The sequence below is a fragment of the Melanerpes formicivorus genome, unplaced genomic scaffold (genome assembly GCF_026170545.1).
Source record: "Melanerpes formicivorus ecotype bairdi unplaced genomic scaffold, bMelFor1.0.p_v2 SCAF_136, whole genome shotgun sequence".
NCBI classification, from domain to species: Eukaryota; Metazoa; Chordata; class Aves; order Piciformes; family Picidae; genus Melanerpes; species Melanerpes formicivorus.
The window spans coordinates 806687-1088289 of NW_027142488.1; the positions used below are offsets into that span (position 1 = coordinate 806687).

The window sequence follows — 281603 nt, forward strand, 5'->3', positions numbered from 1 at the left end:
CATGAAGATCCATCAAGACAAAATGGGAACTCATCATCCCCAGAATCAATGGGTGTGGGAGCCCTCAGAACCTTAGTTTGGGCATCAGCAGTACCCAAGCCCTCCCCACAACCCTCTGTAGCCCCCACCAGCACCTTCCTGAGAAGACCTTAGCATCATCTGAAGAAGGCAGGCAGTCTGAGCCTGGCCAGAAATGGCCACTTGGTACCAAGTCAGAGAAGTTCTAGTGGCAAGAAAGGTGGACAAAGCTAGGCTGGGAGAACAGCAACCATGAACTAACCACCCTGCTCCTTCCCTCTAAGTGTATGTAGACATGGTCAAGATGTCCAGCACTCTGAACACAGGAAGTCTGACACCACCCCACCACCCCCAGAAAAGACACCCTATTGCTGGTCTAAACCCAACCAAACCCAAAGCAGAAGAGCAGCCTGAAATGAGGAAAGGAAGCCATGAAAGCAAATCCAAAGTCTCAAATTGTGGTGCCCTTACACAAGGAAGAACACCACGGAGGATGTGGAGGTCAGTCCCAGCTGCAGTGTCAAAACCACTCACCAGCTCTGCTTCACTCTCCCAAGCCCTGAGTGAGGGGTCTGCACTCCTCAGCATCCAGTGCAGAGAGACCTGGTGGCCTTTCAGTGCTTAAAATGGGCTGTAAGCAAGCTGGGGACTGGCGTTTGAGCAGGGCCTGTTGTGTCAGGGCAGGGGGTGGTGGTTTGAACTAAAAGAGTGAGATTCAGACTCGTGAGAAGGAAGAAATGTTTGACCCTGAGGGTGGTGAGAGCCTGGCCCAGGTCTCCCAGAGATGTGGGAGGTGTCCCAGCCCTGGAACCATCCCAGGTCAGGCTGTTTGGGGCTCTGAGCAACCTGCTCTAGTTGTAGATGTCCCTGCTGTCTGGAGAGTGGTTGGACCTTGCAAGGTCCCTTCCCTCCCAAACCAGTCTGGGATTCTGGGATTTCCTCTGCTTCCTTCAGAGTTATAAAGTTGGGGACACATGGGCACAGACATGATGGCCATGGGGTCTTCAGGACAGAAGAGCAGATGGGACTGGCCAGGGCTGACAAAGATCATTGGAGAATAATAGGCAAAGCTCTAATTTCCAGTGAAAATAGAAACCTCAGAAGCCTCAAGAAATCAGAAGAATAAAATATTACCTATTTTGGAAAGCTGCTGGCCACCTACCTGAGGAAATAAGGAGAATAAAGATAAATGGACTGCATCAGGAGAACATCAAGCCTTTAGCTGTCATTTTCCCAGTAGGAAGCTGGAGGAAAAGCTCAAGAGAAGGAGCAAGTAACTGTCTAGTTAGAAGTGTCTCCATTTTAAAGCCATGGGTTAAAATTACATAGTTTAAAGCCACGTTTCTTAACACTTCTTGTTATTGCTTCTCAAGATTTTCATATTTTAGCTAATTTCTGCTATCCCATTGCTGAAGATTATCCAACTCTTCCTCTGGTAGAAGGATGTTTCCCAGTTCATCATTGCCACCACATTTCCTCTATATGTCTCTGATTAAATAAAACTGGTCCCCTCTCTTGTCTTTCAGAAAACCTACCAGTAATTCCCTCCAGTCCAGGACTTCCACTAACCATCCTGGTGTTCTTCACTCCTTTAGGACGTTGTTCATCTCCTTGGTCATGGAATCATAGAAAGATTTGGGCTGGAAGTGACCCCAAAGATCATCTAGTTCAATTGTCCCAACATGGGCAGGGACACATTCCACTGGACCAGATTGTCTCATCCAAGGTGGTCTTGACCACTTCCAGGGAGTGGGCATCCACAACCTCCCTGGCCAACCTGTTCCAGCATCTCACCACCCTCACTGTAAAGAATTTCTTCCTCATGTCCAGCCTAAATCTTCCCTCTTCCAGCTCATAGCCATTGCCTCTCACCCACAGCTGAGCCTGCCTTGAGGCTCATCACTCAGGATCACAGCATGTTAGGGCTTGGAAGGGACCTCCAATGATCTTCAAGTCCCACCCCACTGCCAGAGCAGGACCATAGAATCTAGCACAGGTCACACAGGAATGCATCCAGATGGGGCCTGAAAGTCACCAGAGAAGAAGGCTCCAAAACCTCTCTGGGCAGCCTGCTCCAGGGCTCCAGCACCCTCATACCAAACAAGTTTCTCCTCATGAGCTTCAGATGGACCCTCCTGCATCCCAGTTTGTGCCCCATGCCCATTTTCCTGTCACTAGGCACCACTGAGAAGAGTCTGTCCCCATCCTTTTGGCCCTGACAGGTCTTCTAGCTCTTGTTGAACATTGAGAAGATGCCCTCTGGGGCTGCTCTTCTCCAGGCCAAACAGGTCCAGGTCCCTCAGTCTTTCCTCCTCGCAGAGGTGCTTCAGACCCCTCAGCATCTTTGGAGCCCTTTGCTGTACTCTCTCCAGTAGCTGCCTGTCTCTCTGGAACTGGGGATCCCAGCACTGGAGCCCTGGACTCCTGATGTGGCCTGACTAGGGCAGAGTTCTCCTCCTGCTTAGCTAAATACTCTACCATTATCTGCTATTGATCAGCCAACTGCCAGGTAAATAAATCACCAGCCTGCTCTGTTCTGAGCTGTTATCGACTTGCCATTATTGCTACAACATTTTTTTGTGCTCTTATTTATCCTTGGGATGATAAAAATCTCTTCTACTGATTTCATTCTTATTTACCCATGTGAGGGTGATAAATGTGGACACTTCCATGGGTCTCCACGCTCCTCATAGCCTCCAGACCCTGCAGACCCATCGTGAGGTACCTTTGTGAGTTCACAGAGTTATTTCATCCATTTTTACTTCATTTTTTTTTTTTGACCTTGCCATCCAACCACTCACTTTGGTGTTTTTCCTCTTGAGCCATTTCTGTTTGCTATCATTATTTGATTATCCTGTCTGTGGACCATGAAATCAGAGAAGTATCACAATGAGAAATACTCCAAGAGGGAAGGAATGTCAAAAAGTGAAATGCTTAATGCTCCTTAAACTAACTTAAAATAATCATCTAAATGGAGGGAGCAGAGGCTGCTGGCAACGTTATTTTGAATTAATGCTGCTTAAATATACCAAATATTGCTTTGCTCTTATGAATACCAAGCACAAACCAAGCACAGCTTTCACTCTGGAGAGTTGGGTTGCTCTTTTTTTACCCTCTGAAAAGGATAAAAATCCATCTTGTGTCCAGCAATTAAACAGTTTGGTGGAGCATGGAAAGAAGCATGACCAGGAGGATGAAGGAGGAGATTCTCCTCCTCTGCTCAGCCTAGGTAAGATCCCACCTGGAATCTTGCATCCAGTCCTGGTGCTCTTCCAACCTGGTCTGGTCTATTCTATTAGATTCTGTAAGATTCTGTAAGATTCATGATATACAAGAAGGACATGGAGCTGTTGTAGCATTTCTAGAGGAGGGCACAAAGATGATCAGAGGGCTGGAGCACCTCCCCTGTGGGGACAGGCTGAGAGAGTTGGAGCTCTTCAGCCTGGAGAAGAGAAGGCTCCAGGGATACCTAAAGCATCCTTCAAGTACCTGAAGGGCCTACAGTAAAGCAGGAGAAGAACCTTTTACAAGAGCTTGTAGTGCTAGGATTAGGGGCAATGGCTTCAAGCTGGAAGAGGGGAGATTGAAACTGGATATAAGGAAGAAACCCTTTAGAGTGAGGGTAGTGAGATGCTGAAACAGGTTGGCCAGGCAGGTTGTGGATGCCCCTTCCCTGGGGATGTTCAGTGCCAGGATAGATGGGGCCTTGAGCAACCTGGTCTAGTGGAAGGTGTCACTGCCTGGAGGGATTTGTGGAACTAGATGACTGTAAATGTCCCTTCCAACCCAAAGCATTCTATGATGCTATGAAATGTGTTGATAGGGATTGTGTTAACTACGATTCCTGCCAAGCTTAAGCAGGGCTCCATCATCCTCACACTAAACAGGTTTCTCCTCCTCTTCAGATGGAACCTCCTGGCTTCCAGTTTGTGCCCTTTGCCCCTTGTCCTGTCCCTGGGCAACACTGACAAGAGTCTGGCCCCATCCTATAGTTAGCAAGTAAAACATGATGTTAGTCTGGAGATCCTTTACCTGCTCTTGGAGATAGGGAAGCTGCTCTGTGCTTCACACTGCTTGGCCTCAAAACAACTTTCCTCAGGTGGAAATGACACAGTAGCAGCATCTGTGAGGAGCCAAGATCCCTGTGTTCCTGGATCCAGTTCCAGAATCCACCTCATGAACAAGTTCCCATCCACTGCTGAGTCCAGTCTGGGACTTGCCCAGTGCCTGCTCCCACCATAATCGTTGCCATCAGGGCTTGGGTTGGCTTTTGGTTTGTGTCTCAGTGTCTCTTTTCCATGGAATTGTTGTTCTTTCCATTCCAGCTGGCTGAGTTTCTTTCCTGCCCCATCAGTCTCTCTCCTCCCTTTGGGAAGGCAGAAGGGTTCATGGAGGGCCTCTGGCACTTCACTCTGCCAGCTCTGACCACCAGAGGTGAAGGTGAGCAATACTGCAACAGGACCCCCAGAGCACGAAGCTGGAACACACCTGTGGTGTGGTGAGTGAAGTCTCTGTTGTTGGCTGGGCAGAACCATAAAATGGTTTTGGTTGGAAGGGACCTTAAAGATCATCTAAGGTACCAGAAACAAAGGAATGTTGCCTTGGGGAGTGCACAACCTGTCGCCACTGATGGGAGGTGAAAGGGGTGCTGATACCTCCACTCACCTGTCAGAAACTGCTTGGCTCAAAGAAGTCAAGCTGGCAACTTCTATCTCTCCTGGGAGACTGAAAAGGTCAACGCACATCAGTTGCTCTGTCCGCTTCCGTGTGGCTGCAGCAGATCTGGTGATGTAAATGCCATCCATGGACATGGCTAGCGAAACCTGGTGGGATTTCTGCACAGCTGCAGTGGAGGTAGAGTAGAGAAGGACTCAGGAGGACAACCAAGCACCTCTCCTGCCAGCACTTGGCTGGTTCAGTAGAATCACAGAATGTTTTGAACTGGAAGGGAACTTAAAGATCCTCCAGTTCTAACCCCCACTACCTTCCACTAGACCAAGTAGCTCAAGGCCACATCCGACCTGGTCTTGAACACCTCTAGGAAATGATCAAGGGCGGGGGCATTCACAGCTTCCCTGGGCAACCTGTTCTTGTATCTCACCACTCTCACTATACAGAACTTCTTTCTCATGCCACATGCAGTTTCTCTGACCAGCACATCCAAAATGACACAGCTTTAACCCAGAATTAAAGCAGGAGCTAACAAGAAGGGCTGCCTCTTGACTCCAAGGCCTGACCTTCCAGCCCAAGCCGTGCCACCTGAGCACAACCATCTTCATCTCTTATTCTTCGTGGTAGGATGCATAGCATGGTACCGACGTGTCTTCAGCAGGCTGCGACAGCAAAAAGCAGATGGAAGGCAGAGATCTGCTAATTAAGCTCGATAATAGAAATGTTAATTAAAAAACCCTGAAGAGGAAAGGACATTCTGTAATCTCCTGGTGCTCTCAAGTGAGGCAAAAATGGCCAGCTGGAAGAAGCAAAGACTTGTAGAAACAGTTGAAAAGGACTAAGGGTGATGAGGTACTGTCCCAGGCTGCCCAGAGAGGTGGGAGACGCTCCATCCCTAGAACTACTGCAGGTCAGGTTGTCTGGGGCTCTGAGAAACCTGCTTTATTTGCAAACATCTCTGCTGACTGCAGGGGAGGATTGAAATAGATGACCTCCAAAAGTCCCTTGCAACCCAAACCATTCTATGCAGGCTGGCAGGGACAGGTGTTGCTCTGAGCTCTGACCCCAAAGCCTTCACCCAGGAGGAAGTGGAGCAGGAGGACCCATCCCAGGAATTCAAAACAGCTTCACATTAGGGACACTCTGTGAAGCAAAAGCCATCATCATGCTTAAATCTCACCTCTACATCTCACTCCTCCCCCTGTGCCACTAGTGCCACGCTGTGATCATGCCACCGTCTAGAATCAGAATCACAGAGTGGGCTGGGCTGGAAGGAACCTTAAAGATCATTTAGTTCCAACTCCCCAGCAATGAGCAGGGACACCTTCCATTAGACCAGGTTGCTCAAGGCCCCATCCAGTCTGACCTTGAACATCTTCAAGGATGAGGTGTCCAAAACTTCTGTGGGCAACCTGTTTCAGTTTCTCACTACTCCCATCATAAAGAGCACCCAAGGACTGAGTTTGGGGTGGTGGAGGGCTTGGAGGTGTACAATAAACATCAGCATGCTCAAAAACACCCTTAACACTGCTGAATGACTCCTGCCACTGAGACAATCCAGGTCCAGACTCTCACTTCCAGGAAAAAAGAATTAGAAGATAGGTTACAGCTGAATAAACCAGCAGCAAAGTGTAAAGAAACTGCAAAGATGTTCTCTATGAGCTTCTGGTGATGACAGGAATCTGGGCCACTCAGTTTAGGAAAGATGTTGAGTTGCTGGAATGTGTCCAGAGAAGGGCAACAAAGCTGGGGAGGGGTTTGGAGCACAAGCCCTGTGGGGAGAGGCTGAGGGAGCTGGGGTTGCTTAGCCTGGAGAAGAGGAGGCTCAGGGGAGACCTCATTGCTCTCTACAACTACCTGAAGGGAGGTTGTAGCCAGGTTGGGGTTGGTCTCTTCTCCCAGGCAACCTGTGACAGAACAAGAGGACGCAGTCTCAAGCTGCTCCAGGGGAGGTTTAGGAGGGATGTTAGGAAGAAATTCTTCATAGAGAGAGTTATTTGCTATTGGAATGTGCTGCCCAGGGAGGTGGTGGAGTCACCATCACTGGAAGTGTTTAAGAAGAGACTGGATGAGGCACTTGGTGCCATGGTTCAGTTGATTAGATGGTGTTGGGTGATAGGTTGAACTTGATCTCAAAGGTCTTTTCCAACCTGGTTAATTCTGTGTTCTGTATTCTGTCACTTCCTAGGTGACTGAGCACTGCTCTTGCTGAGTATGAGACTTGAAGACATTTGACCTAAAGAGAACTCACAGCCCTGTGATTTGGTAACTTCCTTACAGCTTTTCTGCTCAGACAGAGCAGCTAGGGTCCCATGAGTTCTTCACATCCCAGCCATGTCCCCTCTTCATGGATGGCAGCTGCTGCAGCTACTCCCCATCTAAGCAGTGGACCCACCACAGGTCATGCTGCTCATTCTTCTTGATGATGCTTAGGTGGGTTCCAACTGCTAAAAAGAGCAGCAACACTTTCTGTGCAGCCTTCAGCCACCTTCCTGGCTCCAAATTCAGGCAAGGTGCTATGCAGCAGAAGAATTCAGGCAGGATCTGGTGAGTGCAGCTGGGAGACACAGCAGTGCTGGGGTGACAAGAGTGGGCAATACTGCAACAGGGCCCACAGAGGCTGGGATCATAGAATTAAAGAGACATTTTGCTTGGAAGAGACCTTTAAGATCATCCAGTCCAAGCATTAATCCAGCACTGCCAGGTCACCACTAAGCCATGTGCCTCAGCACCACATCTACACAGTTTTGAAACCCCTCCAGGGATGGGGACTCTACCACTGCTCTGGGCAGCCTGGGCCAGATCTTGACAACCCTTTTGAGGGAAAAATTTTTCTTCATGTCCAACCTAAACCTCCCCTGGAGCAACTTGAGGCCATTTCCTCTCATCCTACCACTTGTTTCTTGGGAGAAGAGACCAAACCCCCACCTGGGTCCAACCTCCTTTCAGGGAGTTGTAGAGAGCCAGAAAGTCTCCCCTCAGCCTCCTCTCCTCCAGACTAAACAGCCCCATTTCCCTGAGCTGCTTCTTACCAGACCCTTCCCCAGCTTCATTGCCCTTATGTAGACCTGCTTCAGCACCTGATTGCAAGCCCTGTCTGGATGAATCAAACTTCCACCCCAGCCAGGCTCTGGTGTTGCAGATGCATAAATGGGACAGTGTTTGTTCTGGTCTCAGTCTACCAAGATCAAAGCTGCAGCCAAGCACCTCCAAACAAGTTTGGAAGCCAGAGAAGATTGATGGTGTTCATTGGACAAATTACTCAGCTCTATGGAAGGCAAGTTGGTTCTGGTGCTTATTAAGTGGAGCCAGGAGCTATCTGAGTGGCATATCAATTAGAAAGGACAGGAGATATCTCAAAGATCTTCCATCATTTATCTGAGAGCTGGATTAAACCAGCAAGGAGCAGAAATTAACTGAGTCAGCAAGTCCCTGCTTCTCCAAGATGAGCATTAAAACCTTTCCTGGTCTGCTTGGAGCTGAAACACAATGTAATGAACACAAACTATCAATAGTAATGTGCTTATCAGGAGAACCCCTTGGTTCTGTAGAAAGCTGCTGTGATAATTGCAGGTAATTAAATCTCAGTGGCTTGGCTGGTGGAGAGATCAAGGATGGGGGTCAGTCATTTCTCCCAAGGAACAAGTGACAGGATGAGAGGAAACAGCCTCAAATTGCACCAGGGGAGGTTTCAGTTGGACATGAGGATCCCGGCCCAGGCTTCCCAGGGCAGTGGTGGAGTCCCCATCCCTGGAGGGGTTTCAAAGCTGTGGAGATGTGATGCTGAAGGATATGGCTTAGTGGTGACCTGGCAAGGCTGGGTTAATGATTGGAGTGGATGATCTAAATGGTCTCTTCCAAGAAGAGCATTATGTGATCCTCATTTTCTGCCAGCTGACCATGCTCTGCTACTCAGAGACACTTCCTTGGCCAGGTGGTCTCATCTGTGGCACTACTTGACCTCCATTAATATAACAGCTGCAGTTACATCTGGCTCCATGAATGGAAAGCATCCAAAGCAGAGCTTTAGAAGACACCACTACACCAAGGTTCACCAAATGAAGAAAATCTGGACTGATTAGGGGCAAATACCCCCAGGTGAGGCGATCTATGGAAGGGCCACCAAGTCAAAGCAGGGCAGATGTGCTGCTCTCAGACTTGTTGCATGAGGTGCACTGTCTCGGCCAGACAGCATCACAGAATGCCAGGTTGGAAGGAAAACCAAGGATCATCTAGTCCAGCTTTTCTAGATGACAGTAAAGTTGCAATGAGATGACCCAGCACCCTGTCAAGCTGAGTCTTGAAAGTGAAGCAGCTGAGATGGTGCTGAAGATGCTCCGACTCAAAAAATTCCCACCTGGATACCAGGCAGGAGACTCATGAGGTGCTCTCTGGGATCACAGAATTCATTTGGGTTGGAAGTGACCTTCAAAGGTCATCTTGTTCAGAGAGACATCTGAGCAAGGTGATGTAGTTGAAGAAGGTGAGAATGACCCAACCTTTATAGCCCCAAGGCACATGCAAATCCACAATGAGCAGACCTGGGGATGGTAGCAGAAGATGGGGAAGTCCTGCACCCCTCATGCACACTCTTCTCCCCATCAGTGTCTGGGTGAGCATGGATGCTCTGCCTTCTTAGCCAGATCTCCATGGCAACCATCCAGCCTCAAATTAGCTCATGGCAGAGAGAAGCTGGAGAATACCTCCCGAAATTCTCATTAAACGAAGATTCATCTCCCCTTTGCTTCATTCTTAGGGCAAAAACAGGAATCAGAGGAGAAGGCATCATGCAGTGCTTGCTTTGGTGCTGGGCTGGCTCTTCCACAACAAAGTTAAATGAAAGATGCCACAAGAAGTTGAAGTTTTACTTTGGTTGCTAGAAAAAGCTTCTATTAACTCACCTGGAGAAGAGGGAGCATTAGAACAAAAAAGACATCTCTGTCTTAACCACTTTTATCTGCTCCCTCAACAGGAGATGCTTCATGTCACAAATTCTTACCTGGCTAGTAAATGGTTTTAAATGCCCATAGAGTCACAGAATGGTTTGAGTTGGAAGGGATCTTTAAGATCATCTAGCTCCAGCCCCCTTGCCATGGGCAGGGGCACCTTACGCTAAACCAGGTTGCTCAAGGCCTTCTCCAACCTGTCCTTGAACATTCTCTATGGAGGGGTCTCTCATGGTTTGTTTGTCCTGGAGCTCCTAGAATAGCAGACCCCAGCATGTCAAAGCAGGAAGCATGGCTTTGGGTTTGTGTCACAGTTCAGGGCTGGTCTAACCACCAGAGGAGTGCCAGAGGCTCTCCATGAAGCCCTCTACCTACCCAAAGGAAAGAGAAAGGGAAGAAAGGAGAGAGGCTGATGGGGTGGGAAAGAAACTCAGCCAGCTGGAATGGAAAGAACAATCACATGGAACAGAGAGACAGGTACTGGACAAGTCTCAGACTGGACTCAGTAGCAGAGTGCAGTTGTGGAGAGCAAGAATGTCTCCCCTCAGCCTCCTTTTCTTTTAAGATGGCACCTGTGAGCAAGCTGCCCTTGCCCTGGAGCAAGGACACACAGGAATGCTCCTCAGGGTCCAGATGCAGCATCCAGACCTTATCTCACCAAAACAATGGTGAGTAGAAAATAGGAACGAATGGCTCTGCATCATCCCTTCCAACCCAAACCATTCTGTGATGATCAGCTAGTTTCAATCCCCCTGCCATAGACAGGGACACCTTCCACTGGACCAGGTTGCTCAAAACCTCATCCAGCCTGGCTTGGAACATTGTCAGGGATGGAGTTCATATTTCACATATGTGGAACCTCAAAAAACTCAATCCCAAAGAACCAGGAGAGGCTTATATTAGGACCAATCTCATTCTTGCAAGAGTGGTCAGGCATCGGAACAGGCTGCCCAGGGAGGTGGTGGGGTCACCATCCTGAAGGTGTTCAAGAAACCTGTGGACGTAGCCCTAGGGGACATGGTTTAGTGGCCATGGTTGTGTTGGGCTGATGGCTGGACTTGATCTTGGAGGGGTTTTCCAACCAAAGCAACTCTATGATTTTATCATTCTAGCACTCCCCAAAAGACCCAACATCAATAAGTGTCCTGCTCTAGTCCAGTTCCTACACTGTAGTTGAAGAAGCAACATGAATCAGATGTGGTGACTGGGAATATCCTGGCCTCAGAGAGGCAGCTGAGGGTTGCTGCAGGGTGTTCCCAGCTGGGATGGGTTTTATCCACCAGGGATGCATTACACCTGACAGCTGGCTGCTGCAGAGCAGCTCCAGGGCTGGAATTTTAACTCCAAGGGAGACAAAGTACTATTGAGATCATTTCTGCTGTCACAGCCAAAAAGAAGTGGGAGGTGTTTGGTGCTGTGACACAGTGAATAGGAAGCAGGATTTTCAGCCTGGAAGTGCTCTCTCCTGGGCTGTTGGGTTTTTCAGCTTCAAATTAGGAAACTATTTACTTCTGTGACACAGCCTAGAAATGAGAGGGACCTGGGGTGGCACACAGGCTCCTATCACAGCAAGAAGGACAAGGAATTGCTTTGAGATGATGTCTTAGGAATTTGAGAAGGGTTAAAAGGGAAATTTTCTCTCTTTTTAGGCTTTCTTTCATGTCTGGACTCACCTTTTTTCACTCAGAAGCTTCCCCACATCCGATGGGATAAGCCAAGGAGCAGAAAACGTGCAAGGCTCAGCTGCCAGTGGAATGAAAAAACACTAAACTCTTCTTTCTCCTCCCCTTGTAGCCCACTGATCCCAAACTGGAGATGACTGCTGGCTTATCAGGCCTCCTAAATCCTTGTAAAGCAAATTGTCTCCTTGATCCAAGAGGCATGAGCCTGAGGAGATAAAAGGAGCTGGTGAGTGGTGGGTCAGAGAAGGCAATTCACTGGTGTTTACTGGGCTCCTGCAGCTACAGCTTGTCTCGGGCTTGAAAAGCCTTCAGCCTTAGCTGCACAGGAGCTGGGTTCCCTTCCTCTGAGCTGCAGAAGGAGCTGCAAATATTTCACCACCCAAAAATTGGACACAGAAGATAAAATCATAGAATCACAAAATGGTTTGGGTGGTAAAGGACCTTCCAAGGTCATGCACTCTGACAACCCCCCCCTGCAGTCAGCAGGAATATCTGCAACTACAGAAGATTGCTCAGAGCCCTAAGCCACCTGACCTGGAATGGTTCCAGGGGTGGGACATCTACCACCTCTCTGGGCATCCTGGGTTGGGGTCTCACCACCCCCACAGTCAAACTTGTCTCTCTTCTCTCCAGTCTCAGACTCCCTCTTTTAGTTCACACCATCACCCCTTGTCCTGTCACAACAGGCTCTGCTAAAAGCCTGTCCCCAGCTTTCTGATCAACCCCTTGTAGCACTGAAAGCCCACCAGAAGGTCTCCCTGGAATTCTCCAAGCACAGCAACCCCAGCTGCTTCAGCCTGGCCTCACAGCAGGAGGCTTCCAGCCCTCCCACCATTGTTGTGACCTCCTCTGCCCACACTCCAACAGCTCCACGTCTCTCCTGCGCTGAGGACTCCAGAGATGGCCCCAGCACTGCAGGTGAGATCTCAGCAGAGCGCAGCAGAGGGGCAGAATCCCCTCCCTCCATCTGCTGCCCACACTTCTGGGGATCAAGCCCAGGACATGGCTGGGGCTGGGAACACACAGTGCCAGCTCATCTCCAGCTTTTCACCCACCAGCACTCCCAAGTCCTTCTCTGCAGGGCTGCTTACCAGCCCTTCATCCCTGGCCTAGATTGATACCAAGGACTCTGGAGCCCCTATTACAAGAGGGCTATGGAGGTGCTGGAAGGTGTCCAGAGAAGGGCCACGAGGATGATCAGAGGGCTGGAGCACCTCTCCTATGAGGACAGACTGAAGGAGTTGGGGCTGTTCAGTCTGGAGAAGAGAAGGCTCTGAGGTGACCTAATTGTGACCTTCCAGTATCTGAAGGGGGCTCCAAGAAAGCTGGGGAGGGACTTCTCAGGATCTCAGGTAGTGATAGGACTAGGGGGAATGAATGAAGCTGGAGGTGGGGAGATTCAGACTGGACATGAGGAGGAAGTTCTTCCCTGTGAGAGTGGTGAAGCACTGGAATGGGTTGTCCAGGGAGGTGGTTGAGGCCCCGTCCCTGGGGGTGTTTAAGAGCAGATTGGATGAGGCTCTGGCCAGGCTGATCTAGTGTGGGGTGTCCCTGCCCATGGCAGGGGGTTGGAACTACCTGATCCTTGTGGTCCCTTCCAACCCTGACTGATACTATGATTCTGTGATTACCCCAGCCCAGGTGCAGGACCTTGCACTTGGCCTTGCTGAATCTCGTGAGGCTCTCACAGGCACACAACGTGAACCCAAGTTGACCCCGTTCCAACAGCCCAGACACTGCTCTGCCTGTGGGTGCTGCAGTGCTGAGCGATTCTCAGCACAGAGCTCTGGGGGTTTGCTCCTCACTGTGTCATTTTCTTTGCTGGAGAAGAAGGAATTCATTACCTGTAATTGAAAAAGAAATGGCAAGCAGGAGAGATCGACATCGTTTATCCATCTCTTCAAAACTCATTTTTATCTCATTCACTGTAAATATGCAGAATTATGTTGAAAATAAATTCCCATCACAACACAAATGGCTTCTTAGGGAGTGGGTAGAGACACTTCCTAAATGAGAAAAACAGAGCCCTGAGAATCACAAAATCCCTGAAACCCAGGTGGGATTGGAAGGGGCCTCTGGATATCATCCAGCCCAGAGCCCCTGCTTAAGAAGCGGCACCAATAGCAGCTTGCCCAGGATCACAGTGTTCAGTTTCTCCTCACCTCCAGGTGGAACCTCCTGACTTCCAGCTTGTGCCCTTTGCCCCTTGTCCTGTCACTGGGCTCCACTCACAAAGTCTGACCCCATCCTCTTCCCACCCTCCCCCACCCCCCAGTCCTTCAGCTCTTTCTGAGCTTTGAGATCCCCTCTGGGCATGCTCCAAGTCCCTCAGCATCTTTGGAGCCTCCTCTGGACTCTCTGCAGTAGTACCCCGTCTCTCTTGAACTGGGGAGACCAGAACTGGACCCAGGATTTCAGTTGTGGCCTTACCAGAGCAGAGTAGATGTGGAGGAGAGTCTCTCTTGTCCTGCTGGCCACGCTTTTCTTAATGCAATCCTGCCCACAGGACTTGGCTGCAGAGGAGCAACATGGGCTAATGCTTACCAGGTAATTTCTCCAAATATCAAAGGTCACTGTCCTGGCAAGAACATTGAGGGGATCTCAAAGGGGAAAAAAATTAAATAAAAATCAGAGGAGTAAGCAGCTGACTCCTTTCTTCCACCAGCCTTCATCTGAAGAGCTTAAAAAAGAGCATGGAGATGTTAATTACCTTCCCTAACCCTGGGAGGCTGACAGGGATCAGCTCTTCAGTTCACATTCAGACAGAGCCTCACAGGACAGCCAGAAGTGAAGGCAGGACACCCAGTGCCAAGTTCATCCTCTAATCACCAGACAACTTGTTCAGACATCTAATTACTGCTATAAGCCAAAACTACAGCCTAAGGCTGAGGGGCCAGCTCATGTTTCGTGTGGTAACTACCCTGGCTGTCACTCTAGATAGCCTGTCCTCAGACACCAGCCCATCTTAGAGTGATAGAATGGTTTGGGTTGGATGGGACCCCCAAAGATCCTCCTAGTAGAACTCCCTGGATTTCAGACAAACTGGGGACTTTGCTGACCCCAGACAGCTATCTATGATACACCGCTATGGTATGGTCAGTCATATGGGAGACGGTCTCTTATCAAACAACACTGGTGTGCTACTTCAAGAAATCTCTTAAGGTGAGACACTGGAACAGGTTGCCCAAGGAGGTTGTGGATGCTCCCTCCCTGGAACTGTTCAAAGCCAGGTTGGATGAGACCTTGAGCAACCTGCTCTAGTGGCAAGTGTTCTTGCTCACAGCAGAGGGGGTGGCACGAGATGATCTTTAGGGTCCCATCCAACCCAAACCACTCTGTGAATCTCTGAGAGTGCTGAGGGAAGCTTCAGGAAGTGCTGCACAAGGAGGACAAGAACAAAATAGGTATTTTTTTATACCTCAGGGATTCAAAGCAGTTGGAAGGAGGCCAAAGAAAAATAGATTGGTATCTTCTGTACAGAGAAAGGAGGACATATCTCAGCCCCCTCCTAGCAAAGATGGATTAATGGCTTTTTTTGCTCCCAGGAATCAACCTTATCACAAAATACATCTGTAACATGCCTTGCACTACCTGCCAGGCATCAAAACACAGCGTGCTAGGACTTCCAAATAGAGCAATATCAAATAATGGGGGGAAAAAAATTCCTTATTCATCAACACCTGCATAGCCAAAGTGCCACCAAACACAAGAGCTGCTGCAGCCTCATCATTGATAAGATTTCTTCCTGTCATAACTTTGCCCAGCAAACCTGTTTTTCTCACACACCTGCCCTGGAGCTTCTCTGACCCATCCCCAGTGTGTTCACAGCAAGCCACTTCCATCACCCCCTCAGGAAGATGATATGAAGACCCTGGGATGCGACCCAGTTGTATCTGCTCAGGACCTCAGTGCCACTGCTCACCATGAGCTCATGGCCACAAGGTCTCCAGTAGGCTTTCACCACCTGGAAAAGTCCCAAGGATGGACAGTACTGGATTACTGTTGGAAGCCCAGCTGCTGATGTCCTTACCAAGAGAATGAAACATCAATTCACACACACATCTCATCTCCAGACTGGGAAATACCATCTGGAGATATACAGAGACCGGTCTGTCTCTTTTCAGCTCATTGATGTTTGTGGAGAGAGCAGAGAGGGTGGGCAACCCCTACTGACATTGCTACAAAACAACCAGAAACTCACTCAAAAGCTGGGCTTTCCACTCTCCCACACCCTTACCTGCTCACCTAAAGACCAGAATCAGTTTCTTAAAGGTTTACAGGCACCAGCAGCTTGGCCAGTAGCCATGTGTCCTTTTGACCCTGAAACCACATCAGCAACTATTTCAGGCACTGAAAGCACATGGATCATTCTGCCACCAGCTGAGACATCCCTGGAAGGCTGAGGAGCAGCCAGCTGGGCTGGCACAGGTCCTCCTCAGCCTTGATGAAGCACTTCAATTTGCCCACAATAAAAGTTATACCCTCATGAGGATGCCTAGAGAAAGAAAAGTGTTCTTGTAGGTTAATGGCTTTGGAGATGGAAACTGCCACATAGCAAAGTTGGCACTAAGGACAGGACACCAGGACTGGGATTTAAAACCAGGTCTAGCTTTCACAGTAGAGTTTAATGAGCTGGAGATGTCTTCTGAATTCTTTTGCTTAGCCCCTGAAGAGTCAGAATCCCAGTGTGCTAGGGTTGGAAGGGAGCTCTGGAGGTCATCCTATCCAACCCCCTGCTAAAGCAGAGCAACCCACAGCAACTTGCCCAGCATCACAATGTCCAGGTGGCTTTGAAATCTGTCCAGAGAAGGAGACTCCACAACCTCTCTGGGCAGCCTCCTCCAGGGCTCCAACACCCTCACACCAAACAAGTTTCTCCTCTTCTTCAGATGGAACCTTCTGGCTTCCAGTTCCTGCCCACTGCCCCTTGTCCCTGGGCACCACTGACAAGAGTCTGGCCCCATCATCTTGTCCTGCAGAGGTCCTTTAGCTCTTGGTGAGCCTTGAGAACATCCCTGCTCTTCTCTGGGCTCAGCAGATCCCGGTCTCTAAGCTTTTCATCCTCACAGAGTGGCTGCAGGCCCCTCAGCATCTTTGTAGCCTCCACTGGAATCTCTCCATCAGTTCCCTGTCTCTCTTGAACTGGGGAGCACTGAACTGGACCTAGGACTCCAGATAACACCCATTAGAAGAAAGATTATGTGCTCACAGCAGGTTTCACTACCCTTAACAGAGCCAGAAATGGTGCAGCTAAAGAAAGAGAAGATATTGATTGCTGTGCATGGAGATGAAGTCCCCACAGCAGCTGATCTCCATTTGAGGTCAAAACCCTACATAAAGCAGAGCACATCAGCATTTTTATTGCACAAGAGAGGCAGACTACAGAATGAAGTCACCTCCTTCACTGATGCCATTCACTATTTTTTCCAGCTGCACCAACTGCTCTCATAAAATACAATAAAATAAACCCAAATGCAATAAAAAAAGGAGATTTGATTAGAGAGCAATGCTCAGAATTGAATTCTGCAGCCTGAAGAACGGGCAGCAGATCCATTCTTGCCTCTCCAAAAGCTGATGTTTGAGTAGTGCCACAAACCCACACCATCAGCATGCCAAGCTGAAATCACTGCCAGAGGAAGACCACCTCTAGCGGGTTCAGCCTTTGAGGGGTGCACTTACAATTTTTAAGTCATTGTCTTTCAGCTCTAAGCTGGATTAGAACTTCTATTCACAGAAGAAAGAGAGCATGGAAGTGAGCAGACTTCAAAAGGTTCACATAGGGGGGTGTTGGTGCAGATCCAGAGAAGGGTATTGAAGCTGGAGAAGGGCCAGGAGGACAGACCTGGTGAAGAGCAGCTGAGGGAACTGAGATTGTTCAACCTTAAGAAAAAGGAGGCTAAGGAGAAACCTTCCAGTTCTCTACAACTCCCTGAAAGGAGGTTGGAGCCAGGTAGGGGTTGGTCTCTTCTTCAAAGGAACAAATGGAACAGGAGGAAACAGCATTGAACCAGGGAAGGTTTAGGTTGGGCATGAGAAACAATTTCTTCCCCAGAAGGATTGTCAAGGACTGTCCCAGGCTGACCAGGGCCATGGTAAAGTGTATATTTAAGAAGGGACTGGATGAGGTGCTTGGTGCCATGGTTTAGTTGATTAGATAGTGTTGGATGATAGGTTGGACTCAGTGATCTCAAAGGTCTTTTTCAACCTGGTTATTGTATTCTATATCCCTGGATGGTTTACAGAGCCACGCAGATGTGGTGCTGAGGGACATGGTTTAGTGGTGTCCTAGCAGTGCTGGGTGAATTGCTGGACTTGATGATCTTAAATCTTTTCCAACTAAACTGCTTCTATGATTCTCAGTTTCACCCAAACACAACCAAACTGCAGCTTTCTCCTCATCATTTTACTCTGCTCACATCCAAAAGTTCAAGAAATGTCTGGCCATTACACTGTGGGACATGGTTCAATGGCCATGGTGGTCTTAGATTGATGGGCATCCCTGCTTTAGAAAACTGATGGGCTTGGGCTGAAGGATTTCTTTGTGTGTGAGCCAACACTGCTTGAGGTCAATGTCCACACCAAGAAGAAATGGCAAGTAGTGTTTCTAGCCCAGCTGGTGGGAAAGCCTCAGTAGTGCCCACAGGGTGACTATTAAAGCTAAAGTGAGGCTTCATTAGAGCTTTGGATTTACACAGCAAACGCCTCAGAAGAAAAAGTCAGCTCTTTCCTAGCAAGCAAGAAAAAAACTTCTCCAGAAGCCATTAACTAAGGGGAAAAGTCATCAATATTGTTTTCTCTACAAAACACCCAAAGATCTAATGCAAGGTTTATGACAAAGATGACAAAAGTAGAGCGTGGCTTTTAGTGTCATTCATGAAACACAGGCTGGAGGAAGCCAGAAGCGATGCAGTCAAATCCTGTTAATTAAACATTTCCTCTAACGGAGCCGGGGCGCTGGCTTGGGACGTCTCTGCAGTTCTATTTTTAGCTCTGGCTGAGCTGAGCAGCAGATCATCTGCCCACACATGGAAATTATGGACTTGGAGTTAATTACAAGCATGGAAGTGCTACCTGAGTGAGAAGGGTTTATGGAGAGCAACTGATGAGGTAGAGAAGGGAGAAGTGCTCCTGCAAACAAGCAGCTTCTCCAGAACTCCAAGAGCCCTCTGCTTCCCTTGTGGCCAGCCCAGCCCTGGCCCTTGACCAGAGGAGTTCCAGAGGTTCTTTCCATCCCACCTGGCTGAGTTTATTTCCCACCCCACCAGTCTCTCTCCCTCGTGCCCTTTCTCTTCCCTTTGGGCAGGCGGAAGGCTTCATGGAGAGCCTCTGGCACTCCTCTGGCGGCTGACTCAGCCCTGACCCTTGACATACTTGAACTTTGTCTCTTCAGAGCTGTGCCCTCTCCATCTAGCCAGGCACCTTGATGATGCCCTCAAGCTTCTGAACCAGCTCCTCCAGCAGAAGTAGAGGGATATCCCACCTTGGGCAGGGTGCAGTGTGCATGGAGATGAAAAGCAGCTCAACTTCAAGGGCAGAAGACAACACATAACTCTCCACAAACTTCTGTTACAGTAGCTCCACCATGACAGCACAGGGACATGCCAATCCTTACTTGGCCAAACCCTTTGATAGGCTGCTAATACACCATGTTACATAACAGCTCATTATCTTTGAGAAGCTCAGAGCCACTCACAGCAGAAACCACAACCAGTCCTTTCTTCAGGAATAAAATTACCTCCCAAAGCACTCCTGCTGTGCATCCAGCAGCCTGCTTGTGCCTGATACTCCAGCAGAACTGCTGAAGAACATTTTATCCCTGTGGAAAGATCTCCTTTGTCATGCTGACAGCGGCAGTGAGACTTTGGGTTATCTGCTGCCTGCTTGACAGCTGGGACAGAAGAGTTTGGAAGAAACAGTTTTAATTCTCCAAGCCTTCCTGAATCAAGAGGCAGACCTGATCATGCCCCAAGCCCCTTTCTAGCAGAGAAGGGGGATCAGGAAAAGGAGGGGAGAGCCATGGGTCAAACAGCAGAATTAATGGTAAAGTCAATCTCAAGTATAGAAGTTGATACTCACCCCCATAAACAGATGGTGGTCACAACAAATAGGATACCAGTTCTCCTCAGGAGCAGTACAATGAGGAACACCCTCCAAAGATGAGAAGCAGGAACCCCATCCTCAGCAAACTTCCTCCTTTATACTAAGCATGGTGACAATCAGATGGATTACACCTGGAGCCAACTTAGAGCATCTCTCCTGGATTTTGCTCATCTCAATTCAATCTCCTGGCTCACTGGAAACTTATAATAGCCTTCAGAATGTGGCTAGTCTAGTATTCCATCCCAGCCAAACCAGGACACTCCACCAGTGCAGGAAACAGCTGAAAGAGGTGTGCAAGGTTGTTTACTGAGCATTGCCTTCCCAGTAGGACCACTGGTGGGACTGGGAACTCCTGAACAGGTTAGAAAAGCCAGCTTCAAACAGAGGATTGCTAGTGAGACATTAGTAAGTAGCTGAATTGTTTCATGGAAGGACAGTCACAAATGTCTGGTCTTTAAAATCTTAAAGTTTAGGGGCAGCTCTTCTTCCTAGGTCCTGCAGCAAGTCCTTGTGCTTTGTCCCTGACTAGGCTGTTGCTCCAGGGTGCCAGGCATTGGTCCTCACTGACAGCAAGTCATCTCTTGGAGTCCACCAAGGAAGTAGGAAGAGTGGCACCAGAGGAGCTGCACAACCCTGGAGAAAGACAATAGCATGTGCAGGAACACGCTTGTGGGTCAGACGTATTATCCCTTGGGTCTGGGACACAAGGCTCATAAATGTCCTGAAATTGTGCCAGGGGAGGTAGGTTGGATAAGAGGAACAGTTTCTAACCTGCAAGGGAGGTCAAGCATTGGAATAGGCTGCCCAGGGAGCTGGTGGAGTCACCATCCCTGAAGGTGCTCATGAATTGTGTGGACACGGCACCTGGGGAAGTGGTTTAATGGCCATGGTGATGTTGGGTTGACGGTTGGACTCAGTGATCTTAGAGGGCTTTTCCAATCCAAACAGTTCAATGATCCTATGACTCATACTGTGTCAAAACATCCACTCCATCAGGAGAAGCCCTGGGCCGAGCTTCCCCAAATACCAAGGTGGACAAGCAATGCCATGGACATACTGGATTCAGTTCTGGGTTCCTCCCATTCACAAGACACAGAGAAGTACTAGAGAGAGGCCAGTGGAGGCTCCAAAGATGAAGAGGGGCCTGGAGCATCTCTGTGAGAAGGAAAGGCTGAGAGACCTGGGGCTGTTGAGCCTGGAGAAGAGCATCCCCAGAGGGCATCTTCTTAAGATTCAGCAAGAGCTAAAGGACCTGTGAGAGCCAAAAAGATGGGGCGAGATTCTTGTCAGTGGTGCCCAGAGACAGGACAAGAGGCAACAGGCAGAAGCTGGAACCCAGGAGGTTCCATCTGAAGATCATGAGGAGAAACTTGTTTGGTGTGAGGGTGCTGGAGCCCTGGAGCAGGCTGCCCAGAGAGGTTGTGGAGTCTCCTTCTCTGGAGAGATTCCAGACCTACCTGGCCATTGTGATCCTGGGCAAGCTGCTGTGGGTTTCCCTGCTTTAGCAGGAGGTTTGGACTGGATGATCTCCAGAGGTCCCTTACAACCACCATCCCGGGATTCTGGATTCTCTGTTTCACATTATCACTTCTGGGCTACTGAGATATTCTGCAAAGCAAACAACCCCCTCCCTTCCCCTGCTCCCAGCACACACGCACACTGATTACTTTCTTGCTTCCACCCAGGAACGTTCAAAGGTAGCTAATGAAGGTACCATGGCACCCTGCTTCCAATCAGCTCACAGCAGAACATTTCAGGAGCCAGCTAAATTGGGTGCCTTTCTGTAACATCTCCATGTGCCAATTACTACAAACAGCTCAAAAAAAACTTGCTCTGCAAACCAAATTGTTTGTTATTTTCCTACAAACCTGAGGAGGTTTCACTTGAAGTTGTTCCAAAGAAACATTGGATTGAGCAGTCCCATCCCTTTCAACATTCTGGGAAGGTAAGAGACAAAGGCAAATATTTGTCCCACCTGAAGAGTGTTGAATTCCTATCTTTAAATTGAAATAAAAGCAGCAGACCAGGTGTTTACCTTCCTTACCTTTTTGGCACCCTAGGAATTAAAGTCACAAAATGTGGAGTCTCTTTCTCTGGAGACATCCCAAAGCCACCTGGCCATCGTGATGCTGGACAACTTGCAGTGGGTACCCCTGCTTTAGCAGGGGGGTTGGACTGGATGATCTCCAGAGGTCACTGCTAACCCTCACCATGCTGGGATTCTGGAATTCACACATACAAACACAGGACTCATGGACTCAACAACTTTCCTTTTGGTTGTCCCTCTTCAGGGGCACCCAAATGTGACACTACCCCTAAGCCACAGCATTGTGCTTGCTTCCAACCATTCCCACCATCTCCATGTCCCAGTCCTGCTCTATCCCCTCTCCAACATACACACCAGCTCCACACTGCAGACCTGAAAGACGGAGATTTCACTCCTCAGTTCTTTCTTGTCCCATTTTTTCCTGATGTTTCCTGTATGCTTCTGCCCCTTCCTGAAGAGTTACACTCATGACCTAAAGCAGAAGTGTCCTCCAATTTAATTCACTTAGGGACCACAGTAGAGCAGGACAGAGTGGACCCTCAGCCTGCTTGCTGATGATATCAAACTGACAGGAGTGGCTGAGACCCCTTCAGGCTGTGCTGCCATTCAGTGAGACCTGGACAGGCTGAAGAGTTGGGGGAGAGAAACCTCATGAAGTTCAACCAGAGCTGAACAACCCTCTGGACTAGTACAGCTGAGGAGTGACCTGCTAGGAAGCAGCTCTGAGGAGAAGGATCTGGGAATGCTGGGGGATGACAAGTTTCCCATAAGCCAGCAATGTGCTCTTGTGGCCAAGAAGGCCAATGGTGTCCTGGGGTACATGAAGAAGAGTGTGGCCAGCAGGTCAAGGGAGGATCTCCTCCTCCTTTGCCCTGCCCTAGGGAGGCCACAGCTGGAGGATTGTGTCCAGATTTTGGGCTCACCAGTTCAAGAAAGGCAAGGAACAACTGGAAAGAGCCCAGTGAAAGATCCAAAGCTGCTGAGGGGCCTGGAGCATCTCTGTGAGGAGGAAAGGCTGAGAGACCTGGGACTGTTGAGCCTGCAGAAGAGCAGCCCCAGAGGACATCTTCTCAATACAGAGCAAAAAAGCTCAAGGTCCTGTAGTGGGCAAGAGGATGGAGCCAGACTCTTGTCAGTGGTGCCCAGCGACAGGACAAGGGGCAAAAGGCACAAACTGGAGCCCAGGAATTTCTATCTGAAGATAAGGAAAAGATGTGGTGTGAGGGTGCTGGAGCCCTGGAGCAGGCTGCCCAGAGTCTTCTCTGTGGAGTCTTCTCTGGCCAGATTCTTCTCAATAGTGCCCAGTAGATATTTCCAGGTTCCAGCTGGGTCCATATTGTAACTGGATGATCTTTAAGACACCTTCCCACCCAAACCATTCTATGAAACTATGAATATTGGAAGGATATTCATAGGTATTTTGCTTTTCCATCTTCAGCTTTGATTTCCTTCCCTGGGCTTTATTCTCTCCAGTAATTTCATGGGTTTACATTGTTAATTTACTAAAAAAAAGTCCTTTTTCTCCCCCTTTTTTATTTTTAGCAGTGGTTGCATCACAGCTCTCCACAGACATCTTGATTTGGAATGAATAAAATGTTTGATTATGCACCATGCACCAGCCATGTGGTTGTGGTTGTGCTCAGATCTGGGTGGAAATCTGCCTCTGGACTTTTTTCATCCCAATTATTCCATTTTTCTTCTGTTACATTCTGCACAAGCAGTAATATTTTCCTGTGGCAGAGCAAATCAGGAGGGGATTTTCAGCTGTTGCATGCAGCAGAGATGAAGCCCAGGGTTCACCTGTGGGGGCTCTTCAGATTATTTTTTTCCTACTTAATTGTGCACAACCGAGATGGGGTTGAAAAGGAGCAGCACTGGTTGAGGAATCCCAGTTCCCCTGCAGGTTGTGAGAAGCAATCTCTGCTGAAATGTCCTAAAGCAGACTTGGATCCCTGAGAAAAAAACAGCAAGGCAAGAGAAAAGCTAAAGGTTCTGAAACCTGAAAATGTAATTACACAAGAAGGGGGGAGCGACAGATATAGCCAGGTTGCTAGGGGAGGGCTTGGGAATAAAGCATGGATGGGAGCAGGGAGCAGCTTGCAGGGAGGACCATGGGGCGAAGGCTGGAGACAGCAGGGGTGGTGATTAGTTGCACAGGAGGGTACAGGACAAAGGGTGCATGGGAAGATGTGTACACAACAAGGAGATGAATGGTCAGGGGAGTACAGGACAAGAGGATGCATGGGCAGGGGGTACGGGACAAGGGGAAAGGGGGTGCAAGGGCAAAGGGGTAGAGGACAAGGGTGAAGCGGATGCGAGGGGGTATAGGATTTGGAGGGCAGTGTGAGCATCCAGCTAAGGTCAGGTTGTGGGGTGGAGATGACAGGCTGGGGAGCAGACTAGGGGCAGTGTGGGATGGCAGATGGGGATAGACCAGGGGCAGCTATGGAGTGGTGGAGGGGAACAGACTAGGGGTAGTTGTGGAGCAGAATGAGGGAAAAAGATTGGATGGTTATTGGGGCACAGTCTGAGGTTAGCAGTGAAGCTTGAGATGGGAAGCAACCAGGCAACAGTGGGGCCAGTTGGTGACATCACAGTGGTGGGAGCTCCTGCAGAGCAGAGGTGGACAGAAGAAACCTCCTATACCAGACCACCACCACCACCACCCTGCCCCAGACCACCACCATCCTGTCCCACACCAGCACCTGAAACAGCTGCAGCCATGGGGCAGGTGTCACAGAGCTGCACCAAGGCATGGGGACAGGAGCACCAGAGCAGCCACCGGAGTCTGACAGAACCAGAACCAGCAAGTGACATCCAAGAATCAGAGACCCAAGAGGCCCAGGAGGGTGAATGTGGAACGATGAATGATGTGGCTGAGCAGGCTGGCAGCAATGTGAGTCTTTCTCCAAGGCAGAAACACTGGGAAGGGCTTTTGGGGTTGGACCAATGCTGCAGGTGCTTGCGGGAGCAGGCTTCTCCACGTAAAGCACTCTTGCCATCCCCCAGTGTGATCAAGCTCCATCAGGTCCCCAGTGGGTACAGCTGGCAGTCCTTGGGGCCAGGCAGCTGCCTGGGGGATGAGGAATGGCAGAGTGGCTGGCAGCCACCACGGCCCGAGTCACCGCTCAGCATAGACTCTGTGGCAAGAACAGAGATAGCACAGAGAGTGGCCTACAGCTCTGAGGAAGGGACAATCTGGATCAGCAGGAGGACAAAAAGAGAGGTCACCAACAGGAGCCAGCAGACGAGCATGATTTGGACCAAGAAGGCTCTGGCAGAAATCCTGCAGTGCCCAACTCAAAACTTTGGGAGCAGCATTGATATAGCAAACAGATTGTGCAGCGAGGTGGAGAGAGACAGCTCAGAGATGGGTCCTGAGGCAACCAAGTGGCCATCACAGCAAGAATCACGGTGCGGCAGCCAGCTGGTAGCAGCGCAGGAGTCATGGCAGGGCAGTGACAAGGAACAAAGACACCAGTCACGATGTGGCAGCAAGAAGGTACCAGGGCAGCAGTCACGACGTGGCAGTGAGACATCACCAGGGCAGCAGTCACGACGTGGCAGTGAGACGGTACCAGGGCAGCAGTCACGACGTGGCAGTGAGACATCACCAGGGCAGCAGTCACGACGTGGCAGTGAGACGGTACCAGGGCAGCAGTCGCGACGTGGCAGTGAGACGGTACCAGGGTGGGAGTCACAACGTGGCAGTGAGACGGTACCAGGGCGGCAGTCACGACGTGGCAGTGAGACGGTACCAGGGCAGCAGTCACGACGTGGCAGTGAGACGGTACCAGGGCGGCAGTCACGACGTGGCAGTGAGACGGTACCAGGGCGGGTGTCACGACGTGGCAGTGAGACAGTACCAGGGCAGCAGTCACGACGTGGCAGTGAGACATCACCAGGGCAGCAGTCACGACGTGGCAGTGAGACATCACCAGGGCAGCAGTCACGACGTGGCAGTGAGACGGTACCAGGGCAAGAGTCACGACGTGGCAGTGAGACAACACCAGGGCAGGAATCATGGCACAGCATCCAGCAGATGCCAGGGCAAGGGTCACGGCGTGACAGTGAGAGGATATCAGAGCAAGAGTCATGGCACAGCATCCAGGAGATGCCAGGGTGGGAGTCACGGCGTGGCAGTGAGAAGGTACCAGGGCAGGAATCATGGCACAGCATCCAGCAGATGCCAGGGCAAGGGTCACAGCGTGACAGTGAGATGATACCAGGGCAAGAGTCATGGCACAGCATCCAGGAGATGCCAGGGTGGGAGTCATGGCGTGGCAGTGAGAAGGTACCAGCACAGGAGCTGCAGCTTCTCCAGCCTGGAGAAAAAAGATCAGGGCAATCTAGCAAGCAAAGCAAGGGCTGCGCATTGCCCCCTGACAGCAAACTGATGCTGGTGCTGGAGCTGGAGTGTGACAACCTCCAGAGAGTAGAGGTTGTGGTGGAGGAGCAAACAGCTCAGCCTCAAAAGAAGAAAGATAAGGCAAGAGCAGAAGAACTCACCCTGCAGATGCTCCAGGGCTCCTTGTCTGGGATGAGTGGACCAAAAGGGACCTGCAACCTCCTGTCTCTGCAGGGTGGGATGAGCAGAAGAGGAAAAGTCCTGATCACATGTGGTGAAGGCCCAAGTGACACTGTGGTTCAGAGGAGCTATGAAACATCTCAACACCCTGCCAGCCAGCCATCCCAATGGGAAAGGGCTGCTGCCGCCCCTAAGGAGCAAGGTGGGACAGATGCAAAAATGCTGCAAGTGGCCAGACAGGAGTCTCAGCATACCAGTGGAGGAGAGAGAAGTGGAGAAGCCACTTCAGGGCTCCCAGCTGCCTCCCCCAACTCCAGAGGTCTGCTGAGTGTGGCTGTGGCTGTAGATGTGGTCCACGAGGCACAGCAAACACACAGTGTTGTCTCTGTAGAGGAAGAGCTCTGGATCAGGAAAAGAACAGGCAAGCTGCTGAGGAACAAAAGCCAACAGACCAGTGCCTCTGCTCTGCACAAACTGGGTGGCCCAGTTCAGGAGTCAAGAGAAGCAGGATGCTGCAGCAGCAAAGAGGCACCTGATGAGCCTCAGACTCATCTATCAGAGGTAGATATGCCAGAACTTCAAAGGTCAGCTTCCTTGCCATGACTTATGGAGAGGTGATGCACAGGTGATGGAGAAGAGGAGCTGGTAGAGATGGTGCAAGGCCAAAGGGTACTGAAGCCATCCTGGGAAGAAGAATGAAGACCAAAAGTAACAGCAGAGATGGAGCTGCAGGGTGCCCAAGGGAAGAAACCTAAGTAGACCAGCAAGAGCAATAAATGACACCCAGCAGCCCTGTGTAGACACCTCTCTTTGCAAGGCAAAGTCCTCTGTTCCACCCTCCTTCTCTGGGATTCCTCTGTGGTGAAGGTTGGGTTTGCACCTCAGCATGCCCACTGCACCACCATGGGTTGCTGCTGGAGAAGAAGCTTCACCAATATCCAGTTGGTGCTGGCTTCTCCTCTCCTGAAATGGCCCCACTTGTCCTTCAATCTCTCTTTATTTTTCCACTCATGTCCCTGTGAGTGGGGACAAGGACACGGCCCATACTCTTGTGCTTTGCTCAGAGGATGGAAAGTTCAGGAGAGCAACTATCCCTCTGTGTATGTCCAACACTGAAAGAAAAGGTCTTCTAAATCTGGCAGAGACCTCCAGTTAAACCAAAACGTGCCTTGAACTCTCATTCTGCTGGGCTATGTCTGCCTTCTAGATCAGGCTCCAGCACCTTCTCCTCTGGGATAGGTTTGCAGAGTGCGGCACAGAGGGAAGGGGACAGGGGGAAGCTCAGCAAAGGTAGGATATGCTGATGCAGTTGAAAGCAAAGCCTGGCTCCCACATCTCCCACTAAAACCAGAAGAGAAACCAAATACAGAACTAGACTTACAGAAGGTCCCCTTCCCTCCTTGTCCATCACTCATCTGCTGTCTGACCCAGTTTCTTTCCTAAAGCACCAGCTCCTCAGTTCTTAGGATCATGGAGTCACAGGTCACAGACTGGTTTGGGAATCCTAGAATCAGACCAGTTTGAATGAAAAAGAACCTTTTTAGGTCATCTAGTCTAACTCTCCTGCATTCAGCAGGGACATCTGCAACTAGAGCAGGTTGCTCAGAGCCCTGAACAACCTGATCTGCAGTGGTTCCAGGGATGGGACATCTACCACCTCTCTGGACAACTTGGGCCAATGTTCCATTACTCATTCCAATCCCTTCCACCTCCAAGCTCATGAAATTGAGATCCTGCTGTAATTTGGGAGGCCCTTGCAGTAGCATTTCTTGGGTTTCTTTGGTTTCTTTTTTTCCCCCTCTTGTCCACGTTCCTTGTAAAACTTACCTTGGAAAGTGAGTAACCCTCTAAAGGTCTTTTCCTCCTGCTAGTAACTCCAGCAAATGCCCTGGCTGTCCAGACAACAGCCACTACAGCATCATTTTCTGTGTGTTGCCACACATCTCCTTGGATAAGTATGTGTGTCTTCACCTACTGTAATCTCATTGCTAAATCCCAGAATCCCAGCCTGGTGGGGTTGGAGGGGGCCTCTGGAGATCATCCCATGCTGCTAAAGCAGGGGCACCCACAGCAGCTTGCCCGGGATTACAATGTTCAGGGGGGTTTGGAATCTCTCCAAAGGAGGAGCCTCCACAGCCATCCTGGACAGCCTGCTCCAGGGCTCCAGCATCCTCACACCAAACAAGTTTCTCCTCATCTTCCAGTTGTGCCCATTGCCCTTTGTCCTGTCACTGGGCAACAATGACAAGAGTCTGTCCCCAGCCTCTTGTCTCCAAACCAGGAAGAAGAAAGGGGACAAGAGGAAATGGCCTCAGATTGCAGCGGGGGAGGTTTAGTTTGGACATGAGGAACCCTTTCCAGCAGTTTCCATCTAATCATTACCTCATGCAACAGATCACTGGTTTTGCAGAATTGCAGAATCCCAGCATGGTGGGGGTTGGAAGGCACCTCTGGAGATGGTGCAGTCCACCTGCCCTGCTAGAGCAGGGACACCCACAACAGCTTGCAAGATGCTCTGAGCTTCTGACCATGCAGCGCTGCTCTTCAAATGTTGCTCTCCATCTAAAGCAAGCACTCTGCTTGCAGCACCAAGCTTTAAGCACCAACCCCAAAAGCCTTGATTCCAGGAAGAAGAGAAGAAATCCCAGGAGTTACAATTGGGTTTGGTTTGTTGGGGTTTTTTTGATCCCACAACTTCAAGCCAATTTCATGATCATTTTGCAGCCTTTTGACTTAATTTCACACCCTCTGATATGGTTTTCTTTCTGAAGGGCTACACAGTGCTGTTGGTTCCCTTGCCTGAACTGGGATTTTTTATGTTTTTCTATGGCTTTTAAAGCAGCACTAAGCTGTTGCTCTTTTTTTTTTTTTTTTTTTTGTTGAAGTGAAGGATTCAGCATAAAAGTGCAGTTGGTGCTGGAAATCTGCATCCTGCTTTCATGTGCAAGTCCACTTGATGTTCTCAAGGTCTCCAAAAGACAAAATGTTAGAAACTTGTAGCGCGAGATGAAAGTAACCGGCAATAAAAACAACCTTAAAATAGAAATTGTGAGTGTACAAGACAGAAGAATTCCTTCATGAGGGCTCCCAGGCTCCCTGGGTACTGCCAGTTGGCCAAATATAGATGGAATCATGGAATGTTTGGGTTGGAGAAGACCTTTAAGATCATCCAGTCCAACCTTTAACCCAGCACTGCCAGGTCACCACTAAACCATGTCCCTCAGTACTGCATATCCACAGTTCTGAAACACCCCTAGAGAAGGGGATTCAGCCACCTCCCTGGACAGCCTGTTCCAGTCTTTGAGAACCCTTTCAGTGAAGAAATTTCTTCTCATGCCCAACCTAAACCTCCCCTTGTGCAACCTGACCTGTTGTCCTGTTGCTTATTCCTTGGGAGAAGAGACCAACCCCCATCTGGCTCCATCCTCCTTTCAGGAAGTTGTATAAAGTCAGAAGGTCTCCCCTCAGCCTCCTTTTCCCCTGGCTGAACACACCCAGTTCCCTCAGATGCTCCCTCCTCACCAGACCTTTTTCCAGACCCTTCACCAGCTTTGCTGCCCTCCTCTGGACCTGCTCCAGCCCCTCAATGTCCTTCTTGAAGTTAAGAGCCCCAAACTGAACACGGGATGCAAGATGCAGCCTTACCACAGCCGAGCATAGGGGAACAATCCCTGTCCTAGTCCATCTCCTCGATGTCCTTCTTGGAATGAGGGGCCCAGAATTGAATCCAGTCCTCTCAGTGTGGCCTCACCAATGCCCAGTCCAGGGAACAATCACTGCCTTGCTCCTGCTGGCCACACTGTTGCTGATCCAAGCCAGACTCTTAGGGCAGTGTTTCCCTGCAGAAGCCGTCTTCAGAATTCCCCAGCTGAGGAACAGAGATTTAGTGCTCAGCAAACACAAACTCGTTTCCAACAAATGTCAAACAAGGAGATGATCCCTGTCCCCAGAGGACTGCCTCTGAAATGCAAAACACAAGGCAGAGGATAAAGATGTGTGCAGGCAGCAGAAGCAGCACACAGCTCAGCACAGCAAGCTGTGTCCTGAGCCCATCAACAGGTTGCTGGGTAGCCCTAATTTTGCTTTAGTTTCTCCACCTGCATCATGGTCAATTTTTTATCACATCATTACAGCCAGGATGATCTTGAAGGTCTATTCCAATCAAGACAATTCTATGACTCTAGAACTAGGCAAAGTTCTGGTGAAGTCCCATAGCCTGGATGACCGTGAAGGTCACTTCCAATCAAGCCAATTCTGTGATTCTAGGGCTAAGTGAAGCTCTGGTGACATCCAATGTCCATTAGTCTCATAATGCTCAAGATCTATGTGGGTTTTTGCCTTGATGTTGCCTCATTGTATGAGGCACTAAGTTGGCCAGTGTGAGAGCCTGACCCAAATCTCATCCTCCTTCCACATCAGCAAATTCAGAGCATCAATGTTTTGGTCAATCCCAAACCTGCAGACTCCTCATAGACATTTAACTTAATGTGCCTTCAAGTAGCTTGTGGGGTTTGGGAGTTTGCAGAAGGTTAATTTGGAAGATGGGCATGTAAAGAGCTCTCTTGCTGAGGGCAGCTTTCTCCACATCTCCAACAATTGATCTTAAAGGTCTTTTCCAACCCCAATGATTCTGTGGAACCACTGCCTTCCTCCACGAGCTAACATCTCAACTCGCCAAGCTGTCACCTGTTTGCTCATTCTGCTTGTGTCCCTCAACCAGAACTCTCAGGCTCTGGGATGTGAAAGATGGAAATTGGGGAGAAAAATGGTGAAAATAGAAATCTGTGTCTTCTCTATAAACTGCTGCAGCTGAATTTGAGAATCCAATTACAAGCATAGAGCAGGAGGAAAACCAGTGAGCTCTGGGTTGTGTTTGTGAAGTTCTGTGTGGGGAAAAAAAAAGGTGGTCAGAAAGGAGCTAACTGCTTTTTAGCCTGAAGCAGCTTGAGAAAACACCTCCTGACCTAGTTCTAACCTCACTGAAGTCAAGAAAATCAGAGCCTGAGGCACTTCAATTAGAAATCCCCAACGTGGGGCCAGCTGGGATTTAAATAGGAGCAAGTTCTCCATCCTCTGATGGAGATCGTGGCAAAGAAACCAGCCCAAAGCTCAAAAGACATATCTCATTAGGAGTAATTAATCTGAGTTACAAAATGTCATCACTGCAATAGGGAATGCGAGCCAAAAATTACTGGGGGAGGGCGGGAAAATTGGTGGGAAATGAGGAAGGTAGGGAAACCGTGGAACAAATTGTTAAATAAAAAGAATTAAATGAAAAGGTTCATATTGCTAGGGTGCAGGAAAGTCATCAGAGAATCATCTAGTTCCAACCCCCCTGTCATGGGCAGAGACACCTTCCACTAGACCAGGTCACTCACCTGGCTTTGAATACTGACAGCCTTGGAGCCTCCACAACTTCTCTGGACAACGTGTTCCAGTGCCTCACCACATTCACAGGGAAAAATTCTTCCTAATGTCACATATAAAGCCAAAAGTCCCTCTCCAGCTCTCCTGAAGGCCAAAATGTTGTATCTCAAAGGGCTGCTTGCAACCCTTTGATGAAGCCATGAAAGTGGTTGAGTCAGCGCAGCATGCTGGGCATTAAAGACAGTTTTCATCAGGAGCTTTAGAGAAAAGAACCTACAATGGATTAACAACTCATCATCCTGGAGCAGGTGGCAATGGGAGCTCCATTGGAAGCTGGGATATCATAGGAAAGCCTCACCATGCTGGTTGTGTTCCATGAAAAAGGCTTTTCCTGTCATGATATCCTTGTTCAGGCTCCAAAGATGCTGAGGGGCATGGAGCATCTCTGTGATGAGGAAAGGCTGAGAGACCTGGGGCTGTTGAGCCTGGAAAAAAGCAGCCCCAGACAGCATCTTCTCAATGCTCAGCAAGAGCTAAAGGACCTGTGGGGGGCAAGAGGATGGGGACAGAGTCTTCTCAGTTGTGCCCAGCAACAGGACAAGGGGCAATGGGAGAAAACTGGAAGCCAGGTGGTTCCATCTGAACAGAAGGAGAAACTTATTTGGTGTGAGGGGTCTGGAGCCCTGGAGCAGGCTGCCCAGAGAGATTGTGGAATCTCCTCTGGAGAGACCCCAAAGACACCTGGTCATTGTGATGCTGGGCAAGCTGCTGTGGGTGCCCCTGCCTGAGCAGCAGGGTTGGACTGAATGATCTCCAGAGGTCCCTTCCAGGGACTGGCAGAGGTCCCTGCCAGGCTGGGATTCTGTGAAGTTCATGAACAAAGCAATGCACAGCAATGTGATCAAACAAAGTAATGTCCATGGGAAAAGCACAAGCCCCGAGTCCATGGGCATGGGTCTGGTTCAGCAGAGAGGAAGGAGGAGGCTACAATGTACTTTGGAGGTCATAGAATTGTTTGGGTTGGAAAAGACCTCTAAGATTATCAAGTGCAACCATCAGTCTAACACCACCAGTGCCATTAAACCATGTCCCAAAGTGGAATGCCCACACATTTTTTGGACACCTAAGATGCTCAACCATAGCGCATGGTTTCTTACTGGGTGCTCAAACAGACCAGCTTTGATCAACCTGGAAAATAGATGCTCTGAGGATGGGAGGTGAGGGAAGAGGGAGACAAGCTCCGGAGTTCAGGAGCTTCAACAAGCCAGAACAATTGTTCATCACGAGGGTTAGAGGTTACCATGTGAAATTATCAGGCATGAAGCCAAAAATAAAGCTTGAGGGGGTGTTAATCACCTCATGCATAATTACAGTGTGGAATTCACTCCCCCACAGACTGCTGCAGAAAGTGAATTAAAAGCAGCTTCAAAAACCCAAACTCAGGAAAAACAAATCCAGGGATGGATGTGAAGCATGATTCATCTGCCTTGAAATTCCAACCAGGTGTGGAATGCTGGAGTCCTCATAGTCTTCTCATGCAAAAAATAAATGCAGGGGTCAATTAATTGTTTAGCTTGGGCATATTAGAAGATTTCCTTACTGCAAGAGGAGTCAGATATTGGAGCAGGCCGCCCAGGGAGGTGGTGAAGTCACCATCCCTGGAGGTGTTCAAGAAACATGTGGCTATGGCACTTTGGGACATGGTTTAATGGCCATGGTGGTGTTAGGTCAGCAGTTGGATTGGATGATCTTAGAAGTCTTTTCCAACCCAAAGAACTCTGTGATTCTATGAAAAAAACTGCTTCTGATGAAGCCCTGCCTGAGCTTCCAGTGTTTTTCCCAAAACCAGGTGTTGCCACATCTGGAAGTGCAACTCAAGGAAAACTCCTCTGCAATAGTCTGAGAACCAAGAGCTAAACAAGAGGGGCTACAGCAGAATGAAGTTCCCATGTTGTCTTCCAAGTCTGGATGAATTGCACTGTGTCACTAGCTTGAGGAAGGCTACTGGAGAAATGCACCAGGAGAAATTCTTTACAGTGGGTGTGGTGAGACCCTGGAACAGGTTGCCCAGGGAAGTTTTGGATGCCGCCTCCATGGCACTTTTCATAGGATGATTTAGGTTGGAAGGGACCTTTTAAGGTCATCCAGACCAACCCCCCTGCAGTCATCAGGGATATCTGCAACTACAGCAGGTTACTCAGAGCCCCACACAACCTGACGTGCAATGATTCTAGGGATGGGGCATCGCCTACCTCTTTGGCCAAACTAGGACAGGCTCTTACCAGCCTCAATGCTAAACATTTCTTTCTTCTCTCCAGTCTGATCTCCCTCTTTAAGTCCCAACTATTACTCCTTGTCCTGATACAGCAGGCCTTGCTCCAAAGTCTGTCTCCAGCTTTCTGATCAGCCCCTTCAAGCACTGGAACAACATCAGAAGGTCTCTCTAGAGAGAGCAGGTGACTCACAGCCCCAAACAGACTGAGCTGCAATGGTGCCAGGGACGTGGCATCTACTTCCTCTCTGCCCAACCTGGGACAGGCTCTCACCATCCTCAGTGTCAAACGTTTCTCCCTTCTCTCCAGTCTCAATCTCCCTCCTTCAGTTCAAGCCATCACTCCTTGTCCTGTCACAAGAGGCCCTGCTGCAAAGTCTGTCTCCAGCTTTCTGATCAGCCCCATACACACACAGAGAATCACAGAATTACCTCAAAGATCATCAAGTCCAACCTGTCACCACAGACCCCATGACTAAACTATGGCACCAAGTGCCACCATTCCCCTCTTGAACACCTCCAGGGATGCTGATGAAACAGGATCAAATGGTCTCTTGGAACCTGCACAATCCTTGCATATCCAACCCAGGGGACACCAGCTTTACCTCCACCTGACCATCTCTATTTGGAGTTTAAGTCCTCCTGTGCCAGCAGAGTGCCTGAATTTTCAGGAGCAGATGGTCCACAAACAACATCACAAATGGGGAATGTTCCTAGCCCAAAACGCCTGTTCAGCAGAGAAGGAAATTCTCTAACAAAGAGGCTCACACAGCTCAAAGGAGCGGAAACCAGGTAGAGATGCACAGCTTTGATTTCCACCTGGATATTTGGATCTGCTAATTGTGCCCTCTGGGAGCTGATCCTTTTGAAAAGAGTCTTTCCTTCTCCAGGCAGGAAAACACTCTTGAAGATTTCAAACGTGGTCTTTCTGTAGAAAGTAAACATATGTTGATCAGTTATTTCTAGAGTAATAAGCCATCTGCTATTTGACAACACGTTCCACCAAGCGTGGTGATTAGTGATGGGGGAAAGGGGAAAACCATTTTCCAGGGGATTTTGCTCACTTGCAGACATCTTGTGCAAGCTAGGATCCAGAAATATAAATCCTAGAAGCAGAGAATCAAAGAATCAGTAAGGGGGGCGAAATCCCTTGAAAATTGTCATGTCCAGCCCTTGACCTAATTAATCATAGTATCAGTCAGGGTTGGAAGGGACCACAAGGATCATCTAGTTCCAACCCCCCTGCCATGGGCAGGGACACCTCACATTAGATCAGGCTGGCCAGAGCCTCATCCAGTCTGCTCTTAAACACCTCCAGGGACGGCACCCCAACCACCTCCCTGGACAACCCATTCCAGGGCTTCACCACTCTCATGGTGAAGAACTTCCTCCTCACATCCAGCCTGAATCTCCCCACCTCCAGCTTCATTCCATTCCCCCTAGTCCTATCACTACCTGAGATCCCAAGTCCATAAGTTCAGCCTGGAGAAGAGAAGCCTTTGGGAAGGCCTAATAATGACATTCCAGTAACTGGAGGGGACCTACAAGAAGGATGCAGGGAGACTGTTTACAAAGGCTTGTAGTGATAGGAGGAGGAGCAATGGCTTCAAACTAGAGAAGACTAAATTTAAATTGGACGTTAGGAACAGATTGTTTACCATGAAGGAAGTGGAACAATGGAACAGGTTGCCCAGGGACATAGTTGAGGCCACACTGCTGGAAATATTCAAGGCGAGACTTCACAAGGCTCTGAGCAAACTCATCTGCCTGAGGATGCCCCTGCTTACTGCAGAGGGGGTTGGACTAGATGACCCTTGGAGGTCCCCTCCAACCCAGATCATTCTATGGTTCAATGATTCTATGGTAAGCTTTGGAAGGCAGGTTTGGGTAGTAATCATAAAATCATAGCATTGCTTGGGTTGGAAAAGAACTCCAAGATCATTGAGTCCAACAATCAACCCAACACCACCATGGCCATTAAACCATGTCCCAGACTGCCATATCCACACATTTTTTGAATACTTCCAGGGATGATGACTCCACTACCTCCCTGGGCAGCCTGTTCCAATGCCTGAACACTGATTAGGTGGAGCAAAAAGTGCTGCTAGGCTTAGGAAAAAAAAGGCTGCATTTCATTAATCACAGAATCTCAGCATGTTAGCAGTAGGAAGGGACCTCTGGAGATCATCCAGTCCAACCACACTGCTCAAGCAGGGGAAACCACAGCAGTTTGCCCAGGATCACAGTGGCCAGGTGGCTTAGGAATCTGTCCAGAGAAGGAGACTCAGCAACCTCTCTGGGCAGCCTGTTCCAGGGCTCCAGCACCCTCACACCAAACTAGTTTCTCCTCCTTTTGAGATGGAACCTCCTGGCTTCCAGGTTGCGCCCCTTCCCTCTTGTCCTGTTGCAGGGCACCACTGAGAAGATTCTGTCCCCATCCTCTTGCCCCCACACAGGAACAAGCAATAGGACAAGAATGGCCCCAAGGTGCCCCAGCAGGAAGTTTAGGTTGGAAATGAGGAACAGTTTCTTCCCCTTGAGGGTTGTCAAGGCCTGGAACAGGCTGACCAAGACAGTAGTGGAGTCCTCATCCCTGGAGGAGTTTCAAAGTTGTAGAGATGTGGTGCTGAAGGACATGGTGTCCTGGCAGTGCTGAGCTAATGGCTTGACTGGATGGTCTTGGAGTTCTTTTCCAAGCAAAATGATTCTGTCTCTCTCCTGTGCAGTAAGATATTTGCATCTTAGCTCCAGCTTGACCCTGTGGGTCAAACTGCTCTGTCTTTGGTAACGAAAATGTAGTTTGCACTGGAGAGCAAGACCTGCATCTCATTTAAGAATTTCCTGCCAAACCATGTAAAATCTAACTCCTGTTCCTTTGTTCTTTCCCAGCCTGCACCAAGTTGAGTAGCAAATGACCAAAGCAAACCCCACAAGTTGTTTAGGCTCACTCATTTTCATGCTTTGCAGCCTCTAACCTTGCCTCCAAAAGCCAAGGTTGATGTGTCCCATGCCAAATTAACCTGAAGATGTCTGCAGTAATGAGAAGGGAAGTATGCCATGAAAATGCCCACTTTCCAGTGGAAGAGGACAGGATTTATTAGCTATGCAAAAAAATTCACCATGTCAGAGGAACTTTGTAAGGCAAGATCTTAACCCAAATGCTCAAGTGTCTCCCTAGAAGGAAGAAGCAACCTGAAAATTATCAGAACTTGCTACTTAGATGCTCTACTTCAAAGACAAATCACTTCAGGGGAAATAAACCATTTTTTTTTTTCTGAGGGAAAACATGAGGGAAGCACCACCTGATGAGGGAGGATGGAGATTCACAGGTTACAGATTCACAGGTGAGGCTGGGTTGAATTGGACCCTCTAAGGTCCAACACCCTGCAGTCAGCAGGAACGTCTCCATCTAGTTCAGGCTGCCCAGAGCCACATCCAGTGTGATCTTGAATGTCTCCAGCGATGGGACCTCAACCACAGCTCTGGGCAGCCTCTCAGCATTTCACCAGCCTCATCATGAAGAGCTTCCTCCTAACGTCCAACCTAAATCTACCCTGCTCCAGTTTCAAACCATTGCCCTTCATTCCATCACTACAAGCCCTTCTAAATAATCTCTCCCCAGCCTTCCTGTAGGTCATCTTCAGATATTGAAATGTACCTATGAGGTCTCCCCAGAGCCTTCTCCAGGCTGAACAACCATAAATCTCTTAACCTGTCCCCATAGGGAAGGTTCTCCAGCCCTCTGATCACCTTTGTGGCCCTCCTCTGGACACTCTTCAGCACGTCCATATCCTTCTCGTGTTGGGGACCCCATAGCAGGATACAATACTCCAGGTAAGTTCTCACCAGAGCTGAGCTAAGTGGCAGAATCTCCTCTCTCCATTTGCTGGCAATGCTTCTTTTGATGCAGCCCAGGAAGCCATTTGCCCTCTGGGCTGCAAGTGCCCATTGCTGGCTCATGTCCAGTTTCTCATCCACCAGCACCCCCAAATCCTTTTCTGCAGGTATGCTCACAATCTCATCATCTCCCAGCCTGCACTGATATGGAGCATTGCCCCAACACAGGTGCAGGTCCTTGCATTTTACCTTATTGAACCTCATGAGGTTCTCCTCAGCTCACTTCTCCAGCCTGTCCAGGTCCATTTGGATGGATCCCATCCTTCAGTCTTATCAGCCACACCACTCAGGTTGGTATCATTTGCACACTTGCTGAGGGTTCCCTCAATCCTATTGTCTATAGCACTGAGAAAGATATTGAACAGCACTGGTCCCAGTACAGACCCTTGACAGACACCACTTCTATCCCCCCAACATGCAGGACACCAAGCAGGGCAGGATTCCCACATCAGTAACTGCAAGGCAAAGCAGGTCAGGATGACACAGTGAGGAAGCAGCAAAAATTGCTGTGACCTTAACGATTTTGCTTCTCAGCAGAGCTCTGCCTCTGATATCTGACCTACTTCCATCAATTCCCCTGCTGCTGCCAAGCTACAAATAAGAACAAGAGCTTGTTACAGCATCCCAAAATCTCAGCATGGTGGGGGTGGGAAGGGACGTCTGGAGATCGTCTTTGTGCCTGTTCCCCCTTGCCCTGTCACTGGAGGACCACTAACAATAGTTTGGCTCCACCCTCATTCCCCCCACAGGTCCTTAGGTCCTTTAGCTCTTGCTGAACCTTGAGAAGATCCCCTCTGGGGCTGCTCTTCTGCAGACTCAACAGCCCCAGGTCTCTCAGCCTTTCCTCCTCACAGAGATGCTCCAGGCCACTCAGCATCTTTGGAGTCATCACTGAACTCTCTCCTGTAGTTTCTTGACTCTCTTCAACTGAATAGCCCAGATCTGGACACAGTCTTGCAGCTGTGGCCTCACCAGGGCAGAGCAGAGGGGCAGGAGAACCTTCTGGCCACAGTCTTCTCCATTCATCCCAGGAGACCATTTGCTTTCTTGGCCATGAAGGCACACTGCTGGCTAACAGACAATTTGTTGACCACCAGCACTCCCAGGTCCTTCTCCACAGAACTGCTTTCCAGAAGCTCATCTCCCCACCTGTACTGGTGCAGGGAATTGTTCCTTCCTGGGTGCAGGACCCCACACTTGTCCTGGATGAAGTCCATGAGGTTCTCCACCCAGCTCTCTCCAAATGGTAGCACAGCCTGATGGGTGTCAACATTCCTTCCAGGTATATTAGAATCTCCACAGGCTGAGCAGTACTCAAGAGAAAGCAAAGAAAAGCAGATCCCTGAGCCAGGGTGGAGCAGGAATTAAATCAACCCTTGAGGTATTATAAGCAGTGAAGCCACCAGGCTTGGCATGGTCCCAGGCATAGAACCCTCTGGGTTGGGAAAGACCTTTAACATCAACCTGAGACCACCATGGCCACTAAATCATGTCCCAGCACTGGCCAGAATTAGGTCTGGTGCAGTCCAAACTGGGACACAGCCTAGGCCAGGGTATCACAGATGAGATTCCTGGTTTCTCCATGCATTGTGGGACACTCATGGCAACACCACAGCCATGGGGACCCACCATCACTCAACATCTGTCCCACCAGCAGCAGCAGCCTCCCCTCTCTGCAGACACCCTTTTGATGGAGCTTTCCACTTCTCTTTAATTGAAATCTTCCTCCTGCCTGCTCAAACACCTCTCCACACATGCTGATATTTATCAAACATATTGAAAAATTATTTTCATTTCCAGGAATCTTTTTTTTTCCCCTCTCCCTCTTCCCACCCCACCACCCCACCCTCCCCATCTTCCCCCTCCCTGGCAACCCAGCCCTGATAACAAAGCACCAGCAATTTTCATTCATTTCATACATTTCTGAGCATCCTGGCCACTGCTGCCAGAAAATTTAAACATCTTGCTTTCAGAAGGGATATTTCAGAAGGCCTTTCCACAGAGCCTGGCTGTGGCAAGGAGAGCCTGCCCAACGTCATGTCCAAAAGGCAGTCCAGGGCTTCAGCAACAGTTAGTATTGACAGGACCTGAAGGAATAAACGTTCAGGATATAAAAATGTTCCTTAGAGCCTTCTTGTCCTCCCTGCTGCACTTCACTTACAGTTTAGTTGTGGTAAAGGGGTTGGAATGTGTTTGTCCTGGTGGCACAAAAAAGGAATCTCAACAGCTGGACTGCATGTGGAACACCTGGAGTCGTGGAATCTCAGACTGGTTTGGGTGGGAAGCTCATCCAGTCCAACCCTCCTGCAATCAGCAGGGACATCTCCAACTACAGCAGTTTCCTGCAGTGGTTCCAGGGATGGGGCATATCCCACCTCTCTGGGCAACCTGGGACAGGCTCTCACCACCCTCAGCATTAAACATTTCTCTCTTCTCTCCAGTCTCAGTCTCCCTCATATAGAATAGAATAGACTACACCAGACCAGGTTGGAAGAGACCTTCAAGATCATTGAGTCCAACCTATCATCCAATACCACCTAATCAACTAAACCATGCAACCAAGCACCCTATCAAGTCTCCTCCTGAACACCTCCAATGCTGACTCCACCACCTCCCCAAGCAGCCAATTCCAACAGGCAATCACTCTCTCTGTGTAGAATTTCTTCCTAACATCCAGTCTGAACCTCCTCTGGCACAGATTGAGACTGTGTCCTCTTGTTCTGGTGCTGGTTGTCTGGGAGAAGAGACCAACCTCCTCCTGGCTACAACCTCCCTGCAGGTAGTTGTAGACAGCAATAAGGTCTCCTCTGAGCCTCCTCCTCTCCAGGCTAAGCAACCCCAGCTCCCTCAGCCTCTCCTCATAGGGCTTGTGCTCCAAACCCCTCCCCAGCTTTGTTGCCTTTCTCTGGACATGTTCCAGCAACTCAACATCTTTCCTAAACTGAAGGGCCCAGAGGTGGACACAGGACTCAAGATGTGGCCTAACCATCACCCCTTGTCCTCTCACAAGAGGCCCTGCTCAAAAGTCTGTCCCCACCTCTCTCACTGTCCCCTTTAAGAACTGAACGACCACCAGAAAGTATCCCTGGAGCCTACTCTTCTCCAGGCTGCACAACCTCAACTCTTTCCAGTTTTCTTCATACTGATTTAGCTTCAAACTGACTTCATACCATATGTGAAACTGCCTTTCATAGATTTATAGAATGGTTTGTGTTGGAAGGGACCTTCATGATCATCTAGTTCCAACCTTCCACTACCCGGGTTGCTCAAGTCCTCATTCTAACCTGGCTTTGAACACCTCCAGGGAAGAGGCATATATCTTGGCTTCAATCACCTGGATGTAGAAGATGACAGTAGAGGAGCTGTGATGTTCTTCAGCACCATCTGTGCACTCACACTGCTCAGCACCACTGATTAATCCTGCCTTGAAACGACCTTCTGGACCAGCCATGGGGAGATGCAGCTGCTGGTCATAAGTCCCAGACCACCCTTCCTCTGAGGCAATTCATTTGTGTTTGACATTTCAGAGTTCTCCACCTTCATAAAATTTATTTCTGACTTGCTTCATGCAAATCAAATTACAGGAGGCTTCTGCCTTCAGACTATAAATGATCCCATTAAACCAGGAGATGCTCTTGGCCATGGCAAGGTTGAAAACCTGATTTTGTACAGTTGCTGCTCTTGTTCTTATTCCTGGTGGGGTTTTGGGTTGGGTTTTTTTTAGAGGAAACTTTGTATATTCTCAAATCAAATCTCAAACCATGACTGGGACACTTGTCTAAGCACAGGCTGTGGCTGGGCACATGCTGTATACTAGTGAGACACCACCTCAGTGAGTCCTCAGTACAGGAGAGAAACGAACCTGCTGGAACAGGGCCAGAGGAGGACACAGCAATGATGGCAGGGCTGGAAGCCCTCTGCTGTGAAGCCAGGCTAAGAGAATTGGGGTTGTTCAGCCTGTTGAAGAGAAGGCTACAGAGAGATCTGCTCATGACGTTCCAGTGCTTCAAAGGGCTGATCAGAAAGCTGGGGACAGACATTTGAGCAGGGCCTGTTGTGACAGGACAAGGACTGATGGTTTGAACTAAAGGAAGGAGATTGAGACTGGAGAGAAGGGAGAAACGTTTGACACTGAGGATGGTGAAAGCCTGTCCCAGGTTGGGCAGAGAGGAGGTAGATGCCACATCCCTGGCACCATTGCAGCTCAGGTTGTTTGGGGCTGTGAGTCACCTGCTCTAGTTACAGATGTCCCTGCTGCCTGCAGGGTGGGTGGACTAAATGACCTTGAAAGGTCCTTCCCAATTCACACCAGCCTGGGATTCCATGACTCTAACATATAATCACAGATAACATTTTGACCTTCTCTTAGTAATATTGTGCAGGAAAAACAAACAAACCAACCTAACAAACCAGTAAACACTGTGTCTGGATCATGGTCTGGTCGTCACAGAGCCACTGGGTAGAAGGTTGGACTTGATGATCTTGGAGGTCATTTCCAACCACAGCAATTCTATGACTTCATGAAAATATCAACTGAGGTTCCACAGGAGGGAGAGGTCCCCACCAGCAGGCTTGGGGACACACTTAAGTCAAAACCCAAATCACCCAGGTCCTTCAGACCCTTCTGTTCACCCAAATACTTTGCCTGTTCTGCAGCATTGATTTCACATGAGGTTTCCTGCAGAAGGTTCTTTCCCAAAGTGTGGTTTATGGATTTAATTAAAGGACTGCAGATGAGACCTCGCTAATCCCACTTGTGCTGCAGCTGTATTAAAGTGGTGGGGGAAAAAAAATAATCAATATCTTGGAGTTTAAATATTTTATGATGCCAAGGCATCAAATATTAATGATGCAACAAGTAATCAGAGTCACCACTCCTCTCTGGTCTGCAGGAAACCATCAGGAAAAGAGGAAAACACCTCAAAAATGTCCCTTCAGTTTGATGGCCAGGCTGAGATTTCATTGAATTATTTCACTTCAGAAAGCCCTCTAAGATCATCAAGTCCAACCATCAACCCAAAACCACCATGGCCATTAAACCATGCCCCAGAAGGGCCATGTCCACATGATTCTTGAACACCTCCAAGGATGGTAACTCCACCATTCCTCAGTTCGGGAAACAAATGTGGTTGGTGCTGTGTAAGTCACAACAGCATCTTCCCAAGGCTGTTCTCCACCTGATGGCAGAGGGATGGGAAGTTGGGGGGTTGTGGAGTGGTGCTAGAGGGTCTGCAGAATGCTTACATGCTACAGCTTCCACGGTGCACGTGCACCAATGTTCCATTGTACAAGCCATGATGAGACCTTGCGTCATGTAAGCTGCTGGGACCTCTGGGTGCTGCGTCCTCCTCCACCATCTGTAACACTTCTAGCCTAAAAGAAAGGAGATTTAGCTTAGGTATGAGGAAAAAAAAACCAAAAAAACATTTACACTGAGGGTAGTGAGAGCCTCGCCCAGGTTGCCCAGAGAGGTGGGAGGTGCCCCATCTCCGGCACTATTGCAGGTTGTCTGGGGCTCTGAAGAACCTGCTCTAGTTGAAGATGATCACTGTAGAGGGTGTTGGACTAGATGGCTTTTAAAGGTCCTTCCTAACACAAACCAGTCTGTGATTCCATGATTCTACTGAACCTCTGATGAGCATGATCTCCAAAGTCCCAGGGACATCCCCAACTCTCATCCCACCAATTTCTCTGACAGGAGGTTGTCCATTTACTTCCCTTCTCAGGGTTCTTCTGGCTTGCTCCCAGCAGTGGAAGCTGGAGGAATGTCCCAGTCACTCAGATACAAAGGTGGAGGTAGGTGGTTCCAGCCCCACTGGTTTGTTGACACTTCTATCCAATAATGACTTTTGGGGGGCAGCTGAAAGACTGGTTTTGACCTGGGACATTTGGCCTGATGGACTTCTGAAGGACTTTGGAGGTTCTCCACCCAAACCTTGTCTCTGAAACAGACAACTCTTGACATCGTGTCTGCTAAGGGGTTGTCAAATTACACCAGGAGAAATGAATCACAACCATGGGTTTGTAATCACATCGCAGAGACATCCAAGGTTATTAATATTCATGATCTTGTCAACCTGGCTCCCGCTCAACAGCAACGGAGAAGCCAATTTGTTTGTGATCAAACTCTCATTCCACAGCAAGTCAATCTCCTTGTCTCTCCTGACACCTCACATGCAGCACATGGCGGGGTGAGATCTGCTTGGGATGAGCTCTCAGTCTGTCCTTCCTTCCAAGGCAGACACAAGGGGCAGATGTTGGAGCTGTTCACCCTGGAGAAGAGAAGGCTCCAGGGAGACCTTATAGCAGCCTTCCAGTACCTGAAGGGGGCTACAGGAGAGCTGGGGAAGGACTTTGTACCAGGGCTTGTAGTGATAGGACAAGGAGGAATAGATTGAAGCTGGGAGAATCATAGAATCAACAAGGTTGGAAAAGACCTCAAAGATCATCAAGTCCAACCTGTCACCACAGACCCCATGACTACTAGACCATGGCACCAAGTGCTACGTCCAATCCCCTCTTGAATACCTCCAGGGATGGTGACTCCATCACCTCCCTGGGCAGCCCATTCCAATGGGCAATCACTCTCTCTGTGTAGAATTTCTTCCTAACATCCACCCTGAACCTTCCCCTGGCACAGCTTAAGACTGTGTCCCCTTGTTCTGGTGCTGGTTGCTTGAAAGAAGAGACCAACCCCCCCTGGCTACCATCACCCTTCAGGTAGTTGTGAACAGCAGTAAGTCTCCCCTGAGCCTCCTCTTCTCTAGGCTAAACAACCCCAGCTCCCTCAGCCTCTCCTCACAGGGCTTGTGCTCAAGGCCTCTCCCCAGCCTCATTGCCCTTCTCTGGACACATTCAAGAGTCTCAATGTCCTTCTTAAACTGAGGGGCCCAGAACTGGACACAGAGAGGAGATTTAGCCTGGACATGAGGAATTCTTTACAGTGAGGGTAGTGAGAAACTGGAATAGGTTGTCCAGGGAAGCTGTGGATGCCCCCTCCATGGAGATGTTCAAGGCCAGGTTCATAAGCCCTTGAGCAACCTAGTCTAGTGGAAGGTGTCCCTTCCCATGGCAGGGTGTTTGGATCTAAGTGACCTTTAAGGTCCCTTCCAACCAAAACCATTCCATGAATCTATGAAACTCTGCTCCTGTGGTAGAATGTGAAGTGCTGGGAGAAGGAACATCCCACCTCACAGGCTGGCAGACCAGCCCCTTTGGGACACTTAAGAAGCCCACCCTGAGAATAAGAGGAACTATCTGCTCATCTGAGGACATAGAATAGAATAAACCAGGTTGGAAGAGACTTTCAAGATCACCAAGTCCAACCTATCATCCAACACCACCTAATCAACTAAACCATGGCACCAAGTGCCCCATCCAGTCTCCTCCTAAACACCTCCAATGATGGTGACTCCACCACCTCCCTGGGCAGCACATTCCAATGGCTATGCAGATCTTCACAGAGGCTCTACAGAGGGATCTGGGGAAAGGCTGGATCAATAATCTGAGGCAAATAGGATGAGGTTTAACAAGGCTGAGTCCTGGAGCATCTCTATGAGGAAGAAAAGCTGGGGCTGTTGAGCCTAGAGAAGAGCAGCCCCAGAGGGGATCTCAGCAATGCTCAGCAAGAACTAAAGGACCTGTGGTGGGCAAGAGGATGGCACCAGACCCTTCTCAGTAGTGTCCAGTGGCAGGACAAGGGGCAATGGGCACAAACTGGAAGACAGGAGGTTCCATCTGAAGATGAGGTGGTGTGAGGGTGCTGGAGCCCTGAAGCAGGCTGCCCAGAGAGGCTGTGGAGTCTCCTTCTCTGGAGAGATTCCAAAGCCACCTGGACATTTGATCCTGGGCAAGCTGCTGTGGGTGACCCCGATTTAGCTAGAGGGTTGGACTGGATGATCTTCAGAGATCCCTTCCAACCCCACCATGGTGGGATTCTGCAGTCTGCATGAGCAAAGCCCTCCATAGGATCCTTACCATTAGGAACATGAGAAGCTGAGTTTGCTGCTCATTTTTGGCTGAACACACTGTTGCAAATTCTAATCCCCACTGCTGTTGTCCCTGCCCTGTGTCACTGCCTGCAAACTCCATGAGATCAAATCACAAACACTCTCTCACCAAGCACTATCTACAAAAGCAGGAGGGTCAGGTGCTGCTGAAAAAGCCTTTTCATCTCAGAGAGCTGCTGCTGCTGCAGAAAATACCTGCCAGGGCTGGGCTGTTCCAATGCAAATGTGCTGTGGTTGGGTGTGAGGGACGCCAGGAATTCAGAGAACGTGAGAATCAGACTGCTATGAATGAAAAGGGACCTTTCAAGGTCGTCTAGTCCAACCCCCTGCAGTCAGCAGGGACATCTGCAACTAGAGCAGGCTGCTCAGAGCCCCAGACAACCTGACCTGGAACAGTGCCAGGGATGGGACATCTACCACCTCTCTGAGCAGTCTGGGACAGGCTCTCACCATCCTCCATGTCAAACATCTCTCCCTTCTCTCCACTTTAAATTTCTCTCTTTCAGTTCAAACCATGCCCCCAGGCCCTGCTTGAAAGTCTGTCTCCATCTTTCTTAGAGGCCCCTTGAAGCACTGAAAGGCCACCAGAGGGTCTCTCTGGAGCCTTTTCTTCTCCAGGCTGAACAATTCCAGCTCTCAGCCTGCCCTCACAGCAGAGGGCTTCCAGCCCTCCCAGCATTGCTGTGGACTCCTCTGGCCCCGCTCTAACAGGTCCATGTCTCTGCTGTGCTGAAGATTCCAGAGTTGGCTAGAGCTGGCTCCAGCTGGTGTCTCAGCAGAGCACAGCAGAGGGGTAGAATCCACTCCCTCCAGCTGCAGCCCAGGACAAGGTTGGGTCTGGGTGCAACCAACCAGAGGCACCTTTTCCCTTTCTGGACAGATGTGCAGGAAGAGCATTTGGGAGGAATCTTTCCAAGGCATGAAGCAGCTCTGCAGCTGGGGATGCATTGTCTTGATGGGCTGCAAAAGAACTTTGCTGCCATCTGCTGGGCATCCAGCAGCCTGCTCCGTATCTTTAGCACCTAGACGCCCCAAGTGAGATAGACGATGGGAGACTTTACCTATCGCGTGGCTTAATTTCCAAAGGGAAACTTGAGTGTCACCTCAGTCAGCATCTCAGCAGAAGGCCACACAGATAGCTCACCAACGTCACAGGCAACTTCCTGCATCCCTATGACCTGTTTTTAACGACACAAGCACCAGGAATCAAAGAAAGCGTTTCATTGATGTCCCACAATGCAAGCACCAATGCCAACACTTGAGAGTAAACACTTCCTCAGCTCTGCTCCTTACAGCTCCAGAACCTCCCCAGCTCCATGATGCCCAGGCTCTCAGGTCCTTCTCCTTGGAGCTGCTTTCCAGAAGGTCATCCCTCACCTGTAATGCTGCAGGTGCAGGACCCTACACTTGCCTGGCTGAACTTCCTGAGGTTCCTCTCCACCCAACTCTTCAGCCTGGCCAACTTAAATCCTCCCTGTGTTGGTGTAGCATGCATGGGGGTCTCACCCCATGCTCCACCTTCCCTGAGCTTCTCCAAACTTTCTAAAGGAGCTATAGCTCATAGACTTATGGAATGGTTTGGGTGGGAAAGGACCATAAAGATCATCTAGTTCCAACCCCATTGCCATGGGCAGGGACACCTTCCACTAGACTGGGTTGCTCAAGGCCCCGTGCAACCTGGCTTTGAACACTTCCAGGGAGGGGGCACCCACAATCTCCCTGGACAACCTGTTCCAATGTCTCACCATCCTCACAGTAAAGAATTTGTTCCTAATCTCCAGTCTAAATCTACCCTCTAAAGGTCCCTGCTAACTCCTGCCCTGTCCTGCTCTGGTGTAACTGGTCCCTGGCTGCTGTGTGGCTCTGAGGCACCCTGTTGCTGTCATTACCATTCCACCCAAGCTCTCCATCTTTTATCCTCTAGCAGTGACCTCCTGACAGCAAGCTAAGCCTACAGAGCTGGCATTTGTAATTAATCCATTTCCAGGAGATTAGCATGGCAAATGTCGTCGGGATACAGCTCCGATCCCTCTGGAGCTCACAATCCCTTTGTCCTTAAACCCGTGACAGTCTCATCAGGAAGGAAACAGCCCAGTGAGGGGGTGGGAAGGGTCCTCCATGGGCACCTCCTGGCTCAACTCCAGCCTGCCACAGACATCAGCAGCTTTGCCCCCTGCTGCCAAACCCCCACTGTCTGCCCACCTCCACCCAGCCTGGCTGGTACCAAGGAACTGCTGAGTGAACCCCAAGCAAGGGGATGGGGTTGGCTTCATCACTCCCTCCTCCTACTATCCCAGTACCTCAGTATCCCAATAGTCCTGCATGCTAGTAACTCAGCATTCCACCATCCCAGAGTCCCAACATCCCAGGTTCTCAACATCCCAGCATCTTCATTATCCCACCATTCCAGCATCTCAACACCCCAGTTTCCCAGCATGATTCTTTGATTCTACGTCCCAGGGCAGTGCCCCCAGTCCCAAAGCTGTTCCAGCATCACACAGAGCCCTGGTTGGGTGCTCCCAGGTGGGCAATCCCTCACCAAAGCATGGGGGTCACCAGCCTTGTCCCTCCATCTCCTCTCAGTGTTCTTTTTTTCCCCTCTGACTCCATGGACTTCCTAACTCTACTGTTCCTAATGCTGCCCCAAGACCAGCACAGCCACAGGAAATCTCACTCTCCCCCATGTGAGGCCTGTGAGGCCCCTCCTGGGCTTTCACACTGTGAAAAGGGATGCTTAGGTTGTACACAAGGAACAAGTTCTTCCTCTTGAAGGTTATCAAGCCCTGGCCCAGGCTGCCCAGGGAAGTGTTGGAGTCTCCATCTGTGGAGGGGTTTCAAAGCTACAGAGATGTGGTGCTGAGGGACATGGCTTACTGATGACCTGGCAATGCTGGGTTAATTGCTGGACTGGATGATCTTAAAGATCCCTTCCAATCACAACAGTTCCATGATTTCATTAATTCCTCCACAGCAGTGCCACCTCATCCCCGAAGTGGGCTTCCCAGAGATTTGTTGGCACTGGCTCCACATCTCCCACACTGCCCACATCTCCCAGCTCACCCTAGAGCATCTCCAGGGGGCACAAAAGTGATTTTCCTCCCATTTTCTCTCTGTTTCACTTCTTCCTCTGGGAAACACAGGATGATACTGGGTGAGAGAGGCTGTCATTCACAGTTAACCCAGCTGAGCCAGGCCTTCTTCTGCAATAACCTGGATGCAGATAAAATGGGATGTCTCTGGGAAGAAACAAACCATCAGAAGGGAGAAAGAGACCATAAGCTAGACACCTGGACACCTCCTGGGATTCCCATGGGCTCTTCCACGCTAAACTCCCCCAACATCTTTGCCTTCAAAGGCTTACAGATCATAGAACTGGGAAAGACCTCTAATATCATCAAATCCAATTGTCAGCCCAACACCACCATGGCCATGGTTCCATGTCCTTGAGTGCCATGTCCACACATTTCTTGAACACCTCCAGGGCACTAGTGAGGCCACATCTTGAATCTTGGGTTCAGTTTTGGGGCCCTCAATCCAAGAAGGACATTGAAGGACTGGAGCATGTCCAGAGAAGGGCAATGAAGGTGATGAAAGGTCTGGAGGACAGATCTGTCGAGGAGGTGCTGAGGGACCTGGGTTTGTTCATCCTGGAGAAAAAGAGGCTGAGGGCAGACCTTCTGGCTCTCTACAACTCCCTGAAAGGAGGTTGCAGCCAGCTGGGGGTTGGTCTCTTCTCCCAAGAAATAAACAGCAGGACAAGAGAACAAGTTTCTCCAGGGGAGGTTTAGGCTGGACTTGAGGAACAATTTCTTCCCATTGAGGACTGTCAAGGCCTGGCCCAACGCAGTGGTGGAGTCCCCATCCATGGAGGGGTTTCAAAGCCATGTAGATGTGGTGCTGAGGGACATGGTTTAGTGGTGACCTGGCAGTGCTGGGTTAGTGGCTGAAGTGGGTTATCTGAAGAGGTCTCTTCCAACCCAAACAATTCCATGAGTCCAAAAGTCTCCTCCACACCACACTCAAGCTTCTCTCTCATCTCCTGTGGTGCTGAACTCAGCTCATCTCTGGAGGTGTGCTGGTGCACACAAAACATCCCTCTCCAGTTTCTTCCTGCCTTGCTGCTTGCTTTACATGTGGAATTGCCCTAAATGACAAAGTCTTCCACTCACTGGTGCAGATGAGTGTGGAGAGCTAAAGATGATGACTTTGGATAAATTTAGCCAGAATTTCCCAAAGGTTTTGCAGTTAACCAGATTAAACTGATCCAGCTCAGGCTGGGACCAAACAGAAGTTGTGTGTGTGTGTGTGTTTTGAAGTTCTCACCAAGCTCAGGGAGAAAACATGAAAGAAATGAGAGGAGAGAGGAGGTTCAGCAGGTTGAATGCTTCCTGACCCACAGGACCAGGTCTGGGTCCTCCTCGTTGGCAAAGTGGGAAGGGGAAGAAGAGGGTTGGCAGGGAAGCAGGGTGGTCCCTGTGCTGGCTTGGGCCCTGCTGTGGCTTAGAGTTTTGTAGTGGCTTGGAGCCTGTGGTGAGTTAGTGCAGCAGCATGCCCAGCTCTCCACAGAGCTGCTTCCCAGGCGGTCACCCCTTGCCTATATTGGTGCAGGGAGTTGCTCCTCCCCAGGTGTGGGACCCTATAGCTGCTTTGGTTGAATTTCATGAGGTTCCTCTCCCCCAGCTCTCCAGCCTGGCCAGCTCTCACTGAATGGCATCACCATGAGGGCAGGATGGGGAAGGTAGCAGCAGGTGACTCTCTGGAGGAGTTTCTCTCATTGCCATGGATCACTGCAGTGTCCAAAGCACTTTTCCTGCTGTTGATGGTCTGGATCACATGCTGTGGTGGGACATTAGCATTCCAGTGGGGTAGTGGGACAGGAAGGCTTTAGCAGTGGGAATAGAGCAGCAGACAGGCTGTGGTGACAGCTGTGAGGAGCACTGTGAATGCTAATGGTGGCAGTTGGAGAGGAGGCCAGGAGAATGGCAATGCCCAGGTGGCTCTTCCCCAGTCATCCCCTCCTTTGAATTCCCTGCAAAGCTTCACCACCTCAGGCTTTCCACAGGCACCAGGAACTGCTGGCTCCAGGAGACCTTCTTGGAGGTCTTTTAGTGCTGGGGCTGAGAAGTAAGGTAGGGACAGGTATGTGAGCAGGACCTGTTGTGACAGAAGAAGGAGTGATGCTTCGAACTGAAAAAGGGAGATTCAGAATGCATAGAAGGGAAAAGATGTTTGACACTGAGGGTGGTGAGACCCTGGCTCAGGCTGGCCAGAGAGGTGGAAGATGTCCCATCCCTGGAGCCATTGCAGGTCAGGTTGTTCAGGGCTCTGGGCAACCTGCTCTAGTTGCAGATGTCCCTGCTGACTGCAGGGGGGTTGGACTGGATGATCTGGAAAGGTCCCAAACCTCACCTTCAAGCCTGCTGAGTTCTCCTGCTTAAGACACTGATGCAACTGGAGTTGGTGGCCACAGGTCCTGCCAGTGGCTAAGGATCCAGTTGTAACTTCAGCACATTTGTGGAAGAAGGTGCCATGCACCATCCCATAATGCTTTCCAGGCTGGCCAGCTATGATCTGAGGACAGGAGAGACACACCTTGGTGTCCTCACAGGGGACTCTCCCTGCTCCCCACACTGCCACCCAGGTCAGTTCAGCATCTCAGATTTGTTTGGGTGGAAAGGGACCTTTCAAGGTCACCCAGTCCAACCCCCTTGCAGTCAGCAGAGACATCTGCAGCTAGAGCAGGTTGCTCAGAACCCCAAACAACCTGACCTAGAATGGTTGCAAGAATGACACCTCCCACTTCTCCGGCAAACCTGAGCCAGGGTCTCACCACCCCCAGTATCAAACACTTCTTCCTTAGAGCTGGTTGAATGGAGGTGGTTGGGTGTCCTGCAGCAGGGTGGCTGCAATGGGGGATGAAATGGGCGCAGGTCTCAACCCTGCAGCCCAGGAGAAGCCCAGAGCCTGAGATTGTGATGACAGGGACACCCTTTGGGTCTCTGCTTGCTGTAGCGCGGGATGCCTGGGACGCCTATGGGAGCTGTGATCCCCTGCCTGAATCAACAGCGACACCCAGCGCCCACCCAGCTCCACTGCAGCTCTCTCCTCACCCCCGCTCAGCTCACAACGAGAGAAAGGGGGAGAAATAAAATCAAAGAGGGTTTGAATGTTGTTGAAAAGAGCCTGAGCAAGTTTCTTCCTGGAAGAACCACTCACATCTCTGCTCTTTCTAAACACAGAATCACAGAATGCCAGGTTGGAAGGGACCCTAAGGACCATCTGGTCTGACCTTGGATGAATTAAAACTAACAAGGAAGAAATGTGCATCACCTCTGACACCTCACCTCAGCACCAAGCTGCTCCATGCCTTTGGTGTCATGGAAACGCCCCCAAACCAACATCATCTCCCATTCCAGGGTTCAGGAGCCAGCCTAAGGATAAAGGAGCTCTCCTGGACCTCAAACCAAGGTGATCCTGAACCAGCACAAAAAGGTTATCAAAGCAGGGGAACAGCATGAGGCTCCGCCCAGTTTCCTTCACCTAGGTATGGAGGAGCTGGACTCCTCCTCCTTGGCCCCAAAACACATCTCTGAGCCTGCTGGGCTCCACAGATCCTCAGCCTGGTGTCACCAACCCTTGGCAGTGCCTCTAATGCAGCAACAGCCCTGGGATGAGATCTTGCAGCACCTTTCCTGCAGCATCCCAGCTGGAAGAGACCTCTGTTGATCATCCAGGCCAACTGCCCTGCAGCTAGCCAGGATATTTGCAACAAGAGGAGGTTGGCCAGGGCCCCAAACACCCTGACCTCACCAGTGCTAAGCACAGACCAACCCTTAACCTAGCACTACCAAGTCCATCACTAAACCATGTCCCCTCAGCACCACATCCCCATGGCTTTGAAACCCCCCCAGTGATGGCAACTCCCCCACTACCCTGGGCAGCCCGGGCAAGACCTTGACAACCCTTTGGGGGAAGAAATTGTTCCTCAGATCAGGGGCTGATCAGTAAGCTGGGGACAGACTTTGGAGCAGGGCCTGTTGTGACAGAAGGGGTGATGGTTTGAACTTAAAGAGGGAGATTGAGACTGGAGAGAAGAAAAAAATGTTTGACACTGAGGGTGGTGAGACCCTGGCTCAGGCTGGCCAGAGCAGTGGGAAATGCCCCATCCCTGGCACCATTGCAGGTCAGGTGTCTGGGGCTCTGAGCAGCCTGCTCTAGTTGCAGATGTCTCTGCTGACTGCAGTGGGGTAGGACAAGATATCCTTGAGAGGTCCCTTTCCAGCTAAGGCATTCTGTGATTCCTTCCCCAACCCCTGTGTCTCTTTGGTCACTGGCCATAACACATCTTCATCCCAAGGGGATCAAGGCAGCAGGAGAGCCTACCATAGCTGGAAGGAGAACAACTCATTGACCTTTTACAGAATCATAGAATTACATGGACTGGAAAAGCCCTCTAAGATCACTGAGTCCATCCATCAAGCCCACACCACCACAGACATCAAACCACATCCCTTAGTGCCATGTCCACGTTCCTTGAACACCTCCATGGATGGTGACTCCTCCACCTCCCTGGGCAGCCTGTTGATTATATTTAAGACTACAACAAATTGTCCAAGGAGCATTTGTATTTTGAAGTACATCACGTCTTGAAACTATTTCAGTTTTGCCAATACCTTAGGGGTTTATTTCAGGGCTGATAGGTAGGTCAGAAACACTTTCACCCATCCATGAAATCACAGAATGGTTTGGTTGGAAGGGACAGAATCATAGAATCAGAGTTGGAAGGGACCACAAGGATCAGCTAGTCCCAACCCCCTGCCATGGGCAGGGACACCCCACACTAGATCAGGCTGGACAGAGCCTCATCCAGCCTGGGCTTAAACACCTCCAGGGACAGAGCCTCAACCACCTCCCTGGACAACCCATTCCAGGGCTTCACCACTCTCATGGGGAAGAACTTCCTCCTCATCTCCAGCCTGAATCTCCCCACCTCCAGCTTCATTCCATTCCCCGTAGTCCTATCACTACCTGATATCCTAAGAGGTCCCTCCCCAGCCTTCTTGTAGGCCCCCTTCAGATACTGGAAGGCCACAATAAGATCACCTTGGAGCCTTCTCTTTTCCAGACTGAACAGCCCCAACTCTTTCAGTCTGTCCTCACAGGAGAGGTGCTCAGACCTCCAGGATCATCTAGTTCCAACCCCACAGCCATGGGCAGGGACACCTCCCACTAGACCAAGACAACTGCTTCCAGCTCACACAGGAGGTGAAGACTCCAATAGAGATTCCAAATCTTTCCCTTAGGGTCCAAAGGCATTTCAGAAGCGGTGGGAACCATCCAGGCATGAGGTCTTCAGCCTGTGCAGCTGCAAAGTTCTCCAGCTATTAAGAATTACTTTGCAGGCTCATTAAGCCTTGGTGGTGGCAGTTTTTAATTCTGAGAATGTTCAGGATGATAAAAAGCCTCTAAATGACCAGATATGTCTCATTTTACAGGGCAATAATTGCTTTTATGCCCAGCTTTAAAATCAAAGTGCTCTGATCCCTGCATCTGCTGCAGCTTCTGGAAGTGCGTTAATACTAAATTAGAGCAATAGCTGGGTGAAGAAAAAGAAGATATTTGATCATAAACTGCTTCATACACTGGGAGGGGAGAGAGCCCAGCAGCCACAGCAGCATGGCAAGAGAGCCCCAGGAAGCAAATAAAGCAGATTTTGCTGGTTTTGCCATTTCTGGTTAATATCAGACACCTATCAACCCCCCCCCAAATTATCTTCTTTTGGTGGTTGTTTCTGGCCAGGCCTACAATTAAGGTCTAGATGATAAGCTCAAAAGAAGACCTTGAGCAACCTGGCCTAGTGGAAGCTGTCCTTGCCCATGGCAGATGATTTGAACTAGAGGATCTTTAAGGTCCCTTCCAACCAAAACCATTCTGTGATTCAGTGAAGAGGAGGACCATGGGAGCTGCCTGCTGCTGGGCCACATCAAATGCTGTGTGAGGTGCTGGTGTGCTTCTGACAGCTTATTGTAGGAAAACTGGGAAACTACTGAAATCAATTGAATTTCTGCTGAAATCAATCAGAAAAATTCCTCTCCTGCCCTGTCTGTCAACTGGGTTGTGAAGTACAGAGTGATTAACATTGGAAAAGATCCTTAAAGTCACCAAGTCCAACCATTAACCTAGCACTGAAGGTCACCACTAAACCATGCTCCTCAGCAACACATCTCCATGGATTTGAAACCCCTCCAGGGATGGGGACTCCACTACTGCCCCAGGCAGCCTGAGCTAAGCTTTGACAACCCTTTGGGGGAAGAAATTGTTCCACATGTCCAACCTAAACCTGCCCTGGGGTAACTTGAGGCTGTTTCCTCTTGTCCTGATACTTGTTCCTTCAGAGAGGAGAGCAACCCCACCTCGCTCCAGCCTCCTTTCAGGGAGTTGTAAAGAACCAGAAGGTCTCCCCTCAGCCTTCTTTTCTCCACACTAAACACCCCCAGTTCCCTCAGCTGCTCCTCACCAGACCTATTCTCCAGACCCTTCACCAGCTTCATTGCCCTTCTCTGGACCTGCTCCAACACCTCAATGCCCTTCTTGGAGTGAGTGGCTCAAAACTAAACCCAGTATGGCCTTCATGGTACTGAGCAAAGGAGGGCAATCCCTGCCCTGGTCCTGCTGGCCACAATACTGCTGATCCTGGCCAGGATGCTGGTGGCTACCTGGGCACACTGCTGGCTCATCTTCAGTCACTGTCACCAACACCTTCAGGTCCTTTTCTGCCAGGAAACTTTCAGCCACTCTGCCCCAAGCCTGGAACCACCCACGGTGAAGCCACCACCCAAAGTACAGCTGTGAGGTGTTGTCTAATAGCAAACTGAAATGACTTACCTGCAAGCCCCTCTGGCCTTGAAAAGCCCATGTTTCTGAAGGCACTCAGAGATGCTGGCCCTCACCAGGACAGAGAAACGTCTGTAGAAGCTCTCCAGAGCATGCTCTTCTGCCAAGAGAAGCAGGAACAGGTGGCTTTGTGTTCCAGCAACTGCCACTGACTCATCAGGGAGACTGGTGGGCTGAGAACTGGCTAAAGGACAGAGCTGAGAGGGTTGTGATCAGCAATGCAGAGTCTAGGTGGAGGCCTGGAACTTGTGGTGTTCCACAGGGGTTATGACTAGGTCCAGTCTCGTTCAACATCATCAGGGACCTGAATAAAGCTCAGCCAGTTTGCTGATGATATCAAACTGGGAGTAGTGGCTGAGACCGCATCAGGCTGTTCAGCCATTCAAAAAGACCTGACCAGGCTGGAGAGCTGGGGGAGACGAACCTCATGAAATTCAACCAAGGCCACTGTAGGGTCCTGCACCTGGGGAGGAACAACCCCCTGCACCAATACAGGGGAGGGGTGACCTGCTGGGAAGCAGCTTCACAGAAAACTGGGAGTACTTGTCAGGAACAAGTTCCCCAGGATCCAACAAAGTGTTCTTATGGCTAAGGAGGGTGCATGAAGAGTGTGGCCAGCAGGTCAAGGGAGGTTTTCCTGACCCTTCTATTTTGCCCCAGTGAGGCTGCATCTGGACTCCTGGGTCCAGAACTGGGGAGCCCAGTTCAAGAGAGACAGTGAACTATTGGGGAGCTTCCAGTGTAGGCTCTAATGATGCTGAGGGACCTGGAGCATCTCTGGGAGGAGGAAAGGCTGAGAGACCTGGGGCTGTTGAGCCTGGAGAAGAGCAGCCCCAGAGGGCATCTTCTCAATGCTCAGCAAGAGCTAAAGGACCTGTGGTGGGCAAGAAGATGGGGCTAGACTCTTCTCAGTGGTGCCCAGTGACAGGGACAAGGGGTAACAGGCACAAACTGAAATCCAAGAGGCTCCATCTGAACACAAGGAGAAACTTGTTTGGTGTGAGGCTGATGGAGCCCTGGAGCAGTCTACCCAGAAAGGTTGTGGAGTCTCCCTCTCTGGAGAGATTCCAAACCCACCTGGTCATTGTGCTGCTGGGCAAGCTGCTGTGGGTGCCTCTGCTTTAGCAGCAGAGTTGGTCCCTTCCAACCCAAACCATTTGGGGATTCTGGGATAGTTATAGCTACAGACAGGAAAGAGCAAGCCATATTAAAATCCTCTTCACAGGAGCTTCTAATACTACTGGGATAAACCAGTAACAGTTATTGGTGTGAGGGTCTTCCAAACAGCTCACCCCTCCTCAAGAAGAGGAAGCTGACTCCTGCTCCAGATCTGCTGCTTTGCAGGGTTGAGGTATAACTGCTTTGGAGCAACGATTCCCAGAAGTATTCCCGTGTTAGGAGACTCAAGCTGCAGCCTATTTATAGTCACTGCCCAACACAAATGTCCAAAAAAAAATCAGTTGTTGGTTGTTTTTTTTTTTCCCAGGGTTTATTTACTAAACAGGTTCACATTCAATGAAATAGGTACAACAATACCTACAGAGCATCATCACGAGAGCAAACACCTTGAGAACACAAGACCCAGAATGCAGGAGAGGGTTCTTTTCCTTGGGGAACAACAACAAAAAAATGCCACTTCTGTAAACAATGACAGACCCAGAAGGTTGCTGCTAGAAAAGACAGACACATAAAAACCACTCCAGGGACACAAAGGAAATCATGGTACACACCCAACCAAAGCACCCTGGTCGAGCCCGAGTACGATTCGGTGTCGTCTGTACAAAATCCTGCTCGAAACGACAGGTTCTCCTGGGGTTGGAGAGACAGCACAGCTCATAAGGCAAAAACAAATTGGAATTATCATCCAGTTCTTTGCTTTGTTAGGTAAAGATCAAGAATTTAAGGCAAGTTTGGCCGTTTTGCATTGTTTCAGAGGGTGGATGGGGACTTACAGATGGCAAATGGACAGAAGCACACATTGGCTCCCAGGAAGTTAACTAACACCTACTGGACACTTCACCCTTCTAGAAACTCCAGCTGGGTTGCCTGAAGGAAAAGCATTTCTAAGAAGAGAGACCTGGAAAAGCTTTTCCTAGGAGAAGAGCCCAGAGAGCATCAATACCTAGATGGATTTCCTGAAGGAAAAGCATTTCTAGAAGACACCATCAAATGGTATGCAGAAGCACTGTGTAGCAAGCCCCTTGAAACCAAGGGGCATTGGTTGCTTCATCCAGCTGACTATTAACAGCTGTATCACAGCATCACCAAGGTTGGAAGAGACCTCAAAGATCATCAAGTCCAACCTGTCACCACAGACCTCATGACTACTAGACCATGGCACCGAGTGCCACATCCAATCCCCTCTTGAACACCTCCAGGGATGGTGACTCCACCACCTCCCCGGGCAGCACATTCCAATGGCGAACGACTCTCTCAGTGAAGAACTTTCTCCTCACCTCAAGCCTAAACTTCCCCTGGTGCAGCTTGAGACTGTGTCCTCTTGTTCTGGTGCTGTAATTAAAGGCTGCAGTCCAGCACTGAGGGGGAACTAGGTAGCTCCTCAGCATTTGTGTGCCTATAATCTGCTTGGGTATTAGGTTGAGACACTAAAAAATTTTAAGCAGACTTAGGCCTCTGGTGAGATTAAGAGACATACAGTGTGGACTGCAAGGTCAGAAAGTTGATGTGGGTGGACTAGATGACCTTTAAAGGTCCCTTCCAATCCAAAGCATTCTATAAATCCCAGCTGGATTTCCTGAAGGGAAAACATTCCTGGGAGGAGAGACCATTGAGAAGCTCAGAGATGAGTGTTCAAACTAAAAACAAAAGCAGAAATTGAGGAGCTGTCTGCATAGAAACTGATACTCATTTCTAAAGTGCTTTGCAGATCATTTTGAGTGAGTACCAAGCAGAACTGGATGATAATTTGGAGTGGGGTGACATCTTAGTTGAAGGTCCTTAATTTGCTTTTCCAACCACCAGACAGACATTGCAATGAGAGCATCCACCTCCAAATGCAGATCCAAAGGGATTGTTGTGTCTGATCTTGCCAGAACCAAGCACTTGGTGAGGAGAACAAGCACCCAGAACAGAACATGAAGATTTCAGGTGATTTTCAGTGCCACAATCCCAAGGTTGATCCACCTCCAGCTGAACAGCTCACCTAACAACAGCAGTATGTTTCAAGGAGGCATTTACCCATTCTTCAGACACAGAGGTGTTTCATGAGGCTATCTTAGATTTATCACACAATATGGGGTCAATCTCTGAGCTAATCTGCCACAGCCCAGGTTGAAAAAGAAAAAAAGAAAGTGTAAAACACTTGGCAATTTGTAGTGCTTTTGTCTTCCATAAGTGAAAGAACATTTTGGGTTGGGAGGGACCTTTAAAGCTCATCAAACCCAACTCCAGTCAACACTGACTAACAACCAAAAACCTCCAGGTTGTTTGTTTTGGTTAAGTCAAAATGATTTCTGTACCTTGCACCACTCTGCACCAACTGAAAAGGGTGTTTCCTAATGTATTCAATCGGGGGGGTACAGGAACATCATCACCTGTAGAATCCTGATGTTGATAAACTCTCAGAGAGATGGTGCACACCAAACTGTTTCTCCAATTCTGCTGAGACCCCACCCACAGTGTTGGGTCCAGCTCTGGAGCCCCCAACACAGGAAGGACATAGAACTGTTGGAGTGGGTACAGAGGAGGCCACAAAGATGATCAGAGGGCTGGAGTCCTTCCCCTATGGGGACAAGATGAGAGAGCTGGGGTTGTTCAGCCTGGAGAAGGCTCCAGGGAGACCTTAGAGCAGTGTCCCAGTAGATGAAGGGGGCTACAGGAGAGCTGGGGAGGGACTTTTGACAAAGGCATGGAGTGACAGGATAAGGTGCAACGGCTTCAAACTAGAAGAAACTGGATTAAGATTGGACATTTAGAGGAAATTCTTCACTAAAAGGGTGGTGATACACTGGAACAGGTTGCCCAGGGAAATGGTGGAGGCTCCAAGCCTGGAAGCATCCTTGGACAGGACGGATGAGGCTTTGAGTGACCTGGTCTAGTAAGAGACATCCCTGCATGGGGCAGGGGGTTTGGGACTGGATGGTCTTTAGGGTCCCTTCCAACCCAAACTATTCTATGAATATAACAACTAGATGATCTTTAAGGTCCCTTTCAACCCAAACCATTCTTAGGAAGCATGTGGTTCCAGCCAACAGAAAGCATCAACTCCTCTTCAGTAAGGAATTGCTGGGCATTTTTTCCTCGCTCTTTCTTTGTCAAGTGCCTTTATCTCTGGTGTCTGTTGGCAAACATGATGAGCAACCTGTGAAAAACTGAAAAGCCAAGCAGCACATGTGAGCCAGTGTGTTTGAAGGCAACAAGCTGAAACACCTCCCTCAATCCTGCAACACTAACCTGCTCCCCATCCTTCTCCTCCCCACACACAAACAGGCCACACACACCCATGGAGCTGCTCATGTCCTAGCAAAGAGTTACTGAAATCATTAAATTAGGCTTATTGCTATCAAACTGGGTTCCAGAGTGGGCCAAACTCCAGGGAAAAAGGCTGACATTCATTTGCTTTGCTTTGAAAGTCCTGCTTCATTCCACCAGATGTGAAGAGTAAGGGCAGGGTTTTACCAGCTGTGCAAATATTTCTCCAGGAATCATGTTTTCTGGTAAAACAGCCTCATTTCCTGGCCTGTTTAGAATTAGCATATGGAAGAAGACAGAAGCCCACTGCTTGCCTGGTTGGAATAAATCAGGTACAGCCCAACCCCTCTGCTCAGCATCCTTGTGAAGAAATGGCTTTTAAAGCAACTATTTCATCTGTTATTGCACCTTCAGAAAGGGTATTCTATGGGGGTGAAAACCAAGGAATTGAACATGTAAAAACAGGGGAAACCCCCAGGGATTTAACATGTCAAAATGAGGGGAAACACAAAGGGATTTAACAAGGGGAAAGAAACAGGGCTTGAACATGGTCAAACATGGAGAGCCAATCAGCAATTTAACATCTTAAGGGAAAACCAACTCTAGAGGCAGAAAGGTTCTTCAGTACCTGAAAACAGATGTAGACATCAAAAAAGAAATCCAAGCTGATGGTGAGTCCTAGTTGAAAGCCAAATCAAACCATCCTAAATCAGCTACAACCTGTATCTATTCACTCATCTCTTTTAAAGAAGATAAATAAATTTATCTGCCCAGACTGTCACTAATTTTAGGATTATCCCAGAGCTCTCTGTTGAGATTCTGGTTACTGGCAGGAAGCAGAATCCTCTACTCTGTTACACACTGGGGATGAGTGACTCTGCTCCACACTTGGCAGTCACTGCAGCTTCAAGGCTGAAGAAGCCAGGAAGGGATCTCACCATTCTCTCCCTATTTATGTCTTTGTGAAATGATGAACAAAAGAACATAGATATTCTGGAACAGAAAATGATGTCACAGCTCTGGAGCTCAGCACACCCTGTTGTTCTTAACAGCTTCCACAGGCACAGGTGTATCAAGCAGAGAATTGGGACAACCAAATCATGCTCCACACAAACTGCACCAAAACCTGTACCAGCCTTCCCATCAAGTCCTACATTTAGCACCATTTGGAGACCTGAACATGCTAATGAAACAATCATTCTCTGAAGAAAGGAGTATGGACACAAGCAGGTTTGGGAGAGGGTTGGGATGGATTTTTTCCCTGGAGTGTCAATTTTATGCTGCTGTGGCGCCTCCTGATGTTATTTTGTCCTGTGTTACAACTGACAACCCACAGCACAGGAGGAAGATGAAGTCATTTAGCACTCATCCACCAAAAGAATCACAGGGGTTGGAAAAGATCTCTAAGATCATTGAGTCCAACCATCAACCTAAGACGACCATGGCCACAAAACCATGTCCCAAAGTGCCAAGCCCACATTTCTTGAACACCTCCTGGAATGGTGACTCCACCACACAGGAAACACCAAGGGTGTTCAAAATGTGACTTCTCCTCACCAAAAAAGGAAAATTCATGAAGAGGCAACAAATTTGCCTTGTAAATCAATTTAAATAGTTACTAATTATCATCCCAGCCCTCCGACCAGCGAGCAGGTACCAAAGGAGAGCGTGCAGGCAACAAACCATGGTGTTTATTATTTACAAGCCTTGAGAGACAGAAACAAGGCAGCCCTTTAGTTACTGTTCATTAAAAAAATAACACAAAGTGATGAAGCACTGGTGTCTTCTACACGTCAAGACACAACCAGCCAAGTCTCAGCAAGCTCTCCAGTCACACCACGCATCCATGCGCCCCAAGCATGGGAAACTTCACGGTTCAGAGGAGGCAGGAGGAAGAGAGAGGACCTCTAGAAGGTGAAGGGGTTAGATATTATCCCAGTACTCTCTCAAGTTCACCTCCCCCTTTAACAGGATGCTACCTAAACCCAGCTGGGAATAAGCTTTCCATTCCCTCCATCCCTGAAGAAACCAAATTCTTCTTCATGTCAGCCCCAACTTCACCACGTTCCTCCAGCTTCAGAAAACGCAGCTCGTGGGCTCCACCAGCAGGATTTATTTCCAAGCAGACTTAAGCTCCACCTTTGTGTCTGGTCCACCAAAGCCCTGCTTGCCATCAAAGTGCAGTCAAGCCAAAGTTGCATCGACAGTACATCATCCCAGCAGAGTCCAGCCAGGTGTCTGAGATGGGGTCATACTTCTGGACAGTGTTCAGGTAGGATGAGCCTGAATGGCCTCCAACCACATAAAGGTAGTTGTCAATGACAGCTGCACCAACACCTGCAGGGGAGGGGGAAAAAAAAAATATAAAACTGATTCCATCATCACTAACTGTGGAAATCAGTAATATCTTTGCTCCTAATTGGAACCACCACTTCTTTTCCTAAAGGCTCAACAGACAAGCCCTCTCAGCCTCTCCTCTTCCCATAGAACCACAGAATTCCTTGGGTTGGAAAAGGCCACTAAGACCATGGAGTCCAACCATCAACCCAACACCACTGTGGCCATGGTTACATGACCCAAACCGCCATGTCCACATGTTTCTTGAACACCTCCAGGGATGGTGACTCCACCACCTCCCTGAGCAGCCTGTTCCAACGCCTGACCACTCTTGCAGGAAAGAAATTGTTCCTAACATCCAACCTAAACTTTCCCTGGCAGTTTCAGGCCATTTCCTCTTGTTCTATCACCTGATAATACAGAGAAGAGACCAATCCCTACCTTGCTCCACTCTCCTTTTAAGGAGTTGTACAGAGCCAGCTCTCCCTGAGCCTCATCCTCTCCAGACTAAATGAGGCCAGTTCTCTCACTGCTCCTTATAAGACTTTTGGGCTATCTTTAAAGAAAATAGGTTCTTATCCTCCATTCAGGTCCTACACCCCTTTTCCAACTGTTTCAACACCCTTTGCTATGACAACACTCTATCTTTCTGTCTCTATACTCCTTGAGAGGGAGACAGAAGAGAGAATGAACTCTCAAGCCTCCAACTGAGATGTCAAATCAATACCAAAGTCCAATTGTTTACAGTGAGGGTGGTGAGACATTGAAATCCCTCCCCAGAAATGTTCAAGGCCAGGCTGGATGAGGCCTTGAGCAACCTGGTCTAGTGGGAGGTGTCCCTACCCATGGCAGGGGGATTGGAACTAGATGGTCTTTAAGGTGCCTTCCAACCCAAACCATTCTATGGAAATAAAATCAAAGGCAACACAATAGAACAGTGAGCACAGAAAGGCTGCAACTCACTGAGATCAGCGGAAGGAGAAGACAAACGTTCATTTTTGCTGCAGCACAAGCTTAAACTGGACTGCAGTTAAAAATGAAGCAACAATCATTCTGTGCCAGAAGTGACTGATGGTCACACGCCTAGATGAAACTCAGTGCTCTGCAGAGAGCAGAGCTGCAGCTCTGCCGTGGCTTTTAGCGCACTGAAGAGCAGTTTGTATCTGAGAAGGTGCCAGCGCGACCTGCGGAGGTCTTCCCACGTCCCTACCTGTTCTGGGCTCCTTCATGGGTCGACACACAGTCCATTGGTTCTGATGAGGGTCATATCTCTCAATGCTGGACAAGTGAGACACACCATTGTGTCCACCTACCACAAAGATGAAGCCCAGCATGACACCAACACCAAAGTTTATTCGCTTGTCGGCCATCGAAGCCACCGGCTCCCAGGAGTTCTTGCTGGGGTCATAGCGCTCCATGCTGTGAAGGCAAACAAACTACTGGTGAGGCCTCCAGTGACATTGGAACCTCACCCAATATCAGCACTGTGGGGGTTGGAAGGGACCTCTGGAGATCACCCACTCCAACCCCCCTGCTCAAACAGGGTCACCCACAGGACTTGCCCAGGATCACAATGTCCAGCTGGGTTTGGAATCCCTCCAGAGAAGGAGAGTCCATCACCTCTCTGGGCAGCCTGCTCCAGGGCTCCAGCACCCTGACACGAAACAAGAAGTTGAATTTCCTGCAAAGAGGTCACCAAGTCTACCTGTCAAAGGCCTGGGTGAACACTGAGCATTCAAGTTTTGGGCGTAACCATAGTGGTTTTGAGTTGATGGTTGGACTCAATGTTCTTGGAGGTATTTTCCAACCAAACTCTGATTCTACAACTTCAGGCAAGAGGACTTGATTATCATCCACTTTCTATGGTCTGTGCCACATGGTTGCAGTGAAGAGAGCAGCCCAGAGGTACCCTGCTCTACTTTAAGCTGTCACTGAAGTTAGTACAAACTTGGCACAGAGGTAAGAGTGACCACCCAGGACAACAGCACAGCTCAGTTATCCTGAGTCAAAAATAAAAAGGTCACTTTTCCTTGCAGCCTCCACTGGAGTCTCTCCAGTAGTACCCTGTCTCTCTTGAACTGGGGAACTTAGAAATGGATCCCAGATTCCAGAAGTGATCTCTGTAAGGCAGAGGGTGAGAAGCTCTCTTGACTTGCTGTGATTGACGTCCCATCCCTGGAGACATTCAGGGTAAGACGTGATGTGGCCCTGAGCAGCCTGATCTAGTTGGAGGTGCTCCTGCTGACTGCAGGGGGGTTGGACAAAATGACCTTTTAGAGTCCCTTCCAACCCAGTGTCATCTGTGAATCACAGTATAGTTGGGTTGGAAGGGACTACTGTAGAGATGGTTTGTTTATTATTTCAGCTCATTAATTAAAACATAATCAGCTAGAAAAACACCAGATGAAGTTTCATATAGCCATGGCAAGCAAACTGTTTAAGTCATTGCTAGGTTTGCTTCAGTAATTAAAAAATCATTTGCATTTTCCCAGTGCAAGCTCCTTGGCTGTACTGTGCTAATTGGGAACTAATCCTCTGCTTCATCAAATGTATCAAGTAGAAAATTAAGTGCAATTAATGACTAGAGGAATGCTGCTCATGCTGCACTGTTAAACAGTCAATGCAGCCCTGCCTCTGAGCAAGGTCTTCATTCCTTACCCAGCTCTTTGGGTTTGCAGCTCATTCATCTGCTTCCTGAAGGGAATGACAGCTGGCTTGTTCCCTAATTTTAACAAAGAAAAGGGAATATTGATGATTCCTTTGCATCACTGAGTGTCCCCACCCATCCATAGGGATGTGGGACAATGGAAGGACCTGGCGGTCTGGTGAGGAGCAGCTGAAGGAACTGGTGTTGTTCATCCTGGAGAAAAGGAGGTTGGAGTCAGGTGGGGGTTGGTCTCTTCTCTGTAGTATCAGGTTATAGAACAAGAGGAAACAGCCTGAAATTGCACCAGGGGAGGTTTAGGTTGGATATCAGGAACAATTTCTTTCCTGCAAGGGTGGTCAGGCATTGGAAGAGGCAGCCTAGGAGGTGGTGGAGTCACTGTGCCTGGAGGTATTCAAGGCATGTGTGGACATGGCACCTAGGGACATGGTTTAATGGCCATGGTGGGGTTGGCTGAAGGTTGGACTTGATTAGAGGTCATGTTCAACCAAAAGAATGCTATGATTCTATCATTTAAATAGCATGCTGGTAGCAGACCAACTCCTTGTGATATGGTGTGAAGCAAGATTACTTCTACCCAGCACCAGACCAGCAACCACCATCCTCAGCTTTCAATAAAATGTAGCACCAAGACTAGACCAGGATTCCATCTGAGGTACCTACCACAGTTGTGTGTGGATTCAGCACATGAAACAGCCTGGCAGTTCAAAACTAGAGTTTGAAACATTAAAGCTAATGACCCGCAAACATAGCTTTGTTATGGTTGGAAGAGACCTCCAAGATCAGCAGGACCGGAGGAAACTGTTTCAAGCTGCACCAGGGCAGGTTCAGGCTGGATGCTACAAAATATTTCTTCACAGAGAGGGTTATCAAGAATTGGCATGGGCTGCCCAGGGCAGTGGTGGAGACACCATCCCTGGAGGTGTTTAAGCAGTGTGTGGACCTGGTGTTTAGGCACATGGTTTAGGATTGACCCTAAACTGGGTTGAGGGTTGGACTGGAACATCTTTGAGGCCTCTTCCAACCAATGTTTTCTGTGATCAAGTCATAGAATCAATAAGGTTGGAAAAGACCTCAAAGATCATCAAGTCCAACCTATCACCCAACACCGTGTGACTACTAAACCATGGCACCAAGTGCCACATCCAATCCCTTTTTGAACACCTCCAGGGACAGTGACTCCACCACCTCCCTGGGCAGCACATTCCAATGGCTAACAACTCTCTCTGTGAAGAACATCCTCCTCACCTCAAGCCTAAACTTCCCCTGGCATAGTTTGAGACTGTGTCCAACCATTTAATCCTTCTTAAGGATTAAAACCAACCCAAACACACTAGCTGTAAATTGGAACACGTAAAGACACTTGAGAAGTGACAGGATGAGGAATAATAGCTTCAAACTGGTAAGAGGCTAAGTTTAGATTAGATATTGGGAAGAAATTCTTTCCCCTGAGGGTGGTGAAACACTGGAAAAGGTTGCCCAGAGAAGTTGTGGAGGCAGTTATAGTAATTGAATTGCTTTGGCTGGAGAAGACCTTTAAGATCATCAAATCCAGTGACTCTTAACTCTACCAGGTCTGATCCTAAACCACATCCCTCAGCACCACATCTCTGTGGCTCTGAAAGACCTCCATGGATGGGGATTTAACCACCTCCCTAGGGAGCCTGTTCCAGTCTTTCAGGACACTTTCAAGGCAAGAAGTTTCTTCTAATGTCCAACCTAAACCTCCCCTGGAGCAACTTGAGGCTGTTTCCTCTTGTCCTATCACTTGGTCTTCGGGAGAGCTTTCTACCAACTTCCCTTCAGGGAGCTGCAGAGCAGCGAGGTCTCCCTTCAGCCTCCTTTTCTCCAGCCTAAACAACGCCATGTCCCTCAGTTGCTCCTCACCAGACCTGTTCTCCAGACCCTTGATCAGTTTCTTTGCCCTCATCCAGACACACTCCAGCATGTCAATGTCGTTCTTGGAGTGAGTGGCCCAAAACTGAATCCAGTGTTCAAGGTGTGGCCTCAGCAGTGGGGGGGCAGCGGGACAATCCCTGCTCTTGTCCTGCTGACCATGCTATCACTGATCCAGGCCAGGATGCTGGTGGCCTTCTTGGCCACTTGGGCACAGGCTGGCTCAGCTGAGTTGTCAGTGACACTGCAGAACAAGGAGTCACGAGCCCCACTGTAGATTACCGATCTAAGATTAATTTTTAATTGGCTTCCCAACAGGAGCCTCAGATGGAGTTTTGCTGATCTCTTGCTCACGACTCCAGGCTCCCCGCACCAATACCTGTTCATGTGGGCAGGACCATAGCCACCAATGGCATAGATCATCCCATCCAAGACAGCTGCAGCAAAGCAACTTCTGGTTTTGTTCATGGGAGCCACCACCTGCCACTCCTTCACTTTGGGGATGTATTTCTCCACAGTTCTCAGGTAGGACTGCCCGTCATAGCCGCCCAAGGCATAGAGCTCTCCTGCCAGAACCACCACTCCCAGCGTGCTCCGGCTCTCCACCATCCTCTCCAGGGAGGTCCAAGTGTTGGTGTCAGGGTCCCAGCACTCCACTGAGTTCTCATGCTTTCGGTAGCTGATGCCTTGGCACACATGGGTTGCAATCCCTCCCACCACATAGAGCTTCTGGTCAAGGACACAGATCCCAAACTCATAGCGAGGGATGCTGAGGGGAGCCAGGCCTATCCAGGAGTCGTTCTGGGGAAAGTACATTTCCACACTGAAAGAGAGAAAACAAACATTATGAGAGCAGAGCTGACCTTCTGGAGCAATCTGCCTCTGAGCATCAAAGAACCCACTTTAAAAAGCCAACCTTGTCCTGGGCTGCATCAAAAGATATGTAACCAGCAGGTCAAGGGAGGTGATTCTGTCCTTCTGTTCTCATGAGGCTCTTCCTGGGCTATGGTGCCCTCAACACAAGGAGGACATGGAGCTGTTGGAGAAGGTCCAGGAGGCCACAAAGATGGTAAGAGGGCTGGAGCACCCCTGCTGCGGGGACAGACTGCAAGAGTTGGGGCTGTTCAGCCTGAAGCAAGCTCCAAGGAAAGCTCAGAGCAGCGTTCCAGTACCTGCAGGGGCTACAGGAGAACTGGGGAGGGACTTTTTGCAAGGGCTTGTAGTGACAGCATGAGTGGGAATGGCTCAAAACTACAGCAGGTGAGATCTAGGTCAGATATTAGAAAAGTTCTTCACTGTGAGGGTGGTGAGACACTGGAACAGGCTGCCCAGGAAGATTGTGGAAGTCCCCTCCCTGGAAGTGTTCAAGACCAGGCTGGACAAGCCCTTGATCAACCTGGCCTAGTGGGAGGTATTCCTGCCTATGGCAGGGGCACTGGAACTAGAGGATCATTGAGGTCCCTTCCACCTCAAGCCATTCTGTAACTATTTCATACATCCAATCTGGTTCTTCCAACAGCCCAAACAGAAGCTAAAGTGAAAATGCTGCTGACTGTTCTAAAGAGCTACAACCCCACAGTTTCACAGACTATAGCATGATGCAAAACCACAGCATCAAGGCCAAGAGCTGAAATCACAAAGAATCATTTTGGCCAGAAGAGACCTTTAGGATTGAGTCCAAACTTTAACCATGCACTGCCAGGTCACTACCAAACCATGTCCCTCAGCATGGTATCTCCACAGCTTTGAAAACCCTCCTCAGATTGGGACTCCATCCCTGCACTGGGCAGCCAGGGCCAGACCTTCACAACCTTCAAGGGGAAGAAGTTGTTCCTGAAGGTCAACTTACTACCAACAGAACAAGAGGGCACAGTCTCAAGCTATGCCAGGGGAGGTTTAGGCTGGATGTTAGGAAGAAGTTCTTCACAGAAAGAGTGATTGGCCATTGGAATGGGCTGCCCAGGGAGGTGGTGGAGTCGCCATCACTGGAGGTGTTTAGGAAGAGACTGGATGAGGTGCTTGGTGCCATGGTTTAGTTGATTAGATGGTGTTGGATGATAGGCTGGACTTGATGATCTCAAAGGTCTTTTCCAACCTGGTTAATTCTATTCTAAAGCTCCCCCTGGTGCAACTTGAAGCCATTTCCTCTTGTCCTATTCTTGTTCCTTTCATTTGAACGCAGAAACCAGGCAGGAGAGCACTGAGGGAAGGGAAGACAAGACAGTGGTGATGCCCCAGCAGCGTCTGGAAGTGGGGTGTGACTGAGGTAAGAAATCAAAGGGCCATGAAGGGTAAAGTGAAGTCAAACCCAGTCAGACCAGCCATAAGTTGGTGAGAGACAAGGGGAACTGGAGAGCCTGTGTCTCTATATATGTAAAACATACATTTAGAAAGTATAATTTGTAGGTTTTTAAGTCTGTATTTTACACAGTGTATAATTTAAATGGAATGTTGAAGTGGAACAACCTAATTTGAATCTGTTTTCCAAACCTTGCTTATTTGTGTTTGCTTTTACTTCTGCTCAATGTTACAGTATGGTGGGTTTAGCTCATCACATTTAGACTCTGGTCAACCCACCTGACAAGGTTTAGTTAATTACTGACATGATTTCAAGGTGTCCAGCACACAGGGAACAGAAATAGGTCAAAGAAAGAAGAAAATGAAACTCATGGACAGTTAGTAGCCACTAGCTAAGAACCAAGAAGCAGGCATGGGGCAGAGTAGCTGGAAACTGCCCAGCAGAAAAGCACTTGGGGGTGTGGGCTAACAGCAGTGTGTGTTCAGGTGGCCAGAAAGTCCACCAGCATCCTGGCTTGGATCAGACCAGGGCAGTGATTGTTCCCCTGCACTGCTGAGGCTACACTTTGAGTCCTGGGTTTAGTTTTGGGACCCTCAGTCCAAGAAGGACATTGAGCAGCTGGAGCAGGTCTACAGAAGGGCAATTACGCTGGTGAAGGGTCAGAACAGGTCTGGTGAGGAGCAGCTGAGGGACCTGGGGTCATTTAGTCTGAAGACAAGGAGGCTGAGGGGAGACCTTCTGGCTCTCTACAGCTCCCTGAAAGGAGATTGGAGTCAGGAGGGGTTTGGTCTCTTCTCCCTAGTATCAGGTGATAAACTGAGAGCAAATGGCCTGAAATTGTGCCAAGGGAGGGTCAGGTTGCACATTAGAAACAATTTCTTTCTTGGAAGAGTGATCAGGCATCGTAACAGGCTGCCCATGGAGGTGGAGTAGTCACTGTTCCTGGAGGTATTCAAAAAATATGTGGATATGTCACATGGGGACATGGTTCAATGCCATGGTGGTGGTGGGTTGGTGGTTGGACTTGATTATCTTAGAGGGATTTTCCAACCCAAACAATTCTGTGGGTCTATGCCACAGCAGGCTGGCTCTTGGGCAGCAGCCCAGTCACAAAATAGTAGCACCAAAAAAATATCTGAGCAATTCTGTTACTGTGAAGCAGGGAAAAAGTGAAAAAGAGCCTTCTAGCAAGCATAAGTGAGAAAAAGAGTGGAGTTAAGCTTTCCTGCTTCCTCCTTTTAATCCTACTGGGGAGTTATTTGTATGAACAACTTGTGACTTGTTAGATTTCTAAATCTATAAACCAAGCAATTCCCAGTCCCAACATCTATCAATCCCTGTTATCAGGAAAGTTACCTTGAAATGAGACAAGACAGGTTTTTACCTGCAGCCAAGAACTGTCACAGAAACAAAAAAATCTCTTCAGTAAAATATTATCCCAGGATTCAGCTGCAGAACCAGTTTCTGTAGCATGAGAATACCAACCCAGCTGGTAAGGGTGCACTGATATCAAAAGCACTGCATGCAAGTACTCATGGACATGCAGATCCTCCTGTGGTTTAACTCCCACTTCTGGAAATGTTAATGCAATGTTGGCACCACAGGATGCCAGCATAGTGTGGGTTGGAAGGAACCTCTGGAGATCACCCAGTCCAATCCCCTGCTAAAGCAGGGGCACCCTCAGCAGCTTGCCCAGGATCACAATGCCCAGCTGAGTTTGGTATGTCTCCAAACAAAGACTCTGTGACCTCTCTGCGTAACTGTCTCCAGGGCTCTGTCACTCTCCCAGAGAAGATGATCCCACCTCTCCAGGGCTGCCACCACCTCCCCAGTCCTCACCTTTCCAAGCATGCAAAGAGCCCTGCTTTTCCTCCCACGGCACAGAGAACTTTCGGCGCGCAGCGAGGCCGCGTCATCAGCATGGTCTGGTGGGAGAGTCTGTGCTCAGGCATGAAGTGGTACTTGAGGGCCTCATTCAGGAGGTGTTTGCAAGTGTGGTCATCACGAATGAGATGGTTTGCTTCATACAACCTGGTGAGGAACTTGACACTGAGCAGGGGCAGGCGGACACAGTGCAGCAGCTGGGCCAGGTACTTCTGCCTCTCCTGCACGTCGTATTTGATCCAGGACTCCAGCGCGTAGAACACGGTCTCCTCCGTCACCACATTCAAGCAGTCGTTGGAGACAATTTCATCCAACTCCGAATGGGTGAGCTCAAAAAACTCTTCCGTCTGACAGACCTCCTCAAAGTTCTGACAGATGTACTTGTTGGCAGCCAGGTAGAGGTCGTGGCAGCCGTAGGTCTCGGCGAAACGTGAAATCCCGATGCAGTTGCCGGGATCGAGCTGGCTTTCCAGAAAGTCACAGCATTCCTTCACCACCAGCTTGATCTGCAGGAGGTTTGCAGCCGGTAGAAGGGACTCTACAGTGTCCTGGGAGATAAAGACAGTCCCCGTGTAGGCATACTCCACGATGGCCTGCAAGGCCGCCTCGTCGATGCACTGGAACTCCACCTCGGAGTTCTCCTTCTCGGAGAGGTTCCCGGTGAACATGGCTTTGAAGTAGGGGCTGATGCTGGCCAGCACCACCTTGTGAGCGTGGATCTTGACATCGCCGACCCGCAGGATGATGTCACAGAGCTCGCGGTGCTGGCGCAGCAGGTTCAAGCCTTGCAGGAGCTGCTCGGAATGCAAGTGGGTTAGGTTGGCAAGCATGTAGGTTGGAGATGACTGGTCCATCTGCAGCAGAGGGAACATTCAACGCGTTACTCAAGGCTCTACGTCAGCAGCTTCATTACTCATGGTGCTCAGACACACCATCCAGAGCAGGCAAAACTCACTTTTGCTTTTCTCTTCATTAGACTTACTGCTCCCCAACCCAAGTTTGTAACCCTCACCTGCTGGTTTTCCATGCAAATTAAACCCAGGACAATGAAATATCAATTAACAGCCTGTGCTGCATTAATTACACAATCATGAAACTGTTTTAGTTGGAAAAGCCCTCTAAGATCAAGGCCAGCCATCAACCCAGCACCATCATGGCCATTAAAAAAAAAAAGTCCCCCAGTGCCATGTCCACAGGTTTCTTGAACATCTCCAGGGATGGTGACTCCACCACCTACCTGGGCAGCCTGTTTCAATGCCTGACCACTCTTGCAGGGAAGAAATTGTTCCTCCTGTCCAACCTAAACCTCCCTTGGTGCAATCTCAGGCCATTTCCCCTCCTTATATCACCTGATACTAGGCAGAAGACACCACCCCACCTGTCTCCAACCTCCTTTCAGGGAGTTGTAGAGAGCCAGAAGGTCTCCCCTCAGCCTCCTTTTCTCCAGGCTGAACAGCCCCATTTACCTTAGCTGCTCCTCACCAGACCCCTCAGGAGTATCATTGTCCCTCTCTGTACTTTTCAACATTCTCCTTTGAGTGAGTGGCCCAAAACTGTATTCAGTACTCAAGGTGTGGCCTCACCACTGCCCAGTACAGGAGGACAATCCCTGTCCTGCTTCTGACAGCCACACTATTGCTGATGCAGGCCCAAATGCTGCCCAGATGGCCCTTCTTGGCCACCTGGGCACATATTAGCTCATCTTCTACCAGCTGTTGATCAACACCCCCATGTCCTTGTTCACCAGGCAGCTTCCAGACACTCTGCCCTAATTCTGGAGCATTCACAAGGCTAGGCTATTGTGACGCAAGTGCTGGACTCAGAACTTGGCTTTAGAATAGAATTAACCAGGTTGGAAAAGACTTTCAAGATCGTCGAGTCCAACCTATCATCCAACACCATCTAATCAACTAAACCATGGCACCAAGCACCCCACCCAGTCTCTTCCTAAACACCTCCAGTCATGGTGACTCCACCACCTCCCTGGGCAGCCCATTCCAATGGCCAATCTCTCTTTCTTGGAAGAACTTCTTCCTAACCTCCAGCCTAAACCTCCCCTGGTGCAGCTTGAGACTGTGTCCTCTTGTTCTGGTGCTGGTTGCCTAGGAGAAGAGACCAACCCCCACCTGGCTGCAACCTCCTTTAAAGTAGTTGTAGACAGTAATAAGGTCTCCCCTGAGCCTCCTCTTCTCCAGGCTCTTCACATCACTTGTGACCAGCCACCAACTGTATTTAACTCCATTCCTCACCACTCTTTGGGCCCAGCTAGTTTTAACCCCCATCCCTGGAACCCTTGCCAGTCATGTGGTTTGGGGCTCTGAGAAATCTGCTCTAATTGCAGATGTCCCTGCTGACTGCAGGGGGGGGTTGGACTGGATGGCCTTGAAAGGTCCCTTCCCACTCAAACCTTTCTGGGATTGTTCCAGAAAGTTTTAGCTTGCTTCATGACACCAGAAGGCACTTGAAGGCACCTGCTCTAATTTCAGCATCATTAAAATTCCAAGGCTGCTGCCCACCACTACCTGCTGGAGCAGCTCCTTCAGTTCTTTGTTCACGGCAGTGAGCGGGTGGAGGGTACAGATGTGTCAGGATCCTGGACCACGAGGAAAGGCAACCATTGTTCTACAGAGAACACTGCATCCACCCAGCTCCTCAGATGAAAAGCTGATTTAATTTTAAATTTGCTAAGTGATTACACAAACTTCCAAGATCTCACTTCTTTTATCTCATTACTAAGGGGGGTGTAAATAGGCAGAACTTCTTAACTGACATCTCCTTTTCAGTGAGCCTACTGAGAGTGCTGCTTCTGAAAGAAGAACACGAGTTGCCCACATTTAGACACAGAAGATAATAGCAGCGACAGGAGTGGAGGTTGAGACCCAGAGGTGGAAAAAATCTCTTACCCATTACAAAATCAATCAGTTCATCCCTCTCCTATTAAAGCCCTGCACAGAAAACAAAAGCCTATCTAAAAGAAGGTGATTGAAATCTATCTGCAAAAGACAAGATTTTATCCAGCAATATTTAGAATGCAACAACAATTTTCTATTTCCCATTTAATCTATGCTACAAAAATAACAAAAAAGAAGAGCTGTTCAGCATCTAAAACATTTCCTTTCCTTCTGCATTTGTGGTCAACTCAGAACTTGATTGCACATAGACACAGAAATCACCAGGTGCAACACCTGTGAGAATGGTTACAAGAAACTACAGTTAAGTCAATTCACAGAGAAAAACCTAAACCTTTGTGTTGCAGCTCGGCAGCAGTGCCCACTGCTGTATCTCACACATAATGCTCACCCACACATGCAAAGGTTTGCCTTTTTATTGCTTTTTCTTTCTTTCTTTTCATGTTGCAGAGCAAGAAATGAGAAGCTGGAACCTTAACTGGCCCTGAAGAACATCTGCTAGTCCAACCATCTGCGCTCACAGCACAAACACAAATGGTTGCCCTGAAGCTCTGGGCTATCAGATCCTTTTCTGCCTGTATTAAAACTTATCTTAAACAGCAAGGGAAAGAATAATTGCAAATTAGAAGGTTAACCACAAAAGTAAACACCCAAGCTTGCCTAGTGAACATTTCCACTCTTCCATAGCCCATGCTACACATAGATACCCAGGAAGTAATGCAGTGCACAGCATTTAAGTGAAAACAGCAGGAAGAGCTGCAGGCACTTTTCTATTCCAAGGTAGTATTTAAGTGCTCGCCAGTTCCTCATTTAGACTGCAAAGTGGCTGGAGCCAGGGAGCGACTTTTCTCGTTTTACAGCTCACTAAAGAATATCAAACCTCAGCGGCATCCAAGGCTAGTACCAAGCTTTTTTGCTTCTTAACATCATCACAACAGCCACCTTCTGCACACACACCAAAAAAACCCCAGGGCATAAAATACCCTGCACTTGCAAGAGTTTTGCAGATAATCTGCAGACTGCTCTGTTTATAACATTTTAAGATCTGCACGTCCTTTGCGTGTAACCTGAGTAGTTAAGCTTCGGTCCCAGCCCATTTCAAGAGACAGAGGAGTAAGGGGAAAGAAGCACAGAGCCCTGCTCATGGGTGTACGCTTCAAAAACCCTTGTAACGCGTCCCTCCCCCAGCCAGGCAGCGAGCGCGAAGCCAGCTGGACGGGGATCCCCACCGACTGCCACCTCACCAGCAGCTCCGCGACTACCAGAAGGAAGCGGACACTTTTCCACCACTGGTCAATTTATCGCAGTGTTTCCCGGGACTGACAACCACCTTCCAGGGCACTTGAGCCCGCTCGTACCCCACAGCCCCGCACCGCTCCCTCCTCCCTTCCTCCCTCCTGCACTCCATACTCAGCGCTGGACTACTCGAAAGGCTCGGACAAGCTACCGACACCGAAGCAGCCCAGGACAGAGCCTCAAGGCTGTGGAGGACTGTCTGCGGATAACTTACCGCGGCAGGGCCAGGCTCACCTGATGGAGGGGGTGGGCGCAGGCCGCGGCGAGGCCCGGCCCGCGGTACCACCACCTCTCTCGACTCCGCTTCTCCAGCAGCACCGGGCACCGCCTCACGTCACTTCCGAACACCACCGCCCCGCGCCCTCTACCCAATCAGCGCCGCGCACCCACAATGCCCTGGGGCGCGCCGTACCATTACTTCACACCATGGCGTGGGGCAACCTCCTTTTGCCTGTAGCAGCCCCGCCACCATCAGCTCTCCTCTCTCATTTTTGTGTCGTAGAACCCGAGATATACCGTGCTGGGCATTATTTTATGTGATAAGAGAGGAGTAGTGAGGCGTGCTCCGGTCGTTCTTTCCCCTGTCCTCGTTGCAGTGGTAGGTCCCGCGCAGGCACGGTGCGCGGCGGCGCTTGGCGACGGCGGTGTTGTGGTGCTCGGCGTTGCCGGGGCCCCATGGCCGCCGCCCTCGCTCTGCGGCCGCCTGCCATGGAGGAGCCGGCAGGCACTGAGCGTGGGCTGAGCCGGCTCCCTCCGTGCCTCAGCCCTGGGAGGATGGTGGGCGAGGCTGATATTACTGTAGAGCTGCCTTGGGGGCCTCTACGTGGGAAGCGCCGCGGGCCCGGCCGCCCCTATCGTTCTCCCGTCGCCGTTTCCCTGCGTGTCCCCACGCCTCCGCCCGCCTCCCGCTGTGGTCTGGGTGAGCTCTCCCGTAGCCTAGTCTGTCCCATAGGGCAGCGGGAGGAGGAGGAGGAGCTCGGTACGGAGCCGTTGCCACCCACCAGCCCGCAGAGGCAGCTGGAGGGCCGGGTGGTCGGTGAGGACGCGGTATCACCGCCCCTCGCCCAGCCCGGCTGCAGCGGCTTGAAGTTCGGGCTGTTGCCGCCGGAGCTGCACGCTCGCCTGCTGGACCAGGAGGACTACAAGAACCGGACACAAGCCGTGGAGGAGCTGAAGAGGGTCGTTGGAGGTGCCAGCCGGTCTGCAGTGATCTCCACTCCTGCCCCCAGCCTCCTGGGGCTTATCAGCTTTCTGTACACCCTTCTCGATGATTCCAACTTCAAGGTGGTGCTGGGGGCGTTGGAGGTGATCCATCTGCTGGCCCTGCATCTGGGTGACCAGGTCCAGGCCTTCCTAACACCGCTGGTGTCAGCTGCTGCTAAAGTTCTGGGGGACAACAAGGTGGCCATCAGGCAGGAGTACAACCACCTGCTCCTGCAGCTGATGAAGGCAGCAGGTCCTCAGCAGGTTCTGGGCTTGCTGCTGAAGCAGGAGTACCTGCAGCACAAGAACTCCAAAGTCCGTGAGGAGGTAGTCAACATCTGCATTGTTGCCCTCCTCACCTACCCAAGTGAGGAGCTGGACTTGGGCAAGCTGGCGTTTGGGTTGGCTCCAGCACTGGTGGACAGCAAGCGCAGGGTCCGTCACGCTGCCTTGGAAGCGTTTGCTGTGCTGGCCTCATCCATGGGCCCAGGCAAAACCAGCCTTCTCTTCAAGGCTGTGGATGCTGTGGAGCTTGAGGACAATGGGGATGGGGTAATGCACGCAGTGCAGGCCAGGCTGGCCAGGAAGACCTTGCCGAAGCTGGTGGACCAAGGCTTTGTAGAGTATGCTGTGTCCTTGCCATCATCTGGCCAGAACAGGGGGTCCTGTTTGCCCCCTGGGGCAGATACAGATTGGCTGTTAATGGGCAGCAGGACTCAGAGTGCCCACAGTTACTGTGGGTATCACCCCAGGGATGATGGACTGCAGAGCTCCAGCCCACACGGAGCTTATAGTGACCAAGGAGTAAGTCCAAGGAGAGTCTTGAGTGCAGGTAAAGGGAAATCCAAACTGCCTTGGGAAAACGAGCACAGTGAAGACAGGGAAGGTGGCCTGGGAGTCAAGGTTTCTTGTACAAAGGGTGTGGAGCAGGTAGGTACTCCCATCTCATGGGGCTCCTTTCTTCTGAGGCACGTCATCCCTGGAGGTGTTTAAAAGCCATGTAGATGTGGAGCTTGGGGGAATGGCTAAATGGTGGACTCGATGATCTTGAATGTCTTTTCCACCCTCAAGGAGTCTGTGTTCCAAGGGGAGAAGTGAAAGCTGTCAAAGGCTTGTTGAGTGATGGGTATTTATGAGGTGTGGCTAATGCTGCTGATGTTTTGTGTGCAGCGATCTCTGTACCTGCGTGGATCTTGGAAGGCAAATCTGAGAACTCCTTCTGTCAGATTTAACAGCAGCAGGAGCCAGGCAACTTAGCACTTCTATGTCTTGTTGTTTTGATAATTATTTTGTTTTGTGGGTTGGTTTTTTTTGGTGGTGGTGGTTAGGTTTGGGGGTTTTGTCATCTGGGCTCTGTGAGCCTTTTATGAGGTCAAATAAGTGCTGGGTCCTGCACTTGTGTCACAACAACCTCATGCACACACCAGACTTGGGGCAAAGTGGCTGAAAGCCTCCTGGCAGAAAAGGACTGGGGAATGTTGATCATGAGTGGCTGAAGATAAGCCAGCAGAGTGCTCAGGTGGCTGATCCTGGTCTGGATCAGTAATAGTGTGGCCAGCAGGAGTAGAGCATCAATTGCCCTCCTTTACTGTTCATTGTGAGGCCACCCCTCAAATGCTGGGTTCAGTTTTGGGCCACTCACTCCAGGAAGGACAGTGAGGGGCTGGAGCAGGCCCAGAGAAGGGCAGCAAAGCTGGTGAAGAGTCTGGAGAACATGTGTGATAAGCAGCAGCTGAGAGAACTGAGGTTGTTCAGCTTGGAGAAAAGGAGGCTGAGGGGAGATCTCACTGCTCTCTATGGCTCTCTGAAGGGAGATTGAAGCCAGGTTGGGGTTTGTCTCCCAAAAAACAAGGGACAGGACAAGAGGAAATGTTCTCATGTTGCACCAGGGAGGTTTAGATTGAACATTAGAAGAAATGTCTTCACTGAAGTTGTTCTCAGACACTGGGACAGGGCTGCCCAGGGAGGTGGTTGAATCCTCATCCCTGCAGTTGTTTGAAAGCCATGTGGATGTGGTGCTGAGGGATGTATTTTGGCACCAGACTGGGTGGAGTTAGAGAGTGGTTGGACCTGATGATCTGGAAGGTCTTTTTCAACCTAAACGATTCTGCGGTTCTTTTCACTGGGACAATTAGTAGTTGAAGTTGAGGTGGGGAGGGGAGATGGTGTAGAAAGCAAGCTATCTCTGTATCTTGTCTTAACTATTCCATGCATAAAATTTGGGTAGTTGGCTGGTCCATGCCAGTGTAAGAAATTAATGATTAATTCAGACATTCCTCTGGAATGAATTTGCTTAAAAATTAACTTCTGGAGTCATTCTGTAGCTGAAAGTATGCATGACATGAGCTTAATGATTAAAGCTGGGATTCAGTTGTTGGTTTGTTGTTTGGGGGGGGGGTTCCCCCCCCTTTTTTTTTTAACCAGTGTTTTTATGGTTGTGTCACACAGGGATTGTCCAAGGGCATGTCTAGACTTTGCTGATCAGATAAGGTGGGAAGTAAACCAGATGTAAGTTAATGTGTGCTTAAAATACAGTGTAGATAAAGCAGGTTGCCCGCAAGGGTTTGGTTAAACACAGTGATGTGAAGTTGGGTTGTTGATAAAACATTTCTGTGACTTCTGAAGTCTTTTGAAATTGATTTGGTTTCTTACCTATCTGTAGATGATCTCACTCAGAAAGGTGGTCTCACTACACTGGCAACATGGAGCAACCTCCTGTAGTTGAAGATGTCCTATGGCAGGAGGGTTGGAACTAGATGATCTTTCAGTTTCCTTCCAACCCAAACCATCCTGTGATAACCAAAAGTGCTCCAGTGCTCTGCTGCCCTCAAAAGTAAGGAAGTTCTACTGCTCTAGTTGAAGATTTCCCATGGCAGGGGGTTGGAACTGAAATCTTTAAGGTCCCTTCCAACCCGTTCTGTGATAACCAAAAGTGCTCTACCACCCTCCAAGTGAAGAAGATCCTCCCGATGTTTAGATGGAACTTCCCATGCTCAGGTTTGTGGCTGTTGGTCCCTTTTGTATCAAGGCTCCTCAAGTCTTTCTTCTCTGCTTTAACTGCAGAAATATCTTAAATGAGAGTCTGATACCTGAAGACCAATGAAAAAGTCCAATCCTGGCTTTCAGGAAGGAAGGATTTATGTCAACTTTTGAGCTTTTGAGCATTTTGGTGGATTTGCTTCAAATGCTGCAGCTGAGACTTTAACTCATTATGTGGATGGTTTCAGCCATGCCTGCTGAACCTGGAGTTTGTGAAACCTGTAAAAGCAAACTGGAACATGTTTTTTTGTAGGCAAAGGCCACATTTTTGTGGTTTATCTTGACCACAAAACCCTTCCCAGGAGCAGGGATGCTGTTTTCTCCAGCAGCCTCAGCCTACGTGGCTGTGTAACTTGGCTCTCCGTGCCGGGGTGTCCCTTTGGGAACTGGTGGGGACTTTAAAGCACTGGCTGGAAATAAGAGAGAATTGGCTGCTTCACTGTAGCCATTCACTACAGCAGAGGAACTATCTGTGGGTTATTTTATTCATTTTGAAGGAGGGACAATCTTAGAGAGAGAGAATTAGAGACCTGTAGTTTAAGAGTTTGAGTTGTGAAGGTGATTTTTGGGAGGATTCTCACTGGTAAGAACTGGAGATTGAATTTCTCTTGGCTTCTGTGTGTGTCTTGCTGGCATCTTCCAAATCATCTTTTCTTGGAAGGGACCTGAAGTTGGGTTTGAAAATTAAATGTTTTTAGCTCTAGTCCATAACCATAAACAAGATATTGACTTTAACAATCTATTAACCATCCCATTTTTAAGATAGGATGTGATGAAGTAAATATTATAAAGATTTAAAAAACATTCTTGAACTCTCCCAGGGCTGATGCTAAGTCCCTCAGTACCACATCTCTGCCTCACTGAAACACCTCCAGGGATGGGGATTCAACCACCTCTCTAGGCATCCCGTTCCAGCCTTTGAGAACCCTTTCAGTAAGGAAGGTTCTTCTAGTGTCCAACATAAACCTCCCCTGGGGTACCTTAACACCTTCCTCCTGTCCTGTCCTTTGTTCCTTTGGAGAGTATAACAACCTCCACCTGGCTCCAGCCTTGGGGTGTTGTAGAGAGCAATGAGGTCTCCCCTTAGCCTCCTTTTCTGCAAGCTGAACAACCCCAAGTCTCTCAGCTGCTCCTTTCCAGACCCATCACCAACCCTTCTCTGGATGTGCTCCTACACCTCAATGTCCTTCTTTGGTTGAGGGTCCCAAAACTGAACCCAAGATTTGAGGTGTGGCCTCACCAGTGCCCAGTAGAGGAGGACAATCACTTTCCTGGTCCTGCTGGTCACACCATAGCTGATCCCAAAGAAAATATCATCTCAGCAGTGGTTTCTGCAGCTTTATTGTGAAGAGGGACCGATATGGGCAGTGGTGGGGTCTAGATGGCAAAGCTACGTGGGTGATTCTGCCCTTTGTACAGAAAAGGGTTGTTTGCTCTTTTCACACACATCAGTGTTTCTTTATTTTCCTTTTCCCTACAGTTCTCTGCATCCAATGATTTTCTCCATTCTCCCAAGCTAAGGCACTCTCAAGGAGCTTCAGTCACTGATGAACTATTTTTTAGTAGAAAAAGAACTTCAAGGAATTTATTGCAAAGCAGTCTAGATTTAAACTCTGAGCAGTCCTCTCTTTGTGCTGGTGAGTATTCACACACTGAAGGTTTTGACCTGCTGTTTGAAAAAGAGATTTAGAAGAACCTGAGCTTGAATTGGTAGCTTCATTAGCAAGATTTATCATTTCTTGGTTATTTGTTTGGTTATTTATTTGCAATTATTATGAGGAATGGAGTGCTAGGCACAGGGCTTTTGCTATGGCTGAAGCAAGCAGCATTAGCCCTCTTCCTACTTCTAGCAGCTCCAAGCTTAGTCTCCACTTTTCCAGTGGACAGATTTTCACTGCAAGAGATCTAGAAATCAGCTTTTTTTTTGCAGACAAGACCAAAACAAGGGAAAAAAGAAGTGTGGTTATGTGAACAGATGTATTGAAGAAAAGGCCTGTGGATATCTCTGAGTTACAGAACTTCCTGCTGCTTTTGGAGAATTGGGGGGAAAAAAACACAGCATTTTGGGGGTTAGAAAGGACCTCTGGAGCTTATCCAGTCCAACTCTCCTGCTAAAGCAGGGTCTCACCCACAGCAGCTTGCCCAGGATCACAATGGCCAGGACTCCAGATGTGGCTTGACTAGGGCAGAGTGGAAGGGGAGGAGAACCTCCCTTGATCTCCTGGCTGCGCTACTCCTGAAGAAAGTAATCTGGGCAATGTTCTTTCACTCTCTAATGTACAACAGGAATTGTGAAACAGAAATTGTGACTGGGATTTCAGTCAAAGCAGTGAATCAATAGGAGAGAGAGAGTTTTACTGACTTGGAGCAGGAGTAGCTGTCTAGAGCTGCTACAAAATTTCTGTTGTCAGGAGTTAGCTGATAGTGGTGGCAGCAGGGCATGAAATACCAAACCATAAACCAGCCAGGATGTGAGGGAGGTCCTGTTTATCTCCTGTATGCTGGTCAGGAGAGCAGACCCTTGCATATCTGCTCTGAATTTGCGTGCTTGCTTGTTTGGCTTTGCGTAAGCAGCTCGGGGGGAAAGCTGGGGGAAGAGTGAGCTCTAGAGATGGTTTGAGAGAGTGAAAAATGCCCTGTTTGTGAAAAGCAGGCCTGAAGGAGTTTGTAGCTGTAGTGCCCCACTTAATTCATACTGTGTGGATTTGAGTTGCCAAAAGGCTTGTGAAAAGACTGGGCAAGTCCAGACCTGACTTCTCTTTTCTTGGCAGTGGGTTAAGCCCCCACCTTTCCTTGAGGAGCTGTGATGTGTGGTGTGCCAAGAGTACTCACTGTTACACTGGGCAACATCAGTCTAAAGAAACTTGCTGCCTTTTGGTATTTTAGGGTGGGTTTTTTTTTCCTTTTCTGGCATGTATTCCAAGAAAGGATCCTGCTGGGTTTTTTCTTCTCCTCAGCTACAAACAGTGCCCTGGAAGAGGGACCAGCCATTTTCCTAGTTTGTGTCTGTGAACAGCATTAGGAGGTTGCTTGGAAACTCTTACAAGTAGTTCTGCTTTGCACTGGTACTTAGACAAAGAGTTAATCTACTCTTACATATCATTGTATGTTTTTTACTGAATGCCATGTGTGATCTATTTATCCACTACCTTGTCCTGTTTTTCTTTTGCAAGGTGCTGCTGGCTCCCATCAGCCCCAAATTTCAGGGAAGTGTGGAACTCTTGGGCACACACGTGGCAAGAGTGGTAGTGTGGACTCAGATTTGCAGTTTTTAGGGTTAAATAACTGTCAGCCAGACAAAGGTAGGTTGGTTCCAGCTGGGTGCTATCTCAGTGTGTGCTACTCTGGAGAGGTCTCATGTCTGGGCTGAATGGAGGAGACCTGGGTGTGCTGCGGAGACAGTTTGGGTGCATGTAAAGCTTTTAATTCTCCAGACCTTGCTTTGATTTGTAGTGAATAGTACTAAAACCAACCTGATCTACTTGCAGATGTACCTGCTGAACAGGATGTCCTTCAAGAGTCCCTTCCAATCCAGTGTAATCTGTGATTCCATAAAGATGTCAGATCTACACTTCATAAAACTTCTCCTTTTCATGTGGAGGGTTAAAAGAGGAGAGCATCTGCCTTTCATGGGGCACAGTCTAGGTCCAAATTATAGAATCACATAATTGTTTTGGTTGGAAAAGACCATCAAGATCATTGAGTCCAACCATTCTGTCTTTACCTAGTCTGGTGCTAAACTGTGTCCCTCAGCACCACCTTTCTCCCTCTTTGAAACCCCTCCAAGGACTGGGATTCAATCACCTCCCTGGGGAGCCTGTTCCAGTCTTTGAGAAACCTTTTAATTGAAGAGGTTTCTTCTAATTTCCAATCTTGGGGTGCTCCCTTAGGGCACCTTGAGGCCATGTTCCTCTTGTCTCACTGCTTGTTAGTAGGGAGGAGAGACCAACCTCCACTTGGCTCCAACCTCCTTCCAGGGAGTGGTAGAGAGCAATGATGTTTCCCCCTCAGCCTCCTTTTCCCCAGGTTGAACACCCCCAGTTCCCTCAGCTGCTCCTTACCAGACCTGTTCTCCAGACTCTTCACCAGCTTCATTGCCATTCTCTGGACACACTCCAGCACCTCAATGCCCTGCTCAGAGTGAGAGGCCCAAAATTTGATCATTCCATTTGGGTTGCTGCAGAATAATAAGCTGTGGATTTTACTTGTTTTATTTTTTGAAGGAGGTAGAATTTGCAACGTTTGTGCTTTATTTCCACTCCTGTGTCACTGGGTTTTGAGAGTGTGTTGTGTGCTGTGCAGGCTTGGAATCTGGAGCAGTGAGCAGCAGAACCACGTGTTCTCAATGTGCTTCTAGTGTTTTGAGGGACAAGACAATTTGCAGAATGAAATTAGCTGAGGTGTCTCCTTGAGTGAAAATTATGACCTCCAGTTTCTGGCTAGCTGTCTGTTATGTTTTCATTACAACTGCTTCATTATAATTGTTGTTGTAAGAAAGTCACTGAAATTAATCACCAACAGTGCTCCTTTCTTCTTCACTCAGGTTGTACCAGCCTAAGTTTTTCCAGCAAGACTCAGAGAATTTTTTGCAGCCAAGCACAGCACATTATGACCTTACAAGGTCCTAACACAAGCCAGGGTACCTTCATCCTGCCCTCTTACCCTCTGTCATCACCCAGGAACAGCCCCAAGCACCTCTCCTCTCCAGCTGACTCTCCAAAGACATCACAAGATAATACCATGAGCTTCTCAAACTCCTGGCCTCTTAAAAGCTTTGAAGGACTGCCCAAGCCAAGTTCAAAGAAGCCGCTGCTCAGTCCAAAGCCAGGAGACAGTACAGGTAGGAATGGAATCAACAGGATGAAGATGGATTTCAGGTCTGCATGCTGAGTGGCAACCAGCACTGATCAGACAACCTGCTGTGGCAGGAGAACAGGGAATTATGCAGTGTCCCAATTGCAGTTAGAATCATGGAACTGTTTTGTTTGGAAGACACCTTTAAATCATCAAGTCCAACCCTTAACCCAGCACTGCCAGCTCACCACAAAGCCTTGTCCCTCAGCACTGCATCTTCACAGCTTTGAAAACCCCTCTAGGGATGGGGACTCCACCACTGCCCTGGGCAGCCTGGGCCAGGCCTTGACAACACTTAAGGGAAAGAAATGGGTTCTCATGTCCAGCCTAAACCTCCCCTGATGCAACTTGAGGCCATTTCCTCTTGTCCTGTCACTTGGTTTTTAGGAGAAGAGACCAACCCCTGCCTAGCTCCTGCCTTATTTCAGGGAGCTGTAGAGAGACAGAAGGTCTCTCCTCAGCCTCCTTTTCTCCAGGCTGAACAACCCCAGTTCCTTCAGCTACTCCTCAACAGACCTTCTCCCACCTTTGTTGCCCTTCACTGGCTACGCTCCAGGCTCTCAGTGTCCTTCTTGGAGTGAAGGGCCCAAAGCTGAACCCCGGATTTGTGGTTAACTTGAAATAGTTTTAGGTGTATTTGCCATTGTTTAAACAACTAATCTGATTTCTTTTTAGTATTTGCCCAGAAATCTATTATTGGAAGAGGCTGGATTTAGATGACACATTAAAAAGTAGCTCTTCCCCATGAGGGAGGTGAGGTATTGGAACAGTTTGCCCAGAGAAGCTGTGGAGGCTCCAAGCCTGGAAGTGTTCAGAGCCAAGCTGGATGAGGCCTTGAGTGACCTGGTCTAGTAGGAGATGCCCCTGCCCATGGCAGGGGGGTTGGAACTAGATGGTTAGTAAGGTCCCTTCCAACTCAAACCATGCTAGGATTCTGTATTTATAACAGTAAATAAAAGGCTGACATCTGCTTGTGTCCTCTTCAGGGGCGGATTCGCAGGAGAACCTTTCTCCTCTGCAGCTCAAGCCCACCCTGGTGAGACGCCCACCCTCTTGCCGGGGCCTGAATGGGAGCAGACCTGTGCCCCCCATTCCCTGCCTCGCCAGCCCCCTGCCAGACAAGCTGGAGCTGAATGTTTTGAGGTGGAGGAACCAAGAGCCTGAGGACACCTGTCTGAGTGACACAGATGGGAAGCTTGCAACTGATCTCTCTGGGCTAAATGTTGACGATGAGGAAGTGGACCAAGAAGAGGTTGGTTCAGATATCACATCACACACTTTTAACTGTTGGTATTTTGTGAGGTAGGCTCAAGGAGCCAGAAAATACCACCTCTGACTTAAATGGTGTCATCAGTAGAGCAGGTTTTCAGCAAGATACTCTTGGGTGTGTAATAGAAGCTAAGCAAAGCAGTAACTTCAGTGTTGAATGATATGGTGTGGTCCAAAGAGCTTTATTTCCCTTGCTTTTCTCAGAGCCAAAGTCTAAGAATTATAGAATTGTTTCAGTTGGTAAAGATCTCTCAGATCATTGAGACCAACCATCAACCCAACACCACCGTAGCCTCAAAGTGCCATGTCCATGTGTTTCTTGACCAACTGAAGTTGCAGTTATTTTAGATTCATAGAATGCTTTGGGTTGGAAGGGGCCTTATCAACTACCTCTGACCCCTCTGCCATGGGCAGGTACACCTCCCACTAGACCAGGTTGCTCAAGGCCTCATCCAACCTGGCCTTGACCACTTCCATCACAGCACATCAGCACAGCTGATCCCTTTATACAGCTTCTTCTGTTGTCATTCTCTTGGTTTAATTTTCAGTTGTGTGCCAGATTTAAGTGAAGGTTTTGGGTTTAGTTACAGCAAAAGGCTAAAAATATAAAATCACCTCCTTGATGAAGCTTCATTTGACTCATTCCAGGAGCTCCCTCACTCCGTGGGCCACTTGTGTGTATTCAGTGGCCAGTGTTTCGAGTGTCCTACTCAACTATTACAGTATTCAGTGTCTATAATATTAAATATCTGGAAAAATCTCTGCCTGAGAGATTTTGATTGAGAGTCCAGGGGCTCATTGAACAGAGTTGTTTTCTTGTCTCCCTCTGCTGGCCCATCGAACACTTTGCAGCCAGCATAGCTGTAGATCCCACAGGGCTGCTTCTCAGCTGCTGGGGTTGTCTGGTGAGGTCCTCCTGTGCACAGGGGACAGCTTCTGGCAATCCCTGTGCCCAGGACATGCCGAAGGACCCTCTCACTCCACCCCTGAGGTGTCTCTGATATTGGAGAGATAGGAAAGAGCTGTTCCAGTCTGGGACTTAGAAAAATACTGCAGAGGCCTGATGGGTTATTTAGTGTGGCCATGGAGTGATTGTCCTCCTGTCTCAGCACTGGTGAAGCCACATCACAAATACTTGGTTTAGGTTTGGGTTTCTCATTCCAAGAGGATATTGAGCAGGTCTGAAGAAGGACAACAAAGGTGGTGAAGAATCTGGAGAACAGGCTTGGTGAGGAGCAGCTGAGAGACCTGGAGTGGTTCAGCTTGAAAAAGAGGAGCCTGCTAAAGCAGGATTATCCACATCAGCTTGCCCAGGTGGGTGTGGAATCCCTCCAGAGAAGGAGACTCCACAACCTCTCTGGAAAGCCTGCTCCAGGGCTCTGGCACCCTCACATCAAGGAAGTTTCTCCTCATGTTGAGGTGGAACCAGTTAATGCCTGTTGGCCCTTGTACTGTCTCTGGGCACTACTGACAGGTGCCTGGCCCCATCCTCTTGTCCCCTACAGGTCCTTTAGCTCTTGCTGAGCACTGATTGGATCCCCTCTCAGGCTGCTCTTCTCCAGGCTCAACAGTCCCAGGTCTCTCAGCCTTTCTTCCTCACAGAGATGCTCCAGGCCCTTCAGCATTGTTGTGGCCTCTATGGGACTCTGTCCCCTGAGTTCCCTGTTTCTCTTGAAGTGGGGAGTCCAGAACTGGACCCAGGACTCCAACCGTAGCCTCACCAGGGCAGAGCAGGGGGTATAATCAAGTGAAATGGTCAGTCAGGTTGCCCAGCAGAGGTGTGAGCACTGAATTCTCCAACGTGCTTTCTGTGCCTTACAAAAGCTTTTCTCAAGGTGTTGCTAAAGCCTCCCTTTTGTCTCCAACCCCTTTCAGATGCAGAACTCCCTTCGATCTCTCCGCAACAGCGCGGCCAAGAAAAGGGCCAAGCTGAGCAGCAACATCTCGGTGCTCGAGAGCCCTGATTCTGCTCTCACCCTTGACCTCTCTGTGGGCTCCCCATCCCAGGCTTCCTCCTGCAGCGAGAGTGGAGTTTACAGCCAGGAGTCTCTGACTTCTCCTGTGTCCACCATCCCCCAGAGAAGGAGAAGAATGTGAGTGCAACCTGTGTCTTAACTCTGAAATTCTCATGGTCTCTGCTGCTGTTAGTTCATTGTTACAGATCTGTGATAGGTTTTGCTGTCTTCCACATCAAGGTGACCCCCTTGGTAGATGAGGGAAAGGCTGCGGATGTGTTTGCCTTAACTTGAGTAAAGCCTTTGACACTGTCATCTACAACATCCTCCTGCAGAAACTGTCTGCTTCTGCCTGCTCATAGGTGGATGATTCCCTGGGTGAAAAACTGGCTGATGACTGGGCCCAAAGGGTGGTAGGGAATGGAGTTAAATCCAACTGGTTGCTGGTCACTAGTGGTGTTCCCCAGGACTCAGTGCTGGAGCCAATTCTGTTTAACATCTTTATCAGTGGTCTGGATGAAGGGATTGAGGCATCCTTGGTGAGTTTGCAGGTGACACTAAATTTGGTGTGAGTATTGATCTGCTGGAAGGTAGGGAGGGATCTACAGAGGAAACTGTCTAGTCTGGATCAATGGGCTGAGGACAATGGGATGAGGTTCAACAAGGCCAGGTGCCAGGTATTGCACTTGCATCACAACAACCCCATAAATGCTCCAGGCTTGGGGCAGAGTGGCTGGAAACTGCCCAGCAGAAAAGGACCAGGGGGTGCTGGTTAAAAGCAGCTGAAGGTAAGCCAGTGTGTGCCCACATGGCCAAGAAGGTCACCAGCATTTGGGCCTGGATCAGCAATAGTGTGGCCATCAGGACTGGGGCAGGGATTGTCCTTCTGTGCTCAGTACTGGTGAAGCCACACCTTGAGTCCCAGGCTCTGTTTTGGGGCCCTTACTCCAAGAGGGGCTGAAGGAGGTCCAGAGAAGGGTAGTGAAGCTGGTGAGGGGTCTGGAGAACAGGTCTGGTGAGGAGGGAACTAAGCTGAGGGAACTAAGGTTGTTCAGCCTGTAGAAAAAGAGGCTGAAAGGAGACCTCACTGCTCTCTACAACTCTCTGAAGGGAGGTTGGAGCCAAGTGAGGGTCAGTCCCTTCTCCTGAGAACAAGGGACAGGACAAAATGAAATAGTCTCAAGTTGTACCAGGGGAGGTTTAGGTTGGACATGAGCAACAATTTCTTCCCCAAAAAGGTTTTCAAGGCCTGGCTCAGGCTACCCAGGGCAATAGTGAAGTCCCTGTCCCTGAAGGGGTTTTAAAGCTGTGGAGATGTTGTGATGAGGGACATGACTTAGTGGTGACCTGGCAGTTCTGGGCCAGTGCTTGGACTTGATAATCTCAAAGGTCTCTTCAAACCCAAACAGTTCTGTGATTCTCTGATCCTGCTTTCTTCTGGCTTTACTTTGGAGCAGTTCCCTGCTGCAGCCATGGGAACAGAAGGCAGTGCAGTGCTACCAGTGTTAGTAAATATTTGATGAAGACTTTAACTTGCCAGAGGAGGTCTGTGTACCACAGCCTGAACATGAGTCAGAAGGAATTAACAGGGAGGAGAAAGCTTTCTTATTATAGCCTGGAATGTAACGAAGGAATGGGCACAGAGAGGGAGCTGGAATGATTCAGGTTCCAGAGTCCTGCAGCCTGAGAATTAATTTCTAGACAGGTGACTTCCCTACAAGCTGAATCACAGCTTCCAAAGTAATCCATAGAATACCACATTAAAATCATAGAACTATAGAATTGCTTGGGTTGGAAAAGACCTCTGAGATGATTGAGTCCAACTATCAACCCAACACCACCATGGCCATTGCTAGAATACCTAAAATGTGAAGACTGTAAGCATCTCTGTGCAATGTTCTTCAGGCAAGAGTGCAGGGCTCTGGGTCTGTTCTCTGTGATACACATAGAGAATCACAGAAAGGTTTTGTTTGGAGAAGACCTCTAAGATCATCGAATCCAACCATTCTCTAACTCTACCAAGTCTTGTGCTAAGCCATGTTCCTCAACACCACATCTCTGCCTTTCTGAAACACCTCCAGGGATGGGGATTCAACCACCTCCCTGGGCAGCCTGTCCCAGGGCATGTGAACCCTTTTGGGGAAGAAGCTGTTCCTCATGTCCAGCCTAAGACTCCTCTGTTGTGACTGTTTCCTCTTGTCCTGTTGTTTGTTCCTTGGGTAAAGAGACCAAACCCCACATGGCTCCAGCCTCCCTTTAGGGAACCAAAAGGTCTCCCTTCAGCCTCTTTTTCTCTAGGCTGAACAACTGCAGGTCACTCAGTTTGAATGGAGCAGTTTGAAAATGAAGTATCAAGATTGTCTTGCAGATACCAGCATTGTCTTGGTGAATACCTGTGTTAGAGACTGAGTACAGCTCAGTGCTGGAAATAGCTTGGTGGATGTCGCCACCAGTATCATCCATCCCTGACCAAACATGGCTGTTCAAATATATGCTATATTTAGTCCAGCATAAAGCTTACTCTTGAGAGTTCTCTCTGTGCTGTTCTTAATCATGGACTTCCTTGTCAAAGAGTTTCATAGAATCTTTGGATAATTAAGCTTTAAAAAGATCTTCAAGATCATCTAGTCCAACCTTTTACCCAACACCCCAATGACCACTAAAACGTGTCCAGCCTGCCACATCTGCTGCTTTATTAGACACCTCCAGAGTAGTGGAGGTGGTGACTGCACCACCTCCCCAGGCAGCAAGATCTACTGAATTAATTTGTTTCTTCTACCCAGTGTGAACATTGGTGGAAGCACACTGGAGATACTTGTCCACTGCCTACATTGCACCAGGAAAGGTTTAGGCTGGATGTTAGGAAGAAGTTCCTCACAGAAAGTGAGATTGGCTATTGGAATATGCTGCCCAGGGAGGTGGTGGAGTCACCATCACTGGAGGTGTTTAGGAAGAGACTGGATGGGGTGCTTGGTGCCATGATTTAGTTGATTAGATGGTGTTGGCTGGTAGGTTGGACTTGATCTCAAAGGTCTTTTCTAACCTGGTTAATCCCATTCTATTAGGGAGGAGAAGCTGAGATCTGTTGCCTTTGCTGCAAGGTGTGATTTAGCTGGGCTGGTGGGTAGACTTGGGCCTCTAAACATTTGGTGTCTACTTTCACAGGTCAGACACCTTTCCTCTTCTTGGTAGCAAATCACAGCCTGCAAGAGTGCCTTCAGCAAGAAGCAGAGATGTGGCAGAACCTAACTCCAGCACAGGTAGGACACTCTGCTATTCAATTCATTTCTTGCTTCACTGGTCTAACAGAATGGTCACTTGGTGAGTCCCTTGGTGAAATTTGGATAATACTGTGGGACTACAGGTGAGAAGGAGCTCCAAGGATTCTGCCTTTCTATGGCAGGGTAAAATGCATTAATGTTGGTGTCTTCTCCCAAGGAACAAGTCACAGCATGACAGGAGATGCCTTCAGGTGACACTAGGTGAGGCTGAGGTTGCACATTAGAAGAAAATCCTTCACTGAAAGGGTTCTCAAGGATTGGAACAGACACCCCAGGGAGGTGGTTGAATCCTCATCTCTGGAAGTGTTTCAAGGAGGCAGAGATGTGGTGCTGAGGAACGTGGTTTAGCACCGGCCTGGGCAGGTTTAGAGAATGGCTGGACTCAATCTCAAAGGTCTTTTCCAACCAGAGCAATTCTGTGATTCTAACTGGGAAATCATCATTTTCCTAGAATGGTTTGGGTTGCAAGAGATATAAAAAGTCACCTGACTCTTTGGACACCAGCTGGGTAAGAGAAGGAAAGGATGAAATGTTTCAAGCAGCTATTTGTCTGGTAGGAAATTGCAGTTAAGTGATTCTCTTGTGTTTCATGCTTCCAGTGAAGCACAGGTAATTGCAAACATCCCCTTAGCTTTGACTTTGTGAGGCCACAGCTTGAGTCCTGGATCCAGTGCTGGATTTCCCAGTTCAAGAGAAACAGGGAACTGCTGGGGAGAGTCCAGTAGAGGCTCCAGAGATGCTGAGGGGCCTGCGCATCTCTGTGAGAAGGAAAGGCTGAGAGACCTGGGGCTGTTTCGTAATACATGCTGTGGTTAATGATTGCCCATGCCTGATAGGAAAAGACCTGCAGTGAGAAGCTGACCTTTGCTGTGAAACAATGAGCAGCACTTGGTCACTGAGCCACTTAATTGACCTGAATGTTCAGCATCAGACCCCCTGTGAGAGCTGACAGGCTGTGACCCATGAGCTCAGTGCAATACCTGTGCAGCTCATGGGTAGGGAGAAGTCCTTTGCTGCTATTGCTGACTGAGTTTGGCTCATCACACAATCCTAGTGTGCTGGTGGTTGGAGCGCCCACAGCAGCCTGTCCAGAACCATAACGTCCAGGTGGCTTTGGAAACTCCTCAGGGAAGGAGGCTCCACAGTCTCTTCTGCTCTTCTCCAGGCTCAACAGCCCCAAGTCTCTCAGCCTTTCCTCCTCACAGAGATGCTCCAGGCCCCTCAGCATCTCTGCAGCCTCCACTGGCCTCTCTCCAGTTGTTCCCTGTCTCTCTTAAGCTGAGGAGCCCAGAACTGGACCCAGGACTCCATCCCTGTACTCACCAGGGCTGAGTAGAGACAGAGAAGAACTTCCCCTGACCTGCTGGCCACACTCTTCGTCGTGCCCCCTAGCAAACCATTTGCCTTCTTGCCCACAAGGGCACATTACTGGCTCAAAGGGAATTTCTTTTCCACCAACACTCACAGGTCCTTCTCATTGGAGCTGCTTTGCAGCAGGTCTCCTCTCACTGTACTGGTACAGGGGGTTGTTCCTCCCCAGGTGCAGGACTCTACCCTTGTTGAACCTCATGAGGTTTCCCTCTTCCTAGCTCTCCAGTCTTTGCAGGTCTCATAAGTACAGCTCTCAGTATATGATGACATTGTAGAAGAACAAATCATGCTCCAAAAGGTGAAGTTCATGATTTACATTGTGTCATTTGGTTCTTTTTCTAAGGCCTTGCAGAGTCAACATCTGGATTTCCTCAGAGGAACAATCTGGATTTCATTTCACCAGCTGTCCTGCCTGAAGATGCAGTTGCAATTGTTGGTAAAGGTATTGCAAACCCCAGATTCTCTCTTCTGTATCTCATCAGGGTATTAAAGTGAAGGGAAATGTCCCTTCAAACCTAGAGTGGGAAAAGAAGAAACCTTTTTGGATGGAACAGTCTCCAGTTCAGACAGGAATAATCCAAGTTATGGTTGAAAATGTTGCAGTTATGGGATCTGCTGCTCCATTCCAACAACCAAGAGTGGCAGCAAAAGATCATAGAACATCTCAAGTCAGAAGGATGAAGGTTAGGTCTTGTTTCTAGTCCAGTGTGCACACAGGTAGCTGTGTTCTTCCTACTCAGCAGAGCAAAGTAAGAGCACTTTTGAGTGGAAATTTGCACTAATAGTGTAATTAACTAAGTTCTGCTGAATAGTATGGTTGCTTTGCTGAAGATACAATGTGATCTGCCTTCCAGGTGTTTTTGGGAGCCCTCCTTCCCTACCAGCACACAGCCAGTCCATAGCATGTGTAGTGAATGGAGATGACCAAGCTGTGAAGAAGACTGAGCCATCAGCAGGGATCTGTGGGAGAAGCATCCAGCAGAAGAGTGCTTCCCATTTTTTCACTGAAAATGGAAAAGAGGTGAGAACTTCACAGCTTCTTTTCTGCCTCACTTCCTGGTCTTATCTATATGACAATATAAAGAAAGAGAGGTTGTGGAGTCTCCTACTGTGGAGACTTCCAAAACCCAGCTGGACATTGTGATCCTGGGCAAGCTGCTCTGGGTGTTCCTGCTTTAGAAGCAGGGGTGGATTAGGATGATCATCAGAGGTCTCTTCCAATCCCCACCATGCTGGGATTCTGGGGTTCTGCAAACTGGGTAATTGGTGAGTGATTTGTGTACTAAAATTTGCCTATTGTCATGGGGCATGACTGTTTTGCAGGCAAAAGTTGTGATGTCAAAATCGGCCCAGGAAAAGATGAGGCGGAGGAAAAAGGAAGAAAAAGAACACAATCATAGAGAACATCAGGAAGTCAAAGACCTTGAAGGTTAGAGGTTGATTTGCTGGAAAGCAGCTCTGGAGAAGGACCTAGGAGTGCTGGTGGACAACAGGGTTGCCATGAGGCAGCACTATGTCCTCATGGCCAAGGCTAATGGTATTCTGGGGCACATGGAGAAGAGTGTGGCCAACAGGTCAAGGGAGGTTCTTTTCCCCCTTTATTCTGCCCTGGTGAGGCCACTTCTGAAGTCCTGGGCTCAGTTCTGGGCTCCCCAGTTCAAGAGAGGCGGGGAACTACTGGAGAGAGACACCAGTGGAGGCTATGAAGATGCTGAGGACAGCAGCACTGAGGAGTAGTGTTTAGGTGAACAGTACCCTGTCAGTGCTGCTGAAATAGAAATTACAATTCCATGCTTATGAACGTATCCCATGAGTGCTCAGCATGACTTCAGGTATTATCAGAATTTGTTTAACCTGCAGTTTACTCTTCAGTCATTTGTTGTCAGGATATCAGGTAGTGATAGGACTAGGGGGAATGGAATGAAGCTGGAGGTGGGGAGATTCAGGCTGGATGTGAGGAGGAAGTTCTTCCCCATGAGAGTGGTGAAGCCCTGGAATGGGTTGTCCAGGGAGGTGGTCGGGGCCCTGTCCCTGGAGGTGTTTAAGCCCAGGCTGGATGAGGCTCTGGCCAGCCTGATCTAGTGTGGGGTGTCCCTGCCCATGGCAGGGAGGTTGGAACTAGATAATCCTTGTGGTCCCTTCCAACCCTGACTGATACTATGATTCTATAAAACAAATAATATGATCCTAAGTTACAAAAGACCTCTAAGATCATGTCCAGCCTTCTACCCAATACCTTCATGACCACTATAACAGAGAGAGTAAAGTGCCTATGGGAAATTAAGAAATTTTCCAAAGAACAAGTTAGGACAGGAAATTTCCTCTTATTAGGATACAAAGGATTATTTCTGGTTTACTGTTGCTTGGACATATCATTCTGTTTTCTAGAGTTAAATCTCCGTGGGGACACCTTAACACTGTCAAGAAGTGTGTGTTTGACCTCAGAAAATGTGGCCTTCAATCCCTCATTAAAGAGAACATCTAGTTTGAAGAGGAACAAATGTTCAGCCTTGCTAGATTGTGGTAAGCTGTCAGAATATTTGGATATGTGTAGTGGGACAGTTCCAAAACACAGCCAGGTTTAATGGGATTTACTTGTACAATGGATAAATCTGAGGTGTTCTGGAAGGTGAGTGCTTTGGGGGCAGTGGGAAAAGGAGATTGACCTCTTCATTAGTCCCTTGAAATACTTCTCATCTATAATGTTAGGAAAATGTTTGAGGTTTTCAAGGCCAGGTTAGATGAAGCCTTGAGCAACCTGGCCTAGTGGGAGGTGTCCCTGCCCATGGCAGGGGGGTTGGAACTAGATGATCTTCAAAGTTCCTTCCAATCCAAACCTCTCCATGACTCTGTTTTTTTCCACAGAATGGCAGTAACTTGAGGTTATGGTGACAGGGATCTGCTGTGAATTCCAAGTGTTTATGTTCACAAGCAGCCAATACATTAACATCAAATTACATAGCAGGAGGTTGGAACTGGATGATCTTTAAGGTCCCTTCCAATCCAAACCACTCTGTGAATATGAATCTATGAGAGGTTTTTTTGTTGCCTCATTCCTCATTGTACCAAAATGATTGATTAATCACAGAATCATTAAGGTTGGAAGATACTGTTAAGATCATCCAGTCCAACCATTAACCCAGCACTGCCAGGTCACCACTAAACCATGTACCTCGGTACTACATTTTCACCATTTTGGAGCCACTCTATGGATGAGGCCTCCACCACTGCCCTAGGCAGCCTGGGTGAGGCCTTGACATTATTCAAGGGGAAGAAATTGATCATCATGGCCAACCTAAACCCCTCTGGTGCAACTTGAGGCCATTTCCTCTCATCTTGACAGCAAATTCAATCTCTTCTGTCTGATGGTGGTCAAAGGTCTTCAGAGCTTCTGAAATGGCTCCCTGCTTTTTATTGGATTGTGTCTTACCACAGCATTTTGTGGTTCCACTGTGCATTGTGCTTCCACTGTTTTGACATCAAACAACTCCAGCTCAAACCTCCTCAGGTCCAACTTGAGAATGTTCCCTCTTGTCCTGTCAAATATGTTCCTGTCCTCCATGTCTCCATAGAACGGAATAGACCAGGTTGGAAGAGACCTTTGAGATCATTGAGTCCAACCCATTATCCAACACCATCTAATCAACTAAACCATGGCACCCAGCACACCATCCAGTCTCTTCCTAAACACCTCCAGTGATAGTGACTCCTCCACCTCCCTGGGCAGCCCGTTTCAATGGCCAGTCACTCTTTCTATGAAGAACTTCTTCCTAACATCCAGCCTAAACCTCCCCTGGCACAGCTTGAGACTGTGTCCTCTTGTTCTGGTGCTGGCTGCATGGGAGAAGAGACCAACCCCCTCCTGGCTACAATGTCCCTTCAGGTAGTTGTAGACAACAATGAGATCTGCTCTGAGCCTCCTCCAGGCTAAGCAACCCTTGCCAAAAGTCTCAGTTAGGAGGTATGCTCTGACTGTTATCAGGATTGGTTATTTGGAAAACAGTTTATTGATGTGAATTAAATGCTGAGCAATCAAGGCTCATAGGATCCCAGACTGGTTTGGGTGGGAAGGGACCTCTAAATGTCTTCCAGTCCAACCCCCCTGCTGTCAGCAGGGACATCTGCATGTTGCTCAGAGGCTCAAACAACCTGATCTAGATATTCCAGCAATGGGGCATTTACCACCTCTCTGGGCATCCTGGGACAGGCCCTCACTACCCTGAGGGTGAAAATAAGAATGCAGTTCTCACTTTGAGAGCCCTTAGTAGCAGCAGTCTACACCTCAAACTTTTTATTCCCTTCCTTGGGGTGAATTAGTTTCATCAGATCATGCTGATATGTCTCCTGCTTGATGTCTTTGCAGATGAAACGTCTCCTGGGACACAAGGACGCTATAAAGACCAGGCCCTATCAGTCACTCACAGCCCAGAAGTGATGGACCCATCAGAGCTTCAGCCTTTTCTAAAACCAGAAGCTGCACTCACAGAAGCCTTGATGCTTTTAGCTGATGAGGACTGGTAGGTGTAAACATCCATTTACAACCTGAATATGCTATAAAAGGTGCTTATTTTGGTAACTTGCTTAAAACTAACAGAATGGAGAAGACATCAAAAGTGGTGAGAAGGGTTGCTCATGATAGAGGAGCAAAACAGTTTCAGTGCAAAGTTCTTGTAAGTTGAAGCTTAAGAGCTGAGCTTTCAGAGACTTAGAAGTGTCTCTAATCATCTTTTTCAGAGACTTTAGTGATCATAGACTCATTCAGGTTGGAAAAGCCCTCTAAGATCATCAAGTCTAACCATCAACCCCGTACCTCAATGACTACTAGATCATGTCCCAAAAGTGCCATTTCCACACATTTCTTGAATACTTCCAGGGATGGTGACTCCATCACTTCCCTGGGCAGCCTGTTCCAATGCCTGTAGGAAATAAGTTGTTCCTAGTATTCAACCCAAACCTCCCCTGGTGCAATGTGAGGCCATGTCCTCTTTTTCTGTCATTAGCTAATTGGGGGAAGACATCAACAGCAGCCTTACTGCAACCTCATTTCAGGTAACTGTCGAGATGTCTCAGTACAAGGTCTGCTTTGGAGAGAGTCTCACCAATACCTTCTTGACATCTTTCATGGAATAGAAGGCTTTGCTGTGCTCTGATTGGTGAAATGGGGTTACACTGCTGCTGCCTGTTCAGCTTCAAGAGGGAAAGTGCAAACTGGGCAGGACTGCAGAAGAGAGTTGAAGTCTGGTGTGCTGAAATAGTCACATCAGGAGAAAGACTGACTTTGAGTTTCTTGCATTGTATGTGTTCAGTTTTGGGCCCCTCACTCTAAGAAGGACATTGGAGGTGCTGGGGCGTGTCCTGAGAAGGGCAGTGAAGCTGGTGAAGGGTCTGGAGAACACCAGCTCCTGCTAGTGAGGAGCAGCTGAGGGAACTGGATTTGTTCAGCTTCGAGAAAAGGAGGCTGAGGGGAGACCTTCTGGCTCTCCACAGCTCTCTGAAAGGAGGTTGGAGGCAGATGGGTGTTTGTCTATTCTCCCAAGGAAGAAGTGATAGGATGAGAGGAAGCAGCCTCATTGCCCCAGGGGAGGTTTAGGTTGGGCATGAACAATTTCTTCCCCAAAAGGGTTGTCAAGGTAGTTTTGTTCCTCAGAATGTTGTAGTTTAATATTTTAATGTAAATATGCAAATGATCTTTTTTGTTTAACACAGGGAGAAGAAAATTGAAGGTCTCAACTTTGTCAGATGTTTGTCTGCCTACCATGCAACTATCCTGACTTCAAAGCTGCATGAAACAAGTTTGGCTGTGGCTCAAGAGGTTAAATTTTCCTATCAGCATATTTCTATTTCTCTGCTTATATGCATCTGTCTGTATTTTATAGCTCTTACAGACACTGAAGTGAAATGGTATCCCAGAATCCCAGCATGGTGGGGTTTGGTAGAGACCTCTGAGGATCATCCATTCCAAACGCCTGTCAAAGCAGGGGCACCCACAGCAGCTTGCCCAGAATTGTGATTTCTGGGGTAGGGGTTGGAATCTCTCCAGAGAAGGAGACTCCACAGCCTCTCTGGGCAGCCTGCTCCAGGGCTCCAGCACTGAACAAGTTTCTCTTCATTTTCAGATGGAAACTCCAGGCTGCCAGTTTGTGCCCATTGCCCCTTGTCCTGTCCCTGGGCACCAATGAAAAGAGTCTAGCTCCATCCTCTTGCCCCACCACAGGTCCTTTAGCTCTTGCTGAGCAGTGAGAAGATCCCCTCTCAGGCTGCGCTTCTCCAGGCCTAACAGCCCCAGGTCTCTCATCCTTTCCTCTTCACAGAGTGGCTCTAGGCCCTTCAGCATCTTCCTACCCTCCATTGGACTCTCTTGTAGTTGCCTGTCCCTCTTGACCTGGGAGCCCAGAACTGGACCCAGTCCTTTAGATGTGGCCTCACTAGGGCAGAGTAGAGATGGAGGAGAACCTCCATCGACCTGCTGGTCACCTCTAGTTAGTTTTCCTCTGCTGGGGAGTCCCAAAAGGATGAGTTTGTTCAGCAAAGCAGCTCAGAAGCTTCAGGCACCAACCCTTGATCTGATTTCTTAGGAGACTGACAATATTCAGCTTGTAACTTTATCCTGTTATAGATGTGTTTGTAATTTAATTCTCTCAGACTGTGAATCAAGTTAGGAGCTTATTTCTCGGGTGCTTTTAATGTTGCTTAAAGAGGGAAAAGTTTTAAGCTGTGCTGATTTTTTTTTTAAAGTCTATTTTTCTAAACATTCTTCATTGTTTGTCTGGGTTTTTCCTGTGTGCAGGTCAAGAATTTACGCTCAGGTGTTTCTCGGGCTGCTGTGGTCTGTTTAGGGGATTTGTTCACCCACCTGAAAAAGAGCATGGATCAAGAACTAGATAATACAGTAAAAGTCCTTTTGCACAAAGCTGGGGAATCCAACACATTTATAAGGGAAGAGGTAGACAAAGCACTGAAGGCTATGGTTAATAATGTGACTCCAGCACGTGCACTTTGTTCTCTTATAAATGGAGGGCAAAGGTAATTCTTACAAAGACTTTGTAAAGCAGTAACTTGTGACTAGAGTTTATTTATCAGAGTCGTTTGTTTGGGGGGGTTTTTTAAACAATCAGAACAGACAAAGTTGACAATACAGCAAGTGAAGCTCTGCAGAGCTTCTCCCCAGGGCAGTGTTTTGAGGTATAAAAGTAAAATGCAGCTCCCTTCATCTTCCTTGCTGTGCGCAATGCGAATGGCTGCCTGCTGATTTTGGAGCTTTTCTGATCATTTTGTAAAGCTTCAGTTGTTTTGCTTGCTGTTAGTGTCCTGTCCTTAGGGATCTGCTCTTTTGCTTTGCCTAAAGAAGCTCACAGTGTCCTTATTTCCCATTCCCTCTGCCTTTCAGTTTTTAGCACTGCTCTTTATTTAGAGAGGTGATATGTAACTTAACAATTCTCTGGCTGCAGCTATCTTGGTTGGTTCCCTCTTCTTCTCCAGGCTTGGCTGGTTAATTTGCTTTTTACCTGCAGTTTAATTCCTTTTTCTGTGGTGGTGGCCGTTGTTTTCTTGAGTCTCTCAAAGCTGACAACTTCCATCTCTGGCTGTGTGGTTTGATTCTGCCTTGTAGCTTACCTCAGTCTGTAGTAGAAGTTCCTTTCTCTCACTTAATCATGTTATTCTTTTACATCCTTTACTGTCACAGGAATGATTAATTAACCATTAGGCATTTCAGTATGTTAGATGTGTCTACCTACTTAATCTCTTACCTCTCTCTGCCATCCCTCTGATGACATTTAATGAGCTACATTTCTTGGAGCCTCTCCCATTAAGTATTTCAGGATAAATATATCAGTCCTTAGACTTTCTGCACAGCTGCAAATGATAAGTTAGCCTTGATTTAAAATGGTTTGTTTCCTGGGAAGCTGATGGATGTAGAATATATTGACTCTGTTTCCTGAAAACCATCTGCAATTACCTGAACTTTAAACTGAAAGGCAGATAGTGGCTTTGTGGTCTAAATTATTGATGAATCATGCCTCTGCAGAGTTGCTTTGTGAATTGAAGAGCAGCAAACAGTTGTTTTGCACGTTGCTTTAACTCAGAAGCCACATAGTGGTCTGCTTGAGTACCCCCACGTTCAGAAACCCTTGCCCAGGCAATGCTTATGATCACAGCTGGCTACATCTGAAACCCTTGGCCAAGCAATGCTCATGTTCATAACTGGCTACATCTGCTCTCCTCATTTTATGTGGCACACCCAAAGATACTGGCCTGTGCTGGTGAGTTTTCTAGACCTACAAAGATCTGACTCACTCCAGTTTGTGAGCTTGAATACATTTCCAGACTCAAAGCATCCAAGTATATGAATCTGGATACAGCACTTGAAACAGCGATTGATTTCTGTCCAGCTAAGACTTCAATCACAGCAGTGTTTGAATCATGGAGTACTGTATTGCTTTTAATCAGCAGATGGCCTAAAAGTCACCATGAGTTACAGCTTTTCTAGTGTTGGCTTCAGGAATCTCTGGCCATGTCAGCCACAGAGCAAGATGTGGCTCTGTTGTCTGTATCAGTGAATCTGAGAGTTGCATTTACAAGTGGAAATTTGGGAGAAAAAGGATGTGTGTTTTTAGTACAGAGTGAGAGGGTTCTGTTTAGAATCATTAAGGCTGGGAAAAAAGCTTTAAGATCATTGAATTTGACACACAGGAGATCTCTGAATTGAAGTTATTGAAGCAACTTTAGATGGTTACATTCACTGTAAGCCATGCTTTTGCCAATAAAACCTTTTAAAGGTGACCTATTTGCTGCTCATTTCAAGCCTCCTGTGATCATAAGCATTCATGTTTGCCACCTTGAGTAGATACATGCAGGCATACTGATGCTGCATCAGCTGCAAAGTTGGCTTTGGCTTCACAAATAATGAAAACCATTACTGTTTGCCTCTGTGGGATGCTGCTCTAAAGATCCTGGACTGTTGCTGTAACCTCAGCTGTGTGTTTAGATGCTTAATGCTTCGAGGACTAGAACTGAAAGTGATTCCATTTCAGAAATGTCCAAGGCATGGGGTTTCTCTGCCTGAATTCTGGTTTATTCTATGTGCACACAAAGAGATTTTCAGCCGTTCTGCCTGAGCAGCAGGCATTTGTGGGTTGCAGGGGGTTATTTGCTTGCACAGCAAGGACTTTAGGCCTTGCAATGTGTATTTTCCCATCAGTTCCTGCTGCAGGAGTTAGTTTGTCAGCATTTCCAAACTCCCAAGATGGGCGACTGGCACTGAGCAGGAGTCAAAGCTCAGGAGATAGCACTGAATGGGAGCTACCATGCTGCCAGAGAGGTTTTGCAGTCTTGGGTTGGACGAGGTGACCTTTGAGAGTCCCTTCCAACCCAGTGCAATCTGAATTTTGCAGTTTGAATAGACCCAGTTAGTTGGCAGGATAGATTCCACTTCCAACAAGGCTTGTGGCAAGCTGTGGAACCAGGGAAAAGGGAAATCCTGGTGGAATGGGAGCATGGTCATCCAAGGAAGATTGCTGGGGAGTCACCCATATGGTTCACTAAGTCAATTCTTCCCCTTTAAACCTGGTTTTACCCTACAAGCCATGAGCTACCCAAATGTTTCATTTACTGTGCAGTGAAGCTGGCCTCAGGGCAGGATTTTTTTTAATCCAGAGATTAAAACTGGAGAAGTCTGAATTTGTGGAGTTCTGTATTCTGATGACACATGGGATCAGCAGGTACAGCAGGATTGCATGCAGTCATGGAATTGGAATCACAGAAGGAAAGGCCCTCTAAGATTATCGAGCCCCACCATCAACCCAACACCACCACGGCTATCAAGCCATGTCCCAAACTGCCATGTCCACATGTAAAAGGAATTGGAGAGCTGATTCCAGCTTTTCTCTTATTTTAGATGTTTAATGGCTCCTGTTTTACAGAAAAGTAGATTTCTGCAAGGTTTCTAGCAGTCACTCCTGCTTCACTTCTCTTTAGGAGTCACTAGAGCACTGCTTTGCTTCACTTTAGATTGACACCAAATACCCAGGATGCGCTCCTGAGCGTAGAGAATTGGGGTTTATGTAGCTGATGGGAATAAAATACAGCATTGTGCTTCCTAAAAGCTTTTAATGTTATTTTAAGGAAAAAAAAATCAGTAAGGAAATTCTAAAAACAGCAGGAACTCACAAAGTTTATTGATCCCAAAAGGTGCAGTTAGGATTGAAACTGACTTCAGGCCAGAAGAAATGTCATTTCCCTTTTGTTCATGTGTGTTGTAGTTTGGGATGTTGAGTGACTGGACTGAAATTCAATCAAATAGGAGTGATTGATCCAATAATTGCAGTTATTGATCCAATAATGGGAGTCATTGGTCAAATACTGTGAACTAGTTATCAAATGGAAATGATTTTTCAGATGGAAATAACTGATTTATCTTTGCTCTGAGCTCTTCTCTGAAGAGCCAGAATAAGCAGTGCAGTATCTGTAGCTTATGCTAGAGATGAAGCTTGTATGCCCTGTTTGGTAGAGCACATGAATGCTGCTGTTGAGCTCCTGGGGGTGAGATGTCACTCAGCAGCTGTGTTTTCTGTAGCCACCTGCATTCAGCAGTGAGGAGATGCACAGCCCAGCACCTCTCCGACATTGTGGAGCGCATGGGAGCAGAGCGGATCCTGTCTGGAGCCAAAGCTGTGGCTGATCGGATTTTGCCTGCCATAGCCCGGTTTGCACAGGATAGTTCACAACAAACCAGGTCAGTGAATGGTTGTGGGTCAGAAAAGCACCTTCAAAAGAGGTTGAAACTTCTACACAGCTTTGTGTGTGCTCCTCTGCTCAGACAGGGAATAGAATCATAGAGTCCTGTTAGCTGGAGAAGACGTGTAAGATGCTGCAACAGGGTGCCCAGGGAAGTTGTGGATGCCCTGTCACTGGAAAAGTGTTCAAAGCCAGGTTGGATGCGGCCTTGAGCAACCTGGTTTAGTGCAAGGTGTCCCTGCCTATGGCAGTGGGTTGGAACTAGATGATCTTTAAGGTCCCTTCCAGCACAAACCATGAGTCTGACCATTAGCCAAGCACTGCACAGGGCTGTTAAGGCAGAGGTCACCTGGGTGTTAGCTGGTGAAGGGTCTGGAGAACCGGTCTGGTGAGGAGCAGCTGAGGGAACTGTGCTTGTTCAGTCTGCAGAAGAGGAGCCTGAGGGGGGATTTTTTTTCTCTTTGCAGCTACCTGAAAGGAGGTTGGAGCCAGGTGGGGAGTGGTGTCTTCTCCAAAGGAACAAGCAATAGGACAAGAACAAATGACCTCAAGCTGTAGCAGGGAGGCTTAGGTTGGACAAGAGAAACAGTTTTCCCTTTTGAGTGTTGTCAAGGCCTGGCCCAGGCTGCCCAGGGCAGTGATGGAGTCCCCATTTCTGGAGGGATTTCAAAGCTGTGGAGATGTGTTGCTGAGTCACATGGTTTAGTAGTGACCTGGTAGTGCTGAGTTAAGGGTTGGCAAATATTAGCAAGCCACCAATTATATGAAGCTGCTAATGCCACCTCCTACTCACACTCAAAGAGCCATCTTCTCTGCAGCAATTAAATTCCAAGTGTTACAGGTTAGCATAAATATTCATAGATTCATAGAATGGTTCAGGTTGGAAGGGACCTTAAAGATCATCTAGTTCCAACCCCCTCTGCCATGGGCAGGAACATCTTTCACTAGACCAGGTGGTTGTTTTCTGACTAAAGTGATTCTATGAGTGCTCAACCTGGCTGCAGGAAGAAGGGCTCAGAGGACATCATCTGAGGATATTTGCTGAGCATAGACAAGATGCAGGCCATGGAGTGCTGGCACTGGTAGCCACACTGACTGTGTGGCCAGGCTGGAGCATCCTGTTTAAAACCAGCTGAGTCACAAAATTGCTGTCATGAATATCCTCTGTTGACTACGCAGTGATCTGGGGGCAGAACACCTTTGTAGGAGGCTGAAGAGGTGCCTGGTTACCCTCACAGAGAGCAATCTCCTGCTCTTCTGGTTTGGAGTTACAAAGCTGTAACTCCCACCAGTTACAAAGCAAAGCCACGCTGACTGGTGTGTCTGTCACCATCTGCTGCCCTGCAGGTACTATGGTCGAAAGATGCTCTTCAACATGATGGATCACCCTGAGTTTGAGAAAGCCCTTGAGAAGTATGTGCCAAGCAAGGACCTGCCTTACATTAAGGACTCTGCTAGCAGCTTGCGTGAGAAGGTAGGTGGCCAAGCCCTTCTTGAACCTCTGAGAGATGGAAAGGTGTCTTAGTGTGTGTCAGGTGTTGACAGTGAACGAATGTTCAGAGCAAGTCGTCAAGTGACTGCAGCAGGACAGCTGCTCTGTGCATACCTTCACTCCTGGCAGATGTGCCAGATGAAATGGAATCTGCTGCCACACTTCCATGGCTACCAGCCTGGCTTTTACCACGTCCCCTATTCATTCCTGCTTGCCCTTTTCTGCAGGGTCTAGGGGAGATGCCATTGGATACACCCTCAGCAAGGGGGAGACGTTCCCAGACAAGTGGTGTTGGACACTCAAGGTCGTCATCTACTTCCAGAGATGCTCTCAGTGTCACTGACAGGTAATGATCCTCAGTGGTTTACTTGGTTAGGAGCTTGACCTTTAGGTTAAGAGCCTCACCACAAGAGGAGAGTATGGAAGCACTCCAAACAGGGTTGTGAACATCAAACAGATCTAAAGGACAAGGAAGAACTTGACATGTCCTAGATAAACTCTTCTAAAGGGGGGAACTGGTAACAATAAGAATGGCTTCATGCATTTTTAAGTTAATTTATTGGCTGCTTGTGAACATACACACTTGGAACCTGGAACACTTGGAATTCACAGTAAATTCCTCTCACTGTCAGCTCAAGATATTGCCATTCTGTGGAAAAAAATCATGGGACCATAGAGTGGTTTGGGCTGAAAGGGGCCTTAAAGATCATCTAGTTCCCACCCCCCACCATGGTTAGGGACACCTTCCACTAGACCAGGTTGCTCAAGGCCCTATCCAAGCTGACCTTGAGCACCTCCAGGGAGGGGGCCATCCATGATCTCTCTGGCCAACCTGTTCCAGTGCCTCACCACCATCACTGTGAAGAATTTCTTCCTAATCTCCAGTCCAAAACACCATGTTTTTTTAAGTCACCATGTGTAAAGTGAAAGTCCTTCCCCAGAAGGTTTTCTGTTTATTCATAGATTCATAGAATGGTTTGTGCTGGAAGGGACCTTAAAGACCATCTAGTTCCAACCCCCTGCCATGGGCAGGGACACCTCCCACTACACCAGATTGCTCAACACCCTATCTAATCTGCTTTCAAACACCTCCAGAGAGAGGTCCACAGAGGTTCCACAGAAAGAGATGTTTACACTTATGTGGTCTGAGATAACAGACTCCTGTTCCATCTTGTGTTCACTGAGTAGCTTTTCCTTTCCCATCAGAGAGGCTGCAGAGGGCCGTGAAGTCACCAGAAAAGTGGCTCCTCGTAACGCCCTGGAAAACGAAGAGTATCTCCAAGACCTGATTGGTTTATTGAATGCCCGAGACTTCCGCGAGCGAATCAGTGGCGTTAAGCAGCTCTTATCAGATACAGAGAACAATCAGGGCTTTGTCCTGGCTAACATTGTGAAGGTAACTGAGAACACTGTGTTTCAAAGGTCTTCCAAGTTATGGCATAACATGTTCTGATGAAATCTTGGCTCCCTCTTTCAATAAGAAGGGAAAAAGTTGGGGAATAGGGCAGGTGTGCACCTTCTGCCTGCTTTGTGAGTCTGGGAGAAGGTGAGGAAGGATCATGGTTGTGATAAAGCTCAAGGTAATCATCCTTTCTCATAGGAGAGGAGAAAAATAGGATGCAGAGCTCCAGGAGTTGTAAGCTAAATGTAGATAGAATGAAAGGAAAAACAAGATTGTCTTCTAGCAGTGCAGGGTCTTTGCTGTGGAGGTGTGACCTACTGCTATGAAACGTCACTGTCTTCACTCAGTGAAATCCCCACTCGGTGAAGACACTGTGAAACCAATCACTATAGTGTTTCTATAGAATCAAAGAATTGTTTTGGTTGGAAGAGACCTCCAAGATCATCAACTTCAAACCTAAGACCACCATGCCCGTTAAATCATGTCCCAAAGTGCTGTGCCCACACATTTCTTGAACACCTCCAGGGATGGTGACTCCTCCATCTCCCTGGGCAGCCTGTTCCAGTGCCTGACCAATTTTTTGAGCACCTTAAAGAATTCTTTTTTTCTCTAAGCAGAGCTCTGTGCCTTTGGTTGCAGAAAAGATTGGCCGTACTAAAAGTTGCAGATGGCTTCTTTATCCCAATTATATTGTCCAAGAATCAAACTCAGGCGAGGTGCAGTTAATAATGCAGAGGAGAAAAAACAGCAAATGATGCTTTGCTTGCTAAAAAATAATCTCAGCAGAGCTGTCTTTTGCCAAGATAGACAGTTAAAGTGCAACCATAAAGCAGGGAACACGATATCCTCAGCTGAATGCTCCTTGGATACCTTTCCAGATCTTCGATGCGTTCAAGTCTCGCTTGCATGACTCCAACAGCAAAGTAAATCAGGTGGCTTTGGAGACCATGCACAAGATAATTCCCTTGCTGAAAGACAATTTGTCTCCTGTGATCAACATGCTAATTCCTGCCATGGTGGACAACAACCTGAACTCCAAAAATCCAGGGATTTATGCAGCTGCCACTAACGTTATTCAGGCTCTGTGTCAGCATGTAGGTAAGTGATTTTGCTCTCTCTTCATTTGAGAGAGATTTAATTATGTTAATTGAATTCTACATTTAAAGAGTTATTCTTTCCAACAGTTGCCATCCAACTATTACACTATGTAACAGATCATTGGGTTTACAGAATTCCAGCATGGTCAGGATGGGAAGGGACCTCTGGAGACCACCCATTCCACCCCACCCCACCCCAGCTAAAGCAGGGGTACCCACAGCAGCTTGCCCAGGATCACAATGTGCAAGTGGCTTTGGAATCTCCCCAGAGAAGGAGACTCCACAACCTCTCTCGGCAGCCTGCTCCAGGGCTCAAGCACCAAACAAGTTTCTCCTCACCTTGGAAACTCCTGGCATCCAATTTGTGCCCATTGCCCCTTGTCCTGTTTCCAGGCACCACTGACAGGTGCCTGGCCCCTTCCTTTTGCCCCCTACAGGTCCTTTAGCTCTTGCTGAGCATTGAGAAGATGCTCTCTGGGGCTGCTCTTCTCCAGGTTCAACAGCCCCAGGCTTCCTAGCCTTTCCTTTTCACGGAGATGTTCCAGGCCCCTCAGCATCTTTGGAATCTCCACTGGACTCTCTCCAATAGGTTCCTGTCTCTCTTGAACTAGGAAGCCCAGAACTGCACCCAGGATTCCATCTGTATCCTCACTAGGGCAGAGTAGTGTCGGAGGAGAAGCTCCCTTGACCTGCTGGCAACACTCTTCTCCGTGCACCTCAGGACACCATTGGCCTTCATGGCCACAAGAGCACATTGCTAGCTCCTGGGGACCTTGTCATCCACCAGCGCTCCCAGCTTCTTCTCTATGGAGCTGCTTTCCAGCAGGTCACTCCTCACCTGTCCTGGTGCAGTGGGTTACCACTCCTCAGTGTTTATTCTCACACCTTTTAAGAAGTCATTGTAATATTTGGCCAGTCCAGCAAAGAATCCTAACTGGTCAGACTGGTCCTGAACTTGTAGATGGCCTTGTTATTTTTCCTTAGCAGGTGGTTTTCACGTTGAGGGTGACTGACCCTTGACACAAGTTGCCTGGAGCAGCTGTGGAGTCTCCATACTTGGGAGATACTCAGATGCTGTTTTGACATGGCCTTGGGCAACTGCCCACAGTGACCCTGATGGAGCAGGGAGGTTTGACCAGATGATCTCCAGAGGTCCTTTCCCACCTCAGTCATCCTGTTGCTGAAGGTTGTCACACTGCAGAATCACTTAAACAGTTCAAAGAAATAGATTGTTGCTGGTTTATGCATGCCACCACTAGTTTCCTTCTTCATGTGCTGTAGTTTTGGAGCAGAATTGTGGTGTTTTCAGGAAATATGGTGTGTCCTAGACAATTGCTTGGGCTGGAAGAACCCTTTAGCTTCATCCAGCCTAGGCATTCTCTAATTCAAACCAGACTGGTGCTAAAGCATGTCCTTCAGCACCACATCTCTGCGTCTTTGAAACACCTCCAGGATGGGGATTCAACCACACCTTGCTGGGCAGTTTGTTCCAGGGCTTGAGAACCCTTTCAGTGAAGATGTTTCTTCTAATATTAAACCTAAGCCTGTCCTGGTGCAATTTGAGGCCATTTCCTCTTGTCCTGTCCCTCTTTCTGAGTGGAAGAGACCAGCCCCCACCTGGCTCAAACCTCCTGTCACAGAGTTGTAGAGACCAATGAGATCTCTCCTCAGCTTCCTCTTCTCCCAACTGAACAATCTCAGTTCCCTCAGCTGCTCCTCCCCAGATGTGTTCTCCAGACCCTTCACCAGCTTTGTTGCCCTTCTCTGGACCTGCTCTAGTCCCCCTCAATATCCCTCCTGTATTGAGTGGCCCAAAACTGAACTTTGTACTCAAGGCGTGGCCTTACCAGTGCTGAGATGATGAATTTGCAGGGCCAAGAGGCCCTCAGGCTGGACAAAGCTGAGGAAGTGCAGGTCCAAGTTTCTAGGCATAAATACTTAGATTATCCCATCCCATTGCTGAGGATGGAATTAAGGAACCCATGGTAGCTGTACTGAGGATTGTTGATGTGGTGAATTGAAGCTCCAAATTCATGCAGGAAGGTAATGAAGAGAAAGAATTTTGTTTTGGACTCATTACAGTCAGCAGTGTTGACCAGTTAAGAGAAATCCAGTGTGTATCCTAGCAGTGTCCTACCAGATTCTAGGAGTTAAGGCTTCTTAAGTCTTTATTTTAATGCTTCTATGCCTTGAAACACATCACTACGTTCTCTTGAAGTTAATGCATCATAACTAAGGTTCTTATCTCCGTTTGCTCATGCTGTGTTTATTTTGAGACTGCTTAATTACCCTGCTTAACCTTTAATTTAACCCTTTTGTGTTCTTTACTTCTAGACAACTATTTGCTCCTCCAGCCCTTCTGCACAAAAGCCCAGTTCCTGAATGGAAAAGCAAAGCAAGACATGACAGAAAAGCTCGCTGGTAAAGCCATGTTTTAATTGCATGTTTGTTTGTCTCATTGCCTTAATTAGACAAATTAATCTCAGGATGGTGACGGCTGTTTATCTTTTGTTCTGACACAGGGGGTTGTGGGCATTAAGGACGCAGCAGCTGTCAAGTTTCACCCTCTTCTAATGCAAATTGAAGCTACTGCTGCCAAAAAAACCCCATATTATTAGTGTTTATTCTTCTGCCTCCCCATTACTGTATGAATACCCCAGAAATGCTGAATTCCCATCTTGTAAACATGAAAATGTCCAAGACTTTAAGGGAAATCTGTGTTAACCACAATGACATACTTTTGGCATACTTTGAGAGTAGTTCTGTGTGTAGCAGCTATAAAAGGGAACTTAAAAAGCATAATGGACACTCTGTTCTTGAAACAGGCATCCCTAAGTTTATGCTTCCTGCATGTGTTAGTCACCAGATTTTAGACCATTCATCTCTTGGTGGGACTTTCTGGAGCAGTTTGTGAGGCTCTTGTGAGGCCACACCTCAAATCCTGGGTTCAGTTTTGGGCTCCTCCAAGACATTAGGTGATGGAGCAGGTCCAGAGAAGGACAGCAAAGCTGGTGAAGGGTCTGGAGAGCAGGTCTGGTAAGGAGCAGCTGAGGGAACCAGGGTTGTTTAGTCTGGAGAAGATGAGGCTCTCTTCAACTCCTCATTGCTTTCTACAACTGTCTGAAAGGAAGTTTGTGCCAGGTGGGGGTTGGTCTCTTCTCCCTGCTATCAGGTGATAGAAGGAGAGGAAATGGCCTGAAATTGTGCCAGGGGAAGTTTAGGTTGGATGTTAGGAACAATTTCTTTCCTGCAAGAGTGGTCAGACATTGGAACAGGCTGCTCAGGGAGGTAGTGGAGTCACCATCTCTGGAGGTGTTCAAGAAACATGTGGACATGGCACTCTGAGACATGGAACCATGGCCATGGTGATGTTGTGTTGATGGTTGGGCTTGGTGATCTTAGAGGTCTCTTCTCGCTGATGCCATTCTGTGATTGTATAAGATTACTTTGTTCCTTAAATATCTACTGTGTCTTTCAGAACTAGAGGGGAAATCACATCAGTTGTTACACAGTGCACTGTGAGAAACTGGTAGTGCATAAGACCCTGAATGGGAAGGTCATGAGTTCAAGCCTGCAGTGAGCAGTAGTGTCCTCCCTACTCTAGTCATGAGGTCTGTGGTGACAGGTTGGACTTGATGATCTTTGAGGTCTCTTCCAACCTTAGTGATACTGAATACTGAATCCTAAGAAAAACAGAACACCCCTATGACAATCCTGACTAAAAAGTACCTCCAAAAGCCCCTCCAAGTTTCCTTTCCCTGTTGTATTTTTATGGAACACTTTAATTATCTGCAGTACCTGTGCTGCCCTCTAAACTAAGAGAGGATAAAAGGGGTGTTTGCAGGGATGTCAAGAGGGACTTGGACAGGCTGGAGAGGTGGGCCAAAGCCAGCCTCATGAAGTGCAACAAGGCTAAGTGCAAGGTCCTACACCTGGATTGGGACAGTCTGAAGCACAAATAGAGGCTGGGTGAGGAGTAGCTTGAGAGCAGTCTTGAGAAGGACTTGGGGGTGTCAGTTGATGAAAAACTCAACATGAGCCAGCAGTGGTCACTTGCAGCCATGAAGCAAGCCATACGAGCTGCATCAAAAGCAGCGTGACCAGCAGGATGAGGGAGGTGATTCTGCCTCTCTACTATTTTCTCCTGAGACCCTTCCTGCAGCACTGTGTCCATTTCTGGTGTTCTCAGAACAATGAGGACTTGGAACTGTTGGAGACGGTCCCAAGGAGGCCACAAAGATGATCAGAGGGCTGGAACACTCCCCTGTGTGGACAGGCTGAGAGAGCTGGGGCTGTTGAGTCTGCAAAAGGCTCCAGAGAGACCTTAGAGCAGCCTTCCAGTATATCAAGGGGGGGCTATAGGAGAGCTGGGGAGGGGCTTTTTACAAGGGCTTGTGGTGATAGAATGAGGGACAATGGCTATGAGCTGGAAGAGGGGAAGCTTAGACTAGAGATTAGGAAGAAAGAGTGAGGATGGAGACACTAGAACAGGTTGTCCAAGGACGTTGTGGATGGCCCCTCCCTGGAAAAGTCTTCAAGTCCAGGTTGGATGGGGCCAGGTTGGATGGGGCCTTGAGCAACCTAGTATAATGGAAGGTGTCCCTGCCCATGGCAGAGGGTTGGAACTAGATGATCTTTAGGGTCCCCTTCAACCCAAAACAATTCTGATTTGACATTGACTGCTTTTCAAAGCCTCTCAAAGCAGGGTTTCACCTCTGCATTGTGTTTTAAACCATCTCCAAACACTGTTTGACCTATTGCCTTCCTTGCAGACCTCGTTATGGAGTTATACCCACGAAAGCCTTATGCTGTGGAGCAGAAAGTTCTGGTTGTCCTTTGGCACCTTCTGGGGAACATGACCAACAGTGGCTCTTTGCCTGGAGCCGGGGGGAACATCCGGACAGCCACAGCAAAATTATCTAAAGCACTTTTTACACAGATGGGTCCAAGTCTGCTCACTCAAGCTGCAGCTCAGCCACCGCACATCAAGAAGAGTTTAGAAGAATTCTTGGACATAACTACCTAAAATAAGGACCTCTCTGTGTGTGAAACTCAATCAGGACACATAGACAACTAACTGTTTACATGGAGACAGACAGGACCATCCCCATGGTGCTGATTCACAGTGTTGGGTGTTGTTCATGCAGCAGCAGGGTTGGTGTTGGGAGAGCCTGAGCTGTGCTGAGGCTCACTCCCCTCACTGCCACCCTCACCAGTGTGCCTGGTGACAGAGGACAAGTCCCTCCCGAGTCATGCCTGCTGGTCACTGGAGAAGATGGAGTACAGAACCCTCTCAGATTGCTGGTGAATAAAGACACCTTCTCATCAGAGTCATGTATTGATTTCTTTAAACTTCATGCTGCCAGTTATCCTGTACAAGAAGGGAGTGTGTGACTTTTGTGAGAAATCTGCTGGGGTTTTAGCCAGGTGTGGAGGATGAGCTTTGCTGTGGCAGCTGTTAAAGCCCAGGCAAGTTGGTTTAGGGGCTGGGGCTGCTCCTCTGCCTGGGAATGCACAGTTCTGGGGAAAAGGAACCCCAGCCTGCTCCTTCCTCTTCTCTTCCCCTCTTCCACTTTTCCATTCTGTTTTCCCCTTCTCCTTCTCCATTTTCTTTCCTTTCTCCCTTTTCCCTTCCCTCTCCTTTTCCCCATTTTCCTTTCCCCTGTCCGTTATCCGTTAATCCCCTTCCTTGTCTGTTATCCCTTTCCTTTCCTGTTCCTTTTCCCTTCCCCCTTTTCGCCTCCTTCCCTTCCCCTCTCCGCCTCCCGCTGTCCCCCTCGCTCCCGTCCCCCCGTCCCCCCCCGCGTGTCCCCGGCTCCGCCGACAGCCCGGGGCCCGATTTCCGCAGAGCCGGGCGGCAGGGGAGGCGCGCGGCCGCCATTTGGCGGGAAGCAGGGCAGGGCGCAGGGCGTCTGCGCGGCGCCGCCGGGGCGCAGGCGCGAGGGGCTGTGCGCAGGCGCCGTGCGCGGTTCTCGGGGCCCGGCGGCAGCGCGGCAGGCTGGCGGTCACCGGCCCAGCGGAGGTGCCGGCTGCAGGTGAGGACTGCGGGGGCTCGGGGGGCGGAGGGGGGCGGCAGGGCCCCCTGTGGCAGGACTAAGGCTTGCTCGGCCGCGTTCTGCCGAGAAGGGTGGCCGGCGCGGGGCTCGCTGCCTGCAGCCACGTTCGGGCCCCTGCCTCCGGCCGCGCTTCAGGTGGCCAGCGGTTAGCCTGTCCTGCCCGTGAGGCTCGGGTGTGTTAAATAACGACTGTGATTAACTCCGCAGTGAGGGAAAGGTGGTTCGTTTCCGGTTTATGTGCTGTAAGCGCCGCTAAGTCTCGGAAGGGGTGGTCGGCCGGCTCACAGGCTTTGAGGGCTTCACGTTTTATCGCATCGTTGCTATGTTGTTCCCCTGTACTGCGCACTGGTGAGGCCACACTTCGGGTCCTGGGTTCAGGTTTGGGCCCTTCACTCCAGTGAGGTCAGCGAGGTGCTGGAGCGTGTCCAGAGGAGAGCAGCGAAGCTGGTGAAGGGTCTGGAGAACAGGTCCTGTGAGGAGCAGCTGAGGGACCTGGGGCTGTTCAGCCTGGAGAAAAGGAGGCTGGGGGAAGGCCTCATTGCTCTCTACGACTCTCAATGGAGGTTGGAGCCGGGTGGGGCTTGTTCTTTTCTCACATGCAACAAGTGACACGATAAGAGGAAATGGCCTCAAGCTGCCTCAGGGAGGTTTAGATTGCACCTGAGGAGCACTTTACAGCGCGGCTTCTCGGGCGCAGGAAGAGACTGCCCGGGGGGTGCTGGGAGTCAGCATGACTGGGGGTGTTTAAGAGACACGTGGATGGGGTGCTGAGGGACATGGTTTGGTGGCACTGCCTAAGCCATTTTGATGATCTCAAAGGTCTCTTCCAACCTCAACAGTTCTATGATTCAGTATTTTGGTTACTAAACCTTAATCTTGGGGCAGAAGCAATGGAAGGGACATGCTGGTAACGCCCTGCAGTCAGGTCTGGCCCAGAAGGTTTCAACCGGCTGCTTATCAGGGCTGTGAAGAGCCTTGGAAGGGTGTGAGAGGGGGTGTGGAATTATGGGGTGCTGCCTGTTTCTGCTTTTACCTCGATATTTTCCACTGGTTCGTTCATGTTTCTTAACACCAGCCTTGTCTGTGCTGAGGCTTTAATAGGAATGGGCTTAAGTAATGCTTGTGGGCAAATTAATGAACACTTAGTGCCTGTAGTTATCTGATAGATTTATTCAGTTATTTAGCCTGAGTGGTCTAAAACTCCTGGAATTGAGTTACTCTATTACACGGTTAGTTCTGTTAGATGCTCACTTTTGAGGCCACACCTGGGTTCAGTTTTGGCCCCCTCAACCCAAAAGGATATTGAGGGGATAGAGCAGGTCCAGAGAAGGGCAGCAGAGCTGGAGAACAGATCTGGTGAGGAGCAGCTGAGGGAAGTGGGGTTGTTCAGCCTGGAGAAAAGGAAACCAAGGGGAGATTTTCTTGCTCTCTCCAACTTCCTGAAAGGGGGTTGGAGCCAGGTGGGGGTTGGTTTCATCTCCCTATTATCAGGTGATACAGTGAGATGAAATGGCCTGAAATTGTGCCAAGGAAGGTTTAGGTTAGGCATGAGTAACACTTTCCTGCAGGAGTGATCAGGCAATGGAACAGGTTGCCCAGGGAGGTGGTGGAATCACCATCTCTGAAGGTGTTCAAAAACTGAGTAGATGTGGCACTCTGGGACATGGTCTAGTTGTTGTTGGTATCTCCAACACTAACTAAAGAAGCCAGCTTTGTATGCAGACTTTCTGGAGTAGCTCAGTGTGTGGGCCAGAGCTACTCATGGAGGAAATAGACGGCTCCCCTTGCACAGGTGTCCTCTCCTGCTGGTAGAACAGAAGCGCTGTAGTGCACTGTGTGCTCACAGCATGTGAGCATGTTTTAGTGGCTTCTAAACATCACCAACACTTAATTTTTGTGACTGGTAGCTATACAAAATTAGAAAATCATGAACTGTTTAAGAGAAGAAATTGTGTTTTTAGGGCTGCCAGCAGATGCATGCAACAGAGAAGAGAAACCAGCCCTTCCCAAAAGCAGTTGTTGAGACAGCTTTGCAGGGCAAAACATGGAGTTTCTAGCTGTATGCCCAGGATAAGTGTCCTGGTGAGCTCCCAGGCTAAATGTGAGCTGTTACCTCATATGTTGAGGCTGCTGCAGAGAAGATAGGGACTATTTCTTCTGTCTGACAGATTTTGTTCTTCTCTGTCAATGCATTTGTAGAAGTGAGAGCAAGCCATTCTGTCTCTTACCAGCACTGAGAGCACTGGGTTTGTGCAGTCTGGAGAAGCGAAGGCTCCAGGGAGACCTTTTGGTAGCCTTTCAGTGCTTAAAGGGTCTGATTAGAAAGCTGGGGACAGACTTTTGGGCTTGTGACAGAACAAGGGGTAATGGTTTGAACTAAAAGAGGAAGAGATTCAGATTGGAGAGAAGGGAGAAATTTTAGACTCTGAGGGTGCTGAGAACATGTCCCAGGTTGCCTGCAGAGCTGATGGATGCCCCATCCCTAGAACCACTGCAGGTCAGGTTGTTTGGGTCTCTAAGAAATCTGCTGTATTTGCAGATGCCCCTGCTGACTGCAGGGGTGTTAGATGACCTTGAAAGGTCCCTTCCCACCCAAACCAGTCTGTGACACAGCTAACAGCACCAGGGTGCTCCATTGCCTAGAATCTGTTAGTCATTAGGACCTGGTTTGACTGCAAGAAGGCTCAGTGGACCACCTTACTCCAAGGCATTGGGTGGTGAAGGTGGGGATCCCTTGAGGCCAGGCACTGCTTGGCAGAGCAGCAGGCAGCCACGTTAGGCTGGAGTAGGCTTTGGGACAAGGGCAGGGCACGGCAGTAGCATTCCAGGAAGATCAGAACAAAGAGTAGGAGGAAGATGGAGTCTGTCCTGAAGGGCAGGAGGAAGCATCTCACACACGAGCTGTGTGTGGGAGAGAACCACTGCATGTCAGGTGGACATTTTATGTGGTCCTCTGATGCTGGATGGGGTTTTTTTTGAAGGCATCATTAATGTGAGATGAGTCTGGTGCTGGGAGTAGTTCTCGGCAGAGGCATCACTTAAGGCATGGATGGTTCATTTCAGCAGGTATTTGTCTTACAGAGAAGTTGCCAGTTTGTAGTAAGGAGGAGAGTTGGGTAAATCTGAACATAATTATCTAGAATAAACTTATACTAGAGTCATAGTAGAAGTCTTGAGTCACTTTTATGCCTCAGTAATGCCCTATGATGCTTTTTGACCAAACCACAATGATTTGTGTGTGCAGATACTAAAAAATACAGCTGCTGTTAACATCTTTAACTGTAAATAAGGCTGGTAGGTGAAGGATCACAGAATGACTTAAGTTGGAAGAGACCTTCGTGATCCTCTAGTCCAACCTAGTAGACCAAAGTGAAGGTGTGTGGCGAAATACAGAGATGCCTGAAGCATCCATGACTCTTAGCTGACATTTCACGCCCAAGTTCCACTTGAATCGTCACTGAGTGCTGAATGTTTTTGTTTCCACAGGATCTTGTAGAGCAGGAACCTCAGCCATGGAGAACTCGGACAATGCAGAGGAGGAGAAGCCAACAGTTAGCAATGACAGCACAGAAAATGGGGCTGACACATCAACAGAAGAACAGCAGATGGACTTTAGTACAGAGATCATGAGTGTGACTGAGATGGAGCAGTCCCCTGATAGTTCCCCGGACCTGAATGAAGAGAACACACAGGAGAGTGAGATCCCCAACATCGAAAGCTTGCAAACGTCAGATATTGAGGCTAACTTCCCTCCAGACTTCGACAAGTTCTGGAAAGTGGTGGAGGACAATCCCCAGGACTTCACAGGATGGGTGTATCTGCTGCAGTATGTAGAGCAGGAGGTCAGTGCCTTCCCCCCATTCTCCCTGAAAGAATGAACACAAATCATGGGTATACTAAGGACAAATCCGGTACAGTGCATTGAGCTTTTGTGGGTGCTGTTTTAACACGGTTACTTAGGACCCCAGCATGGTGGGGATTGGAAGAGACCTCTGGTGATCAGCCAGTCCACCCCCACTGCTAAAGCAGGAGTACCCACAGCAGCTTGCCCAGGATCATAATGTCCTGCTGGGTTTGGAATCTCTTTAGAGAGAGAGACTCCACAGCCTCTCTGGGCAGCCTGCTCCAGGGCTCCAGCACCCTCATACCAAACAAGTTTCTCAGGTGGACGTCCTGGGTTCCAATTTGTGCCTGTTGTTTCTTGTTCTGTCACTGAACACCACTGACAGGAGTCTGGCCTCATCTTCTTTCTGCCCACAGGTCCTTTGGCTCTTGCTGAGCATTGAGAAGATCCCCTCTTGGGCTGCTCTTCTCCATGCTCAACAGCCCCAGGTCTCTCAGCCTTTCCTCCTCAAAGAGATGCTCCAGGCCCCTCAGCATCTTTGCAGCCTCTACTGAACTCTTTCCAATAATTCCCTGTCTCTCTTGAACTGGGGAGCCCAGAATTGGGCCCAGGACTCCAGATGTGACCTTCCTAGGGCAGAGTAGAGGTGGATGAGAACCTCCCTTGACCTGCTGGCCACACTCTTCTTCACATCCCCTAGGAGACCATTGACTTTCTTGTCCACAAGGGCACATTGCTGTCTCCTGGGGAGCTTGTTGCCCACCAGCACTCCCTGGTCCTTCTCTGTGGAACTGCTTTTGAGCAAGCCATTCCTCCCCTGTAGTGGTGCAGGGGCTTATTCCTCCTCAGTTGCAGGACTCTGTTTGTTCTTGTTGAATTTGATGAGGGTCTGCTGTGCCTAACTTTCTAGCATGGCCAGTTGCCCTTGAAAAATGTCATCAGCAGTGATCACAGAATAGAAATGATTGTTTTGAAGTTCTCAGAAATGACCAAATAGAAATGTTTTTTTCTGAAGTCATCAAAGGTGACCAAACCAAAATGATTGCTTTGAAGCCCTCAGAGATGCCCAAGTAGAAATGATTGGTTTTCAGTCATTGGAAGAGGTTACTGACTAACAGGGATCATTTTTAAGACAATATGGAAACAATGGTAGAGGTTAAGCTAACCTGGAGTTGTTTTGAAGGAGAGGATCCATTGCTCTTGTCTCTTTCCTGCAGAACCACCTGCCAGCTGCCAGGAAGGCCTTCGACAGGTTCTTCACCCATTACCCATACTGCTATGGCTACTGGAAGAAGTACGCGGACCTTGAGAAGCGCCACGAGAACGTCAAGCAGTCTGATGAGGTACGTAGGTAGCTGGGCACAGCTCTTGCCGTTGCTCCTGTTGGCCAAAAAATGACTAAGCTCCCACAAGTCATTTGGCTGCCAGTGCCTGCCAGGTTGGTAGGAGTTTGGTGTGCACGTGTCACCCCTGTGGCATCTGTAGCTAATGTTTTTTCTCTTTGTTGGCAGGTGCGTTAAACCTCTACAGTTTGTCAAGCTTTGCAGTGCAAGCCCTCTGTAAATTACACTGCAGCTTAACAAGTAGGGCAGGGCTTTTCTCTCACTTCCCTTTGTTCCTCATTTTTCACAACTCTAGAGTTGGTTTTTTTATTCTTTTTTTTTTGTATTATTCTTTTCTATTTTTTTGCTGGTCACAATTGCTCCATCTCTATTGCATTTTTGGTCAGACGCTGTCAATGATGCTCTAATGGGTCTGTGCCCTATGGTCTGTACCCCAAAGCCTGCCCACACAACCTGGTCAGAATGCAGGGACCGCTGCGCTTTGAAGATCAAGACTCTGCACGTGGAGATCAGAACATTGCCATGTTCTATCCAACCTCCACCCAAATGGTAATGGTAGATTATTTAAACAAAATTCCAGTAATTAGTATGTCCGAGGTTCAGCGGATAACACAGTGTTGCCTCTCTACTGGGACACCATCACCTCTGTCAGCTACAGCTCCTCTTCTCTTCATAGGTTTATCGCAGAGGGCTGCAGGCCATTCCTCTTAGTGTTGATCTCTGGATCCATTATATAAACTTCCTCAAGGAGACCTTGGACCCTTCTGATCCTGAAACCAACAGCACCATCCGAGGGTGAGTTGCGAGCGGGTGGTGACAGACGAGGTCTGCGTGTACCCAAATGTCCAAAAGTGCCTTGTCCACATGTTTATTGAACACTTCCAAGGGTGGTGACTACCGTCTCACTTTGCAGCCTGTTCCAATGCCTGACCACTCTTGCAGGACAGACATTTTTCCTGATGTCCAACCGAAACCTCACCTGAGGCAATTTCAGGCCATTTCCTCTATCACCTGATAGCAGGGAGAAGAGATCAACCTCCACCTAACTTCCAGCCTCCTTTCAGGGAGTTGTAGAGAGCTGAGGTCTCTCCTCAGCCTTTTATTTTCCATATTAAACAACCCCAGTTCCCTCAGCTGCTCCACTAGACCTGTTGTCCAGGCACTTCACCAGCTTCCTTGCCCTTCTCTGGACATGCTCTAGTCCTTCTCAATCTCTGGGAGTGAGGGACCCAAAACTGAACCCAGTACCTAGGGTGTGGCCTCACGATGTCCTACAGGGGCCAAATGTTGTGTCTTGAGAGCTTCACACTGGATGTTAAGAACTACTTTGTGCAGTGATGCAGCAAGTTCCCCAGAGAATCTGGGGAGTTTAATTCCATGGAATTTAGATACGGGGATTTAATTCCTTGGAGATGTTCAGGGTACAGCCAACATGATTCTGACCTCATCTTTGGCTGGCAGTGGTCCTGCTTTTAGTGAGTGGTTGGACCAAAGGTTGATGCAAAACCGTTATTGAGCTGTAAGTTAGCTCCGAGCAACGCGATTGATGTATGGCTGTGTTAAACTGCTAAATAATGGCTTTGGAATCTGACAGGGTGGTAAAGGTCAGGTGTTTTCCTCATGTCTTGCACACCTGCAAGTGGCTTTTCCTGTTGCCTTTATTCAGTTGTGGCAGTGGTAGAGGAGAAGGCGAGTCTGAGCTTCGTGAACTCCTGCAGACACCTAGAGAATACTTTGAACAACTTCAGTCTTGAACACAAGTATGGCTGCGAGTAGATGAGGTTGCTCATAATTGTAGTATCATTAAGGGTGGTAAGGACTTCTAAGATCGTTGAGTCACAGCTTCTAACCAACACCTCTGTGACCACTAGACAAGCCACATCTACTTATGTTTTGAACACCCAATCTTCAAATGGGAGCCACAGCCTCCTTGTGCTCCCACCTCACCCAGGAACAACTGTGCAATGGTTTCCCTTTCAGAGCCTACGAGCATGCAGTGCTGGCTGCGGGGACAGACTTCCGTTCTGACCGGCTCTGGGAGATGTACATCAACTGGGAGAATGAGCAGGGCAACCTGAGGGAGGTGACCTCCATCTATGACCGCATCCTTGGCATCCCGACGCAGCTCTACAGTCATCACTTCCAGAGGTAAAGAGAAACGAGTGATTTCACCCAATCCTAGCACATGCTGGTGGGAAGGACCTCTGGAGATCGTCCAATCCAACCCTCCTTGTTGAAGCAGTGTCACCCACAACAGCTTGTCCAGGATCACAATGGCCAGCTGGGTCTGGAATCTGTTCAGAGAAGGAGATTCCATAACCTCTCTGGGCAGCCAGCTCCAAAGCTCCTTAACCAGAACCTGGGTTAATCAGCCTTCTGTATAACTTCTACAGACCTTTTTGTTTGAACATAAAGTATCTTTCTCTACAGCTGCTCTTATCCTTTGGCATCACTTTTTGATGATGAGTGGTCTGTCATCTTCAGTAGTGAACCACTGGAGTGCATCACCCTTTTATTTCACTTTGAGACAAGAAGGTTTTGGAGCCTGGCAGCTGGCGGAAGCTGCATTTGTGTGTGTGTTGTCAGAAGCTGCATTCTCAGTACCACTCCAATTGATAAATCACCTCAGAGCCCCTCTGGGACTGATTGTTCAGCTCTGGGTGGGCAGAGTGTTGCCACATGAGACATCAAGGTTGTGTTGCATTGTTTCTGCCTGCTCTCAGGTTTAAGGAACACATCCAGAACAACCTGCCTCGGGACTTCCTGACCACGGAGCAGTTTGTCCAGCTGCGCAGGGAGCTTGCCTCAGTCAATGGCCACACTGGGGAGGAGGCGCAGCCAGGAGATGACCTGCCCTCTGGGACTGAAGACATCACTGACCCTGCCAAGGTAGGCAGCCTGAGGGTGCTTAGGGATGTTCCTGCCTTGTTCTGTGCCTGAGGGATGAGTTTAGGTGCAGACAGTTTGGTGTCTATGCAGCTGAGTTGTTCCTCTGGTTCTCTGTGTGTCAGCTTGTCTATGGGACACACCTTCTCAGAGGTAGTAAAGACATGGAGTTAAAAAATTATGGAAGTGGTGTGGAAAGCTTTAAGGGTTAACAGTAATTATACCATATTAGGAAATGAGTACAGAAGTGGCTGGCCAGGCAGCATTGATGGGATGAGGCCAATGGGATGAGGTTCAACAAGGCCAAGTGCCGGGTCCTGCGCTTAGGTCACACCAACCCCATGAATGCTCCAGGAGTGGGGCAGAGTGACTAGAAAGCTGCATAGCAGAGAAAGATCTGGGGGTGCTGGCTGACAGTGGCTGAAGATGAGCCACCAGTGTGCCCAGGTGGCCAAGAAGGCCACCAGCATCCTGGCTTGGATCAGCAGTGGTGTGGCCAGCAGGGTCAGGGAAATGATTGTGCCCTTGTGCTGGGCACTGGAGAGGACACACCTTGAGTTCTGGGTTCAGTTTTGGGGCCTCAGTTCAAGAATGACATTGAAGTGCTGGAGAAGGTCCAGAGAAGGGCAACAAAGTTGATGAAGGGCCTGGAGAACAGGTCAGGTGAGGAGCAGCTGAAGGAACTGGGGTTGTTCAGCCTGAAGAGGAAGCTGAGGGGAGACCTGAGTCTCTACAAATCCATGAAAGGAGGTTGGAGCCAGGTGGGGGCTGGTCTCTTCCACCAAGAAATGAGGGACAGGACAAGAGGAAATGGCCTCAAGTTTCTCCAGAGGAGGTTTAGGTTGGATATTAGATGAAACTTCTTCACTGAAAGTTCAGGTTCTCATACACTGGAACAGGTTGCCCAGGGAGGTGATTGAATGAATCCCCATTCTTGGAGGTGGTGTAAAGACACAGAGATGTGGTGCTGAGGGGTGTGGTTTAGCACCAGCCTTGGTAGAGTCAGAGGATGGTTGGACTCAGTCTTAAATTAGGTCTCTTCCAACCAAAATGATTCTGTGAGCAACTGTGATCCAAGGAAATTGTTCTTCAGTAGTGGTCTGTGGAGGTTCACATCCTTCACAGGCATGTGGAAATGGAGCCATCCAGAGGAACTGTTGATTGAAACCATGTTTGACTTGGGTGAAAATCCATCTTAAATCTCAATTACCTTCAGCATAAAGCAAAACTTGAGGTAGAAAATCAGTTTAGTTGGATTGTGCTGAAGGTAAGGGCACCATGTGGACAGTGTCCCACCCCTTCCCCTGCCCCTTCAAGGCAACATCTCTGGTACTTTGGGTTTATGCACGTGACTGTCACCCTAAAATGCATTTACAAAGGTGATGTGGTGTCTGCCTGTGTCACATCTTCAAACTTGTGTTTTAGCTGGTCACTGAGATAGAGAACATGAGGCACAGAATCATTGAGATTCACCAGGAGATGTTTAACCACAACGAACACGAAGTCAGTAAGAGGTGGACCTTTGAGGAAGCGGTAAGTTTGGGTCTTCTATGTAAGGCAGGAGGTGCAAGAGCTTTGAACATAAACCCTGGAGCTAGGAATTGGGTGACAAACCTTGTGATTGGAGCTGTTGTGGGGCTTTCAGCAAAGATGGGCTTTCACACTCTGCTGTGTTTCTTCTGAAAAGCCAGTTTGTGAGGGCAGCTCTGCCATCTGATCATTGAAATGTGGTTGAGGAGTGCCTGGGGAGAGGTGAGATGGGGTGCTGGTGATGAGTGGTCTTTGAACACATGGTCATGAAGTGTGTGTGTCAGGACTGCCTTGTCGCTGAGGTGCTGCAGGGTAATGCAGTGGAGGAGGTTCTGGCTGCCTGTCCTGAAGGGAGAATGGAATTGGGATGGGTTTGTGTTTCACCATCACGCTCCAAAATCTGAGATCATCTCTGGCTGCAGAGCTAATCCTGTCCTGAAAGGAGAATGGGTTCTCACTCTGAAACCTGGACACAGTTCACTTGAGTTTGCCAACAGGATCCATCAAACCTGCAGCTCCTGTCTACAAACCACTAAGTCATAAATTAGCCTGACCATTTGGCTAGGAGACATTTGCAGGGGCTTCTCGTGTCCCCTGTCCTGTTGCTTATTGCACTAGGCCAGACACCTTATAGGCCAGAAGAACTTTGGAGAACCTTGAGTAGGGCAGCGAGGCTGTAGGGAGCAGGATGTTGGCTGGAGTAGGAGCATCTTCCAGTTGGGAGAGGTCTTGGCCATCAGTCTGCAGCAGATGCTTCTTTGGCTCAGAGGGTTGCTACTGTGGTTGCTTCTGGAACACCATGGTTGCTTATTGGAACAGGTTGTCCAGGGAGGTTGTAGATGCCCCCTCCCTGACATGTTGTAGGCCAGATGGGACAAAGCCTTGAGCAACATGGTCTAGTGGGAGGTGTCCCTGCCCATGGCAGGGTGTTTGGAATCTTTAAGGTCCCTTCCAATCAAACCCATTCTGTGAACTCCAGCACACTGCATGTAACCACTCCTGCTCACATTGACTTTAGAACTGTAACTCAGGTGGGTTCCTCTTTCTGTTCCACCACAACCAGCCCCATACATCATGGAGAAGCAGAGCACTCAAGGCATGTCCTTACAGTAGGGGAGGCTCAAATACACTGGAGTCTTGTGGAAAATGAGGTTATGAGTGAAGGTCTTCTTGGCTCATGAAGCTACAAATGATTACTTAGAAGAATGGTAAAACTGTGGATATGCTGGAGAAAATGTGTAAGAAACAGGGTGTCCTCTTGTTCCTGGCCAGAATCACTACATGTCCTGACAAAAGAGAGTATTTGGAACAGGTTTTCCAGAGATGTGATTGAGACCCCATCCCTGGACACATTCAAGGTCGAGCTTGATGTAGCCCTTGGCAGCCTGATCTAGTTGGAGGTGTCCCTGCTCACTGCAGGGGAGCTGGACAAGATGACCTTTGAGTATCCCTTCCAACCCAATGCATTCTGTGATCTGTTCTGTGGATACCAACATGATAGACCTACGAGGTGTCTGAAATACACATTTTGTCTTGGAATGGATAGACAAAGGAACATGGTTTGCTTAAGGAACATGGTTTAGCACTGGACTCAGTTGGGTTAGATAGTGGTTGGACTTGATGATCTTAAAGGTCTTTTCCATCCAAAATGATCCTATGAGTTTATTGTAGCAGTGAAGAGCCTTGGGTTCCATAGTAGGGTTCAGTGAGGAGCATGGAGGGGGTGATTTGCTTTACATTCCAGGTGGGTGTAAAGGATTGAACATTAACTTCTTAATTATTGTGAGTTCTTGATGTGTTGTGTGGATGTCCCTGAGATGGAATTGCAGTACAGGAAAGAAATGATCAGGTAAAGGTAAAGATGGAGAGAGGAAAAGCAAGATCTCTGGAAGGATGCTCTGCTGCCTGTAGGTCAAAGCAGTGCTAGTACAGTAAGTACTTCAGCTCTCTATGTGGAATGCATTCATTGGTGTTCATCTTTGGGGTTCTTCAGCTGGGAGAAAAGGAAGCTGAGGGGAGATGTTTGGCTCTACAACTCTTTGAAAGAAGGTTGAAGCCAGGTGGGGGTTGGTCTCCTCTCCTAAGGAACAAGTGATAGGACAAGAGGAAATGGCCTCAGATTACACCAGGGGAGGTTTAGTTTGCACGTGAGGAATGAATTTTTCCCCAGAAGGGTTGCCAAGGTCTGGTCCAGGCTTCCCAGTGCAGTGGTGGAGTCCCCATCCCTGGGTTTTAAAGCCATGTAGATGTGGTGCTGAGGGACATGGTTTAGTGGTGACCTGGCAGTGCTGGGCTAATGTTTTGACTAGATAATCTTTGAGACCTTCATCAACCTCTATGATTCCATGATAATGTTGCTGTTACATTGTGACCACAGGTTTTAAAGGGATCAGCATCACCGAGTTCTTGCTCATCTTCTGTAACCACTTTGCACTCCAAGAGCTTTCTAGAGCAAGAAGTGCCTAGCCTAGAATAATACCAGCAGCATCTCTTGATCAGCACTTGGGTAACCCCAGTAGATCTGGCTGGATAATGTCCTTGGACATAAGGAGGAAGTTTGGACATTAGGAGGAAGTTCTTCACTATGAGGGTGGTGAGACACTGAAACAGGTTGCCCAGTAATGCAGTTGAGGCTCCGTCCATGGAGGCACTTGAGATCAGACTTGACTGGGCTCTGGGCAGCCCAGTCTAGTTGCAGATGTCCCTGCTGACTGCAGGGCAGTTGGACAAGATGACCTTTGAGGGTCTCTTCCAACCCAATGCGATCTGTGATTGGTGTGGTCCCACAGTCCCACTGATTGAAGTGGTGTTGCTTGACTCTTGCAGATCAAGAGGCCTTACTTTCATGTCAAACCTCTGGAGAAAATTCAGCTGAAAAACTGGAAAGAGTACTTAGAGTTTGAGATAGAGAATGGCACTCACGAGCGAGTCGTGGTCCTCTTTGAGAGATGTGTTATTTCATGTGCCCTCTATGAGGACTTCTGGATTAAGGTAAGGGAGAAGTGGTTTGCCACCCATCATCTCCTTGCCGCTGGCAATACCTTGACCTAGTGACTAACCTTTTGTACTCTTTGTGGAACGTTGTTCATATATAACTATATCTGTTGCATTAGGAGATGGTCTGCTTGCAACCAGATTTGACTGCTGCATATGCCAACTTCGTTGCCTCTCTACGTCCTTCCTTACAGAAACTAGTCTAGTGGTTCCATAAAGGTGCTGAATGGGTTTAAAACAAAAGAATTTTATCACTCTGGCATGTTTGGAAAGGCAAATACAAGCTTTAAACTCTCCCATCTCTGCTCTGTTTTCAACCATAGTATGCCAAATACATGGAGAATCATAGTATTGAAGGAGTGAGGCATGTCTACAGCAGGGCTTGCACAATACACCTGCCTAAGAAACCCATGGTTCACATGTTGTGGGCAGCCTTTGAGGAGCAGCAGGGTAAGAGCAACCCCGGGGTTCTGCTGGGAGGGATTCTGGTGGTCAGGAGGCTGTTGGGTGTCTCCTATCCTAAAGCATCTCAACCGGTGTTTCAGGCAACATTGATGAAGCCAGGAGGATCTTGAAGACCTTTGAGGAGTGTATTCTAGGGCTAGCCATGATCCGCCTGCGCAGAGTCAGCTTGGAGCGCAGGCACGGCAACATGGAAGAAGCTGAGCACCTGCTGGAAGAGGCTATGAGGAACGCCAAGTCCCTCACTGAGTCCTCCTTTTATGCCATCAAATTAGCTCGGCACCTCTTCAAAGTACAGAAAAACCTTCCAAAGGCAAGAAAAGTGCTGTCAGAAGCCATAGACATGGACAAAGTATGTGTTCCCTCCTTGCTGTCCTTAACAAACCAAACCAACCCCCAAAGATCACCAGTCTTCTCTCTCTGAAGCATTTCTTTCCAAGTAGGGCAACAATGATGACAGGAGTTGTAGCTGTAATGGTTCATTACTGCGTGGAGACACCAGTCCCTCTAAACTGAGGTTGCCCTACTTGTAGCTTGCAGCTCTTGCTCTATACCTTCATTTTTCCTTGGAGAATCTCTCTTTTCGTGGAGAATCTCACTCTTCCAGATGTGTGTTCATCTCAAGAGTGAACAAAACCTGTGGGCTTGTAGAGTTTGTAGGTGTTGGGCACTCTACATGCTCTTAGCTCAGTGCTAGGAAAGCGTGATGTGTCTTTTTGCAACGTTAGGTCATTTCTATGTGTCAGGCCAGGTCAGAGATGACCAATGTGACTAAAACCCCTTTTGTTGACTGTTTTGGCATACAGTTCATGGTGTGACTGTTCTGGTGTGCTTGTGGTAGAGATACATTGACCACTAAATACCTAACATGGCCAGGGCACAGCTTCTAATGCATCTTTTGCACAGGAAAACACGAAGCTCTATCTCAACTTGCTGGAAATGGAGTACAGTGGTGACCTCAAGCAAAACGAGGAGAACATCTTGAGCTGCTTTGATAAAGCTGTCAACGGAGAACTCTCCATTAAAATGAGGATTACCTTTTCACAGCGAAAAGTGGAATTCCTGGAAGATTTTGGTTCTGATGTAAACAAGTAAGAGGGCAACCTGTGCAGCAGCCAAGTTAGGGTCACTTTAAGAGTGCTGGGAGAAGTGGTAGGCTTAGCATCCATTAAATGGTGCCTTTCACACCATCAGCTCTTTGTTGGTGGGTGATTTTCTCAACCAAATTCCCGGGTTTAGATAGTGAGAGTGTGGGTGGCAGGACCAGGAGTGTGATTATCCCCCTGTACAGGACATTGCTGAGACCACACCTTGAGTGTATTGGTTTCAGTTTTGGGCCCCTCACTCCAAGGACATTGAGAGGCTGGAGCATGTCCAGAGAAGGCCAAGAAAGCTGGTGAAGGGTCTGGAGAACAGGTCTGGTGAGGAGCAGCTGAGGGAACTGGGGTTGTTTAGTCTGGAGGGAGTCTGAGTGGAGACCTCACTGCTCTCTACAACTCCCTGGAAGGAGGTTGGAGCCAGGTGGGGATTGGTCTCTTCTCCCTACATGTATCATCAGGTGGATGATCACTGAGCTTGGTTTAGAATGGGGTTTGGGTGCCTGATCCCTGGAGCAGGCTGCCCAGAGAAGTTGTGGAGTCTCCTCCTCTGGAGAATTTCCAAACCCAGCTGGACATTGTGATCCTGGCAAGCTGCTGTGGGTTACCCTGCTTTAGCAGTGAGGTTGGACTAGATGATCTCCAGAGGTCCCTTCCAGCCCCATCATGCTGGGATTTGGGGATTCTGTGTACCTGTGGAACATTTTAATGTGGTTGCTCCTGTGTTTACAATGTTGATGTGAGAACAGGTTTCTCTGTTGTCTTCCTTAGGCTTCTGGATGCATATGATGAACATCAGGCACTTCTGAAGGAGCAGGACTCTTTGAAAAGGCGAGCAGAGAACGGGTAGGAAAGAATTCTTCTGGGGTGTGAACCCAGCTGGACTGATGGAGCAGTGTGGGGTGGCTGGAACAGGCACTAAGCTATAGCTGAGAGAACTTGGAAATGCTCCCTCCTTGGAGGTGTTCCAGGCCAGGCCAGATGAGGCCTTGAGCAACCTGGTCTAGTGGAAGTTGTCCCTGCCCAAGGCAGGGAGGTTAAAACTAGGTGATCTTGAAGGTCCTTTCCAACCCAAAACACTCTGTGATTCTACAAATCTATGAAATGCTTAAAATACTTCTGATAACAGTCTTGGAGAGGTGTTTTTTCCTTCAATGTGTGAATACTTACTAAAGTTTCACTGTGGATTTATAGTTTTTCACATAAATACAGATATTTTTCAGCTTTATGCCTATTATTTGCAAGACTAAAATCCCTGGTTTCTGGTCACTTGATGTTAGGTCAGTGGTTGGACTCGATGATCTTAGAGGTCTTTTCCAACCAAAACAGTTCTGTGATTCTATAAAGTAAATATGCTTTCAGCACAAACATGGCTTTTTCTGTCTCAGTTTGAGCACCAGAAGGATTTGAACACCAGAGCATAGAATCATAGAACTGTTTGGGTAGGAAAAGCCCTCTAGGATCATCGAGTCCAGCCACTGAACCAACCGTGTCCCAGAGTTCCATGTCCACACATTTCCTGAAACCTCCAGGGATGGTGACTCCCCCACCTCCCTGGGCAGCCTGTTCCAATGCCTGACCACTCTTGCAGGGAAGATATTTTTCCTAATATCCAACCTAAACCTCCCCTGACGCAATTTCAGGGCATTTCCTCTTGTTTTGTCACTTGACACTAGAGAGACCAGCCCCTACCTGACTCCAACCTCCTTTGAGGGAATTGTAGAGAGCAATGAGGTCTCCCCTCAGCCTCCTATTCTTCAGGCTGAACAACCCCAGTTCCCTCAGCTGCTCCTCACCAGTCCTGTTCTCCAGACTCTTCACCAGCTTTGTTGCTGCTGCTTCTTGAAGCACAGTTTACTGTCCTCTAAATGAAATTATTCTACCCTACTGGGACAGGCCAATGAATATTAAAGTAGTCCTTCCTCTTAGCCATTGCATCATTCCCCATGCACAGATCAGCCCAGAACCTAACCTCTGACACATTCACAAGTAGCTGTTTAATTTCACAGGTCAGAGGAGCCAGATGAGAAGAAAATGCTGACTGATGACCCAGCTCTGGCATCAGCACAGATGATGGATGGAGACATGCAAGCCAACCAGGCAGCCTACAACTACAACGCCTGGTACCAGGTGGGTGTGGGGGGCCCTCCTGGACATTGTGGCTGTAGCAATGGCCCAGTGTCAGCTGGAGAGGAAAGCCTGGAGTCAAGCTAGAGCTCCTGGTTTTGTGCATTCCTCTCTAGACTCTATGCATGGCTCTCTGTGCACCAACATCATGGAATCACAGAGTGGTTTGGGTTGTAAGGGACCTTTAAAGCTCATTTAGTCCAACAGTGCAGTGAGCAGGGGCATCTTCACCTAGAGCAGCTTGCTCAGATGTGTGGTTGGGTGTTTAGATGTTTACATTAAGAGAAGTGTGACAGTTGAGATTGTGACATTGCTGGTGAAGGGCAATGGACCTGTGTGTGCTGAAACATTTGGCCAGATGACCCACCTCAAGATGTCAGTTTACCATGTGATAGTCACTTTCTCTGGCTAGTAGTTTCTGTGACATCTTGCTCAAGATGAGTCTGCCACAGCTTGGGTTTGTGACTATTCTTCCATGGCACTTCACTTCATCCTCTGGAGTGGCATAAAGCACTCTGACTTAGTCAAGTCATACCTTGGTTTCCTCTTCTTGCCTGTAGCTCCAGCAGCCTCCAGGATATGCTCTGCTTGCTTTTGGCCTGACTGGCCATTTGATGTCCTGCCTTGTCCAATGGGCAGGCTGGAAAATCAGAGCTTCAAGTCTGCCTTCCTGTAGGATGTTAAGATGGGAAGGGTGGGTATTGCAGGCATGGACTTCTGCTTCTCCTGAGTTGTGAAGCATGACAGGTCCAACTGAGATGTTTGATGAAGGAGTTAATGGAAACTTTAGACTGAGAGGAACCTGCTAAGCTCATGGGGGAAGCATTTGCAGATGGGACACAAAGTGGTAGTGTATCGCTGTGGTTTAGAACTGCCCCCATCAAGTGTTCTTTGCAGAGCCAGGTGGTGAAAGGTATCTCACCAAGCATGGGGACACTGCCAGGACAGCTGCTCCAAGCTGTGAAACACAGCCATTGGGAATAGCAGACTTGGTGTGGATGGAGATCTCAGTCCTGTGCTACACAGGGCAAGAGGATGGGGCCAGACTCTTTTCATTGGTTCCCAGTGACAGGAAAGGAGTAGAGGTCACAAACTGAAACCCAATAGCTTCCATCTGAAGATGAGGAGAAGCTTCTTCAGTGTGAGGGTGCTGGAGCCCTGGAGCAGGCTGCCTGGAAAGGTGGCAGAATCTCCTACTCTGGAGAGCTTCCAAACCCTTCTGGCCATTGTGATCCTGGACAAGGTGCTGTGGGTGCCCCTGCTTTAGCAGGGGCCTTGGACTGGAAGATCTCCAGACGTCCCTTCCAACCCCACCATGTTGGGATTCTGTGGTTCCAGTGACAAGAGGTTGAAATCCTCTCAGTGACAGTCATTATGGGGTGTCCTTTGGAGCAAAGGCAGTCAGTAACTCTTGCCCTGTGTTGTTGCTTTCCAGTACAACTACCAGAATGCCTGGAATTACGGACAGTATTACCACCCAACTTGATCCCGGGAGCAGCTGGAGCTCACCGTGCTGCAGTTTCAACCAAGATGGAATAAAAATAATAATAAAAAAAAATCTCTATTTTTCTAAGTGGGGGCTGTGAAAGGACTGCTGTCATAGCTGCTTTTGGGTCTTCTGCATGTGAAAGGAGCTGATGTTCACAGGGTATGTGTGCAGTAACTGATCAGTGGTATCTGTCCGACTCTAGCTGACCATCAACCCATTGGTTTTGTTAATTCCCTGCGCTAATGGATGGAGAGAGCTGAGGAGTTCAGTCCTGGCATGATTCCATAGATTGAGTTGGTGAAGCTGTAGGGCTTTGGTGTCTCCTTGAACTGCTGCAGGACACAAGGAGGTTGGGACAGCACCAGGACCTGCGCTACGGTGAGACGTCCTCTGTGTCCCACTCCAAATCCCAACCTGCTTTTTGTTGTCACCATGGAATCTCCTCACCTTTGAAGGCAACCTCTGCCAGCTGCTTTCTCTCCATGAGATCAGAGAGGAAGAGGCTGTGCAAAAAATGATGTTCTTTTATAAAGCACAAATGGTGTCTGGGGTGAGTTTTGTATCTAGAGTTTCTCATGTACACAGTGTGTGAGCAAACATTTGTGTTGGGTTTTTTTCATTTTGATCAAAGTGATCATTCCCATTTTTTGTAATAAAAGCAAGGAATGCAGTAGTCCTCTTGAGTTTTCTTGGGTTACCTCTCTCCAACCAGGACTAAAGGGGGTGTGTGGGCGGGCTCAGTTCAAACTGGAGCAACTATGGCATGTGGACACCTTGGGAATGGTTGGGACATGTCTGTAGTTTGCTTCTAGAACCTGGCATTTCCATAAAACACCTTTACAGGAGAGGTGGAGTGGGTTTTCTTTATCTAAATGAAGCACCTCCCAGAGTCTTAAGTAATTTCTTTCCTTTTCTGCTATTTCAAATAAAAGAGCTGTCTTAGAGAAGACATGAGCTAGGTCTCACAGTACCTCCTTCTCAGTCAACACCAAGGGACAGTACCAGCCATGGCCACTCCACATGGATCTGCTTCTTGCAGCAGTTCCCTGGGGCTCTATCCAAGTTTTCCCCCACAGTAAGAGAAGGGAGTTTGATGGTGAGCAGAGACACAAGAGAGGAACTCACATGCACATACAAACTAAGTTTCTTTAGTGGTGTCACTGTACAGCAGTTGGGAGCAGGGCAAACAGACTGGGTTGGGGGACAAGGCCACAGTTGTAACTATTTCCTGGAGTTACAAGAGCAGAACTGCATTGTCAGGAGCTTTCTTGATCCTAAAATGGATTCCCCAGCAGCAGAGGAAAGGGGATTTCACTCAATATCCACCAGTTCTACCTCAAAGAAAAGCTTTGCATTGGGCGGAATCCTGTGGACATACATTAAGGAATGTTAACATCAAGCACAGACCCTACCAGAGCCAAGGCATTGCTGACTGGGAGGTGAGTTACCAGCTGTTCTGGGCCCCCTCTGCTAGGTTTCCACTTCACTGACCACATCAACATTTTGGCTGCTGTCTGCCACCAGCTGTCATGGGTTCCCATGTCCCACATGGCAGGGGGCTGGAGTGAGATGATCCCTTCCAACCCCGCCTATCCTGTGGTTCTCATTGTTCCCATCCCTCTAAAAGCAGCTGAGTTGTCTCCATTTTGACCTTCCTCTGGGAGGAGGTCAGACTGTCCTGCTGCCCTACAGAGGGAAAAGGAATGGCCAGGGAGCCACTGAAATGACCATGAGATAGGATTTCAGTGAGAATGTTCCTTTCCTCTGGTAAAAGAAACATGGCTGCTTGATGCTGCAGCATCACTCAGTTCTGTATTTCAACCTTCTGCCTCTACATCTGGAGCAGAACTTCCCTCCAACCTCCACTATACCTGATAGTATTCCCCACTATTGCTGTGGGAAGAAGCAGATGGAGAATAGGATGTTCTTCTCTCCATGAGTTCTCTCTGCAGGTGTTAGTATTCTAAGCCTGCTGTGAGTGACAAATGCTCCCACCATCATACCCCTGGCCATAGAACACTTGATTCCACCAAGGATGTCCAAGCTAGTTGAGTAAGAAGTTGCAAAAGGATACTTGGCATCAGGCTGCCCCTTCTTGCCATATGCCCACTCAGGTTCAATCTCCAGCTGAGCCTTCTCTCCTTTACTCATCGTGAGGAGGGCTTCATCCCACTGAAAAACAAATCAGCCCCAACTCAAACCAACCACAGCAGAACACAAAGGTCAGCTTCATACAATCACAGAACAGTTTGGGTTGGAAGAGACTATCAAGATTACCTGGTTCCAAACCCCCTGCCATGGGCAGGGACATCTCCTGCTACACCAGGTTGCTCCAGGCCTCATCCAGCCTGGCCCTGAACACCTCCCAGGAGGGGGCATACACTGCCTCCTAGAGCAACCTGCTTCTGTGTCTTCAGAGTGCCTCAGTCCCAAAGAGCTCTGCAGGAGTGCTGATGCTCCACCACTGATTCTGTTTCAGGTCTGGTCCCTGGCCCTGCCCAAAGCTGCTATGGGGCTCAGCACTCTATCAGTTTCACCAAAGCCAGCTGCTCAAAGGAGATAGCTGGCACCCACACAAACCTGGCAGCAAACAGGCTGAAGGAACACTCAAGCCCACTGCTGCTTCTGCAGAGCTGACCATGTGCCCAGGGACACTGTCCCCAGCTCTGATCCTGTCACATATAAGGGCCTTCTTCCCAACAGTAGCAGAAGTATAGATGAGGCTGGAATGGGTTTGGGTTGTTTTCTAAGTCAAGTAATCAGAAGATCACCCAAACACAGCATGCTGGGGTTGGAAGGGACCTCTGGAGATCATCCGGTCCAACCCCACTCCTAAAGCTGAATCATCCACAGCAGCTTGCCCAGGATCACAATTGTCCAGCTAGGTTTGGAATCTCTCCAGAGAAGGAGACTCCATAACCATCCTGGGCAGCCTGATCCAGGGATCCAGCGGCCTCACACCATACAAGTTCCTCCTTGCACTCTTACCTCATGCACACAGCCACCAACTTCACCACAGGCTCAGCAGCAGCAAGACAAAAGTTCAGCACCTCACTTGCTGTGCACCTATGTTGGTATCTCGCAGACATACCAAGTTCACACCAGTGTCTGTGACTTCCACTCTAACAGAAGGATGTGAAGAACACTTGTTTATTCTTTGGCCAGATATCCCCCTCACACAGCTCTCACCAGCTCTGCTGAAACACTTGGTGCTGGAGGGAGCAGAGGAATCACAGAATTGTTTGGGTTGCAAAAGCCCTCAAGGAACATCGAGTCCAACCTTCAAGCCAACACCACTGTAGCCATTAAACCATGTCCCAGAGTGCCATGTCCACTCACTTCTTAAAACACCTCCCTGGGCAGCCTATTCCAATGCCTGACCACTCTTGTAGGAAAGGAATTGTTCTTCATATCCACCCTAAACCTCCCCTGGTGCAATTTCAGGCTATTTCCTCTTGTTCTATCACCTAATATTGGGGAGAAGAGACCAAACCCCCCACATGGCTCCAACCTCCTTTCAGGGAGTTGTAGAGAGCCACAAGGTCTTCCCTCAGCCTCCTCTTTTCCAGACTAACACCAGTTCCCTCATCTGCTCTTGACCAGACCTGTTCTTCAGACCCTTCACCAGCTTCATTGCCCTTCTCTTGATATGCTCCAGCACATTTGCCCAGGGAGGTGGTGGAGTCACCATCCCTGGAGGTGTTCAAGAGGGGACTGGATGTGGCACTTGGTGCCATGGTTTAGTCATGAGGTCTGTGGTGACAGGTTGGACTTGATGATCTTTGAGGTCTCTTCCAACCTTGGTGATTCTGAGATTAGTGTTAGAGCATCCAACTGCAACTCATTTCAGTGAACCAGAGCAGCTAAAATTTGGAGTTTCAGCATCCAGGTCTGAGTTAATGGTTGAAATGAACTATGGTTTTGTGGCCACAGCAGTCTTAGGCTGTCAGTTGGACTCAGTGACCTGGGAGGTCTCTTCAACCAAACCAATTCTGTGTAGGAGGCAAATGGCAAGATGCTGAGCGAAAACAACCTTCTGACAGACTAAAGCACACTGAATGTACCCAGTGATTGATGGAGCCCCAGCAACCTGATAACCCTCCAGCTGTGCCAAGCACTAGACAGACAGGCACAAGAGACTGAGCTCCTCCTGAGGAGCATGATGTTGTTCCACTCTTCTTCACCCACTATTTCAGGAGGGGAATGTCACTGCAGATGGGTGAGTGCATCTTGGAGGGACAAATACAACCTGCAGATGCAGACGCTTCCAACTCTGTACCCAAGAGCAGCAGCTCGAAATCTGTTCCCCACCAGTCAGAATTCCTGCAGAATGGAAACTTTGGGCATTCTGAGGGAGTTGTTAATGAGTTACTTACACCTCTGATGACTTTTCCTACGCCAACTTTGAAACTTAAAGGCTTGGCTGCTTTCTTCTTCTTTGCACCTGGAAGAGAGTTTTATGTCCGTTTGCTTTAATGTCCCACCAGTACACCCCGCACTGCTGCCTACAGTTGCTATTCTGAGCATGCCTTGCATAAATATCTGTTCTTAGCATATTATTTTTAGCCCACTCTCAGATGTTTTTTTAGGGGAAAACTTAGTGCTGTGCACTAAAAATATTCATCTCCACAGGGGATACACTACACCAAGCTTCTTCCAATCACTTTCATTCCAGCGTCTCTGTCTTCAAGGCCTTATTACAGAAGTACACCAAAATTTGTCTTTTTAGAGAAACTAACTGTTGGTGCTTGAGTTCTAGAGACAAGGGAAGTTTCCCAAGCAGGAACCATCTTTCCTGTTTTCAGTTTCAGCCCTGACTAAATCCCTGCATTTCACATTCTCTCCAGCCTGGAGAATGCCAAACATTGAGGTCTGGCAAGACGCAGCAGTTGTCACTTGACACCAGCCAGCCTTAAAATACTGCTGTGCATTCTCTCATGGAGAAATCAGGTTGCAGAGACACCTCTAAGTCAGCTCCAGAAGCAGTTTGCCTGGACTCCTGCCACACACATCTCCCAGAATTTTGTTTAATGAGTCCAGTTAATTTCCTCCACGTGCACTGGTAACAAAAGCCAGGCAGTATTAGATAGGGTCTTACTTGTCTGAATGTTGGTATCGAAGACTGTTCCATCCTGTAGCTTTCCTGTATACCAGCAATGGACAGTGTCTCCTTTCTTTGGGAAGTTGGTTTTATCACCCTTCTTTAAAATGGATTTTGTGTACTTTGGTGGCCCCTGGGTTCATGGAAAAAAAAATAGAGAGAGATGATTGCAGCATTAACCAGTCTCACACCAGTGACCTTCAAGATCAAACGAGCACTTGGTTTGGTGCAGTGAATGGACACATTCAAAGTTAATAAATGGCATGGTTTTGGGCCCCTCACTTCAAGGAGGTCATTGAGGGGCTAGAGCCAGTCCACAAAGAGCAACAAAGCTGGTGAAGGGTCTGGAGAACTGGTCTAGTGAGGAGCAGCTGAGGGAAGTGGGATTGCTCAGCCTGAAGAAAAGGAGACTGAGGGGAGATATTCTGGTTCTCTACAGCTCCCTGAAAGGAGGTTTGAGCTAGGTAGGGGGTGGTCCCTTCTCCCCAGTATCAGGTAATCAAAGCAGAGGAAATGGCCTGAACTTGTGCTAGGGGAGGTTTGGGTTGGATACTCACAAAATTTCTTTCCTGCAAGAGTGGTCATGCATTGGAACAGGCTGCCCAGAGCAGTGGTGGAGTCACCATCCCTGGAGGTGTTCAAGAAACATGTGGACATGGAGCTTTGGAACATGATTTAATGGCCATAGACATGTTGGGGCAATGATTGAATTTGATGCTCTTTGATGTCTCTTCCAACTCAAGCAATTCTGTGATTCTACATGCTCCTGCAGTGCTGTAAGATTTGGGCAATATGTGGCACAGTTCTCAGCCTAAAGCACAGCTTTGAGAGAGATGCCCACCACTAACTCAAGTTATGGAAGCTGGATAACAGCAAGTCACGATGCAAACACCAGATGAATTGCTCTAAACAGGTTTTTGAGACCAGTTTAATTTGGCTGCCCCACACAATGGCTCAAACAACACAACACCAACCTCATCCACTGCCTCCTCGGGCTTTGCTGCTTTGCCCTTGGCCTCCTCTGCCTTCACAGGCTTTGCCTTCTCCACTGCCTTCTCCGCACTGTCTGTGCCCTTGAACCTCTGAGGAGAAAAAGAGAAGCTGCAGCCATCAACAAGCACCCCCTGTCCCCCAACCTCCCTGCCCCAAACCCTCCAGCCCCACAGCCCCTCACCTGCGTGTGGAAGAGCTGCGTGTAGGCCGCGATCAGCTGCTCCTTATTCGCCGTCTTAGCCACATTCTTCACCTGCCCCAGAAGCTTGTGCTCGGCCAGAAACTGCAGAGACAAGCCAGTAAGGAGGAGGAAAGGGAGGACATAAAACCTTTGTACGCGTCAACCACCGGCCTTACCGCCTGGGCTGCGTGCTCCTGAAGGAATTTAATGATATCCTTCTTGGGCAGCGCTTCACTCCTCAGTTCCTCAGCACTCCAGGGCTGCGCCGGGCCCGCCGTGGCCGCCGCCATTTTCCCGCCTGCAGCTGCCGCCGCCGCCGCCGCCTCCTCCTCCCGGTACCGCCCAACTTTCCCGTCGATCCCGCGGCAGCCGGCGGCGGGGAGCGGCACCGCCCCCCGCCCCTCCCCGCCCGCTCCTCGCCGCCGGCTGCCGCGGGGTTTTTAAGCGACGAAACGGCGAGAAGATGGAGGAGTTCGCGCTCGGGGGCGAGTAGGTTGCGAGCGGGAGGGCGCTGTGCGACATGGCGGCTCCCTGAGGGAGGATGAGCGGCGGGCGGCAGCGCACTTTGCCTGAGGCTTGGTGGACGGCGGGTGGGAAGGCAGCGGAGAAGGGCAGGAAGAAAGCCGAAGAGAAGGCGGCGGAGGAGTTAAAGGAGGAGGAGATAGACGATGACCTGCTGTTGTTGGAAGCGGCGGCGGCGGCGGACCCGAGCCCCGCGGCGGGTTTCTGCGCGGCGGCGGGCTCCATTTGGATCTACCCCACCAACTACCCGCTGCGAGCCTACCAGCTGCGCATGGCCCACGCCGCTCTGATGGCCAACACGCTGGTCTGCCTGCCCACCGGCCTGGGCAAAACCTTCGTGGCCGCTGTGGTCATGTACAACTTCTATCGCTGGTTCCCCTCCGGGAAGGTGCTTTTCCTCGCTCCTACCAAGCCGCTGGTAGCTCAGCAGATGGAGGCCTGCGCCAGCGTGATGGGCATCCCGGCCGGGCACATGGCCGAGATGACAGGTAGGGCGGCGCCGGGGCCCGCACCGGGCGGGGGGTGCGCGGGGGGCACCTCGCAGCAGGCAATGCGGAAAGCACAATCTGGAGTTCAGCTAGTCCAACGCCTCTGCTAAAGCAGGGCCACCCACCATGGCCAGCTGGGTTTGGAATCTCTTTAGAGAGAGAGACTCCACAACCTCTCTGGGCAGCCTGCTCCAGGGCTCCCGCAGCCTCACGGTAAAGGTGGAGCTTCCTATGTTGCGGTTTGTTTCCGTTGCCGCTTGTTACTGGACACCGTTGGAAAGAGCCTGGCCCCTTCTCGACACGCACCCTTCAGACACTTGTAAACATTAGTAAGATCTCCTCTCAGTCTTTTTATCTCCAGGCTAAACAGCCCCAGGTCTCTCAGCCTTTTCTCATCAGACAGATGTTCCAGGCCCTTCATCATCCTGGTAGCCTCCATTGCACCCTCTCCAGTAGTTGCCTGTCTCTCTTGAACTGGGCCCAGGACTCCAGATGCGGCCATTCTAGGGCACAGTACATGTGGAGGAGAATCTCCCTTGACCTGCTGGACATGCTCTTCACCCCAGGAGACCATTTCCCATCTTGGCCACAATGGCACATTGCTGTTGGTGAGGGGCAACGAGGCTGGTCAGAGGCCTTGAGCACAAGCCCTATGAGGAGAGGCTGAGGGAGCTGGGATTGTTTAGCCTGGAGAAGAGGAGACTCAGGGGTGACTTCATTGTTCTCTACAACTACCTGAGAGGTGGTTGTAGCCGGGAGGAGGTTGGTCTCTTCTCCCAGGCAACCAGCACCAGAATGAGAGGACACAGTCTCAAGCTGCGCCAGGGGAAGTTTAGGCTCAAAGTGAGGAGAAAGTTCTTCAGAGTCATTCGTCATTGGAATGTGCTGCCCAGGGAGGTGGTGGAGTCACCATCCCTGGAGGTGTTCAAGAGGAGATTGGACGTGGCACTCAGTGCCATGGTTTAGTCATGAGGTCTTTGGTGACAGGTTGGACTTGATGATCTTTGAGGTCTCTTCCAACCTTGGTGATACTGTGTGATACAAGCCCTATGAGGAGAGGTTGAGGGAGCTGGGATTGCTTAGCCTGGAGAAGAGGAGGCTCAGGGCAGACCTTATTGCTCTCTACAACTACCTGAAGGGAGGTTGTGGACAGGTGGAGGCCTGGAGGTCTTCTCCCAGGCAACCAGCACCAGAACAAGAGGACACAGTCTCAAGCTGTGCCAGGGGAGGTTTAGGCTGGAAGTTAGGAAGAAATTCTACACAGAGAGAGTGATTGCCCATTGGAATTGGCTGCCCAGGGAGGTGTTTAGGAGGAGACTTAATAGGGTGATTGGTTGCATGGTTTAGTTGATTAGGTGGTGTTGGGTAATAGGTTGGATGTGATGATCTTGAAGGTCTCTTCCAACCTGGTTTATTCTGTTCTATTACTTATTGTCCACCAGGACTCTCAGGTGGTTCTTCATGGAGCTGCTTTCCAGCTGGGCAACCCTTCATCTGTGCTGGTGCAGGAAGTTGCTCCTACCGAGGGAGCAACTACTGAGTTGCTCCTACTGAGGGGCAGGACTCCACACTTATTCTTGTTGAACCTCATGAGTTTCCCCTTTGCCCAGCTCTCCAGTCTGCCTGCCTGCCTTCTGCTGCTGCTCTCATGGCTGTTCTCAGCGGAATGCTTTGCTGATATTTCTTTAATTTGCAGGTGGAACCCAAGCCCTCAATCGGCGGGACCTCTGGACTGCCAAGAGAGTCTTTTTCCTTACTCCTCAAATTATGGTGAATGATCTTTCTCGTGGGACCTGTCCTGCTGTGGAGATTAAATGTTTGGTTGTTGATGAAGCCCACAAAGCCCTTGGAAATCACGCCTACTGTCAGGTAAGGCTGCAGTCACCTTGCTCCTGGCTCACAGTTATGAGAGATTTTGGGGTAGTTATTGTGTAAGTCCTTCATAAAGTGTTACTGTCATTATTTCTCTAGAGAGATGGTCCTTCCTTTGCTTTGAAAGATCACTCATAGAATCAGAACCGTTGAACTGTTGAGGTGGGAAGAGACCTTTGAAATCACCAGGTGCAAGTGCTCGCCTAGAACTCACAATCACAACACTACAGCTTAGCCACTTAGTTTGAAACCCCTCCAGGGACAGGGTCTCTGCCACCTTCCTGGGCAGCCTGTTCCAGGGTTTTACAGCTCTTTCTGTGAAGAAATTTTTCCATGTATCCAACCTGAGCCTTCACTGACACAGCTTGAGGCTGTTTCCTCTTCTCCTCTCACTTACTGCATGTGAGAAGAGACCAATCATTACCTGGCTCCAGCCTCCCTTTAGGGAGTTGCAGACAGTCAGAAGGTCTGCCCTCAGCATTCTTTTCTCTAGGCTGAAAAAGCCCAGTTACCTCAGCTGCTCCTCATGAGACCCTTCATCAGCTTTGTTGCCCTTCTCTGGATCTGCTCCAGCACCTCAATGTCCTTCTTGGAGTGAGGGGCCCAAAACTGAACAGAGGACTCAAGATGTGGCCTCACCAATGCCTAATACCAGGGCACTTGGTCCTACTATCCACACTATTGTTGATTCAGGCCAGGATGCTGTTGGCTGCCTTGGCCACCTGGGCACACTGCTGGCTCATCTTCAGCTGACCATCAGGTAACACCCCCAGGTTCTTCTCCACCAAGCAGCCCTCTAGCCACTCTGCCCCAAGTTTTTTAGTTAGTCTCCCTTGCATCTTCAGTGCCTTGGTTTTAATTAAAACCTGTATTAAAAAAACTCAATAAGGCAAGGTGGGAACTTTTTTTAGTGTCCAAAAGGGTTTTGTTTTGGCTGAGGCAAGTTGATAGCAGAAGCTGCTATCCTATTTCTCTTCTTTCAGCTGTGTTTGTGTTTGTAACTGTACTTTGGTGTGGGGTTTCCCACCACTTTTTGTTTCTGCACCTTGATAGTTTAATTTTAACACTGGCCTAGTGGGAGGTGTCCCTGCCCATGGCAGGAGGAATGGATCCAGATAATCTTGAAGGTTCCTTTCAACACAAACTATTCTGTATGTTTGTGGTCTGTTAGAGTAACTTCTAAATGAGACAAGGTGTTGGTTTGGGGCTTGTTTTTTCCTTTTAGTGTTTCAGGGGAAAAAATGTGGCCTTTATTTTAGCAAAATGAATTCAAGATGTCTTTGTGGAATAGTTTTCTTCCTTGATTAGCAAAGAGCTGTTGTGCAATAGGTGCCCTGAAAGAAAGTTTAGGTAATGGAGAAACTGAATGGATAAGGACTTGTCTGGTTGCTTTTAAGGCTTCTTCAGAGGCAAGTAGGTGTATTTTAGAGCTTGTTCTAGGTTATTTTAGTTCAAAATGCTGTATAACAATGATTCCATTATTTTTTTAATCTTCTGCTTTGATGTGACTCACTCTGTGAGCTAGAACTATATTTTCTCAGCTACAGCAGCAAAAAAAATCTCTTCCCTCACCCCTTGTCAGCCCTGGAGCTGTGACACTGGCAGGCTTTGGTCTGTTTCAGCTTTACCTTCCCATCACTTTCAGTAGAACTATTTGTACAAACTGAACATGGGTTGCCCTTGGAGGTGGTGGAGTCACCATCCCTGGAGGTGCTCAAGAAGCATGAGGACATGGCACTTGGGGACATGGTTTAGTGGCCATGGTGGTGTTTTGTTGATGGTTGGGCTTGATGATCTTAGAGGGCTTTTCCAGCCCAAACAGTTCTATGATTCTGTGAATTCCCCTTCAGTCTCTGTTCACTTCTCTGTAGCTTTTCTGGTACTCATAATGCTGTGCAGCTCATGGTGGCTGATCGCTGTTTCGGTAGCACTCGCTTGGTTAGAAGATGGAGTAGGGAAGCAATATCTTTGCTGCCTGATTGTTCAGCAACTCTTGTGCTAATTTTGGTATTGGAGTTGTAAAAGGAGAACATAGGAAGTCTGAGGAATATTCAGCCTTTTCTCAGTTGCTGATGGAGCATTACCCAGTGAGACTCAACTGAATGCTGGTTGGGATCATAGAATTGGTTGGGTTGGAGGAGACCTCTAAGATTGAGTCCTTCTGTTGATGGTGCTTGTCGTCTCTGCTCAGATGTAATGGGAACAGCTTGCCCAGAGAGGTTGTAGATGCCCCATCCCTGTTCAAGGCCAGGTTGGATGAGGCCTTGAGCAACCATGTCTAGTTGAGAGGCATCCCTGCCTGTGGCAGGAATCTTGGAGTAGATGACCTTTAAAGGTCCTTTCCAACCCAAACCATTCTGTGGTTTAATGGGACTCAACTTCCATGGTCTACTGCTTGGAGTGGATTCTTCAAACTTACTTTTGGGCAGCTTCTTTGAGTTAGTTTGCTATTTATTTGTTAAACCAAGTGAAAAATCACCTTGTCATTCACCAGGGTTGTTCTGCTGAATGGGACTGGGATAATCTAATCAAGATGGAGTGGATAAAGCAGTTATAAATGGAACATTTCCAACTTACTCTTTGGAGTTAGAGGTGGTTCTTGTAGAGTATTTTGTGAAGCCTTTTCTGTTTGCTGGTTATGACACAATTTGTGTATATAAATCATCTCCTTTCAGGATACTGATGGAAACTTTGCTCTGTTTAGGTTGTTCGTGAGCTAAGCAAACACACCAACCAATTTAGGATCCTGGCCCTGAGTGCCACTCCAGGCAGTGACACAAAGGTGAGTCATGTCTTCCTGCATGGCTGGAATCATAAAGATTCAGTGTAAGCTATGTTTAATTCCAGTTCTGGGCTCCTCAAGTCAAGAAAGATGTTGACTTGCTGGAACGTGTCCTGAGAAGGGCAACAAAGCTGGGGAGGGGTTTGGAGTGCAAGCCCTGTGAGGAGAGGCTGAGGGAGCTGGGGTTGCTGAGCCTGGAGAAGAGGAGGATCAGAGGAGACCTTATTGCTCTCTACAACTACCTGAAGGGAGGTTGTAGCCAGGTGGGGGTTGGTCTCTTCTCCCAGGCAGCCAGCACCAGAACAAGAGGACACAGTCTCAAGCTGTGCCAGGGGAGGTTTAGGCTGAATGTTAGGAAGAAATTCTTCATAGAAAGAGTGATTTGCCATCAGAATGTGCTGCCCAGGGAGGTGGTGGAGTCACCATCACTGGAAGTGTTTAGGAAGAGACTGGGTGGGGTGCTTGGTGCCATGGTTTAGTTGATTAGATGGTGTTGGATGATAGGTTGGACTCAATTTCAAAGGTCTCTTCTAACCTCATTAATTCTATTCTAATCCCACTGGGAGGGGACTCAAGTCTGTTAGACTCCCACATAAAACCTGAATCTCCTTACAGTCTGTTGGTTGCTAAGGTCTTGTCTTTACTGTGCTCTGGACTCTTCATTTTCTGGCTTTTTGGAAAGCAAATAATCCCTTCTGGGTTTTGCAAACACTTGAACCAAGAAGAATAGAGAATCCTGGAATGCTGTAGGTTGAAAGGGACCTTTAAAGGTCATGTAGCCCAACCTCAGTAGAGTCATAAAATTGTTTTGATTGGCAAAAACCTCTAAGATCGAGTCCAGCTGTCAACCCAACTCCACAACAGCCATTAAACCATGTCCTGCAGTGCCATGGCCACATGTTCCTTGAATACCTCCAGGGGCAGTCACTCCACCACCTCCCTGGGCAGCCTGGTAGCATGATGGGTAAACAGAAAGCTGAGGTTTTCAGTCAAAGCAAATCTGGCTCCAGGTTGCTTCTCATTATGTAATTCTGTGTCCAGAGAATGGCAATGAAGCTGGTGAAGGGTATGGAGAACAGGTCTTATGAGGAGCAGCTGAGGGAACTGGAGTTTAGTCTGGTGAAAAGGAGGTTGAGAGGGAACCTATTGGGTCTCTATGACTCCCTTGAAGGGAGGTTGGAGCCAGGTGGGGCTTGGTCTCTTCTCCTGAGGAATGAGTGACTGGACAAGAGGAAAAGGCCTCAAGTTGTTCCAGGGGAGATTTAGGTTGGACACAAGGAAACATTTCTTCCTCTTGAGAGTTGTCATAGCCTGGGCCGGGCTGCCCAGGGTGATGGTGGAGTCCCCATCCCTGGGGGCTTTCAAAGCTGTGGAGATGTGGTGGCGATGGGACATGGTTTAGTGGTGATCTTGCATTGCTGGGTTAATGCTTTGCCTGGATGATCTTGGGGGACTCTTCCAACCACAATGATTCTGTGATTCATGGCACAGGTAAAGCCACAGGAAGAGCTCTGTCCCTGCAGGCCAGTTCATAGTACCATAGTATCAGTCAGGGTTGGAAAGGACCACAAGGATCATCTAGTTCCAACCCCCCTCCCATGGGCAGGGACATCCCAAACTAGATCAGGCTGGCCAGAGCCTCATCCAGCCTGGGCTTAAACACCTCCAGGGACGGGGCCTCAACCACCTCCCTGGACAACCCATTCCAGGTCTTCACCACTCTCATGGTGAAGAACCTCCTCCACACATCCAGTTACTTGCTTTTTGTATTCATGAACTTAGAGCTGGCTCTTTGTGTCCTGCTTGAGGTCTTGAAGTGCAGAGTCTTGTGTTTTTCATCTCTAGGTAGTAGGGACCTTCTCCTTTCAGTTGCACTCAAGGAAATCAGGATGTCTTTGTGATGTTAACTTACATTTTTGGAGTGTTAACAAGCAAATAATGACCTTTTTGTGTGTGCCTTCTCAAACAGGCTGTGCAGCAAGTCATTTCCAACTTACTGATTGCCCAGATTGAGAGCTGTGCCGAAGACTCACCAGAAATTCAGCCTTATTCTCACGAGAGACAAGTGGAAAAGATTGTCGTTCCTCTGGGTGAAGATGTGGTAGACATTCAGAATGCTTACATCCGGGTGAGCTGGGGCATTCTTTTGTTCTCCAGTGGCACTAAAGATAGAATCTCCGCTCTTGCTTTAACATCTCCAGTGGAGAGACACTGGAACAGGTTGTCAACAGAGGTTGTGGATGTCCCCCATCCTGGAGGTGTTAAAGGCCAGGTTGGATGGGGCCTTGAGCAACCTGGTCTAGTGGAAGGAGTCCCTGCCCATGGCAAGAGGGGTTGGGACTAGGTGATCCTTAAGATCCCTTCCAGCACCTCGAGTACTGTGTCCAGTTCTGGGCCCCTCAGTTTAGGAAGGATGTTGACTTGCTGGAGCGTGTCCAGAGAAGGGCAACGAAGTTGGTGAGGGGCTTGGAACACAAGCCCTATGAGGAGAGACTGAGGGAGCTGGGGTTGCTTAGCCTGGAGAAGAGGAGACTCAGGGGTGACCTTATTGCTCTCTACAACTACCTGAAGGGAGGTTGTAGACAGGTGGATGTTGGTCTCTTCTCCCAGGCAGCCAGTACCAGAACAAGAGGACACAGTCTCAGGCTGTGCCAGGGGAGGTTTAGGTTGGATGTTAGGAAGAAGTTCTATACAGAGAGAGTGCCCATTGGAATGGGCTGCCCGAGGAGGTGGTGGAGTCACCACCATTGGAGGTGTTCAGGAGGAGACTTGATGGGGTACTTGGTGCTATGGGTTAGCTGTTTGGGTGGGTTGGATTGGTTGATGGGTTGGATGCGATGATCTTGAAGGTCTCTTCCAACCTGGTCTATTCTATGTAATTTTTTTTTTTTAATTCTATGAATCTGTGAACTTATTAAGGGAACAATTTCCTGTGTGATTAACTTGGCCCTAGAGTATAAGGCAGAGGGAAAAAAAATCATGGTTTCAACCACAGCACAGCAGTGATACCTGTTACCTTGCAATGACTTCAAAAGCTCTGCTGCAAAACTTAACTACTGAATCATTTATCTCATTCTCTTTCTGCAGTCCTTCAAAATAACATGAGACCTGAGCTGAGGGCACTTCAATTTCCTTGAATGTAGTGGTTTTAAGGTGTTGGGAATGGCCATGCTTGTGTTGTCCAGGTTATTGCCAGCCTCATGAGGATTAGTGACTGAAATATGCTCTCTGGTTAGGAATATTCTCTGTGTGCTTACTTAGCCTTGATTATTTGTTGTTGTGTGTGTGTGTTTTGTTTGGGTTTTGTGGCTTTGTGTTTTGATTTTTTTTTTTCTCTTGAGAGCATTATTCTTCTTCCCTTTTTATCCAGTAGGTGATGTCCAATCTCATTTCAGCTACACTGTCACCTAGAAAGGTTGGGCCAGAGGATCCCTGAGGTCCCTTCCAGCCTGGCATTTTGTGATCCAAACGTAGAACAGGTTAGCAGGGGCCAGAGCTGTTGTCTGGTCAGTGATGACTTAATGGTCAGTGTCCTCTCAGTAAGCTCCTAGTAGACAAATGGTATTGCAGAAGGTACCACTTTGAACAGTTAAAAATGTTCCTTTTTAGGTAGAAGACCTAAATTTGGATTCATTACTATCAGACTGTCATGATTAGACTACATTTTTGGTTTCATTTTGATGAACTGGGGGCAGTTTGTGAAGACCATTGTAAGACTACCTTGTTTGTTCATGAACTGAGGCCTTGAGTCACCTGTTCTAGTGGAAGGTGTCCCTGCCTATGGCAGAAGGGTTGGAACTAGATGATTTTTAAGGTCCCTTCTGACCTAAACCATTCTCTGAATTAAATGTATTTAAATGAGGAGTTTTCACTGAGCAGCTGGTAAGAACTCTAAGATAGTTTGGCATCACTACAGGTGTCTGTGAATGCTTGTGTTGAGTACAGGGACTCCATCTGAGGCTTAAGCTGAAACAAGCATATAGGGTTGGCTGATCTGGTGTAATCAAGGAGGCTAGACCAACCTTGACTCCATGGTCCTGTGGCTTCAGTGGTTTCTACTTCCTGTCTTTGAACTGTTATTTGCATTTGTATTGCTGCTGCTTGACTTGAGAACACAATTGGAAGGATGGTGCCCAGCCTGTTTCAGTATTGATGGGGCAAACCAAGCCTTGCTCTTGGAGACCTCAACACTTTCAATATTGACTCCTGCCCCTCAGCTTCTGCAGAGTGTGCCCAGCTGTTCAGCTCTACCTTTTACCCTGATTCTATGTATTGGCTGCTCAGCATTTTGAGATCAGGGTGTGACTGCAACCATGCATCAGAGAATCATTTAGGCTGATGATATCTTAAGATCATCAAGTCCAACCATTAACCCAGCACTAACAGGTCCCTCACCACTATATCTCCATGGCTTTGAAAGCTCTTTGGGGATGGTGACTCTGTCACTGCCCTGGGCAGCCTGGGCTAGGCCTTGACAATCTTCAAGGGGAAGAAATTGTTCCTCATGCCCAATCTAGACATATTCTGGGGCAACTTAAGGCCATTTCCTTTTGTGCTATCAAACAAGTTCCTGTCCTATGCGTTTCCTTATCCTTGTCCCTTGCCACGAGAATCAGTTGTGAGGTGTGCTCTGAATGGCATGGATTTAGGAGCAAATGCAGAATAAGTCCATCACTCCAAGTGCTGTATTTCTACAGCTTGGTTCTGATAGCAGTCCTGTCCCAGGCTGTGCTGCTGTGGGAGACCAGGCTGGATGCTGTACAAAAATGGGATTGCAGATGGCTCTTGCAGTGGGGAGCAGGGAGGTTACTGGCAGACCTGCTGCCTGCAGCACACAGATCCATAGCCCCAAGTGTTTGTTGCAATACTGTGTGGTTTTTGAAAGCTCCCTACCACAGGAAGGTCAGGGACCTGCTGGAGTGGGTTGAAGGAGTCCACAAAGATGATCAGAGGCTGGAGCACCTCACCTATGAGGACAGGCTGTTCAGGCTGGAGAAGAGAAGGCTACCGGGAGACCTTAGAGCAGCATTTCAATGCAGCCAGGAAGGCTGGGGAAGGACTGTTTACAAGGGGCAATGGTTCGAAACTGGAGCAGGGTGGATTTAGGCTGAACATTAGGAGGAAGCTCTTCACAGTGAGGGTGGTGAGACTCTGGAACAGGTTGCCCAGGGATGTGGTTGAGGCCCCATCCCTGGAGACATTCAGGGTCAAACATGAAGGGGCCCTGGAGATATCCTGAGCACAGGAGATACCCGTGGCTCTATTGGAGTAGAGCCAGAGGAGGCCACAGCAATGCTGTGAGACCAGGCTGATAGAGTTGGGGTTGTTGAGCCTGGAGAAGAGAAGGCTCCAGGGAGATCTTTTGGTGCTTATAGAGCCAATCAGAAAGCTGAGGATAGACTTCTGAGCAGGACCTGTTATGACAGTACTAGGGGTGATGGTTTGAAGTAAAAGGAGATAGAGACTGGAAAGAAGGGAGAAATGTTTGACACTGAGGGTGGTGAGAGCCTGTCCCAGGTTGCCTGCAGAGGTGGGAAATGTCTCATCCCTGGAATCATTGCAGGTCAGGCTGTTTATGGCTCTGAGCAACCTGCAGTAGTTGCAGATGTTGTCCCCTGCCCTGATTGGGGGGGGGGGGGTGTTTGGACTGGATGCCTTTTGAGGGTCCCTTCCAACCTGATGCATTCTGTGAAAACTGTTTAAGTTTGGGGATCTCAGAGTTCTTTTGGGCATCTTACAGATCTTAGAGTCCCATTTCCCTCTTTCAGTGGCTTGTGCAAGATCAGAACAGCAACTTGTGTGTCTATTGGAGAATGGAGAGGCCAGGGCACTCTGCACAATAAAACAATCTCTTTAATTCTGACAGACAGCACCACTGAACAAGACAACACTCAAGGGACAGTGAGGGACAGTGTCGGACAGCACGGCGCAGGCCACGGGACGTGTCTGTCCATACAATAAGCAAGGCCCTGAGTATCACAATAGCTGGAATCAACTTTGTAGGCACTAATGCTGATTTGAAAGATACATAGTATGCAGGACAGCACTCATCTGCTGAGCCTGCAGCCTTCCATCTTCCACAAACTGAGGGTGCAGAGGCCTGCAGCAGGCTGCCCAGAAAGCTCTCCTTTGGAGAGAATCCAGACCCACCTGGACACTGTGATCTTGTGGGCAAGCTGCTGTGGGTGCCCCTGCTGTGGCAGTGGGGTTGGACTGGATGATCTCCAGAGGTCCCTTCCAACCCCCACCATGCTGGGATTCTGTGAAATATGAGTGAATTCTGATTTATTGTCTTGTTTGAATAGTGGGAATTACTTCAAAAAAGGAAAATCCATGAGTTAGAGTTGCTTAATGAGCCAGAGGTGGATAATAAAATACCTGCTCTGAGAACAGAAGGTAGTCATGCTTGAGGTGATGCTGTCAAGCTTTCTGAGATGACATCCTTGAGTAATTGTGATGTTTCCTTGGCATTCCCTGCTCTAACTTGAGTAATGGTGAGGGTGGTGAGATAATGGAATGGGTTGCCCAGGGAGGTTGTGGATGCCCCCTCCCTGCAGGTGTTCAAGGCCAGGCTGGATGAGGCCTTAAGCAACCTGCTCTAGTGGGAGGTGTCCCTGCTCAGGGCAAGGGGTTGGAACTAGATGATCTTTAAGGTCCTTCCCAACCCAAACCCTTCTATGAATCTGTGAATAAACTTTGTGTGTCAGTGCCAAACCACAATTCTTCAAGCCCAGGCTTTGAGGGCCACTTACAAAAGCTGATACACTTTGTGGCTATGGAACATTGTATCTTCAAACTCTCAGTTCTCAGCAGCAGAAGCCATCTACTAGAAGTCAAAATAAATACTAGCCTGAAAGTCATGGTTTGACATGAAACAACACCAAACACTGCTGCAGTTATCAGCACACTCAGATAAAGACCTGACTGTGGTACTTCAATAATGAGGATGGTTCTCTAACATACCCACAAGTAGCTGGGTCACAGAAGGAGACATCAGATGTAGGCAGAGGTTTAGAACATGGAGTATGTACAAAGTGGGACTCTGTGGTGGGGGGATTTAACTGCTTCAAGAACTGCTGGACTTCTGTGGTTGCCCAAGTGTTAAAATACTTTCTCTGACTAGCAAAAGCAATCAGACTGCAGGAACATCTTTAATTTGCCTCAAGACCTTATCAAGGGTGACAACTGGACATTGGGAGGAAGTTCTTCATGATGAGGGTAGTGGAACAGGCTGCCCACAGGTAGAATCATTAAGGTTTGTAAAAAGACCTCTAAGATCATCAAGTCCAAACTTCTACCCTGTATGGCCACTAACTGGTCACTAGGTCTGGTGGAAGCCCCATCCCTGGAGACATTCAAGGTCAAGCTTGATGGGACCCTGAGCAATCTGATCTAGTTGGAGATGTCCCTGCTCACTGCAGGAGGGTAGCACAAGATGACTCTTGAGGGTCCCTTCCAATGTGAAACATTGTGGTTCTGTTTGTGCTTATAAAACCCTTGAGGGGGATTGAGGACAAACCCAAACCTATTATTTGATGCTTCCCTGGTTCTTCAACTTTGTTTTTTCAAACCTTTCTTGTGTTATTTTCTGTGCATTTATTAACTTTCACTTTACTCCTGGCTGGTATTTCCAGCCAGGAAATAAAGCAAGCAAGATAAATACAAATCAGACAGGAAATAACTCAACATATTGATTAGTTTTCCCTTCTGCCTGTGATCCTGTATCTTGACGAAAGAGAGTAACATCAGACATGAATAGGTATATTCATTATCTCCTCTAGTGAATACTTTGATGTGTATTTAGCTTGGCACATCCAAGTGGTTCCTAGATATGGCCACTGTGCTGTTGCCTGGCGCAGACCAGGTTTGATGGTCTCCTGGTTGGAAGAAGAGCCCCCAACCCACAGCCTTTGAGATTCCTGTCTCCCAGCTTAACAACCAGTTAAGCTGTCTGTGCTGAACCATCTCAGAGTATCTGACCAGCTCAGCATAGAATCATAGAGTGGACCAGAACAACTCATGAGGGAAGATTGAAAGAACTGGGGCTCTTTAGACTGAAAAAGAGCAGACTGCAGGGGGGGATCTCATCAATGCTGATCAATAGTTAAAGGGTGGTATCAGGAAGATGGGACCAGTGGTGCCCAGTGAGAGGGCAAGGGGAACAAACTGGAACATAGGAAGTTCCATCTAAACATGAGGAGGAACTTACTTATTTTGTGGGTGACAGAGCACTGGGACAGTCTGCCCAGAGAGGTGGTGGAGTCTCCATCTCTGGAGACACTGAAAACCCCCCTGGATGTGTTTTTTGTGTGACCTTCTCTAGGTGACCCTACCTTGGCAAGGGAGTCGGATTTGATGATCTCCAGGGGTCCCTTCCAACCCCTACCATGCTGTGATTCTTTGATTGTGTGTGATTCAGAAGAAGAACGTGAGGACTGTGGCATTTTTTGCCCCCCCACAAACTTTTCTCTGTGTATTTTCTTTCCTCCTTCCCCTTGATGTCTTTCCTGGAATCCCTGCAGGCAGCAACCACCAGAGGGCACCTTGGTTCCACTCAGCAGGACCAGCTGGTACCCTCTGGTTGTGCTGCTCGGCAAGAGATTGAGCATCAAGTCAGTTTGTGAGCAGGGAGCCTCGGGGAACTAGGTTTTAAGTTCAGGAGACCTGCGTGTTTACTCGGCCAGAGGTGTTCCACAAATCCATTTTGTTGGCCAATTAGCTTTACTGTAACCTAGCAGACAGCTGGCTGTGGTTGCAGGTTTGTATCTGAACAACACAAAAGTTCTAGTTTTGTGTTTCTTTTGGGGTAGGAACTAGATGACCTTTAAAGATCTCTTCCAACCCAAACCATTCTACAAGTCTATTTAAAGCTTAGATGCTGTGATTGATTAATAAATAATGCTGGTGATATACTTAAGGAAGCTTTATATAAAAATATATTTTCTTCCATTAAAATTAACTTTTCCTGTCATACCTGTGAGAGGGACCTTTGGGAAGGGATTTTTGAGAGCAAACCTGTGTGCTAACCTACTTGTAAAGTGTAGTAGGTGCTCTTGAATTGGTGAACAGCCAAGCATGGGCTGTCTTCAGACCTTCTCTGGGGGCTTCTCTTGCAGTCATGGCCTCCTAGACTGGTGGCTGTCTACTTATGTGGAGGGTAAAAGAAACAAACTGCAACAGAAAAACCAACATTTTGGGGAAGAAAAATTCTCACAGTGAGGGTGGTCAAATACTGGGAGAAGGCCCAGAGGGGTTATGGGCTCCTCATCCCTGGAGATGCTCAAAACACAACTGTGCTAGGCCTTGAGTGGCCTGCTCAGGTCACTTCTAGCTGATTTGTTGTGTTTCTTTTTTCTCTGTTTCAGTGAAAGATTTATATCATGACATTAATAGTGTAGTACTACCAGAAGGGTCTAAAAAGTCCTAACAAATTACTTCAGCTGCAGCTTTTGACATCTGGCAAAGCTGTGAGAAGAAAGTTCAGAAAGCCGAATGGTTGAGAGCAGCCACTTTCTGCTTAGGAATGCCCAGCTTAGTGATGGGATTGCTGTCAGTGTGGTTAAGGGGACCTGTGTCTTCTGCTATCAACATTTCAATGGGTATTAGGACTGTTCATGAGAAGAGACCAAGCAAGCAGGTGAGAAGAACTTTGGTTGAATGCTTTCTGAGGTAAGCATGAGCAATCTCTGCTCCACAGATGGGCATTAAAAGCAGTCAGCACTGGCCTGCTCTTGCTCCTTGGGTTAATTCCAGTAGACTAAATCTGGTAGTGCTCCTCACAAATGAAGACCTGACTATTCATTTTCTAAAGCCTAGCCTGCATGTGTGAGGTGGTTTCAATGTCTGTGTCCTACTGAACGCCCCAACAGGGCCTTTCTATGCCTGGGACAGCACTGGGTGCCCAGAGCAGGTCAGGCTGAGGGCTGCAGGATCACCCCTACCACTTCCCCCAGCTCCAAGCAGTCTAGAGATGCTAAGAAGTGGATGAGGAGAGAGGTTTCTGTCTCCCTTATCTTGTAAAAACAAAACAAAATGCGACCTAAGTCCTAAAGTGCTAAAAATCTCCATACAAACTGTGTACAACCTGTCAAAGTCACTGTAGGAACCTGTATGGGTGAGGTGTTACCTCTGTGGGACACTTAACTTGGAGCCACCTCCTGGCTCAGAGCCACATTGCTAACATCTTGGAGGGTTGGACATGTAGACTCATGTGATTCACCTGTGAGAGTGCCAGCAAAGCAGAGCTGGTTGGTGTGGCTGCCAAGCAGCAGGAGCAGGTCATGGTCTCTGCAGGAACCAGATCTCGTTGTGTCGGTTGGCGGCGGCTGGGTTTGTGTAGCCTGCGATGATGAACGTGTCCTGCAGACACAGCTCGGGGCTCTCCAGGATTGCTGCCAGCAAGTTAATTTCTCTCATGATAGAGTCTTCATTGGTGATGCCTCTGAAGCTCCTGCAACAACCAACTTCATATCAAGTTCTTTTTAATAGACCCCACAAGTACTTGCTTCTAAATTACTCTAAACTCTAACCTGATTCACTGCAACAGGTTGTCCAGAGAAACTCTGGAGGCTCCGAGCCTGGAGGTATTCAAGACCAGGTTGGATGGGGCCTTGAGCAACCTGGTCTGCTGGGAGATGTCCCTGCACGTGGCAGGGGGTTGGAACTAGATGATCTTTAAGGTCCCTTCCAACCCAAACCTCTCTAGGATGCTATGATTGTGATTGATCTCAAACAGATACCAGGTTTCGTCAGTGTTTCCACTGATATTTGCCTTGTTCCCAACCATACAGTCTGTTTTCAGGTGGTATTACACCTTGTGGTGGAATTGTGACCTCTAGGCAAGAGGTTAGACTTGGACAACCTCAGAGGTCTCTTCTAACCTCAACAGTTCTATGATTCATGGGTGCATCCTTGTAGCAGGTAGATTGGTACCATTATGTCCTGAATATCCCAGTTTGATAAAACAGGTCCAGGGATGTCATAGATGCCCTGGAGGTGTTAAAAGGCCAGGCTGGCTGGGGCTTTAAGCAGCTTAGTCTAGTAGGAGGTATACCTGCCCATGGCCAGACGTTGGAACTAGATGGTCTTTGAGGTCTCTTCCAACCCAAACCATTCTATGAAGTAGTCAAAATCAAGTTTTTCTCTTCAGATGAAACCATTTAGACCTTCACCTCCTTTAAACCTTTCTTAGAAGCTGCAGCATACCCAAATGGAAGAATCCATCTCCTCACCATTTGTCCCTCAACACAACTAAAGAGTTTCTTACCTGCTATAAACAATGGTAGAAGGCCATTCTTCAATGATGATGTCTGAGTCAAAAGGATGAGGTGGCTCATCCTGCAGCACTTCAGGTAGGTAGTAGGCTACTGTCACTGACTGTGTCATCTCTGACTGAGACTCGTTTGTGTGCACGATGGTCACAATGGGGATGGTTATTCCCAAGTACAGGCCTGAGGAGACACATGGAACTTGTGTATCCAACTACAAGCAGCATTTTGCTATGCCTTGCAGAAGAGATTAGGCTATGGGGAGGAGAGTTCACTGCTCTCTAAAACTCCCTGAAAGGAGGCGGGAGTGAGGTGGGGTTTGGTCTTCTCCCTAGTATCAGGTGCTGGAACGAGAGAAAATGGCTTGCAGTTGTGCCAGGTTTAGATTGGACATAAGGAAACACTTCTTTCCTGAAAGAGTGGTTGGAACAGGCTGCCCAGGGAGGTGCTGGAGCCACTTTCCTGGAGGTGTTCAAGAAAGATGTGGTCATGGCACCCTGGGACATGGTTTAATGGCTGTGGTGGTATTGGGTTGATGGTTGGTCTTACTGAGCTTAGAGGGCTTTTCTAACCCAAACAATTCTATGATTCTATATCTCTCACTCTCTAATACCTGCACATGTGATGTGGATGTGTCTCCAAAATATAGGCTATTTGGTGAGCTCTGCTGTCTTCATGTAGGGCAAGGAGTTTGAGTTTGCCTTCACCTCTTTCCCTCAAGAGGTTTGTGTTTATTTTGTAAGCTGACTTTGTGTCAGTGGTACTTAGGGGCTGGAAACTGCCTGGTGGGAAAGGACCAAGGGGTGATGGTTGACAGAAGGCTGATGAGCCAGTGTGAAGACCACCAGCATCCTGGCCTGACTCAGTAATAGTATGGAAAGCAGGACCAGGGCAGGGACTGTCTGTACTGAGCACTGGTGAGGCCACACCTTGAGTACTGGGCTCAATTTTGGACCTCTCACTCTAAGGAGGACATTGAGGGGCTACAGCAGGTTTAGAAAAGGCCAATGAAGCTGGTAAAGGGTCTGGAGAACAAGTCTTGTGACAAGCTGCTGAGGCACCTGGGGTTGTTTCATTTGGAGAAAAGGAGAGTGAGGGGAGATCTCCTTGCTCTGTACAACTCCCTGAAATGAGGTTGGAGCCAGAAGGGCACTGCTGGAAGGGTTGCACTACAGGAACATGTCCCTATAGAGAGGGAGCTACTAAAAGGAAGAGCTAATGATTAAATTTAACATTTTAATTAGACTGTAGAATCGTGCACCACTTACCTGAGGAGTTCTGCTCACAAATGTACCTCATGAGCTTCATGAAGCCTAGGCAGATACTCTGCTCATACTGCTTCTCCTTCATCTTTATGCAAGCCCACTTGGCCTTCCTGTACTGGCGCTTCTCGTACAGCAGATCTCCCAGCTGCAAACAGGAGGAGAATGACTTTGGAGTTTAACTGCCTAAAAACACAGGCAACCAGGAAAGTCAAACTATCAAATAGCTTAGAAGAGCTTTCTCTCTAGGAGAGCTGGAGAGGCAATTCTGACAAAGGCATGGAATGACAGGATGAGGGGTGATAGCTCCAAACTGGGAAAAGCTGAACTGAGCTTAGACACTAGGGAGAAATTCTCCTCCATGAAGGTGGTGAAACACTGGAACAGATTGCCCAGAGAAGATGTGGAGACTTCAACCCTAGAATTGTTCAAAGCCAGGTTGGATGGGGCCTTGAGCAAGATGGTGTAGCAGGAAGTGTCCTTACCCACGGCAGGGGGACTGGAACTGGATGGTCTTTAAGGCCCCTTCCAACCCAAAGCATTCTGTGGTATTTTGGTGCTTTACTTTTAGCATAAAGACATCAACTACTTCAGGTGGACAACCAGGAGAACAAAGAAGGGCAAAAAAGGTGGTGAAGGGTCTGGAGAACAGGTCTAATGAGGAGCAGCTGAGGGAACTGGGGTAGTTGAGCCTGAAGAAAGGAGGCTGAGGGGAGACCACCTGACTCTCTACAACTCCCTGAAAGGAGGTTGGAGCCAGGTGGGGGTTGGTCTCTTCTCCAAAGGAACAAGTGAGAGGGAAAGGCTGAGGGAGCTGAAATTGTTTAGCCTGGAGAAGAGGAGGCTCAGGGGAGACCTTATTGCTGTCTACAACTACGTGAAGGGTAGTTCTTCTCCCAGGCAACCAGCACCAGAACAAGAGGACACAGTCTCAAGCTGCACCAGGGGAAGTTTAGGCAGGAGGTGAGGAGTTGTTAGCCATTGGAATGTGCTGCCCAGGGAGGTGGTGGAGTCACCATCCCTGGAGGTGTTCAAGAAGGGATTGGATGTGTTACTTGGTGCCATAGTTTAGTCATGAGGTCTGTGGTGACAGGTTGGACTTGATGATCTTTGAGGTCTCTTCCAACCTTAGTGATTCTGTGTGTGATTCCAACCTTGTTGAATCTATGACAGGAGGAAAGGATTAGGTTGGATGTGAGGAGCAATTTCTTCCCCAAAAGGGTTAAGGCTTGGCCCAGGCTGCCCATGGCAGTGGTGGAGTCCCCATCCCTGGAGGGGTTTCAAAGCCATGGAGATGTGGTGCTGGGACATGGTTCAGTGGTGACCTGGCAGTGCTGGATTCATGGTTGGACTCCATGGTCTTAAAGGTCTCTTCCAACCATAATAATTCCACAATTTCATGGAAATTCCCCCATGTTGATGGTTGGACTCAGTGATCTTAGAGGACTTTCCCAACCAAAACAACTCTATGATTCTGATATTAAAAATCCTGAAGGATGAAGATGTTTTCCCAGTGAAAGCTGTTTTGGGAAGCCAGGTGTGGGTCCCAAGAACCCGGCTGGGATGGGAGGCAGTACCTTTTCTTTGCGCTGGATCAGAGTGAAGGGGATGGTCTGTCTCTCCTGGGGACTGTTGTTTCTAGTCAGCTGCTGGATGGGCTCTGCCATGTCTGCAACAAAGAACACAGGCTGGAGAAATAAGCATGACATTTAGATTTGCCATTGAAATGTGGTTGGATTGGGTACCTTTGCAGCTGTGGTTGCCTTCACTTTAATTCTAACTGCAATTCATAAATAAGTTCTGCTTAAAAGTTGATCCTTAAGGGAGAGGCTCAGAACCTTTGGATATAAGGTTGGTCTTAGGGATGGAAAAACTCTATTCCAGGAGAGTTTATCCCTTGGCTTCCAAAGCTGAAGTGATGGAGGGCTTTGAGAGAGGATGAGCAAGTGAACTGTCACATGCTGTGTTTGAAAGGCTGGATGCTACCTCGTGATATTTATCAGACAGGCATGGCAAGGGCTGAAGCTTCAGCTGAAAGAAGAGTCTATCTGGAATGTTTTAAGTAACTCAGGATCTTGAGTGGAAAATGCAGGATGGGGGGTGGGAGGAGAAGTATTATCCATGCTTCAGGGAATTAAGATGCAGGAGAATTAACTTGGCCAAGGTCACTGAGTAAATCTGGAGCTGAGCTGAGAATCAAACCTCCATCTCCTGGCATCCAGTAGTTTTAGCTTTAAGGCTATTTGGCATGGTGGAGATCCTCCTAATGAAAAGGAGAAAGCTGCTCTGGGCTGCATTTTAAATGGGTTTGAAAAGATGTCCTTGGGAAACATGTAAAATCTAAGTGATAACTGACATTAAAATAGATCTCTTTAGAGGCTGAGAGGGAAATAAAAGGATATTAGGCTTCAGCAGTGAATTTTCCATGGAGTGTTCAAGAACTTGGAAACATTTCAGGACTCTAGAAAAGTTTACTGGTTTTAGATTCCTTTGTTGATAAATGTGGGTGGTGCTTTTTTGGTGGTTTTTGTTTGTTGGGGTTTTTTTGTTTGGTTGTTTTTTTTCCCCTTTTCTTTCTTCCATCTTAATGCACAGGGTTGGAATTACACTTAATGAATGTCTTTTAAGGAGGTTTATTCTTCAGTGAGTGAAAGCCTGCCTGTCAGGCACATTTGGTTTGTTTTATAAGTATTATAGTATGTGTTTGTAATATATCAATTTTGAATTGTAAATCTTTTAACCTGCACAACTCTTAAAATCATTTCCCCCCAAAAGCAAGTGAGTTAGCTGAGTTCCACCTCTCAGTCCAGGCTTACCGGCCTGAATAGTGGTGTGACAGCACAAAGCAGGATGAGGTAAGAACAGGACGGCCAGTAGGTCAAGGGAGGTTCTCCTCCCCCTCTACTCTACCCTATGGAGATCACATCTGGAGTTCTGGGTCCAGTTCTGGGTTCTCCAGTTCAAGAGAGACAGGAAACCACTGGAGAGAGTCCAGTAAGGCTGGGAAGATGCTGAGGGGCCTGGAGCATCTCTGTGAGGAGGAAAGGCTGAGAGACCTGTGGTGGTTTAACCTGGAGAAGAGCAGCCTCAGAGGGCATATTCTTAATGATCAGCAAGAGGTAAAGGATTTGTGGGGGGCAAGAGGATGGGGCCAGACCCTTGTCAGTGGTGCCCAGTAATAGGACAAGGGGCATAAACAGGAACTCCATCCAAAGATGAGGAGAAACTTGTTTGATGTGAGGGGGCTGGAGCCCTGGAGCAGGCTGCCCAAAGAGGTTTGTGGAGTCTCCTTCTCTGGAGAGATTCCAAACCCAGCTGGACATTGTGATCCTGGGCAGGCTGCTGTGGCAGGGGCACTGTGCTGCATGATCTCCAGAGGTCTCTTCCAATCTCCAGGATCTGGGAATCCTCTCTGGGAGCTGTAGCACTGTAGCTAGGGGAAGTCTTGATTTAATTAAATGTCAAAATAGTGATTAGAGTTGGTAGTATGAGTAGGTGTTATGGAAGAGACAAAGCTTTACAAGAGGGTTTGTGTAAATAAGGGACACGTGACAAGACTTGTTCAGGGCTGAGCAGTATTTAAATTGTTGCATGTCTTGATCCTTGATCTGTGCCTGACCAGACCTGCTGGGAGTGCTGCTCCAGTGGGATGCACTCCTCAGCTATGGCCATAATGTGCGTGCACACAGAGCTTTGTTATTCTAAAGGAGAGCAAATAGTCTTTGTGATGCTGTACCCCAAGTCTTCATGCTGAGTAGAACCACTAGATGTGTCCTTTGGAGAGATCCAAGAAGCAGCAGCTCTCAAGGTGTCTACAAGCACCATTGTGGAAGGAAGTTTTAGTGCTGGGCAGCTGTGGGCTTCAGCATGAGGCTGCACCTAGGGGATGAGCCAGTGATGGAGGCTCTGTCATCCCTGCCCATGTGATCCCAGAGGCTTTGGCTGTCCAGCAGCCTCAGTACCAGCAAAGCCTGGTGCTGCTTCCAGCAAGGGAGGTACATGGGAGTTGGTGGAAATCCCCCTGTAATTCAAGATCTAAAGCTTCACCTGGAGCCAGAATACTTGAGCTCAGATCATGCTGCTGTGCACACTGTCTTAGACAACCTTATGCTTTAGCAAGCTAGCAGCTTTCCTGAGCTTGCTTGTGGAATGTTCTCTTGCTGACCACTAGACTACAGGGCACACAAGTCCTGTTGTTAATATCTCTGTCTGCAGTTATCAGGCTGACAGTTAATCTGGACCAAGTAAAGGTCTGGTGTTTTCTCTCATCATGGCTTCAGTGACAGCAGCCTGTTGGATGGAGCACACTGGGCAAGAGATGTGGTCTGCTCCCTGTTACAGGAAGGGTTCTTCCTCCCAGGAAGCCATCTCTGTTCCTTCTACCTCACTGTGTTGAGGCTCAAGGGGGCTGGCTATGTTGAACTTTGGATGGACCATACAAGCTCATGTGGGCTGCTCTTAGGCTGTAACAGCTGAGATGCAGTTTGCTCCTGACATAGAGCCCCTGAAGGGGATAAAACACTTTTTAGGTTTTGGACCATTTTCTTGGTGTTACAAAGTCAACCTTTCATAACGGAGTAACTAAAACGTGCTGAAATGCTCCTTTGGAATTGTTTCCTCAACTTGATGTCCTGCCTCATCAGAGGAGTGTCAGTGGGGTCAGAATACCTGATCATTTTGTGGGAATGAATCTTGTCCTCTGCTCCATTAAGCTACTCCTGAGGAATATGTTCATGCCTCACTATTGTGTGTGTTAAACTGGGACCTTCTCTCTCCTACCTCCCTTTCTCTTCACCTACCTCACTTCCCCCTGTGTATACCCCTGTGGAACCTGAAGCTGTTAGATCTGATGCACTGAAATTACAGGATGGCACTGCTGGCACAGGGCAGCCAAAGACCCCTTCTGAGGGGACAGGGAGGACAAGGCCAGGTGAGAACTCTGTTCAGAGGGACCTTGCCTTTCTTAGTACCTGATGGGGGTATGAAATTTCATTGTTAAAACACAGTGGAGATGAGGTGGGACCTCTAGGCATGGTTGGACAGCAGGGTGTACTCTCCTTTATGTGTCTTCTCTAAAGAGCCAAACTTTTGGGTAGCTACAGGAGATACTCTGAAGGAGGCTGCTTTTGCAGGTAGTCGGTTCAATATTTAATCAGGATTTAATCATCAGTATGAACAGGTCAAGCCATTGCTACTCCAGCTGCTTGTCTACAAGCTTTAGAATCGCCCTGTGCAGAGTTTTACCTCAGGCTTTTTGTATCAGCAGTGTCCAGAGGTCTGATGGCTGTTCATTGCTCTATCACCACACAGCTCCTGCAGGCACCAGGCGTACCTGAGCCAACCTCACCGCTGCTGGCTGGTGGGACCCTGCAGCTGGCCTGGCCAAGGGGTAGCCGAGGAGGCAGCTGAGAGCCGTTCTGCCCCGCAGCCCCTGCAGGGGATGTTCCGGGTGCCAGACCCCCGGGCAGGCTCTCGGGCTCTCTAGGGAAGGGATGGCTTGCGAGTGGCACCGCAGGCTCCTGCCAGCACCACTCCAGTGCCCCCTGCAACCCTCACGAGTTACCACCTGGGCAGCACCAGAAGGGACGCGGCGGTGCTGAAGGTCAGGAGTCCCCGGGAAGGTGCCGGTAAGCTCGGAACTGCCTCCCTGCATAATCCTCCCGATCCCAGCGGGCTGCCGTGGGCGGAAAGCGGCTTAGCCCTGCCCTGAGCGCTGCCCGCCCCGTCCCGCTCCTTACCCCGGGGCACGTCCACCTGGTGCCCTCTGCCCACGTTCTGCCAGTAGCTCAGCAGCCGCTCCTGCTCCTCATCCTCCATGCGTTCGGCTTCCTCTTCCAGGCTGCTGCCGTTGCTGTGGTACGCGGAGTCCGGGCTCTCCTCCGCCAGCCCGCCCAGCTCCTCCAGCGTGATCATGGCCGCCGGCTCCGCCCCGCTCATGCGGCACCCGCCCGTGCCCGTCTCCATCCTGCCGAGCTGTGCCCAGCCCTGCCGCCTCCCTCTGCCTTATGAAGGGCTCACCCGGCTCTGCCTTGCCCGGGGATTTGAAGGCGAAGGGGGCTGGCCCCCGCCTCTGCCCGGCCGGGGGGGAGGGACGGAGAGCAGGGAGGTGTGGCAGTGCCTGACTGAGCTGCCGGCACCGGGTAGTGCTGATACAGCTCAGATGAGCTACACAGAGGTGAACTGCGCTGAGCTGAGCTCCAACAAGTGGTGTCTGCTCGCGGGCTGGCTGGTCTGTAGCTTCAACAAGTGTCCTCTGCTCGCAGGCTTGCTGCTCTCTATCCTTTCCGAATCATAGATCACCTGCTTGGAAAAGACCGGAACATCATTGCATCCAGCCAGAGCCTAACATCTCCCTGTACACAACTCTTAGACCACACAGTCACAGAATTGTTTCATCTGTAAGACACCTCCAATATCGTTGAGAGCAACCATCAACTCAACACTACAATGACCATTAAACCGTGTCCCAAAGCACCATGTCCACACATTTCTTGAACTCTTCCAGGGATGGTGACTTGCCACCTTCCTGGGTAGCCTGTTCTAATGCCTGACCACTCTTGCAGGAAAGAATTTTTTCCTAAAGTCCAACCTAAATCTCCAGTGGTGCAAGTTGAGGGTATTTCCTGTCATCTTGTCACTTGTTATCTGGAAGAAGCAGCCAGGCCCCACCTGGCTCCAACCTCCTTTCAGGGAGCTGTGGAGAGCTAGGTCTCCCCTCAGCCTCTTCTTAAAGCTGCAGATGCCAGCTCATGTGCTGTTCAAGGTTCCAAGCATTAGAGATCTTCAAGAAGTTTGGGTTTTGTGTCTTCTCATTTTGTTCTCATGCTTTCCTAGCTGATCCATCTATCCATCATTTTATGAGTCATCTTTTTCCCTTTCATCTCTTCATTTTGAACACAAGTCTTATGAGGAGCAGCTGAGGGACCTCTGGTTGTTTAGACTGGAGAAGAGGAGACTGAGGGGAGACCTCATCAACCTCTATGCCTCCAACGCGTATGGAGCCAGTTGGGGGTTGGTCTCTTCTCATATGCAACAAGTCACAGGACAAGAGGAAATGGCCTCAAGTTGTGCCAGGGGAGGCTGAGGTTGGATATTAGGAAAAAAAATTTCACTGAAAGTGTTGTCAAGCCCTGAGTCAGACTGCCCAGGGAGGCGATGGAGTCACCATCCCTGGAGGCATTTAAAAGACATGTGGATGTGGTGCTGAGGGACATGGTGTAGTGGCAGTGGTTTAGCAGCAGTGGTGGGATAGTGAGCTCTAGGTGAGTGGTTAGGTGTGGTCATCTCAAATGCCTCTTCCAACCTCAACAGTTCTATGATTCCTCTTAGTCCTTTATTAGTAACACTCACTCCAATGATTACACTGGGATATATGGTTGGATTTCTGTCACCTTCACCCTATGTACACCTCCTAAAATCAGTTCTGATCAATACCTTATTAAAATGGTTTGTGCATGCTAACAAGGGGTTTGAAATTTTATTTATAGAATCCCAGGATGGATTGGGTTGAAGAGGACCTTAAAGATCATCTGGTTCCACCATCTAGGTTGCTCAAAGCCTCATCTGGCCTGTTTTTAAACACTTCCAGGGATGAGGCATCCACAACTTCTTTGGGCAAGCTGTTCCAGATTCAGAGCAATCTGAAACAGCCTTTATTCTTAGCTCATCAAAATCCAGTGTTTGGGGGTTGTGTTTATTTGCTACTTAAAATTTTGAGTCCATACTACATGAAAATTTCTCTTGCTGTAATGCCAAATGTCCTCACCACTGCCTCATACTTCAGTAATTGAGTAATTGACTTTAGGAGACAATGTGTAGAGGATCTTCCTCTTCCTATCCTGCATGAGTAATTCTGGCATGTTCTCACATAAAACAATCCCAACTCTTCTGTTCAAGACTCAGTTATGAGAATGAAGAGTTGCTTTTTAAAGGTAAGGCTCAGTGGTCTTAAAGGTCTCTTCCAACTGAAACAATTCTGTGATTGTATGAAATGAAAAGATTTAGAGGGTTGCTGCATTTGGGTTTGGGCCCCTCGCTTCAAGAAGGACATTGAGGTGCTGGAGCAGGTCCAGAGAAGGGCAATGAAGTTGCTGAAGCATCTGGAGAACAGGTCCAGTGAGGAGCAGCTGTTCAGCCCAGAGAAAGTGACTAAGGGGAGTCCTAGCTCTCTACAACTTCCCTGAAAGGAGGTTGGAGCCAGGTGGGAGTGGGTCTCTTTTCTCAGGGAATAAGTCAGGAGGATATAGCCTCAGATTGCACCAGGGGAGATTTAGGTTAGACATGAGGAACAATTTATTCCCCTTGAGGGTTGTGAAGCCCAGGGCAGTGGTGGAGTCCCCATTCCTTGAGGGGCGGTGAGAGACATGATTTAGTGGTGGACTTGGCAATGTTAAGTAGTGGTTGGTCTTGATGATCTTAAAAGTCCTTCCAACAAAACAAGTCTGATTCTATGACAAAGCTGTCAGTCTTTGGAGCTCAGTTTAGGCAGGAAGAGAAAGCTCTGAGTCCTAGTAAGCAATTATGTTAAATTAATTCTCTAGTTTGTAAACGGGTAACACAACACTTGCATGTTTTGGAAAGGTTGAGGAGCTTTTCCAGCAGCTTTATCTTTTAATTAAAAATCAAGGTATGGAGGGAAGATAAATGTGATCACCCTCAGCAGTGCTTGGGTCTGTATCTAAGTAGGTTATGTTTACTGTTCCTTATTAGCTCTGAAGCTCCAGCTGACTGGTTCCTGCTGTCTCCCATAATAGTCTTTCTTGGTTTGTTTTGCAGAAGATTGATTAAATCAGGCAGGGGTGTACACTGAGCGAGCAGGGACAACACAATTCTCTTACCTTTGACAAACTAGGTCAGCAGATGAGACCTCAAAGTCCGTGTCATGGAAATTTCTCGTTGCTGGAAGTATTTAAGACCTGGCTGGATGAGGCCTTGACCAGCCTGGTCTAGTGGTGAGGTGTCCCTACCCATGTCATGGAAGCTTTGAACTACATGATCCTGAACGTCCCTTCTACCCCAAACCATTCTGTGATTCTACGATGATTTGTTCTGCTGTAGCCTTCTTGCATCAGTTCATCTGAACTCCTCTGAAACTGGCTGGAAAGCCTGGGTGACACCACACAGTTATGAGTAGAATTGGGAACTACTGTCAAAGCAAGTCAAGACTGCCTTTGGAGGAGCTTGTTGTTGTGACCTGAGGTGGTCTTGGTGCCACCAGCCAAGTGGGCCAACAGATTCTCAGTAATTTTTGTGGAGCAAATCTGATTACTGTAATTACGGCAGAGTTTAGCGCTCATGCAAAACTAAGTCTGTGGAAGAAAAAAACCCTGGCCACCTAAGGCTGCAAAACAAGGAAAAACAGGATTAAGATGAATTAGTGCAGGTCAGTTCCCTTGTTTTGCCCATGTGGAAAGCAGGTACATGTGATAGAGAAAAACAAATTTTCTTTTTGGCTTCCCAAGGAAATGGGACACAGTGCAGTGCTGGGCCCAGAGCCTAGGCACATGTTGCTCTCTGCTCATGTTTCCTCACCTTCCACACAGCTTTCTAAACTGTTGGAAATTACCTGTGGTCATTTTGGCTTCTCAAAAATGAATACAAATTGTCCCGAGTCTGAAATCCCAGAATTCCAGCATGGTGCAGGTTGGAAGGGACCCCTGGAGATCATCCAGTTTAACCCCTCTGCTGAAGCAGGGACACCCACAGCACCTTGTCCAGGGTCACAATCTCCAGATGGGTTTGGAATCTCTCCAGAGAAGGAGACTCCACAACCTCTCTGGGCAGCCTGCTCCAGGGCTCCAGCACCCTCACAACAAACAAGTTTCTCCTCCTGTTCAGATGGAACCTTCTGGGTTTCAGTTTGTGGCCATCACCCCTTTTCCTGTCCCTGGACACTGCAGACAAGAATCTGGCCCCATCCTCTTTTTCACCACCCTTTAGCTCTTGCTGACCATTGAGAAGATCCCTTCTCAGGCAGCTCTTCTCCAGGCCCAAAAGCCCCAGGTCTCTCAGTCTTTCCTCTGGATTCTCTCCAGTAGTTTCCTGTCTCTCTTGAACTGGGGGGCCCAGCACTGCACCCAGGATTCCAGATGTGGCCTCCCTATGGCAGAGAACCTCACGGTGAGGCTGAGCACCAGGTTGTCCTTCAGTACAGCAACAAATTATTGAGAAATCAATACAGTTTGATGTGAAAAATGATACATTTGCAATAAAATAAAGGAGCTGCTTATGTTTTGAAGAGGAAACCACTTCAGAAAGCTGAATTCCAATCCCTTGACTTGTCTTGTACATTTTGTGTTTGGTTTGTAGGTGCTGGAGGGCTTCGCCGGACGCCTCATTAAAATAGGAGTTCTAGCAAGACGAGATGTTCCCAGCCTGACAAAGTACCAGATCATTCTAGCCCGAGATCAGTACAGGAAGAACCCTTCCTCTCAAAACCTGGTAAATCCTTCATTTCAGAGTGAATAAACAACAATCCCCCTAGCATGCGCATTTTCCTGACTCATTTTAAGTGAGATCTCCTTTCTAATGTTCCCTTTTTAGCCCTGGAATAAACTCAGCCTTCTTGTTCCCCAATTTTTGATGCTAATATAAGAAAGCTAAGGCAAAGATGAAGCCTTCACTTCATTTTAAGCTTAACAAAGCCTTATCTTTGGAAAGGGATTTTCCAGGCTCCCTTTTCCAGACTCTAGTTGTTTTGAGGACTTAGCTTGTAGTTACTGACTGCCAAGTTTACACTTTCCACCTCACAACTCCTTGCCTGCTCCTCATTCTCTGTCAATTGTCATTCACTCTTCCCATTTCGTAACCTTAAAGAATATTACCTAAAAAATGAGAGAAAAATAACCCTGTGTACCTTCTAAAAGAACATTGGGAAACAGCACTCACAGAAGATAAGCCAACGTTTCTGGCTTTAATTTTGTAGCCTGGTTCAGCGTGCCAGAAATGTCCTGTTTTGCCACATGATAGATGGCTCAGCTGCCAGATGTTGAATCTTGCTGCATCAGAAAGTAATGAGCTGATCTTGGAAGATAATTCAGGTGTTTGGAGATCCTTTTGGAAGTGGAAAAATAAATCACAGCATCTTGGGTTGGAAGGGACCTCAAAGATCATCTGGCCCAAGCTTTCCTGGGAAGAGTACAGATGGTTCAGCACTCTGTCCAGCTGAATCTTCAAGGTGTCCAATGCTGGGAACTGCACTACTTCCCATGGGAAATTATTCCAGTGGCTGATTGTCCTTGTGAAAAAAATTCCCTCCAGTGAAGCTTCTTTACAGTGAGAATGGTGAGACACTGGAACAAATTGCCAGGGAGGCTGTGGATGTCCCCACCCTGTCGGTGTTCAAGGCCAGGTAGGACTTTGAGCAACCTGCTCTTATGGGAGGTGTCCCTGACCATGACAGGGTTTTGGAACTAGGTGATTTTTAAGGTCTCTTCCAACCCAAACCATTCTGTGAATTAACTTGATTCCAGACTGCATTGCTAGACCTTAGTTTGTGCTTTGGCTCAGCTTCTCCAATGTCAGTCAGAGTTGCATTATGCCTCCTGATGGACTTCCTGCCCAGCTGAGCCTATTCTGTTTTCCCAGGGAATACACCAAGGTGTGATTGAGGGAGATTTTGCACTTTGTATCAGTTTGTATCATGGTTACGAGCTGCTGCTGCAGATGGGACTGCGGTCATTGTTTATCTACCTCTGTGGAATTATGGATGGATCAAAAGGTGAGGTGCCTTCAGAAACATCTTTCCTTTCTGTCTCCACCACACCTTGTTTCATTTTCCTCATCTGCATAGCTTGTTCTGCACAAAAATGCTATTTTCTTCCTCTTCATCCCTACGAGAAATGTGTTTCCATCATGTTAAAGGATTTAGGACAGCAAGTGTGGTTGTGTAGCAGCAGCTCTCAGAAGATTAAGATGCATGGAGAGCTTAGAGTAAATGGCATTAATATCTCTGGAGAGACAGGTGCTGGAATGATTTGGGTTGCAAAAGACCTTTAAGATCGTCCAGTCCAGCCATTCTCTAACTACCAAGGATGGTGCTAAAGCGTGTCCCTCGACACTGCATCTCTGCCTCTTCGAAACCTCTCCAGGGATGGGGAGTCAACCACCTCCCTGGGCACCCTGCTCCAGTTTTTGAGAACCCTTTCAGTGAAGAATTTTCTTCTAATGTTCAACCTAAACCTCCCTTGGTGTAACTAGAGGCCACTTCCTCTCATCCTATCATAATAAACATTGAACAATTTAGACTGAGAAATTGTAGAGCAGTTTCTTCCCCTACAGACAAACTGATGTGTTCTTGAGTTTGAAGCTGATGTATGCAACAGTTTTAGGGCTCTTTGCCAGCAGATGACAGGTTTAGACCCATCACATTAGAATTCTTATTCCAGCTGTGCAATATCTTCCATGCAGCAAACAAACCAGAAAGTTCATGTTGCCTTTCTTTGTTCTCACATTCTCAAAAGCACCAGTAAATGTTAGGTAGTGACCTGTTGGAAATGAGCTCTGGGGAGAAGGGCCTACTAGTGCTGGGAGTTGGTCTCTTCTCTCAAGCAACCAGCACCAGAACAAGAGGACACAGTCTTAAGCTGTGCCAGGGGAAGTTTAGGCTGGAGATGAGGAGAAAGTTCTTCGCAGAGAGAGTTGTTAGCCATTGGAATGTGCTGCCCAGGGAGGTGGTGGAGTCACCATCCCTCGAGGTGTTCAAGAGGGGATTGGACGTGGCACTTAGTGCCATGGTATAGCCATGTGGTCTGTGGTGACAGGTTGGACTTGATGATCTTTGAGGTCTCTTCCAACCTTGGTGATACTGTGATACAGTAGACAACAAGTTCCCCAGGAGCCAGCAATGTGCCCTTGTGGCCCAGAAGGCAAATGGTCTCCTGGGGTGCATGAAGACTTATGGCCAGCAGGTCAAGGGAGGTTCTCCTACCCCTCTACTCTGCCCTGGTGATGCCACAGGTGGAGGACTGGGTCCGGTTCTGGACTCCACAGTTCAAGAAAGATGGGGAACTACTGGAAAGAGTCCAATGGGGGCTTCAAAGATGCTGAGGGGCCTGGAGCATCTCTGTGAGAAGGAAAGGCTGAGAGCCCTGGGACTGTTGAGCTTGGAGAGGAGCAGCCTTAGAGGGGATCTGATCAATGCTGAGCTAGAGCTAAGGGGGTGAGGCATCTCCTACCTCTCTGGGCCAGGCTGTCACCACCCTCATGGTCAAATCTCCCTCTTTTTAGTTCAAACCATCACCCCTTGTCCTGTCACAAGCTAAAAAAGCTTCTGTTTGGATAGTGGGAATGACTTTTACTCCAGAGATGAAATACTGAAGTATTTCAACTTCTCACAAAGGTTTAACCCGTACGAAGAATGAGCTTGGTCGCAGCGAGGACTTCATGAAGCTCTATCAGCAGCTCACAGACATGTTTGCAGACACATCTCTGCCTTCAGGGGATGGAAGGGTTCACAGGGGTAAAACAGGTCAGTATTTCTTTCTTTCTTTTTCTTTCTTTCTCTCTTTCTGTATGTATGTATGTACGTACCTTCTCTCAGTGGCTTTAGCTGCCTTCAAGTTTCCTGTGTTTGAAGTTGTTAATTTGATTTCAAATGAACAATGACCGTAGAAATTCCAACCGAAAGATTGCAAACTAACTGTTACAGCCACAGTGTCTTACAGTGTGGCTGTAACAAAAGTAACACCACTTCTTCAAAACCTGATTTTTTTGTCTTCCATTTCAAATAATTAGTTACTGATTTGAGGTGACTGCAGTTAGAACTAGGGCCAGGAATTCGTGTGTCTTGACTCAGAACTATGAAGGGAAGAAAGGCAATTCCCTAAATGTTCTTCCTTGTTGTAGGTTTCCTTACCTCTTAATTTCCTTTTCAGTGTTTGAAAATAAAAAGGGATTTATCTACAGCCATCCAAAATTAAGGAAATTGGAAGAAATTGTAGTAGAGCACTTCAAATCCTGGAACAAGAAATGTTCTGGTAAGTAGCAAGAACTGAGAGATAAAATGTCTCAACAGCTGAACCTGTGGATGAAAAGAAATACCCAGCTGAATTATTTACAAAGTTCTTCAAGTCTTTATTTTATTGTTCATAGGTTCATAAAATGATTTGGTTTGGAAGGGACCTTAAAGATTGTCTAGTTCCAACCCCTCCTGCCATGAGCAAGGATACCTTGCACTAGAGCAGATTGTTCAAGATCTCATCCAAACTGACCTGGAACACCTCCAGTGAGGGGGAATCCATGGCCTCCCTGGGCAGCCTCCATGTGTGCCTGTGCCTCTTCTCTATGGAAAGGTCCTCTTTAGAAGAACTAAACCATCATTTCTCTTTAAGAAAAAACATTCTGTAGGTTATCATTATTGATGTAGTAAGCACCAGCTTGTATCTCCTGAGGTTATCACAGACTGGTTTGGGTGGGAAGGGACCTTAAAAGGTCATCCAGTCCAACACTCCTGCAGTCAGCAGGGACATCTGCAACTGGAGCAGGTTCCTTAGAGACGCAAACAACATGACTTGGGATGGTTCCAGGGATGAGGCATCTACCACCTCTGTCTCTCACCATCCTCAATGTCAAACACTTCTCCCTTCTTTCCAGTCTGAATCTCCCTCTTTTAGTTCAAACCATCACCTCTTGTCCCGTCAGAACAGGCCCTGCTCAAAGTCTATCCTGAGCTTTCTGCTCACCACTTGAAGAACTGAATGGTCACCGGAGGGTCTCCCTGGAGCCTTCTCTTCTCTAGGCTGAACAACTCCAATTATCTCAGCCTGAAAAATTAAAAAACTCTAGGAGAATCTGTTCCATGATCTTCCCCAGATCCTTTTTTCTCTACCTTGTTTGAAACTGGGTGCAGTGTTTCACTTCTTTCAGTCACCAGAGGTTTCCCCTGCCTGCCAGGAGTTTCAAACATCACAAAGAGTGACCTGGTGACTCCATCAGCCACTTCCCTCAGGACTCTGGGATGCATCTCACCAGGTTCTATAGACTTCATAGATTCACAGAATGGTTTGGGCTGGAAGGGACCTTAGAGATCATCTAATTCCAACCCCCTGCTACCATGGGCAGGGACACTTTTGCACTAGACCAGGTTGTTCAAGGCCCCATCTAACTTGGCCTTGACGACCTCCAGGGAGGGAGCGTTGACAACCTTCCTGGGCAACCTCTTCCACCACCTTCACCACTTCTGTGTGTTCAAATTCCTTAGGTGGTCACCAAGCTGATCTTCACTTACAGAAAGAGGAGCTTACTTTCCTGGTCCTCATTTTGTGATCTAGCTTTGCATCTCCAACCCAATCACACCAAGCGGTAGGCAGGAATATTAAGACACTATAAATTTCTTTATTTGATTATTATTCACTGTGACACAGCCATCTGTGATGGGACCTTTCCAGTCATAGCCCAGAACCTGTATTTCCATCCTTAATCCCTCTTTCTTGGAGGTAGACTTTAAACTCAGACCTGGACAAGCAGCTACATGCTGAATTTTGGGGTTGGACTCTGCACACACCCTTGTCCTGATTTATTCCTCCTCCAGATAAGGATTTGCCATGAATCTGTCAATAAAACCTTGAGTACTTATTAAGATTCTGAGCTCCATCAGAAGGCTCTGAAATAAAAACCTAACCCATTCTGTGAGCAGTGGAGAACATGTTCAGCTTGTGTCAAGGTCTCATGCAAGAGGGATCTCTAGGGGATAAAAGCAAACAGAAGCCAACAAACCTCCAGAACTTTATTTTGTTGAGTTCTGCAGTATTGAACTATTCTGAGTCATCGTTTGCTGCGTTCATGCCTAGCTGAACTAGATGATCAATCTAAAGTTCAAGCAAGTGCTTCTGCAAAGTATTGTCCTCAAAAAGCCCTACCTTTGAGACAGAGGATGACTAACCTAAGTCATAAGCTACCTCAGGAACAATACCAACTCTTCTCCATTGTCTGAGGACTTGTGCTAAATTGTCTGGGCAAACTCTGAACCATTTCTAACCAGCTGATCAACCAGGTTAGGTCTGAGCTTCCTGGCTGTGTAGCTATTGCCCCTGCTCTTACACAGAATCCCAGCATGGTAGGAGTTGGAAAGGACCTCTTGCCTGAGGGAACTGGGGTTGTTCACCCTGGGGAAAAGGAGGTTGAGGGCAGACATTCTGGCTCTCTACAACTCCCTGAAAAGAGGTTGGAGCCAGGTGCTTGGTTTCTTTGTCCGTGCAACAAGTGACAGGACAAGAGGAAGTGGTCTCAAATTGCCCCAGGGGAGGATTAGGTTGGACATTAGAAGAACCTTCTTCACTGAAGGGGTTCTCAAAGTCTGGAACAGGCTGGCCAGGGAGGTGGCTGAATCCCCATCTCTGAAGGTGTTTAAAAGATGCAGAGATGTGCTGAGGGCCATTGTTTAACATCAGCCTTGGTAGAGTTAGAGGATGGTTGGACTGGATGATCTTAAAGGTCTGTTCTGACTGAAATGATTCTGTGATCTAGTTTGGGTCACCCCAAGCAGCTTGCCTAGGATCACAAGGTCCAAGTAGGTCTTCAGAGAAGAGACTCCACACCATCCCTGGGCAGCCTGCTCAAGGGCTCTGAACCCTCAAAATCAAGAACTTCCTCCTCATGGGACCTTCTGGGTTCCAGTTTGTGCCCAGTGCCCCTTGTCCTGTCATTGGGCACCACTGACAAGAGAGTGAGCCCACTTAAGTGAGATGAGATCTATGAGTGTGAACCTTGCAGGGTGGACTTCTCCTTATCTTTTATTAGTAAGTAGTCAGTTGGTAATAAAAATGCTTTCTTGGCTCTTTCACATCAGATCAGGTGAGGACAGAAAGCACGTCTGTGGTTGCTGTGGATACCAGGGTGATGATCTTCTCCTCCTTTCGAGACAGTGTACAAGAGATTGCAGAAATGCTCTCCAGACTCAGTCCAGTCGTCAGAGTGATGACGTTTGTGGGCCACTCCACAGGGAAGAGCACAAAAGGCTTCACACAGAAGGAGCAACTTGAGGTAAAGAAAGATGTGGCTTAGGGAGGAGTGGTGATGGGCACCAGTTGTGAAAATAACCACAGGAGAGCTGAGAGACAACGACTGAACTTTGAAGTGTTTTCAGTAAACTCTTGCAGGTCAGGTGCTTTCACAGCATCCCAGCATGGTGGGGGTTAGAAGGGACCTCTGGATATCATCCAGTCCAACCCCCCATACTAAAGCAGGGTCACCCACAGCAGCTTGCCCAGGATCACAATGTCTAGCTGGGTTTGGAATCTCTCCAGTGATGTGGTGTTTGATCATGAGGTAATAGTTGACAAATTCATAGAGATTAAATTTTGTGTTTTTAATATCAAAGAATCATAGAATTGTTTGGGCTGGAAAAGCCCCCTAAGATCATCAAGTCCAACCGTCAACCCAGCACCACCATGTCCCCACGTGCCATGTCCATATGTTTTGTGAACAGCTCCACAGATGGTGACTCCACCAACTCCCTGGGCAGCCTGTTCCAATGCCTGACCACTCTTGCAGGAAAGGAATTCTTCCCTGTGTCCAACCTAAAACTACCCGGGAACAATTTCAGGCTGTTTCCTGTCATTCTATCACCTGATATCAGGGAGAAGAAACTGACCCCCACCTGGCTCAAACCTCTTTTCAGGGAATTGTAAAGAGCCAGAAGGTCTCCTCTCAGCCTCATCTTCTCCAGGATGACCAACCCCAGTTCCCTCAGCTGCTCCTCACCAGACCTGTTCTCCAGACTCATCACCAGCTTCATTGCACTTTTCTAGACCTGCTCTAGCCTCTCAATGTCCATCTTGTAGTGATGGGCCCTAAACTGAAGCCAATGCTGTGGCTTTAGCAATGCCCAGTACAGAGGGCAAATCACTTCCCTACAGAGGGCAAATCATTTCCCTACAGCCACGCTGTTGCTGGTCCAAGCCAGGATGCTTGTGGCCTTCTTTGCCACCTGGGCACACACTGGTTCATATTCAGGTGCTGTAACCAACACCCCCAGGTCCTTTTCTGCTGGGCAGTTTCCAGCTACTCTGCCTCAAGCCTGGAGCATTCATGGGGTTGTTGTGACCCAAATGCAGGACCCAGTAATTGGCCTTGTTCAGCCTCACCCCATTGTCTTCAGCCCTTGGATCCAGGCTGGCCAGATACATGAATTTCCTCTGGCTCTGTCTCGAAAGCTGCCCAGTGTGTCTGAGGAGCCTGCTGGCTACCCTGCTCAGTCTGCCTTTAATCGTTTATTCAGGTGGTAAAACGCTTCCGGGAGGGTGGATATAACACCCTGGTCTCTACCTGTGTTGGAGAAGAAGGCTTGGACATTGGAGAAGTTGATCTCATCATCTGCTTTGATGCCCAGAAGAGCCCAATTCGCCTGGTGCAGAGGATGGGGCGGACGGGGCGCAGGCGGCAGGGCAGGATTGTCGTCATCCTGGCTGAGGGGCGTGAGGAACGAGTGAGTCTGGGGCTACTTCTGCCTGGGGAAGCAAAATGGCTTTCCTGGGCTATTCCTTCAACCTAGGTGCTGTGCAGTTAAAACCAGAGCATCCCTGAATGCCTGACCGTGTCTGAACTGTCCCTGCAGCACCTCTGCTGTGAGTTGGGGTTGTTCAGCCTGGAAAAGAGAAGGCTCCAGGTGGCCTTCAGGCTTCTGGTGGCTTTCCAGTAGCTGAAGGGGGCTATAAGAAAGCTGGGGAGGGACTGCTACAAGGGCTTGCAGCAGTAGAACAAGGGACAACGGTTTGAAACTAGAGCAGGGTAGATTTAGGTTGGACATTAGGAAGAAGTTTTTCACTGTGAGGATGGTGGAACACTTGAATGTGTTGTCCAGGGAGGTGGTAGAGGCCCTGTCCCTAAGGACATTTGGTTTTGATGGGCTCTGAGCAGTATTCCCTAATTGCAGATGTCTCTGCTGACTGCAGGGGCTCTGGACAAGATGTCTTTTAAAGGTCTTGATCAACCCAATTCATTCCATGATTCTTCCCCATGAGTCTGGTGAGGCACTGGAACAGGTTTCCCAGAGAAACCATGGAGGCTCCAAGCTTGGAGATGTTCAAAGCCAGATTGGATAGGTCATTGAGAGGGCCAGTCTAGTAGGAGATGTCCCTGCCCATGGCAAGAGGTTGGAACTAGATGATCTTTAAGGTCCCTTGCAACTGAAATCATTCTAGGATTCTCTACCAAAGAGGAGCAGACAATAATCTGACAATAGCTGTGCCTTCTCAATGTGAAGAGCTCCCAGCCCTTTATCTTGATAACACTGCTTTGATACATGAGGCACAGGACCTGGGAGAGTATTTTGCCCAGGAGCAAGGTGTGGAAGAGCGCAGCGATGTGTCTGTGAGAGCAGGAGAGCTGGAAGCTCCTGGCTCTGAGCTGCTGACGACACTGCGCTCAGAGTAGTGCTTAGTGGTAGCTGGCTTGCGTGTGAGGCCTGAAGAGATCAGCTTAAGGGGAAATCTACTTTTGCTAAATTCATGAACCTCAGCACTCAACTGAGAGCATAATTAATCGTCTCTGAGTGCAGGCTGCCCCTTGGGAAACTCATCTACTAGTGGAAAACTAAAGCCTGAGCTGTAAGCCAGGAGATCTGGTCTTCAGCTGTACCTGCTTACTGCTCAGAGTGATCACAGAATTATGGAGTGGTTTGGAAGGGCTCATGTTATCCACCCAGGGACATCTGTGACTAGAGCAGGTTGCCCAGAGCCACAAACGACCTAGCCTAGGATGGTTCCAGGCATGGGCATCTCCCACCTCTCTGGGCAGCCTGGGCCAGGGTCTCACCACCCTCAGTGTCAAACATTTCTCCCTTCTTTCCAGTCTCAGTCTCCCTCCTGTAGTTCAAACCATCACCTCTTGTCCTGTCACGACAAGCCTGTCTCTGTCTCTCTTCTCAGTCCCTTTAAGCACTGAAATGCCCAACTTCATCCCACAGCAGCTCCATTCCAAAGGCTGATCCAAGGAATCTGGCAGGGCAGGAGTTTGATGGGAGGAGGTGAGACAGTCCCCACTAACACTACAGCTTTGCAGTTTCATCCTGCAGTCCCTCTTAGACTGAGAGGCATTTTTAGGGGGCACATCACTGTTCTGGCTGAAAATTGCTTTTGTTTTGCTGAGTTTGATTACTTAGACTTGGGGAAATCACAGGATCGTTTTGGCTGGAAAAGCCCTTTTAAGATCATCAAGTCCAACCACTCTCTAACTCTGCCAAGCCTGGTGCTAAACCATGCAGCTGTGTTTGTGAGGTTGGTTCTGAGCTGGACCAGGTTTCATGAGAGAGAAGCCTGAGGTTTCTGTAAGTTGTTTGTAAACCCAAGATTTCAGAGTCTGCCTCCTATTTATCTTGATCAATAAATTACTATTGTGACTCTGGTCTAATTTTTTATGGAGTAGGGATCTGAATGAGAGTCCAAAGAATCCTGCCTGAGGTGGGAAAAGCTGCTGTGAAGGGCTGAGAGTTAGAAATGCTAGAAGTCAGTTCTAGTTGTAAAGATTTTCTCATGCTGCTTATGGAGACTAAAAAATGTTAATCACAGAATGCACTGGGCTGGAAGGGACTTTTAGAGCTTATCTAGTCCAACCCACCTGCAGTGAACAGGGACATCTCCAGCCACATCAGGTTGCTCAGAGCCCCATCAAGCCTGACCTTGATTGTCTCTAAGGATGGGGCCTCCAGCACATCTCTGGACAACCTGTTCCTGTGTTTCATTAACCTCACTGGGAAGAACTTCCTTCTAATGTCCTTAATGTCAGAGTCTTCCCCATCACAGAACTTGAAGCTGAGTAATTAATACTCTCATATTAATTACTGCAAATTTGGTTGGTTGATGGTTGGTTTTCTTTTAAATCAAACCAGTCCAAGTTGATTCTAAAGCTTTTGAGAAGACATTTTACTGGGGAAACAAAATGGTAAATGGAGGTCTGGAAAGTTTGATGTTTGGCAGGAATTTGTGAGCCAGGAGAAGGGATCATAGTATCATAGCATCAGTCAGGGTTGGAAGGGACCACAAGGATCATCTAGTTCCAGCCCCCCTGCCACGGGCAGGGACACCCCACACTAGATCAGGCTGCCCAGAGCCTCATCCAGTCTGCTCTTAAACATCTCCAGGGACAGGGCCCCAACCACCTCCCTGGACAACCCATTCCAGGGCTTCACCACTCTCATGGTGAAGAACTTCCTCCTCACATCCAGCCTGAATCTCCCCACCTCCAGCTTCATTCCATTCCCCCTAGTCCTGTCCCTACCCGATATCCTGAGAAGTCCCTCCCCAGCCTTCTTGTAGGCCCCCTTCAGATACTGGAAGGCCACAATTAGCTCAGCTCTAGCTGCTTACTGCTCATAGAATGATCATAAAATCACGGAATGGTTTGGATGGGACCTTTGGAGATCATCTAATCCAAGTACAAGTGTTGGTAGGGGAGCTGTGGGCTGGCGAGTTCAACCAGCTCAATAGGAAGGGCACAGGCTGCCCAGAGCCTCTTCAGCTCATAGATTCATAGAATGGTTTCAGTTTGAAGGGACCATAAAGATCATCTAGTTCCCACCCCCCTGCTGTGGGCAGAGACACCTTCCACTAGACCAGGCTGCTCAAGCCCTCATCCAACCTGGCTTTGAACACCTCCAGCTCCTCTCAGGCCAACTGAGACTCTGGGAAACAGAGGAGCAGGGCACAGTCTCTGTAGCAGCTGATTAACAACTCTCTTGGTAATACAAATTATTTCCTGTAAAAAGACTTTTGGTTTTTGGCCTGTGGTGGAATTAAAAAGATATTTCTTGGGATATCTGTGGGGCACTTTGAGCTGTTAACCTCTTCCAGTTTCCTTCAGAGAGCATCTTGTTGCGCCCTTCTCTCTAATCCTGCCTTTCAAAGGCCATCTCTTTCCAAAGGTGATGGCTGCCATGCTGTCAGACACAGAGCACAGTCTCTGTGGATGATCTGTCCCACAGACTCACAGAACTCTATTAGAAAAAGAGCTACTTGAGGAGGGGGCAGTTTTGAAGGGGGCACCAGTTTCTTCCTTTAGTCCCTCCATCTTTGTCTTGGTTTCTCAGTTGTGCAATCCAACTGGAGTATAATTAAAAGGACTTGGAGCATGGATGGCATTCACTAATAATCTTGGGCCTTATTTTTTTCCCTTGACCTCCTTTCTTTGTTGCTGCTGTAATCTAATTTGCATCACCCTGGTATCTATTGCAGACTGCAAACTGCCCCAGGCAAGGGCTGTGCTGCTTTGCCTCTCAGGTGCTGTGCCCACTTTTAATCTGGTTAGAGAGTGCACAAAGCTGTGCTTGAGTTTGTCATCTGGGATGTTTGCAGCTTAAAGAACAATCACTGCTGTTTGCTAATTCCCTTTTCCTAACCTCCCTTTTTACTAGGCTCCCCTTGCCCTCCCCCTTTCTTGTCCCCTTGCCCTCCCCCTTTCTTCTCTTCTGTTTGTCTTCCTTTCTTCCCTTCATCCTCATTCCATTTCCTATGGATGTTTTGCCTGCACACAAACCCATGATAAATCAAACATAACTTCACTTAGGTATTTTCAGATGGAAGCTCTTTGCAAAAGAAAGCACAAATAATTTAGTAGCTGTGTTTTCTGTTGTTCATCATCACATATCTAACCTAACTTGCTGCTTCCCTGTATTCATCTGTGTCCTTCTGTTGCTTTCTCTTCTCTGCATTCTGACATAATGAACTTGCAGTTCAAGAATAAGCAGCTGTCCCTGAACTCATGGGTTGGGAAGGGGCTCTGGAGATCATCCAGTCCAAGCCTCCTGCTAAAGCAGGGGCACCCACAGCAGCTTGCCCAGGATCACAATGGCCAGGTGGCTTTGGAATCTCTCCAGAGAAAAAGACTCCACAACCTCTCTGGGCAGCCTGCTCCAGGGCTCCAGCACCCTCACACCGAACAAGTTTCTCCTTCTCTTCAGATGGAACCTCCTGGGTTCCAGTTTGTGCCCTTGTCCTGTCCCTGGCCACCACTGACAAGAGAGTCTGGCCCCATCCTCTTGCCCTCCACAGGTCTTTTAGCTCTTGCTGAGCATTGGTCAGATCCCCACTCAGGCTGCTCTTCTCCAAGCTGAACAGCCTCAGATCTCTCAGCTTTCCCTCCTCACAGAAATACTCCAGGCCCCTCAATAGGTTGTGTTGACCCCTAGGTAAGGTATACCTCACTGATAATATTCTCAGAAGAGGGAATATGGATGGGGCTGTGGGCCTTACATCACATTTTGGTTTAGTTTTGTTTGTAGAAAAGCATTGTGGAAAATGAACCCAAACCCCCACCAACTAAACTAAACAAAAAACATCTTGATGACAGAACATAAAATAATGAGAAGCCACTCGGACCCTCAAGTGTTGTTTTGATGAAGGCCTGTGAAAAAACAACCCCCCATATCTGATTTCTCTTCTTGTTTGCAGACATACAACCAAAGCCAGGTGAACAAGAGGAGCATCCACAAAGCTATTTCAGGAAACAAAATGCTTCACTTCTACCAGCACAGCCCACGGATGATTCCAGAGGGCATAAATCCAAAGCTGCACAAAATGTTTATCACTGCTGAAAAACATGAACCTAGCAGCTCCAGAATGCTTTCCAATGAGAAAAGATCCAGCTCCCTCCAGCACAAATCTCTCTTTTCCTGTGTCACTGGTAAGAGGATTATGATGTTGCTCTAAGCACTGTCTAAGCTGCTATCTCATGTTATGGTGTTGAGTCCTATCAAAGCAGTGCACTCTTATGAGTTTGGGGGCTACCTGAATGTCTTCTCCATCAGCTGCAGCCTTTGGGCTGTGACACTGCCTGCTGCTTTCTTTCCTCATCTTTAACATCCTCAGAGCATAGCTCTGTCCTTAAATACCCATGCTTCAAACAAACATTTGCTTCATCTGTCTCTATGGAGCTTCTTTTTATCCTCTCCCTTCTTTCTTCCTTCTCTCCTCTCCCTTCTTTCTTCCTTCCCTCCTCTCCCTTCTTTCTTCCTTCCCTCCTCTCCCTTCTTTCTTCCTTCCCTCCTCTCCCTTCTTTCTTCCTTCCCTCCTCTCCCTTCTTTCTTCCTTCCCTCCTCTCCCTTCTTTCTTCCTTCCCTCCTCTCCCTTCTTTCTTCCTTCCCTCCTCTCCCTTCTTTCTTCCTTCCCTCCTCTCCCTTCTTTCTTCCTTCCCTCCTCTCCCTTCTTTCTTCCTTCCCTCCTCTCCCTTCTTTCTTCCTTCCCTCCTCTCCCTTCTTTCTTCCTTCCCTCCTCTCCCTTCTTTCTTCCTTCCCTCCTCTCCTCTCCTCTCCCTTCTTTCTTCCTTCCCTCCTCTCCTCTCCTCTCCCTTCTTTCTTCCTTCCCTCCTCTCCTCTCCTCTCCCTTCTTTCTTCCTTCCCTCCTCTCCTCTCCTCTCCCTTCTTTCTTCCTTCCCTCCTCTCCCTTCTTTCTTCCTTCCCTCCTCTCCCTTCTTTCTTCCTTCCCTCCTCTCCCTTCTTTCTTCCTTCCCTCCTCTCCCTTCTTTCTTCCTTCCCTCCTCTCCCTTCTTTCTTCCTTCCCTCCTCTCCCTTCTTTCTTCCTTCCCTCCTCTCCCTTCTTTCTTCCTTCCCTCCTCTCCCTTCTTTCTTCCTTCCCTCCTCTCCCTTCTTTCTTCCTTCCCTCCTCTCCTCTCCTCTCCCTTCTTTCTTCCTTCCCTCCTCTCCTCTCCTCTCCCTTCTTTCTTCCTTCCCTCCCCTCCTCTCCTCTCCCTTCTTTCTTCCTTCCCTCCTCTCCCTTCAGTCTAGGATTTGTTCACAGCCCAGATGGCAACCAGTGAAGAAAAGCAAGGATGAGGTAAACAGAGACAACTTGCAAGAGAACAAAGAGAGCAAATGCATGGAATTAAAATAATCATTTGAGAATGTTTGGAAGCCTGTCCTAGAAAATAGAAAAGAGAGGCAGTTAAGTGCTTGAAGAAGATAATGTGCTGAACATCTCCTGCTGAGGGACTGGCACTTCAGAGGCTATAATTGCGAGGTGCCTTTTGTGTGAAATAGGTTAGCAGCTGCCCCAGTTGAAGCACACAGGGTGCATGGAGGCCTGCTGCTGCTGAAGGTGAGCAGTGCTGATGGCCTATCTTGAAAACAACTTAGATGAGTGCAGGTTATTGAGCACCGCCTTTGTGTTCAGTCGCCTTCGGCACTGTACAAAGCCGGCGGCTGTTCCTGGCTGTGATATTCAAGCTGAATCTCAAAAAGAAGAGAAATTACTGCATTTTCTGCACCTTCCTCCCCTTTCTTCTTTGCCCCCCTTCTTTCTTCTTTCCTTTCCTCCCTCTTTTGCCCCCTCATTTCAGTGCCTCTTCCACATGGGAAAACATGAAAGCCAGCAGCAGTGAATGATACTTCTTTATGGTCTCTTTGCATTTCTTCTTGAGGTCCCTCTGTTCTTCAGGTATGGCCATGGGAGAATAGATATGCATAGACATGGAAGCATCATTAGCAGAAGTATCCCAGTAATTTCAAGCATTCTTCTTTTCTACTTGGACTTAGCCATTTTCTGTTCTTTATTTCCTGGAATCATAGACTGGTTCGGGTTGAAAGGGACCTTAAAGATCATCTAGTTCCAACTCCCTGCCATGGGCAGGGACATCTCATGATAGACCAGGTTGCTGAAGGCCCCATCCAGCCTGGCCTTGAGCAATTCCAGGGAAGGGACATCCACAGCCTCCCTGGGCACCCTGTTCCAGTTTCTCTTCATTGGGAAGAATTCCTTCGTAATGTCTCCTGTCAATCAAGTTTCTTCCAGTTTGAAGCCATCACTCCTCACCCTGTCAGTTTGATTCAATTTCTGTTAGTTTCACACTCTTCATCCAATGCAACTCTCTGTCATAAAGTTCTTCTGACTGTGAGCTCCAGAAAGACACATTCTTGACCTGGCCCATAACATAGTGTGTTGTTCAGCCACAAGAGCAGAAATCTGCTTACTCAGCACTCCTCTTGTGTTGTTTCTTCTCAGCTGAGATTCTTTTCTCTCTCGTTTTGTTTTGGTTTTAATGAGTTGCTGACATTGAGCAGCAGCTTACTAAGTGCAGTAAAATCACAAAAGATTAAAGAAAGAGGAGCTTTGCGCTTAAAATGGCTTGGGCTCAGAGCAAGAATCTCTGCACAGATGGCACCTGACCACTGTGGCACTTCACAGCGTGGTTTAATGACCATGGTGGTGTTGGTTGAAGGTTGGGCTTGACCTTAGAGGTCTTTTGCAGCCAAAACAATTCTATGATTCCGTGTTTGGAATCATGGGTTTTATGCTCATCTGGTTTTGCTTTTTAAAATGAGAATCACCATCCCATGAGGCAATTGAATAGGTGAAAGCACTGAAAGATCTGGATAATCATCTCCAACCTTTGATCTTTACAAGTTCTCTGCCAATCTGCCAGTGCTGGGAGAGGTATGAAACCACAGCAGGCAGGGCAAAAAATAGCTCAGGGGCATTCAATGATGTTCTTGGTAGCTGAATGTCCTTTATCTATCAATAATTCTTTTGTTTTGCTTTTTGCATTGCATTTGTCTGGCTGAAACCTTCTTTTCTTAATTCTGCTGGCTCTTCACCATTCCTTTGCTCCCCTATTTCCAGGCTGTGTAATTTTGGAGTGATCTGGAGCTGTGCTTTCACATTATTCCTTCAATTGCTGCTTTTATCTTCATTCCTTTACTGCCTTTTTGTAAAATGCACCAATTCTTTCTTTAGTCTTCAGACCTTAAGCTGCCCTCACCTTATAATATAACCATGGCAAGGCTTTGGATGGTTGATAAATTCATAGAACCATAGAATGGTTTGGTTTGGAAAGAACTTTTCAAATCATCTAGTTCCAAACCCCGCTGCCATGGGCAGGGACACCTCCCACTAGACCAGGTTGCTGAAAGCCTCAACCAGCCTGGCCTTAAACCCTTTTGGGGGGGGTATCCACAATCTCCCTGGTACCTGTGTCTCCCTGGAATTCTCTGACTTCATCTCTTATTTGAATTAAACACTGAAAAGGTGAAGTGGATGTTTTGGGATTGGTTTTGCTAAGTCTGGCATTGTATTGTGCTGGCAGCAGTCATTTGTCTGAGTTCCCTGTTTCTTTACATTTTAGTTAGGGTTCATTTGGTGTAACACATCATTCCTGACACAGCTTATGGTTGTGTGTCCTTGCTGAGGCCTCAGCTGAAGGACTGGGTCCAGTTCTGGGCTCTCCAGTTCAAGAGAGACAGAGAATTTCTGGAGAGAGTCCAGTGGAAGCTCAAAAGATGCTGAGGGGCCTGGAGCACCCCTGTGAGGAGGAAAGGCTGAGAGGTCTGGAGAAGAGTAGCCCAAGAGAGCATCTTCTCAGTGTTCAGCAAGAGCTAAAGGACCTATGAAGGGCAGGAGGATTGGGCCAGACTGTGCTCAGAGACAAGACAAGGGGCAACAGGCAAACTGAAACCCAGGAGGTTCCACCTGAAGAGGAGGAGAAACTTGTTTGGTGTGAGGGTGCTGAAGCCCTGGAGCAGGCTGCCCAGAGAGGCTGTGGAGAGATTCCAAAGCCACCTGGCCATTTTGATTGTGGGCAAGCTGCTGTGGGTGCCTCTGCTTTGGCAAGTGGGTTGGACTCGCTGATCTCCAGAGGTTCCTTCCAACTCCACCATGGTGGGGTTCTGGGATTCATCTGAGTTAAACAGCAATGGAGAGAGTTAAAAAAAGGTTATCTTGTGGAGGTGATAACTTTCAGAATAGTTTGCTCTCAGGTAATTCTTCAGTCTGAGCTCTTTTTCATAGAATCACAGAATGCCAGGTTGGAAGGCACTCCAAAGATCATCTGGTCCAACCTTTCTAGGTGAGAGTGTAGTTGCAATGAGATGAGTTTGAAAGCAGAGTTCAGCTGCTGCTCTCCTCCTTCAGCCAGAAATCCCCATGTGTATGGGTCAGGTGGCCAGACCTTTCCCCACACTCTAAGGTTAAATTATTGTTTCTGGTGAGGGAAGCAGCTGAGCAACTGGTACTTTAGACATTAACCCATATTGCTCATCATCTCTGCCAGCCAAGCAGATTCTTTTCCTTCCCCTCTCTCAGGGAGCTCTGTGGTGCTTTTTTCATGTTCAGTCCATCTTCCTGACAGCTAAGATACTTGCTCTGCTCAGAAGCAGAAAGCTCAGAGCTTTGGGAAGTATTTGTTCCTGAATTTTGCCAGCTGCTGGAGCCTCTGTGCCTGTTGAGTGTTGCACCATCTGTTACTTGGCCAGATGGTATCACTGGATGCCTTGGTCTTTGTCAAAAGAAGTTGTCCTTTGGAGCTGTATCACAGACAGATGAAGTCATCTGTTGTTGCTGGTTCCCTGGACGTATCTGGATGGCAACATTACATCTCCTGAGCTGTGTGGGGAAGTTCTGATATGCTGGCTGGGTAATCACCTCCAAGAGCAAGAGGGAATCCAAACCAGATCTCATTGTCTAAAGAGCTTTTAACTGGTTCCCACTTTTTCCTGTCTACCACCTTGCTATTGGAACATTCATTCTACTGCCTTGGTAGGAGGCATTTTTGCTCCTTGGTTTTGAAGAGAAGTCTGAAGTGAGGCAGATGTAACTTTGGACTGAGCAAGGATGTTAAGTTTTGGTTACAGCTGAGGACTCTGGCCTTGTGCAAGCAGTGCTGCCAAAATTCTATGCTGATCCAAGATTGACATCTTCTGTCCTCTGTGTGGCTGGATATTCATTGTTAGAGGAGAACTAACAGTTAACTTTCTTAGAGCAGGAAGGGCTGTGAGGTTTGCTTTGATAAGTGTTCAGCTCTGGGGAAGAGGACCTGAAAGTTCTGATGGACAACAAGTGCCCCATGAGCCAGCAATGTGCCCTTGTGGCCAAGAAGGGCAGTGGTCTCCTGGGGTGCATGAAGAAGAGTGCAGCAGGATGAGGGAGGTTCTCCTACCCCTCTACTCTGACCCAGCTGTCTCAGTCTTTCCTCAGAAATTAGATGCTTCAGGCCCCTCAGCATCTTTAGAACCTCCACTGGACTCCCTCCAGTAGCTCTCTCTTGAACTGGGGAGCCAGAACTGGACCTAGTACTTCAGATGTGGCCTGACTAGGACAGAGAAAGAGAGAAGAACCTCCCTCTACCTGCTGACCACGCTGTTCTTCATGCACCCCCGGAGACCATTTGCCTTCTTGACTATGAAGGATGCATTGCTGCCTCATGGGGAATTACTTGTCCACCAACACTTCCAGGTGCTTCTCTGTGGAGCTGCTTCCTAGCAGGTCACCCCTCAGCTGTAATGGTGCAGGGGGTTGTCCCTCCACAGGTGCAGGACCCTCCACTTACCCTGGTTGAACTTGGTACGGTTCCCTCCACCCAAATCTTCAGCTTGGCCGGGTCTCTCTGAATGGCAGCACAGCCTGACTGGGTCTCAGCCATTCCTCTCAGTTTGATATCATCAGCAAAATGGTTGAGGGCCCACAGTGTCCCTTCATCCAGGTTGTTGATGAAGATGTTGGTGTCTTCAGGTAGGATCTATAGGTAGTTGCTGTCTATAGGTTGATGTCCACATCCCTGTTTGTATCTGTCTGTGTATTTGTTTGTATGATGCCTTCCCCCAAACCATCAGATAATAGATGTATCCATAGTTACAACACAACCCTGGCTTGGGGTTTGGTTCTGAGAGCAGATTGTGGCTTTGCTTGTGACAAACAGAAGGTATTTTTAGGTATTTTTTCTCTTGGCTGGTACCACAAAAAGTTTTCTTCATCTCTTTTTCACAAGCAGATAACAGTTTCCTGCTCTTTTTCCCTACACAGGCCAGAAACAATCACATCATCATGAGAAATGGTCTCTGTCACCTGAGGAATTTGAAATGTGGGACAGAGTGTACAGAATTAAGGAAGATGATGGAGTGAAGGAACCAGTGCTGCCTCAAAGTCGGTTTGAGACCTTAGAAAACCTGGAAGAAATGCCAGTGAGTTTGACCTAACTGCAATGTTCTCTTGGACCTGAGTGAGACTCTGAGGGACAAAGTTAACTAAGAAAACTTGGGGCAAGGTGGTTGGAGAGATGCTGGAGGAGAAAGGATCTGGGGATGTTGATTGATGGCTGGCTGAACATGAGCCAGGAGTGTACCAAGTTGGCCACAAAGCCAACAGTATCCTGGCAAGGATCAGCCACGGTGTGGCCAGCAGGACACTGGTGATGCCACACCTTGAATTCTTGGTTCAGTTTGAAGCCCCTTACTCCAAGAAGGACACTGAGCTGCTAGAGCACGTCCAGAGAAGGGAAACAAAGATGATAAAGGGTCTGGAGAACAGGTCTGGTGAGGAGCAGTTGAGGGAACTGGCAGTGTTCAGCCTGGAGAGAAGGCAGCTGAGGGGAGACCTCATTTCTCTCTACAAGCCCCTGAAGCGAGGCTGGAGCCAGGTAGGGGTTGACATCCTCACTAAAGGAGTAAGTGGGAAGACTACCAAGCTGGGGGCAGGTGTTGATCTGATGGAGGGTAGAAAGGCTTTGCAGAGGGACCTTGACAGGCTGGACAGATAGGCAGAATCCAACAGCATGAGATTTAACACATCCAAGTGCCAGGTTCTGCACATTGGCCACAGCAACCCCATGCAGAGCTACAGGCTGGGGTCAGAGTGGCTGGAGAGCAGCCAGGCAGAGAGGGACCTGGGGGTGCTGGTTGATGGTAGGCTGAACATGAGCCTGCAGTGTGCCCAGAGGCCAAGAGGGCCAATGGCATCCTGGCCTGGATCAGGAACAATGTGGCCAGAAGAAGCAGGGAGGTCATTCTGCTCCTGTACACACCACTGGTTAGGCCACCCCTCGAGTACTGTGTCCAGTTCTGAGCACCTCAGTTTAGGAAAGATGTTGACTTGGGGGAAGGTGTCCAGAGAAGGGCAACAAAGCTGGGGAGGGGTTTGGAGCACAAGCCCTATGAGGAGAGGCTGAGGGAGCTGGGGTTGCTTAGGCTGGAGAAGAGGAGACTCAGGGGTGACCTTATTACTGTCTACAACTACCTGAAGTGTGGTTTTAGCCAGGTGGGGGTTGGTCTCTTCTGCCAGGCAGCCAGCACCAGAACAAGAGGACACAGTCTCAAGCTGCACCAGGGGAGGTTTAGGCTGGATGTTAGGAAGAAATTCTACACAGAGTGAGTGATTTGCCATTGGAATTGGCTGCCTGGGGAGGTGGTGGAGTCACCATCACTGGAGGTGTTTAGGAAGAGACTGGATGGGGTGCTTGGTGCCATGGTTTAGTTGATTAGATGGTGTTGGATGATAGGTTGGACACGATGATCTCGAAGGTCTCTTCCAACCTGGTTTAATCTATTCTATTCTAAATGACTCGAGGAAACAGCCTCAAGTTGTGCCAAGGTTGATTCAGGTTGGACATGAGGAACAACTTCTTCACAGAAAGGGTTGTCAAGCCCTGGATCAGGCTGCCCAGGGAGGTGCATTCCGAAAGTCTCTCAGTGTCCATGAGCGTCTGTTGCTGTTTGTGATAAATTCACAACGATGTTGTATTCATCGTTGTTCGTTCCCTTGGTTCTGTAGCTATAACAAATGTTGCTGAAAGAAAAACTTAACTTTAAGAAGCTGTTTTTCTGATTCAGAAAAACACTTGGGAGCTATTGTGTCATCTGACCACCACTTAACCCGATCTGTCTTGCATGGAAAGCTGTGATATCACAAAGCGCGGAGGAGAAAGCTGGGGAGGGGCTGTGTCCAAGGGCTTGTAGAACTAGGACAAGGGGTAGTGGTTTGAAACTAGAGCAGGTTGGGGTTAGGCTGGACATTAGGAAGAAGCTCTTCACTGTGAGGGTTAGTGAGGCACAGGTTGCCCAGGGAGGCTGTGGATGCCCCATCCAAGGTGACATTCATCATCAGGTTTTATGGGACTCTCTGCAACCTGCTGTCATTGCAGATGTACCTTCTGACTGCAGGGGTGTTGGACTGGATGACCTTAAAAGGTGCCTTCCAATGCAAACCATTCATAGATTCATAGAATTGTTTGAGTTGGAAGAGACCTTGAAGACAGGGACACACTAGACCAGGTTGCTCAAGGCCCCATCCAACCTGGCCTGGAACACTCCAAGGAGGGGGCATCCCTGACCACCCTGGGCAACCCGCTCCAGTGTCTCACCATCTTCCCTGTAAAGAATTTCAGGCAAGTGGACATCACTTTTGCTAATCACTTCCTACAGTAAAATCTCTTTGTCCATCTTCATTTCAAGCTGCAGAAGCACCAAGAGGAGGCATGTCATGAGCTTTCCTTGTCTGAGTGGAGTATTTGGCAGAATCGTCCCTTCCCTACGTCCACGGTGGATCACTCGGATCGCTGCTACCATTTCATCAGCATTATGGAGATGATAGAGCTGCTGAGGCATGAACAGGTGAGTGATGCCATCTGCCTGCCTGGAGGACTGCAGGAGATATAATTCAAATGTTCAAAGCTAGGTTGGATGAGGTCTTGAACAATGTGGTCTAGTGGGAGGCATCCCTGCCCATGGCAGTGGGGGTTAGAGTTGGGCAACCCCTTCCAACCCAAACCGTTCTGTGACGCTGTGATTTTCCAGTGTGAGAATTCAAGTTGGAGGCTTGGAGCACATGGTGTTCCTCAGAGGATTAGGTCCACTCTTGTTCAACGTCTTAATCAACAATCTGGATGAAGGGACACTGTGGAGCCTCAGCTGTTTTGTGATGATATCAAACTGGGAGGAGTGGTGTCACTGTGGGAAGCCTGGACAGGTGGAGAGTTGGGCAGTGGTGAACCTCATGAAGTTCAACCAAGGTAACTGTAGGGTCCTATCCCTGGACAGGAATAACCCCCTGCACCAGTACAGGTGAGGGGTGACCTGCAGGGAAGCAATGCCAAGGAGAAGGTCCTGGGAGTGCTGGTGGGAAAGAAGTTCCCCATGAGGCAGCAGTGTGCTCAAGTGGCTAAGAAGGCCAACAGTCTGCTGGGATGCATGCAGTGTGGCCAGCAGATCAAGGAAGGTTCCCCTCCCTCTCTACTCAGCTCTAGTGAGGCCACATCTGGAGTCCTGGGTCCAATTCTGGGCTCCTCAGTACAGGAGAGACAGGAAACTACTGGAGAGAGTCCAGTGGAAGCTCAAAAGATGTTGAGGGGCCTGGAACATTTCTGTGAGGATGAAAGGTTGAGAGCCCTGGGGCTGTGGCACCTGGAGAAGAGCAGCCCCAGAGCATCTTCTCAGTGCTCAGCCAAGAGCTCAAGGACTGGGGAGGTTGGTGGGGGGGAGAAGATGAGCCCAGACTCTTGTATTTGTGCCCAGTAACAGGACAAGGGGCAGTGGGCACACACTAGAACCCAGGAGGTTCCATCTGAAGATGAGGAGAAACTTTTTTGGTGTGAAGATGCTGGAGCCCTGGAGCAGGCTGCTCAGAGAGGTTGTGGAGTCTCTTTCCCTGGAGAAATTCCAAACCCACCTGGCCACTGTGATCCTGGGCAACCTGCAATGGCTGCCCCAGCTTTAGCAGGGGTGTTGGACTGGATGATCTCCAGAGGTCCCTTCCAAATCCACTATGCTGGGATCCTGTAAAATATAAGAACTGTTCATTTCAAGCCACCAGCAGTGCCACCAGAACCATTCCAGGATGTGAAAGGCATTGTAGATGATTTGTATCATGTGTGCACTCAAACACAACCCATAGAAACGTTGCAGGGATGGATTGCTGCTTTTAAAGTGGTTTGGGTTTGAGGCCTTTTGTTTGTTTTGTGCAGAAGCTTTAGTTAAAAACCTAATTGCCCTTGAGAATTAAAGGATAAAGGGAAGGCAGCCAAACAAAGATGAATGAAGGCCATTGGGTGGTGAGGGGTTTGGTTGCCAGCAGTTGGGGATAGCAGATGAAAGTCACCCACATGAAACTGTGTGTAGCAGTGTCTCTCTTGACAGTACCTGAAGACTTCAGTTGTTCACCACTCTGTTTTTAACTCCAGCTTAGCTCTTCTTTGTTCCACATACTGCTTTTTGGAGTCCTGAACTTTTCCAGGTCATGAGAATCCTGTCACTAAGCTGCCAGAGCTTCCTGAGTAAGGAGACTTACCAAGGAAGAGAAAGGAGACATTGTAGTTGTACTTCATGATGCGGAAGTGGTATTAATGCAGAGTTGTAGAGACCTTCAGAGCTAAGCTAAGCTTCTCCACCACAGAACAATGCTGTCCTTGACTTCTTTCAGAGCATGTGTTCCCAGACTAGGATCAGGAACGTGTGCCAGAGAGAGAGGTCTTGGGGAGAGTTCAGGTACAGAGAGCAGAAGCAATTCAAGAGGCAAAGGAATGACTCTGGAGACATTCAAGGTCAGGCTTGACCCTGGCCCAGGTTGCTCAGGGGGGTGGGAGGTCTCTCTTCCCTGGAACCATTCCAGGTCAGGTTGTTTGGGGCTCTGAGCAACCTGCTCTAGTTGCAGATGTCCCTGATGACTGCAGGGGGGTTGGACTAGAAGAGCTTGAGAGGTCCCTTCCTACCCAACCCAGTCTGGGATTTTGTGAATGGTTAAAAAATAAAATTGCTCTTCTAACTGTGGATTTACCACCACCAGTTCAGGCACTTGAAATGTTTGTGTGTGGCTGACTTAGTCTCATTTTTTGAAGGTGTACTGATACCAGAAGTGTAGTCAGGTTCCCAAGAGCCTTCAAAGGTGTAGATGGAAGGTGTCCCTGCCAATGCCAGAGGGTTGGAACTAGATCTTCACAGTCCCTTCCAACCCAAACCATTCCATGAATCTATGAACAATTGGCAGCCTTAAAATCATTGCATAGCATATTTATTAGTCATCAGCAAGCCCTCAGCCTTCTCCCTCAGAATCTGTCAAAACTGGTTCCAAAAAATATGAGTAAAGCAGAATAGCCAAGTTTCACAGACTCTTCAGAGAAGCAGGCCTGCCTCCTTCCCTCTGGACAGTGGGACAACCCAACTCAACTGGTTCTCACCACTAATAATTTAACAGCTCAGTGTCTGCTTAATCATTGAATTCCAAACTGGTTTGAGGGGAAGGGACCTTTAAAGATGTCCAGTCCAACCCCCCTGCAGTCATTAGGGACATCTTCAACTAGAGCAGGTTGCTCAGAGCCCCAAACAGCCTGACCTGCAATGATTCCAGGGATAGGCATCTACCACCTCTCTGAGCAACTTAGAGCAGGCTCTTGCCACCCTCAGTGTCAAACATTTCTCCCTTCTCTCCAGTCTGAATCTCCCTCTTTTAGTTCAAACCATCACCCCTTGTCTTCCTGTCACAACAGGCCCTGCTCAGAAGTCTGTCCCCAGCTTTCTGATTGCCCCTTTAAGCACTGAAAGGCCACCAGAAGGTCTCCCTGGAGCCTTCTTTTCTCCAGGCTGAATAGCCCCAACTCTCTCAGCCTGGCCTCACAGCAGAGAGCTTCCAGCCCTCCCATCACTGATGTGGCCACCTCTGGCCCTGGGGGACCAACAGGTCCATTTCTTTCCTGTGCTGAGGACTCGCAGAGGTGGCCCCAGTGCTATGGGTGGGGTTTCAGCAGAGGCTGCACGTTATAGGTAAGGTTCTTGCAGTCACAAAGGACTAGGCCTGTGTGTTATCTCCTTCAGCTGCCTCCCAGCTCCCAGTTTCAGGTGTTATCTGGATTGGTTTCCAGCCAGCTTTCTCTGTTCTGTCTTAACTAGTCATAGGTGGAGACACTGAACTTTCAGTTTTCTCATCAGCTGAAGGAGAAATCACAATGAGATGTCACTGGCATGCTGCAAACACCTTCTAATGACTACAAAGAGTGTGAGTGGTGACAACATGACAAATCACTCCACCCTTTTGAAGTCTTCTAGGGAAAAACAAAGCGTGGGCAGGAACTCTGGCTGTGTCTGACAAGATTGGCAGTGCAGGTCTGGAACCAGCAGTGACACCCAGATTTTAATCTCCAGTTGTTGTTTTTGGTCTCTGAGATCTTAATCCACTGAGAAGTGTCCCTACTGGTACAGCCAAACTGCAATTCTGGAATTGCTTTTTCAGTTCCTTTGCTGAAAATTCCAATTTTTACATTTCCTTAATGTAAGGAGGAAAAAAAAGAAGGTGATTTTGGGTCACCTGTGAGTTGGAGTCTTGGCAGAGGAGAAAGTGTGCACAAGCTCTCCATGCCTCCTTTTTGTCTTCTCAGCTGGGCCTGCAACTTTCTGTCCTCTTTGGTTTTTAATAGACACAAAGCCCAGAATCCCAGCGTGGTAGGGGTTGGAAGGGACCTCTGGAGATCATCCAGTCCAATCCCCTGCTAAAGCTCCCACAGCAACTTGCCCAGGATCACAATGGCCAGGTGGCTTTGGAGTCACTCCAGAGATGGAGACTCCACAACCTCTCTGAGCAGCTGCTCCAGGGCTCCAGCACCCTCACACCCAACAAGTTTCTCTTCTTGTTCAGATGGAACCTCGTGGCTTCCCATTTGTGCTCATTTCCCCTTGTCCTGGTCCTGGGCACCACTGACAAGAGTTTGGCCCAATCCTCTTTCCCCCCACAGATCCTACAGCTGTTGCTGAGCATTGAGAAGATCCCCTGTGTGCCTGCTCTACTCTACACTCAAGGTCTCTCAGCCTTTCCTCCTCAGAGTTTTATATTGCTCTTTCCTAAAGTCATCCTTGACTCCTAGTGCTGGATCCTGCACATTGGCCACAACAACCCCATGCAGAGCTACAGGCTGGGGTCAGAGTGGCTGGAGAGCAGCCAGGTAGAGAGGAACCTCGGGGTACTGGTTGATAGTAGGCTGAACATGAGCCTGCAGTGTGCCCAGGTGGTCACCACCCCTGGAGGTGTTTAGGAGGAGACTGGATGGGGTGCTTGGTGCCATGGTTTAGTTGATTAGATGGTGTTGGATGATAGGTTGGACTTGATGATCTCTAAGGTCTCTTCCAACCTGGTTAATTCTTATTCTATTCTGTTCTGTTCTGTTCCTCTGCAAGGCACTGATAGTGTTCCCAGGCCAGGATGTGCTGCCACTGGAGGAGTCCACCCAAAGGAAGGAATGTTAGTGTCTTTGTAGTGGAGCCCTCTTGGAGCAGTCCCTGCGCTGTGGCTGTCCCTACTTATCAGGGACATGACACCAGCAAAATCTCATCCCCCTGTGTTTTGGAAGAGGACCATATTCCATGAGTCAATGTTGAGAGGTGGTTTGGGTTTCCTGTTCCTACCAAGCTTGTCCTACTTCAGTCTTCTCCAAGTTGAGTCCTGGTGGTCAGAACATCGAGTGAAATTTGGGTACCACTACACAGTACATTAGAGAACCTTTTGAGTGTGTCATGTTAGCTCTGAGCCATTTCTGTTAGTGAATGCTGCTTTGAAGGTCATCACTGCTACCAGGGAGCAGACCAGTCTGACCCTGTGGATCTCTCTGGTCCAGTTCAGGACCTGTGTAGATCAGATGGCTGGGTCCTTGGCAAGTCAAGCCTTCAGGATCTCCAGAGCTGAAGTCCCATAGCTTCTTTAGGCCCCTGGTTCAGCATTTCATCACCTTCGTGGTGAAAACCTTTCTCTTAGCATCTAATCAAAATATCCCTTGTCCCATGTGGTCCACATGAACTCTGGCCTCAGCATTCATCTGAAATGATCTGGAAGGTTCTGTTGGAACTAACTCTGTCCAAATCCAAGCCAAACCATTCTATGATTTCTTGGGAAGAATCTTCTTCAGAGATGAGTAATAACAGCAGAGGAGGCAGCTCAGGAAGTATTTGTGTGTCCTTAGTGGGTGTTTGCTTTGCTCTTCAAGAAGAAAGCTCAGGAATTCACTGGTGTGAATTCTTGTTCTCCTTCCATGATTACAAGAATTCCATTTTTTCATGATTCATAGACTCCTAGAATGGTTACTTTGCATAATAGGTTTTTTCAAAGTCTAGGAAAAGGCTTAGATGTTGTTAGGCAGAGGAGATGAAAATGTTTGAGGGGAAGACAGAGCTGTCTTGCATGTGTTTGCTCTTAGACAAGAAGTTGGCACAACCCAAAGAAACCCAAAAGGTAGGAGAAATCCCAGCTGTGAGCCTGCCACAGGCACATCCAGGGCACAAAAGCCTTTAATGCCTGGCTGGCTTTATTACTACAGCAACCAGAAGCAGGCAGATGGGATTGGATTTTCTGCTGGCTCCAAAGAGGGATTTTTTAATGTGTGTGTAACATGGTAACAAATCAACTTGGCCTCCTGCAAAATAATTGAAGAGCTTTTAAGCATTAAACTCTGCTGTTTGGGTACAAGGTCAGGGCAGAGTAATCATTTTTTAGTGAGATGATATTTGGCCAAATTGCTGTGGGTAAGGAACAGAAAATACTAAGCTGCACTTTTTTCCTAGGAGTTAGGAAATCTTCCTGACTTTTAAAAAGTCTTCTGTGGGAGGATGATGAATTTTGGGCAGGCTGTGGATGGACTATGGCTGTCCATTTCCCACCTCAGAGTTGGCAGTGTGAAGTTCCACTGAGATTAATTCTTCTGCATAGAAAGACAAAAGAAAACTCAAAAGACATTCAGCAAGATTTGGCCACTTTGGAGAGTTGGGTGGATGAAAAGCCTCATGAGGTTCAACAAGGACAAGTATAGGGTCCTGCACCTGGGGAGGAATAACAGGCTGCACCAGTACAGGTGAGGGGTGACCTGCTGGGAAGAAGCTCCACAGAGAGCTATCTAGAAGTGCTGGTGAACAAGTTCCCCAGGAGCCAGCAATATGCCCTTGTGACCACAGAGGCAAATGCTCTCCCAGAATGCATGAAGAAGAGTGTGTCCAGCAGGTCAAGGGAGGTTCTCCTCCCCCTCTACTCTGCCATGGGTGAGGACACATATGGAATCCTGGATCCAGTTCTGGGTTCCCCAGTTCAAGAGGGATAGGGAAATACTGGAGAGAGTGCAGGGAAGGCTACAAAGATGATGAGGTGACCTCATGATGTAGACCCTCATTTAGACCTAGTAGGTTGTCTGTGGTTAAAATTCTGCTCTGAGGTGTGGCAGGTGTTCAAGGCTGGCTTGCACAGGGCTCTGAGCAACCTGATCTAGTTGAAGATATCACTGCAGAGAGGTTGGAACTAGATGATCTTTAAGATACCTTCCAACACAAACCATTCCATGACTCTGGAGAGTTCTCCAGTAAGCAACAAATAATTTAAGCCATCAAATGATGCATATTGCTGACAGGTACACTAAAGCAATTGTGGAGCTGCTGGCTGGAGCTGTGGGGCACTGAATGTGGCTGAAACAGCAGGCAAGAAATGTTGAAAGCCTTGGGGTTCTCAAAAGCAAGCTGGTGGCCCAGCTCTTACTTTATTCCAGGAAAACCCTGGAACAATACCATGCTTCCTAGCGTGGAGGTGGAAGGATGGTTTTTCTGTTCTTGGAGGGTGAAGCTGCTAGGGAGAACTTGTGAGACCAAAGTGTCATTTCTCCAATTAAAACAGTTGCTTTGTGCCACATTGATTCTTCTGATCTTGTTGCCAAGTGGTTTGAGTCTGAAGGCTAATTGAGAGCTGGTTGAGATTGATCAGACCCTGGAGTGCAGGTGCTTTCTGGTTTGCTGTGCTCACAGTGAGAAGAGAGAAGTAAAAGTGATTTTTGGCGTGGTAGCCATGTGCAAAGGACAAGAGGACTGTGTGACGCCTGGAAGGGCTTAGCTGTGTTAATCTGAGCTGCTGTATCTCTTTTGTTGAAGGGTTCCTGGACAGTGCTGCAGGAAAGCTTCCTGCAGCTCTTGTGCCACAGGTTCAGCCATACCAGCCAGACATGTGTTTTCTACCCCCACAATCCCAGTGTAGTGCAGGTTGGAAGGGACCTCTGGAGATTGTCCAGTCCAACCCCCCTGCTAAAGTAGGGCTACCCACAGCAGCTTGCCCAGGATGACAATGTCCAGGTGGCTTTGGGATCTCTCCAGAGAAGGAGACTCCACAACTTCTCTGGGCAGCGTGCTCCAGGGCTCCAGCACCATTAGACTGAGGAATGTTTTCCTTATCTTCAGAAGGAACCTCCTGGGTTCTGTCTTGTGCCCACTGCATCATGTCCTGTCCCTGAGCACCACTGGCAAGAGTCTGGCTCCATCCTCATGTCCCCCACAGGTCCTTAGCTCTTGTTGAGCCTTGAGAAGATGCCCTCTGGGGCTGCTCTTCTCCAGGCTAAACAGTTCCAGGCCCATCAGAATTTTTGTAGACCTTTGCTGTAGCCTCTCCCGTAGTTCCCTGTCTCTCCTGAACTGAGGAGCCCAGCACTGGACTTAGTCCTCCAGATGTAGTCTTACCATGGCAGAATAAAGGAAAATGAGAACCTCCCTCAACCTTCTGTCCACATTATTCTTTGTGTACCCCAGGAGACCATTGGTCTTCTTGGCCACAAGGGCAGATTGATGGCTCATGGGGAGCTTGTTGTGTACCAGCACTCCCAGGTCCTTGTCCATGCTGCTTCCCCACAGGTCTCTGCCCCACCTGTACCGGTGCAGGGGGTTGTTCCTCCCCAGGTGCACATCCCTACACTTGCCCTGGTTGAACTTCATGAGGTTCCTGTCCCTCAACTTTCTATCCTGGCCAGGTGGAAGGATCCACTTCAGAATGGTGAGGATCATGTGTGAAGGCAAACAGAAGGGTTTTCCCTGCAGGATTAAGGCACGAAGTGGTCACTTACAAGGAAGAACTTGTAACCAGTTGTCATTTGAATAGATTAGAACATGGAGCTTGGATATCTGCTCTACCTACTTATGGAAGCTCACAATCCAAAAGTGTTTCTCCCCTTCAGGCCATCAAAGGCCAGTTCTGAAAACACCTTCTAGTTTGTGTCAGAAAAGACTCACTGCAGTCCTCGTGCTCTGCAGCTGCTGCTTTCACCTCACCTCCATTCCAACCAAGCTGCAGAGAGGAGATGTGCTGGTTGTTGTGTGTGTCCTGCTTGTGTGGTGCTCAGTTGGTGGCTGGGGTTAAAGCCCCACAATCTGTTTATAGACTTGAGCTTTTTATTTTTCACTAGCAAAATCAGCAGGCTTTGGGCAGCTGCCTGAAGCTCATTAGAAAATGTCCATCCAAAGCAAGTCAGGAGGAGAGAGGTTAATTCTGATGGGGGCAGTGGGCACTTCAGCTGAAATGCTAGAAACTGGAGCTGGGAAGGGAGCCTGTTTTGTGTATTGTTATATAGTGAAGAAACTTTGTTACCTTCCTTTTTGATTGCTTTCTATGTTACAACCCTTTTGCTTTCCAAAAGGAATTGATCAAGGTGATTAATTTAGTGTGATAACGAACAGGAATCTCTTCTTCTTACTCCTCCATGACCTATTTACTGCATAGCTGCCACACACCGGAGCCTACTGGGTTAGAAAAGCGCTGAGCAGCTCACTTAAGATTCTACCAATTGTAAACATTAGGCTTAAAAATAAATAAATAAATAAAGATACAAATTCCAGCTCTGTCCCCTTCACTCCATCAGCATGAGCTGGAGTCACTGGGAGAAAGCATTTTGTTTGGGAGCAAGTGTTTGGAATGTGTCTAGTTGAAGCAGAACAGTTATATAACACCACATAAGCCTGAAATTGGGTTACTAAAGTTTGTCCTAGATGCTAAATTTGTCCCCTGGCTTCTTGTCCTGGCACTCAGCACTCCTCCTAACCTGACTGGTTTTTTTTCTCCTTTCTTCATTATTTTCCCAAGTTAGAGCATAATCATTGCTATCTGAAAGTCCCTTCCAGCCCCAAGCATTGCATGATTCTATGACTGGCAGCAACCTAATGAAGTTCTGCAGTGTAACAGCTCCTTACTCCTCCTTTTTTCTGTGCTCTATCCTGTTTTCCATGCAAAAACACCAACAAAAAGTCCCTGGGTTGCTATTTTTTTTGCTTGTTTGTTTAATAAAGAGGTTTTGGAGGCCTATCTGAAGGCAGGGAAGATGGCAGGCACTGAGCCATAGAATCACAAAGGTTGGAAGAAACCTTTTAAGATCTTTGAGCCCAACCATTAACCCAGCACTGCCAGGTCACCACTGAACCATGTCCCTCAGCACCACATCTCCATGGCTTTGAAACCCCTCCAGGGATGGGGACTTGGCCATAAGAAAACCAGAAGGAGTTGCTGTTGTCTGGTCTACCTCTGATGCAGTTGTAATTTGAATGATCCTTTGACCTCCTCACCCCTCATCTTTTCCTGCCATTTTGATTAGGTTTGGGTTAGTTAAATAATGCAGAGCAAGACAGGGCCAAGAGTGATCTCTGCATCTCTTACATGGCGTTGCAGGGGCAGAGTATCACCTCCTCCTGTTTCACTGAGGTTTAGGGGTTTGGAAGCTAATCCCCTTTTATTCTGTTTAATGTGAGTTGTGTTCTTCTAATGCTTGGGTCCTTCAGCTGAAACATTATGCAAGGCTCAGTCATTAGCTGGACAAATTCAAACAGATCCTTATCGACACCATTATCTTGTCAGCCAAGTGTGTCATCTCCTCAGGTGACATGTGGGGAGTTAATTGGAGCTGTGGTGTAGTGGTGCTTGTTTGTTTCTCCCATTTGATTTATTGCAAACCTCTCCATATCTTGATTTTGTGTTTTGATTGAGCTTGAGGGAAAGTAATTACTTAGAACCTACACATGTCAAACCCATCCTTTAACCCTTTCATTGTCTTCACTAGTTTGGTTATCACCACTTATTATAAATCAGCCTCTGCAGTCTGGGGATCTCCTTAGAACCACAGAATCATTTGGGTTAGAAAAGACTTTTAAGGTCAAGTCCAACCATTCTCTGACTCTGCCAAGGCTGGCGCTAAACCATGTTCCTCAGCACCATATTGCTGTCTCTCTGAAACCCCTCCAGGGATGAGGATTCCACTAAGAAGAGGTCTCTCCTTGGACACCTCTTTCTAGTTTCTTTCAGATGTTTCTGAATGGATAGATTCAGCCTAGGCAGTGAGTGTGTAGCTGTTGAGGTGCACCTTTTATAGTGGCAGATGAATCAGAGGACCGTCAAATGGTTTAGAAGGAACCTTTTAAGGTCATCCATTCCAACCATGCTTGTAGTCAGCAGGGACATCTTCAACTGAACCAGGCTGCTCAGAGCCCCAGACAGTGTGACCTGGAATGGTTCCAGGGTTGAGGCATCTCCCACTGCACCCTCAGTGTCAAACACTTCTTCCTTCTCTCCAGTCTCAATCTCCATCTTTTAGTTTAAACCATCACCACTTGTCCTGTCACAACACCCGCTGCTCGAAAGCCTGTCCCTATCTCTCTTCTCAGCCTCTTGAAGCACTGAAAGGCCACCAGAAGGTCTCTTTGGAGCCTTCTCTTTGCCAGGCTGAACAACCCCAACTATGTTTTATGAGTAAGCCAAGTTTGAACTTTGAAGGACTGATTTCAACCATCACTTTCAGGGCCTCACTGGAGCCTGCCTGTTCCTTGTGGAGATTGTGTTCCTCAGTTTTGAGATCTTTGTTCAAAGGAGAGCATGAGGAGGATAAGGAACTCTTCAGTCCAGGCAGCCCTTGTGTGGTAACCTGACTGGGAGTGATGTCAGAGCCTGTTGTGCAGTTTTCAAGTGTATGTTTGAAGAGCTGCTGGCTTAGGTCAGTGCCTTCATGAACTGAGGAATAAGAGCTATCCGTGGAACAAAACAGAAGTTTGGAGCATGTAAGTGAGATGTTCTTGATGTGCCATCAGTGGCAAAAGCCAGATTACTAAGGATAGGATAAAGAGAACAAAGATCTCTAGGCTCATTTCTGTTTCAAGAAGGGTTTCTTCTGGTCACAGCTCCCAGAGCTGCAGCCTCTGAGGACTGGCCTAGCTGACATCATGCCTTGAAGCTACTTGCAGTTCATGTATCACAGTATCACTTAGGTTGGAAAGGACCTCGAGGATCATCGAGTCCAACCTATCAACACAGACCCCATGACTAGACCATGGCACCAAGTGCCACGTCCAATCTCCCCTTGAACGCCTCCAGGGACGATGACTCAACCACCTCCCTGGGCAACCCATTCCAATGCCAAATGACTCGCTCGTGAAGAACTTCCTCCTCACCTCGAGTCTGAACCTCCCCTGGCGCAGCTTGAGACTGTGTCCCCTTGTTCTGGTGCTGGTTGCCTGGGAGAAGAGGCCAACCCCCTCCTGGCTACAACCACCTTTCAGGTAGTTGTGGAGGGCAATGAGGTCACCCCTGAGCCTCCTCTTCTCCAGGCTAAACAATCCCAGCTCCCTCAGCCTCTCCTCATAGGGCTTGTGTTCAAGGCCTCTCCCCAGCCTTGTTGCCCTTCTCTGGACACGCTCAAGTGTTTCAATGTCCTTCTTAAACTGAGGAGCCCAGAACTGAGTCTTAACCTCATGACACAGAATCCCAGCATGGTGAGGCTGGAAGGGACCCCTGGACATCATCCAGTCCCAAGCAGGGACATCCACAGCAGCTTGCTCCAGAGAAGAAGACTCCACAGCCTCTCTGGGCAGCCTGCTCCAGAGCTCCTGCACCCTTGCACCAACAAGGTTTCTCCTCATCTTCAGGTGCAATTTTCCGGGTTCAATTTGTACCTATTGCCCCTTGTCCTGTCCCTGGGTACCACTGACAAGAGTCTGGCCCAATCCTCTTGCCCCTCACAGGATGCTCAGCAACAGCATTGAGAACATTTTCTCGTAGGCTGCTCTTCTCCATGCTCAACAGCCCCAGGTCTCTCAGCCTTTCCTTCTCACACAGATGCTCCAGGCCCCTCAGCATCTTTGGAGCCTCCACTGCACTCTCTCCAGTAGTTCCTTGTCTCTCTTGAACTGAGGAGCCCAGAACTGGACCCAGTACTTGAACTCTGGCCTCAGTGAGGTAGAGCAGAGGAGGAGCCAAACATTCCTCAATGCTCAGCACAGAATAATCATTCTCTGGTGGCCTGTTATTTATACTTGTTAGCTTGTGGGCTTTCAAAAGCATTCAGGTTTGAATGCTCATGCCAGCAAATGTTGGTTTGGAAAGCCGGGGTGTGAAAAACAAAGCAGGTGGTTGTTTTGTGTTTGGGTTTTTTCCCAATTCTCTTCTTCATTTCTTGTTTTTTCTCTCCCCCTTTTTTTCTCTCCCCCTTTTTTTCTCTCCCCCTTTTTTTCTCTCCCCCTTTTTTTCTCTCCCCCTTTTTTTCTCTCCCCCTTTTTTTCTCTCCCCCTTTTTTTCTCTCCCCCTTTTTTTCTCTCCCCCTTTTTTTCTCTCCCCCTTTTTTTCTCTCCCCCTTTTTTTCTCTCCCCCTTTTTTTCTCTCCCCCTTTTTTTCTCTCCCCCTTTTTTTCTCTCCCCCTTTTTTTCTCTCCCCCTTTTTTTCTCTCCCCCTTTTTTTCTCTCCCCCTTTTTTTCTCTCCCCCCTCTGACCACCCTTAGCAGTGTGAGAACCTTTTCTTCTTACTGTAGATCTCCTCTATCCAAGTCCTCCTGTACATATTTGCAGTAAATACTGTCCTGTGTTTGTCACCAGGGAGACTGCAGCTATGACCTGGAGATCCAGCCTCACTTGCAGATTGAAGATGTTCATGTTAGAAGGAGGAAAAGCCACCTTTCCACCAGCAGCTCCATGATGGATCAGAAAGCATGCTCATCTGGATCAAGAGGAAAACCATTGTTACCTGATAGAGATGATGATGGGAATGAACTCTTTGCCACATTCAAAGTAACAAAGGCTCTCAGAAGAACTTCAGGGTTAAATGGGGACATGCCTGTGTTGCACTCAGACACCAATACCTCAGCAAGACAGCTTCCTTCTGTTGAAAGCACTGACCAGGGCAGGCAAGTGGATGAGGAACTAGAGGTGACTTTTGACTTAAATGAGTCTTTTGACCTTTGTGACGACAGTGAAAGTCTTGAAATTCAAGCAAGTGAGGCAAGGAAGGGATGCACAGTTGTGGATGAAGCTTGTAGGTCACTGGGGACAGCCCACACAGATTCAGGTTATGGTAGCTTCACAGGTGACAAGTCACCGCTGTCCTCTAACTTGTTTTATCTTCCTGAGTCATACCTGGATTCCTTTGCTCTTGTGAGGCCATCTGAGGAGCCTTCTGGGTTAAAGAACACATTCTCTCTTGTGAGAAGGCTTTTAGCACAATCTCCTCCCTCCCTGAATCACCTTGATGCTTTTGAAAGCACACTGAGCAATGAAGAAACACCACGGCCCCTCCAAAAAGTGATTTGTGGTAGCTCTTCAGACAGGCTACAGGACAAAGTCTTGCCTGTGGCTTCAGAAGCTGATGCTTCACTGCTGCTCTTTGACCATCCTGAGCTGAGAGTCACAAGTGAATCGTGTGCTTCTGTCCATGCCTGTTTGCCAGAACCTCTGTCGTCTCCTGAGGCTGCTGCTGGTAGAGCCAAAGAGGAGCATCCCTGGGATGACAGCTTTGAGGGTCTGCTTGACAATGAGGAATTCCCTGAAACCCAAAGGAAAACTCCAAATCACACTCCAAAAAATAACCCTTCAAAGAAGAGTTTTGTCCAAGAGGATGAGGATCTGGAATTTGATAAGCAAGAAGTGATGATGGATGAAGAGAGGAGTGTCCATTTATTTGAAGATGAACATATTCCTGACACAAACAATGGAAGCTATTCTACAAGTAAGAAGCATTTCACACCTTCCCATGAACCCTACTTGATCAGCAGACCAGAGGCAGAGCAAGAGTCTGAGTGGCTCCCTTCAGAGGTGAGCTGCCTGAATGCTGACAAAACCTGCAAGGGGCAGCCAACCAGCAGTAAACCCTCCCCCATGGAGGGGTCAGGGGATACCAGTGTGACCAAGCAGCTTCTGGACAATGTTGATCTTTATGATTGCTCTCAAGAGCTCTTTTCTGTCAACTTTGAACTGGGATTTTCCATTGAAGAATGTGAGGATGAAATCCTTGAGGAAAACAGCAGTAACACCAGAAAGTCAACCAGTGCCACAGGGAGTCGTGGAGGTGTGAACTCTGAAACCAGATTGCTGGAGGATAGCTCCAGGCTTGAAACATCACCAAAATGGGATTGCAGAAGTCTTGAGAGAACGCACATCTCCACACCATTGCTGTTCCAGGGAAGGGACATGAAGGACAGAGAAGGGGCTGAGGATGCCTCCACTGCAGTGCCTTTCTTGGAGTCAGGAGGTGGAAGAAAGGGAAGAGGATCACCTGAAGCTTTAGCTTTGGCACTTTCTACTCCAACACGTGGAAAGGCTACCAAAAAGACTCCCAGGAGTATCTTCTCTAGTGCCAAGGAGATTCCAGAGGTGACTTTTGCAGGAGTAAATAAAAGCCCACAGAGGCAGGACTGTGGGAGTTCAGCCATGGTTAGACTTGAGTCTCCTTTAGGAAGAACTGAAAGCCTGGAAGACATCAACCTTCATCCCTCATGTGTGTCTCCTGCTTCAGGTAAGGATTGCAGTGGTGCAGTTAGTACTTCATGTGTAAATAATAGAATCCAGAGAATTTTGGATGCTTTGGTTTTATGGCTTACTTAGGAAGGATGAATCACAGCATCCTAGACTGGTGGGGGGTGGAAAGGACCTCTGGAGATCATCCAGTCCACCCCACCTTGCTAAAGCAGGGGCACCCATAGCAGGTTGCCCAAGAGCACAATGGCCAGGTGGGTTTGGAATCTCTCCAGAGAGACTCCAGAGCCTCTCTGGGCAGCCTGCTCCAGGGCTCCAGCACCCTCACACCGAACAAGCTTCTCCTCCTGTTCAGATGAAACGTCCTGGGTTCCAGTTTGTGTCCATTGCCCCTTACCTGTCCCTGAACACCACTGACAGGAGTCTGGCCCCATCCTCTGGCCCCCCAGAGGTCCTTTACTTATTACTGAGCATTGATCAGATCCCCTCACAGGCTGCTCTTCTCCAGGCCAAGCAGCCCCAGGTCTCTTAGCCTTTCCTCCTCAGAGAGATGCTCCAGACCCCTATTCAATCTTTGGCGCTTCCACTGAACTCTGAGTTTTTCTTGCTTCTCACTGCCCTAAGCAGTGAATCAAAGCATTAACCACCTCCTTTTGGGTGCCTAAAACAGACTTTATTTTTTCTCCTTTCTCTTTGAATTTGTCTGATAGCCTTCATATTTTCTGAAGATGATTGATTGTTGAACATCACCTTTCTTCCTGAGTCGTCACACCTTCAAAGGGATATTTTGGTTTGCTGAGTTCAAACCCTGCCCATCTAGTTAATGAAGAATTATAATAAGAGGAATATATCAAGTAAGATTAAAAAAACCCAAACAACAAATCCCCAAAAACCCCAAAGAGCCAAACAAGGTCAGACTTGATATGGCCCTAGGCAACCTGATCTAGTTGGAAGTCTCTCTGCTTTCTGCTGGGGAGTTGGACTAGATGACCTTTGAAGGTCCCTTCCAACCCAATGCAATCAATGAAAAACAACAACAACAAAACAAACAAAAAAAGCCCCAAACAAACAACAAGGGAAAAACCAAACCAAAAAAACAAAACAACCAATCAAACAAAACCCAACCAACCAACAAAACCCCCAGAACCAAACAACAGCACCCCCAAATATGGCTGTACTTGTATGGAACCAACCAGCAATAGGGCAAGAGGAAATGGCCTCAAAGTTTCAGGGGAGGTTGAGGTTGGGCATGAGGGACAATTTCTTCCTCAAAAGGGTTGCCAAGGCTTGGTCCAGGCTGCCCAGGGCAGTGGTGGAGTCCATATCCCTGGAGGGGTTTCAAAGGCCTGGAGATGTGGTGCTGAGGGACATGGTTTAGTGGTGACCTGGCAGTGGTTAGTTGGTTGGACTTGATAATCTTGGAGGCCTTTTCCAACCATGATGGTTCCACGATTCCATGAAAAGAAATTAGAAAGAAGACTTTTTAGTGAGCTCTGGTGTTGTTTCAGTGCACCCAAAGTGATGTGTATCACAGAGCACTTCTCTTACTCAACTTTTAAGGGCTTCTTACCCTGGTTTCATTCTTCACCTCCCATTTTTTGTGGCTCTGCCTCCTGGGATAATCACTTCCTCTCAGAGCCTCTCCAGGTGAGGAAGATGTATTGTCTATCTCAGCTGGAGATGATTTATTTTGAGTAAGAAGGGTAAAAGGAACAATATTTGCTGCACAGATCAATAATTCATCTCCTTTGTGGGTCCTTTGCTGAGAGAGACAGGTTTTGATTGCCCAGCTCCAGCAGCATTGTGTTGGGAACAAGGACATCTCCTTCGCAGCCTTGTTGACTCTTGTTTTGTCGGCAGGACCCAGCAGTGAGAGCGAAGAAGAGATCATTTTCCAGAGAAAAAACAGGAGAAAGAAGAATGTTTTGAAGTCTCCTGATGTGAGTCTTGGAAAAAGAGACAAACAAAGACCAGAGAAGCAAAGTGAAAGAGCAGAGGGAACAAACCCTCCCTGCAATTCTTTCTGTTTCCACAGGTTCGGAAGGACTCCGATGTTGAGTCACCCGTCCGTGCCACCAGGAAGCGCCAGCACCCTCTGAACATGGTGAGTGGGACAGAGGGAAACAGCTCCTTTGGGGAGTGGATATTTGAACTTCAACCTCTTCCTCTGGTCTGCAGGACTGTTCTTATTGAAAATACAGTCACAGTGTTGTTTGGCTTGGAAAAGACCTCTAAGGTCATCTTTACTCCTGTTCAATCTCTTTATTGATGATCTGGATGGGGGGATTGGGTCAGTCATCAGTGAATTTGCAGATGACACCAAGCTGGGAGGAGATTTTGATTGGTTAGAGGGCAGAAGGGCTCTGCAGAGGGACCTTGACTGACTGGACAGATGGGCAGAGTCCAACAGGATGACAGTTCAACATATCCAAGTGCTGGGTGCTGCACTTTGGCCACAACAACCCCATGCAGAGCTACAGGCTGGGGTCACAGTGGCTGGAGAGCTGCCAAACAGAAAGGGACCTGGAGGTGCTGATTGACAGCCAGCTGAACATGAGCCAGCAGTGTGCCCAGGTGGCCAAGAAGGCCAATGGCATCCTGGCCTGCATCAAGAATAGTGTGTCCAGCAGGAGCAGGGAAGTCATTGTGCCCCTGGACTCAGCAGTGGTTAGGCCACACCTTGAGTCCTGTGTCCAGTTCTGGGCCCCTCAGTTTAAGAAGGACATTGAGACACTTGAATGTGTCCAGAGAAGGGCAACAAGGCTGGGGAGAGGCCTTGAGCACAAGCCCTATGAGGAGAGGCTGAGGGAGCTGGGATTGTTTAGCCTGGAGAAGAGGAGGCTCAGAGGAGACCTCATTGCTCTCTACAACTACCTGAAGGGAGGTTGTAGCCAGGAGGGGGTTGGTCTCTTCCAGGCAACCAGCACCAGAACAAGAGGACACAGTCTCAAGCTGCGCCAGGGGAAGTTTAGGCTGGAGGTGAGGAGAAAGTTCTTCACAGAGAGAGTTGTTAACCATTGGAATGGGCTGTCCAGGGAGGTGGTGGAGTCACCATCCCTGGAGGTGTTCAAGAGGGGATTGGATGTGGCACTTGAAGCCATGGTTTAATAGTCATGAGGTGTTGGGTGACAGGTTGGACTTGATGATCTTTGAGGTCACTTCCAACCTTATTGATTCTATGATTCTAATTTCAACTGTCAACCCAGCACCACCATGGCCATTAAACCATTTCCCTAAGTGCTGTGACTACAGATTTCTTCAACACCTCCAGGGATGGTGACTCCACCATCTCACTGGGCACCCTGTTCCAATGGCCAATATCTTCTGCCATCTAGCCTAAGGTGTACGAAGAAGGCTGCATTAGTAAGAAAGTGGCCAGCAGATCAGGGAAGGTTCTCCCCCTCTGCTTTGCCCTGCTGAGGTCATATCTAGAGTCCTGGGTTGGGTTCTGGGCTCCCCATTTCAAGAAAGACTGGGAACTGCCTGGCTGACTGTGTTTGTGAAATGTTCCTCTAGTCTGACATGTCCAGTGATGACAGCAGCATGGACTTTCAGCAGAGCACCAGGAGGATCACAGACACCAGCTCAGCAGCTGCTAACAAAAACCAGCTGAGAAGTACCAAACGGCAGAAGGTCAAGAGCACTTTTTCACACAGGGTATGTGATGTCAGGTGGCTTTCTTCACACCTTGAATGTCACATCTGGAGCAGTTTGCATTGAAGTGGTAATGTTGATAACTGCTCTGCTTTGTAATTGACTCCCTAGTCCAGATCAGTCAGATGGAGAGAGTCCAGTGGAGGCTACAAAGATGCTGAGGGGCCTGGAGCATGTGTCTGAGATGTGTCCATGACTACAGTTCATGTCAGATGCCTCATCTCCCTAATGATGTGCATTCTCAAAAATCCCAGGATCTCACTGTGGTGGGTTGGAAGGGACCTCTGGGGATCATCCAGTCTAACACATGGGGGCACCCAGAGCAGATTGCCCAGGATCACAATGGCCAGCTGGGTTTGGAATCTCACCAGAGGAGACTCCACAACCTCTCTGGGCAGCCTGCTCCAGGCCTTCAGCACCCTCACACCAGACAAGTTTCTCCTCTTCTTCAGATGGAACCTCCTGGGTTTCAATTTGTGCCCGTTGCCCCTTGGCCTGTCTCTGAGCACAACTGACAAGAGTCTGTCCCTGTCCTCTCGCCCTCCACAGGTCCTTTAGCTCTTGCTGAGACTGAGAAGATGCCCTGTCAGGCTGCTCTTTCCCAGGCTCAACAGCCCCAGCTCTCTCAGTGTTATAATCAACCTTTGGCAGGCTCTGTCTCAAACTGGGGAGCCCAGAACTGGGCATGTGTAATGTTAATTAATTAGCAGCCAGCTCCTAACTACAGTTTAATTAATTTTTGTCTCCTGTAGCATGCAGCAAGACAGTTTCTAGATGAAGAAGCTGAGCTGTCCCAGCAAGATGCAGAGGTTGTCTCATCTGATGAGAATGAGGATATAGAGAGCGAGCTGAGCTCTTCCCTTGCTCAGTTCCTGAATGATGAAGCAGAAGTCACACAAGTGTTGAATGGTGAGTGAGGAGGTTTGGGTCTGGTTAGAAGCTAAGGGGTGTTGTGTTTGAGCATGGCCTGTTGATCAGCTAATGTAGAATCATTAAGGTTGGAAAAGTCCTCCAAGAACATCAAGTCCAACAATCTCAGTTCACATTTGCTGTCCTAGGTCAGCTGTCGAAGGGTGGTTGTAGCTACATGAGGGTTGGTCTCTTCTCCCAGGCAACCAGCACCAGAACAAGAGGACACAGTCTCAAGCTGTGCAAGGGGACGTTTAGGCTTGATCTTAGAAGGAAGTTCTTCACAGAAAGAGTGATTGCCCATTGGAATGGGCTGCCTAGGGAGGTGGTGGGGTCAACATCCCTGGAGGTGTTTAAGAGCCTGGATGAGGCACTTGGTGCCATGGTCTAGTTGATTAGATAGGGTTGGGTGATTGGTTGGACTTTCTTGATGATCTTGGAGGTCTCTTCCAACCTGGGTGATTCTGTGATCTTTCTGGAGCATTTTTGCTTCAGTCAGCAGGAGCTTTCTAAAGAAAGACAGCAGAGAAAGAACATTGGTCTGTCTACCTTATGTTCATGGTGCAGAAGGCATTGTGGGACTGAGGAAAATCCACACAAATTTGGCAAAAAAAAAAGCTTTGGAAAATGGCAATGAACAGCTTTATGGAATCACAGAATAGCTGTGGTTGGAAGAGACCTCTAAGATCATTGAGCCCAACTGCCTGGTCACCATTAAGCCATGTCCCTCAGCCCCACACTTCCATGGCTTTGAAACCCCTCCAGAGATGGATTCCACCACTGCCCTAAGCAGCATGGGCCAGGCCATGACAACCCTCAAGGGGAAGAAGTTGTTCTTCCTATCCAACCTAAACCTCCCCTGGGGCAACTTGAGGCCATTTCCTCTTGTCTTGTTCCTTGGGAGAAGAGACCAACCCCACCTGGCTCCAGTCTCCTGTTAGGAATTACTGAATAAGGAGAAGAGTAATCAATGAAAACGTGAATCCTTCCCAACAGCTCTTCCTTTTCTCTTCCTGCTTGCTTTCAGAGTGTGAGATGAAAGGAGTTTACCTGAAATCCGTCCGCAGCCCAGCTCTGGGCACCAGCTACAAAATGGTCCATCGTGCGTTCGACAGCATGGCCATTTTCTCACAGGTATGGAAGGAGATGACCTCTCCTTGTGAAATTCCACTAGCCTCTGACCATGCTTAGGTTTTAATCCTGCTCTGAAGTCCGGTTGCAGCCATGCTCTTGTCTGCGGGCAAGCATCAGTGCTGAGAGATCGCATTTGCTCCAACAGTTAGAAATTTAGCTCCTGAAACATCTAGGAGATGATAGGGCAGCTGTCTCACAGTGCTTCTGACTGCTCCTCAGCACTCTGGCCGGGTGTTTCTTGCTGTCCACTGTCACTGGGGACTGACTAGAGTCCAGCAGAGACTACAAAGCTGCTGAGGGGCCTGGAGTGTCTCTGGGAGAAGGAAAGACTGAGACCTGGGGATGTTGAGCCTGGAGAAAAGCAGCCCCAGAGGGCATCTTCTCAGTGTTCAGCAAGAGCTAAAAGGTCTGTACGGGGGCAAGCTGATGGGGCCAGGCTCTTGTCAGCAGTGCCCAGTGACAGGACAAGGGGCAACGGACACAGACTGGAACTCAGGAGGTTCCACTTGAAGATGAGGAGAAACTTGTTTGGTGTGAGGGTGCTGGAGCCCTGGAGCAGGCTGCCCAGAGAGGCTGTGGAGTCTCCTTCTCTGGAGAGATTCCAAACCCAGCTGGCTACTGTGATCTGGGCAAGCTGCTGTGGGTGCCTCTGCTTTAGCAGGGGGGTTGGACTGGTTGATCTTGAGAGATCCTTTCCAACCTCATCATGCTGGCATTCTGTGAATGCAGAGCCCTAGATTTAATGTCAAGGACAAAGCACTGGGGCTTTTTTAAGACACAGCAAACTTGCAGTTGTGCTCACTGATCATTTGCCAGCAGGTCACAAGAAGTCATGGGGCTTGAGCAATTTTGTCTAGTGGAAGGTGTCTCTGCCCATGGCAGGGGAGTTGGAGCTAGATGATCTTTAGGTCCTTTCCAACCTACACCATTTTATGAATCTATGACTCAATGTCCACAGCCTCAGCTCACAATGTCAGTTTTGTGGTTGCTCCACCTGAGGTTCTGCAGAAGTAGCCAAGTTTGAGCTTCCATTTTACTTCACACATTGCACAGATGTGTGCATGGGATGGGTTTGATCAGCAAAGTGCACATACGGAGAGGAGCAGAATCCTCACAGGGCTTCAACGCTCACCAGGTTTGGTGTTTCCTCCACAGATTCCTGAGCAAGACCAGACTTATGCAGAAGACAGCTTCTGTGTGGGAGAGGAGGAAGAGGAGCCTTGCCCCCAAAATGAATCTAGTGAGGAAGAAGTGCATGTGAATTTTGATCTCCTACATGACGAGACCTTCAGTGGTGGGAGGAAACAGTACCTGACCCGCCGCAGGAGGAGGCTAAACCAGGCCAGGGTGGAGGAGACCTGCTCTGTCCCACTGCAGAAGAAGAAACCATCCCGGATTATTGTCCTCAGTGACTCCAGTGGGGATGAAACCATCAGCAGCAGTGAGAAGCCTGTGAGACCAGACTGTTTGAGGGCAGAACAGAAAAACAAGCCACCCAAGGCATTGCCTTCAGCCGCCTCTGTGCAGCATGAAGGAACTGCTGGGGATATTGTTGCTCAGCAGTCTGTGAAGGACAAGAATGAGTTACTTCTTGGGTTGAAGGCTTCTGTATCTGAAATGCTGGATTTTCACCCAGAGCATCATGGCAGAAGGACATGCTCTCTACCAGCTGTCCCTGAGCCAGGGAAGGAGGATCTCCAGGCTCCCTCTGAGGTTGGTGTCAACTCAGTACAACATTTATACTCACCTCACTCTTTGCTAGATAATAAGAAGCTGTGGATGCTTCAAGCCTGAATGTGTTGAAACCCAAATTGGATGGGATCTTGAGCATCCTGATCTAGTGGAAGGTGTCCCTGCCTGTGGCAGTGGGGGTGGAACTAGATGACCTTCAAGGTCTCTTCCAGCCTAAACCATTCTGTGATCCTCTCACCTCACATTTGGATAGATGATCTGACCCATGGGGACCTGTCCTGGTGTTGTTCTGTTGTTTTGGGGGCTATCAGGAGCACAGTAGCAAAAGGTGGCAACCTTTGTTGGGTCCATTCTGCTTTACATTGTCTCCCTTTTCTTTGATGTAGGGCTTTTTTTACTCACAGTGTAAATTGGAGAGTGTCTTGGAGAGGATAAACTGTCCTGAGTCTGCTGCTCTGGAGGAATGTGAATCTATTTCAAACAGCACAGTGTCCACTGATTCATAAAATCACAGGGTGGGTTGGGTTGGAAGGGACCCTAATTAGAGATTGTATAGTTCCAACCCCTCTCCATGGGCAGGGACACCTTCTAGACCAGGTTGCTCAAGGCCTCATCTAACCTGGCCTTGAACACCTCCAGGGAGGGAGCATTCAAGACCTCCCTGGGCAACCTGTTCCAGGGTCTCACCACCCTCACTAATCCTTCCTAATCCCCAGTCTAAATACCTTGGGTTTGTTTAAGATTTTATTAACTGGAGTGGAACCTTGGAATCATCATCAGTTAAAAGCTGGTATTGATTTTCTAGGCACATTGTTCTTCAGCCTCATCCTTCTGTGATCTCTCAGAAACCCTGATTTTTACCACAGGTGGGAAGTTCCTTGAAGAGTGCCTGCAGAAACCCTTCAGTTCCACCTCCCTCTTCTTCCACAAAGACCTCTGCAGTTCCAGTTCCATTTCCACCTGCTCCTCTGGAGAAGCCCCCTTCCCTCTGCATTCTGGCAGACAGCAGGGAGATCTCCTCTGGAGCTGAGGTGATCTCCTCCTTGAAGGCCCTGCATGGCATGAAGGTGCAGATTTGCTCACTGGGCAGCAGTGATTATGTGGTCAGCAACCGCCTGGCCGTGGAGAGGAGGTTTCTGTCTGAGCTGCTGAGCCCAGCCAACAGGAACAAGGTCACCCAGAGGATCCAGTGCCTGCAAAGCATCTTTGAGAGAGTCTGTATGATCGTGGAGAAGGACAGGGCTAAAGCAGGTAGGTGTTCCCAGCTTGGGGGCACATGGGGACACTGCTTTGGTGTGTGGTACAGGACAGAAAATAGACGGAAAACCATCTTGTGAGCACAGCTTTGCTTTGGTGACACAAATGTAATGGCTCAGCTATGGAAACAAGGACAGAATTGGTCACTTTGTGTCCACTTTGTGCCCTTTTTGCTCATCAGGCCCTTTTCTGAGCACTGCTGCTTTCTTGTTTGCCAGCATCCAAGTACATTCTAACTTCCATAGTTCTCCCAAACCTCTGGTAGCTTGGTCTCTCCTGTTGTCCAGCCTTTATTAAGTGTTCCTCCCAACCCTCTCTCCAACTGATATTCCTCAATCTCTCCCATAACACCTCTGACCCCTCCTGTCTTCCTTCATATGTTTCCCTCATCATCTTTTCAGCTCCTGTGGATGAAACAAATCCATTCATGGTTCTACAAGCGTTGAAGGCCAGGCTGTTTGGGGCACTGAGCAACCAGTTGCAGATGTCGCTGGTGACTGCAGGGGGGGTTGACTGGATGAGCTTTAAGGTCTCTTCCAACCCAAGCAAGTCTGTGACTCTCAAAGCAGGGCATCTTTGAGCTGTTTTCATAGAATCATGGAATTGTTTTGGTTGGAGAAGACCTTTAAGATCATCAAGTCCAACCTTCAACCCAGCCTCCTTTTCTCCTGGCTGAACAACCCCAGTTCCCACAGCTGCTCCTCCTCACCACACCTTTTCTCCAGGCACTTCAGCAGCTTGGTTGCCTTTCTCTGGCCATCAAAACCATGTCCCAAAGTGCCTTGCCCACATTTGTTACCACCTGGACAACAGTGATTCCTGCTGGATGTGCTTTCTCACTTGGATCTCACTCAGATCTCCGTTTTCACTCTGCAGGAGAAACATCTCGGATCTTCCAGAGGACACAGTACTATGATGGGGTCCTTGCAGCCTTGGTCCAGGCTGGGGTCCGAATTCTCTTCAGCTCTTGCCAAGAGGAAAGTGCTGCTCTGCTGAAGGACCTGGCTTTGGTGGAGCAGAGGAAAAATGCTGCCATTTGTGTGCCAGCAGAGGTGGAGGGTCACAAGAGGGAAATGCTCAACTTCTACCTGACCATTCCCAACCTCAGCTACCCAGCTGCTCTCAACATGTGCCATTGCTTCAGCTCCATCAAGGAGCTGACCAACAGGTAACAGCAAAGGTGTTCAGAAGGTGCTTTGAGGCCTGACTGCTTTAGTTCTTGTGTCTCATCCAGGACTTTCTGCCAAGGGTGTTGCTTAAGGAGATCTTCTCTCTGCCTTGCTGTTAGAACCATAGGGTTGTTTCATTTGGAAGAGACCCTTAAGACCATTAAGTCCACCATTGCCAAGTTCACCACTAAACCATGTCCCTCAGCACCACATTCCATGGCTTTGAAACCCTTCCAGGGATGGGGACTCCACCACTGCTGTGGACAGCCTGGGCCAGGCCATGACAACCATTCTGGGGATGAACTTGTTGCTCACATCCAACCAAAACCTCCCCTGGTGCAATCTGAGGCCATTTCCTCATGTCCCATCACTTGTTCCTTGGGAGAGGAGAACAATCCCCACGTGGCTCCAGCCTTCTTTCAGAAAGTTGTAGAGAGCTATGAGGTTTCTCCTCAGCCTCCTTTTCTCCTGGCTGAACCCCAGTTCCTGCAGCTGCTGCTCACCACACCTTTTCTCTGGGCGCTTCAGCAGCTTTGTTGCCCTTCTCTGGACCTGCTCCAGTTACTCTCAGAGCTCCTCAACTTTCCTGTCTCCTTATCACTCCTGCTCTTCATGCATTTTTCAGTCTCCTCAACCTGAGCAGACCCAGGTCATGACATGGCCCTACTTCCACCACCACCTCCCCTTGTGCCTCACCTTTCCCTCTCCTCTTCCATGGCTTTCCATTTCATCTGCAGCTCTCCTGCTTAGGCTGGTGTGCTCACAGCCCTCAGGAACCTGGCAAGAGGTGACCACCAGTAGCTCCTGGTCTTCCTCTTGCTCTCTTTGCATTGGACACTTCTTGCCTTCTTTTGTTGGTGTCATGCCCTGAAGTGTCCTCCTGCTGTGGTCTCTTACAGCTCCCCCTCAGAGATTGCTGCTGGTGCCCAGGTCAGCGCACAGAAGGCAGAGGAGATCTTCCGCTACCTGCACTACGGCTTTGACCTGCAGATGCTGCCTGATGACCTCAGTGCCAAGGGGAGAAGCAACACCAAGAGCTGAGGAGGTGAAAGGGGGCTTAGGGACTCTCCCCCCACCAAAGCTGATTTCTTTTAACTGCACTTTATGGAGTTGTTTATGGGTCACTGTAAAATATTGTAAATAAATCCTTGTGGAAATAGCAGGGGTTGGAGGTGCTGCATCCAGCTCGCACCCAAAGGATGGTTCTGACCCCAGCAGGGTCCCAGTCGTGGCTGCTGTGTCACACAGACCCATTTCACTACAGAGCTGACCATGTGTACTGTCTGGGCAGACAAATGTTTCCTGGCAATGATCATCCCAAAATTCCCTTAAAAAGGAGAATTATGGCTGAAGGGTTTTGGTGGAGCCAGAAAGGAGGGGACAGAACCAGCCTACAGTCACTTGCCAGCTACTCCAAGATGGGTACCCACAGTTCCTGCTCCTTTTTCCTGACCATAGCACTGAGGGGTTGGCCAACTGTGCAATGGAGATGTATGGGCCCGGGGCAACGAACTTCTCTTGATCTTAGGTGGCATCAGAGATGCCATCCCTTGTGACAAGCCCTCCTCCCTCTCCTGCTCCCAGAGACCTCAGCACACAGCCGGCTGCTGCCACACTGTGGTTATCTGACAGAGCACTCGGTGTGGATTCCTTACTGTCCTATCAGGGGTTTGATGAGATGACCTGCAAAGGCCCCTTCCAGCCCAAAACACTGTGAGGCTTTGATTCCATCCCTTCCTGGAGAATGTTAATGAAGAAGGGAGGGCAAGGAGCAGAGAGAAAGTGCCTCAGTGAGGCCTGAGTGAGGGACCAATATGGACCAGCAGCAGGCTGATGGCAGACATTCAACCTCTTCAGCAACCTGAGGGACAGGGTGAACCTTCAGCCAGCTTGCTGATATCAGACTGGGAGGAGTGGCTGACACCTATCAGGCTCTGGCATTCACTGTGACCTGGCCAAGCTGGAGGGCTGGGGGAGAGGAACCTCATGAAGCTAGATAAGGGCAAATGTAGGGTCCTGCCCCTGGGGAAGAACAACCCCTGCACCAGTACAGGTGAAGGGTGACCTGCCAGACAGCAGCTCTGTGAAAGACCTGGGTGTTCCCCAGGAGTCAGCACTGTGCCCTCATGGCTAAAAAGGCCAATGGTCTCCTGGGGTACACAAACAGTGTGTCCAGCACCTCAAGGCAGGTTCTCCTCCTTTATTCAGGCCCAGTGAGGCCACATCTGGAGTCCTGGGTCTACTTCTGGGCTCTCCCATTCAAGAGAGACAGGGAACTACTAGAGAGGCCAGGGGAGGCTACAAAGATATTGAGGGGCCTGCAGCATCTCTGGGAGGAGGAAAGGCTGAGAGACCTGGGACTGTTTAGCCTAAAGAAGAGTACTCACACAGGGGATTTTCTCAATGCTCAGCAAGAGCTGAAGCATGGTGAACAAGAGGAGGGGGGCAGACCCTTGTCAGTGGTGCCAAGGGATAAAACAAGGGGCACAACTTGGAGTGCAGGAGGTTCCATCTGAAGACAAGGAGAAATTTGTTTGGCGTGAGTGTGCAGGAGCCCTGGAGCAGGCTGCCCAGAGAGGCTGTGGAGTGTTGTCTGGAAAGATTCCAAACCCACTTGGCCATTGTGATCCTGGGCAAGCTGCTGGGGGTTCCCCTCCTTTAGGAGGGAGATTGGACTGGATGATCTCCAGGGGTCCCCTCCAACCCCTACACCATGCTGGGATTCTGGGATTTATCTTTATTGAAAAAAAAAGAAGACAGAAAAGTTGCAGGCCCAGCTGAGAAGAGAGAGAGGAGGGATGGAGAGCTTGTGCACACTTTCTCCACTGCAAAGAGTACAGGTGACCCAAAAGCAACATTTTTTTCCCCACATTTCCTTAATGTAAGAACAGAGCCCTTCAGCAGAGGCTATACTATTACCTATTTATTTTATAGCCACAACTCCAGGAGATCTTTTAGCTGAAATTGAAGCCAAACTTGTCCTGTACTTGTCTCATTGTTCACTTCTCCATCCCTCGGGACAAAGAGAGAAAGAGGAAGGAGGAAGCTGAGCAAAGGAAGTGCCACTTGGTACTGACAGGAAGGGGCAGAGGTGGCAGGACAGGCAGCACACTGAGTGGTGTTAATACACAAAATCAGCACAGGCCAGGAGGTCCACAACCACCCCCAACCCCTTGGCTGCAGAAGAAAGGTGCTGAAGTATTGAGCTACTAAAATCCACAGAGTTCAGAGAGAAAAGTAGTCATCACCCTGCTCCTCCTCTGAGGAGGCTGCTGCCTCTATCACAAAGAGGTTCTCCACGTCAGCAGTTGGGGCCACCTCTGCAAGGAGAAAAATGGGGGGGGTTATTAGTGTGTGGTGGGTTTGGAAAGCACCTAGAGGAGGTGCAAAAAGCCAAGAGGCTCAGGAGAAACAGCCTGCAGATCTCCAACATCCAACACCTCCATGGTGATATTCAAGGCAAGGTTCAACAAGGCCTCAAGCGACCTGGTCTAGTGGGAGGTGTTCCTACCTATGGCAGGGGGGTTGGAACTAGATGAACTTCAAGGTCCCTTCCAACCCAAACCATTCTATGATTCTATAAAAGGAAGTGAAGGAAGCTAAAATGAATGAGGAGAGCCAAAGAGAACTTACTTTGAGTATAGCTGAACTTAGTTTTACGTGAAGTTGGCGTGTCCAGAACTGCTGCAGCCTGAGGGAGAGGACAGAGAAGGTCGTCTTAGACACCTGCACCAGTACAGAGAAGCTAGGGAAATTGGAATCGGCTGGGTCCTGCACTGGAGTTGAGCTGCCCAGGCCCTGTGCTGCATTGCCACAAAAACCTTAGTGGACAAGATGAAATAGCCTCAGGTTGCCCAAAATAGCCTGTACTTGTGTTAAAGCAACCAGCAATAGGGCAAGAGGAAATGGCCTCAAGTTGGAGGAGAGGTTGAGGTTGGACAGGAGGAACAATTTCTTCCCCAGAAGGGTTGTCAAGGCCTGTCCCAGGCTGCCCAGAGCAGTGGTGGAGTGTCCATCTCTGAAGAGTTTCCAAAGTTGTGTAGGTGTGGTGCTGAGGAACATGGTTTAGTGGTGACCTGGCAGTGCTGGGTTAAGCGTTGGACTGGATGATCTTAGAGGTCTCTCCAAACCTAAGTGACTCTATGATTCTGGTTTCTTAGAGGAGGTACTACTTAGAGAAGAGCTATTTATCATCAGGATTACAAGCACTGGGTTTCTTCTGGGTTGTCAGATGCTACTGAGTTTTGTGACCTTCAGAGACATGAAGTGCCTGCTATGTTCTTCTGTAGAGAGGAACAGGTCATTGTCACCTGGTATTACAGAACCCCTAAGTTTAGAGATGCATTCCTAGGGGCTGAGTCTTCTGGCTTTTCCATGAAAAGCTGAGATCCCAGGGGCAGAAAAACCACAGAATTGTTTTGGTTGGGAGAGATCTTTAAGACCATTGAGTCCAACCATTAACCCAGCACTGCCAGGTCACCAGTACAGCATGTCCCTCAGCACCACATCTCCATGACTTTTCAGTATCTGAATGGGACTCTTCAAGAAAGCTGGGCAGGGGCTGTTTCCAAGGTCTGGTAGCACTTGGACAAGGGACAATGGTTTGAAACTAGAGCAAGGTAGGTTTAGATTGGACATTAGGAAGAAGTTCATCACTGTGAGGGTGGTGGAGCACTTGAATGTGCTGCCCAGGGAGGTGGGAAGAGGCCCCATCCCTGGGGACATTCAATGTCAGGCTTAATGGGACACTGAGCAACCTGATCTAGTTGCAGATGTCCCTGCTGACTGCAGGTGTTTGGACTAGATGATCTTTAAAGGTCCCTTCCAACCCAGCGAATCGTAATGCCATGGTTCTACACAGTTTTGAAACCCTCCCATGGATGGGGACTCCTCCACTGCCTTGGTGGCCAGGCCTTGACAAACCTTTCCATGAATAAATTGTTCCTTATGCCCAATGCTAGACCTGTTCTCCAGACCCTTTCTTGCCCTTCTCTGGCCACCAAGTGTAGACCCAAAACCCATCAGGCTGGGAGGAGATAGGGGGTGGCTCCTGGTCTGCAGTCCCAGGATTTCTCTGCCTAAGCAGCAGAGGTTGGGCTGATCGAGGTGGATCTGGGCAGCGCTGAGGGGATGCAGCATTACCGACTTCTTCTTGATGTTGTCCCAGGTGCCCCTGCTGCTCTGTGTCTGCTTCTGCATCCTGAAGACATGCCTGTCATAGTCGTTCCTGTAGAGGGAACCCAGCACCTTAGTGTCACCACCCTGCTGCCTGCTGCACACAGGTAGAGGCACTAGGGAACACTAAGGTGAGAAGGACCTGGGCATGGCCATCAAAAGCATCTGCTGGTCACCTCAAGGGGACAGCAACTGTGGGAGGGGTTAACCAGAGGACATGGTTACCAGGCAAAGCTCCACCATTTCTCAGAGGAAGCTCATTTCTTGTCCTTCAGATAAAATGTTTCCATTCCAGTTTCAGACAAGTTGAAGAAACTGAGCTAGGAGGTTAAGACTCAAAACCAGCAGAGAAAACTTTGCTGAGGCTGAAGCTCAAACCACTACCTTCTCCAAGAGGAGAAGGACACTGGACAGGAGATGGACACTGGTTTTGTGGCCTCTGGTCAGTTGATTGCTCACACTGCCAAAGGAAAGGGCTTTTCCTAAACAAGTCCCTCCAGGACTGCACACACTAAATATGGAAGTGACCTGCTGTCCCAGTTCCAGAAGTGATGCTGCTTAGAACACGAAAGACAACCTTGCAGAAAATCCAAAGGAAAAGGTGAGCAGAGGACACTGGAATGAATTCCTACCTGTTGATGGGTGCCAGCATGCCAGGGCTGATGTGCTCACACTGTGGGGTTTTCACCATCGGGAAGATGGCTGAGGAAGGTGTGATGGGGTTGTCCTTAAGTGCAAAGACCTCATCATCGTCATCTCGACTTTCACGCAACGTTGGCAACTGCAAAGGCACATCAGACCCACCCTCTTAACACATCTGCTGAGACTTCTCATGGGTCTGTCAGGAGGTGGCAGTGGGAAACAGACTCTTGTGAACCACTGCTGTATCCCTTGTTCCCACATGGAGGAGACCCAGACTCTCTGTAGACCTCACTCCATTCCCTGCCTTGACTCCACCATGTCCCTTAGGCAGATGCAGAGCACGTATGTAGGAAGGTCTCCACACAGCAGCTAAGTGAGGCTTCCATCTTGCTCTTGCTGCTCCTTCCATGGATGGCAAACATTTTCTGGACTTTTTTGGCTACTACACAGCCCCAAAAGAATTTCTGATTAAAGCTACAGGGTCAAAGTCAGCCATCAGCAATCAGGAGAAGGAGCTGAGCATGGCTATACACAGGTCTGCTCACTTTGAAGAGAGGAAAACTGGAAAGGTTCAGATTTACCTTCACTCTTCTGTTCTGAAAGGGTGTGGCAGTGAAAACGTCATCATGGTTGTCCTTTGGCAAATGGTCCAAGAAGTCCCTCATCTGCTGCTTCCTCTTGAAGGTTCCCACTTTGGCACTTATGACTGGCTCCTTCTTATCTACAGGAATTAAAACATCCCTTGTTCTAAGGCAGCAGGGACATGGTTTGACAACTCACCAACTACTCAATGCCACTGACAGAGCCCAGTCCCTCCTCCTTGAGAATATCTCACAGCTTCCTTGTGATCCTCTGAGTTCTGAGACAACTGATGGCTTGAAATAAAACCTCTCTGCTACATCTTACTACAGAATCAAACTGGTTTGGGTTGGAAGGGACCTTAAAGGTCACCCAGTCCAACTCCCCTGCAGTCAGCAGGGACATCTGCAACTGGAGCAGGTTGCTCAGAGCCCCAAACAACCTGACCTGCAATGTCTTCAGATGGGGCAACTTCCACCTCTCTGGATGTCCTGGGCCAGGCTCTCACCACCCTTAGTGTCAAACATTTCTCCCTTCTCTTCTGTCTGCATCTCCCTCTCTTAGTTCAGATCATCAACCCTTTTCTTCCTGTCACAACAGATCCTGCTCAAAAGTCTGTCCCCATATTCATCAGAAGCTTCCTGCAGACTTCACACAGCCACTGCAGGTGCCAGACAGCAGCTGGTATATGATGGTTCCATAGGTCACAGCCATTTTTCAAGTGTCCAAGTCAGGTTGGATACAAACCAGGGAAGTGGTAGATGCCTCATCCCTGGAACCATTGCAGGTCAGCTTGTTTGGGGGTCTGAGCAACCTGCTCTGGTTGCAGATGTCCCTGATGACTGCCTAGATGTCTTAAGGGGACAGCCTCAAATGGTCACACTAGATAACCTTTACATTTCTTCCCAACCTAGCCCAATCCAGTCTGTGACTATTTGCCCTCAGTTGGTAAGGCCAGGTTAAATCTTCCACATCGTGCCCCAAACTAGAAAACTCTAGAAACATTCTTTTTCCTCTTGTACTTTAGTCCTTCATGAGATGCTCCACCAAACCCTGACCCTCCCCCAATGTGTGCTTTTGTCCCCCTCTCTCACTGCCCAATAAATCCTGAACCAGAAATGGTTTGAAGTCTGCAACACCCCCAGAGCACGGTCTCAGTACCCTTCTCTGCTGATTTTGCTGAAGTGTTGCTCTTCTTGGTGTGGAACTTGGAACCTTTTGCCTCTTGCTCGTCCATGTACTTATGATGGCATTCCTCAGCTGAGCGTGAGCCCACCGCCATGGCCACCTCCAGCCAGAAGCCACTTTTGTGCTTGGGAAAGGATGCCACAGCCCTGCCAAGGGAACAAAGCCACAGCTCGTGCCATAGAATCACAGAATGGTTTGGTTTGAAAGGGACCTTAAAGATCATTTAGTTCCAACCCCTTGCCACGGGCAGCGACATCTTCCGCTACACCAGGCTGCTAAAGGCCTCATTGCCTTGAACACTTCCAGGGAGGGGGCCATCCACAATCTCCCTGGGCCACCTGTTCCAGTGTCTCACCACCCTCACTGCAAGGAATTTCTCTATGATATGTCATGCTGGAGAACCTCACTGGGTCAAACTTCCAGAAACCTGCTGGCTGTCCTGGGAAGAACACTATGCCTTGGTTGTAGAGAATCTTGTTCCAGCTGGAACAATCTGGGATAAGCTCAAAGAGGACAGATAAGCTGGAAAAGGGCAGATTTAGACTGCACATTAGGAGGAAATTCATTACAGTGAAAGTGGTGAAGACACAGGGAAGAGGTTGTCCAGGAAGGTTGTGGATGCCCCCCACCGGAGGTGTTCAAGGCCAGGTTGGATGAGGCCTTTAACCTGGAAGGTGTTCCTGCCCATGGTGGTTAGAACAAGATGATCTTGAAGGTCCTCTCCAACCCAAACCATTCTACCATTGTCTCTGATACCTTGTCCATATCCAGATACAAGATAAATTCATCTGCAGCAGGTCCCCTCACCCCTGAGACATGAGCTCACCCAGTCCCAGCGTGATGGAAGTTGGAAGGGATCTCTGGAGATTCATAAAATGGTTTGGGTTGGAAGGGACTCTAAAGGCCACTTACTCCAACTCACTGCTAAAGCAGGATCACCTCATGTCTTTTCAGGCTTCTAATCTAAGAGAAACAAACCCAAACATGCTCATTTTATTACTTAATATATTAAATCTTTTAAGTATTAATTAATGCACTAATCAAACCATCTTGCAGATCTCCCCTTTAATGCACTCAAAGCTGTAAGCACATTGTGTTTATTCCATCAGGGGAGAGAAAATGCTGCCTCTGCCCCACTAAATCATGAAGAGCAACACTTGTACCCTAAAGACTAGTAGTTCACCCTATCCTGACCTACTTGTGGTTTTCTAGTTTACTCAGAGGATGTTTATCACTAGAATAGTACATCCACAAAGAAGTTGCTTGAGGTGTCACTGTCTTTCATAGCTGCATAGAATGGTGGCAGCTGTGGCCTGCAATTACTTCAGATAACTCCCAAGTATCTCCTTTGTTTCACCATTTTTTACTTTGTTAACATGAATTCTTTAAGAGGGAGTTTAAACAGAAAGGATTCCTTTAAAATAGCATCAGTGCCTGAATCTGGGAAACCTAAGCTCTGAGAATATTCTGCCTCCCCACGTTAGAGGGAAACAGAACAGCCACTTGCCTGTAAAGCTTCTGTAGCTCCTTTTCAGACCACTCATCGGCTGCCCTCTGAAAGAGTTCCAGGGATGGCTGCACCTTCTCCCTCTCCTGTTCTCTTGATTTGGCTGCTGAAGACTTGGCAGGGTTAGAAACTCGAGAAGCTTTTATTTTATCAGGAACTTTTGAGCTCTTCCCTTTCACCTGAAGCTCTTCTGTGCCAGTTTCGGCCTCACTGTCAGACTCCAAATAGCTCAGATGGTTGAACCTTCTTCTTCCCTTTGTTTCCTTCTCTGGCCCGAGGAAAGAAGAGGACTCATCAGAAGTTTTTTTTTCTCCAAGGGAATCACCACCATCAGTGGATCCAGGCTCACTTTGCCTCAACACCATGTGATGGGAGGCAGCAGACTGCTTCACTGTCCCCTGCTCACCACATATCTTCTTATTGTTATCCCATGAACCTCTATAGTGAGAGGAGAGTTCAAAGGTTGAAGTCTTTTTATTGAACACAGGTTCATTCCTCCTTTTGACAGACAGGGTGACATCTTCACTAGATTCTTCTTCCTCACCTGTACTTGATGATACAGCTCTTAACAGTTGGTCTTGAAGCTGTTTGCTGGATCTCAAGCAGGACTTGTACCTGTGCTGATGGACAGTCTGCTCTCCCCGGCCTGCTTCTCTCTTCTCCTTCCTCACTCGTGGGGCTCGGCTCTTCTGTCTGCTGAGTGCTTCAGCACTGGAGGAGTTCAGCCTAGCAGAAAGCTGGGCTTTGCTTCTCGTGGCAAAACCTGCCTGCTCACTCTCCTCCTCATCTGAAACGAAGCGCCTGGCCTTCTTGCTTCCACTGGGCTTGAGATCTCCCCTGGAACTCACTCCTGTCTCATTGCTCTTCCCTGAAAGAGGATATGTTGGAGAACATCACATCATGGAGTGGAACATCACAGAGAATCTTCTGCTGCATATTTTATGTTGTTGTCAGAGCTCTGATATTCCCCACTTTGCATTCCAAGTATTAAAATACTTTTCCTACATAAGCATTTAGAGATTCCAAGCAGGGTAGGGGGTGGAAGGGACCTCTGGAGATCATCCAGTTCAACCCTCTGGGCAGCCTGCCCCATGGCTCCAGTACCCTCACACCTAACAAGTTTCTCCTCCTGTTCAGGTGGAACCTCCTGGGTTCCAGTTTGTGCCCATTGCCCCTTGCCTGTCCCTGAACACCACTGACAGGAGTCTGGCCCCATCCTCTGGCACCCCCCACAGGTCCTTTAGCTCTTGCTGAGCAGTGAGAAGATCCCCTCTCAGGCTGCTGACAGAAATGTTCTAGGCCCATCAGCAGCTCTGGTGCCTCCACTGGACTCTTTCCAGTAGCTGCCTGTCTCTCTTGAACTATGGAGCCCTGAACTCAGAACTCCAGATGTGACCTCACTGGGACAATGTAGAGGGGGAGGGAATACTCCCTTGATCTGCTGGCCACACTCTTTTTCACACCCCCCAGGAGACCACTGGCCTTCTTGGCCACAAGAGCACCCTGCATTTATTTTAATTCCTACATCTTGGGAAGCAAAGCCAGACCACAGCTCCCTAGAGTGCTGAACTCCACCCTCTTTCAGCCTCTCTCCAGTGAGATCCAACAGCTCTGTGGCCAAAGAGACAGGAGGAGAAACCTCAAAAACCCCATAATCCTTTCCATTCCAATGTCCAGAAAGAAAGTGTTCCCTTTATGCACGTGAAAGTGGCATTTGCACAGAGTTTACATTTGGAGCTGTCAACATGGAGTTAATGCTGCTCTTAGAGAAGACAAACCAATCAACCATTAAAAGATCACCATGCTGTTCCTGCCCCCACCTCATAAGGCCACTGATTCTGATCAGTATTTCTAAAAGAAAAGGAAAGAAAACCAAACCCACAACTGGTTTTTTTTTACCTTTGCTTTGGATTTTTGGTGTTTCTTCCACTGCCTTTGTGACTTTCTTTCGTTTTCTCTCCTTAGAGACAGAACTGGTCTTTCTTTGAATTTTTTCAGTACTTGACAGCTTCAAAACAAAACAATTTCAGCTCAACCAATAGGGATTAGACACCAGACCTAAGGACAGCAGCCCTGAAAAAGCCAAACATGCAGGACTGAGAGATTCTGAGTCACTTACACTGTCATCAGTGCCTGCTAAACACCCTGTGATGAGCACAGGTGGTTATGGAATCATAGAATGGAATGGGTTTGGGTTGGAAAATACCTTTAAGATCATCAAGTCCAACCGTTCTCTTAACTACCCAGGCTGGTGCTAAACCATCTCCCTCAGCATCTTATCTCTGCAGCTTTGAAACACTTCCAGGCATAGGGATTCAGCCACTTCCCTGGGTAGCCTGGGCCAATCTTTGAGAAACCTTTCAAGGAAGAATTTTCTTCTTATATCCAACTTTAAACCTGCCCTGCTGCAACTTGAGGCCATTTCATCTTGTCCTGTCCCTTGCTCCTTGGGAAAAAGAGACCAACCCCCACCTGGTTCTAACCTCCTTTCAAGGAGCAGCCATACACATGCCTAAACCTGAAGCAACAGAGCCAGGCTCCCTTTGAATTGAAGTAGCTTTACGACAGACAGAAGTAGCCATAACTAGAAGACCCTTACCAGGCTCAGATAATCTGTTCCACCTTCTTCTAAGGTAACATTCAGATCCCTATCCACAAACTGCCTTTGCCCACACCAGAAGTTGAGGGGTGGCTTCACAAGACGACCGCTACGGGTGTAAACCTTGTCTGAGTCAGTCCCTACCCGACTCTGTTTTGGGGGTGTATCTGTGAGGAAAGAAAACAAACAAAACCCAAATAGTCCAAAATGCTGTAGTGAAAATTCCCCTGGGCAGACTTCACCAAGCAGCTCCTTTGCACTGACCACGTGGAAAATGTAGACCGCGCCACCAAGTTTGATTTTCTTCTTTGAAAAGCAATCAGTTAGAAATGAAAGCCCACACCTTAGTATGACCCAAACGTTCTACAGTTTACAGCTTTCTACAGGATATATAAACTTCTAAGCACAGTAAGAGTCAGACAGGGCAACAGAATAATGAAGAGAAGTTGTCACAGTGGAGAGCCTTTAACAAATGAGCTGTTCAGTCTGGAGAAGAGAAGGCTCCGAGGAGACCTACTTGTGGCCTTCCAGTATCTGAAGGGGGCCTACAAGAAGGCTGGGGAGGGACTTCTCAGGATCTCAGGTAGTGATAGGACTAGGGGGAATGGAATGAAGCTGGAAGTGGGGAGATTCAGGCTGGATGTGAGGAGGAGGTTCTTCCCCATGAGAGTGGTGAAGCCCTGGAATGGGTTGTCCAGGGAGGTGGTTGAGGCCCCATCCCTGGAGGTGTTTAAGCCCAGGCTGGACGAGGCTCTGGGCAGCCTGATCTAGTGTGGGGTGTCTCTGCCCATGGCAGGGGGGTTGGAACTAGATGATCCTTGTGGTCCCTTCCAACCCTGACTGATACTATGAAATGAGAGGGGAAAAAAAACCAAAACCAAACAGCTTTTGTCACATTGGGAAGTAATCATGGAATAGTTTAAGTTGGAAGGGATCTTAAAGATCATCGAGTTCCAACCTCCCTGCCACAGGCAGGGACACCTCCCACTAGACCAGGTGCTCAAGGCTTCACCCAACCTGGCCTTAAACACCTCTCTGGAGGGAGGAATCTGATCAAACCTTTATCTAACAGCATAATGAAGTTTGGAGTTTACAGTAAGATATTAAAAATTCAAAGTTAAAGCCAAAAGCTTTTACAGAGTAATACAGCATGGTGGGGGGTTGGAAGAAACCTCTGGAGATCATCCAGTCCAACCTCCCTGCTAAGGCAGAAGCACCCACAGTAATTTGCCCAGGATCACAATGACTGGGTTTGGAATCTCTCCAGAGGAGACTCCACAACCTCTCTCCAGCCTGCTCCAGGGCTCCAGCACCTTCACAGCAAACAAGTTTCTCCTCATCTTCAAGTGGAACCTCCTGAGCTCCAGTTTGTGTCTGTTGCCCCTTGTCCTGTCACTGGGCACTGCTGACAAGAGCCTGGCCCCATCAGCTTGCCCCCTTACATGCCCTTCAGCTCCTGCTGAGCATTGATCAGATCCCCTTCGTGGCTGCTCCTCTCCAGGCTCAACAGCCCCAGGTCTCTCAGCCTTTCCTCCTCACAGAGATGCTCCAGGACTTTCAGCATCTTTAGAGCCTCCCCTGGACTCTCTCCAGTAGTTCTGTATCTCTACTCCTTCCTAACAAATCCAGGAGCAACTAATTCCTTTGGTAACAAAGCAAACAGAATGAATTGTCCCACGATCAATTCTCTCCAGCCCCAGCTGCCTTCACTGTGTGAAAACCATTAAGATGCCATCAAGCTGCTCAAGGACTTGATGTGAGTTCAAACTAAGACCAACAGGAGGAAAAAAGCCACTTTTTCTTTTTTTCTGAAGGATAGGATAATGAAATACTCACAAGTGTTCTCATCAACCTTTGGCAGTACTTCATAGGTGGTGTTTCTGAGATCAGGTCTTTTCCCATTGCTTGCTGTGCCTCCTCCAGTGTTCAGCATGTCCATGGTCAATGGGTCAGCATCTTCATTCTCATCAGTGGTTTGCTTTTGTTCTTTCCTAACAATGTAGATTTTAACAGCAAAAAACCCAAGGTAAGCTCAAGGCCTTCTTCTCACCTTGGCCAAAGCTCACTAGCATAGTGCAGCTGAACCCACATAGACACCACATGAAACACCAAATCAAAGCCCTTTGTGTATGGTCACTATCATGCTAGATAAAGAGAGGAATAAGAGAAAGCTTAAGAGATCCTCCTGAAGAACTGAGCAGTATGGACCTGGAACATTCTCTTTATGCAGACATCTACAATCTTTTCTACTTCTCTAACATACTTAAACAGCAAAATCTTAATCAGTAATTACAAGATGTTGCAATGAAACAGAATCTGCAGAGCAGTTACCTCCTCCTTTCCTCAAGGAACTCCTCAACATATTTCTTCCAATTCTTGGAAAAGCCAAACCTGAATCTTTTGATGAATTGGTAGGGAAAGCCTGTTGGGAACAGCAGTGGGGTTAACATCAACACTTCTCAGCACGAAGCAGAAATCACAGCCTGAAGCATGGTGGGGTGCTGAGTATCTTTGAAGCCCACCACATCTTGAAACACTACAGACAGACAACTTTCCCCACCCTAAAGGACCAGTCCTGCCCCTGGGGAGCAACAACCCCCTGCACCAGTAGAGGCTAAGGGTGACCTGCTGGGACAAGGACCTGGGAGTGCTGGTGGACATCAAGGTCCCCATGAGCCAGCAATGGGCTCTTGTGGCCAAAAAGGCAAATGGTCTCCTGGGGTGCATGAAGAAGAGTGCAGCCAGCAGGTTGAGGGAGGTTTTCCTAACAGAGATCAAGTGGTTACATAATAAGGAAGAACCTCAGTGGGTTTAAATGGAAAATGAGGAATAAAATGAATCCCATCATGTTGTGGGCTCTCAGGGAGATTCCTAAACTTCATATATTCATAGAATGGTTTGGGTTGGAAGGGACCTTAAAGATCATCTAGTTCCAACCCCATCTCATTCCAACTTTGGAGAAAATAATGCGTACTGGCGAGGATAGCTGTAGTCTGATGGTACTGTGGATGGAAAATGCTGGCCAGAAAGCACAAGAGAAGAGCTACAGAATACACATGAAATGGGGAACTTCAGTCTTGAGAAGAGGAAAATGATGACTGTGGTGGCAGGGCAACAGGTGTGGTTACAAGTTTGAGTTACTGTTAGGTACTGTTTTAGCAGTAGTGGTGGGTTTGTGAGCTCTAAGCAGACAGTTGGAGTTCATGATATTAAAGTCTCTTCCAACCTCATTATTTCCATAGATCACACAATGACATCACAGTTTAGTTTAGAAGGGATCTTTGAAGACCATCTAGTCCAACCCTCACATGAGAGTATGTGCTGATACGGGATTTAAAACTTATCTCTCAGGGTAAAAACTGAAGAATATGGTTTGGATGGCTTGGCAAGTGATTCTGTTCAAGGGTCAGCTTCATACTCACTAGCACTTAACAGCTTGAACACCCCAGAATCCCCGCATGGTGGAGGTTGGAAGGGAACTCCGGGATCATCCAGTCTAACATCCCTGATAAAGCAGGGGCACCCACAGCAGCTTGGCCAGGATCACAATGTCCAGGTGGGTTTGGAATCTCTCCAGAGGGAGACTTCACAACCTCTCTGGGCAGCCTGCTCCAGGGCTCCAGCACCCTCACAACAAACACATTTCTCCTCCTGTCCAGGTGGAACCTCCTGAGTTCCAGTTTGTTCCCATTGCCCCTTGTCCTGCCACTGAGAAGAGTCTGGCCCCATCCTCTGTCCCCAACAAGTCCTTTAGCTCTTGCTGAACATTGTGAATATCCTCTTTGTGGCTACTCTTCTCCAGGCTCAACAGCCCCAGGTCTCTCAGCTTTTCCTCCTCACAGAGATGCTCCAGGCCCCTCAGCATCTTTGGAGGCTCCACTGGACTCTTTCCTGTAGTTTCCTGTCTCTCTTGAGCTGAGGATCCCAGCACTGGGCCCAGCACTGCAGCTTTGGCCTCAGAAGGGCAGAGCAAAAGCAGAGGAGAACCTCCCTCGACCTGCTGGCCACACTCCTCAGGTGTTTAAGAACCATTAAGAACCTTCTTACCTTCTTTTCTCATGGAGGCCACATCAATCCTTCCCTGCAGCACGTAGACACTGCCGGAAGAGGTTCTCACTTGGTTGGAGGCGATGCGTTCCATCACGGCGTTACTGTGCCAAAGCTGATCTTTCTTATCTCTGAGAGAGCATGAAGACAAACAACACACTGGTTTCAGAAAAGCAAGGTAAAACTCAAATGTTGGTATTCCCTGAAAGGTGGGCAGAGGTGGTGGGGGCTTCTCTTAGTTGAGAGGTGTCCACTAGACAAGTAACTACATTAGGTGGTTACTAACTACAGGAAGAGTAGATTAGGAGTATGTCCAGCAGATCAAGGGAGATTCTCCTCCCCCTCTAGTCTGCCTTGGTGAGACCTTGCCTGGAATACTGCATCCAGTTTTGGGCTCTCCAGTTCAAGAGGGACAAGGAGCTGCTGGATAGAATCCAATGGTGGGCTACCAGGATGATTAAGGGTCTGGAGCACTGCCCTACGAGGAGAGGCTGAGAGCCCTGGGGCTTTTTAGCCTGGAGAAGAGACAATTGAGAGGGGATTTAATAAATGTTAACAAATATCTGAGGGCTGAGTGTCAAGAGGCTCTTCTTCATTGCACCCTGTGATAGGACAAGGGGCAGTGGATATCAACTACAGCACAGGAGGTTCCACTTCAACATGAGGAGGAACTTCTTCACTGTGAGGGTCACAAAGCACTGGAACAGGCTCCCCAGAGGGATTGTGGAGTCTCCTTCTCTGGAGACTTTCAAGACCCATCTGGATGTGTTCCTGTGCGACCTGTGCTAGATTCTATGGCCCTGCTCTGGCAGGAGGGCTGGACTTGATGATCTTCAAAGGTCCCTTACAACCCCTAACATCCTATGATTACTCCTCTCCAAGGGTCCATTTCCCACAGGCTCCCCAAACCACTTCACTGCAAGTTAAATCTGACCCGTGTTTTCTTGATCTTGCAGCAATGTGAACATGACCTGACCATAAACATCACCAAGAGCCCCTCAGAGTCAGTTTTCAGGCGGATCAGATGCTGCCATGGTTCACCACGTAGCTGTAGGAGTAATGGTGCCACCTCAGATACTATGGCAGGAAGATATGGCTGAGGACGGTCTGCACTTCAAGCTGCCACAAACCAGAAATGATGTAGAAGGTCCATCGTGGCACAACTGTCAGGGATCTACTAGACAAACGTGTGTCTATTCCTCTTTCATCAGCTCAGGGCTGGAACTCAAGCTCTTTAACTGGTACTCTCCTGTGTATAGAAACTCCAGCTCCTGCAGACCTGATGGAATCCACCTCTTCCTTGAGAAGTTTAAACTCTAACATCACTTTGTACTTACCAAGAATGCCTTCCTTGAAGGTGCAACTCAACCTAAGTCATGGGCAACCTAAGCCATGGGCTAACATGGATCCTTCTTCTCCTCAAGCCTCAGCCTCCAGCCATGCAGTTCCTCATCCCCACATGCCCCAGCTGTGCTGTGCTACCGCCTTTGGAGCAGAGAGGCTCAGTGGGCTAAGCCAGGAGACAGAGACCTTTAGAAAGCATGGCAAGAGCTGTAAGCAGTGTCCCAAGGGTAGGGCTGCAGCCAAGGGACCTGCGTCCTCAGCTGGGGAAGCAAAATAAGCAGCAAAAGCGTGAGAAGCTGCTTCCAGAAGTTACCAAGATGTTCCCAGAAGACACAACTCAAAACTGCAGATGAAGATGGCATAGCCTTTCCATCTCAGAAACTGAAATCCCACCACCATCTTTCTCACCCCACTGAAATCAGAAAATTTCTCCTTACTTGCGTTTTCCTTCCAGAAAGACTGCAGAGTTGCCATCCATCACTTTAATTCTCCAGCTGGTGAGGCAGATAGTTTTCTGCTCAAAGGAAAAAAACAATTCATTTTTAGCTGAGACTGAAGGTATGAAAGGTGTGAGGAAGATGGACATGAATTCCTGTGCAACTCAAGGTGTTTAGGCATCAGAGAAACTAAAACCAACCATTCCACACATCCGTGTTGAGGCATCTTCAAGCTGGACTCTAAACCACAAAACTGCCAGGAATTAGAGACATTTTGAGACATTTGATGTTGGCTTTTAGATCTGAAACAGAGGTATTGTCTTGGAACTCAAGCACATCTAAAAAGCTCCTCACAAAAGGAAAGGTACCTGACACCTATAGCCAGCACCTGTTCAGATCTCTAGTGATCAGTAATGTACTCTGTGCAGAATAGTGTGGCCAGCAGGTCAAGGGAGGTTCTCCTCCCCTCTATTCAGCCCTAGTGAGGCCACATCTGAAGTCCTGGATCCAGTTCTAGGCTTCCCAGTTGAAGAGACAGGGAACTGATGGATAGGGTCCAGTGAAAGCTGGGAAGATGCTGAGGGGCCTGGAGCATCTCTGTGAGGAGGAAAGCCTGAGAGACCTGAGACTGTTGAGCATGGAGAAGAGCAGCCTGAAAGGGGATCTGAGCAATGTTTACAAATATCTGAAAGGTGGGTGTCAAGAGGCCAGGCTCTTTTCAATGGGACAGGACAAGGAGCAACGGGCACAAACTGAAACACAGAAGGTTCCATCTGAACAGGAGAAGAAACTTATTTGGTTGTGAAGGTGCTGGAGCCCTGGAGCAGGCCACCCAGAAAGACTGTGAAGCCTCCGTCTCTAGAGAGATTCTAAAGCCACATGGGTGTTTTGACCCTGGAAAGCTAGTTGGATGGGATGATCTCTGGAAGTCACTTCCAACCCCCACCATTCTATGATCTCTTCCAGCATCTTCTGCTCAGGCACAAGTCTTTAACACTAAGAGCTATCTGGTCCCACTTTTTAGTATCAAATGTACTTAAGTGTGAAGGAGAATGGATTGAATGCAGAGGAGGGCAATGAAGCTGGTAAAGGGCCTGAAGAATAAATCTTATGAAGCAACTGAAGGAGCTGGGGCTGAAGGTTTGAAAAAGAGAAGGCTGAGGGGAGACCTCATTGCTGTCTACAACTAGCTGAAAGGACATTGTAGAGAGGCTGGCGCTGGTCTCTTCTCCCAGGTATTAGTGATAGAACAAGAGGGAAAGGCCTCAAGCTGTGACTGGGTAGGTGTAGACTGGCCATTAGGAAACATTTTTCAGGGAAAGAGTGGTCAGGCATTGGAATGTGCTGCCCAGGGATGTGGCAGAGTCACCAACCCTGGATGTGTTTAAAGGTCACTTGCCTGTGGTGCTAGGTGATATGGTTTAAGGGTGAACTTTTTACAGTATGGATATGGGTTGGACTTGGTGATCCTGAGGGTCTTTTCCAACCTGAAGGTTTCTGGGATTCTGTGAAACAACTTGCTGAACTAAAAGAGGACTGCAAACCCATGGATTTTGCCAGGGACCAAAGGTAACTGACACATGGCAAAGTGTGGTTCCACCAGCTTAGGAGGGGAATCACTGAGGAATGCAGCAGGTTTCAAAATTCCAGAATCCCAGGATGGTGGGAGTTGGAAGGGAACACTGGACATCATCCAGTCCAACCCTCCTGCTAAAGCAGGGGCACCCACAGCAGCTTGCCCAGGATCACAACATCCTGGAGTCTCCACCACCTCTCTGGGCAGCCTGCTCCAGAGGTTCAGCACCCTCACACCAAGTAAGTTTCTCCCCATCTTTATACCCTCCTGGATACCATTTTGTGCCCATTGTCCCTTGTCCTGTCACTGGGAGCCACTGACAAGACTCTGGCCCCATCGTCTTTCCCCCAACAGGTCCTTTAGCTCTCAGGCTGCTCTTCTCCAGATGTTTACCAGCAAGATCTAAAATCCCAGTTCATTCTCCTCCCAGTGCTCATTGTTCTTGACAAGAAAAAACTAACTCTCCACAATGATCTGAAACCAGCCCACAGCAATGCAGCAGCTGCCCTGAAGAATTAAGTTCTCCCACCTCTTTCTCTGCTTTGCCAGCAGCTTGATCTGTAGGAGGTTTATTTGATGGGACATTAAACTCTTCTCTCTCCTTTTGCTTCCTGGGAATGTGGACATTGGGAGAAGCCAGCATGATACTACAAAAGCACTTTCTGGCTTTTGCCTCTGAGATCTTGTCTACTTCTTGAGCAGGTTCCTCATTATCTGGCTGCAACTCTCTTCTGTCTTGATGAGGTTCAGTTTGTTTGGCTTCTCTGTTTTGCCACTTTTCTCCCAGCTGATCCCCATTTTTGAAAGGACCAGAGGTTATATTGCCAGAAACAACAGCTGTGTCATCAGAGGATTCATCATCAGCATCCATGGGTTCCACAACAAACATATCATGATCATCCATATCAGTAGCCACGCTCTCTGCAGGGTCATTCCTCAGCTCCTCAGCCAGCAGAGTCTTCACTGATGACTTTTCTGTAAAGGTGGAAGGAGGAAGGTTCTGCTTGATTGGGTTTGAAGGATCTGCCCAAGAAAAATAAAAGGAATAAAAGAGATGAGTGATTTTCAGAAGTAACAAGGATTACATTCAGAAAGTTACCTCCCAAGACTCTGGAATGCATTGTGATGGCACTCACTAAAAGAAAAACATTGAGGTACTGCAGCATTTCCAAAATGCAGCAATGAAGCTGGTAGTGAAGGACCTGGAGAACAGGTCTGGTGAGGAGCAGCTGAGGGACCTGAGGTTGTTCAGCCTGCAGAAAAGGATGCTGAGGGGAGACCTGGCTCTCTACAGCTCCCTGAAAGGAGGTCGGAGCCAGGTAGGGTTGTTCACTGGGAGAAGAGACCAACTGACAGGATGAGAAGAAATGGCCTCAGCTTGCCCCAGGGGAGCTCTAGAATGAACATGAGGAACAATTTCTTCACTGAAAGGGTTGTCAAAGACTGGAACAGGCTACCCAGGGAGGTGGCTGAATCCCCATCCATGGGGGTGTGGTGCCGAGGAAGATGGTTTAGCACCAGCCTTGGCAGAGGTAGAGAATGGGTGTACTGGATGATCTTACAGCTCTTTTCCAACAACAACAGTTCTATGATTCTGTGTTCTTCATCTGCATTTCCAAATGTAGACTACGGGACAGAAGCTCACACGGGGTCACCATCAAGAAAGAATAGAGGGAGAAGAAAAACCAAAGATAGATGATATTGCAGGAGCAAACATTTTCTTTCAAAAATCGTATTAAAAGCCTGTATTAAAAGCCAAGGAACAAAAAAGACTCAGCAAGTGAGACTCAGGATTTTCCCCACTAAATTTCACATTGAAATAGTGAGGTGTTACACAGAGGACTCAAGCACATCAAAATGCCAACAGGGTGGAGGTTGGAAGGGTCCTCTGGAGATCATCCAGTCCAACCCCACTGTTAATGCACCCACAGCAGCTTGCCCAGGAAGACAATGGCCAGGTGGCTTTAGAATCTCTCTAGAGAAGGAATCAGGATGCCTGGAGAAAGGTGGCTTTCATTGTTAGAATGCACTCTAACAGACTGACAACCTCAAGCTTCAAGGTCAGCAGCCCACACCCCTACACCATGTTTAAACCAAGTCTAAAGGCCACCTCCAGGTTTGAAAAGGCAGACCTGCAGATTTTCATTGTATGCAGGATGCAGAGAAAGAGAATAATGATCTCCAAAGAGTTTACAAGCAAAACAGACATCCTGAAGCCAAGGAAGCTTTGGAGGTCTTCTTAGGAGCAAAACCAAGAGGTACCTTTTTGCTGCTGCTGCTGCTGCAATTTTTTCTTGACACGCAGGAAGAACTTCTGAGGGGACTCTAAGATAAGAGGGTCTTTGGCTAGAGCTCTCATGGGTCGCTTATCAGGAAACAGAGAGCCATTTAAATCTGGAAAAGAACACAGATAATCTTGGAATTTGGGGAAGAACAATGTTTTCTTTGCCAAGATGGGTGAGCAACAAGAGCTTTCTCTTTTTATCAAGGGTTAGGTGGTCTGTAGCCTCAGCTGCACCTGAGAAACACCCCCAGGTGTGTGTCAGGTTTGGGTTAGAAGCAACATATAAAGGTCACCAACTCCAACCCCCCTGCAGTCAGCAGGGACACCTACAACTACAGCAGGTTGGTCAGAGCCCCAAACAATGGTTTCAGAGATGGGGCATCTCCCATCTCTCTGGGCAATCTGGAACAGGATCTCACCACCCTCACTGTCAAACATTTCCCCCTTCTCTCCAGTCTCAAACTATCACCCTTTGTCCTGTTACAACAGCTCCTGTTCAAAAGTCTGTCCTCAGCTTTCTGATCAGCACCTGGAAGGTCTCGCTGGAGCCTTCTCTTCTCCAGGATGATCAACTCCAACTCTTTCAGTCTGTCCTCACAGCAGAAGGCTTCCAGCCCTCCTCTCATTACTGTGGCCACCTCTGGTCCTGTTCCAACAGGTCCATGTCTCTGCTGTGTAGAGGGCTCCAGAGCTGGACCCAGCACTGAAGATGACAAGGACAAGACACAGCAACTCTCTTCTTGGCCTCCAGTACTCCTTTGTGTATGTAGAGTGACTTCAGAACAAATTATTTAAACAGATCATAAAGAAGCGTTTGACACTGAGGGTAATGAGATCCTGCCCCAGTTTGCCCAGAGACATGGGAGATGCCGCATCCCTGGAACCATTCCAGGTCACACTGGGGCTCTGAGCAACCCGATTCAGTTGCAGATATCCCTGCTGACTAAAGAGGGGTTGCAGTCCTTTAAAGATCCCTTCCAAACCATTCTATGAAAAACTCCTAACCATACAGGGAAAGGTAGTACTGGTACCAGTATAGACACCTCGCTCTGCTTTTCATAGAGCCAGGAAGAGCCACAAGCAAAAGCCACATCAAACTCAGGGTCTAGGGCAAAACATCTGTTTTAGAGAAGCCATGAACAAACCTTCTGTTGGCTGGACGCGCTCAGCAGGCCCCTTGGCTGCTCTCTCCTGGTCTTCTGCCGTGACCGTTTTCTCAAGCCTTCTTCCCTGCTCCACCGGCTTTGGCATGGGGGTCAGGATAAAGTCGGTGCTGCAGCTCCTCGGTGGTTCCTCTCTCGTCGGCCGCCCGGGGTCCTGCTGCTTCTGCGAGGCATTGGTTTTCATCCGCTGGAAGACGTTGAGATGGTTGTCGCTGGCAGGTCGTTCATTCGCCCGTCGCTTCAGGCAGCGCTGAGGGCTGGGGAGCAGTCTGTCCAGGACCTTGCTGACACCCAGCAGCTCCTTGCAGGTCGTGCTCCCTGCCAGCGCCGCGGACTGGAGAGCAGTGTCAGGCTCCGGCCCTCCGGGGCGGCTTCCCGCAGGGCCCGACGGCTCTCTCCCGCTAGCTGGACAGATCCTGGCGGTACCGTGAGACCTCAGGAGCTCCTTCAGCGGCGTCAGCGTCCCCTCGGGGATGCAGCTGAAGGGCACCGAGCGGAAGGGCAGCTCTCCCGGCCGGCGGGCGGGCGTCACGATCGTGTCTCCGCACAGATCGGCCGCGGCTCGGCCCCTCATGGTACCAGTCTCTACCAGAGGCGGTTCGGCCTCTCTCGGTGATCTGTCCTCGGCTCTACCTGGCCCTTCACAACATTCCCGCCCCAGCCTGGTTAGGCCCCTCATGGCGGACTGGGCTCAGCTCGGCCCCGCCCGGCTTTACATGGCGGTCTCCCCACGGCTCGACCCCTCACAGCGGTGTCGCGTCGGCCCAGTCAGGCCTCTCACCGGCGGTATCGCCCCGCCCCAGTGAGGGCCGAGCCGGTCCCCGACAGCGTTCGGTTCGTCTGGGTCCTTTCCCTCAGAGACCGCGGAGGGCTGCGGTACCAACCTCCGCGCGCGCAGTTACCGAGCCCGCCCTCGCAGTCAGAATGATTTGAGCGAAGCCGCCGCGCTCCCATTGGTGGAGAGGACCTGTGACATCACTGCCATCTTGGACGGTGCCATTCAGGGCCAGAAAGGGGAAACAGCGCAAACCGGAAATGGTGGAGCCTTTTTTAGGGAGGTGGAAGGGGCGTACTCTCCTGCGGCACCCCTCTCTCCTTTTCAGCGGTGGTTTACTCTGTCCTGTAGCTGTATCGTCGCGCTGGCGACCGTTAGTGGCTGCAGCGGCGCCAGTGAGGGGTGGGCTGCGTAGCAGCGGGCGCTGTCCTCATAGAGCGGTGGCGATTTTGTTTCTGTAGGGGAGCCTCCAGCTGGGTTGAGTTGTTGGTGAAGGAAGGGAGAGCTCGGTAGCAAACGTTTTGCACCCGCTAACCCCATTAAACGAGCGTGGAACCGCACACTGGGCTGGGAATAGGGCACAGGGATGGATAGAGCGCTGCAGCCTCTCAGAGCGGGCTGGGAGAGCGCAGCACAGCCAGAGGTCTGCCTCCTCTGCGCCGTGCTGCTGCCTTTCGGGTACGGTCACGGCAGGGAAAAGGAGGGTAAAATCATAGAATCAATAGGGTTGGAAAAGATTTGAGAGATCATCAAGTCCAACCTGTCACCACAAACCTCATGACTACTAACCCATGGCACCATGTGCCACATCCAGTCCCCTCTTGAACACCTCCAGGGACAGTGACCCCACCACCTCCCTGGGCAGCACATTCCAATGGCTAACAACTCTCTGTGAAGAACTTTCTCCTCACCTTGAGCCTAAACTTCCCCTGGTGCAGTTTGAGACTCTGTCCTCTTGTTCTGGTGCTGGTTGCCTGGGAGAAGAGACCAACCCCCACCTGGCTACAACCTCCCTTCAGGTAGTTGTAGAGAGCAGTAAGGTCTCCCCTGAGCCTCCTCCAGGCTGAACAACCCCAGCTCCCTCAGCCTCTCCTTGTACGACTTGTGCTCAAGGCCTCTCTTTATGGCCTGTAGGACCTGGCCTGCAGAGTGACCCCAAGCTATAACTGTCCAGAGGACGATGAAGCAGTTGAGGGAACTGGGAGTCAGCCTGGAGAAAAGGAGGCTGAGGGGAGACCTCTACAGCTCCCTGAGAGGAGGCTGGAGCCAGGTGGGGGTTGGTCTCTTCTCCCAAGAAACAAGTGACAGGACAAGAGGAAATGGCCTGAAGTTGTGCCAGGGGATGTTCAGGTTGGACATTAGCAGAAATTTCCTCACTGAAAGTGTTCTCAAGCCATGGAACAGGCTGCCTGGGGAGGTGGTTGAATCCCCATCCCTGGAGGTGTTTGAAAGGCAGAGGTGTGGTGCTGAGGGACGTAGCATCAACCTTGGTGGCTAAGAGAGCGGTTGGACAGGATGATCTTAAAGGTCTTTTCCAACCAAAATGATTTTATGATTCTGTGTAACTAAGAAAGGCAAAAATAACTCTCTTTTTATAACCACTAATTTAAATAGGGGTTTTAATTAGAGCTCTGACAGCATAGGCAGGCTGTTGTGTCTCTTAGACAGAAGATTAAGTGGTAGAGTTTCCTATTTGAGGCAGGAAAGGGGGGAAGTTACTTGCATAATGCAGGTAACAAACAAGCTGCTTTAAGCAGCTGCCTGCTAATGAGAGGCACAGCTTGTGGAGTCAGGTGTGCCCAATAGTTAGATTAGCCCAAGTAATTAGGCTTAGAAACTGAGGTTTGGCCAAGAAATGACCTCAGTTTTTCCTGTAATTGACCAAATGCCTGTAAATAAAAAGGAGCAAAAACATTCTTCTACTGGATGTTTTTGGCTTCTGGTTAGTGTTTAGTTTGGAATTTTTTTTCTTATATATATATAACTAAAGTCTTTGGGCTTCTTACAGGAAATGCATGAGCTAATTCGTGGCTCAGGTTATATGTTGCACAGTGATTTTGTGCTTGCTGCAACCCAAAATTTCTGGGAATTCCTGTGTGGAGGAGGAAAATGGAGGTACACAGTGTGAGGAATCCAAGGTAGGTGTGTATCTGGGGAGGTGGGTCATGAGCTGTAAAGAAAATAATTCAATGTGAAGTATGTGAGAGCAGGTTATGTGGAACAGGAATGCTGTGAGAACAGGTTCTGTAGTCTTGAAGCCCCTTGGTAGAAGCTTCATGTGTTTCTGAGCTGTTAAGGAGGAGGAAGTCCCTGCTAAATTGGGGTTTGAGGTGAGGAGAGGGTTCTTCATGGAGAGGGTTGTTGGCTGTTGGAGTGGGCTGCCCAGGGAGGTGGTGGAGTCACCATCCCTGGAGATGTTCAGGAGGGGATTGTACCTGGCACTTGGTGCCATGGTTTAGTAGTCATGAGGTGTTGGGTGACAGGTTGGACTTGATGATCTTTGAGGTCCCTTCCAACCTTATTGATTCTATGATTAAAATCTGAGTGAATGAGCTGGGCAAGTGCTGCCAGTTATGCAGTGGTGTATGGACACTTTGGAGCCAAGAGCAAGGCTTTCAGAGGTCCACAATAGTTGGTTCCGGCTGCTGGCCTTGGCTTCATGCACGGTTCCTTCTGAGGCTGTTTGTCATAAGGTTGGTGGGGAGAACAGGTGGGGAATATGAAATAAAAGCATGGAAAAGTCAAAACAGGAATGGCAAATAAAGGCTGTGTTTGCATTTCACATGAGTTGCTGGATGTCTGACCGTGGTTTGTATACAGCTGGCTGTCCACAGAGCTGGTGTGGTGTCCTGGTTTCACTTGGATGGAGGCTGTTAGTGGTTTGTAATCAGCCGGGACAGCTGCCCCAGGCTGGTGCCAGGTGTATCCCATCCCCTATTGTCACTTTATGATGTGTGTTGCACTGTAATGGTTCAACAAATCTTAAAAGGAAACAAACCAAACCCAAACAACGCTGAAAAAACCAAACATTCACCTCACAATGTATTCTGTATCTCCCATGGCATCTTGTTGCTATCACAGTTCCTTAAATACTCATCAGATCAGTACTTGAGTCTTTGAAAGCCCACCAGTGGAGTCTACCTGGTAACACAGCAATTACCACTGTGGTGTCAGGTTCTAGTTCTGCTTTGCATGATGGCCGTAGCTTGTTGCAACTTGAGGCCACTTCCTCTTGTTTTATCACTTGTTCTGTGGGAGAAGAGACCAACCTGGCTCCAACCTCCTTTCAGGGAATTGTAGAGAGCCAGGTCTCCCCACCGCCTCCTCTTTTCCAGACTATACAATCCCAGTTCCCTCAGCTGCTCCTCACCAGACCTGTTCTCCAGATCCTTTACCAGTTTTGTTGCCATTGTCTGGACTTGCTCCAGCCCTTCACTGTCGATCTTGGAGCAGGGTCACAAAACTGAACCCACTATTTGTGGTGTGGCCTCACTAGTGCTGAGTATAGGGAGGCAATTTCCACCCTGGTCCTGCAGGCCACATCGTTACTGATCCAGGCCAGGATGCTGCATCCAGGTGTAAAGGCTCAACAAGCATTTCCAGATGGGAAACACGGAGGAAGGAAAACCGCTGAATTCTGTTAGTGCTGGTGTGATGTGGGATGCTGCAGCAGCACGGTGAGGAGCTCATGTCCACGAGATGGCAGGAGCTGCCTGCTGTGCTTTGCCTGCTTCTGGCTACCATACCCAGCTCTGCCTGGAAGTCCTCCTACTACAAACAAAGTTATTTATAACCCTGACAATGTTTAGCAGTTCGGTGCCCCTTTCTGTGATTCTTAGAGACAAGAATGAGAGAGGGCTTGAAAACATGTTCTCTGGCATACAGCTAAGCTTGTCCTGAGTTGAGAAAGCTGTGCCTCTTCTGGATGCTCCATTGCTGCTTACAGCTTCATTCACAGGTCCTCAGGCAGGAGACGAGGCTCTGCAGGCTGGATTTTGTTGTCTTACATGCTATGCTTGTTTCAGAGGGTTTTCCCTCGGCTTCCTTTTCTCCAGACTAAAAAAACCCCAGGTGCCTCAGCTGCTCCTCACCAGACTTATTCTCTGGACCCTTCACCACCTTTGTTGCCTTTTCCTGAACCTGCTCTAGCCTCATAATGTCCTCCCTGTAGTGATGGCAAACCTTCTAAGTCACAGAATCACCAAGGTTGGAAGTCCTTGCAGTGACTCTCACCTCGGTGTTAAAACGGAGTGCTCTATGTCCCACCTGAAATGATTTCTGTTCAGTTTCTAGAGGCTTCCTTTCTCAGCTCCTCATAGAGCCAAGGCTTCAAAAACATTGATGGAATTAGCCCAGGAATTACTTGTCAAAGCTGACACAACAATGGATTTGAAGTTATCTGAGAGTTGTCTGGGTTTGGCTCTGCTTTGTTCTTTGTTGGTGAGGGTTTATTTTAGCTTGTGTCTGTCACCTTCCCTCTCGTTGCTGTGTATCCCTTAAGTGATGGCTGCAGCTGATTGATTCCAGCAAACATGTCTGGGGTTTCTGTGGGAGAGGTGGGTTTATTAACCTGGTTGTTAGGGAACAGCACCACCTGGTTACAGAATTTGACATTATTTCCCTGACAAGTGAAGTGGCTTCACAGTGTCATAGAATCCCACACTGATTTGGGTGGGAAGGGACCTTTGAAGGTCATTCAGTCCACCCTCCTGCAGTCAACAGGGACATCCCCAACTAGAGCAGGTTGCTCAGAGCCCCAAACAGCCTGACCGAGAATGTTTCCAGGGATAGGACATCTACCACTTCTCTGGGCAACCTGGGACAGGCTCTCACCACCTCAGTGTCAAACATTTTTTTCCCTTCTCCCTCTTTTAGTTCATCATCCCTTATCCTGTCACAACAGACCCTGATCAGAAGTCTGTCCTCAGCTTTCTGATTGTCCCTTTAAGGACCGAAAGGCCACCCAAAGGTCTCCCTGGAGCCTTCTCCAGAGTGAACAACCTCAACTCTTTCAGCCTGAACTCACAGCAGAGGGCTTCCAGCCCTCCCATCATTGGTGTGGCCTCCGCTGGTTCTGCTCCAGCAAGTCCATGTCTCTGCTGTGCTGAGGACCCCAGCTGTGCAGGTGGGGTCTCAGCAGAGGGGCAGAATCCCTCTCTCAGGTAGTGGGATGGGTCAGAGCCTGTCCTGGGATTTTATGGGCAGTTTTGCAGAAATAACAGCAGTTTACAAATTCTGGTGGCTCACAGTTCAGGCTGGATGTTGCTGAGATGGTCCTTTCCTAGCAGTGTTATTTTGCAGTATTTCATGGGCAGGAAACCACCTCAGAAGTAACATACATCAGAGCTTAGGTGCTTGAAGAAGTCCCTGACCTAAAACTTGCAAACTAGGGCAGTGCTTTGGGCAGAGGCATCTGTGTTTATACTGCTTTTGTCTTTTTTCCCCTCAACACATCTGCTTAGGCCAGTGCCTGAGGAAGGGTGCTGAGCTACACAACACTTTGATTCTCCTGCTCTTCTGTAGTCAAGGTGATTTGTCCAAAATCACAAACAAAGCTCACTCGGTCAATCCCTGGTCCAAAGGGTTTCCAGCCTTCTCAAATCAAAGAGAAGAAACATCCAGACCCCATCATGCAGGTTAGGTTGAGTGAGTGATCTGGGTCTGTGCCTGAGCTGGAGCATATAAGCCAGTGTTTTAAGAGGGACACAAAGGGCTCGATGTGGGTCAGGGCAGAGGCCCATACAGGGCAGTGCCCTTGCTCTGCCTGTAGCTGTTAGTGGGTACTCGGATATAGAACATACCGAGAGGGGTGTGCAGTGATGCCTCTTTGTTTACTTGCCCAGAACCAGTCCTGCAGAGCCTTTCTATTCTCATTAGTCCTGTAGGACAGGGCATGAGTTAGACTAGAGACATCTGAAACTGAGAGACTTCAGCCAAAGGCATGTGCTGAAAACTTTGAACAAATTTAACCAATTTAAAGGCAAAGTGCTTGGCCAGTCTAGTGCCTGTAAAGTCTGAACAGTTGCTTTGAAATATCCCATTGCAGTAGTGTTGGAAAAGAGCTTTAAGATCATCCAGTCCAACCATTCTCTACCTCTGCCAAGGCTGGTGCTAAACCATGTTCCTCAGCTTTGAAACACCTCCCTGGATGGGGATTCAACCACCTCCCTGGGCAGCCTGTTTCAGTCTTTGAGAACTCCTTTCAGTGAAGAAGCCTCTAATATCCAACCTAAACTCCCCTGGTGCAACCTGAGGCCATTTCCTCTTGTCCTGTGTTCCTAGGGAAAAGAGACCAACTCCTTCCATGGAGCTGTAGTGAATCAGGTCTCCCCTCAGCCTCCTTTTCTCTAGGCTGACCAAACCCAGGTCCCTCAGCTGCTCCTCACAGGACCTGTTCTCCAGCCCCTGTTGGTGGATGCTACATTAGGTATGCACTATATGTTTGTAGAGGGAGAGCCACATCGGGTCTGAGGGACACCTTCACTGCTGCTTCCCATTCCTGTCACTTAGGAGACATTGTAGTCTAGCAGCCTGCAGGCTGCTAATGCTTTTTCTTAACACAACACAGATTACAAAGCCATTAGCAGAGTGGATGTTGGCTACCTGCAGATTACTCACCGGTGAGCACTTCAGACAGTCAGGAATTGGTGTTGCCATTTTTTAAGCCCATCACTTTCCCAGACTCTTGGATGCTTGCCAGATGTCTTGCTCAGGCACTTGCCTGGGAATGGACATCTTTCAGGTTTGAGAGCTCCCATGTCCCTCAGCACCACATCTCTGGCTCTTTGAAACCCCTCCAGGGATGGGGGGGTGGGGTGGGGGTGTTCAAGCAGCTCCCTGGGCAGCCTTTTCCAGTCTTTGAGAACCCTTTCAGGGAAGAAGTTTCTTCTTATGTCCAACCTAAACCTCCCCTGGGGCAACCTGAGACTGCTTTCTTAAGTCCAGTTCACACTCAAGGTTTTCATGTTTCCCACTTTTTCATTTGCATGCAGGAAGAGGAGCTTTGCTGAGGAGCTACAGTGTGTTCCTGGGACAATCCAGCCTGGTGCAGCTTCTAGCCTGCATTGGAGCCATGCCCTGGGTAGACCCCAGAGGGGCTGAGGTGGGAGGGATGTCTGCAGATGCTGCCTGCTCAAAGCAGGGTCACTTTGGTAAGGGCCTCAGAGGGGCTGCTAGAAAGTCTCTGTCACTTATTTAGTGTCCAGGTTGCTCTGGGTTGTGTCCAGATGGGTTTTTACTGTCTCTGAGGGTGGACATTCCAAAGCTTATCCAGGCAACCTCTTCCAGGGTTCAATCACCCTTGCTTTTTTTATTCTTATGTTTAGATGACATCTCATGCATTTACATCTGTGCCTGTTGTCTCTTGTCCTCTCCCTGGGGGCCACTGAGAAGAACACAGGTCTGTCTGCTTTACACCCTGCCTTTAGGAACTGATGAGATCTCCAGGCTGAACAGTCCCAGCTCTCTCAGCCTCTCTGCATGCGAGAGATGCTCCCATCCCTTCATCTTTGTGAGTCTTCTCTGGACTCATAAGTTACCTTCATCCCTAGATGCTGCCCAGGAGGCTGCTGGCTGTCTACCATGCTACTGGCTCATGTTTTTGTACACCAGAACCCTGAGGTCTTCTCTGCCAAGTGCTTTCCAGCTCGTTGGCCACCAGCATGTACTGGTTCAGGGGGTTATTCCTCCTCAGCCGCAGGACTTAGCTTTTCCCTTTACTGACCTCCACGTGCTGCTTCTCAGTCCATTTCTTCAGCCTGAGCCTGTCCAGGTCCTGAGTGGCAGCGCAGCCTTGTGCTCTATCAATTACACTCACTAGTTGTATCTCATAGAATCACAGAGTAATTTAGGCTGGAAAAGACCTTTAAGATCATTAAGTCCCTCAGCACTACGTGGCTTTGAAACCCCTTCAGGGATGGCAACTCAACTACTGCTCTGGCCAGCCTGGGCCAGGCTTTGACAACCCTTTTGGTCAGCTTGCTGCTGGTGCTGTGTTTTCTGCCACCATCCAGGTCAAGATTTGGCCTGAATAGTCATTTCTTGGGGTAGGGTCAGCTCCCTGGGGAGCAGCGGAAAAACACGCTTGGAGTCTTCTAGCAGGTTAACAGCAAGGCCAGGCATAGAAGGTGTCTCTCCTGATTCCCTTTTCCCCATGTAACAGCTTCTCTGTTAAATTCTAGTTCTTTCATGCCTTTTCCAGAATAAAATTGCTGATCAGTGTTTGAGTTTGCTTGGCATGGAAGTGGCAGTTGGTGGAGAAACCTTTCCAGTCGATAACTCTGTTTGGAGCGTAAGACTGTAGCAGAAGAGCAGCGAGCTGGCTGCAGACACAAAAAGCAGCCAACCTCCTGGCCTCAACCTCCTCAATTACCCCTTGAGTTATGAGTGGTGGCATAAATCTGGCTTTGCTGGGTGAGTGGATGAACAATTTGTGCTGCGCTGGGGCTGCCAGTAAGTGAGCAGGTGTTGACTCGGCATCATAGAATTGTTTGGGTTGGAACAAGCTTCTAAGATCAACCTCCAAGGTCCAATCTTCAACCGAAGACCACTGTGGCCATTGGACCATGTCCCCAAGTGCCATGTTCACACATTTCTTGAACTTGTCCAGCAATGGTGACTCCACCACCTCCCTGGGCAGCCTGTTCCAATGCCTGACCACTCTTAGGGGAAAGAAATTGTTCCTCATGTACAAACAGAAGTTTCCCTGGTACAATTTCACGCTGTTTCCTCTTGTTCCATTACCTGATACAAGGGAGAAGAGGCCAACCTCTACCTGGCTCCAACCTCCTTTCAGGGAGTGGTAGAGAGCCAGAAGGTCTCTCCTCCAAGCTAAACAACCCCAGCAGGTCCCTCAGCTTCTCCTCACCATCTTTGTTGCCCTTTTCTGGACTTGCTCTAGCACCTTCTGGGAGTGAGGGGTCCAAAACTAAACCAAATATTCAAGGTATGGCCTCACCAATGCCCATTCAGGGCACAGTCACTTCCCTGCTCCTGCTGGCCACACTATTGTTGTTTCAGGGCAGGGTGTTCGTGCCCTTCTTAGCCACCTGGGCACATACTGTCTCATCTTCAGCTGCTGTTGACCAGCACCCCCAGGTGTTTCTCTGTTTCTCTATCCACTTTGCCCCAAGCCTGGAGTGTTGATGGGGTTGTTGTGACCCAAGTGCAGGCCACAGTACTTGGCCTTGTTGAACCTCATGCCACTGATTCCAGCCCAGTGATCCTGGCTGTCCAGATCTCTTTGCAGAGCCTTTCTACTCTTCAGCAGATCAACAGTCCCGCTCATTTTAGTGTCATCTGCAGAGCTGAAAAGATAAAGGTTTATAATCCTGATGGCTCTGAGGTGACCTCTCAGTAGTGGCGGTGGAGGCACAGCCCTCTCCCTTTCTTCGTGATGCAGTTTGGTCAGCCTGTGAGGATAATGATATGAGAAGGGCTTATGAAGTGATTGGCCAAGAGGTGCAAACTAGCTCTAGCTCACATCAGTGCTACTATCAGAGAGGTCCCATCTGGATAGCAGGTGATAGAACAAGAGGAAGTGGCCTGAAATTCTGTGGGAGGAACTTCTGGTCGAACATACGGAATTATTTCTTCCCCTGCAAGAGGGATCAGGCACTGAAACAGGCTGCCCAGGGTGGTGGTGGAGTTACTATCCCTGAAGGTGTTCAAGAAACATGGATATGGGACTTGGAGGGTGTGGTTTAATGGTCATGGTGATGTTAAATTGATGGTAGGACTCAATGATCTGAGAGGTCTTTTCTGACCCAAACAGTTCTATGATTTATGACTCTTTTATACCGTTTACTATTGTGGCAGCATTTTACCTTTTAGTTCTACCAGTCCTTTTCCCTTGCTGATGTTTGCATCCCTGAACACACTGAAGAAAAATGTCCTCTTACAGCCTTTGGTTTGCTTTGTTTTTCTCCTGGATGAAATCAGCCAAGTTCTTCCAGGGGCTGTTTGGGTCATACTGTGAGCATGGTGCAGAGATCTCTCATCCAGCAGAGCTCTTTTTGGCCTGGTGACAGTTGTGGAATGGCACTGTTCCCCAGGCTAATACATTCTGTGAAAGGGGTTGGGTTTGTCCACATTTGTCCAGGTTTGAGTAAAAAAAAGAATTTATTCTGGTTAGTGCTGTGAGTTTGTAGCTCAGTTTGCTCAGTGAGGCACTTTCTGAAGTTCAGGGCAGGTTTGCATAGCCAGGGGCTGCTTCTAGCAGGGATAGGCTGGTGGGAAGTGTTCCTGCCAAAGGCTGGGCTGCAGAGAAGGTCTGCCTGAGACTTACTCTCCTGCAGACCAAGAGCACTGCCACAGCTTGTGCAGAGGTGGTAGCTGCAGGGAGGAGCAGCCAGGACAAGTGACCCTCAACTGACTTGAAAATGCTGGTGGACAAGTTCCCCATGAGCCAGCAATGTGCCTTGTTGTCCAAGAAGGCAAATGGTCTCCTAGTGTACATGAAGAAGTGTGGCCAGCAGGTCGAGGGAGGTTCTCCTCCCCTTCTACTCTGTCCTAATGAGGCCACATCTGGAGCCCTGGGTCCAGTTTTGGGCTCCCCAGTTCAAGAGAGATTGGGAACTACTGGAGAGGGTCCAGTGGAGGCTACAAAGATGCTGAGGGGCCTGGAGCATCTCTGTGAGGAGGAAAGGCTGAGAGCCCTGGGGCTGCTGAGTGCTTGGTTAACAGCTGGACTTGATCTCCAGCCCAAACCGTTCTGTGATACAGAAGTAGTTACAGCAGTCTAGTGATGCTGAACACCAATGGCATCTTTTTCTTTTCCTTCTCTCTGCAGCCCCTTCAAGATGACAAGAAGAAAAGCTGTTAATAAAATGATTTTCCAAGATGGTTAACATCTCAGCTGGCTGGAGATCAGTGGGGCCTTCTGCTTATGCAGTATGATGGAAAATCAGTAGCATGGGAGAAAAGCTCTAATGCAGAAGGAAGGAAAATTGATGTCCACTGTGGGTTGCTATGGCTACGAGGTACGTCTTGCTCCCCTGTCCTTTTGGATGTCTTAATTTCTTCTCCTGAGCTGTGGTCATGGTAGCAGTGTTTTACACCAGTGCAAGGTAGCTTAGGATTGGACATTAGGAGAAACTTCTTCACTGTGAGGGTGGTGAGACACTGGAACAGGTCTCCCAGGGAAAGTTGTAGATTCCTCATCCCTGGAATTAGGTATTCAAGGCTAGGCTGGATGAGGAATTGAGCAATGTAGTCTAGTGGAAGGTGTCCCTGCCCATGGCAGTGAGGTCAGAAATGGATGATCTTTAAGGTCCCTTCCAGCCACATCCAGTGGCCTGGCACTTCACAATTTCGGAAGTACAGGGCCTTGGTTGACACAGGAGCTCAGTGCACCATAATACCATCAAATTATCAGGGATCAGAGTCTATAACTATTCTGGGAGTCACTGGTGGATCTCAAGAGTTAAGTAAGGTAGAGGTTAATATAAGTTTAACTGGTAAACAATGGAGGAAGCATACAGTTGTGACTGGACCTGACGCACCTTGTATTTTGGGAATTGATTTACTGAGAGAAGGGCGTTTCAAAGACCCTAGAGGTTACAAATGGGCTTTTGGAGTAGCTTCAATAGAAATTGATGGACAAAAATTGAAGCTATCTGCCAGACCTGAGCTTTCTGATGAATCTGCAGTTGTGGGACAACATAAGATACAGGACATTAAATTGCCGGTTGCTTCTCAGACTGTGCATCACAGACAATACAGAACCAACCGTGACTCTTTGTTGCCCATTCAGAATCTGATTCGTCAGTTGGAGAGTCAAAAAGTCGTCAGCAAAACTCATTCACCTTTCAACAGTCCAGTGTGGCCTGTGCGGAAGCAGAATGGAGACTGGCGTCTGACGGTTGACTACCGAGCCCTGAACGAAGTGACACCACCTATGAGTGCAGCAGTACCAGACATGATGGAGCTACAGTATGAGCTGGAATCCAAAGAGGCCAAATGGTATGCTACCATAGACATTGCTAATGCATTTTTCTCTATTCCCATAGCAGAGGAATGCAGGCCTCAGTTTGCTTTCACCTGGAGAGGAATCCAGTACACTTTCAACAGACTGCCAATGGGCTGGATCCACAGCTCGAGCATCTGTCATGCAGTGATCCACGATGCTCTGGAGAAAGGCGGTGCTCCAGAACACATCCAGTTCATCGATGATATCATCGTCTGGGGTAAAACTGCTGAGGAAGTCTTCGAGAAAGGTAACAAAATCATTGACATTCTTCTGAATGCAGGTTTTGCCATCAAGCGAGACAAGGTGAAAGGACCTACCACAGAGATTCAATTTCTGGGAGTGCGATGGCAGGATGGACGTCGACACATTCCAGTGGATGTGGTAAATAGAGTCTCTACCATGGCAAATCCCACAAACAAGCAAGAGACCCTACGTTTCTTAGGAATAGTGGGATTTTGGAGACTGCACATTCCTGGATACAGTCAAATTGTGAAACCTCTGTATGATGTGACTCGAAAGAGAAACCATTTCCACTGGGGACCTGAACAGCAAGCAGCCTTTGACCAGATAAAACAAGAGGTGATTCAAGCAATGGGTCTGGGACCTGTCCGAGATGGCCCAGACATTAAGAACATTTTGTACACGGCTGCAAGTGACAATGGTCCAACCTGGTGCTTGTGGCAAAAAGCTCCAGGTGAGACACGTGGACGACCTCTTGGTTTCTGGAGTCGAGGTTACAGAGGTTCAGAGGCTAATTATACTCCAACAGAGAAAGAAATCTTAGCTGCCTATGAAGGAGTAAAAGCATCTTCTGAAGTGATTGGAACTGAATCACAACTTCTTCTAGCTCCCAGATTACCAGTTTTGAATTGGATGTTCAAAGGCAAAGGTTCCACACCACATCATGCCACAGACTCAACCTGGTCCAAGTGGATGGCTCTGATAACACAGAGAGCTTGAATGGGAAATCTTGAAAGACCTGGTCTAGTGGAGGTAATCTCAAGTTGGCCTGAAGGTATCAACTGTGCCAAACCTCCAGACAGCCCAAGCCATTTTATGATTCATTGTGTCCATGAGATGACCAATTCCAGGTATAGCTTGGTGCTCCCAGGAACACCCATCACAGGCTGCAGGCATGTAGCAGGTCAGCTGGAGCTGATGGTGTTTTCCACCTGGGCAATGTACTAGTTTCCACGTGCTGGTTTCTCATGGAGATGAGAAGAGCTCCCTGCTGGGCGGTGAGGATGTGAAGTATCTCAGAATCAGAGCTGCTGCTGGGCAGTGACATCCTTCCCTAGGGCAGGATGAGTGAAACTGGGCAGGTCCTTCAAACATTGATGTTTGATAGACCCAAGTTACATTTAACCATGATTGTCAGAGGCTGCTCTTGTAGACAGCTTGCTCCTGGTGGTGATGAACTTCCCTTCTTTGGTTAGAGGTAAACACTGTGCACAGAGAGTCATGTATTTGGCCAAACTGGGACTTCCCTGGTGAGATTTCTTCCTTGAGGCTGTCTTCTTCCTGCAGCATTGACCTTTGCCTACCTCTCCCCACTTAGCCCATAGCCTTCACTTAGGAAAGCACTCTCAGCAGGGTCTGAGCTCTGGTGACTTTTAAGTTGGTGTCACTGGCTGTGTAGAATCACAGAATTCTTTGGATTGATCATTCAGGCCAGCCATTAACCCAGTACTACCAGGTCACCACTAGACTCTGTCCCTCAGCACATCTCCATGGCTTTGAAATGCCTCCAGGGATGGGGACTCCACCACTGCCCTGGCAGCTTGAGCCAGGCCTTTGCAAACCTTTTGGGGAAGAAATTATTCCTCATGTCCAACCTAAGCCTCCCTTGGCACAATTTCAGGCCATTTCGTCTTGTTGTATCACTTTCTGCTTGGGAGAAGAGACCAACCCCTCTCTCACTCCAACCTCTTTTCAGGGAGTACTCCCTTTAGCCTCTTTTCCAGACTAAACAACCCCAGCTCCCTCAGCTGTTCTCCACCAGACCTGTTCTCCAGACCCCTCACCAGCTTCATTGCCCTTCTCTGCACCTTCTCCAGCTCCTCAATATCCTTCTGGGAGTGAGGGGTCCAAAACTGAACCCAGGATTCAAGCTGTGGCCTTACCAGTGCCTGGGACAGGGGACAATGACTTCCCCACTCCTGCTGGCCACGCTGTTGTTGGTTCAGGGCAGGGCGTTAATGTCTCCAGGTATTTCTCTGCTGGGCAGTTTCCATCCACTTTGCCCCAAGCCTGGAGTGCTGATGGGGTTGTTGTGACCCAAGTGCAGAACCTGGCACTTGACCTTGTTGAACTTCAACCCCATAATGTTCTGCAGCACATTAAGAGTATGGAAAGTGAGTGAATTATTCCCTGACTTCTTTGGGGAGAATTAGCAAAAGGTCTAAAATGAGATCCTGAAGCTACAGTCTGTTAGATGCCTCAGAGCTGAAGGTTGCTATTTTAGGAAGTGATGAATGATCTAATCTTTTGGAAGTGGTTTTGTTCTTCAGAGGTGTCTTTTGCAATAAAGAGAAGACCTTCGTTTTCAGAGATGCTTCAAACATGCCTGGTGGTGCCCTTTCAGTTCCTCAGAGTCATCCCTTCCGGTGAAATTAAGGCATGAGCTCTCCTTTGATTGCTACAGATGCTGACAGGTCCTACCTCTGTTTTACTACTATGAGGAGAACATCCCTTGTAAGATCTCTTTCCTCAGGGGTTATCAGGTAAATTTGCCAAGCAGCTCCCTTCCTTCAGAGCTCTGAACAATTCCAAACACTGCAACTTTGTGGTGCATGCTTTGTTCTGTTAGACCTTGGAGTCCTGGTGGACAATGAGTTTCCCATGAGCCAACAATGTGCCCTCGTAGCCAAGAGGGCCAAGGGTCTCATGGAGTGCATGAAATTGAACCATTAGTCCAATACTGCCAGGTCATCACTAAACCATGTCACTCAGCACCACATCTACATGGTTTTGAAACCCCTCCAGGGATGGGGACTACATCACTGCCCTGGGCAGCCTGGGCCAGGCCTTGACAACCCTTCTGGGGAAGAAATTGTTGCTCATGTCTAACCTAAACATCCCCCCCCACCACCAAACATGTAACTTGAGGCTGTTGCCTCTTGTCTTATCACGTGTCCTTCGAAGCAGAGACCAACACCCATCTATATGTTTTTGTAGGTCCTAAGCAGGGGTGGAGTGATGAATGCTACTAGGTTGTGTCTCTTGCAAGATCTAGGCATTGGCTTCTGCTTAATGCAAACCAGAAACTCAGAACAACACAAATCAGAGATGAAAGTGTGTGAAGTTTAAAATGCCACTGGCTGATGGAATCCAGAGATGAGGTTAACAACTGCACTTCCTCTCTGCTGTCTCAGACTTTGCCTGGGGTTTGCAACTCAAGTGAGGTTTCATTGACTCATAGAGCTGCAGGGAATCAGGACCGCAAGTCAGATTCTGCTCTGTTTCACAATCAGACTCGCATCAGCCTTTGGAGACATCATAAGAAGCTGACACAACACCTATTCTCCACCACCAAGACAAATGTTAAACCTTGGTTACCAAACATCAACCCTTTGCAAAACAAATGTTAACCCTTTGCTGAGTCTCATCAGGGTGATCTCCTGGGGTGCGTGGAGTGTAGCCAGCAGTTCGAGAGAGGTTTTGCTCCCCCTCCACTTTACCACTATGAGACTATATCTGGAGGAGTGGGTCCAGTGCTGGGCTCCCCAGTTCATGAGAGACAGGGAACTATTGGAAGGAGTCCTTTGGAGGCTCCAAAGATGCTGAGGGGCCTGGAGCATCTCTGTGAGGAGGAAAGGCTGAGAGACCTGGGGCTGTTGAGCCTGGAGAAGAGCAGCCCCTGAGGACATTTTCTCAATGCTCAGCAAGAGCTAAAGGACTTGTGGGAGGCAGAAGAATGGGGTCAGACTCTTGTCAGTGGTTCCCAGTGACAGGACAAGGTGCAACAGGCACAAACTGGTATCCAGGAGGTTTCAGCTGAATGTGAGGAGAAACTTGTTCAGTGTAAGAGTGCTGGAGCCCTGTGGAGTCTCCTTCTCTGGAGAGATTCCAAACCCAGTTGGCCATTGTGATCCCTGACAAGCTAGCTTGGGCACCCTGCTTTAGCAGGAGGATTGGACTGGTTGATCTCCAGAGGTCACTTCCAAATCCCCACCATGCTGAGATTCTGGGATCTGTGACAAACAGCAGAACAAATGGTGGAAAGAAAACTTACCAACATTCTACTGAAGAGCTGGCAAACACCTGCTGATCGAGACTGGTGTCCAGGGCATGCAAGGATCATCAAAACCATTTTCATTGCCTTTAGTGATCAGTAGCAGATGTTCTCAAGGGGTCATCAGGGATGGGAAGCCCAGGGGTGTGTTTCAGTGGCCAGAATGAACAGGGAAAGAGAAGAATCTGGGAAGGGAAGGAGTGAAGCATTGGTCTTTTCACCTCATCCAACTTTCCCCATGAGCAGGTGTTCTTCACATGAATGATGCAGTTTCACAGCTGCTGGTTAATGCGGGGATGTTGAACATGTGGGCTCCTTCTGCCAGACAACGTGGAGTTGCTATGTTGCCTGAGCGTGAGGTGGTTAAGTATAGATGCAACCATACAAAGCAACAGTAAAACACTGGTAGCTGAATCATTAATCACTTGTCAAAGGTTAAAAGAGAAGAGCCTCCAGTAGAAATGTGCTGTGTTTTATGCAGCACAAGGTCCATCATGGATAAAAAATTCATCCCGTCGCTGCCCTTGTTAATAGGATGCCAGAAGTGAGCATCTACAGGATCTATAAATAAACTACCAAGGCTGACTTGTTCCAACTGCACTTAATGGTAGGAAATTGCATAAAAGAGTTGCTCTGGCAGGCAGTGACCTTGAGAGGTTGATGTGAAGAGAATGCATATGGCTTGGTTGTGCTCTCCTGAGGTGGGCTTATGAGAGAGGTCATGGCAGGAAAAGTACAGCGGAGCTGCAGTTTGCTCATTTGTGTTGTGGGAAGCCAGAGTGGAGCTCACATCAGCTGAGTTAGACATGGACTGGGTTCTGATCTTTATTTATTTATATTTCAACAGAAAATGGATCAATAGAGTTTGTGTTCTCAGAGCTGAACACAAACCTGGCTCTGTGGAAACAGCTCATGAACTTGTTACTTATTTGTACCTTTTCACAGAATCCCAGTGAGGAGGGGGTTGGAAGAGACCTCTGGAGATCATCCAGCCCAACACCCCTGCTAAAGCAAAGATACTTGCAGCAGCTTGCCCAGGGTCACAGTAGCCAGCTGGGTTTGGAATCTCCAGAGAAGGAGACTCCACAACCTCTCTGGGCAGCCTGCTCCAGGGCTCCAGCACCCTCACAATAAACAAGTTTCTCCTCCTCTTCAGATGGAAATTCCTGAGTTCCAGTTTGTGCCTGTTGCCACTTCTCCTGTCATTGGTGATCACTGACAAGGGTTTGACCCCATCTCTTGCCCCCTGCAGGTCCTTTAGCTTTTGCTGAGCATTGAGAAGATGCCCTCTGGGGCTGCTCTTCTCCAGGCTCAACAAGCCCCAGGTCTCTCAGCCTTTCCTCCTCCCAGAGATGCTCCAGGACTTTCAGCATCTTCCCAGCCTCTACTGGACTCTCTCCAGTAGTTCCTTGTCTCTCTTACACTGGGGAGCCCAGGGCTGCAGATATGGCCTCAGTAGGACAAAGTAGAGGGGGGAGAAAACCTATCTTGACCTGCTGGCCACACTCTTCTTCATAAACCCTAGGAGACCATTGGCCTTCTTGGCTAAGGTGAAAGCCTCTTCACCTTTGGGAGTGACTTTGTTAAAGAGTCTTCAGTTACAGGATGTGTGCAGAGATCTGACTTGGGTCTCTTGGGAGTGGAAAGACATTAATCCTGTGTAATTAAGGCAAATAATCAAGTCTCAGAAGCTGCCAAAACATTGTCCCTGAGGCTCTTTACTTTGGGAAATGATGGTTTCAGCTTTTCACTTGGCTGCTTCTGTCAGCTCACTGGTTCTCTCCAGAAGCAGCTCAAGGTCACACCTGTGTCAGCTCAAGGTGATGCTTGCCTCATGTTGAGCTTTGAGCTCTGCTGTGACTGGTACTTATGTTCTTGGTGTCATAGAGTCATAGAACTATGGAATGGTTTGGGTTGGAAAGGATCTTTAAGATCGTCTAGTTCCAACCCCCTGCCATGGGCAGAGACACCAGCTACTGGACCAAGTTGCTCAAGGTATCATCCAACCTGGCCTTGAACACCTCCAGAGAGGTGCTATTGGGTATTCTGGCAGGAGCTTTACTACGAGGTAGGAGCTAATGCTGCAGAGCTCTAACCACCTTTGTCTGAAGATTGAACTATTTCAGTGGCCAAGTACACCAAGGTTCTGTGTATGGGGATGGGGAGATACTGCAGAGTGAGTGTGCCTGAGGCACAGGTTGTGGTCATGCTGTCTGCCTTCTGATGTCACCCAGAAGCTCCCAGAAGCACTCAGTAGCTGATCTTACTCATTAGTTTCAAATTAAGTGGCTCCAGAGGCTGACTGCTGACTCTCAACTATCTGCTGCTTTCCTTTCCCATCCAATCCTATACTGGTATTAGCAGTGGGGAAAGGCTCGCTATCGGCTCTGCTCCTTGCACTGATTTTGGACCAGTCTGCTGGTGACTAACTTGTCTGCAGAGACCCCTGTGGGGCGGAGACCCCTATGTATAACCTCCACATTGTTCAGCCTGAAGAAGACAAGGCTCCTAGGAGACCTAGTGCCCTCCTACTACCTGAAAGGGGCCTCCAGGAGAGCTGGGGAGGGACTTTGTACAAGGGCTTGTAGTGATAGGATGAGAGGTAATGGTTTGAAATTAGAGCAGGGTAGACTTAGGTTGAACATCAGGAAGAAGTTATTTGCTCTGAAGGTGGTGGAACACCAGAACAGGTTGCCCAGGGAGGTGGTTGATGCCCCATCCCTGGAGACGTTTAAGGCCAGGCCTAATGGGGGCGTCTGAGCAACTCAATCTGGTTGGGGATGTCCATGGTTACTGCTGGGGATTTGGATTAGATGACTGCTACAGGTCCCTCCCAACCCAGTGCATTCTGTGATTCTCTGATTGCAGCCACTGTGTTTCTGTGCAATGATGAGCTAAGGAACCATTTGGAAGGACCTTAAACCCTTGGTGCACATCAGTGTGATGTCCTCACTGGAGAGAGCAATGCAACAGGTATCTCACGATTACTCTGCTGATTGCAGGGTAGCTTTATGCATCCCTTTTGGAGCTTTCAACTCTTTGCTTTGAAGTTGAAGACAGATAATGAAGGTGTAGAGCAGGGAGCACCTTCTCTCTCTCCTTATCTTCAGCCAAAGCACCTACTTTGATTTATTACCTACCCCTAAACAAACCAGGACATCAATTCCTGAGTGTTGGCCAATCTTCTAGCTCTCCTAGGCCAGGCTATTTGCTAAAAAGTCTCTTTGAAGGTCTTTTTGATGCTGCTCAGCAGCCCAGCAGCAGCTTACTTGAAAACAGGAGTTCTTGGTAAGTTTTGCTGTTAAAATACAGAGGAATTTCTTTTCCTCCCCAGAACATGTGTCTGAAATGGAGAACATGTTCAGGGGCTTTGTCTGTAACCATGGTATCATCTTAGAAAGGCTTGAGTTGGAAGGGAGCTTAATGATCATCTAATTCAACCCTCCTGCCATGGATATCTCCTGCTAGACCAAGCTGCTCAAGACCTCATCCAGCCTGATCTTAAACACTTCCCCATCCTCTCTAGGCATCTACAACCTCCCTGTACAACCCATTCCAATGTCTCACACCCTCAGAGTAAAGAACTTCTTCCTAATGTCCAACCTAAATCCTCCCCCGGTGGAACTTGGGGCCACTTCCTCTTGTCCTGTCATTTGTTCCTTGGGAAAAGAGACCAACCCCCATCTTGCTCAAACCTCCCTTCAGGGAGCTGTAGAGACCCAGAGCACCTCCCCTCAGCTTCCTTTTCTCCAGGTTGAACAACCCCCAGTTCCCTAAGCTGCTCTTCATCAGAGCTATTCTCCAGACCCTTCACCAGTTTCATTGCCTTTTTCTGGACACACTCCAGCCCCTCAATGTCCTTCTTGGAGTTAGGGGCCCAAAATTGAAGCCAGTACTCAAGGTATGTCCTCACCAGTGCCCAGTACAGGGGGACAATCCCTGCTGTGGTCCTACCAGCCACACTGTTACTGATCCAAGCCAGGATGCTCTTGGCCTTCTTGGCCGTCTGGGCACACACTGTCTCATTTTCAGCTGCTGTTGACCAACACCCCCATGTCCTTTTCCACCAGGCAGTTTCCAGCCGCTCTGCCCTGAGCCTGGAGCGTTCATGGGGTTGTTGTGACTCAAGAACATTTGTATGACCACTGCCTGTGTCCTGCTGATTACACTATTGCTGATCCAAGCCAGGATGCTCTTGACCTTTAGTTATCCCCATCCTGATCAAGTCCTGAGTTGTGGAAGTGTCTGACAATATCTGTGGAGGTTCAAAGCCTACACAGGAAGCTTGCTGTTTGTAGGTAGGGGATATTTTCAGTGACAGAACATGAATCCAAATGCTTCCTGCATGATTCCCAGTAACATCTGAAGGAACCAATGTGTCTGGCCACAAACCCACTGTCATCAGAAGAAAGCACAGAGCATTTCACATCTATCACACTGAAATGATGCCCCAGCCCTGCAGGAGGAGATAAGGATTCCACTTCTGAGTGGCACCCCCAAATTTATCTGGGATTAAAGTGCTGTGAGACATTAATACTCCAGAGTGACACGGTTTATGATCAGTATGGCTTTTGATGACTCTTAACTGGTTCATAAACCAGCTTTTGTATGGATCACCAGACCATGGCAATGTCATTAGATGTTTCAATTGGCTGTTAATCTCCCAGCCATGTAACAAGACTTACAGCTCTGGTTTTGCAGTGTGGGACAGTGTGACATTCCCATTCCCTGGACTACCGGCACCTCAGAGCTGCTGTCACAAGGTCCAGGCAAGCACTGGGCTGGCCTTTACCTCCAGGGCAAATGTCCAGGCAGCCCAGTATCCCACCTCTGGCCAGGGACAATGGTAAAAGGTCCTTGAGGAAGAGTATAATGACAAAGGGGAGATTTAGATTGGAGATTAGGAAGACATTCTTGACAGTGAGGATGATGAGATACCAGAACAGGTTGCCCAGGGAGGTTTAGATGCTCCTTTCCTGGAGCTGTTCAAAGCCAGGTTGGATGAGGCCTTGAGCAACCTGATCTGGTGGAAAGTGTTCATGCCCATGGCAGGGGGTTGGAACTAGATAATTTTGAAGGTCCTTTCCAACCCAAGCCATCTTAGGATTCTATGGTTGACAGGAGAAGTTTATAATGGTAATGGTCATGGCTTAGGCACCTTCTGGAACAGCTGTGGTATCTTTGTGCTTAGCAATTCTTGATAGATTTGCCTTTTGTGGATTTATAAAGACAGAGTGGCCACTCTTTTGTGGGGTTCATTTCCCAAGAGATGAGTTAGAGAGATGCCTTCTGATTTAGTCCTTCACATCATGTTGGTGAGAAGTGAGTTCTTGGCAAGATGGCTCTGATATGAGGTGGTGCAATCCATCCCATATTGCTCTGCTCCTTGATCCGGAGTGCAAAGGCTTTGGCAGAAAGGGGAGCTGCCTAGAAATCCTCCCCTGGGACTTTCTTAGAATGCTTTGGGTTGGAAGGGAAATTAAGGATCATGTAGTTCCAATCACCTGCCATGGGCAGGGGCACCTTCACTAGACCAGGTTGCTGAGGGTGTTATCCAGCCTGCCCTTGAACACCTCCAGGGAGGGGGCAGACATCTCAGAGTGTGTGCTGCACACCTGAACACCCATCTGAACCTGCGTTGCTCAGGAGACAATCAACACAAGGTTTCTCATTCTCAGTCTTCCCCTCTTTGGCAGAATGATGCTGTGTTTGGATTTCTACCCATGCCTTGTTTGCTTTCTGAGTTATGATTGTGAAGACACCACTGTTTATCTTCCTGCAGGACTTCTGAGGTGATTGATACCTTCTGAATTTGTCAGAGGGAAATTTCAGAGTCATTAAAACAAATGTGTGATTTATTTGTGGCAGTGCAGATAGTCTGAAGACTTCAGTTTCCCTGCAGATTAGAAGCAGGAGATGCATTCATCAGGTCAGACAGGAAACGTGCTGCCGTCCTGGATAGAATGTCTTTGGCACATTGTCCTAAGATGACACTGCTTTAAGGCATCTGGTTGATTCTTGTGATGGAGGCACCATTTCACTTCCTTCCAGACAATATATTAATTATGCTTTATCTTATAATCACATCTTCATCTTGGAATAAGCCTAGGGTCCTTTCAGAACCAGTATCTGTAGATGTTATCCTCAAAACAAACTCACTTGGTGTAATGGAGAAGTAACTCCAATGTAGATCAATTGATCTGCTTAGTGCATGTCAGGGAGTGTCCTGGTTTGATCTGGAGCAGAAATGGTTCTGGTCAGTGCTGTGACCTCTCTAATTTTGGTTAGGCATTGGAACAGCCTACCCAGGGAGGTGGTGGAGTCACTGTCCCTGGAGGTGTTCAAGAAATGTGTGGACATGGCACTTGGGGATATGGTTTGATAGCCATGGTGGTGTTGGGTTGATGGTTGGACTTGATGATCTCAGAGGGCTTTTCCAACCAAACCAGTTCTAGGATTCTGTGATTCTCAGTTTAGTCTTAGGTCAGTGAGGCCCTTTCTGAAGTTCAGGGCAAGTTTGCACACCCAGGGGCTGCTTCTAGCATGTAAAAGCTAATGAGGAGAGCTGCTGCCAAGGGCTGGGTTGCAGAAAGGCTCTGCTTGAGACTTGCTCCTCTGCACACCAAGAGCACTACCACAGCTTGTGCCCCACCTTGGGAGTCAGAAAGGCAGAGGTGGCACCTGCAGGAAGGAGCAGCCAGGACAGCTGACCCTCAACTGCCCAATAAGGGATTGCATCCCATGGATGGCATCTTCAGGAGCAAGCTGAGGGATCTCAAGGGCTGAGCCTCTTCTTCCCTGGCTAGTATCCCAGGAGGACTCTGTCACTTCTGCCTTCCATGCCAATCCCTGTTTTCCTGAATCCAGTTCCAGAATCCAGCTCCTGAATCTGGTTTTCATCTGCTGCTGAGTCCAGTCTGAGACTTGCCCAGTGCCTGCCCCCAGCATCAGTGATGCCATCATTGCCATCAGGGGTTGGCTCTTGTTTTGTGCCTGTGTCTCTATTCCAGGGGATTGTTCTTCTTTCCATCTCAGCTGATTGAGTTTCTTTCCCAACCCATCAGACTCTCTCCATTCTCCCCTTTCTCTTCCCTTTGGGAAGGCAGAGGGCTTCATGGAGAGCCTCTGGCACTCCTCTGGTGGCTCTCCCAACCCTGACCTTTGGCAGTCCCACCTGGCATCTCTCTTTGCTGGCAGGAGAAGAAACAGCTATTTGTGCTACTCAAGAGTCAGGGAGACAGAGCCTGGGGGTGGCACCATCTCTACACTCACAAGCAGGTTTCTTTTTTTTATTCCAAAATCAATTGAGCTCTAAATTTCATTTCTGTTGTGCTTCTCTTGATTGCTGCTTGCAGGGCAACATAAATAATTAATCATCGTAGAGAACTGTCACTCAGCCCTGGTTTTGCTTCACCTGAAGTTAAAAAATGACCACTTTAAAGACAAAAACAAAAAGAAAGAAATTAATTGGCAGGCACTTAATCTTTCTTCTGCTTTGCTGTCTTTCCCCCTGCTTTAATACCCTGCTTCTCCACGTCACCAAGTCATTATGTGTGAAGGGGATGAGCCATCCTAATGCAGGGTGATTTATCAATGGTGATAGGATGTTATCCTAGCTTGACCCCAGAAGAGGAGGAAGATGCCACTGAGTCTCTTCTGAAATGAATAGCAACAAAGTCAAATCCTAGAAAGCCCTCAGAACTTTGCCAAGGCTGACCTGCTTCCAGAGGAACTTTGTGACCATTTTTAAAGGGCACGTAAAAGCTTTGGGTTTGTTTTACAGCAAAAGCATCGAGATGTGGAGGGGACACAGGAGATTTGAGTAGAGTAAGATCTCATCCTCATCTCTGCTGGTTCTTTAAGAGCATGCATAAAGCAGCATTGATGGGATCAAGCAGAGCTTCTTCCAGCCTTTCTCAGCATTAAAAGTCAGTTCATTAACTGAGCAGAAAAGTCTGTGAACATGCAGATCCATACAATCACAGAATCATGGAATGGGAGGGATTGGAAGGGCCCTTTGGAGATCATCTAGTCCAACCTGCTGGCAAGAGCAGGGTCACCTAGGGCAGGTCTCATAGGAAGACATCTCGATGGGTCCTGAAAGTCTCTGGAGAAGGAAAATCCACAGCCTCCCTGGGCAGCCTGCTCCAGGTCTCCAGCACACTCTCAGCAAAGTTTCTCTCATTCTGATGGAACCTACTGGGTTCCAGTTTGTACCTGTTGCTCCTTGTCCTGACTCTTGGCACCACTGACAAGAGAGTGGCTCATTCCTCTTGACCCCAAGTCTTTTAGCTCTTGCTGAGCATTGAAAAGATGCCCTCTTAGGCTGCTCTTCTTCAGGCTCAACAGCCCCAGGTGTCTCAGCCTTTCCTCCTCATAGAGATGCTCCAGGCCCCTCAGCAGCTTTGCAGCCCCCCCGGACTCTCTCCCTGTCTTTCCTGAACTGAGGAGCCCAGAACTGGACCCAGGACTCCATCTGTGGCCTCAAAGAGCAGAGTAGAGGGGGAGGAAAACCACGTTCACTTCAGGTGTGTGCAACAGCACCTTGGCATTGCAGTTACACCATAGAACCTTGTTGGGATGACACTGTTCATTACTGCTTATGGGCAGCAAGCAATCCATCTTCTGATTTCTATAAATCTTGCAGGACATCACTTTCTGTGAAGGCTGAAGGAACATGAAAGGCAGGATAGTGCACTGGGCTCTGTGGTTTTCTGCTGGGCATTTTGTTCCTTGAGGCAAAAGCTGGGGAATGATCCAAGAAGAAATGTTTTCAGAACTTGAGAGTTAATTCACAACTTCATATTGGCTGTATGTTCCTTGAGGTCAGACAGAAATAGCCACAGTTCACTTTGTTGTGTCTCCCTTGTGGAGGAGCCTGCTGACGTGGTTTTCTAGCCAAGCCAAAAGAATAGAAAATGGAGTTTTGCCCACAAGGATTCACAGATTCAAATCTCAAACAAGGGAAGAGCTCAAATAAAAAGCTGGAGACTTGCTTGAATTTCAACTCTTGGAACTCTGATGTTCAAAAAAGCACTTGTTGTGGTGGAACAGGTACTGTAGAACATTTCTCCAAGAGGAAATCTCAGGCAGTGGCCACCCTTTCCCTACAAGCAAGGACATGGGACATGGTTCAGCACCAACCTTGCCAGAGTTAGAGAATGGTTGGACTTGATGGTCTTAAAGGTCTTTTTCAGCTGAAGCCATTCTGTGATTCTCAGGGCTGCTCTGTTCTGCTGGAGTTCGGACTGAAAGCACAGAAGCAGAGAGAGGAGCAGAGTGCACCCAGCCTTGGAGCAGGCTGTGAGGCTGTCACCATCAATGACTGCTGCTGCTGGGTTAGGTTGGCTCTTGGTTTGTGTCTCTATCCCATGGCATTGTTCTTCTTTCCATCCCAGTTGGTTGAGTTTCTTTCCCAGCCCATCAGTCTCTCTCCTTTCTTCCCTTTCTTGTCCCTTTGCAAAGGCAGAGTGCTTCATGGAGAGCCTCTGGCACTCCTCTGGTGGCATGCCACGCCCTGCCCTGACCCTTGACACCTCTGAGTTTTGCAGGATATCTCTGTCCTGGTTGAAGGAAAAACTTCTCTGCAGCTCTCTGGGAATTTCATCTCAGAACAGACTTCACTCATTTTTCTGCTGTCTATTCCCTGAGCAAAGTCTCCAGTGAGCTTCAAAGTCCTGCTTTGCATCCAAGTTGTATGAGTGAAGTGTCTGGAGCTTTTACTGAAGATAAGGCAGGCTTCTGAAGCTCTTCCTCTTCAACCATTTCTGAGTTTCTAGGAAACACTTCACAGACCTGCAGCTCTCCTGTGGAGGGCAGGGTATTTAGGAAGCCAGTGTGCTAACAAATTATGATTATAAACCAAGTTTGACTTCAGATTCTTTGGAGGGAGCATGAGATGCTTTGCACATCTGCAGGTGACAATCCCTTCAGGGCTGCAAGCTTGGGGGCTCCCAGTGCTGGCAGGATCTGCTTCCTCACATCTTCTTGTGATACCTTCCAAAATGCCTACCTGAGGACTTCCCAGCCCTCTCTTTGTGCATCTGTTGCCCTGTTTGATTACAAAATTGTTCACTTAATTCTTCAGTTGCCATCTCCCAGAAATGGAGGAAAAAGGCTTCAAATAAACATATCAAATCCCTGGGGGGTTGTGTCTAATTTTGGGCATCAATAGCAAGAAGAATTTAAACAAAGTCCTCCTGATGGCTACAAAACACTCAAAAGGAGCATCCCTTGAGCTGCTTGCTGTGTGTTTCCCTCAATGTGCTGCTGCTGCAGACAGATTCAGTGTCAGGGCGTTTGCAGCAGTGTTTGAAGAGCTGAACAGCTACCCATGGCCCTCCACATTATCCCAGAATCCCAGCATGGTGGGGGTTGGAAGGGACCTCTGGAAACTATCCAGTCCAAGCTCCCTTGCTGAAGCAGGGGCACCCAACGTAGCTTGCCAAGGATCATAATGGCCAGCTGGAATGTCTCCTTTAGCTCTTGCTGAGCACTGAGAAGATGCCCACTCAGGCTGCTCTTCTCCAGCCTCAACAGCCCCAGGTCTCTCAGCCTTTCCTCCTCACAGAGATGCTCCAGGCCCCTCAGCATCTTTGGAGCCTCCACTGGACTCTCCCCAGCAATTCCTGTCTCTCTTGAACTGAGGATCCCAGCACTGGGCCCAGTACTGCAGCTTTGGCCTCAGAAGGGCAGAGTAGAGGGGGATTGTGTGAAGCCTGCAGATAACTCTCTCTCAAGGTGAGCTGTGTTTATGATTCATCACCCTCCCTTTAAGATCTTTGTCTCCACTGGTTCACTGCAGTGCTAATTAGCCAGCATTGCAAGAAGTTCTTGACCCAGATAATGACTCTGTCAGTGCAGCAGTAGGGTCTCAGCAAAGTCTTTCTCCTGCTTTCCTGTCTCTAGCCTGGGGCAGGACACAGCACCTCTGGCTGTGACAGGCATGTGGATGTACAGGTAGAGCATAGAAATCATAGAATCATTTTGGTTGGAATAAACCTTCAAGAGGAGATCTAATAGATATATCCAAATATATGAGGGCTGGGTATCAAGAGGGAAGGGACAGCCTCTTCTCACTTGTGCCCTATGATAGGATAAGGGGCAGTGGATGTAAATTACAGCACAGGAGGTTGCACCTTAACATGAGGAATAACTTCTTTGCTGTAATGGTCATGGAGCCCTGGAACAGGCTTTCAAGACCCATCTGGATGCAGTCCTGTGCAACCTATGCTAGATTCTATGGTCCTGCTCTGGCACAGGGGTTGGACCCAAAGATCTCCAGAGCTCCCTTTCAACTCCTAACATCCTGTGATCATGGAGTCCAACCATGAACCCAGCACTGCCAGGTCACCACTGAACCATGTCCCTCATCACCACATCGCCACAGCTGTAAAACCTCACATGGGGGACTCCACCACTGCTCTGGGCAGCCTGGGCCAGGCATTGACAACCCTTCTGGGGAAGAAGTTGCTCTTCAGAGCTCACCTAAACCTCCTCTCATGCAACTTCATGCTGTTTCTTCTTATCCTGTCACTTTTTACTAGGGAGAAGAACCAACCTCTGTCTCACTCCAACCTCCTTTCATGCAGCTGTAGAGAGCCAGAAGGTCTCCTGACAGACTCCTCTTCTCCAGGCTGAACAACCCCAGGTCCCTCAGCTGCCTCTCACCAGACCTGTTCTTCAGACCCTTCATCAACTTTGTTGCCCTTTTCTAGACCCACTCCAGTCCCACAATGTCCTTTGAGTGAGAGGCACAAAACTGAGCCCAGGATTCCAGGTGCAGCCTCACCAGTGCTCAGTACAGGGGGACAATCTGCTTCCTCTTGCCACTTCTTTGCTGACCCAAGCCATGATGTGAAGGTGCTGGAGACGTGGAGCAGGCTGCCCAAAGAGGTTGTGGAGTCCCTTCTCTGGCGAGATTCCAAACCCAGCTGGACATTGTGACCCTGGGCAAGCTGCTGTAGTGGACCCTGTTTTAGCAGGGGTGTTGGACTGGATGATCTCACAGAGGTTCCTTCCAGTCCCCACCATGCTGGGATGGTGTGAAAAATTCTTAGTAACCTTAGCTGTTACAATCTGCCCTATGTTGTGAAATATGTGAAAAAATGTGCAGAGTTCTTAGTTATTTGGTTAGTGTGGAGAGGAAGAGAAAGTTAAATGAGAAGTGGAACCACATGGTCTCCATTAATACTGGGAGCAAAATCTAATTAAGCAGTTTTAACGAGTATGATAGGAAGGTGTGAAGTTTATTGAACACTTGGTTAACTATTCAATTAGCCCCTGGATTTTGTGAGCTGGTCTCATTCTGATTCCTGGGAGGATCAATTCTTTGATTGAAAATAAAGCAGAATAGAGAAGTTTTAATTCCAAATATGGCAGGAGGTAAGCAATTGTCACAAATTGATTTTATTCACCTTAGTCATTACTAAATATTTTACCAAACTGATAAATATTGCTTGGGAGGTTGGAAAAGGATTTGTCATAGACTCATAAAGTCATAGAATGGTTTGGTTTGGAAGGGACCTTAAAGATCATCTAGTTCCAACCCCACTGCCATGAGCAGGGACACCTTCCACTAGACCGGGTTGCTCAAGGGCCCACCCAGCTTGGCCTTGAACGGCTTCAGGGAGGGGCCATCCATGACCAAGCTGGGCAACCTGTTGTAGTGGAAATAGGGTTTGTTTGTGCTGATGTCATTGTTATTTTTAAGTGGTGGTTGACACATGTGATGCCAGGCTCATCAAGTGTGCTGACAAATGGGGAAACTGAGGCATAGAATCATAGAATTGTTATGGTTGGAAACAACCTCCAAGATCAAGTCCAGCCATCAGCACACCACCACCATGGCCATTAAACTGCATCCCAAAGTGCCATGTCCACATGGTACTTGACCACCTCCAGAGACGGAGATTCAACCACTTCCCTGGGCAGCCGTTTCAGTGCTTGAGAAACCTGTTCAGCCTAAACCTCCTCTGGTGCAACTTAAGGCCATTTCTCCTCTTCCTGTCATTTGTTTGTTGGAGATAACAGACCAATCTCCTGTCAGGGAGTTGTAGAGAGTCAGAAAGTTTCCCCTCAGCCTCCTTTTCTTTAGGCTGAGTAACTACAGGTCCTTCATCTGCTTCTCACTGGACCTGTTCTCCAGACTCTTTTCCAGCTTCATTGCCCTTCTGTGGACCTGCTCCAGCCCCTATGTGTCCTTCTCAGAATGAGTGCCACAAAACTGATCCCAGGGTTCCAGGTGTGACCTCCCCAGTAAGGAGAGGCCAAAGCGCTGCCACCAGACTGAGGAGCTTGCTTTCTCCAGCTTGTTCTGCTCTGTCCTTATGAAACCTTCACTTGAACCTGCCCAAGCCAAGCTTGGAAGGACTTGCAGGGCTGAATCCCTTTCCTTCTCCTCCTGCCCAGCCATGCAGTGATGAGTCTCCACCTTCGCCTCAGAAAAAGTGAAGAAAGAAACTGTTTCAAAGCTTTATGAGTTGAAATCTTGCAGTCCTTCAAAACAAAACCCTAAAAATCCTGAATGATTTTGTCTTTTATTCTTTTATTTCATTTTCTCCAGGAAAAGATTAAACTGAAGGGCAGGAGAGATTTGGGGAAATAATCCATTTCTCCACGGAAGCTCTTCTGATGCTTCCTGTTTCATAACAAATCAATGGGGATTAGCCCTCCCCACCTACCCCCCCATCACTTCTGAAAACTTCATCCACAGATTGTATTCAACCTGCCAGCTTAGTCTGGACAGGAGGGATGAGCCTGACAAATACACTAAGGGAGTTTTCATGGTCCTCCATCATAGTGATGCTCCTCAGAAGCCACCCAGCTCATGCCTGGACAGACAAGTTTGAGTTTAAGCTGTCAGCAGATAGGTCTAAATGAGGCTTGCAATGGCTGAGTGTTACAAAGGGGTTTATGGAAAGCATGTGGACCAGCTTCACTGAGGCATCACTGTGATGCTTGAGAGGTTCATCAGATCTCCTCACTCAAAGAAGGAAATCCACATGGCTTTGCATCCTTTACTCCTGGTTTCTGGAGTTAGGCTAATGGTTGAATTAACCCAAACTGGGTCCTTGGGGACTGCTGGATGTCCCAGATCTGCTAATGCAGGGTTTGTATTTTTGTGTCACTGTAAAAGAAAGAAGGATGGGAAGAGGAACAAGTGTATTCCCCTACCCATTCCAAGCCCAGACTGGTTAGAAGCTGATCACCAGAGATCAGGGCAGGGTTGGTGGCATGAGGATGCTGCCTGTGGCTCAGAGCTGTGCTGCAGGTGGCACTCGTGGTCCTCTGATAGCAGCTATCATCATGGATAGGGAAGTTGTCTTAGCTGACACAACCCGGGTCTGCACATAAGCTTTGGCACCCTTGGGCTTGCATGTGGGAGTGCTGGGGCCATAGAGGTCTGCTCAGAAGCTGCTCCCAGGGGTGGACAGAAGCTGTAGCTGCTGTCACTGTTGCTGTTTTGAAGGCATTTCTTTGTGGTTTTGCTCTATTTTGAATTTTTCCATTACTGACAGTTTTGCTACCAAAAAATAACTAAGCATTAAAATGAATGCAGGACATTTCTGCAGGGCTTGTACTGGAAGAAACAGGCTGAGGAGGTGAGGGATTGCCATAGAAACTGCAGAGACCTGGCCTGCCCTGGTCATCTGCATGCTGCACAGTACCTTCACCTTCATGAACACCTTGTGCCTGCCTGCCCAAATTGCTGGGAGCCCTTCCTCATGTGCTGCAAGTAGGTTTAACTCTTTAATTGGCATTTGTGTTTTGCACATCACCTCAGCAAGCTGTTGTGATGCTGGGTTGTCTTTCCCTCCTGCTGTTACCACACAGCTCCTTCTTTCAAAATAGAGTCATAGAATCAATAAGGTTGGAAAAGACCTCAGATCATCAAGTCCAACCTATCACCCAACTCTTTCTGTGAAGAACTTTCTCCTTACCTCGAGCCTAAACTTCCCTTGGCACTGAGCATTTTGCATATCTGCAGCTTGTTCTTCCCCACCTCAGTCTCAGCACGGGCACAGGGATCTGCTTTCTGCTCTTCTGGCTGTCACCATGTGCTCCTGGATCACAGAACCAGGGAGGATTTGCTCACTAGTGGAGGCATCACCAGATGATGCCTGCTCCACAGTGGAGATTCGGGCTTGGTTCTGCCTTCTACTCGAAGAGCTGGATGGAGAAATGCTGAACTTGCCGTCCTCTCCTAGCAAACAGGTTCTCCTTCACCTTTTGTTCCTTGCTTTATCCTCCAGCTCTCTTCACTTCTTGGTCTGTGTCTTTTGTGAAGAAACCTGGCCTTGTGGGAAGGAACAGAGATACTTCTGGCTCTGTTTATTCAGACTACATCTAAGGAAGAATTATTTTTCTGCTGAAGGTGGTGAGATCCTGTACCAGGTTGCCCAGAGAAGTGGTAGATGCCCCATCCCTGGAAGCATTCCAGATCAGACCATTTGGGGCTCTGAGCAACCTGTTCTAGTAGCAGATGTCCCTGCTGAGTGCAGAGGCGTTGAACTGGATGACCTTGGAAGGTCCCTTCCCACCCAAACCATTCCCTGATTCTATTTCTCCCCAGCCCTTCCTGCTGTTCCCAGTCTGAAGCCTTGCAGCACAGGACAGATAGGAACTCTGGGTGCATGAAGTGGGTAGAAAGGGTACAGGTGAAATGAGCTGAGTCCAGCTGAGGCTGCAGTTACATGTCTGTGCACCCAGCTCCACTGGGAGACAGATCCTGGTGTTGCTTCTGTTGTCTAAATGACAGTGATATTCTGTTCTATGCCTCAAGCTCTTGTCCTCTGGCTTCTGTCCTGGAAGCAGGAGCTGAGACTGCTCCTGAGCATGCTCCTGGCAGGTGACTGGTTAGCTTTGTGACTGCAGAGAGAATGAAGAGGAAGGTCTGTAAGCGTTGCAGTCACTGGTGGCTCAGCCAAGGGCAGTGTGAGGAACCTCTCTTGAATTCATTGGCACAAATATCCCATCCCTGGAGGTGTTCAAGGCCAGACTGGACAGGACTTTGAGCAGCCTGGTCTAGAGGCAGGGAGTTGAATGTAGATAATCTTTAAAGTCCATTACAACACAAACCATTCTATGATGCCTGCTAATGTATGGCTGAAAGTCAACCAGTCCTAACCTGGTGCTGGACATAGTTACTTGGAGCTCAAGTCAGGAATTCTAGCTCTTGAGAGTTCAACATCTTGAGATGATTCATAGATTTATAGAATGGTTTGGGTTGGAAGGGACCATAAAGAACATCTAGCTCCAACCCCACTGCCATAGGCAGGGACACCTTCCACTACAGCAGGTTACTCAAGGCCTCATCTAACCTGCCTTTGAACACCTCCAGGAAGGGGGCATCCACAACCTCCCTGGGAAACCTGCTCCAGTGTCCAGCGTGTTGCAGATACAGTAGACTGATGAAAGTCAGGCATGAAGATGGGCTGCTTTTTCTTCTAGGAGGGTATTTACCCAACAGAAACTCTCCTGGTGACCTCTGATGATGATCAACTAAGCCAGACAGCAGGCTTCTAGTAATGGAAGCTTTCCTAGTCCTGAGCAGACATGTTTCATCCTACCTCCAGTTCTGTCCACCTTCTAAACTGGAAGATGGAAAAAAAAAAAAGCAAAGCGTTTATTCCTAAAGATGTCCCAGGCTGCTCTTGGCAGCAGATAGAAACCCTGCAGCATGGGATTCACACAACATTGTGCAAAAACATGACAGTTAAGACACCTTCCAAACTCTTCCAGGTTCCTCAATGTGTGGGACAGCTTAAGGTTTGTGACAGAAGCTTTCATTTCTTGCTTCAGCATCTCTGCTGTCCCACAGCAAGGCTGTGGATGTGAGCTTGTTGGCCTCTGCCTCCCAGCAGGGTGATGGCCAGGCTCCACAGAGTGTTCAGAAACACAGAGCTTGTCCTCTTCTGCCAGACCTGGAGGCTTTTTTTGTCATTTCCAGTCTAAATTAATTCATGACTAATGCACATCCACAACAGGTTTCTCCTGGTGGTGTACTTTTTCCTTTTTCCTAACTGCTTCCTTACTCTGTCTTCCATTACAGAAACTCATCCAGCTTATTCCCAACCATTTCACTAGAAAACACAAACCAAACTGGGATAATCCCAGAATCCCAGCATGGTGGTGGTTGGAAGGCACTTCTGGAGATCATCCAGTCTGACTCCCCTTGCTACCCACAGCAGTTTGCCCAGGATCACAGTGTCCAGGGGGGACTGGTATCTCTCCAGAGAAAGAGGCTCTGCAATCATTTTGGACAGCCTGCTCCTTGGCTCCAGTAGTCTCACAACCAACAAGTTTCTCCTCATCTTCAGATGGAACCTCCTGGGTTCCAGTTTGTTGCCATTGCCCCTTGTCCTGTCCCTGGACACCACTGATAAGAGTCTGGGCCCATTCTCTTGCCCCTCACAGGTCCTTTAGCGCTTGCTAAGCATTGATCAGATGCCCTCTGGGGCTGCTCTTCTGCAGGCTCAACAGCCCCAGGTCTCTCAGCCTTTCCTCCTCATGGAGGTGTTCCAAGCCTCTCATCATCTTTGTAGCCCTCCTCACTCTTTCTTACTTGCACAGTGGACAGCTCTTAGTAACACACCAGTGATGCCTTAAACACACTTGTCTGAGAGCCTCTGCTCAGGTGAGATGGCTGATGTTCATCTGCCTTGGAAGGAATCAGATGGCTGGTGTCCATCTCCATTGGAAGATGCTTGTACTGATAGTGTCCTGCTGGATGGGTGTAGGCTGCCCAGGGGTGACATGATGGAGCAGGATGGATGGATCCTCTGTGTGCAGCCCGTGTTAGCTGCTCTCCATCTATCCTGATTTTAGAAGTGCTTCCTGTGATGAGGTTAATTAACAGCCTTGCGGTCTTGAGAAGCTAAACTGCTAACAACAGAAACTGCCCTAATGAAGGTCCTTCCTGTTACCACTACTGTCAGACCTTGAACTATAAACCACTGAACCATCCCTTCATTATCTGTTGATCATTTCTGTAAGCATCCTGTTTGTTTGGAGCTGGAGCCCAACTGTGTAGTGGCTGCAGCCTGTTTGGACACTTGTTCTTGGACTGGAGGAGGAAAACCCATTTTTCTTCCTGACAGCTCTCATCACTGCCATAACCTCCAGACATCGGCGCTCAGGATGTTCCCCTGGCCTATGATTTACGACCTGCATTTAGAAAGGGAATGGACTTGGCAGGCACTCTTCTTGGGGACATCCAGTGCCACATTCATAAATTACCGGAACCAAGACAGCAAAGAAAACAAAATCTCTGGAGTTTCTGTAAAGTTACAGAGCTACGTGATGGTCTCTGTGGTTGCCAGCATCTGTAGTCCTCAAGTACAGGGGACAATTCGTGCTGCATGGAGCTCCAACCCTGCTCTGGGTGCTGCAGGAGCCCTCCTTGAGTTAGCACAGAACTTCCCTTTCAGGTGAATAATGTCCATCCCCACCTCAGAATGTGTGTACACCAAGACAAGGGCTTCATGTGGCTGCCTTGGTTTGTTTCTGAAACAAGACATGCTCCTTTGAGAAGACAACTGCCCAAGTTTGATCCGTCAGGAGGTGAGTAGCTGTGAGGGATGGACCTCTGAAATAGCCTGTTCTAAGTTGAAGCATCTTCTGGGAGTAGGTCATCACCTCATTGTTTGCTTGAGGTTCACCTGCATATGGCACTTTCTGGACTTTCATCATCATTCACAGAATCCCAGCATGGTGAGGGTTGGAGGGGACTTCTGGAGATCATCCAGTCCAAGCCCCATGCTAAAGCAGGGTCACCCCCAGCAACTTGTCCATGATCAAGATGTCCAGAGAGGTTTGGATTCCCTCCAGAGGAGACTCCACAACCTCTCTGGGCAGCCAGTCACAAGTGTCTTCCCTCTTGATACTTCCCACATCCAAATTCATGGGGTCTGTGCTGTCAACATGTCAAAGTGATGTGACTTGCTCACTCCCCTTTGGCAACCCAGGGCCTCTTCACTTTATAGATCAAGTAACTCCTCTGTATTCATTGAAGCTCAAGGACAGTTCTTCAGAGTTTTTTCTCATCCAGGTGTAATTAGAACTGAATGTTAACTCTTCAAACATGCAGGCAGAAATAATGAAATCGAAGCCCTCCATTGTGTCTTTCAAACTCATCAGTTTATGGATATTCAGAGGTTCAGGACGTCAGATGAAGATTTCTTTCGAGTATGGGATCAAAACAACAACACAAAATCCTTGGGTTACAAAACCTCTGTGGAAGTGGACAGATGATGTAGTAAGAAATCCCATCATCTCTTCCCAAGCCTCAAAGGAGAAGAAGCAATAAGAGACTGACAGCAAACTAGAGAAAAAAACAAACCACCTTCATAGGTTATGATTCACTTCTTCCTTTGTTGACTGGTGTGTTGTCAATCATTTAGCGCTTCTCTTCATCTGAGCTAGGGAAAGAGGAATAGAATAGAATAGAATAGAATAGAATAGAATAGAATAGAATAGAATAGAATAGAATAGAATAGACTAGACTAGACTAGACTAGACTAGACCAGACCAGACCAGACCAGACCAGACCAGGTTGGAAGAGACCTTCAAGATCATCGTGTGCAACCTATCATCCAACACCACCTAATCAACTAAACCTGCTGTCTCCTTCTCCACATCTTTCATGCATTTTCTACCTGAGGTATTCAAATGTTCTCATCTTCTGCTTAACAGAAATATCATAAACCTCCCAATTACCTCCTACCCTGTTAAATGTCAAGCCAATCAAAAGGTTGGAAGGGGAAAATTAGAGCCTATTTGCAGTCACTAACCTATTACTGACCTTCAAGAGAAGCGTTGGATAACACGAGTTCTCCAGTACCTCTCCTGGCTTCCAGCCTCCAGGAGGAAGTCAGAAAGGTGGCATATGGTGCAAAAATGAACCAGAGAAAATTTCAGTCTGGTTTAATCAAGGCATCAGCCTAAAACTGTGATACCAGGAGAGGGTCCAGAGGAGGCCACAAAGAAGGCTGGAAAACCTCTCCTATGAGGACAGGCTGTGGGAATTTGGTTTATCCAGCCTGGACAAGACAAGTCTCTGGGGAGATCTTATAGCAGCCTTCCAGTACCTGCAGGAAGCTACAGGAGAGCTGGGATGGGACTTTTTACAATGGCTTGTAGTGATAGGATGAGGGGCAGTGGTTTGAAACTAGAGCAGGGGAGATTTAGATTGGACATTAGGAAGAAGTTCTTCACTGTGAGGGTGGTGAGACACTGGAACAGGTTGTTCAGGGAGGTTTTGGATGTTTCAGCCCTGGAGGTGTTCAGGTTGGACAGAACCTTGAGCAGCCTGGTCTAGTGGGAGGTGTCCCTGCCCATGGCAGGGCAGTTGGAACTCAATGATCTTTAAGGTCCCTTCCAATGCAAACTATTCTGTAGTTCTATGATGATGATTCTGTCTGGTTTCCATATCACCTCTGGCATTGATTAGCTCCAAGATAATTTTGTCTGGAGGAGCAAAGGGAGAAGAGAAGCCAGATTTGTTATCAGCAGAGCTCTTCAGGATGTCTGCGCAGGCACTGGAAATTCATCTGCTTCCTGATGTCATCTACTTCCTGATGTTATCTTCTTCCTTATGTCAGCACAAACAGTGGCCACAAGAGCCTGGCTTAATTATCTTTTGTCCTGACCAGAACTAGCCATGGAGACGTGGTGCAGAGCACATGGTTTAGTGAAAACCAGGCAGTGCTGGGTTAATGATTGGACTGAATGATCTTAAAGGTCTGTCCCAACCACAAGGATTCTGTAGTTCTATAAAAACTACTGCTGCAAACTGCTCTGATTTGTGGTTGCTCGGAGTTTCAAGCTCTCCACCCTTCCACCTACTACAGGCTGCAAGGAGCGCCCCCCCCACCATGCCACCTCAAGGGCACACAGGACTCAAGGTGTGGCCTAACCACTGCAGAGCACAGGGGCGCAATGACTTCCCTGCTCCTGCTGGCTACACTATTCTTGATGCAGGCCAGGATGCCATTGGCCTTCTTGGCCACCTGGGCACACTGCTGGCTCATGTTTGGTCAGCTGTCAATCAGTACCCCCAGGTCCCTTTCTGTTTGGCAGCTGTTGTGGAGTCTCCTTCTCTGGAGAGATTCCAAAACCTCTTGGATATTTTGATCCTGGGCAAGTTGACTGTGGGTGCCCCTGCTTTAGCAGTGGGATTGGACTGGATGATCTCCAGAGGTCCCTTCCAACCCCCACCATGCTGGAAGACTGAGGTTCCATGTCTTGAATATGTGATTTGGTGGTACAACATGGGATTTGGAGGTCAAGCACTGCAAAATGGTGTGTGAGTGCTCTGATTCCAAATCAGCCTGTCACTTGACTGTTTCTATAGCATCTTTTATTCATGACATTGGTGTGACAGTGGAAAGCTTCACAGGAAAGGTCTTGAGAAAAGGTTGGTTACTAGTAGAGCTCAGCAGCGAAACTGGATTCGGAAAGAAAGCTTCAATTTCCAGTCAGAATAGTCTGGGCAGAAAGCCTTGATCTTTGTCTGACACTTGGCTCTGCAACATTTCATTTTGTTTGCTGACCAATTGTGGAGAAAGAGTGGGTTTTCTGGGTCTCCAGGGTGACATCCTGATGCTAGCTAACTTGTGAGTCCTGCTTCTGAAGTTGCCTGCATTTATGAAAAACTCAACATGAGCTGTCAATGCTCATTTGGCAGTCCAGAAAGCAGCTGTGTCCTAGGCTGCATCAAAAGTGGTGTGACTAACAGTTTGAGGGAGGTGATTCTGCCCCTCTGTTCCAGCGAGACCCCACCAGCAGTACTGCATTCAGTTCTGGTGCCCCAAACACAAGAAGGACATGGAACTGCTGCAGCGGGTTCAGAGAAGGCCATGACGATGATCAGAGGGCTGGAGCACCCCTGCTATGGGGACAGGCTGAGAGAGCTGGGGCTGTTCAGAGAAGAGAAGGCTCCAGGGAAACCTTATAGCAGCCTTCCAGTACCTGAAGATGGCTACAGGAGACCAGGGCGGGGGGACATTTTACAAGGGCTTGTAGTGATAGGATGAGGGGGAATGAATTGACGCTGGGGGAGGGGAGAGGGAGACTGGAGGTTAGGAAGAAATTCTTTAGAGTGAGGATGGTGAGACACTGGAACAGGCTGCCCAGGGAGGTTGTGGATGCCCCCATGCTGCAGGTGTTCAAGGCCAGGTTGGATGAGGCCTTGAGCAACCTGGTATAGCAGAAGGTATCCCTGCCTGTGACAGGAGGGTTGGAACTAGATGATCCTTAAGGTCCCTTCCAACCCAAACCATTCAATGAATCTATGAATATTTATGCTAACCTGTAACACTTGGAATTTAATTGCTGTAGAGAGAAAATGGCTCTTTGAGCGTGAATAGAGATGATCATAGGAGGTGGCATTAGCAGCTTCACATAATTGGTGGCTTGCTAATATTTGCCTTTAGAAGATGATGTCTGAGTTTCTGTCATAGCAAATAAACATCTCCTGTGGCAAGAGGGGCACAGGAAAGTTACTGCTCTCATTAAACATTTATATTGTGGCTTCTACCCAGAAATGGGAGAGGGGAAAAAATGCTGGAAGATGGTTTTTTGTTCCAGCAAATCCTGCTTAGATAGGAGGGGGAATTTCAACTCTGCCTTTTGCAATGTGTCATCTTGCTCTCAATGATTTTGCTGTGGTGCCAAGTTGTGCTGAAATAGAAGATTGTCCCCACTACTCTGCAATGGAGAGGCTGCATCTTAAATCCTGGGTTTAGTGTTAGGCCCCTCACTCCAAGAAGGACATTGAGGGGTTGGAATGTGTTCAGAGAAGGACAATGAAGCTGGTGAAGGGTCTGGAGAAGAGGTCTGATGAGGAGCAGCTGAGAGAACTAGGGTTGTTTAGTCTGGAATAAAGGAGGCTGAAAGAAGGCCCCAAAGGAGAATAGAGTAGAATAGAATAGAATAGAATAGAATAGAATAGAATAGAATAGAATAGAATAGAATAGGAGTTAACCAGGTTGGAAGAGACCTTTGAAATCATCAAGTCCAACCTATTATCCAACACCATCTAATCAACTAAACCATGGCACCCAGCACACCATCCAGTCTCTTCCTAAACACCTCCAGTGATGGTGACTCCACCACCTCCCTGGGCAGCCCATCCCAATGGCCAATCACTCTTTCTATGAAGAACTTCTTCCTAACATCCAGCCTAAACCTCCCCTGGTGCAGCTTGAGACTGTGTCCTCTTGTTCTAGTGCTGGTTGCCTGGCAGAAGAGACCAACCCCCACCTGGCTATAACTTCTTCCAGGTAGTTGTAGAGAGCAATAAGGTCTCCCCTGAGCTTCCTCTTCTCCAGGCTAAGCAGCCCCAGCTCCCTCAGTCTCTCCTCATAGGGCTTGTGCTCCAAACCCCTCCCCAGCTTTGTTGCCCTTCTCTGGACACGTTCCAGCAAGTCAACATCCTTCCTAAACCGAGGGGCCCAGAACTGGACACAGGACTCAAGGTGTGGCCTAACCAGTGCAGAGTACAGGGTCACAGTGACTTCCCTGCTCCTGCTGGCCACACTATTCTTGATGCAGGCCAGGATGCCCTTGGCCTTCTAGGACCCCTGGGCACACTGCTGGCTCGTATTCAATCAGTACCCTGAGGTCCCTCTCTACCTGGCTGCTCCCCAGCCACTCTGACCCCAGCCTGTAGCTCTGCATGGGGTTGTTGTGGCCAATGTGCAGAACCCAGCACTAGGAGTCAAGGATGACTTCAGGAAAGAGCAATATAGAACTCTGAGGAGGAAAGGCTGAGAGACCGTGAGTGTAGAGTAATTTAGTGGTGGCCTGATCATGCTGAGTTCATGGTTGGACTGAATGAAAGATCCTTTACAACCTAAATGATTCTGTGATTCTGTCTCTCACCTTGCTTGATTTTTTCAGGGGATGCTTCTGTGCTGATGTCCATGGCAGACCGGCTGGTGCATGCCTGCAGGAGGACTAATCAGTTGTGAAAGCTAGAAGACCGGCTAGAAGACCAAGCTCACTGCAGTCTAGACATTGTCATCCTGAGCAAACTTCTGTTGGTGCCCCTGCTTTTGCAGGGGAGTTGGACTGGATGATCTCCAGAGGCCCCTTCCAGCCCACACCATGCTGGGATTCTGTGAAACCCTTCTGGTGCCCACAGCAGCAGAATACATCTGGAGTTAGCTGGTGTTCATCTTTTTCTTTCTCCTTCCTATGAAACCATGCATGAGTGTAGGCAAAGGCCACTTAGAGATTAACCACCAGAGCAGGCTGTGTAGCTGGTGGGAATCAGTCCACACAACATTCCTGTAAAACCTCCAGCCTTGCTCTGAGGAGGTTTTGACAGGAGATGATGTCTCTGGATCGCTGCTGGGTCTGAGCTGGGCTGGGCCACTGGGGAAGGCTGTAGGACAGGACAGATTGCAGCATCAGGCTGCCAAGTCATTAGTGTCACCTCTTACACTACCTGGAATTTGTCACCACATGGTGGTGGCCTGATAGGAAGAGACAAAATTAATCAAATCATGATGTGTCTCATATCTGCTCCCAGTGGAAGCAGGGTTAATAAATTAAACATTGCTGGCTGCTTGGGTTCTCCTTACAGCACTTTGCTCCTGGAAATCACTGATGCTTGCAGGCTAGGGTTTGGACTTTGTGACTCGTTCTGGGCTCCCCAGTTCAAGAGAGACAGGGAAATACTGGAGAGATTCCACCAGAAGCTCGAAAAATTATGGGCCTGGAGCATCTCTGTGAGGAGGAAAGGCTGAGAGACTTGGGGCTGTTGCGCCTGGAGAAGAGCAGACATAGAGGGGATCTTCTCAATGCTCAGCAAGATCTAAAGGGTAGGGAGCAAGAGGATGGGACCAGACTCTTGTCAGTGGTGCCCAGCAACAGGACAAAGGGCAACAGGTACAAAGTGGTACCCAGGAGGTTCCATCTGAATGTGAGGAGAAACTTGTTTGGTGTGAGCGTGCTGGAGCCTTGGAGCAGGCTGCCCAGAGAGGAGAGGAATCTCTCAAGAGATTTCAACCCATCCTTGCCATTGGGATCCTGAACAAGCTGCTGTGGATGCCCTTGCTTTATCAGGGGGATTTGACTTAACGATTTCCAGAGGATCCTTCCAACCCCATCTGTTTGGATTCTGTGATGGAGCAAGATGAATTTGGATCAGTAAGAGGAGGGTGTTTGGTCTCTTTTACCATTCGAATCCCCAGTAGTCAAACCCCAGTATGAAGTCTCCTCTCAGACCATAGCTTTACTTTTGACTGAGCAGTACATTTGAAATCTTGCATTTCACAACAGCTCTACACCCCTGGTTTGTCCCTTCTGCTAAGAGCTCAGTATGTCTTTGAGTATGGTCTTATAGGTCTGCACAAAACTCCTGGCCCTGCAAAAGAAATAGGTACACCAGTGAAAGATGGACACTCTACTTATCTTTGTTAAGGTGAAAAGCAAGATCAGCCTTCTCTGATTATCTTCCAGGTAAAAACAACCCTTCCAAATAGGGCTGGGACCAGACAACCTCCAAGTACTCTATGAGTGCTACCATGTGGTGGTGAGAATGTGTTCCATCTGGTTTACTACTGCCCAGCTTAAGCTGCAAGAGCTTGATGCTAGCTCAAAGTGTCTGTCATGCCTGCTGCTTGTGTCCTCTCCACTCAATCACTGCTCAGCACAAGAGCATGGTGGAGGCTGGTACAACCACCCTTGTCTTCCCATTTCTGACCTATGGGGCCAGCGCTTTCTTCCAATGACATATCAGTTTGAGGAGGGAGGTGGCAATGAGTGACTCAGATTGCTTCACAGGGCTGCTTCTGAGTTTCAGTGACACAGGAGACTGTAGGAACTGTGTTGTGAATCTGTTAATGCTTCCCAGGTGCTGCTCCAGTGATCACACCCCGAGGAAGAGTCATTTTGCTGTTGGTGATTCGAAGCTGGTCTGTAACAGAACACCAAGGAGTCACCTTCCTCATTCTTCACAGTTGAACAGGTAAGTGGTGCATGTCTTTTATCAGAAGTCAAATCACAGAATCACAGAATGGTCAGAGTTGGAAACAACCCTAAAGATCATCTAGTTTCAATTCTTCTGCCAAAGGCAGGGATATCTTCCAGTAGCCCAGCTTGCTTAAGGCCCCATCCAGCCTGGCCTTCCACACATCCAAGCTTGGAACCTCTACAACTTCTCTGAGCAATCTTTTCCAGTCTCAACACCCTCATGGGGAAGAATTTATTCCAAAACCTTTGTTCCAGTGTCCCAGCTTTGATTGAATTAAAACCTTGAAAGACTGAAGGTACCTAAAATCCTTTCATGCCATCCTTGAACCTGCAGCAACCCCCCTGCCATGACACCCTGGAGCTGCCTTGCCCTGTTTGGTGTGTGAAACCCTCAAAGGGATGTAAAAGTGCTGGTGGAACACCCTAAAATTGATGCTACAAAGTCCTCCTTCCTCTTGTGGCTTCTCTTTTACCCATGCCTTGCTGCATGAGGAACAGCAGTGGAGATGTTGTGCTAAGTACCTTGTATTACCTTGTTCTTGTGGCGACCTGGCAGTGTTGGGTTAATGGTTGGGCTTCATGATCTTCAAAGTCTCTTCCAACCAAAATGGTTCTGTGGTTCTGAATATGTTTCCAAACCCTGCGTTACTTCTGGACCTTGGTGCTAGTGGTTGGCTCTTTGAATGTCCTTTGGCAGTCACAGCTCAGCTGAGTCCATCACCATAAAGCATTTGATGGCCCAGTGCTGATGAATTAAAGCAAATATTGGTGTGTGCTTCAAGTGTTTCAGTGTCACAGCTGCTCTTGCAGCAAGGGCTCTGACCTTCACACAATTCCAGCCACAAGCACAACCAGCAGATTTATTTCCCTGACCTCGCTGACACAGTGAGTTGTCTGTCTTCACCACCAGTCCATCTCAGAGTTGCTTTCATTAATTGTGTTTCCATGCTGCAGAAGCAGCTCATTTTTTAAACCTCGTTGTGTCTCTCTTTCTTTCTGTTCTCAGTTGTGCTGGCTTCTTCTGGATGTGCTTCACTTGTGGGTTTGTGCCCACAAGTGTGATTATTGAGTCCAACCTATCATCTAACAAATAGCTGTAGAAAACCTCATGAAAGCCCTTGTAGAAGGCATGGGCTGCAAATTCCCACTGGAAGCTAAAAGTTAAGCTCTGGAACTGGGTGCTGAAGGTGGAAGCTACTGGCCAGAGCTGCCTCTATCAGTCTGGGATTTTCTTTCTTGCCTTTCTTGTGTGGGGCTTCCAATGTTTTGTAACTAAATAATCAGCTCTGGGGCTTGGGAGGAAAGGAGATGAGAAGGATTGTGGCTGAGTAGAGGAGGTGTACTGACTGCCCCATGCTGGTGATGAGTTGAACTCTCTTCTTCCTCATGGAAAAGGCTGCTTGGTGGCATGGTTACTGCTCATCTGACTTGCCACTGGGGAAGCTCTGTGATGGATGAGGGACCCCACTGCTCCAGTTGTGTACAAACAAGGGAAAAGGAGAATACATTCTGTAGAAGGTCTTCAGTCTTGGTGTAAAATCACAAACACACTGGAGGGGAAGAAGGATGAGATGGGGCTGTGGTGCTCCCCGTTGCAGTAGGGCTTCTTTCTTGGGTGCTGCCAATTGCACAGAGCCAGTTTTCCATGCAGGAGATTTAACTGGAGCAGCTCCCCTGTGGTCTGGCCACTGATGTGTGCCTCCAAGGTATGACTTGCTCTCCCCATATCATACTACCCATGAAGTCAGATATGTCACCCTCATATCTGCTGTCCTCACGCCACTGCGGGTGCAGTGTCAGTGAGCAGGAGGATCTCCAAAATACAACTTGACTTCTCTGATTTCTTTCCCCATCCAGAAAGGGACAGGCTTGATGCAGGTGTCTTTCCAACTGGCTCTGTGATGGATAGAGGTACCTAGGAAATAGTAGTCAACCAGGGGTGCTGGAATTGTGCTGGGCTTATGGTCTATGAGCAAGGATTTGTGACAGCACTCAGTTTCAAAAAGTAGTGTGAAGGTCACATTAGTGTGAACCTCCTCAGCCTGTTTCTGTGTATAACAACTTTAACTCTCTCAGGTCTGTGGGAAATGTCTGGACATAAAGGCTTGTTTGGATGATTGAGATGAGGAGCAGGTGTACCCCACATTGTTAATCCCAGCATGGTAGGAGATGGAAGGGAACTATGGAGATCAACAAGTCCAATGATCACAATGGCCAACTAGGTTTGGAATCTGTCCAGAGAAAGAGACTCCACAACACCTCTGGCCAGCCTGCTTCAGGGTTCCAGCACCTTCACACCAAACAACTTCCTTCTCATCTTCAGGTGGAACCTGCTGGCTTCCAGTTTGTGCCCATTGCCCCTTGTCCTGTCACTGAGCACCACAGTCAAGAGTTTGGTCCCAGCCTCTTGCCCCACCCCAGGTCCTTTAGCTCTTGCTGAGCTTTGAGAAGATGCCCTCTGGGACTGCTCTTCTCCAGGCTCAGCAGCCCCAGATCTCTCAGCCTTTCCTCCTCACAGAGATATTCCAGGCCCCTCAGCATCTTTGGAGCCTCCACCAGACTCTTTCCAATAGTTCCCTGTCTCTCATGAACTGGGGAGCCCAGCACTGGATCCAGTCCTCCAGGTGTGACCTAACTATATGTGGATCAGTTGGTAGCGCATAAGACCCTTAATGGGAAGGTCGTGAGTTCAAGCCTGCAGTGGGCATTAGTGTCCTCCCTACTCTAGTCATGAGGTCTGTGGTGACAGCTTGGACTCAATGATCTTTGAGGTCTCTTCCAACCTTAGTGATACTGATATATAGGGCAGAGTAGAGGTGGAGAAGAACGTCCCTTGACCTGCTGGCCACACTTTTCTTCATGCACCCCAGGAGACCGTTGGTTTTCTTGTCCACAAGGGCACATTGCTGACTCATGGGAAACTTGTTGTCCACCAGCACTCCCAGGTCCTTCTCCACAGATCTGTTTTCTCAGCAGGTCACCCCTCACCTGAAAAACCCTCTGCAACAATACTTCCCCAGGTGCAGGACCCTACACTTGCCCTTGTTAAACTTCATGAGGTTTCTCTGGCCCAACATTCCAGTTCAAATCCTGAATCTGTGCTGCTGGTGGGAAATAGTTTAAATGAAGGGAAATCGTCTGTGCTGGGGAAATCAGTGTCCTCCTGTGCTAAAGATCCCTCTCTTCTCCTTTCCTTTGAGTTCCTACAAACCCATCATCTCTGTTAGCACTGCTCCTTTGATCTGGGATGTCAGCTAACACAAACACAGGTGGGTCTGGCAGTTTGCTTTCAACATCCTTGGACATCAAAATGGTTCCTGGTTGCTTTTGCCTGTGTTTTTCAACGAGTGATGTAAAAAATTCATGGGGCAGGATTGCCTGGGAAGACTCGTGCCTGGCTGAGCTGGCATCTTTACAGCCTTCAAAGAAGATCCATTGCTCCCTTTAATGGAGCAGTGCTGGCTTTGTTCTCACCCTGGTGGCTTTGTCACTGGTTTAGGGCTTTATTATTGCCCAATAAATATCTTCTCTCTTCACTAAAAAGGTTTCACTTGCTGTCCTGGGAACTTTCTTCTTCTTAACCCATTTTTTCTGAGGAATTTGACAACTGTTTTGGAAGTGGATTCAAACTCTACTGCTCTCTTGCTGGGAATAACCTCCTGAAGTGCTGGAAGCAGTAGGAGGTGGAATAAATAATTCCCTTCCATCCTGCCCTTCTGAGGTGAGGCGAGGGGAGCTGGAGCCCCATTGGTTTAGCCTTCAGGTTCACTGGTTTGGCATCAAAGGAACGGTTGAGATCACTTTCAGCACTTTGTTTGGCATTGATTGCTTTCTGGTCTGCTCAGGGAAGCAGGGGGAAGAGATTCAATACTAGAAAATGGCTGGCAACAAATCATCCTCCACAGAGGCACTCGGAACAACATTGTCATCTGCTCAGTCCTCACCCCTGAGCACTGAGGTTTAGCCTTTGCT

The 281603-nt window shown here is 48.6% G+C and overlaps 7 protein-coding genes and 1 non-coding gene across 14 annotated transcripts; 4 read left to right on the plus strand and 4 right to left on the minus strand.

Moving 5' to 3' along the window:
• Window positions 1-56909: 56909 nt before the first annotated feature.
• On the minus strand, window positions 56910-75455 carry LOC137456754 (kelch-like protein 28). Of its 2 annotated transcripts, none has more exons than XM_068168353.1 (5): window positions 75383-75455; window positions 70899-71797; window positions 67140-67583; window positions 63410-63618; window positions 56910-62199 (listed from the first exon to the last, which is right to left on the minus strand). In XM_068168353.1, the coding sequence occupies exons 2-5, from the start codon at window positions 71795-71797 to the stop codon at window positions 62036-62038; spliced, it is 1716 nt and encodes a 571-aa protein (XP_068024454.1). In that variant the 5' UTR covers window positions 75383-75455; the 3' UTR covers window positions 56910-62035. The 2 variants fall into 2 exon arrangements, with proteins under 2 accessions (XP_068024454.1, XP_068024455.1); XM_068168354.1 differs by having other exon boundaries at window positions 75363-75454.
• Window positions 75456-75745: 290 nt separating this feature from the next.
• On the plus strand, window positions 75746-111873 carry LOC137456757 (TOG array regulator of axonemal microtubules protein 1-like). The gene is made up of 21 exons (XM_068168360.1): window positions 75746-77281; window positions 80871-81027; window positions 82564-82692; window positions 83934-84230; window positions 85231-85496; window positions 87389-87606; window positions 90634-90728; window positions 92464-92562; window positions 92975-93141; window positions 93444-93549; window positions 94509-94643; window positions 96484-96637; window positions 97827-97932; window positions 98908-99143; window positions 102694-102852; window positions 104202-104328; window positions 104574-104692; window positions 105553-105742; window positions 106627-106846; window positions 109180-109266; window positions 111618-111873. The coding sequence occupies exons 1-21, from the start codon at window positions 75824-75826 to the stop codon at window positions 111869-111871; spliced, it is 4779 nt and encodes a 1592-aa protein (XP_068024461.1). The 5' UTR covers window positions 75746-75823; the 3' UTR covers window positions 111872-111873.
• A 224-nt stretch (window positions 111874-112097) lies between these two features.
• Window positions 112098-131343, plus strand: LOC137456758 (pre-mRNA-processing factor 39-like). 3 transcript variants are annotated; one of them, XM_068168361.1, is made up of 14 exons: window positions 112098-112149; window positions 116388-116743; window positions 117963-118088; window positions 118765-118883; window positions 120069-120236; window positions 120812-120977; window positions 122400-122507; window positions 125331-125495; window positions 125822-125948; window positions 126044-126312; window positions 126867-127051; window positions 127829-127903; window positions 129067-129187; window positions 130620-131343. In XM_068168361.1, exons 1-14 carry the CDS (start codon window positions 112098-112100, stop codon window positions 130668-130670), a joined length of 2088 nt encoding a protein of 695 aa, XP_068024462.1. In that variant the 3' UTR covers window positions 130671-131343. The 3 variants fall into 3 exon arrangements, with proteins under 3 accessions (XP_068024462.1, XP_068024463.1, XP_068024464.1); XM_068168362.1 differs by lacking the exon at window positions 112098-112149 and adding an exon at window positions 112816-112880; XM_068168363.1 differs by lacking the exons at window positions 112098-112149; window positions 116388-116743; window positions 117963-118088 and adding an exon at window positions 118112-118637.
• LOC137456762 (small nucleolar RNA SNORD127) lies at window positions 126403-126484 on the plus strand. The gene has a single exon (XR_010991103.1). It is a non-coding gene; the product is annotated as a small nucleolar RNA SNORD127 (small nucleolar RNA).
• A 458-nt stretch (window positions 131344-131801) lies between the features above and the next one.
• LOC137456760 (peptidyl-prolyl cis-trans isomerase FKBP3-like) lies at window positions 131802-137296 on the minus strand. Its single transcript, XM_068168364.1, has 7 exons — window positions 137125-137296; window positions 136949-137050; window positions 136749-136856; window positions 135772-135907; window positions 135050-135117; window positions 132748-132845; window positions 131802-132039 (listed from the first exon to the last, which is right to left on the minus strand). The coding sequence occupies exons 1-7, from the start codon at window positions 137236-137238 to the stop codon at window positions 131985-131987; spliced, it is 681 nt and encodes a 226-aa protein (XP_068024465.1). The 5' UTR covers window positions 137239-137296; the 3' UTR covers window positions 131802-131984.
• A 107-nt stretch (window positions 137297-137403) lies between these two features.
• Window positions 137404-213794, plus strand: LOC137456753 (Fanconi anemia group M protein-like). Of its 4 annotated transcripts, XM_068168348.1 has the most exons (23): window positions 137404-137958; window positions 139655-139827; window positions 142535-142612; window positions 144582-144740; window positions 165450-165581; window positions 166728-166860; window positions 168481-168609; window positions 169016-169117; window positions 171928-172121; window positions 173359-173565; window positions 178523-178754; window positions 184859-185016; window positions 187282-187440; window positions 200444-202355; window positions 204176-204255; window positions 204351-204419; window positions 205832-205972; window positions 206722-206878; window positions 207906-208012; window positions 209168-209725; window positions 210571-210955; window positions 211838-212129; window positions 213030-213794. In XM_068168348.1, the coding sequence occupies exons 1-23, from the start codon at window positions 137490-137492 to the stop codon at window positions 213169-213171; spliced, it is 6168 nt and encodes a 2055-aa protein (XP_068024449.1). In that variant the 5' UTR covers window positions 137404-137489; the 3' UTR covers window positions 213172-213794. The 4 variants fall into 4 exon arrangements, with proteins under 4 accessions (XP_068024449.1, XP_068024451.1, XP_068024450.1 ...); XM_068168350.1 differs by lacking the exon at window positions 173359-173565; XM_068168349.1 differs by lacking the exon at window positions 142535-142612.
• Window positions 148446-161139, minus strand: LOC137456761 (heme-binding protein 1-like). The gene is made up of 5 exons (XM_068168366.1): window positions 160880-161139; window positions 156719-156810; window positions 155148-155289; window positions 153879-154062; window positions 148446-153062 (listed from the first exon to the last, which is right to left on the minus strand). The coding sequence occupies exons 1-5, from the start codon at window positions 161103-161105 to the stop codon at window positions 152891-152893; spliced, it is 816 nt and encodes a 271-aa protein (XP_068024467.1). The 5' UTR covers window positions 161106-161139; the 3' UTR covers window positions 148446-152890.
• Window positions 213795-214322: 528 nt separating the features above from the next.
• On the minus strand, window positions 214323-235571 carry LOC137456756 (mis18-binding protein 1-like). Its single transcript, XM_068168359.1, has 16 exons — window positions 234654-235571; window positions 233487-233618; window positions 231754-232247; window positions 229649-229725; window positions 227868-227998; window positions 226152-226242; window positions 225657-225811; window positions 223821-223987; window positions 223121-223229; window positions 221222-222089; window positions 219688-219860; window positions 218529-218668; window positions 217938-218086; window positions 217273-217357; window positions 215764-215821; window positions 214323-215450 (listed from the first exon to the last, which is right to left on the minus strand). Exons 1-16 carry the CDS (start codon window positions 235348-235350, stop codon window positions 215356-215358), a joined length of 3621 nt encoding a protein of 1206 aa, XP_068024460.1. The 5' UTR covers window positions 235351-235571; the 3' UTR covers window positions 214323-215355.
• Window positions 235572-281603: the final 46032 nt, after the last annotated feature.

Excerpts from the sequence above, each read along its gene's own strand:
- LOC137456754 (XM_068168353.1), bottom strand. The coding sequence starts at position 71,797 with ATGGACCAGTCATCTCCAACCTACATGCTTGCCAACCTAACCCACTTG. Across the intron at positions 67,584-70,898 it reads CTCTTTGCATGCTTGGAAAG|TGTGGAAATGTACTTTCCCC; the intron begins GTGAGGACTGGG and ends TCTCTCTTTCAG. Across the intron at positions 62,200-63,409 it reads CATGAAGGAGCCCAGAACAG|GTGTTGGTGCAGCTGTCATT; the intron begins GTAGGGACGTGG and ends CCTCCCCTGCAG.
- LOC137456757 (XM_068168360.1), top strand. The coding sequence starts at position 75,824 with ATGGCCGCCGCCCTCGCTCTGCGGCCGCCTGCCATGGAGGAGCCGGCA. Across the intron at positions 92,563-92,974 it reads AGTTGCAATTGTTGGTAAAG|GTGTTTTTGGGAGCCCTCCT; the intron begins GTATTGCAAACC and ends TCTGCCTTCCAG. Across the intron at positions 99,144-102,693 it reads CTTATAAATGGAGGGCAAAG|CCACCTGCATTCAGCAGTGA; the intron begins GTAATTCTTACA and ends TGTTTTCTGTAG.
- LOC137456758 (XM_068168361.1), top strand. The coding sequence starts at position 112,098 with ATGCCTGCTGGTCACTGGAGAAGATGGAGTACAGAACCCTCTCAGATT. Across the intron at positions 125,949-126,043 it reads AGCCTTTGAGGAGCAGCAGG|GCAACATTGATGAAGCCAGG; the intron begins GTAAGAGCAACC and ends CCGGTGTTTCAG. Across the intron at positions 127,904-129,066 it reads AAAAGGCGAGCAGAGAACGG|GTCAGAGGAGCCAGATGAGA; the intron begins GTAGGAAAGAAT and ends TTAATTTCACAG.
- LOC137456760 (XM_068168364.1), bottom strand. The coding sequence starts at position 137,238 with ATGGCGGCGGCCACGGCGGGCCCGGCGCAGCCCTGGAGTGCTGAGGAA. Across the intron at positions 137,051-137,124 it reads AGGAGCACGCAGCCCAGGCG|TTTCTGGCCGAGCACAAGCT; the intron begins GTAAGGCCGGTG and ends TTGTCTCTGCAG. Across the intron at positions 132,846-135,049 it reads TAGGAAAAGTCATCAGAGGT|TGGGATGAAGCCCTCCTCAC; the intron begins GTAAGTAACTCA and ends TTTGTTTTTCAG.
- LOC137456753 (XM_068168348.1), top strand. The coding sequence starts at position 137,490 with ATGAGCGGCGGGCGGCAGCGCACTTTGCCTGAGGCTTGGTGGACGGCG. Across the intron at positions 166,861-168,480 it reads AATTATGGATGGATCAAAAG|GTTTAACCCGTACGAAGAAT; the intron begins GTGAGGTGCCTT and ends CTTCTCACAAAG. Across the intron at positions 185,017-187,281 it reads AAAACCTGGAAGAAATGCCA|CTGCAGAAGCACCAAGAGGA; the intron begins GTGAGTTTGACC and ends CTTCATTTCAAG.
- LOC137456761 (XM_068168366.1), bottom strand. The coding sequence starts at position 161,105 with ATGGAGACGGGCACGGGCGGGTGCCGCATGAGCGGGGCGGAGCCGGCG. Across the intron at positions 154,063-155,147 it reads TTGTGAGCAGAACTCCTCAG|GCCTGTACTTGGGAATAACC; the intron begins GTAAGTGGTGCA and ends GTGTCTCCTCAG. Across the intron at positions 153,063-153,878 it reads TCTACCATTGTTTATAGCAG|GAGCTTCAGAGGCATCACCA; the intron begins GTAAGAAACTCT and ends TGGTTGTTGCAG.
- LOC137456756 (XM_068168359.1), bottom strand. The coding sequence starts at position 235,350 with ATGAGGGGCCTAACCAGGCTGGGGCGGGAATGTTGTGAAGGGCCAGGT. Across the intron at positions 229,726-231,753 it reads CTGGCAAAGCAGAGAAAGAG|AAAACTATCTGCCTCACCAG; the intron begins GTGGGAGAACTT and ends TCCTTTGAGCAG. Across the intron at positions 219,861-221,221 it reads GAGCTACAGAAGCTTTACAG|GGCTGTGGCATCCTTTCCCA; the intron begins GCAAGTGGCTGT and ends TTCCCTTGGCAG.